At 45.2% G+C, this 288358-nt stretch overlaps 1 protein-coding gene across 1 annotated transcript; it reads right to left on the reverse strand.

Annotated features, from left to right (window-relative positions):
• Nucleotides 1-32446: 32446 nt before the first annotated feature.
• On the reverse strand, nucleotides 32447-160974 carry LOC121287424 (ADAMTS-like protein 5). The gene is made up of 13 exons (XM_041205292.1): nucleotides 160305-160974; nucleotides 159873-159945; nucleotides 65815-65969; nucleotides 57995-58055; nucleotides 56361-56469; nucleotides 54296-54423; nucleotides 52725-52848; nucleotides 51237-51320; nucleotides 44143-44306; nucleotides 40972-41194; nucleotides 37884-37988; nucleotides 35761-35832; nucleotides 32447-33639 (listed from the first exon to the last, which is right to left on the reverse strand). The coding sequence occupies exons 1-13, from the start codon at nucleotides 160334-160336 to the stop codon at nucleotides 33332-33334; spliced, it is 1638 nt and encodes a 545-aa protein (XP_041061226.1). The 5' UTR covers nucleotides 160337-160974; the 3' UTR covers nucleotides 32447-33331.
• Nucleotides 160975-288358: the final 127384 nt, after the last annotated feature.

Consider the following 288358-nt stretch of genomic DNA (forward strand, 5'->3'; position numbering starts at 1 on the left):
CGGGAGGAGTAGACGATAACTAATTGCATTGACGGGCGGAGTGGACAATGGCTAACTGCATTGACGGGAGGAGTGGACAATAGCTAACTGCATTGACGGGCGGAGTGGACGATGGCTAACTGCATTGATGGGTGGAGTGGACGATGGCTAACTGGTTTCATGATGACGTATAACTGATTTTTGGCCTTTCCGCCATATTGTCCCCCCCCCACTCGCCATGATGCCCGCTGCCATCAGGGGTGGAAAATTCTGCCCATAGTTTTTCTGTATCTAGCCTAGCGAATTATTTTAAGGTTCGAAACACCTTGATCACCTTGCCTCTCAATCTTTTATACTCAAGGGAAGACAAGCCAAGTTTATGTGTCCTCTCCGCCTAACTTAATTGGTGTAATTCCGTGGGTCGATGCTGCAACCGCTCCAAAGCTTTTCCAGAAGTGAGGATGTACCCAAATCTGTACTCTGGATGGGGCCTGACCCGACCTTGGTATAACCAAAGAGTAACTTCCTCCCCTTTTGTAATGACCTGGACAGGTTTCAAGAAGAAACAGATAAACTTTATTACAGAGCGCTTTTCAGATGCTACTTGCTTGAATCAGGTCCATGGCCTGAAAACCCCACCTCCTGGATTACCCGTGCTTAGGGTTCATTGATCAGTGCCTCTAAGAACAATCATGTGGCCCCGATTTATAGTAGGAGAGGATATACCTTCAGTTACTACTTTTCCTCCTTCTTTAGTTTTTTTTTACAGTTTCTATTCACAGGGGAAATTTGAATATCCAACAACATATAGATATATACAATGCAGGCGATTAAAGATTAAGTCTCTGAGATGCTTTCCTTATTTGGTTAGAACGGCATAGCTCTACCACTTGAGGTTCTTCCACAGGATCGACATGATTATGAACTGCAGCACCAGATACACCATTAGAAAGTGGCAGTTCAGGGTCTGACAACTCCTCAGAGACATTGGGCATGTCTATTTTAGGTCGATCTGTCACCTCAGGGATTGATGGTTCGATGTTAATCACAGGCCGAATAGCTGGTTGTAGGAATATTTCTCTATTCCAAAGATGTCCATATGTTTTCGGACAATTCTGTCTTCAACTTCCACCTGGAAGGACAAGAGACCAGTTTCTGAGACAATTGTTCCAGGAACCCAACAAGGTCCACTTCCAAAATTCCGCATGAAAACTGTGTCTCCTACTGTGTATCTGCGAGCTTTGCTATGAATGTCGTGATTCAATTTTGAATTACTCTGATTCTTGTCTATCTTCCCCTCTAAGTATGGAAACACCAGACTTAACCTTGTACATAGGGAGCATTTCATCAATAATTCAGATGGTGTTGAACCCGCAGTCAAATGAAGTGTCACACGATAATTGAGAAGAAAGTGGGAAAGTCGAGTTTCTAGAGAACCTTCTGATAACCTCTTCATTCTAGATTAGAAAGTTTGTACAGCTAAACCAGTTGATGAGGGATGATATGGTGCTGTTTTAATATGTCTGATTCCATTTAAACTCATGAATCTCTGAAACTCTGTACTGGTAAAGACTGTGCTGTTATCAGAAACAATGACTTCCTGTAGGCATGTGTCCTAAAACTATCAAGCAGCTTTTCGATAGTTGTGCTCGATGCCGGTGATCTGACTTCATACACATCCATCCATTTAGAATGAGCATCTATGATTAATAAAAACATGGTACCTAAAAATAGTCCTACATAATCAATATGTAGCCTAACCCAGGGTCGACCAGGCCACTCCCACAGATGCAGTGGAGCTGAAACAGGCAACTTCTGTTGTTGCTGATAATGGAGACAGTGCTTGACCATGCTTTCAATGTCACTGTCTAAGCCTGGCCACCAGACATAGCTTCGCGTATTTTCATCTTCAATATGCCTGGATGCTCACAATGAAGCTCTGCCAAGAGTGGTTCTCTTCCTTGCGAAGGGACGACAACTCTTGACCCCAAAAACAAGATTCCATCTTGACAACTTAACTCTGATTTTCGGGCATGGAATGATCTCATCTCCTCAGACATTGGTGAACTTCACCACCCTTGCAATACAAGGCCTCAGACTTCTGACAAAATTAGATCTCTGCTCATCCAATTTCTACTTCGCTTTGTGTACACAGGCAAAGCAGCCAAGAAATTCAGTACAAGCACAACTTCTTGTGGCACTGGAGCATGTACAATGCTATCTGGTAACGGGAGATGACTGAGTGTCTCCGCCATTTGCAATAGGCAAGCCAGGACAGTGCATAAAGTTATACTCATGTGCAGATTATATCAAAGCCCAACATTGAATTCTTGCTGATGTTATTGGTGGAATGGCCTTACCCTCACTGAATTAACCCATTAATGGTTTATGGTCCCACACAATGGTGAAATGTTGTCCATGCAAAACTGGTGGAATTTCTTCACTCCAAATACCACTGATTAACCTTTTCTAGCTGGGAATAACCCTTGGCTGTGGAGAGACATAGCCAAATGGCCTTTCTGATCCATCTTCCTGTCTTTTCTTTTTCTGTTTGCCACAGAGTTTTGTCTTGTCCTTCATTCTGATTTCACAGTTGGCTAAATTTCTCTCTGGTGAAATCTTAACTTGGTTCAATTTGAGAGTTAAGCTACTTATGGCTTCATTACCCACTCGCATCTTGGAAAGGTCTGCAACTTCTCCTTCTAATGCTTCTTTTGTTCCTTCAGCTGATTCTTCAGCTCTTCAGTCTCTTTCTTGTATCTCTTGGCTTCCTCCTGGAACATTGAACATTGTTGAGTCTTTTCTGCCAACTGTTTCTTCGGTTTGTTCAGAGTGACACTAAGTTCCTTTTGTTTCTCTTCATGAGTTTTTAAAGGAACCAACTCTGACCTGAAGGAACCTTGCAGCATGTGAATGTCCTTCAATTTCCCTAATTCTTCACAGAAAACACTGTCGTATTTCCTTAGCAGTTCAGGAACTCCTCCTGATCTTAAGTGAAATATTTCAGACCAGCTGAGCTTTATTTTTTGTAACCAGTCTAGGTCCAGAATACTAGTACCTTCATCTGTCACTATTATCACTGGGAGCTGGGCTGTCTGTTACTGTGGCGATGCTCTTTACCTGATTGGACTCTCCAGCGTATGTCTTCAATTGGGCAGTTGCCTGCTCTAGATTCAGTGGCTGGGTACCTTCATTTAGGGTTGTAAATGTGTGCTCTCCCACACATGGTTGAAGCTCCCATATCCACCTCCATTACTAGTGGCTACCCATTAACTTGGATTGTGACAGTAATAGGTTTGGTTTTTACAGTACAGGGAATAGACGTCAGTATTGGCAGCTTCAGGTTCTGTTGTATTATTCAGTCATATTGGTTTGCTGCTTTATGGGCTATTTTGATTTCACCCTGCATTGCTTTATTATGTGACCTTTCTTATGGCAGTAATGGCACTCTGCATTCTTGAATCTGCAGGTGTCCGGTACGTATTTATAGCAGATTAACCTCGGAGTCACTGCTGAAGTGTTCCTACTAGGCCTTTCTGTATTTCGAACAGCCGGCATTGCCTCTCGGTTCACTGCTGTGTCTCTGGTTTTCACGCCACGCCCAGCGGTAGGTTCCCATCCCACATGAAGAACAGAGCCATGTTGTACATGTTGTTAAGCCTCAGAGCCTCCCGCAGCACTTTCCACGGCTGGTGCTATTTCCAGGGCGCGCTTCAAATTGAATTCGACTTCTGTGAGTAAACGGTGCTGAATGGCGTAATCGTGAACTCCACAAACTAATCGGCCCCCGCAGCATAATCGTTGAGTGTGTCCCCGAAGTCGCAGTGTTCTGTCAACTGCTTCAACTTCACTGTATAGGTTGTGATGTTCTCTTCTGGGGCTCTAACTCAGGAATTAAACCTAACCCTCTGCTTTATTATGGTTGGCTTCGGCTGGTAATGCATTTTCATGAGGTCCACTAATTCATTAAAGGACCTGGAATTGGGTGTGTTCGGGGCCATCTGGCTGCGAGTGAGATTGTATTTCTTACTACCACACACGCTCAAAAGGATGGCTTTCTGCTTCTCCTCCACGATAATTTAGTTCACTGCAAAATAAAAACCAAGGTGGTCTACATACTGGCTCCAGACTTCCATAGTCACATTGTAAGGATCAATTCTACTGAAGAGTGGGATGACTGGTGAGTAGTCTTTTCTTTATTCTTAAGATTCGATGTACTCACGGTAACAAGGACAGGTGCAGCTTCAGAGCTATTTTATCCTTGGTGCCAAACATAATGACTTGATGTACTGGACAGGTTTCAACAAGAAACAGGTAAACTTTATAACAGAGCGCTTTTTGGATGCTACATGCTTGAAACAGGTCCCCAACCAGAAAGCCCTGCCCCTGGATTACCCGCCGAAATGTCATTGGTCGGAGCCTCCAAGAACAATCATGTGAACCCAGATAGACAGTAGGAGGGGCTATTCCTTCAGTTATTACATCTTTGTAGTCCAGCCCCCTGGAGATAAAGGCTAAAATTCCATTAGCCTTTTCATTATGAATCACTTATGATTTTGTTAGAAATACTAACCTGAGGAAAGCATCATAAAAATGTTCACAATATCTCCATAGCAACCAGAGTAATTTGCGCAAAGCCAAACCTCTGTAGAAATTCCCACTTGACAAGTTTTGTTCCCTTAGGTCATTGTATTCACATACTGGTCTTACATCAAATTAATTATAAAAATGTTACCTCTGCTTGAGGCTTAAAATGACCTGAATCTTAGATTACTGATTGATCGCGTGTTGGAATTTTCCGGTGAGTTTTTACTGCTTGGACCGGGACCCCAGTAGCCAGGGTTCGGCTGCCTCCATGACAGCTTTAGTTCGCAGGTTTTCAGGTTGGAAAACCTATTTTAACTGGAGGACCACGTGAAGGTTGCTGTTTCCCTCCTAGAGAAGCCTCCACAGAGAAGCAGACCCTCAAAGAACGCCTCAGACAGCCAGCGAAGCACGCCCTTTGTCACAGGCCCTCGAGAAAGATTGTCTAAAATCCGGTAGTCCCACTCCACACCCGACGAAGTGACAACGGACCCACCTCTCGATGGCGCACCTCCTGGTTGACTGCCAACGTCACCGACCACAACCGCGCAGCTGACCCAAGTGATGAAGCCCTCAACCTTCCACAGACACAGAAAACCTGGACAACCCTCAACCACTTGAGGACGGGTTCAGGGAAGGTGTGGCCACTCGTTCTGCAAGTGGAACGTGAGGAATGGCTCAAATTATAACTGTGGTCATCCAAGTCAAATATCGCCCATATACTGAACTTCTGCCCTGCGAGATCCATTCCTGGGGGCATTCCGACCATTCGCACTGTATCAGCTTAAGCCATTGAATGGATTGTTAGTCTCGACTATAACTGCTTCCACAGCCACGTGAATAAATGAGAAAAAAATCTGTTGGAATGCCTCTTGGTTATAACTGACACACGTAGAGAGAGTCAAGGGCATTATTCTAAAGCATAAATGAGTTATCCTAAGGCCCACCATCTCTATCAGTGCTTGCCTTTGTTACACATTAGGATTTAAGTTCATTTTAAAATTATGGTGGAAAGGTTCCCCGATGCGATAGTGTGAAACTAAACCACACAGGCCAAAGGCCTCAGATTTAAAGTGATATTAGCTGACCGCAAATGGGGCTTTGCTGGGAGCGTCAAAAGTTAGCCAGCATGATATCGGCCGGAGTTTTCCAGCACCCCCTGTGGCGGGACCAGCGAGCTATCAAAATCTCTGTTCACATCGGTGGGACCGGGAGATCCCGTCGGCGTGAGGGGCTGGAAGACTGCGGCCATAGAGTGAAAAATGCATCGGGGGTTCTTACTTGAAGCTATGCTGCAAGCATAGTTAGAAATCCTACATTTGGTAGTTTAGTTAAGGGCAGAATTCGGCTTGCTTGTGGCTCACAAAAGAGGAGGTGTCAATGGGCAAGGTACTGAAAGTCGCTAATTCCTAGCGTGAATCAGCACCGGCAGAAGAGGAAGAATAAATTAAGTGATCAGGAGGGATTGGGGGTGATGGGATGTGTGTTGATGACCAGGAGGGATTGGGGATGATGGGGTGTATTAATGATTGGGGGAGATTTGGGGTGATGGGGTGTGTTGGTGATCAGGAGGGATCGGGGGTAATCGGGTGTGTGTGGTGATCAGGAGGGTTTGGGGGTAATGGGGTGTGTTGGTGTTCAGGAGGGATTGGGAATGATGGGGTGTATGTTAGTGATTGGGAGGGATCAGGGGTGATGAGGTGTGTTGGTGATCAGGAGGGATCAGGGATGATGGGGTATGTATTTGTGATCAGGAGGGATCTGGAGTGATAGGTGGTCAGGAGGGATTGAGGATGATGGTGTGGGTTAGTGATCAGGAAGGATGGGGGGTGTTGGGGTATGTGTTAGTGATGGGGAGGATCAGGAGGATTGGATGGATGGGGTGTGTGTTAGTGATTGGGAGGGATCGGAGCAAAGGGGAAGGGCTGTGGTGGTAAGGGGCAATTGGAAAGGGGGTAGGAAGGGGACTGAATTGGGAGGGAATGAGTGAGCAAGTGACTGGGAGGTGTGAGGTGCAAATGGTTGCTGTCAGCTGCCTGTGGTTTTAATGTACAGTTGGACAGGGCAGGAGACCTCCCCCTGGGTTCACACTTAGATAAGTATTTTAAACATGGCTGGCCCATTGCTGCCTTAGTGCCAGCTGTTTTCAGGGCAAACCAATAAAGGGGCCTCAAATAAGCATTACGCCCCTTATTTGCCTTATTTGCATACACCTGTAAAATGGGTGGCAAAAATTTCAACGCCTTGGTGTCACCAAATCACTCTATCTCAATTTTCTTCATGTTCCGTTTGACTCTTTTTGAACCTTGATGGCGCACTGTAGTTTCAGAATATTTGGGAGTTTTCAGTTAGAGAGAGTTAAACAAATTCTTTCATTTATATATAGCCTCTTATTACAACTTTGAAACATCTCCCAGCTCCTCACAGTGACTTGCTTTTGACCTATTGTAACCTGTATTTAATGAGAAAAATTGACAACTATTGTCACCCAGCAATGCCCCACATATCACGTTGAGTTGGTTGACCAGAAATTAGATTCTAGAGTATTAAATATTATGGTTTTATAGAATATATCTTTCGCATGATAGATGGAAAATGGTTTCGTTTCACAGAAATGAAAACTGTTCTTGCAGTCTAAACAAGGAGTTAAATTTTGCACTAAAGTATGATTATGTCAACAGCAGAAAATCCACTGCTGATTTTCAAATAGGTCACCTCATCCAATTATGATGAGATATTTTGCTGCGATATTTTGGGTAGGGTCTTTGACAGAGTGCTACTAACAGAGTCATAGGACAGGAAATGAGAACATTTGATCTTGCACTGATCAAATAGTGGCAAAAGTGCAATGGTCAAAGGGAACATAACAACAGTTTCCATCATGGTTGCCAAGGTCTTGTCTCCATTTCCTTGTCCTTCCCACACCCTTCACAGATGATCATTTCCATATTCAACAGACTTAACCGTATCTTTTAAAGGAGAATTCAGCCCAAAGCACAGTCTGTGTGGAACAGAAAGATGGCTCCCGATTAAACAGAACATTTTGTAACCCTCCTAATTGACTTCTTCTGCACCTGCATTGATGTGATTATGAGAATTGTGTGGTACAAGTCATTCCTATATTGTACTCGGAACTCAGTTATGGTAGGAGATTCCCAGGAGAACAACGGAGACTCTTAAGGGATGTCCTCAAAGCATCCCTGAAGAGGTCAAATATCCCCGCTGACTTAGGGGAGCCTCTGGCTTGTGGCCAAGCAAAATGAGAAGGTTCATTCAGGAAAGCACTTAAAACATCAAGAGATTTAATCAGAAACACACAAAAGTGAAGTCGAGGTGTCGACTCATCTACTAGACCTTCCAAGCACTACCTGCTCTGCATGTGGCGGAGTCTACAGATCCCGCATTGGATTTATCAGCCATCTCAGAACCCAGCTACTAATATCCTGAATATGTAAATCTTCTATTTACATTCCTACTAATATCCTGTCAGTTATCTCCTATTTACATTCCATTTGCTTTCCATTTTGAAGTGGTTTGCTCCCCTGTTTTGCATCGTTTTCCAGAACCTGACCTTTGCATCATCTAGTATTTTTCACGCCTTCCTAGTTCCTCAAAGAGTAATGGGCCAGAACACCCTTGTGGTAGTCAGCTTTGGATTGCCACTCTGTGCCCACTTAATTATGCCAAATTTCTTCCATGCCTGTCTCGCCCAACTGCCTCGTCCAACTCTGGCCGGGCAAGATCTAGACAGCACAGCTGTCCCTGAAATCCAGGGTTGAAGTCCAGCTCCATTGAATTAAAGGAGGACATGCCCCTTTTTAACAATACAAGCTGCCGTAAAGCAGGTAAGTTTAAAGTTCCAGTTGAAATTGGCAGGCCAGGGGAAAGTAAGTGCTTAAGCTAAGTGAAAAGGATTTGGGGGGGTAGGGGTGTTCGAAGCTCGGGAGGGGATGAGGGGAGTGGGTTGGACATTGGGGGTGGTGTGGGGGGAGCCAGACATGTGGAGGGGTGCAGCAGGCTGGACATTCAGTGGCGGACTGGTGGGGGTGGGTGGGACATTTGGAGGGGGTAGACTGGGCTGGACATTCGGGGGAGTGGGAGGCTGGGGGCGTCAGACATTGGGAGGGGGTGGAGCGGGCCGAACATTTATGGAGGTGGGGGGATGGGCTAGCAACTTTTGAAATTTACCGTGCCCGACCTTCAAAGTCACCTCCACTGGGCTGGGTAGGATTCCACCTAAACTGTTACCGCCTGAAATATTAGTGCAACAGCGGAAAGCACTAAACATATGAAATGAAATAGCTGCCTATTTCTAATCTGCCTGAAACAACAATAAAAACCCAATACAATGAACATTTAACAAGGTGGCACAGGATGGTGCTTCACCTGGCTACATAATATATCACCTTGAGGTGGGTTGGTGCTAGAGACACAGGGACATCAACAGTGATGTCAAAGCAAAGAGTTCTGCAGCAAACTGACAGTAATATATGCTATAGCGACAGTGACAGAAATGCTACGCCATTCTTGACAACACTGCAGCTTTATTCCCTGTTCCTTCGTGGGATTTCATTGCCTCCTGCTCTTAGTCACTGAGTACCAACGTACGCAGGTTGTGGCCCCACAACTGCAATCAGGAGAAGTAGTTGTTAGGGTTGCCAACTGCAATTAAGTGCATTCCTGGAGGATTTTATCACATAACTTGCCCCACATACAAGCGGTTAGTTGGCCAACACACCCATCCTTATGATGTCCTGCCTTCCTGTGTGGATTAGAAAGCAAAAAGACCCTCCCAGTTGGATGATGCTTAACTATCAGCCAAACAACCTTTCTCTTCATACCGATATGCGGCCATACGGACTCAAAACATTAATTATGTATTTCTCTCCACAGATGCTGTTAGACCCGCTGAGTTTTTCTGGCATTTTCTGTTTTTGTTTCGGGTTTCCAGCATCAGCGGTATTTTGCTTTTATCTTAACCATTTTTGTTCCCATTTTCAATATTTTTTTAGATCTGCTAAAGAGAAATGTTCAAAGAAAATGTCAAAAAACCAATCTTCTCTTAATGTCCCGATGGTTTTTCTCCAGAATTGTACCCAACAGTGTCCCAGTGATTGATCTTCAATTCCTGGAGACTCCAGGCCAATCCTGGAGGGTTGGCAACCCTACTGGTTGTGTCGCTTGTGCAATTGCTCCTCCTGGTAGATAATAGCCGCAACAAATGTTCGTTCCTACACTTGTCTCCAACATAAAAAAAACACATTGCACTCCTTGTTAAAAATTTCACTGCTTTCTGGTGCTTTGGGACTTTGGGCATTTTGCAGCCTGTGCTCCATCCTATTTACAATGTGGAGCAGCAATTTGTTATTCCTGGCATGTGGTGCTCCAGTTGTTTTGTGTGAGAGAGTTCTTGGGGATGGGTTATAAGATCATTTCATTTTTTAAAAAGTTGGAATGAATGAGTCTATTGGGTAGCATCTGTTCTTTGTAGTCAAGAAGTGCTCATATAACATCTGCAGGCCTGGTCTTTTTGCTTTTCATGCATATCCATTGCTCAATTTTACTAGGTTGCTTGTAAGGGACTTTCTGCCAGCGTTAATCGTCAATAAAGTGGGAGAGTGGAATGATATAACGTTTCTTAGAATGTTGTGTTCAGCCTAGGATTACATAGGATTTACAGAAAATAGACAAAATCAAACCTTTCAGCCCAATTGATCTATGTTGGTGTTAATGGTCTGCATAAGCCTGGTCCCAACTGACTTCATCTATTGCTATCAGCATATTCCTCTATTCTTTACCCCCTCATGTACTGATCTTTTTTAAAATTTGCTCATGGCATGTGGGTGTATCTGGCTTGACTAGCATTTATTGCCCTTTCCTAATTGCCTTTGGTCAGAGGGCATTTAAGAGTCAAACACATTGCTGTGGGTCTGGAGTCACATGTAGGCCAGACCAGGTAAGGATGGCAGATTTCCTCCCCTAAAGGACATTAGCAAACCAGATGGGTTTTTATGACAATCAGCAATGGTTTCATGGTCATCGTTAGACTTTTAATTCCAGGTATTTATTGAATTCAAATTCCATCATCTGCCATGGTGGGATTCCAACCCATGTCCCCAGAGCATTACCCTGGGTCTCTGGATTACCAGTCCAGTGACAATACCATTACACACCTGCCCCCCACTTATCTAGCTTTCCCTTAACGAGGCTGTGGAAAAGGGGGTTCCCAAACTGTGGGTCGTGACCACCAAGGGGGTCACCAGATAAGCAATCTGGGTCACAAGCTCTCCCCTGCCCCCTCCTCCTTCTGAGGTAGCAATGGCGACTGTGGAGACAGAGATTCTTGCAGGACAGTGCTGGGTTTTGACTCCGTGGCCTCATGACATGCATAGAGAGAGGGCATGTCCGAAGGGATTGAGCTCTGATGCCTGATCAATGCTTCCCAGCAGAGCAGACAAAATGGCTGGTGAAAAAAACCATTGACCATCTCCCCGCTCCACCATGCCCCCCTCTCTCCCTCCCCCCTCCACTGCTCTCACAACTGTACCCACTCTCACTCTGGGGTCACGCTAACTTTCAAGCATCTAAATAGGGTCACAGTGGGAAAAAGTTTGTGAAGCACTGCTTTAGAATATTATCCTAGTCATTTGGTAGTACAGAACTGACAGTTAACTGCCAAGCATTGTTTGAAATTTAAATCAGGCAGATTGACTCTGATTGGTCAAGGCATTGCCTTGAGGAATGAACTAACGAATGGCTAACTTATTTTGTTTAGCGGAAACAGGCACAACGTGTGTACATATTCTTTCCAACTGGAAACTACATATATTAATATACAGGGCCCTGTTCTTTGCAATGCCTTGACCAATCAGAGTCAAGTTGCTGGTTTAAATTTAAAACAAAGGTTAGCAGTTAACTGTCATCACCATTAAATAGTGCATTCTCCATGGCAATGCCTCCACAAATCAGAGTGCACTTGCCAACCAATCAGCACTCCCTTCTCATATGGTATAAAGTTGTTTGCTTCCCCTGACATTGGTTTTCTGGCGACTGTCCTGATGAGTGCAAGATGAAAAGCTTCGACAAAATTTTTTCTGCACTGCTATAAATGGAAAGTTTCAGTCGCTATAACAACAACAACTAGCATTTATATTGCATCCTTAACATCATAAGGGGGCTTCACAGGAGCATTATAAAGCAAAATATGACACTGAGCCAGATAAGGAGATATTCGGTCAGGTGACCAAAAAACTTTCTCAAAGAGGTACATTTTAAGGGGTGCTTAGAAGGCGGAAACTAAGGTACAGATGTGGAGAGGGATATAAAGGATATTCCAGAGCTCATGGATAGGCAGCTGAAAGTACTGCTACCAACGAGGAAACAATTCAAATCGAGGATGCACAAAAAGCCAGAATTAGAGGAACACAGAGGGTTGTGTGGTTGGGAGAAGTTAGAAAAAAGGATGAGACTATGGAAGGAATATGTGCACAAGGATGAGAATTTAAAAATCGAAGCATTGCTTGATTGGGAGACAATATAGGTCAGCGAGCACAGGGGAGTTAGGTGAATGATACTTGGTGCATGTGGAGACAAGGACAGCAGACTTTTGGATGACTTCAAGTTTACAGAAGGTAGAATGTGGGACACCTGCCAGTAGCAAATTGGAATAGCCAAATCTATGGGTAACAAATGCATGAATGAGCTGAATGACAAGGGTGTTAACCCACTTGTTTTATACTGCCAAAGAAGTTGACATGAATGTGCTAATTGTTTGTACAGTAGAATCTCACAGGTTGCCTTATTCCCTTTCGTCCTTAAGTTTGTATGAAGGGTCGATTTCTTAATGAGAAACTGAATGGTACAGCCCAGCATGGGAATAAAAAATTTCAGAGATAAGGCTTGGTAAAACAAAAAGAAAGACCTGCATTACAGCCATTTTGAAATGACATCATTGTTGTAATGTGAGAAATATGACAGCTAATTTGTGCACAGCAAGTTCCCACAAATAGCAACGTGATAATAACCAGATAACTTGCTTTAGGTGATGCTGTTTGAGGGATAATTATTGGGCAGGAACACTGGGGACAACTCCCCTGCTCTTCTTTGAAGTATTGCCATGGGAGAGCAGATGAAGCCTCAGTTTTAACATTCTACCTGAAAGATGGAACCTCTAAATGTGCAGCATTCTGTCAATATTGGCACTGGAGTGTCAGCTTAGATATTTGTCCTCAAGATTCTGGAGTGTACCATGAACCCATAACTTGCCCCGCCCTCAGCCAAACTGTTCCAGTACAGTACAACATTAGCATCTACCGGTTATGTGGAAAATTTCCCAGGTACGTCCTATACAGAAAAAGCAGGACAAATCCAACCCGACCAATTACCTCCCCATCAGTCTAATTTCCATCATCAGTAAAGTAATGGAAGGGGTCATCAACAGTGCTATCAAGCGGCACTTGCTTAGCAATAACCTGCTCACTGATGCCCAGTTTGGGTTCCACCAGGACCACTCAGCTCCTGACCTGATTACAGCCTTGGTTCAAACATGGACAAAAGAGCTGAACTCCCGAGGTGAGGTGAGAGTGACTGCCCTTGACATCAAGGCAGCATTTGACCAAATGTGGCATCAAGGAGCCCTAGCAAAACTGGAGTCAATGGGAATTACAGGGAAAACACTCTGCTGGTTGGAGTCATACATAGCACAAAAGAAGATGGTTGTGGCTGTTGGAGGTCAGTCACCTCAGTTCCAGGACATCACTGCAGGAGTTCCTCAGGGTAGTGTCCTCGGCCCAACCATCTTCAGCTGCTTCATCAATGACCTTCCTTCCATCATAAGGTCAGAAGTGGGGATGTTCGTTGATGATTGCACAATGTTCAGCACCATTTGCGACTCCTCAGATACTGAAGCAATCCATGTCCAAATGCAGCAAGACCTGGACAATATCCAGGCTTGGGCTGACAAGTGGCAAGTAACATTTGTGCCATGCAAGTGTCAGGCAATGACCATCTCCAACAAGAGAGAATCCAAGCATCACCCCTTGATGTTCAATAGCATTTTCATCACTAAATCCTCCACCATCAACATCCTGGGGGTTACTATTGACCAGAAACTGAACTGGACTAGCCATGTAAATACTGTGGCTACAAGAGCAGGTCAGATGCTAGGAATTGTGTAGTGAGTAACTTGCCTCCTGACTCCCCAAAGCCTGTCCACCATATACAAGGCACAAGTCAGGAATGTGATGGAATATTCCCCACTTGCCTGGATGAGTGCAGCTCCTACAACATTGAAGAAGCTAGACACTGTCCAGGACAAAGCAGTCCACTGGATTGGCACCACATCCACAAACATCCACTCTCCACCGTCGATGCATAACAGCAGCGGTATGTACCATCAACAAGATGCACTGCAGGAATTCGCCAAGGCTCCTTAGACAGCACCTTCTAAACCCATGACCACTACCACCTAAAAGGACAAGAGCAGCAGATAAATGGAAACACCACCACCTGGAAGTTCCCCTCCAAGTCACTCACCATCCTGGCTTGGAAATATATTGCCGTTCCTTCACTGTCGCTGGGTCAAAATCCTGGAGCTCCCTTCCTAACAGCACTGTGGGTGTACCTACACCACATGGACTGCAGTGGCTCAAGAAGGCAGCTCACCACCACCTTCTCAAGGGCAACTAGGGATGGACAATAAATGCTGACCCAGCCAGCGAAGCCCACATCCCATGAATAAATTTTAAAAAACCCCTGACTGAGAGGTGAGCACGCTACCCAATGTACCATAACTGATCTCATCATGATCAATCAAGGAATAGGTGATGCCAAGGTTCATTCCTAATAGTCAAGGCTGTAGGAGTAAGGGGAATTAGAGATGTGAGGAGTTCCACAGCTTTGCGATCTTGTGAAATATTGTGATTGAAGAGGAGTTGCTATGATGATTCATCATTCTATCTCAAGAGGATGCAGGGAAGAAGAGGAGATGGCAAGGGTAATTTTCACCCTCACCACTTGAGCAAGGAAGTGTCATATTCTGTCAATGATACTTCAAAAAAATTTACCCAAGGAGTGTTTTGGGAATTAATTTAAAATTTGTCTTAAGAGATCTATCTTCCAAATAAACACTTTGCATTGGTTTGTGCACATATTTCCACTTTTTCCCTTCACAGATGTTCCTTTTTCCTTTGAAAAGTACCCTTTGCACTCCCTCTCCCAATGTGCCAACAGTCAAATAATTAACCAGCTGCTTTTATATTGGAGTTGGGCGCCGGGGAGAACTGGCTGACTGGGACACTGTCCTACATTCAGTTGTAGATTGTGTTTCTTCCTGTAAGGCACCCACACTGCAAGGTTAATTATTCCATGCATGCATGCACTGGCACAGAGTGTTTTTTTTGCTGTTTCATGCACATGGAGCAGTAGCATTCCTTTCTATCACTTGGCTCACTGGGTAGTACTCTGGCCTCTGAGTTAAAAGGTTGTGGGTTTAAGTCCCACTCCAAGAATGAGTGCAAAAATCAAAGCTCACACTCCAGTGGTGTACTGTGGGAGTGCTGCATTGTTGGAGTGCCAGCCTTTGGATGCGATGTCAAATCTGTTGTTGTAATATGCCTTTAAGGGATTGCAGCATGACATAACTAGAAGGAAGTGTGTCATGTGATCTGGTTTTTAGCTTCACTTTTGCTTACAGACAACCCTGTTTAAAAGCAAAAATAAAACTAAAGTTGGATTGCATAGAGCCATGGAAAAGTTACAGCACAAAAAGAGGCCATTCAGTCCATTTTGTCTGCACCAGCTGAAAAAAGAACTAGCCACCCATTTGACTCCCACTTTCCAGCTTCAGGTTGCAGTGCTCCGGGTCTAGGTACGGGTCCAGGGACCTTTTAAATGAGTTGACGGTTTCTGCCTCAACCACACACTTCCTTCCAGTGATGTCATGTTGCAATCCCTTAAAGGCCTATTACAACAAAATCGAGGTTCTGTCTGCTCTCTTGGGTGTACGTATAAGATCTCATGGCACTATTTCAGGGTTGCTAACCCTCCACGATTGGCCTGGAGTCTCTAGGGATTGAAGACTCAGGACACTGCTGTGCGCAATCCTGGAGAAAAATTACCGGGACATTAAAAAAGATTTTTTTCTAGTCATTTTCTTTGAACATTTCACTTGACCAGTATTAAAAGTATTGAAAATGGGGATAAGAAGGCTCTTTGGCTGACAGCCAAACTTCATCTAATTGGGCAATGAGTCTCTTTGCTTTCCAATTGGCGTAGGACGGCAGCACATCACAAGCTTGGATGTGCTGGCCGACTAACAGCTGGTGTGTGGGGCCAAGTGATGGGATGAAACCTCCAGTAATGTATTTAATCACAGTTGGCAACCCTATATTTGTAAAGAAGAGCAGGGGAATGCTTGGTGTCCTGGCCAATTTTTATCCCTCAATCAGCACCATAAAAATGGATTGTCTGCTCATTATCACATTGCTCCCTGTGCTAGCTTGCTGTATCCAAATTAGCCTACCCCCCTCTCCACAACAGTGACCACACTTCAAACACACTTAACTGGCTGTAAAACGCTTTGGGGCATTCTATGTTCATGAAATGTGCTATATAAATGCAACTAATTTTTTGTGACATTAAACCGCATCAGCGCTGCTGCAAGAGCACATTAACTTTGGGGAGGCGAGGTGCAGCCAGCTAAAAACTAGGGTTCCTGATCTTCGTATCTTAGAAAATCCAAAAAGTTTGTCTTTATTGGATGCATAAAACCCTTATTCTGGAAGGTGACAGCTAAAGACTAATCTATACAAGCAGGCAATCAGAAAATTAGTCACGTAGCTGTCAATTCTGCAACATATTGAAATGCAAGCTTCTATCAGACTTGTCAAGTTATATCCTTAAGTGACAATCTTTGCTTCTGTCAGTGATGGACAGTTTCTTAATGAGCAACTCAATGCACAATTAGCAACCATTGCTCAGCCAACCTGACTTCTGAAGATAGGTTCACCCTTTTTAAACATTTCTTTTATTAAACTAAAGCACTATAAGATTTCATAGCATAGTTTCAGCGTTAATTTTAGAACTTATTGAAATGTAACAGTATGGTACAAATTTCCTTGTCAATTACGTTTAACCCAATAGGATTCTGGTGTTGGATTATGAGTTCCAACTCCACTCCAGGATTTCAGCACATGACCTAGGTTGAACTAGTCCTGAGGGAGTGCTGCACTCTCAGATCTTTTTGATATGATGTTAAACTGAGGCTCCATCTGCATGTTCAGATGGATGTGAAAAAAAAACCCTGGCGCTTACTGATTGCAAATATGGAGTTGTCCCAATGTGCCGAGCATCACTGACTACTCAACCCACCTCTCGTAAGACAGATCAATTGGTCACTTGCTGTTTGTGGAACCTTGCTATGCATAAATCGGCTGATATATATGCCTACAAAACAACCATCGCTGTAGTAAATATACGATCCTTTGGCTGTGAGGCTTTTTGGGATGTCTTGAGGATGCAAAAAATGCTTTATAAATGTAAACTCTTTATATCAGCTGGTATCATCTCCCAAAGACGTTTTTTATGCCTCAAAGGATGGGACCTCATGATCATTTTTAATTCATCCATGGGATGTGGGCATCGCTGGCTAGTCCAGCATTTATTGCCCATCCCCAATTGCTCTTGAGAAGGTGGTAGTGAGCTGTTTTCTTGAACTGCTGCAGTCCATGTGGTGTAGGTACACCCACAGTGCTGTCAGGGAGGGTGTTCCAGGATTTTGACCCAGTGACAGTGAATGAATGGCAATATATTTCCAAGTCAGGATGGTGAGTGGCTCGGAGGGGAACTTCCAGGTGGTGGTGTTCCCATCTGTCTGCTGCCCTTGTCCTTCTAATGGTGGTGGATGTGGATTTGGAAGGTGCTGTCTAAGGACCCTTGGTGAGTTAACACAGTGTTGTAATCATGATCTGCCTAAGGATGGGTCCTCTGCTCTTTCTACACATCTCGCGATCTTCTGCTTTCTTCTTCAGTAGCTTGTAGGAGCCTCCCATTTTCAACTTCAGTGAGCAATATGATTAGGGATAAGAATATGTGAGGTGGCTTCCTGTTGCCTTCCTCATGTGTGCCCAAAGGAAGGCCTACATATAAGCAGCAATTGTTCCTCAAGGTTCTAGCTCTTCTGTTATCACCGTTGAATTCTCGCTGGTTCTACCAATGGCCATGATTCATAACCCTGAGCTTGGTACCCATACCTGGGCCTGGGGTGACTTGTAATTGGGATGGCCGTCCCTGAAGTCTCAACTGATCCTACTACCCTGGACAGACTAGTACTGTGAGGAATATCAGTTCTTAGTAATGTGACTGGAAGCTCATTTCAAGCTGCACAGCAATACTGTTTACATGTTAAATTAACATATTACTCCTATAATTATGTAAGGCACAAGATGAAAAGACATAAACCTGATTTGAGTCCTATTTGTGAGCTGACCTGATTTTACTCACTATCTTTGTGTTAGCAGCCAGCACCCCCACGTAGGCAGTAAATTATATCCCACAGCTCATGTTTCTGAGTGATCCACAAAGAGGAAGAAAAAACTGAAAGTCACCTTGTAGAGATTATATGCATTAAAAGACTCCGTGCACATGTTCTTGCCATAGTATGGCAAGTGTCCTCCTCGCTTCAAGGAACTGCCAGAGAGAGAGTTTATTGAGTAAACATCGCTCAGTGAGTGGTGGCGGAATGTGGACATTGCTGGCAAAGCCAGTATTTGTTGCCCATCCAAACTGCCCTTGAGAAGTGGCGATGAGTCGCCTTCCTGTACCGTCACAGTTCATGTGGTGAAGGTACTGACATACTGCTGTTAGATAGGGAGTTCCAGGTGTTTGGTCCAGCGACAATGAAGGAATGACAATATGGTTCCTGTACTCAGGATGGTGTGTGACAATTGGAAGGGAATTTGGTATTGAGCATCCAGTAGGCAGCCGGTAGGCCCATTTTGTCTGCCTGAATCAGTCAGGCGTTTAAATGGGCGTGTCAGTATGCCTGAACAAAATGGGCAGGAGGCTGTTTAGCAATGTAAATCAGGGTCCTACATTTGTCATAAGACACTCATCACCTTTTGGAGAGAAACGGATGAAATGCGGGTGATGTTTGTCAGTTGCATTTTCCAGGAATTGTGAGGCCAATCCAGCAATCCTTAAGATTTGGGGACATTCCTAAAAAATGGCGTGCTTCATGGGTTTTTCAGAAAGAATTTTGCGGGGTCTGGAGGAGTTTAGGTTCTCGTGCCCCTGATTCCACAGTCCTGACATGCCTTGTCCACCCGAAAGCTGCTTAATGCAGTTGGCCTATTTTCTGGTGCGGCAAAACCAGTGAACATTGTGTGGATCCTGTCTGGTGTTTGAAGTTTGCCAACAAAACATGGTCTGAACCAGGAGGTGGTACAGGCCTCCTGCTTGCCACGTTGGGTTAGTACCATGTGTGCGTCGGCAAAACTGTGTCCACTCAATGACTGAACTGAAAGTCTTCCCCAGTGAGTAAAGAAGGAAAGACTTGCATTTATACAGCAACTTCACAACCACAAAGTATGTTACAACCAATGAAGTACTTTAGAAGTAGTCACTGTTGTAATGCAGGAAAAGTGGCAGCCAATTTGTACACATGCCCCCACGAACGGGAATGTGATAATGGCCAGCTAATCGGTTTAAGTGATGTTGATTGAGAGATAGACACTGGCCAGAACACTGGGGATAGTGTCCTTAATATTCTTCAAAATCGTGTCATGGGATCTCTTACAACCACCTGAGAGCGCATAAGGGGCCTCAGCTTAACATCTCATCTGAAAGATGGCACCTCCAATGGTGCAGCACTCCTTCGGCACTGCCTTGGTTTTTGTGCTCAAAATATGGAGTGGGACTTGAGCCCAGCACCTTAGCATGATGGAAGGGGCAAAGGGGCTTCAGAAAGGCAGATTGTACATAGCAGCAAGAGAGATCAAGATATTTAAAATCAAACTATATGGAAACAATTAACGTTGTGCTAAAGACAATGCAATTCCTTTAAGAGCTGATGCGTTTGTCTCATGATGAAAGATGGAGCAGGTAGGGTTTATATTCATTGGAATTTAGAAGAATGAGAGCTGGTCTTATCAGGATTCTGAGGGCTTGAGAGGGTAGATGCAGAGAGGATGTTTCCTCTCATGGGGGATTCTATGGGTACAGTTTAAAAATAAAGGGCCTCCCATTTAAGACAGAGATGAAGAGGAATTTCTTCTCTCAGAGGATCGTTAGTCTTTGGAATTCTTTTCCCCAGTGAGCAGTGGAGGCTGGGTCATTGACTATATTCAAGGCTGAGTTAGATAGAATTTTCACTGACAAGGAAGTCAAGGTTTAGGAGGGCCAGGCAGGAAAGTGGTGTTGAGGCCACAGCCAGATCAGCTATGATCTTATTGAATGATGGAGCTGGCTGACTGGGCTGAATGGCCTACTCCTGCTCTGATTTCTAATAGGAAGATGGCAGCATAGTGATAATGTCACTGATCCAGAGGCCCAGGCTAATGCCCAGGCACATGGGTTCAAATTCCGCTATGGCAGCTGGTGGAATTTAATAACTCAGTTAATAAAACTTGGAATATAAAACTAGTCTCAGTAAGTTTGAAGCTATCATCAATTGATGTTAAAAACCCACCTGGTTCAGTCATGTCCTTTAGGGAAGGAATTCCACCATCCTTATCTAGTCTGGCCTACATGTGTGACTCCAGACCTGCAGCAAGGTGGCTGACTCTTAACTGCCCTCTGAAATGGCCCTGCAAGCCCCTCATTTCAAGGGCGATTACAGGTGGGCAGCAAACCCTGGCCTTACCGGCAACACCCACATCCCACAAAAGAATTTTTTAAAAATTATGGCCGGGATTTTCCGGCTCCACTGTGGTGTGACTCGCCGTGAGGATGCGGTGGGCCAGCCAAACGTCCATTGACTTTCGGCAGGACCGGAGGATCCCGGCGGTGGGAGGGGTCGGAAAATCCTACCCAGGAGATTAGTAAATGGTAGAGACATTCAGTTGATTCCTCACACCAGTCTTCCCAAGTTCCAGATTTAACTCATAAATCCATAATCTTCCCAGGGGTGAGAATAACACACGCTGCTGGGCCAGACGGGATATATGAAAAAATAGAAATGTCTATTTAAAATGCAATGAGCGATGAATCTGGGAATTACAGCTAGTGAGCCTAACATCTGTGCAGGCTATGTGCTCAAGAACACCTTACAGGATGCGATCAGTGCTTATCTGAGGGTCCTTGAGGGAGTAAAGACTCGTCAGCAAAGATTTGGGAGCTGTAAATCATGACTGACAAATATGCTGGAGTGGAGCAAGCCTGGCGCTCGCTCCGCTCAGGACAGGCCACTTTGGCACAGGGGTCTTTCAACATTTGCAAGGGGGCAAGTGCTTGTTCTGGGCTGCCAGCTGCAATACCTGAAAAACGGGCCCATTGGGATGGACATCTGCTCAAGCTGTCCCGCTGCTGAATTCTTCCATGTTGCACCTGTTTTACACCCAAAAAGCATCAGCAATGCAAACCCAATTTCTATCCTGTATTTTTGAACTTGCAATAGGCCCACTGTCTACCACAGCCACACTGATCCTGCGATGAACTGTTTTTGCCGCTGCCAGAGTCCTCACACCCAAAATTATTTCAATTGTTACAGTTATATGCAGTGCAGGGAATGAGTCTGATTGGTAATACCCAAAGCTCGAGTGTTAAAACATTGACCTCTTTTTACATTGGATGACAGTGACGGTTGAATAGAACTACCTCAGTGTCCTAGATTCTGGCCCACGTGGATCTCACACCGTTTCAGTTGCTGCAGCTTTCCTAGCTTCAAGCACATACCTTTGTAGAACGATGCGGACAGCATTCCACTTTTAAAAAGTCTAGACAATTTCTTTCAGAATTTAGTGGTCAGTTCAAAATTTGTTTAAAATTGGATTCAATGAATTATAGAATATGTCTACACCAATTGTAAGCATACATAGTTCAAGAATGAAAGCATACAACTCAATGTGCTGTACTTTCTTTTAACCTCTTGGGGCTTTTTGAGTTAATAGATTAACATTACAATTATATCTTGGGGCTCTTCTGACATAAATGATTTAACAAACATGATAAATTAGAATGAGAATTTTATTGCAGTGCATAAACTCTATCTACCTGCAGTTCAATTTGGTTATCCGGCTGTCTTACAGGCAGGTCCTTCACACAAACATAAACACATGTAGTTCCTCTTGTTTCATGATCTGAGGAACTGGAAATGGGGTCCCCTATGCAATCATAGAATCATAGGGATTTACAGCATGGAAGGTGGCCATTCGGCCCATTGTGTTCTCACCGACCAAGAAGGAGCCATCCAGCCTAATCTCACTTTCTGGCTCTTGGTTTGTAGCCTTGTACATTGTTGCACGTCAAAAGCGGATTTAAGTACTTTTTAGATGTTATGAGGGTTTTCTACCTCTACCACCCTTTCAGGCAGTGAGTTCCAGATCCTCACCACCCTCTCACCCTCACCCCTCGAATCCCCTCTAAACCTCCTACCTCTTACTCTAAATCTGTGCTCCCTCCTTATGGATTCCTCAACCAAGGGGAGTAGGGCCTTATCCAATGTATCAGTACACCTCATAATTTTATACACTTGAATTAGCTCTTCCCACAGCCCCCTCTCTCCCAAAGAAAACAATTCCAGCCTATCCAATGTTTCTTCAGAACTAAAATTCTCCTGTTTACGCGATTTACCCTTGTAAATCTCCTCTGTGCACTCTCTAGTGCAATATCATTCCTATAGTGCGGTGGCCATTATTGCAGTACTCCAGCTGCAGCCTAACCAGTGCTTTATACAGTTCCAGCATCACCTCCATGCCCCCATAATCTATGTCTCAGTTAATAAAGGCAAGTATTCCAAATGCCTTATTGACCACCTAATCTGCCTTTCCAGTCACCTTCAGGGATCTGTGGGCATGCACACCAAGGTACCTCTGTTCCTCTACACTTCAGTATCCTACCATTTATTGTGTATTCCCTTGCCTTGTTAGCATTCCCCAAATGCATTCCCTCACACTTTCCTGGATTCAGCTCCATTTGTCACTGTTCCATCCACCTGACTAGACCATTGGTATCTCCTTGCAGTTTAAAGCTTTCTTCTTCATTATCAACCACATGGTCAATTCTTGTATCATCTGCAAACTTCTTAATCATATCACTGACATTCAAATCCAAAGCTATATAGCACATAAAGAAAGGGACCTAGTACTGACCTGCGGAACCTCACAGTCACTAAAATAGCCATTGACCACTAATCCTTAATCTTTGCTCACTTCCTCTGAGCCAATTTCGATTTGATTTGTCACTTTGCCGTGGATCCCATAGTTTTTTACATTTGTGAAAAATGAACAGCCCCACTTCTGACCTTAAGATGGAAGGAAAGTCATTGTGGAAGCAGTTGAAGATAGTTCAGCTCAGGATGCTGCCCTGAAGAACCCATGCAGTGATATCTGCATGGTAGATATCACTAACATGAACTCAATTGACCACAAACATCATACTTTGTGTTGGGTTTGACTCCAGCCACCTTTCCCCTTAGTCTGTATTGAATTTTATTTAACAAGGGCTGCTTGGTGCCACACTTGGTTGAATATTGATGTTAAGGGTGTTCACTCTCATCTCATCTTTGGGTCAAAATCCTGGAACTCCCTCCCTAACAGCACTGGGGGTGTACCCACACCACATGGACTGTAGTGGTCCAAGTGGACAGCTCACCACCACCTTCTCAAGGGCAATTAGGGATGGGCAATAAATGCTGGCCTAGCCAGCGATGCCCACATCCATTGAACGAATAAAATAATTAATAATTCAGCTCTTTGTCCATGCTTGGACCAAAGCTTGGATTTGGCTGTGGAATGATCTGAACTCTTACAGGGCTAGTGGCAGCACACTTATATCTCCATTTGGCAAATGCACTCTGGAAAAAAGAGAAGGATTTAAAAGAACTGAAATTCTGATGGGTCTGTAACAGGTAAGTGGTCAACTCTGCCAGTTTATCACCCAGGTAATGAAGATGAAAACGGTCCCCACTGTGCGGGCAAATTAACGGTACAAACCCACATCCTGTTTCTCGGTGATACTGAAATGCTAGATCTCCACATCAGTGAAGAGCTTTCTTACTGAAGTATCCCCACACATTTAAATGTTGCCACTGTGATATCGGAGTCATACAGAGCACGAAGATCCCTGGCCTGTGCTGAGTTAACTTAGCAATTTCAGAAGGAAATTGAAAAAAAAAGCAAAAATGAATGAGCTCTTAACCTGGGCTGTATAGAAACATATGGAGCGATGACGGTTAGAATTAGATCAGTCAAGTGATCAGATTGCTAACTCTGCAACAACTTGTAATCAGTAGCCTTTGAAGAACACAGAGACGGCGCCACTGAAATACAATTGCATCTAGATTTGAGACGCTTGATTTAGTGCTACATTCACTACACATTTCATCATTCTACATATTTGTCTCCTTGCCCCACATAGCATTAAGCATCTGAAACACACAACAAAAAATACCTTTCTCAGTTAGATGATAACAAAGAGAAAGAAAGCTGCAAGCTACATTCAATTGCTTTGAGGTCATGATTAGAACTGCAAGGGTACTTTATTAATCAACTATCTCTGGCTTACAATCATTCTTTAACAAATAGCTATTAAATGTATTTTAAAACATTGATTTATTTTCTTGATTTCTTTTTTAAAAATAAAGAACTTACCTGCTTCCTATCCTTTGACTTTTGGGTTTTTATCCTTTTCCTGCTCAGACTCCTGACATCTCTTCTCTGCAGGTGGATACACCTGGCACACTTACACTGGTGCACCTAAAAATAGGGTCCTGAAGGCAATGCCATTAATTGGCAAAATGTCCTGCCTAGTGCTAAGACTGAAGATCGAAATGATGGAAAATAACTGAGATGCAGCTTAATTTTTTTGTCTTTTTTTAGTGCCGTTTTCTTTAATGAACTCTTAATTGGTAACTGGCTGTGATTGCATTTTGCTAAGCTGTGCTTTTCTCCCAGGCAAAGCATGAGAAAACTAGCAACCTCCACCACAACAGCCATTAAGGATTATTGGTCCCACTGTCCTTCAGAAGTTTGGACATTTTACCTTGCTTTGTTTCAGTTTATATCGCAAAGGATCAGCTAACTCAAGCTCCAGTAACACCATAACTTGGGAGTAAATTTGCTAACGTTGATGCATAATTCTGTTTTTCATTTGCATATCTCCATGGAATTGCTAGGGAACACAATGAGGCTAATTTGAATATGTATAAGACGGTGTTAACCTTTTGAGTGCTCAATGTAACTTGAAGCTTTCAAAACTGCTCACTGTGATTTTTTTTTAAAGACATTTTCAGAACATTGTCATTATTAAAGATTAGAAAGTAGACTGGAAATTGAGTACACCATGAAAAGTACCTCAATGAATGAAGAGTTACTTTTCTATCTACTCAGAGTCGAGTCATGCCTATGCTGAAATGTATTATTAAACCTGCATTGATGGTAAAGTAAAAGGAAAATAAACAGAAAGTCATAGCAACAGGAATGAATTTATTAGGCTTCTTGCAGGCAAGTGTGATGGTAGTATAATGGGAATGTTAATGGACTAGCAATTCAGAGGTCTGGATGAATTTCCTGGAGATATGGGTTCAAATTCCATCACAGTAGCTGGTGGAGTTTACAATTGAATTAATTAAACAACTCCAAAATAAAATGCTGATCTCAGTAATGGTGACCTTGAAACCACTATGTTATTGTTTAAAAAAAAACCTTCAGGGATGGAAAGCTGCTGTCCTTTGCCTGGCCTACATGTGGTTCCAGACCCACAGCAATGTAGTTGACTCTCAACTGCCCTCTGAAATGGCCTAGCAAGACACCACCTCTCAAGAGCAATGAGGGATGGGCAACAAATGCTGGTCTTGCCAGTGATGCTGACATCCCATGATAGAATAAAAAACAGTTCAATCTTTCATATGCAGAGAAATGAATATCTGAGAGAGACTACATGTTCGCACCCTTACTGAGAGGTTCAGATGTGTCCTTCCTTGTGCCCAGGGTCACTGCCTTACATTAGGGTTCCTACATCTGACTACAGTGAACCAGCAGGGGACCGATGTCAACTGAAATTCATTGAGTAGGGCTGTCACTTCTGAGCACAAAACAGCAAGAAAAAAGAATGTCTTGCATTGATATAGTGCCTTTCACCATCTCAGGATGTCCCTAAGTACTTTACAGCCAATCTGTAGCAATGCGATGGCACTGTTGTAAAGTCAGAAATACAGCGCTGAGCAAGCTCCCATAAATAGCAAATTGATAATGACCAGATAACCTAGTTTAGTGATGTTAGTTGAGGGATAAAAATTGCCAGGATGGCAGGGAGAGCTCCCCTGGCTCTTCTTGGAATAGTGCCATTGGGTCTTTATATCTCCACGATTGGGCCTATGTTTAATGTATCATTCAAAAGACAGCACTGCTGACAGTGTAGCACTTCTTCAGTATTGCACTGGATTATCAGCCTAGACTTTGTGCTTTAGTCTCTGGCCTGAGGTTTAAACTCACAGCCTTCTGACCCATTGGCAAGTGTGCTACCAACTGAGACATAGCTGACACATTCAGACAGGTATTTAATGGGGGCAATGGCGGTCTCACCCACTGGCTGGTCTCTTTCACAGGATGTGGGCTTTGCTGGCTGGCTGGGCCAGTATTTATTGCCCATCCCTAGTTGCCCCTGAGAAGGTCGTGGTGAGCTGCCTTCTTGAACTGCAGTAGTTCCTGCGGTGTAGGTACACCCACAGCGCTGTTAGGGAGGGAGTTCCAGGATTTTGAACCAATGACAGTGAAGGAACGGTGATATATTTCCAAGTCAGGATGGTAAGTGACTTGGAGGGGAACTTCCAGGTGGTGGTGTTCCCATCTATCTGCTGCCCTTGTCCTTCTAGATGGTAGTGGTTGTGGGTTGGAAGGTGCTGTCGAAGGAGCCTTGGTGAATTCCTGCAGTGCATTTTGCAGATAGTACACACTGCTGCTACTGTGCATCGCTGGTGGAGGGAGTGAATGTTTGTCGACATGGTGCCATTCAAGTGGGCTGCTTGGTCCTGGACAATGTGAAGCTTCTTGAAAGTTGTTGGAGCTGCACTCATCCAGGCAAAGGGAGAGTATTCCATCACACCCCTGACATGTGCCTTGTAGATGGTGGACAGGCTTTGGGGAGTCAGGAGGTGAGTTACTCGTCGCAAGATTCCTAGCCTCTAACCTGCTCTTGTAGCCACAATATTTATATGACTAATCCAGTTGAGTTTCTGGTCAATGATAACCCGCTGGATGTTGATAGTGGGGGATTCAGTGATGGTTACGCCATTGAACACCAAGGGGCAATGGTTGGATTCTCTCTTGTTGGAGATGGTCATTGCTGACACTTGTGTGGCCTGCTGAATGAAGTGCCAATCAGGCACTTAATGGGGCAGCAGCAGGCCTTTCCTGGGTGAAAGAAACTTGGGGTGGAAGTTACACCTGCTGAGAGTTGCCAGCCCGTCAGAGGCCGGCAGCTCTTCATTGCTCAGCAGCGCCAGTGGGGAAGCAGTGGCGGCTGCTGGTACCACATCCACCCAAGGCCCAGGGTCGAGAATGGACCCAAGTGCAAGTGCGTGAGGTGGGAGGGGGCGTCACTGGATCACAAGGTGGGGACCACGGGAGAGGGGTGTCTGCAGCAAGGGCAGGAGTGGCTCAGCAGGCCCTTCCCTTCCAGGTGCCAGGTCCCCCGATAAGACAGCCGGTGCCTTCGCACAAGGATTCACCACTGGAAGCTCACAAGCAATAATTTTACAATTACCAAAAAATAAGTGTTCAAAGAAACTTTTGCTGACGTTACAGTGCCTGTTACTTGAAATTAGTCCAGTTCAGATTATTTCCAACCCGGTGTGACAAATCCCTTTAAAAAGATGGGCGGAGGCACAAAATGTCTGAGAAAATTTCTTCATCAAGCTGAGCAGATCAAGTTCCTCAAACTGACTACAAATCTTTCATTGCGTTGGAGCATCATCTTATTAAAATGACTTGAAGAACATTTGGTAGAGGCAAATTCTCCCTTTCATTACACATGGAAAACCAAATAAAAATGATTTTTGGCAGCATTGCCTAAACCACCCATAATAATTAAAGTTGAAGAAACACAGATACCTGGAAATCCAAGCTTAACGTCCACTTTTAATTTTCTGGCTACAAACTTGGTTTAGCTCTGGTAATTCAATCCATTGTTTCTATATTCAGGTTCCTTGCTAGTTGAGTGTTTCTTGGACATGGAGGAGGTTTCTTTGGAGCTGGTTTGGCTTGCAAAAATTTCCTGTGATTTTGTTCATTCGTGTACTTTTGAGGAATATTGGGTATTTTCCACTAACTGAACTGAAAGGAAAATTGTAAATGCGACTGTAAGAAATGTGTACAAGATTATGAGGGGCATGGACAGGGTGGATAGGGAGCAGCTGTTCCACTTAGTTGAAGGGTCAGTCACAAGGGGACATAAGTTCAAGGTGAAGGAGGGCAGGAGGTTTAGGGGGGATGTGAGGAAAAATGTTTTTACCCAGAGGGTGGTGACGGTCTGGAATGCGCTTCCTGGGAGGGTGGTGGAGGTGGGTTGCCTCTCACCCTTTAAAAAGTATCTGGATGAGCACTTGGCACATCATAACATTCAAGGCTATGGGCCAAGTGTTGGTAAATGGGATTAGGTAGGTAGGTCAGGTGTTTCTCACGTGTCAGTGCAGATTCGATGGGCCGAAGGGCCTCTTCTGCGCTGTGTGATTCAGTGATTCTGCTTAATGACAAAGAGTGGAAATTGTCCTTTGTTCCGAGCAACAAGGAAATATCCATTCTCTTTTTCGTACTTTGAGGGCAACAGCATCAATATCAATAGATTGGGCATGAAATCGCGCGAGATGACATTGGGCGAGCATCCCAATGTCATCAATCACTCACATGATATTACGCTTGGTGGGTGCATGCAAAAGTCGGAAGCGGGCCTCAGATAAATAAGAGGGTAATTAAGCCCATTAACTGCACATTAATAACTACTATCTTTCATCGCCTGTCCAAGCTTACAGTTGGTGGAAGGGCAAATCGGCCAGGTGGCCTTTACATTTTTCATGAAACCTCATCCAAGGGAGGAATGAGGTTTCCGTTAAGAAGTAAAATAAAAATAAAAATCTGTGGGCAGCATTTTAATCATCTGTATTTTCAGGTGCCTGATTGTGATGCTCAGACATTTTTTTTTCTGCTTGTTAAACCTTTATTGGAACATTTTCGGGTCTGCAGCTATGGAGGCAGCTCTCCAGCTTCAGGGAGCTTTCTCTCAGCGCTTGCCCTCGCCCGCGATGATGTCATCGCCCACCCTCCGTGAGCTTTTCGGCCTGCGCTTCACACTGGCTGGCCATTATTTGGTGGTGGAGGGGTGGGGGGGGTGTCGATCGCGGTACCTTTCCCAGCTGATCCTGGACCCGCCAATTACACTCGCCCACCGAGCTAAAAATTCAGGCCTAGAAATACCGACGAAAGTATATCTGCAATATAAAACAGAAAATTCTGGAATCACCCAGCAAGTCAACGACCATATACGGAGAGAGAACCAAGGTTAATGTTTCAGGTGAATAACCTTGGCTGGGATATTTTGGCCCTACCATGGCGAAACCCACCGTGGGAGACTTGGCGGCCCAGCCAAAATTCCGTCGGCTTTCGGCGGGACCGGACGATCCTGGCGGCAGGCGGTGCGGGAAAATCCGGCCCCCTTAAATTTGAGATTTACCTGTTGGAAGGAAGAGTGGAATTTCTGGGTAGAGATTCCTGGAATGGAAGTAACACCAAGAGCAAAATAATCTTCCCTCATTTTCTTCTGAAGTTGTGTGTGCCACAACCAGAGGAGCTCACTGACAATCATGCAAAGTCCTTTCTCATGAACAATACGTTTCCTACTTTTCCTATATCTATGTGGTTGAATGCACTGACTATACTCTCCTACCTGGGAATTCATCTTAGGAGACACAATTCCTTGGTTTGATAGTGGTGGTAAAATCATAAATGCACCTTCCCAGTTCACCACCAGAGGAAATCTTCCTCCTCAGTTTGCAGGCAGGTGGGAGTACATTCAGACAAGCTCTTTTATAAATGGCAACCAGCTTTGACTGGAACACTTGAAGAATCCTCTCTTTACTAGTACTTCATTTACACTACCACCTGCAAAGTCAAAGAGTCTCTTGACCTGTCCCCACCCACTCCCTCCATAACGCCCCCATCCTGGTTGTCTTTTAGTCATACTTCCCAGTTTATCTAGCAGTGATCACCTGCTTTACAGATTTTCCATGTTTTATCTCACAATCTGTCTCTCTGTGTCACTGAACATTCAGTGTCTCGCTCCGAAGAAGAGTCATGCGGACTCAAAAAGTTAACTCTGCTTCGCTCTCCGCAGATGCTGCCAGACCTGCTGCATTTTTCCAGCATTTTCTGTTTTTAAAATCAGTGTCCACCTTTGCTTTCTGTCCTACTCTATTGTTCAACATTGGAACTATTGGCAGGGAAAATCAAGGAGAACCCAAAGAAGTTTTACCAGTACATTAAGAGCAAGAGAATAACTAAGGAAAGGATAGGGCCGATCAGAAATGTACAGGGTAATTTTGATCTGATGCTGAAGATGTGGGCGGTGTTCTCAATGAGTACTTTATCTCTGTCATCACTAAGGAGAGAGATGAAGCAGATATTCTAATTAAAGAGGAAGAGAGGAAGGAGTGTGAAATATTAGATGCAATAAGCATAGTGAGAAAGGATGTACTGGAGGGTCTGACATCCTTGATGGTGGATAAGTCACCAGGGCCGAATGGATTATATCCCAGGCTGTTAAAGGAAGGCAGGGGGGAAATAATGGATGCTCTGAGGATCATTTTCCAATCCTCACTGGATAGAGGTGAGGTACCAGCGGATTAGAGGTCTGCGAACGTCGTACCATTATTTAAAAAGGGTGCGAAGGTAGACCAAATAATTATAGGCCAGTCAGTCTGACTTTGATGGTGGGCAAATTATTAGAATCAAGTCTGAGAAATGGCATAAACTGTCAGTTAGCAAGGAATGGATTAATCAGGGATAGTCAGCATGGGTTTGTTAAGGAAAGGTTGTGTCTTGCTAATTCAATCGAATTTTTTGAGGAAGTAACAATGAAGATTGATGAGGATAATTGCAGTTGTCTGCATGGATTTTAGTAAAGGCATTTGACAAGGTCCCACATGGCACACTGGTCAGGAAAGTGAGATCTCATGGGATACAGGAGAAAGTGGCAGGTTGGATCCAAAATTGGCTCAGTGACAGGAAACAAAGGGTGAGGGTTAATGGATGTTTTTGAGAATGGCATTTGGTTTCCAGTGGCATTCCACAGGCTCAGTGTTGTGTCCCTTGCTGTTTGTTGTATATATTAATGATTTGGACTTAAACATAGGTGGCATGATTGGGCAATTTGCAGATTACACAAAAATTGGCCGAATAGTTGATAGTGAAGAGAATAGCTGTTGTCTCCAGAATGATATCAATGGTTTGGTTGAGTGAGCGGAAAGGGGGCAAATGGAATTCAACCCGGAGAAGTGTGAGGTAATGCATTAGGGAGGGCAAACAAATCTTGGGAATAGACAATAAATGGGAGGATATTGGGAGGGGTAGAGGAAGTGAGAGACCTTGGAGTGCATGTCCACAGGCTCCTGAAGGTGGCAGGACAAGTGGATAAGGTGGTAAAGAAAGCATATGGAATGGTTTTCTTTATTGGAACAAGTATAGAAGACAAAAGCAGGGATGTAATAATGGAACTGTATAAAACACTGGTTAGGCCACAGCTGGAATTTTGTGTACAGTCAGGTTGCCAAATTACAGGAACGACATAATTGCTCTGTAGAGAATACGGATGAGAATTACAAGAATGTTGCCAGGACTTGAAAATTGCAGCTATAAGGAAAGATTGGATGGGTTGGGGTTGTTTTCCATGGAACTGAGGTGACCTGATTGAGGTGTAAAAGATTATGAGGGGCCTAGATAGAGTAGACAGGGATGACCTATTTCTCTTAGTGGAGATCTACAGATCTACAGGGCAACAGATTTAAGGTGATAAGTAGAAGGATTAGAGGGGACACGAGGAAAACCTTGTTCACCCAGAGGGTGGTGGGTGTTTGGAATTCACTGCCTGGTTTGCTGTTGGAGGCAGAAACCCTCAACTCATTTAAAAGAAACCTGGATCTGCACATAAAGTGCTGTAACCTGCAAGGCTACGGACCAGGTGCTGGAAGGTGGGATTAAAATAGACAGCTAGTTTTTCTTTCTTTTTCTGCTGGCACAGTCACGATGGGCTGAATGGCCTCTTTCTGTGCTGTAACTTTTCTAGGTTCTATGCTTCATTGTCATTGTCCCTCTTGCACTAACCACAGTAACAGGGGTGTGTTTTCTGTTTTTGTTACGAATGTGGGTGACATCTGACCCTACTCATCTGTTGTTAGCATAAAGTGATAATGGAGAAACTAAATATCTTACAGACTTGAAGAAATGCTAAAGAAGTAGCTCCTCCAGCCACTATAAATTGCCTCTTTAATAGTTAGTTTAAATCACGTTTAAATCACAACTTTCGGACTCCTTTTGTTCCATTCCATTGTTAAGTTTTCACTACAGACACTTATAGGCCTTTGATTTGTTTGAGCTCTCCAGTACAATAACTTATTTTCGTAACCTAACAATGTTTACCTTTGATCCAAAATTGTTGAGTCAGAAAGTCAGAGGTGAAATGATTCAAGATAATTAACGTGTGTCAATTTTAATGACTGAGTGTGTACAATAAAATTTAAAAATGTCTTTGATACTTAGATACATCATGTACCATGCAAAGTGATTAGTGTCAGTATACTAGCGAGATACTTAATATACATAATTAAATAGCTGATATAAAAGAATTGGCATCAGTACAATACATCACCCAAAATTCAGAACATGCCAGGTAAAATACAGACTGCCGGTCCTTTAAAAATATGGGATCCATGCAATGTAAAACAGTCCAAACCTGGGACCATCTTTCAGTAAAAGGAAATCCCAAATGTACTGGGAGAAACTCTTCTGGAACAATTAAGTGCATTACTCTTAGAGGTGCAGCAGAAATATTGTCATTGTTCTCCAGTCACAATAGTGTAATATTGGGTTGGCTTGTTTAAATATATAGCTTCCGCCATTATCAACAATATTGGAAATACTGGTACCTTGCATATTGAATAGTTCATCATAGAGAACATTCCTTCCAACAAAACCAGACACTGTTGGTCAAGACCGACCACATATAAACTTTGGAAAGCTCGCAATAGCTCTTTCCAATATGAAGCAGTAAAAGCTTCATTACAATGGAACATGGACAAAGCAACCATATTAACTCATTTCCAATAATTCAGTGCCACTCATTTTTGCCTTGATCTACAGAGTCATCATCAAACATCATCTTCCAATGACTACTCTTGGGAGGCTTAGAAAGAAGTACTTAATATAGGCTGTGAGAAGTTGCTTAATAGGAATTTTGCACGTAACCGATGGATTGAGATAGTTTTCCTATGCAATGTCATGAGTGCTTCCCAAATACTATCCAATATGGGACAGGGCTGTAAAATGCTAGCATTATGATAGACTTCCCTTTATGAGTACTGATGGCAATATTTATCCATGTCTCGCAGCATCAAGTCTTCCTTTGGCTGCCAGAGCCGGACAAAACTGTTGTGCTCCAGTAGGATTCGGTTCAGCGTCTGCTCAAAGTTCACATGTCGTCTTGCCATCATAATGTACTCTCGCTTCTCCAGAAGATACGGACAGTCACACGTGTTTGGCACCCAGATGTATTCCCTGTGGACTATGGGGTATTTGTTCTTGTACGTTTGCCTGACTTGTACATCGTAACGGGTTTCCGACCCCACAATTGTCTTTCTGAGGATTCTCCCACGAAAAACTGGTGAGTAAGTAAAGAATAAACGTTAATGCACTGAAGTAGTAGTAGGTTCCTGGCCATTTACTTTCTCCCAAATTCCCTTCCTCAAGTCTCCAAGGACTGTACCTTCCTTTCTCAGGAGAACAGGCCTCTACTTCACTCAGTTGGTAACATTCGTACTTTTCAAGCCATGGGTTCAAGCATGGGTTCAAGGAGATGCTAAAGACCCCATGTCATTATTCCAAGAAGATCAGGGAGTTCTTCTGTTGTCCTGGGTAACATGCCTCCTGCAACCAACACTTCCAAACTCATTACCTAATCATTCATTTATTTATGTTTGCTATGCTCAAACTGCTTTGGTCTACATATAAACAGCAATTTTACTTCAAAATATGATTCATTGGGCTTCAAGCACTTTGGGAGGGCGGAGGATGTGAATTGGTGCTTTGTAAATGCAGGTTCTTCCTTTCTTGTGTTACACTCTTCCATTTTGAGAAATCAGAGGAACATTAGAAGACCAGTGCTGATGTATCAGTACTCCCCCCATCCTTGTTTGAGAAGTCTGACCATGGCCTAATGTTGGTAACATGGGTTAATTTAGATGGACAGAATTAATTCACCAAAATGTCAAAAGTTCCTGCACACTGCATAATTGTGGCAAGTGCCTTTTTGGTGCCTTATCTAGCATGAAGGTACTTGAATTTCCTTTTGTAGCTGGGTCAACTTCATGAGCCCCATTGTGTGTTTCTATTATCACCTCTCCACTTGGAGCAGCAGGATGCCAGGACTGAGAAGAGATCAGTGGTTGTAGAAAATGCAAACAGCACATTACTTATTTCCATAGTTTAGACTTAAATTTCTTTACAATGGATGGCACTAGAGTGAAACCATGCATAATAAAAAGATCAGCGAGTGTCAGCTGAGTACTTAACCATGCATGCCATCATGATTGCTAACCCAAGTCCAACACGCACATTTACAGACTTCATTGAATACTGACCGAGTGGAAACCCTGGTTGGTTTTCTTCCACTAACTAGCTCAAAGGCACAGAAACTAATCACAGAAACCCGACTGACACCGTAGCTGAGACTAGCGCAAACCAAGGTTGATCCTAGGACTTTCTTTGTGTGGCTTTTGTGCGCAATGCAGTTACCCACCAAGGAGATTTTATTTTGCTTTTCTTTTAGTCCCTCTGAGACAGAGAGAGCGTACTTTCCATGGGGAGACCCTCTGAAAGGGAGCACAGATAAGACTAAAGTACAGTCGTGCTAATTCTGCAACCTGTGCTCCCTTTGAACCTGGCTTCATGCTGAGATCAGTGAATACACTCTACAGAGCTAATCTCAAAAACAAACATGAGACAATTTGTAGCACAGGGATGTCACTGCAAATTATTGCCATTGCTCATAATGGAACCAAGAAATAAGAACATGGAAAGAATTTTCCCCCCGTCGGGGGGGAAGTGCAGGAGTGGGCAAGTGCAAGCGCGCCTCTGACCGGCGCCCCCCCCCCCCCCATTTTACGTGGATGGGCCAGTTAAGGCCCACCCAATGTGACGTCCACCAGGAAGTGCTATGCGCTCCCTGTACAGGCGGAGGGGGGATTCCCGAAGTGCCTCAGCCTACTAAGGCTAAGCGCTGCCTCAGGGAGATCGGTGCCAAATTTAAAAAAGGTCAATGGACAAAAGTAAAATTCCCCTGACATGTCCCCTCATGTAACACTGTCACATGAGTTGGGACATGTCCATCACTTTTATTCAAACTTTTATTAAATTTTTAATAACTCTCATGAAACCTCATCCCGCCCATGGATGAGGTTTCGTGCTTTTTCTGAAGCCCGCCAGGGCTCCCGGCCTGCCCACCAACATTAACGTTGGACAGGCAGGTCCATTAATGAGGTCAATGTCTTTGTCAATGGCCTCAATAGCGGGCACACAGCTGATTCGGCTGTGCCCCCGCCGACCTGAAAACTGAAATGATGCGAGTTGACCTTGGGAGCTCCACCCAACGTCATCCCGTGTCATTTTACGCATCGGCGAGTGGGCCCCGCCCCCTGCTCACTGACCGCAATATCCTGGCCCATATTTCTTGCAATTAGTTCCTATTTTAAAGTAATGGTATTATGTTTGGTTGATGTCTTACCAAAGTCTTTCTGGCAGTACTGTTTAATCCTTTGAGATTTTCCTTTTGACTTCTTACACTTTCTACAGGAACCTAGATCAGAGATAGATAGAGATCACTTAAATGCATCAGACTAGTTTATCTTAGAGCTCTTCAACATGTCAGTTAGTGCATACCATCTATTAGAAGAAGATTTTGCACAGGGAGCAGGTAATTAAAGTTTTCTCTGCTGAAGTGAGAAGGGTAGCTTTATTAGACTGTCAGCAAAAGGTTATTGTTCAGAAGGGATGTTCAGCTTTCCTTGACTGCAGATGGGAAAAAAAGGGAGATTGAGATCCAGTTGAAGAAAAGACTCTCCCTTCCATGGACTGAATCTTCTCAGTGAGGTGGGTTGATTGGGAAAGGACTTGCTGGAAGTGAAGAACAAAGGGATATGTTTGTCCATCCCTCTATCCCGTGCACCGGACATCTCTCTACCTTGTGTGTGACCTAACGGATCTGCGGAGTGCACACTTTCCCTCCCCTCCTTCCTCTCCCCACTTTTTAGAATGCCAGCCGTGGCTCAGTTTGTAGTGCTCTCACCTCTGAATCAGAGCTCATGGGTTTAAGTCCCACTTGAGCGCAACAATCTAGGTTGACACTCCAGTGCAGTACTGAGGGAGTGCTGTGCTAACATTTGCTCTCTCGGATGTGGATGTAAAATTTGAAAGAGCAGGAAGGCTCTTGCTGGCATCCTGGCCAAAATATATCCCTCACTCAATAACACAAAATCATCATTTTAGTGATATCAGGTCATTATCACATTGCTGTCAGGGGGAGGGTTGCTGTTTTCAAATTGGCTGCTGTGTTTTCTACATTACAACCGTGACAGTACTTCATTAGCTGTAAAATACTTTGAGATGTCTGCTGGTTTTGAAAGTTGCTACATAAATGCAAATCTTTCTTCCCCTGGTGTTTGCACCTAGGTATTGTGAAGACCTTCATGTTTGGCAAAGTAGCAAGCTGCGTCCCAGGTGTGTATTGGGCTGGGAGTGAGACAGAGACAGAAGACACAGCAGGGAGATGACAGGAGGTTTAACATTCATTACTTCTTTCTAGATGTTAACAGTTCAGCAGCTGACAGGAAGCTCACTCACTGGGATACCGATCTGCCAATGTCAAAGACGATAGACTAAGGAATGTGTTATGACTGTTGCAAGTAGTTTTGTGCAGACATGTTTCTGCTGGTGAGATTTTATCAGGTTATCTATACCATTAACACATGTATTGCACGAATTTCCATGACACACAGCTCCATGCAGGGAATAACACTGCGTCGGTAGGGAAGCTAGTGATGTTGTTACATTGTTTTCTTCTATATAAACACAAACAAGGATCTTGTGATCAATGACATTTGTGGTCTTTTCACCCTTAACATTCAAGAAACTCAAGATGAAGCTTTGAAGAAAGAAAACAACATGGTTGCTTTAGCATTGGTTGGGAGAGTGTGCGGCTGCCATTTGTAGTGAAACTGTAAATAAAGAGCTTATTTGATTTGGCTACAAAGAGCAAACAAGAGGCTCTGTGTGTGGTTAATCCTTTCAACATTTAAACAATTCTGTAAGCATGCACCAGTAAAGGCACCGCAAGTCTAATTAATGAATGTTGGAATACTTCTTTGGTCATTGAAAATTCACTTTGTAGGGCTCACTGAAATATTTAGTAGGTTGAAGCCACAGTGTACCACGTTAGAAACAAACACCTTAATGTGTTCACGAGTAGGCCATTCGGCCGTTCACTGCCATTGGCTAAGACAGCTATTACCTTTTCAATCCCAATTCATACCCTTTCTCAGTTAAGGTATTTTTTTGGATTTGGTGGCTCCCATGAGACATTGGATGTGAAATGCTTTGGACATCCCAATTTGATAAGGTAATAAGATACGCCTTTCTGCATTATATATAAAATATGCTAAAATGCTGCAGAGGAAAGGACCACCTCACGGTCATGATGGCCCTCCACATCATGATTCCCAACATCCATCCGCCATCCCCCCCACAAGCCATCCACTGGCAACCATGTTGTTTCCTGGGAGGGGTAAATCAAACAGTTAATAAAGAAACACAAAGCCTGTTTCTTGCAGAACCTTTGATGTTTTCACTCACTGGACTGCTGGCTGGTGGACTGGATGGGATCCCTTGGTAATATATTTTGAAAATGATTATCTTGACGGGGATGCGCCGGTGGTCGCTGAGCAGGGTGAATCCAGTCTGAAGGGAGAGAGGGACGGGGAGAAAAATAAGTCTGTGTTTCGGTCAGTAATGCAAGAACTTTAATAACTTGCCTCTATCCAATGCATCTGAAAGGAATACCTTTGGTGAGGACAATTCCTCCATCCCTCCTACCAGTGGGGAACTCCCCAACTGTATCGCTACCTGGGACTCTCCCCCTTGAGCAGAGAAGGTGAAGTACAGAATTATGTATTACTTAATGAATCAGGGATTGTTGGGGTACCTACTGGGTACGGGAAAACCTTCTGCTTGCTTTTTGAATCCTGGCATAAACCATCCCACTTGCACCTTTATTGATTTCCAGAGTATTTGCTCGCACCTGACCTTCACAAAATTGGCTGTGGCTGGTCCCTGATATTATGCGTATTTTATTAAAAATGCTACACTCTGCACCCCCATTCCAACTTTCCCTCAACCCCACTTCACTTGAAGGTTAGCACATGACATTGACTTAACAGCACAGAGACAGGCCATTTGGCTCAACATTCCATGCCGGTGTCTATGCTCCACACGAGCCAAGTTCCATCCTACTTCAGCTAAACCCCATCAGCAAACTCTTCTATTCCTTTCTCCCTCATGTACTTGTCTAGCTTCCCATTAAAGGCATCTGTGGTATTTGCCTCAACCACCCCTATATGGTAGCAAGTTCCACAGCCTGAGGACTCTGAGCAAAGAAGTTTCTGATAAATTCCTTATTGGATTTATTAATGATTGTCTGATATTTATGAACCTGAAAATGGCCTTCTGCAATGACTGAGTTATAAACAGTTACAAAAATTACAAGAGAAGTGACAGTGTAATTCACTCAGCGTCTGAGTTGCTGTGGCAACATACATTTTACAGCCTGGAGCTATGGATAGTGATGGTAGAGGCTCCAACATTCTCTGCTTCATATGGCTTACTAGGAATCTCTCCTGCTCTTACCACCTCTTATTCAACCTGTTTGGCTGTGAACGCACCTTCCTGGGCCATCAAGTCCTGGAGTGGAACTTGAACCTGGAACTTCTGGCTCAGAAGTAGGGACCCTACCAACTGCACCACAAGAACTCCATATTTCAAGAGTACTACGCAATAAGAAGAGTTCCCGTGACATTCCAGGGTAAATTCACTGATCGTGGCAGGGATTTACAGTCCCGCCGCAGCTGCTAAAACTCCATTCACTTTCGGTGGGACCGGTAGATCCCGGCGGTGGGTGGGGCTGGAAAATCCCGGCCCATGGCCAGAAACATCGCCCCCTGTTGGGGAGGTTGTGCGGGGGCAGGTGCGATCCCGATCGGGGATGTGCCGCCATTTTACGTGAGCGGGCCAATTAAGACCCGTCCAGCGTGACGCTCGCCCGGAAGCGCTGAGTGGACGGAGGGGTGGGGGGTGGGGGGGGGGGGGGGGGGGGGGGGGCGGTGGTGTGGGTGCTGATTCCCTGAGAGGTTCCCTGTGCTCTTCCGTGCATGCGTACTGAATGTGTGCAGAGATCTCCCCGAGGCACGAAGGTGCCTCAGGGAGATTTGTTTCAGTGTTAAACTTTTAAATAAAACGTGTCCCCTCATGTGACACTATCATGTCAAAGAATAAACGTGTAAACTTTTTGTTAGATTTTATAACACTTCGTGAACCCTCGTCCCGCCAGTGGATGAGGTTCCATGAAAAACGCAAAGGCCGCCTGGGCTTTTCGCCTGCCCAACAACCTTCAGGTTGGACGGGCAGCTCACCGAATTGAATTAATTAGGCTTTAAATGGCCTTAATAGGCCTTTGACAGTTCGGCGGGCGCACGGCCGACTTTGCAGCACGCCCGCCAAACTGAAAATCTCCATGGCGCGCAGTGATGTCGGGACGCCCGCCTGATGTCACCGCGTGTCAGTTTACGCATTGGCGAGTGGGCCCCCGCCCCCCCAGTCGCCGACGGGAAAATTCTTCCCTGTGCGTTCTCATTGGGAAACAGTGCTTGAAGGGGTCTCAGATTGAAGAGCGGGGGGATGCTGCTGCAGCCTTGCGGGGTTAATTCTCCGACTTGCATTGCCTGAGAGTGGTAGCTCTACACTGGGAACATGGGAGCACTGAATTTGCTATAACATGCAAAATGCTTAGAGATGACCTGTGCTCATTCAGATCTCTTGTTTTTTTTTAACCCAATTATTTGTGATTTCTTCTGTTCAATGAGATCACTCATATTCGAATCTACGGGCAGGGTTTTTATCTTGGTGGGTGTGTGTGGGCCCAACTCGACCGAGCGTGAAATGACACGCGATGATGTTGGCTGAGCGTGCTGATGTCAACGCACAGTCATGCGATTGGTGCGGGGCAGGTGGCAGGGGTGCGGCTGGTGATTTAGAGGCAAGCTATCAGTGTTCACTGTCGTTATCCCACCCCCAAAACTGACTGCAGCTTCTGGATGTCATGCATGTATAGGTCAATTTGGAAGGTCTGAAGCTGTGGTCTGTCACTCAGGGCTCTGTCACTGTCTCTGCTATGAACACTCACCCCCTAGGGCTGGAGATCATTGAAATCAGTGAGAACATCCCCTATTTTGCTCCCACATCGTTGTTAGAAACCCCATTAATTGCTTACTTAGGGGCCTCAATTAGTGGTGGGGTGGGAGGGCCATCCACTCGCCACTCGGCTTGTGGGTGGGAAGGTGGCGAGGTCCCCACCCACCAACGTATCACCCCATTAAATGTTCTTCCTGCCTCCAGTCCTGCCCCAGGGGAGGGCATAAAATACTGCCAGGTGGAGAGCCACCTTGGGCTGTTTTGCAGTGCCTCCTAATGGTAACCTCAAGAACAGCAGTGGCGGGGATCAGGCAGTAGGCTGGCCATTCAGGTTTGAGGCGTGGGAAAAAAATGTGTGCCGTGATGCAACATAAATAGGAGGGAAGACCTGCTTTGGAAAATGGTGACTCCTGAAATTGAAAATTCACAATCTAGCAATTCTGGGGGGGGGGGGTTTAAACAAATGGCTGCTTCGTACCTGGGTAGACGGCTGGCTTTCTGGTAGCGCTGGTGGTGCTGGTGGTGGTGGAGGCTGTTGTGGTCTTTGTCCAGGGCAGATAACTGAGAGGATGGTCAGCCTCTATAACAGCAATCTCAGGCTGTCTCAGTGGGCTATGGCCCCCCTGGTAATGGCTATTATAGTGTTCATTGGGAAGCCAGAACTCATATTCAATACCCGAGTTTTCTCCTTGTAGAAGAACCTGTAATATAAGTTGTGCTTTTCATATTCCAGTACTAGACCTCATTGTGACAACTGTATTCCATATTATTAATGGATGGCACTGCAATGATTACCTGAGCTACTTTTTGAGGTGAACTGCTTGAAATGATCATTTAAGAGTTATTTTATTCTGTGTTAATTTCCTTCAAGTGCTGTTTGAGTAAAGGCTCATAAATAGATTAAAGCCCCAATTAAATTATTGACCAAATATTTTATGTGAATTAGAAAGAAAGACTCTCACTTACATAGCACCTTTAAGGACATCCCAAAGTGCTTTACAGGCAATGAAATACCTTGAATGTGCAATCTCTGTTGTAAAGTAGGAAACTCAACAGCTAATTTGCATACAGCAAGGTGCCACAAACAGCGATATGATAAATCATCAGTAATTAGTTTCAATGATTCAATGATGTTGGCTGAAGAGTAAAAATTGACCAGGACCTTGAGGAGAACTCCCTTGCTTTTCTCCGCAATGGTGCCATGAGATCATTTACATACATCAGACTTTGATTAAAGCCTCATCCAAAAGACAGCACCGCTGACAGTACAGCCCTCACTCAGTAATGCATTGGAATGCCATCCTAAATGTTGCCTTCAAGTATCCAGAGTGTTACCTGAACCCATAATTTTCCAACTCAAAAGTGAGAATGCTACCAAAATGAACCAAGGCTGACGTGGAAATAGTAATGTTGCAAGACATGAGTTCACCAGATAATTTGTTTGTTATTTTCCATCTGGTTAAGCCCACCTCATCAATACTCTTCTCCTTTAGGTAAGAAAATGTGATAATCTGAACACCTGATTCCACATCAACCTGCTGTTTAGATGTCAACCTAGTCCAATAATTTCAAAGCCATTATCCAATGAAAGGAAAGTTGCGCAATCCTTTTCCCCATTGGTATACTCAATGAGGGTTTTCCCTTGAGGGATTCATTTGGAAGGAGCTCCTGTGTGCACTATTTCAAATTAAATCATAAACCCTTTTATAAAAACGCATGTTTACAGTTTTGTTACATGTCATGCATGAGGACATTGCTCCCCTTCGTTATCTTATTTTTGACTGGAATTTGTTTTACTTAACTGATGTGTTAATGGTGTGTGTTTTAAATCTTGCTGGGATTGTTCTCCGTGGAGCAGAAAAGGTTGAGGGGGGATTTAGTAGAGGTGTTCACAATTATGAAAGGTTTTGGTAGGGTTGGAATGGAGAAACTGTTTCACTGGCAAGAGAGTTGCATGTTTCAAATAAACCAGCAAAAGATTCACAGAATCATGGAAAGTTTATGGCACAGAAAGAGGCCATTTGGCCCATCCTGCCGGTGTCAACCAAAAAGCGAGCCACCCAGCCTAGTTCCACATTCCAGCATTTGGTCTGTAGCCCTGCAAATTACAACAGCACACCAAGGCACTTTTAAATGAATTGGGTTTCTGCCTTCACTACCCTTTCAGGCAGTGAGCTCCAGAGCCCTACAACTCTCTGGATGAAAATGTTTTCCTCATCCCCCCTCTAACCTTTCTACCAGTCACTTTAAATTTATGTCCCCTGGTTACTGAACTCTCTGCTAAAGTAAATAGTCCCTTCCCATCCACTCTACCCAGGCCCCTCACAATTTTGTACATCTCAATCAAATCTCCCCTCAGTCTCCTCTGTTCCAAGGGCAACAACACCAGCCTATCCGGCTTTCCTTATAGCTGCATTTTTACAGTCCCGGCAACACCCTCGTAAATCTCTTCTTTACTCTGTCTAATGCAATAACATCCTTTTTGTAATGGGGTGGCCAGAACTGCACACAGTACTCAAGTTGCAGCCTAACTAATGTTTGATACAGTTCAAGAATAGCCTCCTTGCTCTTATATTCTATGCCTCCACTAATAAGTGAAAGGATTCCAAAGGCTTCAAAGGGAAGATGCGAGTTGCTATGATCTGAATGCATTTCCCGAAATGATGGTAGAGGCAGATTCAATAGTAACTTTCAAAAAGGAATTAGATGTATGCAAGCTCCCCTCCAAGCCACACACCATCCTGACCTGGAACTATATCCTTCACTGTCACTGGGTCAAAATCCTGGAACTCCCTCTCTAACATCACTGGTGGGTGTACCTGCACCAGGTCAACCGCAGAGGCTCACCACCACCTTCTCAAGGGATGGACTATAAGTGCCGGCCTTGCCAATGGTGCCCATATCTCATGAAAGAACAAAAGAAATGTCTTGAAAAGGAACAATTTGTAGGGTTATGGGGAAAGGACAGCGGCATGGAATTAATTGGATACCTCTTTCAAAAAGCTAGCACCAGCACAATGGAGCAAATGGCCTCCACCTGGGCTGCCTCATTCTATGATTCAAAAAGAAAAGGTGCCTGAATGCTGATAAACCTGACCAAAAAAAATGTAATTTGTTCAGTATTTAGAATAAGATCATGTATACATCCTTTACGCAGGTGTCTATGATTTTGTTATAAATAATTAAAAGAAAGATTCTATACTCCAAGAATCTATTCATGAAATTAATGACTAACTATGGTTTAATGGATGACATTTGATTAAGAAGGTTTCTGTCTTTCACCTGTTGAACCAGCATTGGTTTCTTTCCAAATCCCTGAGTTGAGAAAACATCGTCTTCAAGTAAACATGGTGGGTTAACAATTATTTCCTATTGCAAGTTGCCAAAGACAGCGGAGATAATTTTAGAAGTTTTAGTGATTTGAGGAAAGTTCACCAGAAGAGTTAGAATTATTTGGCAGTCATGCAGGACGCCTCTTCAGGGGGTTTCAGGTGAGGAAGACCCTGCTACATCTTCTTGTGCAATCGCACTGTTACTTTCACCAATGCAAAAATACCGCCAGTAGGAGCTGTGCAAATAGCGACAAATATATAACAAATCACCCTACCATGAGAAATAATCACCACATTTTTTACATGAAGATTTGTACCATCACATGGAGGTCCTCTGCTGTCGGTCCTGTGGCCTCAATTGTCTCATGGTTGCTAGCAGAACGCTTGTAGAGCACTTTGGTACCAGCGACATCATATTCTCCAGGCCAGTCTATAACCCAATTCCCATTAATCACATAGTGATTTTTGCCATTTATTAAGGCTGCAGGCAGAAAATAGAATCATTACAATGAAAAATGCAGTCACTCATAATCAATGTAATCAAAAATACAATTATCCATAATCGTAGCATTGCATACCGACCACTAATATAATTGTGGGATTGGGCAGTGAAATGGGTTAGGCATGACTGGGATATGGACTTAAATGAAGCGCAGACTGATGGGATGAAAATCTTCTCTGCTTAATGAACCATGGTATTAAGCCATCCATAATGCAGCAGGAAATTGGCAACCTCTTCTCAGAAAGGCCAAGGTTGTCTGGTGCAGGAAATGGAGAAATGCCAACAAAGGTGGGAGGTTGTCTGAGGTCGGAGATGAGGCATATGTTTGGTGCAAAGTTTTTCTCTACAGCTAGACAGATTGGAGCTGACCTTCAAGTGGCAGTGAGGCCGAAAATGGAAATTTTATCCAAAAACATTTGTATCCGATTCTAAAAATCTTGATACCTTGAATGATACTTTAGTTGGGAGATGGAGTTACAGTTTCTAATATACATATTTAAGGGTTTGAAGATTCTTGAAACTCCGTTACCATATTCGCTCTCAAGGGAATGTCTTTCCTCTGATTCTATAACTGATGGATGGACGGTGTAAGCTGTGGTCATTTCTATTGGGGTCACCAATGCCATCTCATAGACTGATTGGGCGGTGCACATAACATAGAAGGGGCTTTCCCATGGTTCAGATCTCCTATACCACAAATATTTTCCTCCATTTCAGATTATTCCACTTACATTGAGCGAAATATCACACGAGTGCGTGATGACATCGGGACGCTCACTCAACATCATCTTGCACAATTTTACGCCTGATCGAGTTGGGTGTGCGCCCATGCATGGGACGTAAAATCCTGCCCTAAAACTCCAAACTCCGGTGACAAGCGCTCGCTAAACCCTTTCGCCATTTGCCAATACTTGGTTGTTTTGCTCACTTAGTTGGCCAAGTTAGAACTTGTACCAGATAATAACTCAGGAAGCCATTGGTGTGGAACATGGGAGTGAGGAATTAATCTGTTCGCAGAAGAACCAATCGATTAAGACCATATGCAACACCTGACAATTTAATGAGGTAACCTTGAGGAGATATAATCTCACGTTTTGGGATTGCCAGTATTTTCCCAGTCCACGTTGGAGATCCAGGATTTCATCCCAGTGTGAATGGCAAACAATATTCCACACTTGCAGCATCAAAGGGATCAGGGAATGCTCATTAGCTCATTACAGCATAGGGAATGTTTTGTTGTCTGGTGGCCGCTGTTCAATCACTTATGAGCTTAATCCTTAATTCACCACTTGCATTTGGCGGACACTTTGCTTTCACTGTCCATGGAACAGGTTGTAGCCTGCTCAGGCTCAGCACTGTTAGCACCTAAAATGGCAAACGGGTCTTATTTATGTCTTGGCACCCCTATTTCATTATTAAAAAGAGCCTATTGCCTGAAGCAGGTAGGCGTTTTGGACCCCTGCCAGTAGGCCCCTTTCATAATGATGCCAATGTTAATGGGACGATAAGACTATCAATTCCATTTTGAAACCGTTACTGTCCATTATCCATGCGGAAGTGTTGGAATGCCTGATTACCACCGGAAGGACTAATGGAACTCCAACACCAAGGTCATGCACTGTCGCCACGACTGTAAAGTTTTGAAGACCATGGTCCCCAACAGCACTTAGAAAATGACCACCCATTACCACCAGACAAAGGCAAAAATTGACCTCTCTCTTAAATTGCAGCATATTTGTGCACCCACAGTTTCATGGGCCAATGATATAATCACAAGGATGATATAACTCCCATCATCAGCACTCCTATCGCATAAAACTTCACTATTTTTCAAGCAAGGGCCACTTTAGCAAAAAAACCTGCAGTGCGAGAGCCACACTGACCACTAAATTATCATTGCTTACCACTCCAGTAACTCACTTAGGTCAAAAAAAATACACAACACCAACGATGGAATACTCTGCTAGCTCTATGGTGGTTGCTATGATAATACAATGGTTACTATACAACATACATATTTAGATATACTTATTGGCGCACATTGTACCATGTGGTCAATGTGACATGTAAAGAAGGCTGACGTTTTGATAGGCCCAGTGCACATTTTTTAATGTTAAAAATAAATAACTAGGAGTATGATGCTCGCAGCGACCCTCTGAGGATAAAGCGGCTACTGAAAATGGATGGATGGATTCAGGGAGCCGCACTTAGTGTCGATGGAAGCCGGCGCAGGATCGCGGGCTTTGCAATGAAGAGCATTGCCTTAGAGGGTTGCGGGATGAGAAGGCTGCCTTACTGAGAGATGGTTGGAGGGTGAGGCAGTTCTGAAGGGCGAACAATGTGGGCCTAATGCACTACACCGCAGGCAGCATCATCCCACCCCCGGCCCACCAACACTTCCCCTCACCGCCACCAACCCCCGTGCCCCCACTCGTATCATCCGTCGTTGCTTTGTGATTTTTTTGCGGTGTTTTTAAATTAATAATACACTGGAAGATTTTCCAGCTTAGTTTCAGAAACAGAGATCAGAGCTAATGAGATTGCCCAGGAGGCACAAGGACCAGAGACCAGAGACCAATAATAAAAACAAACAACTTTTATCGCTTTCTACAAATGCTCAGCGGGATTGTTTATTTCAGGGCAGCAGAGTATGAGACAGATTGGGGATTGGGGAACCAGCACTGACTTCTGTGATAAATCAGCCAGAGGGGCCAAGGAATCATTTGAAAACCTCATTCAACTAATATCTACGGCTAATTGCACAACCCAGAATATGTCCACTAAGAAGCACCCTGGGAAACGCCAGCCATGAGCTGTGATTTTACATCCACGGACATAAAATCAGAGACTCCATTTCCTCACTGTGACTTACTCCCACCCAGGAACTCCAGGTTGTAAATTCATCAAAGCATGTTTTGCCATCCACACAACTGAGCTTTGAATACTTTCGGATTACCAGCCTTAAAATAGATCTGAATATTTGGTAATGGTGTGTATAGTTCACTCAGATTCCAGGTTGCTGTGGCAACAAGCACTTTTACATGCATGTTGTAGTCTGGAGTTACGGATAGTGGTGGTGGTAGAGGCTTCAACTTTGTTTCCATCACAGGACTGACAAGGAATCTCTCCCACTCTTACCGCCTGCCATTATGTTTGAAGGGTTTGCAGGTTGATAGTCAATCTTTTTGGCCAAGTTACAAGCATGTACATAAACCTCAGCCATCACGTCCTAGAGATTTGAACCGGGAGCTTCTGGTTTAGAAGTAGGGATGCTGCCCACTGCACCAGAAGAGCTCTCTAATTTGAATGTTTACCTCCAATAAAATCAAAACTTACTTCACAGGCCTCCTACTTGAACTGCGATCTCAAAACTGTAGAACTCCTTACCTTCCTCAACCTTTCCTTCCTTCAACAATCCTCATGCTTTTTGAAAAAAACCCATAAATTTGTTGTTTGCATTTCTGAATTATCTCATCTGTTCTCTTCTTCTCAGCCTTGGGAGTAAGTCCGATACCATGGGCCTTGGTCTTTCACCTGTCTCATCGTTAAAGGGAAACTTCCTCTGTTCAACACTAAAATAACTTAGGAACTAGTAAATGCAATCATGGATATCAAAAACAACTTGCATTTATATAGCACCATTAAAGTGGTAAAACATCCCAAAGCACTTCACTGGAGGTCATCGAACAAATTTTGGCACCGAACCATATTAGGACCAAAATCTTGGTCAAATAGTTTTAAGGACCATCTTAAAGGAGGAGAGAGAGTTAGAGGCAGAGAGGTTTAGGGGGTAAATTCCAGAATTTAGGGTCCAAGCAGCTAGAAACTGCAGTACTATTAAGGCTTCTCTTGAATCTAAACAACAGAGCCCACCAATTCCAAATTTTGTTTTTTTTTCAGAAGCATCTGCTGAACCTCTGTGGAACTGCAGAGCTGGACTCTGGGATTCATAATACATGATCCTGTATTTCACTGACAGCTCTGCAATAGACTCACAACAGGCCCCCTGTTCTGGCAGTAAGAAATTTGACTTATTAATCATACATATTTCAAAACCACTAATTACTACTTCCTAAAAAAACATGATCAGTAGTTGGTGGTCTGATAGCTCATGTGGCTGAGTGTTACACTCCTAATCATAAAGGTCATAAACTCAAGGATTGCTTGAATTCCCAATCTTGTTTATGCTAATATTATCAGTTTGTAATACAGGGAAGTCAAGTACTTTGTTCCTCCATGGTGGACACTAGAACACTTCTCCTGCATCTCAGTTGTCCCCAACTGCTAATATTTATCACATAACAACCCTCATGCATAATGATTCTATTTTTAGATGAGCCATTGATGCAAACTTTGAGATGTCATAATAGAAGACACAAAAGGAAAAGCTTGCATTTATGTAGTGCTTTTCCCCACCACTGGATGGCTCAAAGCACTTTACAGCCAATGAAATACTTTTTTGAAGTGTAGTCACTGTTGTAATGTAGAAAAGGCGGCAGCCAATTTACACACAGCAAGCTCCCACAAGCAGCAATGAGGTAATGACCTGATAATCAGCTTTTAGGCTTAATTGGGGGATAAATCTTGGCTAAGACACCGGGGAAAACTCCCCTGCTCTTCTGCAAATCAGTGGCCATGGGACCTTTTACATCTACTTGATTAGGCAGATTGGTCCACAGTTTAACGCCTCATCCAAAAGATGGCACCTCCAACAATGTAGCACACCCTCAGGCCTGCACTGGACTGTCAACCTTGATTTTTGTGTGTGAGCCTGGAGTCAGCTCAGAACTTAAGAGATAAGAGTGCTTCACACCAAGCCACAGCTGATATCATTTTAATCAACCTTAATGGCTGGTCAAGTACACCTGAACCTGATATAGCACCTTCATCAGAGTGAAACGACCCAAAATGCTTTGTAAAGGGGCTGCACGAGTTGACAAAAGGTACGGATGAAGGGGCGAATTCTGATGAGGCTTTTGAAGGTGGGGGCAGACGTCGCAAAGGGAAGGAATTTAGGAATTCCAAATGTAGGGACATGATCGTGGGAGGCCCTACCACTGTCCTCAGGACTCAGAAGAGCTGCCATTTAGAGCTGCAGGTTGCAGAGGCAGAATGAAGTAGAACCTTGAAGAAGTTTGTAAGTGAGGATGAGGATTTTGGAATCAGTGTGTTGGGGATGGGGGTGAGGTTGGTTGGTGAGATAAGTGAGTGAAAGTTAGTGTGGGACATGAGGCAAGCAGTGGATGTGTTGGATGTGTTAAAGTTTCCTGAAGGGATTAGTCCTGAATTTAATTCCGTGTAACTGAGTGGGTTTTGAGTCAGTTAAAATCTTGCCCATTGATTTTGTATCACTCATCACTGTAAACCCCACAAAACATTTAAATAATAAAAAAAGGTTGAGGACATCATAGAATACGATCAAATATACATATATGTGTATAATATATATATATAATATATATATTTATATGTCTTTGGGATATCCTAAAGAACTTCACAGCTAATAATTTATTTTTAAAGTGTAGTCACTGATGTTCTGCAGCCAATACGCAGACAGCAAGATCCCATAAACAAGAAATCTATTGTTGCTGTTGTTGACTGATGGACACATATTGGCCTGGGCCTACACTGGGGATAGAATTTTACACTGCCCTACCATGGGTGCCTTTCCCGTCACCTAGCCACTGGCCCCCAACCTTGCCGCAGTTTAAAAGGTGGTCCCGAGGCCTTGGATAGTTTGCCCACCCCCACACCAATCAAGGCCCTTAAGGTGCCAATTAATGGCCACTTCCAACTGTGCCGCAGTTTCTTAGCTAGCGGGAGGAGGAGTGGGTAGACCAGCAGGTAATTCTATTTAGCCTTTGGGTGGGAATGGGGGTGCCTTCTTTATGGGCCTCCTTTTCCAATCGAAGGCTGCCTGCCAGGTCTGTGCTCCTGCTGGGAGCCCCCTCCCCAAACTGGCCTCTGTTCTCCCGTCCCCGACCATTTCGCTCCCTATCCTAGCCAAGAACCTCCCAACTCCCCCCCTCCCCCCCTCCTCCCCAACCTCCTGTCACCCAAACCCCCAATATCCGCCTCCTGGCTCTTTTCGCTTGGACTGGATGCAGTCCCAGCAGTGGCCACCTCTCCTGGTGGCGCTGCTGGGACCAGAGAGCTGCTGGCCATCTGATTGTCCTGCAACCCACAGAGGCAGGAAATTCTCCCCAGCTGGTGGGGGGAAAGGGGTTGGGGGGGTGGGTGGGGGGGTGCTGGATATTGTTGGCATGTAAGTCTCACCCTGAGCCACCTATCTCTCCTCTGATTGCTAAATGGCTGCAGCGCTGCCTGGTGGAGGCAGGATTTAGGGTGACTTTTCCGCCAGCATGGCAGTAAACTGCACTACCCGTGAAATCCTGCCCTGGGTCCCAGTCTCCTAAAGCCGTCATTAAAGTTCTCATTCTCATCTTTCAAACCTTTTATGGACTCGCTCGCTACCTCCCTAAACTTCAGGCCTACAGTTGCCCTCACGAAATCTCAGAATCCTTCCCTAATCCCCTCCAGCTTTTCCTTTAAGACTATCTTTAAAATTCACCTCCACGACCTTGCTCACCCCTCTTAACGTCTCCTTGTTGGGTTTGGCATCCAACTATTTCTGATTACAATTCTTGGGCTGTTAGGTTATTTGACTATGGGGGCATCGTAGCTGAGCTTTGACATCCACACAGGCACTTACCTGTCAAGTGTTAGGTAGACGCTGTTAAAAGTGGGAATCCCAGCTGATTCTTCACTACCTAGCCCAAGGCTACTGGAGATAAGTGCAACACCAGGAATACAGTTCTGGCTGAAATCAGCTAACTCAGTACAAGGGAAATGGCAGCTAAATACTGCTGCAGTAACCTTTGTGCTCTTGTAACTGAGAGGTTGACTTACCCAGGTAGTTCCTGCTGTTGTCTGTAACTTTGATGTTAGTGGCTCCTGCTGGGATTATAGTTACATTGTTGTAACCAAAGTAACCTAGGATTAATTAGAGAAAAAATAAATCATTAGTCTCTGGTACCAATTACTAGGTGTAACACTGAAGTTGGGAAATTGCAGAAAGTGATGATTTATTACACAAGAATTAAAAACGCATTTTGCAGAACTGCGCAAAACATTTAAGTCATAAAAAAAAGAAAATTTCTGTTGGGGACATCATTGAATACGATCAAAGAGCCATAGAATAGGACTGTAACATTACTGAATACTATACAGAAGCTTATAACAAAGAGAGAGGCTATACAGCCCATCCTGTCTGTGCTGGCTCTTAGCAAGAGCAATCCAAAACTAATCCCATCGCCCTGATCTCTCCCCGTAACCCCTTCGTTTTCTCTGCTTCTAATATTTGTCCAATTTTGCTTTCTAAGATCTCTGCCTCAACCATCCCCCCGTAGCAAAGTATTCTATGCTCCAACAACCCTCTGTGCAGAGAAATGTGTCCAATTTGCGATCCCTACTCTATTGCTGCAACTTTAAATTGATGGCCTCACAGAAATTCCCCGCCATTGGAAATCATCTTAATCCATTCACGCTATCAAAACCTTTCGTAATTTTACATATCATTATTAAATCTCCTCACAGACTTCCTCGCACCCGCCCCCCCCCCCCCGCCAGAGGAACTAATCCAGCATCTCAAGTGGCTCCTTATATCCTCTTGAATTCTACTCTGAACCTTCTCAACTGCCTTCATAACTTTTCTATCAAGGGGCACCCAAAGCAGTGACTGTGCAATAGCTTTTATTTTAAATTTTAAAAGTTTTTGCTGACATAACAGAGAAGCGTTTGATAAGAGGAAGTTGAAGATACAAATGAAAACATCACAGGCAATCACCTCAAGGCTGAAGTTCAAAAACACTGGCAGACAAATTCCTAAATTGTGCAGCTCAGAGGTAAAATTTGAAAGAGTAATACGACTATGAAAAAAGACCACTTTTCAGTTATTTAAAGATAAACAAGAGTTAATATTTCTGATTTTGAAACACCACGTGATCTGGAAAAGTGTACTGAGAGATGAGCGGCCACTAATCAGTTCTGATATTCAATGAAAATCTGGCCACAGGGCAGCATTGTTCTGGAAAGAGAAAAATATAGTAATACTGGAAACACACCGCAGGTCAGTCAGCAGCTATAAAGAGAAAAGGCCCTGAATGCAAATACCATCCTTTATACTCTCTGCAGATGTTGACTGAACTGCTGTGCATTTCCAGCAGTTTTTTTTTAACTTCAGGTTTTCACTCTGGCAGAGAGGGTCCACGCTGTTGCCCCCATGTCCCACAAGCTATTGCGTGTTGCCCGTAGCCTTGCGGCACCAACAGCAATCCCGACTCATGCTGTAGTCAAGACACAAGGGCATTCACCCATCGAGAATGTCAGGGCAATCACCAGAAGAGGGGAACGCCGATCGGTACACTCTCCGGACCAGGATGCACGAGTCATTTCGTCCTCCGCAAACACCGCAGACATCCGTTCTGGCCTTTGAGCCGAGGATCCTGTCACAACCTACTTTCTGCACAGCGAAAGAAAAGCGGAAACAAAAAACATTTTACTTCCAGTGAGTCAGTAAGGTTACAGTCAGCCGACAGTGCAGGAATCTTGTGTGGAAGGTGAGACAGGTGGGAGGGGTATGTACATGCCTCGGTTACTCTGAAGGGTCTGTTTCATGTTCTGTGCACATGGTTCCACTAGTAGGAAACTAGTTTCCCTCTCATCCATCTCAGTGTTAAGGCTCCAGTTTATGTCCCACACAGTGCTCAGTGTTGTTTGAAGTGTACAGAAAACACACATGTAAGAGCTAATTCTGCAACTGCAGCAGGGAGCTATGCTTACGGGGTGCATAGGAGGAGAGAAATGAACCCCAACATGTTGTAGCCCTAACTCTGACCTGTGCTCGCTTGGAGTCTGTTCCCCTGACATTGGAAGCATTGGGATTGCTGGATCAACCCTACAGGAAGATCTCCAGATTCAGTCTAGTTTAGAATTGCCCCTGACTGGCTAAACTGGAAATATAATGCCTTGCATGGAACTCCCTCACCACAGAATTAGTTGTTCTCAGCCTGAGTGGCAGTGGGCAAGGCCCTACACTGGCCTCAGTGCAAAAACCCCAGCCCTGCTTCCTGGATTCCTGACTGATATCCAGTCAGTCCTGGTGAAGACAGGATATGTTTTGGCTGGTGCTGCCTTGACAGTCGAATAGCCTATAAACACACTGCCTAGGCTTGCATAGTGCCATCTGAGCACAATACAGGAGGGGTGTTGAGGGCTGTAGAACAGTTCCGTAGTCAATGTATCTTCTAAATTTTTTCCAGCCTGTGTATTTTGAATGCATGGTACCTTTAAATTATTTTGTGCAGCAGCGCACACGTGCTATCTTAAAGGGGACATGTTATCTTAAAGCAGCCTGTGCATTAGCGCATGGCAGTGCACAAACAGGGAACACTGAACTCAAGAGAATTCAGGAGCTTAAGAAGAAGAATTGGGGATGGAAAAGTACCTGGAACATTGATTAGCAGTTCCTTAAAAAAAAAAGTTTGGAATTAAGTGTTTTTGATCATGTGCCTTAACGGACTTCGGCAACCAGTAGAATGTTTAGACGGGCTATTTCCCTTGAGGGTTTTTGATGTTATTTTGTTGGGGAGTTTCCAGGTAAGTGGGAATCAAGCTCTGAAAACACTGACATGAAGATAGCTGCAATGGGGGTGGTTGCACTGCAGGAGATACAGAAAAGCACATCCTAACATTGGCCACAATGGCAGCTTTAAACGGTGATTGTTATAAGCTTAGAGAATGGCAGTTTACCCTAGGCGCACCATCCCTGCATTCTCAAGGAGTCCACACCACTGACACTCCACTGACAATAATGTAACCTGTTGTCCTCAGTCTGATCAGCAGCTGTTTATTCAATGCCTTCGCTAAATCAGTTTTCTGTTTATATCATTTTCTGGGAAACTGCTCACCAGACATTGCCCATTAATACACATATCAGTTGAGTCAGGGCTACACCTTGTCCCATCCAGAACACGACCAAACATGTAGTAGAAATTCTTCCCTTTGGCTAGGCAGTTAAGGTCACATTGATTGGGAGCTGTTGAACAGAAGATTAAGAGAGTAAGGTTCAAGGTTCAAGCTCACATAAATCTCCATAGCAACAGCAATGCGCTAAAGCAAAGCCTAATATAACAGATAGATCAATGATAGACATAAAACAAAAATTGTTCTTAGATTGTGTGAGTGTTGGTACAGAGAGGGTTAAAACCTTTTGATCAAAGCTTTCTGCAGAGCACCCTTCAGTCTCGTCTGTCCCTGCTCCTGGATTAAGAACATAAGAAAACCTGGATAGAGTAGGAGAATGAGACATTAGAGGAGTTTAAAATTAATTTGGCTGTGGGAGTTGGAATGTCAGAAATATGAGCTTTGCTCATCTTTTGCTGTTCCTTATGTACTGTTCTCATGGGGTCAGAACTCCACTGGTCATTGCATGTTGCATCATTGTAAATGTGTCTGTAAAGATTTCCTGTGCTGTATATTTCTGGCAAAATCGTAAATGTGTTCTTTTATAATGAGTTTACAATCTTACTAGAGATAATGACCAGAGGAAAAGTTCACTGATGCATTTACAACCTCGCTGGAGAGGGAATTGTTACTCCAAATGATACAGCTGTAACTTAGATAAGTTTTAATGTACGTATGACCACTAGGGCACTTAATCTTTGAGTTTCTCCACTTCTCTGAAAACTACCAAATTAATCTCAATGCGATAATTTAAAGCAGGTTTTGGTGGATGACTATTTGTAGGAATGGGACTTTTTAACCACCGTGTGTACAGGATGTACATCATTATTACTTGTACACTAGATTAGGTGTACAAGAATTATATCATTGTTAGTTGCACATATGATTAGGTGTACAGGTGTCCGGAACATAGGAACTGGAGTAGACCATTCAGTCCCTCAAGCCTGTTCTGCCATTCAATGATGTTGTGGCTGATCTATATCCTAACTTTATACAAGCGCTTTAGTTCTGTATCACTCTAAAACCTTAGCTAGCACAAAAAATCTATCAATCTCAGATTTGAAAATTGAGCTAACGTCTACTGTTTAATTTGTGGGAGAGAATTCTACACTTCGCCATCCTTTGTGTGAATAAGTGTTTCTTAATGTTATTCCTGTCTCTGATTTTAAGTTTATGTTCCCTTGTTCAATTCAACCTAGAGGAAATGATTCTCTTTATCTACCTGATCAATTCTTTTCAAGATCCTAAAAACCTTGATCAATCACCCCTTAGCCTTTGACATTCCTGGGAGTACAAACCTAATTTATGTAATCTCTCCTCATAATTTATCCCTTGAAGCTCTGATACTTTAAAAAAAAAGGCATTCATGGGATGTGAGCATCACTGGCATTTATTGCCCTTGTTCAGGGGGCATTTATAAGAGGCAACCACATTGCTGTGGGTCTGGAGTCACATGTAGGCCAGGTAAAGATGGCAGATTTCCTTTGTTAAAGGACATTAGTGAACCAGATGGGTTTTTAATGATAATCAGCAATGGTTTTGTGGTTACTATCAGACTTTTAAATCTTGATTTTTACTGAATTCAAATTTCCCCATCTGTTATGGTGGGATTTGAACCTGGGTTTCCCAGTTCATTACCCTGGGTCTCTGGAATATTAATCCGGTGGCGATACCATTATGCCACCACCTCCCTGGTTAGTCTGCATTGCGCTCCTTCTAAGGCCACTGTACACTTTCTAAACAGATTATCATTGTTATCATTCTCATTGTTATTTGTATACTAGATTAGGTGTACAGGCATTGAGCATTATTATATGTACACATGATTAAGCGACCTCTGAGAGTATCATTGTTCTGACAGCAAGTTATCGTATCCCATCTGAGAGGTTCCCTAATTCTCTGTCCTCTTAAACAAGATGTTAGTGTCAATTGAATTAGCGCCCAAGTCAATGTCACTTGGATTCCAATGATTTCACTGTGCTGAAACTGTGGACAATGTTTTGCACTTACCCCCATAGAATGGCAGCCACTGATGATTCATCAAATTGCCCTGGATTGGTTTGTTGTTATAGAGAGAACATTGCATCTTTCGGAAATCAATGGATCCTGGAGGGCAGTCCTATGAGAATTGTGTCAAATTAATGTTTAAATTGCTAACAAGAACATGGTCGCAAACCCACACAATAAAAATAACTTGCATTTTATAAAGCCTTTTATATATTGTAGAAAAATGTCCCAAAGCTACTCACAAAGGCCTAATCAAGAGCCAGAATTGACATTGAACCAAAGAAGGATACATTAAGAAGGGTGGCCACAAGCTGGGTTGAGGAGGTGGATTTTAAGAGGGTTCCTAATGGAAGAAAGAGGCAGAGAAGTCGGGGAAGGAGGTGATTAGGGAAGAAATTACAGGGTGTGGGGCTTGAATTGCTGAAGGCAAAGCCACCGATGCTGGGACAAAGAGAGGTGCATTAGCAGTTATAGTCAGCGGAACTAAGAGCTTGGTGCTGGGGAGGAGAGTGTTCATGGTTCAGAAAGCAGAATACCCAGATGCTGGAAATCTGAAATAATGACAGACAAAGCTGGAAAAACTCAGTGGGTTCTGACAGGATCGGCGGAGAGAGAAACAGAGTTAATGTTTCAGGTCTGTGACCTTCCATCAGAACTGGGCAAAGTTAGAAATGTAATAGGTTTTGAGCAAGGGTGGGTGGGGCAAGGACAAAAGGAAGGTCTGTGATAGGGTGAAAGTCAGTATAGTCTTTCGGACTCAACATTGAGTTCAACAATTTCAGACCATGATGTATGCTCCACTTCGTTCCCTTTCCTGTTTCATTTATTTTTAGTCAGCAGCACACCTGCTCTAGGCACCTCTTTGTTCTTTTCTTGCTCCGTCACCATTCACTTTGGCCCTGTAAAATAATTCTTGGGGTCATTTAATCTTTCCTACCTTTCACCCTATCATAATCCTTCCTTTTGTCCTTGTCCCACCACCACCGCACCACCACAACCACGCGCGCGCGCGCGCCCCCCCCCCCCTTTGCTCAAAACCTATTACAGCTTTAGTTTTTCCCAGTTCTGATGAAAGGTCACAGACACGAAGCCTTAACTCGGTTTCTCTCTCCGCAGGTGCTGCCACAACCTGCTGAGTTTTTCCAGCATTTTCTGTTTTTACTTTAGCATTGATGGCTGCCAGAGGAAATTACTGAAATAGAGAGAGGTGAATCCAGGGAGGGATTTAATCATGGAGATGAGAATTTTAAACTTAAAATGCTAGCGGACTGGGAAAGAATGTAGGGCATGGTGAATGAATGGGATTTGGTTGGGGGCGGGTGGAATAGGATAAAGACAGCAGCGTCTTGGACAAGCTAAAGGGTTACAGAGAATCGAGGCTAGAACAGCATTGGAATTGTTGAGTAAGGAGGTGACAAAGACATGGGTAAGGGCTTCAGCAGCAGATAGGCTGGGATAGGTTTGGAGGTAGGAGATGCCATGGAGGTTGAAGTAGACTGTTGTTCTGATGGAGAGTAAGGATTAAAATCCTAGCTTGGAGTCATAATGGATGCTGGATAAGTGAATTGGGATGGAGTCCTTTCGAATCGTCTAAAGAGCGTTCAGTTCTGCCAATTATCCATCAGAAATATACTCACCAGAAGGTTACATGCTCTGTATTGCCTCTGGTCCCCTGGACAACCCTCTGTATTAGAGAACCTGACAAGTGAAAACAAACAAACTGAAGACCTATTTGATTCCTTGAAGGAGCAGAGTCAGATTTCTGTACCAAAATCAAACTTCAAACTATTGGGTTGTCACAATGACAAATTCACTCATGAGCTTCTTCTCAATCTGGGGCAAGGATGTAGAATGAGATTGTGACAACAATGACAACTTGCATTTATATAGCATCTTTAAGAATGTCATAAAGCACTTCACAGGAGCATCATCAAACTTGACACTGAAGCTCTTAAGGAAATGGGTTCCACCAAGGCAACTCAGCTCCTGACCTCATTACAGCCTTGGTCCAATCATGGACAAAAAAGCTGAACTCCAGGGGTGAGGTGAGAGTGACTATCCTTGACACCAAGGCAGCATTTGACCAAGTGTGGCATGAAGGAGCCCTAGCAAAACTGGAGTCAATGAGAATCAGGGGGAAAACACTCCACTGGTTGGAGGCATACCTAGCACAAAGGAAGATGACTGTGGTTGTTGGAGGTCAATCACCTCAGTCCCAGGACATCGCTGCAGAAGTTCCTCAGGGTAGTGTCCTAGGCCCAACCATCTTTAGCTGCTTCATTTGCGACTCCTCAGATACTGAAGCAGTCTGAGCCCATATGCGACAAGACCTGGACAATATCCATCATCCATTATGACTCCAAGCTAGGATTTTAATCTTTACTCTCTATCAGAACAACTGTCCACTTCAACCTCTATGGCATCTCCTACCTCCAAACCTATCCCAGCCTATCTGCTGCTGAAGCCCTCACTCATGTCTTTGTCACCTCCTTACTCAACAATTCCAATGCTGTTCTAGCCTCGATTCTCTGTGACCTTAGCTTGTCCAAGACTCTGCTGTCTTTATCCTATCCCCCCACCAAATCCCATTCATTCACCATGCCCTACATTCTTTCCACTAGCATTTTAAGTTTAAAATTCTCATCTCCATGATTTTTCAGAATTGGGCTGATAAGTGGCAAGTAACATTTGTGCCACACAACTGCCGGGCAATGATCACCAACAATCCAACCATCTCCTTTGATATTTAATGGCACTACCATTGCTGAATCCCCCACTATCAACATCCTATCAATACTGACCAGAAACTGAACTGGTCTAACCATATAAATACTGTGGCTACAAGAACAGGTAAGAGGCTAGGAATCCTGCGGTGAGTAACTCACTTCCTGACTCCCAAAAGCCTGTCCACAACCTACAAGGCACAAGTCAGGGGTGTGATGGAATGCCTCCACTTGCCTGGGTGAGTGCAGCTCCAACAGCACTCAAGAAGCTTGACATCATCCAGGACAAAGCAACCCGCTTGATTTGCCCCATCCACCGCTATCAACATCCACTCCCTCCACCATCGACTCACAGCGTCAACATAAGATGCACTGCAGCAACTCACCAAGGCTCCTTTGACAGCGCCTTCCAAACCAGTGGGCTCCACCACCTAGAAGGACAAGGGCAGCAGATGCATGGGAACAGCACCAGATGCAAGTTCCCCTCCAAGCCACACACCATCCTGACTTGGAAATGTATCGCCGTTCCTTCATTGCCGCTGGGTCAAAATCCTGGAACTCCCTCTCTAAGAGCACTGTGAGTGTACCTATGGACTGCAGTGGTTCAAGAAACAGCTTGTCACCACCTTGTCAAGGGCAATTAGGGATGGGCAATAAAAATATTGACATAGACAGTGACAGCCACATCCCGTGAAAGAATAAAAAAAGGAAATATTAGGACAGGTGACCAAAAGCTTGATCAAGGAAGTAGGTTTTCAGGAGTATATTAAAGGAGGTCAGAGAAGCTGTAGGCTTAGGGAGGGAATCCTAGAGCTTAGGGCCTGGGCAGCTGAAGGCACAGTCACCACCAGTGGACTAATAAAAATCTGGAATCCACAAGGAACCAGAATTGGAGGAATGTGGAGATTTAGGAGGGTTGTAGGACAGGAAGAGAGTACAGAGAAAGGGAGGTGATGAATGATAACTCCTGCACTGAGTTGTTCACTGCATCTTGAATTCCAAACAACTTTTAAATAAAACTTTTCTCCTCTCTGCTCTTGAGGGCAATGACCTGTGCTGGGATTGACATTCCACTATTGATGCCAAACTTCCTTGCAACCATACCCTCAGGCCATTCTTAATATGTGATCCTGGACAGCGAGTATCTGAGCTTTTCAACCTTGTGAGGTCAGCACAGTCCAGGATTCCATGGGTGCTGACCACCTGGATACATTCCCCATTCCAAGTGACTATTCTACACATGTAACACTAATTACTGACTGGGAGTTATTCACTCATGGCCCCTTGCCTGGCTCCATATCCTGATTGTCTAGTAAAGCTGGAGATGAAGAATAGCCCAGATCAAAAGTAGAGAGATTTGCATTTATATATCACCCTTCACAACCTCAGGACATTCCAATGTGCTTTACAGCTAATGAGGTACTTCTGAAGAGCAGTCAATGTTGTAATGTGGGAAGCACAGCAACCCAGTTTGTGCACAGCAAGCTCCCACAAACAGCAATAGCTGGATCATCTGTTTTAGGGATGTTGGCTGAGGGATAAATGTTGACCTGGGGAAAACTCTCCTCTCTTTTCTTGAAAAGTGCCAGGGGTTCACTTACGTTCACCTGAGGGAGCAGACGGCAACCTCAGTTTAATGTCTCATCCAATGTGTGAGACAAATCATCAGATCAGAGAATGAATGCTGGCCAGTCCATTTCCCTAGTGAGCTACCTTGGAGGGAGCTCACTTTCATTCTCGTTTCAAAATCCCAAATTAAAATTCCATACGAAAACTTTGCTCCAAACCAGTTAGAGGATATGATGCAGTATAAAATGGTACCAGGTCGTGAACTCAAGACCTCAGGGAGTCATTCACTTCTGTTCTTGAAACACAATCTACTGAAAAGCTCTGGTGACATTCCCCCCCCGTTAGGAACTTTTTTGCTAATTGTATGAACACTTCAACTGAGAATTATCCCTCTGGTTATACCTTACTCTCCGTCACATTCACAAAAAAGTTACAGATTTTTGCAGATGTTATTTGAAAGAAATTATGTGCACAGTTTGAATTCTCAAAATAGTTTTCCAAAGGGATATTAGTCAGTTCGTTAATCACTGAAATCACCATTACTTCCTTTGGGAAACAACAAAGTAGGTAATTTAAATTTATTCTTCAGCTTATACTTCCATGCTATGAAACAATTCAAGACCAAATTAACCCTAAAGTCACAGGACTCTGTTCTGGCTTAATTCTACTGAAATAGTGGAGATTGGAAAAGCCTGGACTTGTATCTCTGGCTGATGCATTAAGCAGTTTACGAACATTATTTTCCAGTTATCTTGTCCCTCTCCTGACAGCACGTTGGAATTCAGTTATACTAACACTGATCATCATTTGGCACCTCACACAAGCTGCCATTCTTCATTGGATAAAGATCAGGAACTGGAGCTCTGGCTGATTTTCCACCCCTCTAAGGCACTGAAGTCGATTATAGGACCTTAACCAACTTCTTAAACGTCCACTCCATCCACCACTGGCGCACCCCTGACAGCAGTGTGCACCATCTATAAGATGCACTGCAGCAACTCACCAAAATTTCTAGGGCAACAGCTTCCAAACCTGTGAGCTGCACCAGCTAGAAGAACAAGGGCAGCAGGCGCATGGGAGCACCATCACCTCCTAGTTACCCTGACCCACCCTGACTTGGACATATTCATTTGTTCCTTCCTCATCGTTGGGTCAAAAGCCTGGAACTCCCTTCATAACACCACAGTATCTTCACCACACGGACTGCAGTGGTTCAAGAAGGCGGCTCACCACCACCTTCTCAAGGGCAACTAGGGATGGGCAATAAATGCCAGCCTTAACAGTGATGCCCACGTTATGAGAATTAATGTTTAAAAATAAATTTAGAAAATGGAATGCTTCTATCTTAATAGCTCATCTTTAGTGACCAACTGAAATTTTCAATGGCTTCAAATTGCTGCAAACCCAGATTACTTTGTGTGGTTAACCCTTTTCTTCATATATCAGTGTGATAAATACAGTAAAGTAATCAAAGGGCTATTTTACAGGCCTGTGATGGGTAAGAGGAGGGCATAAACATAGGATTAGTACTAGAAGCATAAAGGAAGCATAGATTTTTTTCATACAAAGGGTTGTCTGAATATGAAGCTATTGAAGTTGAACTAATCATGACATTTAACACAACAACTTATATTTATAGAGTAGCTTTAACATCATAACATCTCCCACAGCACTTTACCAGAATATTATAAAACAAAATATGACACTGAGCCACATAAGGAGATATTTGGTCAGATATATCTAGGTGTTCCCACACCATGTGGACTGTAGCGGTTCAAAAAGATGGCTCACCACCACCTTCTCAAGGGCAATTAGGGATGAGCCACACATGCTAGCCTTGCCAGCGATGCTGACATCCAATTAAAGAATAAAAAAAAACTGACCAAAGCTTGGCCAAAGAGGTATAGGTTTAATGAGTGTCTTAGACAAGAAAAGCGAGGTGGAGTGGCGGAGATGTGTTGCAAGTATATTCCAGAGCTTGGGGCCTAGGCAGCTGAAGGTGTGGCCACCAATGGTGGAGTGATTAACATTGGGAATGCTCAAGACATCAGAATTATAAGTGCATAGATATCTCAGAGGGTGTGGGGCTGGAGGAGATTACAGATAGGGAGAGGTGAGGCCATGGAGGGATTTGAGAAAGACAATAAATAGCAAAAGGTACAAGAGAAAGGACAATGAATTGGGATCAGAGAAGATCTTTCCGGTGGGGAAGGTAGCATCAGCACAGATAGGAATACCTTCCTTATGGACAATCTGCTCCTGTTAATTCAGAGACAACTTTCTTGAGTGTTAAAGGTTGAGAGGTGATCTAATTTAAAATGATGGAATAATTCAACAAGGCAGATACAGAGAAACTATCTCCTAAGGTGGAGGTATGAAGAATAAGGGGGTACAATCTCAAAATCAGAGGTAGGCCTTTCAGGAGTGAAATCAGGGAGCACTTTGTCACACAAAATATAATGGAAATGTGGAATTCTATCCCCCATAGGTTGTGGGTGCAGATTATACCATGCTTTTGTGACATATTTGCTTGAATTCTCACCTCATAAAAGAACAGACTGCCTCAATCTTTTAATTTTTATGTTACCTTTAAAAAAAGTCACTCTTTTTCTCTTACACAGCAAGCAACTTAAAATGCTAATTTGAAAATCTGTTCTTTTTTACTTTGAAAACATTTTTAGGTTCCAATCACAGGAGCCGAAACATCTGGAAAATGATTTGCCTTGGCAAAGATTTGTCATTCCCATTGACCCAAGATGACACAGAGGAGTAAGTAGCTGCCAAACAACTTAACGGCTGGCTTCTTTTAGTAGTGCTATTACACCTTCCCTCACTGCTATATACGCAGGCTCTGAAAATTTGGGTGGCAGGAAGTTGGATATAGCATTGTAGAAGGATTTGCAGGCTCCACAAATTCTGACAGGGACTGCGACGTGAATGCTCCTTCTATGACCCAAACTTACCAGTTAATTGGCCAAGTGTATAGGACGTGACGCAATACACTGAAACTTTGGGCTGTATTTTATGTGCCCTCGTCGGGCATGTTTTCGGTGGGGGCTGGGGAGCACATAAAATAGGACAGATGCCCACCGCACTACCTTCCTGCCTGCCTCTGAGTTCACCCCTATAACATGAAATTGACAACTCGCCATTCATATTTAAATAAATAATTGTTATGATACAGCAGTTAGTAAAGGCTGAGCTGTTTGAATCCCAGAGGGAAACTTGAACAACTGTCATAACCTATATTTTTAATTGGTATGTTTGAGATGCAGACCTTAATACAGGAATAAGACCACTGAGCCTCAAGAGGTGTTTTATATAAAACTAAATTAATCATTTATTAATTTAACAAGAAATTAAACACATACACATATCTACAAATTACTACCACAATAACTTTTAAACAAATCCCCAAATTAGTCTCTCCCAGGTAAATCTTCACCAAGGCAACAGTAACCTATAGACTTTAAACAGGCACCAGGCAAAGCACATTTGACCTTGTGAATTCAAAATGAGGTTCCTTGCAATTTGGTTCCATTGCAGACACAGTTGTAGGCTTACAGGGTGGTTAGAACTTAAATGCCTCTGACTTACAGACACAAACTCCTTTCTGTTTATACTTAGCTTTTCCTTTGAATGTAAATTTTCCATTGTATTCCTCGGGTTTTGAATTTTACCTCTCCTAACAATAATATCCTTTCATTCCACCAATGTTATTAGTAAATTGAAAAAAAACCCAGATTGCTTGGCATCTTCTAGCTAGGTGCAAGATTTTAATCCCACTCTTGAATGCTTTATTCAACAAATGCAAATTCACTCTTTACCTTCTATCCTCCTCACTGTTTACCCAATTAACATCTCAAACTATTATACATCAAAGCACCCAGACTAACTGGCTTTAATCCAATTAAGGCACACACAGTCAAACACACAGACTCAGGCCCTGCTACAATTCAAAGAATAATTTCTAACAACTTAATAGACATTAATGTCTCTTCTTGACAATAATCAAGGGTCAATTGAGCTTGTTAACAAGCCAATTGTCCCTGATAATACACTGCCCATGCCATAATATGGTTGGCGGGCAATCGGGCAGGAGTGGACAGGCTGCTTTTTAAAAAGTTTTTAAAAGGGTGGCAAGGAAGGAGGTACGATCTTCAGGGGATACCCTTTGTGCTTTTGTGGGGGGGGGTTGCTGGGGAAGTGCTCTAAGGTATTATGCCCCCTTTCTTCTGACCTGCCTGCTCTCTAAAGCCAACTATCCTGACCTGCCCAAACCCTCCCCACCCAATACCCTGGACTTACCTTGCCTAGGGATCCATTAGGCCTTCTTCTTGGAACTGGTTGCAGTCCCGCAACGCCCACTAATGTGCTCTTGACGCTGCTGGGACTGATGGCCAATCCATTGGCCGGCAGCTCCCGAGGGCAGGCCTTCCTCCCCAGGGAGGGGGCGGAAGTCCCACTGGCAGGCCATTTAGTCTGCTGCAGTACTTTGTGGCTGCGGGGTGGACTGGTGCGGAATGAGTCAGCTCCACTTCGGCTTTGCTCCCAGGGGCCAGGTGGATGGGGCGAGCTATCTGCATCCCCATAACGCGCAGCCCTTTATTACTATTGGGCAAGCATGTCCACTCCTCACTCAGTTTCAAATTATTGCAGTGCACAGTTTCTTCCACCAGAGGACACTACTATGTAAATAGTTCAGGAGGTTTCTAGTGTTGGGAATGGGCCACTGTAGCAGTGCAACATGGAATGTGTTAAATAATGTCACTGGACTAGCAATCCAGAGTTCCCGGCTAATGGTCTGGAGACATGGGATCAAATCCCACTGCAAATATTATAAATTCAATTAATAAAATGTGGAATTGAAAGCTAGTGTCTGTATTGCTGACCATGAAACTATCATCAATTGTTATAAAAACCAATCTGGTTCACTTATTAATGTCCTTTAGGGGAAGGAAATTTTCTGCCCTTACCTAGTTTGGCCTGCATGTGATTCCAGATCCACAGCAATGTGGTTGACTTTTGTCTGGCCACTGAAATGGCCTAGCAAGCCACTCAGTTCAAGGGCAATTAGGGCCGGGCAACAAATGCTGGTCCTACATCCCATGAAAGAATGAATAAAAAAAATGTGCGCAGTACAGACAAAAGTTCTGGCCATGTACCTCAAACAGTGCCTGCTCCGGAATGATGCTCCTCCACCACACGTGCTAGAACAAGCACTCCAGCTCCCCCATGGTGACCACTCATTGGACCAAATCTGACGTCGTTGACGCACTCTGTTCACCCACTGAGGTCGTCTTGGCTTCTGATTCGCAGCCTACTTGAGAAAACAGCCATAAATAAAACTATTGAGTCAATCAATACACCCAAGATGAAGCTTTGAAGTCCATTACATCAATAGTAATTGCTCTACCATAGCTAGTGTGCCCTTTAAAAGTTATATTTTTGTGCTTGTCGTGGTGTTAGTGGGTATTAGCCGAGCTTTCACCCTTCTGCATCCTGTGTCTGCGTTCAGGTCAGGTTGAGCAAGTGTAAGATGAAAGGTAAATGACTGAACCTGACAGCATGGAAGGAGGCCATTCAGCCCATCATGCTTGTGCTGGTTCTTTCAAAGATCTATTGAATTGCTCCCACTTTTCTGTTTCTACAAATGTTTCTTTTTCAAATACATATTCCATTTCCCTTCTGAAATTTACTATTGAATCTGCTTTCACTGCCCTTTCAGGTAGTGTATTCCAAACCATAACAATTCACTGTGTTTAAAGAAAACCTCTTCATTTCCCCTGTTATTTTACCAATTTCCCTTAAATTTGGGTATTCTGGTTTCTGAATTTCATGCTAGTGGAAAGATTACCTCCTTATTCACTCTTAGCAGAATGCCCCATTATAGTGAACACCTTGATTCAAACTACTTCTAATATTTTCTGCTCTAAGGAAAACAAACCCAGCTTTTGGGATTTATCTCCGAATGTTCCATTGATACTCGTATAATGGGGTATTTATCTTTTGTGCTAATACCCTCATGCTAATCTCACACAACATTTTTATGTAGGGTGTTGGAAGGTGTACAAATGAAAGCAAAACCATTATTACTGTTCTTTGGTAAAATGTGATCAGAAAATTTTCAATGCCAGTTCTCCTAAATGCTCAAAACTCCAGAAACAACGTAGATAGTACCTCTGGCACAGTAAAATATCTAAAGACACTTCACAGGAACATTCCCAGACACAACTTGACATCAAGCCACATTACACAGGTGCTTGGTCACACAGGTTAGTTTTAAGGAGCATCATAAAGGAGAGAGAGAGAGGGAGAGAGGTTGAGAGGCAGAGAGGTTTATAGAGGGAATTCCAGTGCTTGGGGCCTAGGCAGCTGAAGGCATGGTCACCAAAGGTGGAATGAGGGAAATGAGGAATGCACAAGGGCTGGAGGCAAGCAGAGTTCTCAAAAGGTGCAGGAGCAGCGAAGGTTACAGAGATAGGAAGAGGTGAGGGCATGGGGACATTCAAACACAAGAATGAGAATTTTTAAAATGTGAGGCAATAATGGATTGGGAGACAATGTAGCTCAGCAAGCTGAGGATTGATAGAGACCAAAACTGGGTGTGAGACAGGATACAGGTGGATGAGCTCAATTTTATGAAAGATGGAAGACAGGAGGTGAGCAAGGAGTGCACTGGAGTAGTGAAGCCTGGAGATGACAAAGGTCTGGGTGAAGGCCCCAGACACAGATGGACTAAGGCAGGGGCAACATTGCAAAGGTGTAAATAGGTGGTCTTGGTGATGGAGAGAATATGGGGGCTGAAGCTCAGTTCAGGATCAAGTAGTTATCCACCTGACAGGCCAAACTAACTACTGGTGCATCTAAACTCCCAGAGCTTGAATAGTGTTGGAGTTGAGGCTTATTCCTCAATGGGAAACAGGTTTGATTTAGACTGAGATTGCCTACTTTGTTCTTCTTCTTCCATGCCTTTAAGCTCTGGTATCCTGAGATCCCTCACCTCCCTGCAGTATGAAGACTCTATTGGCTGTCCCAGGAATGTGAAATCAGCATCTTAAATAATTGATGCCTGAGTTTATCATGAAATGAGGCTTGTGAATACCCTGGTATTCCCCTACAATATGTTTTAGCTTGAATTCATATGTAATGGACAATTAACATTACACACTGCGATGCAGTAGGTTGATAGCAAGCTTTTAACATCAGACACAAATAAAATATGATACTCAGGCACCTACCACATCCACAGGAAAGGGGGTGAAATAGAAGTATATCAGATTCATGCTAGTTTTCAATCATCCTCCTAACTACATTCCTCGTATCGCACACAATCTCTCTCTTTTCATTCCGAACTGTTAATTAATCCTTTCAATGCCACAGACAAGTTTATTCACCCAAGCATTGCTGAGATACTGAAGCCACTTGTTCAACAGTCTCTTCAGTGCATATCTGTATGCCTCAGGTTTGATCTGGTTACATCTATGATAAGTTCACCTTAGCCTTTCCCTTTACCCCCAAAACTGAGTTGCCAACCTGTTGAAACTGCAATGCATGCCAAAAACTGAACGCAGCATGTGAGACAGAACAAGCTGATCCCACAACCAATGGATCAGATTTAAGCACTGCAATCCTGCCACATCCAGTCCTGAATGGTGGTGAACAATTAAATACCTAACCAGAGGAGGAGGAGGCTCCACAGATATCTCAATGAAGGGGGAGGCCAGCACATCAGTGCAAAAGACAAGGCTCAAGTGTTTGCAACAATCATCAGCCAGTGGATGTTCCATCTCAGTCTCCTCTTGAGGTACCAGCATTACAGATGCCATTCTTCAGCCAATTCCATTCACTCCGCTTGATATCAAGAAACAGTTGAAGGCACTGGACACAGAAAAGGCTACAGGCCCTGACAACAGCCTGGCTATAGTATTGAAGACATGTGCTCCAGAATTAGTGGCAATCCTAGCCAAGCTGCTCCATTATAGCTACAACATTCGCATCTACCAGCAATGTGGAAAATTGCCCAGGTATGTCCCGTCCACAAAAAGCAGGACAAATCCAATCTGACCAATTATCATCCCATCAGTCTACTCTCAATCATCAGCAAAGTGATGGAAGGTATCATTGACAGTGCCATCGAGCAGCACTTCCTCAGCAATAACCTGCTCGCCGATGCTTAGCTTGGGTTCTGCCAGGGGCACTTGACTCCAGACCTCATCACAGCCTTGGTCCAAACATGAAGAAAAGCTGAACTCCACAGGTGAGGTGGGAGTCACTGCCCTTGACGTCAAGGAAGCATTTGATTGAGTGGGGTTAGGTTGATAAGTGGCAAGGAACATTGTGCCAGGAAATGACCATCTCCAACAGAGACTCTAACCTTCTCCAGTTGACATTCAACAACGTTCCCAACACTGAACTCCCCCACCATCGGCAGCCTGGGTGTTACCAGGAACTGAATTGGTCCAGCCACATAAATACAGTGGCAAAAAAAGCAGGTCAGAGGCTGGGAATTCTACAGTAATAATTGCGGCAAATTATGGTTTGCCTCTTCGTTTCGGGAGTAGAGGAGCCCTTGCTACATAATGGGTGTTGGCCAGCCATCTTGCAGACTTTACTCACTTATTATAGGGTAAAATAATGAAGCAAAGTAAAGCAGCACCAGCTAAAGTACCTTGGACACATTGCATAGTGAATCCAATGCCTCCTCCAACTGTCCAGAATCTGGCCAATTGTACATGTGCAGATCATTGCGCGCATGGAATAGTGCCCTCTAGAAGTTTTCATTGACATGTGCAAATACAGTACTTGGCAGTTGTGCCCCTTCTCAAACTTTCCAGGGACGTGTGCAGTTAATTGCAAGTTATGCGGCTTCTCTAGAAAGCCCTGCACATGCGCACGGTGTACCAGTTGTAGTTGTGCAGCTTTCCAAGCTTGTGGGCCTTCTCGAGCAATGGACATTTGCCAAATGCTGTGACCACAATACAGATATTTTTGGCAGAACAAGCTATAGTGGGACAAGCGTATGTAAAATTATTAAACGGGTACTAATTTTAAAAATTTGTTAAAACAAAACTGGTATTTGGGATTACTTAAAGTGGGGTATAGTTCTATTTTCTTTCAATCCCACTGTTCTCACATTCTGCCTGAGCAAAAAAACTCTCCCCAACTCCCTCACAAACTCACATCCAAAAACCCAACTCACCTTTTGCTTTCCATCTATGACCCTTCTGCTGCTTTTGATTTCTTTAGCCTTGTTTTCTCAGCTGTCAATACCTTTGCTCTCAGCAAACCAATCACTACCTTCCACCCATGTGACTTCTTATAACTTTGTCTTTGCTTCCCTTAATTAAACAGGTGCTCATTCAAAGCACACTGGGTGCACACTGGGTCTAGATATGAATTGCCAGATCTAGCTCGACTGTGTCTAGCATTACTGTACTTTGCTCAGCTCAGCCAAATCTGCCCATCACTAAAGGATCATCCAAGTGGGCAAGCACAAATAGAGTCATAGAGTCATAGAAGTCTACAGCACAGAAAAAGGCCCTTCAGCCTATCGAGTCTGTGCCAGTCAAACAAGTACCTAACTATTCTAATCCCATTTTCCAGCACCAGGCCCATAGCCTTGTATGCCATGGCATTGCAATTACACATCCAGATACTTCTTGATGTTATGAGGGTTTCTGCTTTTACCACCCTTTCAGGCAATGAGTTCCAGATTCCCACCACCCTCTGGGTGAGTAATTCTTCCTCACATCCCCTCTAAACCTCCTGCCCCTTATCTTAAATCGATGCCCCCGGTCAATGATTCCTCCACCAAGGGGAAAAGTTCCTTCCTGTCTACCCTATCAATGCCCCTCGTAATTTTATACATCTCAATCATGGCCCCCCTCAATCTCCTCTGCTCCAGGGAAAATAACCCCATTCTATCCAATCTCTCCTCATAACTAAAACTCTCCAGCCTAGGCAACATCCTGGTAAATCTCCTCTGCATTCTCTCTAGTGCAATCACATCCTTCCTATAATGCGGATTCCAGAACTGCAAGCAATACTCTAGCTGTGGCCTAACCAGCGTTTTATACAGTTCCAGCATAGCCTCCCTGCTCTTATATTCCATGCCTCAGCTAATCTGGCTTCTTAACCACCTGCTCTACCTGTTCCACTACCTTAAGGGACCGGTGGACATGTACAAGGTCCCTCTGATCCTCGGTACTTCCCAGGGTCCTACCATTCATCATGTATTCCCATGCCTTGTTTGTCCTGCCCGAGTGCATCACCTCACACGTATCCGGATTAAACTCCATTTGCCACTGATCAGCCCATCTGACCAGCCCGTCTATATCCTCCTGTATTCTAAGGCTATCCTCCTCACTATTTACCACCCCACCAATTTTCATGTCACCCGCGAACTTACTGATCAACCCTCCTACATTCAAGTCTAAATAATTTATATATACCATAAACAGCAAGGCACCCAACACTGATCCCTGTGGAATCCCACTGGACACAGGCATTCAGTCACAAAAACACCCCTCAACCATCACCCTCTGCTTCCTGCTACTCAGCCAATTCTGGATCCAATTTGCCAAATTGCCTTGGATCCCATGGGCTATTACCTTCATTATCAGTGTCCCATGCGGGACCTTATTGAAAGCCTTGCTGAAGTCCAAGTAGACTACGTCAAATGCATTGCCCTCATCTACACGCCTGGTCACCTGTTCGAAAAATTCAATTAAATCGATCAGACATGACTTCCCCTTAACAAAACCATGCTGACTGTCCTTGATTAATCCCTGCTTCTCCAAGTGTAGATTAATTCTGTCCCTCAGAATTGCTTCCAATAGTTTCCCCACCACTGAGGTTAGACTGACTGGCCTGTAGTTCCCTGGTTTATCCCTTCCTCCCTTCTTGAATAATGGTACCACACTGGCTGTTCTCCAGTCCTCTGGCATCTCTCCTGTAGCCAGAGAGGTATTGAAAATTATTGCCAGCACCCCTGCCTCACTCAACAGCCTGGGATACATTTCATCCGGGCCTGGAGAATTATCTACTTTTAAACCTGCCTTAGAACCTCCTGCCTTTCTATGCTAATTTCTTTAATTATATCTCAGTCCTTTTGCCTAATTTGCATACCCACATGGCCCCTCTCACTTATGAACATCGACACAAAGCATTCATTTAGAACCCTACCTATGTCTTCTGGTTCCACACACAACTTATCACTTTGGTCCTAATGGGCCCTACTCTTTCCCTAGTTATCCTCTTACTCTTAATGTGCTTGTAAAATAACTTTGGATTTTCCTTTATTTTACCTGCCAATGTTTTCTCATGCCCCCTTTTTGCTCTCCTAATTTCCTTTCTAAGTTCCCCCCTACACATTCTATACTTCTCTAGGGCTTCTGCTGTTTTGAGCCCTCAAATCTCGGTTCCTTTTCTCCATGGCCCTCCACTTCCTCAAACTTCCCTCCCTGCTACCCTCCATCATCACATTCAGCATTAAATGTGAAGAATGTGTGAACTTCTTTGTCTCCTTGGGTGATTTACTTATGTTAAAGGTGATATATGTTGGGATGGTGTTGTTACGAAATGTATCTGTTAAAGAAGTCTTTGTGTTCATCTGTATGTTAACAGCAAGTCTTTATTAACTACATGTAACTAAATACATTTATACAGTAAAAGGTACAGGCAAGGAGCTATCTCCATGCCTAGGTCTTAACATGTCTCTGCTGAACACCACACTGACCCTGGGTCATGTGTCCTCTTACATGCAGATGACAGAAAGCTGGGTGGGAGGGTGAGCTGTGAGGAGGATGCAGAGATGCTTCAGTGTGATTTGGATAAGCTGAGTGAGTGGGAAAATGCATGGCAGATGCAGTATAATGTGGATGAATGTGAGGTTATCTGTTTTGGTAGCAAAAACAGGAAGGCAGATTATTATCTGAATGGCTATAAATTGAGAGAGGGGAATGTGCAATGAGATCTGGGTTTCCTTGTACACCAGTTGCTGAAGGTAAGCATGCAGGTGCAGCAGGCGGTAAATGGTATGTTGGCCTTCATAGCCAGAGGATTCGAGTGCAGGAACAGGGATGTCTTGCTGCAATTGTACAGGGCCTTGGTGAACTACACCTGGAATATTGTTTGCTGTCTTGGTCTCCTTATCTGAGGAAGGATGTTCTTGCTATAGAGGGAGTGCAGCGAAGGTTTACCTGACTTATTTCTGGGATGACGGGACTGACCTATGAAGAGAGATTGAGTCGGTTAGGATTATATTCGCTGGAGTTCAGAAGAATGAGGGGGGATCTCATAGAAAGCTATAAAATTTTAACAGGACTAGACAGGGTAGATGCAGGAAGGATGTTCCCGATGGTGGGGGATTCCAGAACCAGGGGTCACAGTCTGAGGATATGGGGTAGACCATTTGGGACTGAGATGAGGAGAAATTTCTTCACCCAGAGAGTGGTGAGCCTGTGGAATTCGTTACCACAGAAAGTAGTTGAGACCAAAACATTGTATGTTCTCAAGAAGGAGTTAGATATAGCTCTTGGGGTGAAAGAGATCAAAGGGTATGGGGAGAAAGCGGGAGTGGGCTATTGAGTTGGATGATCAGCCATGATCATAATGAATGGCGGAGCAGACTTGAAGGGCCGAATGGCCTACTCCTGCTCTTAGTTTCTACGTTTCTATGTTTCTTACATCACTGTGTGGATGGTCCTGTACTCAGTCCCACAATAACCCTGCATGTGCCAGGCCCTTATACTACAATATATAAATACAAATGTTGTTGATGTTAAGGATACAAACACCCTTTTAATTATTAAATAGGCTACCTGGTAACCTTGTCAACAAAGTACAAACGCCTGTTATACCCCTACCCACTAAAATTAATGGATCATCAAGAGAAGAGTCAACAGGCAGGGGGTTGGTTAGGTGGGAAAATGTCTGTAGATATTTAGTATTAGAATGAAAGCCCTGGTTCGATATAAGGAGCTTGGATCCCTTACACTCTCTCTCCGCTACAAGGGGAACAGATACCTTTGACCATAACTCTTTGGAACCCAGATGAAACTGATGCAGATTGAGGGCTTTCAAAGCTCTGAACACTGGGATAGCTGTGCTTCCATTGGGATCTCTTGGCTGGTCAGCACAATCCAGCTATTAACTTTACAAGACCAGGAAAAAACCTGCAGTTGCAAGTTGTTTGGTCATTTAGTTGCACATGCACTCATGACCAATTAAATAACGACAGAATGCCTCAATACACTTTTCAACTTAATGGGACAATTCCCATCCAATTAAGGCCTAACATTAGCATTTCCTCCTCAAGTCTGTTTCGATCTAATTCAAAATTTAAGATCCTGATTCAGAATGCATCCAGTTGGGAACGAGACGTGTGTGGAGAACGGCTGGAGGGGAATAAAGACTTCTTCCCAATTAAGCAGACTACCTTCCTTCATGTGGGTGATCATGACTCATGAGGATCACAATTTCTAACTTGGACTGCATTGGCAATTCAAGAGGTACGACAGTCCCAGCTTCCATTGTGACATGAATACTCTTCACATAATTAGCTGCAAATTCCAAGGCTTGGCATGCTGCAAAGGGAGAGAAACAAATATGGAAAGAGAGAGCGAGAGAGAGTGAGGAAGGCAGGAAAATGGAGGTAAGGAGGAGCCAAACAGAATACATCTACTCATCTCCTGCAGCCCATGTGCCAGATGCAGTTTGCTACTTTTAGGCGTATTTATGTTTTTTGGCATGAGGGACCTTAGATATCAGGCCTGTGGCTGTAAAGCTCACACCTAGGATTTTCCCAGGTCGACAGCTTTGAGTTTAAACAGAACTAGCCTGGAGCCTAATAAACAGATGTGCCAAATTTGGGGAGCAATTGCCAACAGGTCACATGTTTTTTTCAAGTTACGGCATGGCGTGGTTCAGTTTTAATCTGAAAAACACAGACTTGAAGAACCAGTTCACTGAAGAGAAGAAGCTGTGGATTATTTTCCTGATTGTCCTTTTAACAGACGTCTCAATTTTACACAAAGCATAAAATGCTTTTGGGTGAAGATTTTAATTTTTGCAGGGAAATGGAATCACTGGCAAGTAACTTGATGAAGAATATTGTTGGCTATCTTAATCTTTTATTGCCATTTCTAGATATAAACCCTTTGAAAAATAATTTCTAATCTTTCAGCTACCCCACACTGTTATCTGAGAGAGCAGGCAAGTAGATACTCTCAGCCTTTGAACTCTCAACTACTTATATATTATTAATATATTATTTTATATATATACAATTAATTTTAATATTAAAAATCTTCTAAGACACACACTAGCTGTCCTCTAACAATTTCTTGTTGTGACTTTTGGTCATGCTTTTCCATCAATATTTCTGTGTAAACATTTTCATTACATTTTGCTATGTCAACTGTGACAATGTATTTGTGGGCTTTAGGCACTAGGTGACTCTTTAGAGCAGGATTCTGAAGTCTGTCTCCCAATGCTGCCACCATCTTCTATACATATTAAATACCTTCATGTTCATCAACTGATTGCAGGTGGTAATGTGGTTAGTTGGGTAGATCCTTCATTGAAATAAAGAACTGAGGGCTGAAATATTGGAGGCTATTTTTCATCTCCACCATTGGGCGGTACAAAGGAAAAGGATTGTGGTCTCGCACGCTACCATCCAGTTGTCATTTGCACTGAATTGAAAATCATGTGGGTTCTATAACGGGCACGCAATCTCCTCTGCCAGTCTACCACCCAAGCAGTGAAGGTGGAAATTGCCTTCACTGCCTCTTTTCCCATGATGGATCTGCCGCGTGTTTCCAGTATTATTTTCTGTTTTCATTTCAGGGTTTCACCCTACAGAAATAACCTGGTGTCAAACTGTATGAGTAATGGAATTCTTTTGTCCTTCTTCAAGGGGATTTTTAAAAGTCTGTTTCACCCCTTTGATCCCGGCTGAAATAATGAACAGGAACACATTTTTGGGCCCTCCTGATGCCATTCAGGAGGTGCGTGAGGAGGGCTTAGGGTGAATCCTCCTCTCTTTGGGGAAATCTTATACTACTGCCAGCAGCAAAAGACTGAGACATACGAACATCATTGAAATCAGGGATAAGAAAGGCCATTTGGCCCAACAGGACTCATCCATCTAACACCCCTCCCTGTTTGTGACATTTAATTGTAACTTTGAATAACTCTGATATTTTTGCCTCTATTTCTGCACTGGTTAATGCAGTGTGCATTTCGTCCATTTAAGACTACAGTACATATATATACCACTAGGGAGAGTCTAGAAGGGAATAAAGGAATCCATTGGGGTTGGATCTTACACCACCACACATCACCCCAACCCCGCCAGCATATTTGAAGACCAGGAGCTTGTAAAATTAAGCGGGTGGCCTTTCCACAGCCTTCCTGCCCACCCCAATCTCTCTCCCATATTACGGTGGGCAAGGGAGGTACCAGGCAGCTTGCCCGTCCTTAGCCCTATTGAAATATTAAAAGCTTTCTCTGAGCAGGCTACTGTGGGGCAAGAAGGGGAATCCCCTGTTAGCACCTCCCCAAAAATCACCATCCATTCCACACCGCACCCCCCCACCACACACATCCCCACTGGCCTCTCTAATCCACTCCCATTCCCAAACCACTCACTCCCTTGCTAGGGTCTTCCAGTCAGGCTGTCCAAAATACTGGATAGACTTCTGAGCCCTGTCTCTTTGATTCTTTTTCCTTAGGTACCAGCTGCCATCCCAGCGATGGCCACCACTCACTCCTGGCATTGTTGAGACTACAAAGCAGCCAGCCAAACAGATTTGCTGGCAGCTCTCCATGGTGGGATTTCCTCCCAGATGGGGGCAATAGTCCCACTCTGAATCAATGAAGGCTGCTCCCAGTGTATAACTGTTAAGCATATAATATAACCGGCGCAGTTAATAAAGCATTCTGAATCCTAGGCTTCATTAACAGGGGCATAGAGTGCAAGAGCACTTGTTGAACTTGTATAAGGCATTAGTTTGGCCTCAGCTGGAGTACTGCATCCAGCTCTGGAGGCTGCACTTTAGGAAATTTGTGAGGGTATTGGAGAGAGTGCAGAAAGTTTCACAAGAATGGTTCCAGGGATGAGGAACTTCAGTTGTGAAGATGGATTGGAGAAGTTAGGTCCTTTTTCCTTAGAGAAATGAAGGCTGAGGAGATTTGATAGAGGTATTCAAAATCATGAAGAGATTTTCTGTGGTGTATGGAAGAACTGGGATCACGCTTTTCCAGTACATTCAAGCATGAGGAGTAGGAACACTATTCCTTCTTTTAGAAAAAAGGGCCAAAGATGTTCCTGAAGCTATGAACCAAATATCAACCCAGTCACTATCAAATCTATAGGGGATCTGCCAAAGAAAATTTAAATAATTTCATTTAGCCTGAAGCTGATTCCTGTTTTCTCTGGAAGGCTTTGCTGGTGTTTTATCCAGATTTGACAAATCCACCAGAATCCCTAGAGAGTTAATTATTTACCATTTGCGTTGCAGTTTGTGGCCTGTTGATAATTTCAGAGGTAGAGCTAGTTTGCTGGGAGAACAGAGCTGATCGTATTGCCAGATCTACAGGAGGGCAAAAGCAAGTGGCACTTTAAAGAACAGAGACAGCCATATTACTGGGAATGCATTAGTCTGAACTGAGATAGTCTCACTGATGAAGCCAATTTTTTAGTATTGATGTGGCATCTAGTACAGAATAAACCAAATTGGAGGGTGGGTTAGGGTTGGGAAATGGGGGACATTGTCAGGATGCAAACGTGGTTTTGTCTGATTAATACAATCTTATCTTATACATTCCTTTTACTTCTACTCAGGATGTGGGCAGCCTTGGCACGACTGTATTTATTGCCCATCCCTTGTTGAGAAGGTGGTGAAGTGGCTTTTTAACCTCTTAAAGCAATTGTTTCTACAATGGAGTGGCTCACTAAATCACGAAGGGACAGTTTGGGTCAGACCAAGTAGCTCACTCACACAACTGAAGGTAATTTGTATTCTCTTATTGGCTCAAAGTTTTTCTCTGCTGTTTTGCTTTTTCCAGAAGATTGCCTAGCTGCAGGGGAGGGGTAGGAAGTGTCTAGTCACAATATTCCAGCCATCATGAGTGGGGTGGGGTGGTGGAGGGTGGTAGGCTTGATAAAGAAAGAGAGAGCTTGTCTTTAGAACGCTGTTCACAATGTCTCAAAGCACTCTGCACAAAATATTTTTCAAGGATGGTTACAGTTATTGTGTAACAAAATGCAGCAGCCAATTTGCAAACAGGAAGATCCCACAAAACAGCAATTAGCTGATAACCAGACGATCTGTTTTTTAGTGATGTTGATTGAGGGATAAATATTAGCCGGGATGCCAGGGCAATCTCCTGCTGTTCCATGCAATATTGGCCAGGATATTTAGGTCGGCGAGCGGGTGGGTCAGGGCCCGCTTGCCGACATGTAAAATGACACGGGATGATGTCGGGCGGAACTCCTGATGTCATCCCATGTCATTTTGATTCTCAGGTCAGTGGGGGCGCAGCCGAATCAGCTGTGCACCCGCCGACCAGTCAACGGCCAACTGAGGCCATTTAAAAGCTAACTCAAGTAATTAATGGACCTGCTCATCCAACCTTAATGTTGGCGGGCAGGCCAGGAGCCCTGGCGGGCTTCAGAAAAAGCACAAAACCTCATCCATGGGCGGGATGAGGGTTTTAAAAGATTTAATTAAAGTTTGATTAAAAGTGATGGACATGTCTCAGCTCATGTGACAGTGTCACATGAGGGGACATGTCAGGGGAATTTTATTTTTGTACATTTACCATTTTTAAATTTGGCGCCGATCTCCCTGGGGCAGCACTTAGCTTCAGGGAGATGAGTGCTCTCTTTCGCGTGAAAGAGTGCACTCTTGGCTTAGGGAATTCCTCCCCCTCCGCGCCTGCCTGCACAGGGGGTGCAGAGAGCTTCCTGGTGGACGTCACGCTGGGCGGGCCTTAATTGGCCTGCCTATGTAAAATGGCAGCGTGCCCCTCAATCGGAGGCACGGATCAGAGGTACACCTGCACACACCCATTCCTGGATTTCCCCTCCCCCCGATAGGGGGAAATTCTTCCCATAGTAAACTTTGTGTTATCCAGCACTCGTCCAACTGGAATTCTCTACAAACCAGAATTTTTGATGTTCTCCTAATACGAACCGAAAGCAATCACAAAGTTATCCTTGGTTTAATGTCACATCTGAAAGACAACAGCTCCAGCCATGCAGTAGCTTCCTCAGTACAGCCTTGGAGCGCTTGCCTAGATTTTTATGCCCGAGTCTCTGAGGGAGATCTTGAACCCACAACCTATGACTCATGAGATGTTAGATTTATTAAGTTCAATTTTAAAATTGGCCACGGTGAGATTTGAACTCCCAACCACAGGGAAATTCATTGAGTATAAAAAATCACTTGCTACCCGATGGCATTTAAATGGATCAAGGTCATATTCAATATCAGCTTCTCCTTATATTTCTCTGTGACCTTCTCCTTTAAAATATATATCATCTTTTAATTAAATTTACATCTGCTCTTGTTTCCCTTCTTCCAGTCTATATTTTACTCACAGCAGAACAATAGGGATATTCTCAGCAGGTCTGGCAGCATCTGTGGAGAGAGACACAGTGTTGACGTTTCAGGTTGATGAACCTTCGCCTGATGTAAGGTCACAGATCTGAAATGATAATATGGTTTCCCTCTCCACAGATGCTGCCTGACCAGCATTTTCTGTTTTATTTCAGACTTCCAACATCCGTGGCATTTTGCTTTAGTAATGGGGAGGTCCCTACTCTCCCAGGTATCTATTTAAGCCAATCTTCAGGAGGAGTGTTGGAACAACCTAGGGTATCTACTGTTCCTCTCCCCCTGTGTCTAAGCATATAAGGGGAAATTTAAATTCACATGGCAGTGGTGGGTGTCGATGCTTGCGAGGAGGGTTAAAAAAGCAAAATATGTTGGGAATTTGACCGGAACCTGCCAACTTGTGTATGCAGTTGGTATGTGTTCCTATAAGCATGTGGGACAGGTGTTTCCAAGGTTTACACTTGCAAAAAGCCAACTGACTTCTTTTTTATTCAATCATGGGACACGGATGTCACTGGCCAGGCCGGCATTTATTGCCCATCCTTGACTGCCCTTGGTCAGAGGGCATTTAAGAGTCAATCACATTGCTGTAGGTCTGGAGTCACATGTAGGCCAGACCAGGTAAGGACAACAGATTCCCTTCCCTAAAGGATATTAATGAACCCAGATGGGTTTTTTTACAACAATCAGCAATGGTTTCATGGTCATTATTAGACTTTTAATTCCAGGTTTTTTTTAAAAAATTGAATTTAAATTCCACCATCTGCTGTGCCAGGATTCAAACCCAGTTCCTGCAGAGCATTACGCTGGGTCTCGGGATTACTAGTCCAACAACAATACCACTAGGCCATCGCCTCCCCAGTTTTAACCCTGGATTCTGGCTTTAATCTTGATTTCCCTGGCTGTCTGAAACTTGCCACGCTCAGTAAAGTGAGAGCACCTGGGGGCCGAGTGGCTGACAGGCCAGAAAGCTTTAAATTACAGAGCTTGACCTGCTGAGTTTTTCCAGGTATTTCTGTTTCTGAGCTTGACACCTGCTCCTTTGCCCAAGTGAAAGGCTTTTTGCTCACAAGACTTGTTCTGAGAGTGTGCCTTCGCTGCTTTGGAGGTGATGTTCCAAGACTTTGAAGGCCATGTTGCAGCTGTCAGCATTCTCAGCCTCATGGGAGCAGCTTCTGCAGCTCAGGTCTGATGAGGAACAAGAGGAGCAGCACTAGCGACATCAGCAGGAGCAGGAACAACATCAAAATGAGCAGCAGCTATCTTCTTCTCTACACAGGACAGGTGGGATGCACCACTGCAGTGACTGAAGGTATAGCTTTCTCTACTGCCTATTAGGGGTCCCGTGATTGTTCTTGACAAACGAGCCCTAAACGTGGGAAATCGAAGGGGTGCGGAACTTTCCAGTCGTGGACCTGGTTCAAGCGTGTAGCTTCTAAAAGAGCTCTGTAATAAAGTTACCCGTTTCAAGCAGAAACCTGTCCAGTACGTCAAGTCATTGCAATCGCCCACCCCCAGCACGAGGTCTACAGACAGAAGATCAACTTTCTGGACAAGACTGAGCACCAGAGCCTCAAGAGGCTCAGACTTTCACAGCAAGTTATTGCCGACATCTGCAGTCTCCAGGAACAAGACCTGCTTCCAAGTGGACCAGGTGGACAAGCATTGCCAATGGTGGTCAAGGTCACCAGAGTCCTGGATTTCTTCACCTCTGGCCCCTCCTAGGGATCTGCTGGTGACAGCTGCAGGATTTCACATTTTGCCACAAAGTCATTTAGCATAATACTTTTTAAATGAGGGACCCAGCAAAACTGGGGTTAATTCCGTGAACCTGCTCTTATAAGTGTTGTAGTCTCATCTTCAACCCAGACTCCCTGCAAGTGCCAGCTCTTCACTGGGACCGTGGGATTGTGGAATTAGCCCTCACAAGAACTGTGCATGCTTTGTGTAATGTACTCGAGTACAGATGGAGTGCGGTTATGATGGGAAGTTGCTTTCATGCGTTGTGTTCAACTTCATTCCATTAAAGATCAGCAAATTTCTAATGATACTAAATAAATTGAAGCTTTTACCCTCCAATTTCTCCTCTCTCCTTCACTCTTTACTTTATGAGTGTCAGCCATAACTAAGTTGATGGCATTCTTGCCTCTGCGACAGGAAGTTGGGTTCAAGTCCCACGCAAAGGGCGGCATTTAACGGAAGATATGGGGGTCTCGCTCAGCGGCTGGGGTGCCAATGAAAGCCCTGCGTTGCTTCTTTTTAGGAAGGCCCACCAAATTAGATGCCAATCAGGCGCTTAGCTGGGCAGTGGAGGGCCTTCCTCGCGATCAAGGCCCCAGGCAGCAGAAGTCTTGACTGCTGAGAGCTGCCAGCCACTCAGAGACCAGTAGCTCTTCATTGCTCTGTAGCACTATCAGGAAGGCGGTGGCTGCTGCTGGTAATGCACCCGGTCAACGCCCAGAATCACCAAGGGACCCAGGCCACTGGTGAATGGTGACAAGAGGGGAGTTACAGGGCGGGGGTAGGGATGGGGCTGGGAGAGGAGAGGCAGGGAGGGTTGGCAGCAAGGGCAGAGGTGTGGCTCTTAGCAAGCTGCCCCCTTCCCAACGCTGAGCCCCTCAGTCTGGCCTTTGAATGACAGACTTCCCCGGGAGCTTGTAAACTGCCCCGATAGGGCTTGTTTCTCGGGCTCTCTGTCCAGCATTAACTGCCCACTTAAAGGCCTCAATAGGCATTGGGGTGGGAAGGCCGTCCATGATCCTTCCTGCCATCGACTTAATCAGGGCAGAGGCAGGAAGGAGGAGAGGCCCCCATCCGATACCCGCCTGCCCGATTAAATGTCCCCTTGCCATCAAACTCATCAGGGGTGACGACATCAAATTCTGACCCAAGACTTGTGCACTAAAATCAGTGCTGGACTGAAGGAGAGCTGCACTGTTGGAAGCGCTGCCTTTTGGATGAGACATTGACTCGAGGCCCCTTCTGCTCTCTCAGGCGGCTGTAAAAGATCCCATGGCAGTATTCCGAAGAAGAGCAGGGGCATTCCTTCCGGTGCCTCGGCCAATATTAATCCTTCAATCAACATCAAAAAAACAGGTTATCTGGTCATTACTGCCTTGCTGTTTATGGGAGCTTGCTGTGCGCAAACTAGCTGCCACATTTCTTAAATTACAACAATGAGTACATTTCAAAAGTATCTCATTGTTGGTAAATCACTTTGGGACATCCTAAGGTCTTGAAGGTGCAGGTGCCGGTCTTTCTATTATTGACACCCCTTCATGAATACAGTTATACAGGCACTGGGCACACTTGGATACCATGTCCATGATACCATTATTCATCTCAACTATTGGTGTAGTATTTAAATGTGGGGGCACCACAGCCAAGCCCTTTCCTTTCCATACACAAGCAGGAGCGTGAACAAAGGCCAACTGTGCCTTTGCCAATCCATAGGATCTCCAGCCCAGCGGTTCTGCCAACCTTGCTGACTCCGAGCTGTGGTTAGTGCAAAGCAGGAAATGGAACTGGGTGTGGTATGGTTATGGTATGAAACTAGCAAACCTAGAGACAATAAGATTAATTCCCATCATGGCAAGTTATGAAATTGCGACACTGTGGGTCACACCTACCTTCAGGTGAAGAACAGTTTGTCATTGAGGATAGTTATTCTCCTGTGTATTATAATACAGTACATGTTCCCTATGGTTGTTGCTTCCTTCACATATTCAAACAAACCACGACCTTTAAATTCCTGGCGATTCTCCTGGTGTCCCGCCATGCCTTTGATGGGAGACTCACAGTGGCTCACGGAGAAATAGCATCAATAGTTGATTAACACAGTTATCCTGGGAGACCAGGAGAACCCTGCGGATTATCAAGGTTCATGTGCATACCACATAGGCATTCTCCTATACATTGTAATACATGTTAACCATGTAGGTCAATCGCCTTTAGATATTAAAGTGTCTAATCTGGGAGAGCCAATGCAGCCTCCCAGCCTCCTCAATACTACCTGTCCCTCCACCTATCTTTGTATCATCTGTAAACTTAGACAGGATGCCCTCAGTTCCTTCATCTAGATCATTAATGTATAAAGTGAAAAGTTATGGTCTCAACACTGACCCCTGCGGAACTCCACTAGTCACAGGCTGCCATCCTGAGAAGGACCCCTTTATCCCCACTCTCTGCCTCCTGCCAGACAGCCAATCTTCTATCCATGCTAGTACCTTGCCTCTAACACCATGGGCTCTTATCTTACTGAGCAGCCTCCTGTGCAGCACCTTGTCAAAGGCCTTCTGGAAGTCCAAGTAGATAACATCCATTGGCTTTCCTTTGTCTAACCTACTCATTACCTCCTCAAAGAATTCTAACAGATTTGTCAGGCATGATCTCCCTTTGATGAAACCATGTACTTCCAAGAATTCTGAAATCTCATCCTTAATAATGGACTCAAAAATCTTACCAACGACCAAGGTCAGGCTAATCGGCCTGTAATTTCCCGTCTTTTGACGCTCAGAGCCCCTTGCAATCTCAGCATCCTGGTTTGGACCAGTGTCCCCCATGTCGCAGGTTGACAGGGCAGCCATTCAGCGCACTCATCTCTGGCCATCAGAGGGGTGACCAGCACTCTCCGGGAAGCATTAAGGGGAGGTCACACAGGGCCAAGAAAGGTGCTGAGTACAGCCATGACAACATGTTTCTCTCCCTTTCATGCTGCAGGAGGACCACGTCATGATCATGGATCCTGGTGACTTAGCTGTGTGCCTGATGGCCTACAAAGACCATAGAATACTGAGGAGAGAGAGACTGAGGCACCTGGCTGTGCAAAGGCAGGAGCAGCGATCTTATGAAGAAGGGGCATCAGGAGCTCCCACACACGCTGCCCAGGAGAGACAGTGAGCTGTGGCTGGTCAGCGCCTAGTGACTCCCAGGGTCTATAGACACTGCCTGCCATTCCTGTAAATGACTGAGAACCAGTGTCACTGATGATTGCACATGGACCTGGTGACTCACATCTACCACTTACTGCAGGACTTGGTGCCAAGGGGACATGGAGGGCATCCACTGCCAGTGGCTGTGAAAGTGACTGCAGCGCTCAGTTCCTATGCCAGTGGCTCCTTTCAGGGCTCCACAGGTGACCTCTGTGGGATTTCACAATCCGCCACCCACAAATACATCCATGTGGTCATGGATGCCATCTTCTCCATGACACACAACTTGACAAGAGCTTCCACTCACTGAATGTGCAGCTGGTGTGTGACCACCAGAAATGTACCCTGCAGGTGTGCACACCGTTTCCAGGGAGTGTGCAGGACGCCTACATCCTGAGTTGTTCGCATATCCCTGCAGTCTTCCAGGGTCCATTGAGGCTGCAGGGTTGGCAGCCTCAAACTGCAGCAGAGCGACCAATTAATGAGGCTTATGCAGCATCTCACAACTTGGTGGAGCAAACTATCAGGATGCTGCAGACATGGTTCAGGTGCCTGGTGGAGCCTTTCAAAACAGTCTGCAGAGGGTGTCACACGTCATCATCATCTGCTGTGCCCTTTACAACCAGGCACTCCAACAGGGAGATGAGCTGGCTGAGGAGGAGCTGGAGGTCTCCTCAGATGAGGAGGACGCCGATGAGGATAAGGGTGAGAGGTCCTTGGTGGTGACGATGACGGGGATGAGGCTCTCACACTGGCTAGAGGAGGCAGGCACGCTCGGAAGGCCCTCATAGCTGCTAGATCTGTGGAGGATTAATAATGACAAACAGTGAGGTGACCCCCATAGATCCTCACATCACAGTTGTGAATGTTTTACTCCAGTCTGACTTACGGCAGCATGAATACCCTCTGTGAGAATGCCCCTGTCATGGAGATGCAGTGGGAGCCCTAATAGTCGCTCGATTGTAGGAGGATGATGACACCATGCAGAGGACACTCCATAGATCTTCACACGGCCTCTGAGAATGTCTGACTCCTGTCTGGCCGAGGGTAGCTCACTTGCGCTCTGTGATCAGGGCCATCTCAGAGCCGCAGCCATGAAACCTTATACACATCTGATGCTGTGTCCACCTTCAGCACCTCAGCCCTTCAGGAGCTGGTGCACAGCATCACTGGTAACAGATGCTGGTGTGATGGGGGCCAGACCCACCTTAAAGGTGCTGAGAGCACACAGAGAGTATGAGAGACCTCTGTGGCGCCTGCTCACTACATTCTGGCAGCAATGACCAGCACCGCTGAGGTGCAGGCATCAGTAATGTTTCCAGGGAGTGTGAGGCTGGACCATCACTGTGGTCTGAAGGCTGCACAGAGCACAGGGGAAAGACCTTGGACTGAGACACCTGCCTTTTATCTTGTGCAGAAAGGTTTCACATCTGAGTGACAAGAACACTGCTCATCAGAACAAGGAGCCATAGGCAGGGTGACTTTCTTAGGAATTTATTGACAATAGTGAACGGCATGTACAAGTGATAAACACCCGTGCCCAGGCTGTGCAACTACGTTTACTTAACTTTCTTAACCCTGCCACTATGTTTTGGTACTCCCTGGACATCCACAGCAGAGGTGGAGGCAGCCTGCTGACTGCGACGCCCTGTCTGTGATGACTTTGGTGGGCGTCCTCTGGAGGGTTGAGACTTGGTGGGCCCGGCCTGCTTTCGGGGTCCTGCTGTGTGGCAGTGGCACCCTCCTTGGCATATGAAGCTGGAGCTGCAGAGGTCACAGGAAGAGGGGAGTTGGATAGGCCGGTGACTCCCAGAGTCACCTGGGTGGATGGCCCCAGAGTATGCACCTGCTGATCCTCTTCCCTATGGGTGCCCGAGGGCCCTTGGCTGACTCTGTGAGCGGAAGGGGTAGCTGGAGTGAGATCAAACTGCCCTGCACCCCTTTCGCATACACACTGTTGGAGACCAACTACGGCATCAATGATGGAGTTGAGCCCGCGCAGCAGGAGCGGCTTCCTGGACCAAGGTCTCCATGGCGACCGCCATCCTACCAGTGTTGACTTCGGTGCATTGGCATTGCCAGAGCTATCACCTCAGCCTGAAGGCGGATGGACTCCTCCATCGTGTCTTGCAATCTGAGGACTGCAGTGGACATCCTTTCCTAATGTTCCTGAGCTTGCCTTTGCAGCTCCAGCAACTGTGATATGATCAAGTCCAGGGGCTCATCATCTGACTCGGACTCAGCAACGTTCTGGCCTCCAGGAGTCCTCCAAGTGCTGGGGACCTGGGAAGTCCCTGCCTCCACCTGCAGTGGATCAGACAGTGTGATGTGCTCACCAAATTGTGATCCCGAGGCTACTCTAAAGCTAGATCCCACCAAGGTGCATGTCTCTGCGCTGGTGGAGGGTGTGGGTGAGGCTGTGACAGGACTTCAGGGAGGGTGCCTTCACATTCCTCTCCAGAAGTTTCTTCGGGGCTTGATTGGAGGCCCTGGGTCATGGACCCTGTCAGCTGTTTGGCAGATGTGCTTGCGAAAGCAAGGAGAGATAATTAGTGTATGGCAGTGGCCTGTGGAAGAGGACACATCACTCACAGCATGGTTGTCTGATGGATGCTGCACTGCTGGACCCTCACGTGGTAGAGCAGCAGCGACCTCACCGTCAGCACAGGACCGGTTCTGGCCATCGCTGGCCACGTTGGCTGACTCTGTTTTCGAATTCTGTCAGAACTTTGATCTCCGGCATCCCTCCAACTGTCTGTGACCTTTCCCTCCTGTTGTGAGCCGGTTTGTCCTGCATGGATAGAATAGTGAAAATGTATTAGGATCCCTTCCAGGCCAGATGATAAGTAAGCCTGGCCTGTGTGGGTGGATGGGATGAGGATAATGACTGTGTGTGTGTGTGTGTGTGTGTGTGAGAGAGTGAGTGGTGATGTCTCTTGCACTGGCAGTGAGTGAGGGCCCTGTGGATGTGTGCTGGGTTTGTGAGTGTGTGAGTTGGGAACGATGAAAAGAGTGACTCACCCTGGCGGAACAGAGGAGATCATTCACCCTTTTGCGGCACTGGGTGGCTGTTGCCCCTCTGCAGGGTGTTTGTGCTGACCGCCACTGCCACCGCCTCCCAAGCCGGGTAGGTGACTTTGCTGCCCATCCTGCGGCCAGAGCCGGGGTAGAGCACATCCCGGCGAGCCTCCACAGCATCCAGCAGTCGCTCAAGGGACCTGTTGTTGAAGCGGGGGGGGGGGTTGGGGGGGTGGGGGGCTGCAGCCTTTTTTTCTTTGCTGGCCATGTCTCCCGGGCAGCGGTGCTGAGCTGGTGGCGATGAGCGCTTTGCTGGCGGCCGTCTTTTAAAGATGGCGGCCGGTGTGATGCAACAGTGGGGAGATGGCGGGTGGGCGAATGAGAGCCCGGCCGCCATGGCAACGGCCTGTTTTGCGGCAGCGAATAAATAATGAGGCAGGCTCGGGATCATAACCACCATTTTCGCCGGCGGGTAGGACTCCATTTTACCCGCCCACTACACACAATGCAACTCTGGGAAAATTCCACCCACTGTCTGATGTGGGTGACTTCACAATGTTCTGTTAAAGATTTTAGATTAATGCAATATGTGTTTGGCAAATGAAGAGTTTCCAAACAGATTCTCCATGAAAACAATGCTTCCTTAACACTAGTTAACATCGTTCTTTGTCACAGTACATCTCTCCGAATGATCTTCTACCCATTTCTAATCAGGAAATTATATATGTTGGAGAAATATGAAACTTCAGTCCGTTGTACCAACTGCAGAAATCACTCAGCACAAATGTAACTGGAGTTTTGCAATGGTTATGTGTAAAAATGCAGGGGAGGGTAAACTCTGATCTGAAATGTTTAATGTAGAAACATTTGCTTTGCTTTTATCTAATACTCAGGAGTATTATTTTACTAAGCCACATTCATGCAGCTGTTTGAAACATTGATGTTCAACAGAATCAGAAAGTTGCTTCATTAACCATTTGATGAATGCAATTGGAGCTATATATACTGCCATTTTTAAAAAGACATCCACACTCGGAGAATAACCATACAACAGAGAACGTGTACATAAATGGTGAAGGATAGAGAGAGACTACATGGAGAATGATGGACGGGGGAAAGTGATCATACGGTGAGTGATCAATAGAGATAATGACCACACAGAGAGTAACAGACAGGACAGGGTGACCACACAGAGTGCAGCGAATGGAATAGAGTAACCACACAGACAATGATGGACAGCAGAGAGTGATCACATTGAGCAGTCAGTGGCCTTACGGCAGATTAGCAGTTAATTAAGTTGTTTTTCCCTTTAGCGTTTTAGTTGCTGGAAGAATTTTATGATGGTGAGAAACTGTAAGAAACAGCCAATAAGAAACCCCCTTAATGTGAGGGAGGGTAGTCCAGCAAGGGCATTTTCATTATGCATGTAAATTCTCCAAGCATCTCTCGCTTCCAGGATAAAACTTTCAGAAATAGTTCCACACTGTTGATAATAATTGCCATGGGAACGGGATTTATCTCTGGTTCGAAGGAATGCATTCTCAGTGGCCTGAGATCTTGGACTGCGTTTGGCCTATGAATACTGTAACAATTTACAATTAGCTTTTGCAAGGTATTTATTGTTGCAAAGCAAAAGTCTGCAGCTAAGGAGAGAGAAAGAGCACGTCCAGCAATGACTGATATATATATATATATATATATGTGTGTGTGTTTGTGATTCATAATTGACCCTGGGCCAGTGAGCAGGTAAATGGTTAAGCCATATATACAAACAGAAGCCCCCAGCTAACAAGCAGCTCATGGACGTCTATGTTCAGCATTTCTCTATTATATATTTAAGTTTAATTTTCTCCATTGTTTGCATGCATGGAAGAAGGGCGGCAGCGGGCCAAGGGTTAGTGGAGCAGGGAGATGAGGAGGCCGTTTGTAACAGTGGACAATGGGTTCATGACATCCCAGGTACAATGGGACAATGGGCAAGCTGACGGGTAGAAGTGACAGCGAATTAATCTACCTGCTCTGATACAGGAACATGTAGCTTATATTGACATCTCCTTCACAGGCCGCAGGAGGCTGAAGTACTTTGTACCGGTGCTATTCAATCCAATCCCTTCGTCAATGAAAACATTATTAACAGTGCTGTTTCTTGTTCTTTGTGTAAAGACCATGTTTAGTAAGATTACCTTTTGCTGGGAATTCAGTTCACATATCAGGCTGTTCACAACAATTGAACAACACGTGAGAAATTTATGTTTTATACTTGAAATGAAGTGTGGGTTTTAAAGTGGGCTGCACTTAACATTTAATCCACTTCAAGTCTCATAGCAATGGTCCTGTTTAAAATGCACAGGCCTGCAATAGTGAACAGTAGCAGGAACCCAGAGTTAAGAGGAACACGCTTTCATTGCCCATTCCTACAGTTCTGCACTGCTGAATAAATTGCTAATCACTTCGTAGCCAAGAGAATAATTTTCTCTTGTCAGCAAAGTGGACTAGAACTTTGCCACCAGCAGCTATAGAGATCTGTCAGGGCAGTAGAAATATGGAGGCCATTTCCCTTTTTTTTGTGATGGAGCCAGCAGACAAAATAATAATTTTAAAAATTGGCAGTCATTATACTCACACGAAGTCTGACAACATCCTACTTGTTTTTCTACTTTGCACTTCTGCTCAAAGGACCCGCACTACAAATCAGAAATTTGGGCACAACATTATTCACTAGACACCTCGCTGGCAGCACAAAGGAAAGTCTTGCATTCATATAGCCCCCTTTATGACCACTATTGCCCCCAAAATGTTTTACAGCCCATGAAATCCTTTTGAAGCATAGTCCTGTAGGAAAATATGGCAGTGTATTTGTGCTCTGCAAGTTTCCCTGACAACAAAGTGATAATGATCAGATAACTTGTGATAAACAACAAAAACAGAATTACCTGAAAAAACTCAGCAGGTCTGGCAGCATCGGCAGAGAAGAAAAGAGTTGACGTTTCGAGTCCTCATGACCCTTCAAATAACTTGTGATGTTGATTGAGGAATAACTATTGGCCAGGACACCAGGGATAACTCCCCTGCTCTTCTTCAAAACAGTGCCACGGTATCTTTTATATCTCCCCGAGAGGGCAGATGGGGCCTCGGTTTAACATGTCACCCTCTGATGGTTTAGCCTTCCCTTGGTGCTGCACTGGAGCCTCAGCCTCGATTTTGCATTCCAGTCCCGGGGAGTGGGACTTGAATCCTGAATCTTATGACAAGAGACACCACTGACACTTGGGCAGAATTTTTGGGTTGGCGAGCGGGGGGTGGGGCCCACTCGCCAGTGCGTAAAATGACATGCGGTGATGTCAGACGCGCATCCTGACGTCACCACCCGTCATTTAGATTTCCAATTCGGCAGGCGCGCAGCCAAGTCGGTTGTGTGCTCGTTGAACTGTCAAAGGCCCAATAAGGCCTGTTGAAAACTAATTAAAATAGTTAAATGGGCTACCCGTCCAACCTTAAGGTGGGCGGGAAGGCAAAGAGCCCAGGCGGCCTTCTCATTCACAGGCGGGATGAGGTTTCGTGAAGTTTTTATAAATGAGATGGTTTTTCATTAACGTTCCTTGACATTTCCCAGCTCATGTGACACTGTCATATGAGGGGACATGTCTTAAAATACTTTCTTTCCTTTATTTAGCTTTTAAAATCTTTAACTAATCTACCTGGTGCACCTCTGGGAGATTTATGCACTTGCGTGAAAGAGCACAGGCCACGACTCAGGGAATCACCATCCCCACCCCACCCCCATCCCCCCCCACCGTCCGCTTCGGCGCTTCCAGGTGTGCGTCTCGCTGGGCGGGCCTTAATTGGCTCGCTCACATAAAATGGCGGCGCGGACCTGATCGGAGGCGCTGATCAGGTTCACGCCCATTCCCGCCTGCCCCCTCACAACCCCCTCCCAACAGGGGGGAACATTCTGCCCTTGGGAAAAGTTGGAAAATGTAAAAAGAAATAATTATTTGTAGTCTTTAATACTGGAAACCTTTTCTGTAGATCTTAGCTAGTGCTGCATTGAACTGATTTCCAGGAAGTGTATTCTAATTCAGTGGAGGTCTCGTGGCACAATGATAGTGTCTCTGTCCCATGAGCCAGAGGTTCAAGTCTGGCCACAAAAAGTGCAATTATCAGGCTGATTGTTAGCCTGTAAATCCTTCCAATATTCCTGATGGTGAGTGAGAGAGTTTCCTAATCCTTTTTTTTTTGCAACAATATATTTTATTCATAAAATATCTGAAAGAACATTACAAAAGATTTCAAAATGGCCATCTCAAGAAGTGCAATCTTATTCAACTTTTCCAACAGATCATGTCACACCCTGAGATGCTTCAGTACAATCAAGCAACATTACAGACATTTCAAAATGGTCACTACAGAGAAGTTCCTAGTCAGCCATACTGCAGAAGGCAATGGAAAGCCACTGCAGTACTTTGCCAAACATCAGTGTGGACAAATCCTTGGCTCCCTATGGCCTCTTAGGAGATCATACCTTAAAGAGGAGGTATCATAAATCATGACATTTGCGCCAAATTTATTTTAGTGTGTGTAAAATGTATCAACAGTACCTTTCAAACCAGGCTTTAAAGCAGGTGACTGTTCTTTCTTTACTTCAAAGTGGGTTGCTTGACTTTGTTCTTGGGGAACCTTGGTTAGTTAATTAGGTTAACAAGGCAAGTGTGAAAGCCAAGAAACTGTTTTCTGCAGGTGCGACCAGGAAGTAGCTCTGTAAATTGGTCCCAGGCATGCAATTTAGAATAAGGGATTGTACATGTGAAATTCATGGTTTCTTAATGCCAGAATGAAATGTGTTTTATGTGATTGCTAATCGATTAAAACTGGCGAACCAGCATGTGTGAAAGTGCAATGATTAAATTACCAGGTGTTATTCTGATGTATTTTTTGTTTGCTAATATCTTTGAAGAAAGGACATGAAATGGATAAGCACAGGGCGTATCTACAGATTCCTTCGACCTTACTGCGTTACAAAGGCTGTTCAGGCAAAAAGCTCATGAGTCATGTATTTTCGTACGTGAGCGATATCACATTCCTATTGCACCTTTCTCAAACTCATGAAGCTTTATAGCCAATTAAGTACGTTTGAAGTATAGGATGGAACTTGATGTCCCCCACGGAGGTGAGTTCTGAGGCGGTAGAGGGGGCTGTCAATTGGGTGGGAAGTTGAGGGTTGGGGAGCCCGCCACCACTCCACCACCCCACCCCCCCAAATAACTCTGAGGCAGGAAGGCTTCCTCGTGGCCTTCCTGCCCAGACACCAATTGAGGCCCTTAAGTGGGAGGGTTGGGCATTTGTTTGGGGGGGCAGGGGGGAACTGCTGAGCCAAACCCCTTTCCTCTCCACTGACATCCACCCTCCCCACGACCCCCATTCTGCCCTCACTTACCTTTCTTCAGGGATCTAACAATGATCCCTAGTTAAGGCACAAGTGTTTTACATACAAAAATACAAACTAGGAGCAAGAGTAGGCCACTTGGCCCTTCAAGACTGCTCCGCCATTCAATAAGATCACGGCTGATCTGATTGTAATATCCCGCCTACCCCGATAACCTTCCACCCCATCGTTAATCAAGAATCTATTTATCTCTGCCTTAAAAATATCCAAAAACTCTGCTTCCACCGCCTTTTGAGAAAGGGAGTTCCAAAGACTCACGACCCTCTGAGAGAAAACATTTCTCCTCATCTCTGTCTTAAATGACTGACCCCTTTATTTTCAAACTGTGACTCTTAGTTCTGGTTAGATTCTTCCGCAAGAGGAAACAACCTCTCGATATCCATCCTGTCAAGATCCCTCAGGATCTTAAAGGTTTACCGGCAGCAGCCATTGCTCCCAGTGGTGCTTCCAGTAATGAAGATCTGCTGACCTCTAACTGGCAGCTCTTGGGGGCTGGATTTCCATCCTAGTTGGGGGGGGGAGTGCAGCAATTAAATATCCCCTGTGGAACCAGGAGCCCCGACTGCAGGGTTATAGCTGCCAATTAGGGACTTCGTTCCCTCAGGACTCCCAGAGATGAGGTCAGCGGGGATGTCACCAGTTTTGGTGGTGGGCAATGGGCCTCTTGTCATCCCTATGTTATTTTGGAAATGCGGCAGCCAATCTGTACACAGTTAGCTCCCACAAACAACATTGTGATAATGACCAGGTTTTTTTTAAAACTGACGTTAGCTGAGGGATTAATGTTGGCCAGGACAGAGGAGAACTACATACATCATGCAAGTAGGATGGGTAGATAAGACTGCTAATGGTCTCTATTTTTAGTCCTCTATTACAGTTCCAAAGGGAGGGCTGGCTCTCTATTTTGCCAAGGTTAGCCACCGTGTGGTTAGAAAAGAGGGCATTGTGTCTGATCTTTGGAGTGAGTGCAGGTGGAAAAAATCCATTGCTATGACGGGGCTCTGGCACATGTGACAGCTTACCGGAACCAGCACTTGGATACCACACAAGGCGTGTGCAGGGTTACTATTCATACTAATAAAGGATACTTGCATTTCTATAGTGCCTTACATATCCTCAGGATGTTCCAAAGTGTTTTTAACAAGCAATAAAATACTACTGAATTGTTGTCACTCTGTAATCGAGAAAACACGGCAGTCAATTTGTGTTCCGGAAGGTCTCGCAAGCAGCAACGTGATAATGATCAAACAATCTGCTTTAGCGCTTTTTTTGCTGGTCAAGAAATAAATATTGGCCAGAGCACTGGGGAGAATTCTCCTGCTCTCTTTCAAAATAGTCACACGGAATCTTTTATGTCCACCTGACAGAGCATGATGGGGGCTTGGTTTAATGTCTCATCCTAAAGGCAACGCTTCTGACAATACAGCAACTCGGTGAAAGACACTCTTTGCTCTGCCCAAAACAACAGCAAAGAGTTTTTTATGACCGAGCGTTGCAGACTGGCACATTCCAAGGTCCAGTCACTGCCTAAAGGCCTTTCAGCCATTGTACACAGAGGGGCTGAAAACTTGGGTAAAACCCCTCAGGCTGCAGGCTTGACATGCAATGAATCTTGTAAATATTGGCTGTAATTGCAAATGTCATGAATAACACAAGGTATTGGAGGAGAATGATTTGGTTTGCACCTTATGTAATGTCATACAGCACGAAACTAGAGCTAATTAGCACTAAATTGGCAACCTTACTCAGAGAGCCTATAATAGCGACTGGGAAGTAGAAAATGCAATAAGGACTCCCTTCCGAGAGTGCAGCTAAGGCACGTTGTTGGGGAGACTATAGTAACAATCCAAGCTTTGACCTGGGACTGCTCTGTGTTGATAATGAAAAAGTGTTCCATTTCTCAGGATTAATATTCCTTGATGTGCAAAGTTCACCAAAAAAAGTAGGATTACGCACAAACTACCTCTTCCCGAGATGCCTTGGTTAGAAGCTTTAAAGCATTAAACAGTGAAATAAAAAGAGAACCAAGAAGCGAGAGCAAGTATACTGATAATCTCTTATTCTATTTCTTGGGATATATGGCAGTTCAGACGAATATTCTAATCATTCCGCAAGTTAAATTTAAACTAAAACATGTGTCAAACACATCACTACTGGAGATTGTTAAAATGCTGAACACTCATTCCAGAGTTTAAACAATTAATAGTTGGCTGGTAACCAAGGCTACATTTATAATCTCCCAGCAATTTATTAGAAATTCTGCATATTTTGCAATAGCTCCTGCTAAAATGTTGCTTGTGTGTAGAATGAAAGGTTTGCTTCATTAATATTGAAGGATTTATTAGATATTGGACCATCCTAGTCCGAGATGACAGACTAATTGTTGAATGAAGATAGACCTGGAAAATGTTGTAAAACTGTTAATGATACTCCAGAGACATGGCGTTGCTTTTGGAATAGGGTTGTTATAATAGATTTTTGCAGGGGAGAGAAAAATGTTTCTATGTGGTCTAACTTATTATAACTCATTGGCAAACCTTCTCATAAAAAACAACATAGAGCACTGGGAAGTAACTTGTGATACTATCATTTCACATATGCACAACATCATCACTGTGGTGGGCTGTCTGGTTAAAAATAAATAAACAGTATAGTTTGTTCAAGTAATGCAATGGGCGTAAGTCAAAAATAACAGTCCTTTATTTTCCCATGAACCTTCATTGAGCCCACCAAAAATCATGTTAAAATTGAACATGGAATCAGTAAATAATTGGCAAATGAAGTTCAACACAGATAACACGAAGTAGGAAAATTCCAGGTGGCATCCTTCAATTGGTATTAAGTAGATCTTAGCAAGCTTAACTGGTTATATCCGCCATGTGTGGATGAGTAGCCCTGCCATTCCCCCATCCCCTCTCTGGGAAATGGCCTGGGGCAGGATGGAGCCCAGGAACTGGCACGCTGAACAGGGGGTGCTATTTTTAGCATCACCCATCTGCATTCCCATCCTGGCGGGGGTTCAAAATCCAGCCCACGAACTCTGTTTTTTCCTCCACAGACGCTGAGTATTCCCAGCATTTTCTGTTTATATTTCTTGTATTTGACTTTGGGTAGAAGGTTGTAATGTGAATGCATCTTTCCTCTCAAGGAAATAACCTTTATATAAAACATTCATCAATAACAAATGTTAACTGTTGAGGAGTTCCAGTATCATCGTTGTGTGGGTTTTGGACCATAATTTTCTTTAGGATATTGGCCGTTTTCTTTATGTTATTGATGGAAGCCCCTTTTCTTTCTGGCATTCCTTTTGTTGTGCTAATGACCAGCCATGTTCTTTCTTCAAGAATGCTCTGTTATGGCAGTGGTTTGAGTTTTGAAATGTTTAACTGGATTCTCTAATTTCCCCACAACAGTTGGCTTGACTGTTTTCTTCAGGCTGTCTGATCCCTTCTAAAAACTTTCCATTTTCAGTTCTTACTTGGTGGGATCTGACATCCATTTGTTGTTGCTTTTCCGCTAGCATCATTTATTTTTCCTATTGGTTGACTCCTGATACCTCTTCTTTCTCTGAAGTTAACAGATTTAATGCCTTTAATGTAGAGTGAGTTCTGCTTAGCTTCTCTGGGGTATAATGTCTCATTTTCATCACTTATTATCTTCAGTTTTGGAAGTTGTTTGCTGTAGGGGGATTATCTTGGATTACCTTGCAAAAAGACTTTGAGCTAGTGAGTTGCTCACTATTTCACTTGGTGTGTTATACTAATCAAGAAGCGCGAGGTAAAAGTCTCTCCAGATCCATGTATCCTTCTATAGGAAGTGCCTTTGTAATTTTTATGTATTGGATAAATGAGTTCGTTGACCAGCTGAACTCTAATTGCATGTCTTCCTATGTTCTCATCAATTGCTGCTTGCAATCAATACTGGGGAGAGACTGATGTAAGAATAAACAGTGATGGTTTATTGTGACATAGGGCAGAGCACTAGATCATATGCGCTCACTCAGAAACCTCCAGAACTAGATTTACAGTTCCCAGTTGCCCGCGCTGTACAGTGATTGGACAGTGCTATCACATGATCAGTACACTTGCATTCTCTTAAAAGGACAGGGTACCTCACTTCACCATGGTAATTTTAACAGTATTCTCCCCCTTGCCCATTGACTGTCGATATCTTGGCAAACTGGTGACATGATTAAATGTGTGTTGTCAAACTCCTGGAATTCCCTGTAGTTAGATGGCAGTCTATTGTCTGTATCACCTCCTTTTGGATATCTCACTGTGTGAAATGTGCTTTCATCTTGAATCTGACTTTTCCCCTTCTTTTTCAATGTGTTTGTTTTAAAGGAAACCTGAGTCTTGGTCATAAAGTTTATCCACTTCAAACAGCTTACACACTATTTTCTCCCAGGACCTTTCTTGTATTTGGCTACTAACTTGTTGTTTAGCTTGAAGCTCTTTGTGTATTATCACACTTACATCTTTAGATACATTGGGCGGAATTTTACGGCCCAGTTGCGCTGGGGACAGGCTGTAAAATGCGGCGAGCCATTCAAAAGTCCATTGACTGGCGGGGCCATAAAATTCTGCCCATTATGTTTGATAACACTCCTGTGAAGCTTTCTGGGCGATTTTACTAAAGTTTCTACATAAATGCAAATAGTTGTTGAAGTAGAGGCCAGTAAATCATTTCCTGTAGTCTCTGAAGGCAACCATGGATCTGGATTGAGTGAACACAGAGCTTCAAATCTTCTCTCTTCCTAAATGATCTCCCTTGAATATCAATGCACTCGGTCGGTCTGCTTAGTTCACTCCTCCTGTTGAAATGTGACACTTATCTTGTTCCAGGCCAACTGATGCTATTTGCCATTCTCAACAATTTCATACCTTTAAATACTCCAGCAGCCTGCTGAACCTTGATCATATTATCCTCAGAAAGGCATAAATTGTCAGTGTATTGATGCTATTTCATCTTTTTTCAGTTTCCAAATGTACGTCAATCATGACTTTTGCGACCACATGAGGTAGATAGGCTCTGCTTAGTGGGTCAGCAAGAAACATCTTCTTGTCTATGTTGTGAAGAATATTAAATTCCTGAAGTCCTGGAGAGATTCCAAAATGCACAGGCAGCCATCTGCATCTTCTAAGTGGTGTGAGAAAGCTACTCAGAGACTTAATATTTTTCCATCTAATACAATCTGCAAAACCCATTCATTGCATTTAAAGCAGTGAAGAGTTTTACTTTTGCTGGTTGAGATTAGTGGTTAAATTTAAGGACTTTGTTAAGTGGCTTTGGATCGATACACAAGTTTCACTTTATCATTCCCTTTCATTAGCAACGTTATTCAAGAGGCTTGAGCAGTTGGAATATTGACTCATGCAGGAACTTTTATGTCACTAAGCTCATTAATGTGCTTCTTGACAAGTAACTTTACAGTTGAAGGTAGTTACCTTAATGATAACTGTCTGGAGGGGACTTTGGAAATCCTCTCCTTAAAAGACATACCGGGGCTTGGCCATTGTTTCATGACATTTGATGCATCCGATGATCATCATGTTCCTGAGATTCACTATCTCAAGTTGTACATGTTGAATGATGCAAGTATCTAAAACACATTCACATTTACTCTGCACTTTTTGATACTCAACACAGTGCCTTGTGTTGTCTTGGGCTGACTATTTCTCTCTTAACTTGTGGACATGAGAACGTGGTAGCAATCTGAAGGCCTCAGGATGATGAACTATTCTCAGGCATTCATTCTGCAGTAGAACATTGACATCAGTCCCACAGTTCAGCTGAGATCTAACTTGCCTGTTGTTTATGAGCACATTGTCATGTGTTTAGTTATCTTACTGCTCCTCCACACATCCAACACGTCCAAGTAAAAGAATGTAAGTTCCATCTGAGTTACAAGTAGCTTTGTCAAACCTGCCCCAGTGTTTTGCTCCCATTTCCTGACTCCACAAACCTGAATAGCTGGATTTTCACTCCAGAAGTATGGGTGATAACTTTTGTTGGGCCTGCAGCTCCTGGAAATGTGTGAAGGCAGCCATAGAGGCGGGCCGTTTAAAAAGCCCACTTCAATGCCCTGGGGCTTTGTCCAAATTATAATAAAAACAGTAACGCCCTCTAGCCCTCACCCCCACAAACTCCCCATGCCCCATCCATGCCAACTCATGCCCCTCACTCACCCCAATGGCCTCTCAAGCTCTCCATGTAAACCTATACCCGCCCCATTCCCACTCATATTCTCCATGCCAACCTATGCTCCCTATCTATACCCCATGATCCCTTATATCCCCTAAGCCAATTCATGCCAGTTTATATGCCCACCCATCACCCTTTGTCATTTGTAACCCCTTTGCCAACTCACCCAGTATCCACCATGGGCAGACCTCAGAAGCCATGCTGAGATGAAATAAATTCTAAGTATCTATTACAGACTATAGTTAAAAAATGCTCTCATTGATAAAAGCCCATTCAATATATTTAAATCCCGTCAAATACCTCATCCTTTATAAAAACAAACGTTTGTATTAAAGCCCCACCTCAAAGACAGCTAATCCCTTTATAACCACTTGGAATTGTCAGACAAACTGTGAACTTACAAGCCCCTCCCCACTGTGATAATGGTAGGCTGTAGAAGCAGCCAAGCAGTACTAATCCCATGATGATAACCCTCAGGCTTATGTCAACAAATAGTTTTTGAAATTGCAAACACTTTTTTACCAACTGAGAGACACAGCAGGCTGTTTTTTTAAATTTAAAGAGCAGGGGATTTAAACCACTTGACAGCTTGACAGTTCCATAGACCTTATCCACCTTTTATGCACAGTAACGTCTACTTTTTAACAATCCAAAAGGGTTATCTGACCTCTCCAAAGGGTACCTGACTTTGCCAAAGAACTCTAATAGGCTTAGACCTTTTTCTCAAATTTGTAAAGATCATGAATCGTGCATCAGTGCTGTCATTGCTGAAAATTGCTTCTGAGTCAAGGTAGCTGCACTTTTAAAGGTGCTTCTGCTCACGAGAACTGCAGATGTGTGAAATACACTCCCAATTCCCTGCCCAGCAAAAGTGATGGGTCCCAGATACTGGAGGCAGGACTCATGGATTCAGGCTTTGGTGCCATTTTGGCTAAGACGCTGGGCCCTTACGTCTCCATGAAAATTCTGGCCCATATGCAACTGTTTTTAGCCTTTATTAAAATTTCTCGATCTTTGCTATTTGACTGAGAGATGCTTCCATTCTTTATAACGTACCACATTTCTGACTTCAACTAGGACAGGCTTTTTTTTTTATCTCTGACAAAATATTTACGATCTATTTTAGAAGCCTTCCAAAATTTCTTAGTGGTTTTCATTAGTCTTTTGAAAACAAAATTGTTCCCTCTTGTGAAGAACAGCCTTTACACCAGGCTCGTCTTCATCTGCCTCAAATTGAAGAACATCAAGTATTTCAGTATCGTTTAGCCCAGATGATTAGTTTATTCATTTTTCTCGGCTGCTTAATGAGCTATTGTACAAACTTATAGACATCCATTTGCTTGCTAGATTACCTGTCATTTGTGTTTTCATTGGAATTGGTATGTTTTGTATATTAATTAGTTGTCAGTACAGTGCTTGTATTCCTGATGATAAACGTCTTAATTTTTGTTTGCTGGAATGACTTCAGGCTGATACAGTAGTTAAATAAACACAATGCAGGATTAATGCTGAATCAATCACATACAGAGCATGGGAAATATTCATTGCACAGAACATGGAACTGTAGGAAGCTGTCTTTCTGGTTTCTTTCTATTCTGTTTTGTGTGTTTCTATTTCTGAAACATTTTGATAGGATCAAAAATGGGTTACTTCCATCTGATATAATGTAGTATTTGTTATTAACAAGTCAGCTGGCAGTGATGTCCAAAGACTTTGGAAATGAAGACCTTTGCTGTTTACTGAGCAGCCATTTTAATTAACCCTATGCAACCGTCAATTATACAAGCCTCCCTACCCCTGCGACTACCTCCAGCCCTACAACTCTCCAAAATCTCTATGGCCAGAATTTTTCCCTCATCGGCCAGGCTTGGTAGGAGTGGTCGGGAAGCCGACTGTGCCCGCGATCGGCTCCGCTCCGCGATTTCATGCCAATTAAAGCGTGGATCGCGAGCGGGGTACGGAGGGAGAGTGGGCGGGGTACGGAGGGAGAGTGGGCCTGGTGCAGAGCTCGCGCATGCGCATGAAAGAGTGCTTCAATCTCCCTGAGAGAACGGAGCTGCCTCAAGGAGATTGAAGCAATTTATAAAAAAATTAATAAAGACGATAAAAATTTAATAAAACATGTCCCCTCATGCGATTGTTTCACATGAGATGGGACATGTTTTTAATTTCAAAATAAATTTTTTATCCAACGTGTAGTAGCTTTAGGAAACCTCAAACCGCTCATGGATGAGGCTTCCTAAAAACTATAAAGGCTGCTAGGCCTTTTCGCCAACTGTTAGGTTGGACGGGCAGCGTAAATTTCAAGTTAATTAGCTCGTTAATAGCCTTAATAGGTCTTTTAATTATTGGTGGGTGCACAGCTGATTCTGGCGCGTGCCCGCCGAAAGAAATATCGCGATGGTGCGCAGTGATGTTGGGACACCCGCCCGATGTCATCGCGCGTCATATTTCACTCGGGCATGTTGGGTGCGCGCCCGCATAGTGAATGTAAAATTCTGGTCTATGTTCCTCCAATGCTGGCCTCTAGCACAAACTGTTTTTTAATTGCTCCACTAATGACCACTATGCCTTCAGTGGCCAAGGCTCTAAACTCTGGATTTCCCTCCCTAAGCCCCTCCGCCTCGCCACCTCTCTCTCTTCTTTAAAGACGCTCCTTAAAACCTCTCTCTTTGAGCAAGCTACAGGTCACCAATCCTAACATCTCCTGACGCGGCTCAGCATCAAATTTTGTTTGCTAATTCTTCTATGAAGTGCCTTGGGTCATTTAACTGCATTGAAGTTACTATGGAAACTCAAGTTGTTGTTGTTAGAGGTGAAGGAAGGAACTTGCATTTATATCCCATCTTTGATGTCCTTGGGGTGTCGTAGAACCACTAAACAAATGTGCTCAAAGAATTGATAAAAAAAGAACAACGGGCTGAATTTTATGTGGGGGGGGGGTGGGGTGGCATTAGTGGTGCGGGAGGCATACTGCTCGCCATCCTCCGGAAGAATAGTTGGTCGGAAGTCGACCGACTTTAACAAAGACTGCTCCGCAGCAGTAGCCATACTGGGGGCAGCTTAAACAAGCCGAGGGTCGAACTTCTGCTCCTCTGCAAAAAAGGAGTCCCGGCTCGGGAGCTGTTGGCCAACCTGATTGGCCGGCAGCTCTTGCAGCCCCAGCGGCATCGGAACTCAGCAATGGGCGCCGCTGGGATTGCCAGGAAGCCTGCGGAGATCGAAGATGGACACCGGACCTAGGTAGAGCCCCGAGCTTTTAGGGCTGGGAGGGATCAGGCACCCGAGGAAAGGGGCGAGGGGGGGAAGGGAGGTAGGTTCTGAAGGCCAAGCAGGGAGGGGCAAAGTGGGGATAACATCCCCACAGGGCATCACCACCCACCCCCCCCACAAAGGACGTACACCCTTCCTTCCTGCTTTTTCACCGAATCTGTTTAAAAAAAAGCCTTCCCACTCTCACCCGCTTTCCACTGCCCTGCGTATTATAGCAATGGAGGGAGAATGAGGACCTTAAGCGGGCAATAATTTGCCACTTAGGGGCTTCAAAAGGCCTAACGGTGGGTGGGCTAGCGGGCGCCTTACTTAACTGCCCGTATTATGGGGACAGGGTCGGGGGTGGGTGGGAAGGCGGTGGGCTAGCCTCCCAATATATTTTACGTGCCCTCTCCCTCCAAAAACACGCCCAACAGGGGGCCATAAAACCCAGCCCAATATTTTACTGCCACTAGGATTTTTCTCCTGGGTTGGCTGGCAGGAGTGTGCTGAAGATGAATCCTCAATTCCTGGAGGTTCCAGGTGGGGCTGACAATTCTTGCTACGGGGGCCCAGCAAGGTCCAATTACGCTGATCATTCATTTAAAACAAGGACATTTCTTTTGTTGGAAAACAAGCTCAGGGTCTGGCGAGCGCAATGTGCTATTGTTTACTGCTATGGAGCCTGGGCAGATATGGATTTCGCGACCCTGCCTAGCATCATGCTGAGCAGGAAGGGAGCTGAGCAGAGTCTTCCAGAAGTGAGGAGGAATAATTGAAGGTAAGAGTCACGTTCTTCCCCTCTTGTGGCCCAAAGTGAAATGGAGACACACGAAATGTCCCCAGTTGCCTTTTGATTGTCCTCTCAGCAAAAAAAATACAGAAAAAGAAAATGAACAAAAATATTTTTTTTTAAAGTCAGAAAATTAATTTAATTTAACTTATAAACATAGCTTCTTGACAATGCTGCCTGCTTGCCAATCAGATGGGCCTGTGACTAATCAGCTCACTGTATTCTGCGAAAGCTGAGGCCAGTTTCTGATGTGATGGGTTAGATCACGTATGCAGGACAGCAAGTGATGGACCTGGACATACCCCCGACAAATGAAAAGGTCACCACGGACGGGCTTTCGATTTGCGGCATTTTTGTTTTTTGCATCCTTTGTCCAACGTCTGTTACGTACCTGCGATGTATTTATTATGTAACAGTTGGATCAGAATAAACATCGATACAGAATAAAAATGCACGACATCTCACAATCATTGGAAAAAATGAGGCAGAGGCATGGGCTTTGGAATGCAGAGCTCTAACTCACTTTCCCAGTAAGATCTATCTCTTTTTCATCAGCCTTTGAGATGAGGCACACTGTCATCACATACCCATTAGTAGGTTAGGGAGGAAATGATCTGGAAGTCCGAATGACATATTGGAAGCACTTCTAAAACAAAAGCCTGCTTAAATAACACCTCTGACATGGGTTAAATTTAGACAGCACATTGTACAGGCTAGAATATCAGCTCGAAATGTACAGAGAGCCAATAAAAATAACAAAGGCTTCAAGATGCATTTTCTCCATTCTCAAGTTTGTCAGTAGGACCTATGATTAAATCTGCAGTTAATTGATTGGGATTTTGTTCACATGGTTGTGCGTCTGTGCTCGTTAAGAAAAACCTGACAGAATAAATGGACAGAAAGTTGCACCACCTTGCGCTCATTGATACCATCAAGTACTCTCAGGTTGGACATAGTGCAGCCATCTCAGGTTCTGAGCACATAATTAGGCTGACAGAAGTAGGTCCTCCTGCTGCATCATTGCCAGACTGAGTATGAGGTTGCAGAATTATAGGCAAATTTGAAACGCTATTTTTCTAACCAGGGAATGAGTTGATGGCTGTAGTACACTTCACTTTATAACCAAAAGCCATAATACAGACTGCCTCAGTATGCTTGTCTCAACTGCAGTTGAAGATGGGTCAAAAGGCCAGGAGAGCTCTGCTGTGCCAAGCGTACCTTTATGTGATAATTCGTTAGCTACCGTCAAAACTGATTGAGACTTGGTGTGCGCTGCTGGAGGGGGTAACGTTCTGGAGGGGGGGGTCGGTGCTGTCAGGAGGGCTGTCGACCATAGCTGGATAGCAGAGATGTGAGAGTGAATCAGGGGTGGGGATGGAATTTGAAATACGAGTTACGCTCAGTGCAAGTCGAGTTTCCCTGACATTATGCGCTGGTTTATAAAAAAAAACATAACGCTGGAAGTTGACCTCGCCCACAAAGCAGGTCGATTTACCACAGGCAGGATTTTACCCACCCCCCCCACCACCCCCCCTTCCCGGCGGGTGCGCAGACGCCCAACCCGATTGGGTAAATCGCCCCGATGTCATTGCGCCCCCGCGTGATATTTTACTTGGCAGGCGCGCAGAAGCCGGAAGTGCCCTCGCCGACAATTAAGAGGCAACGAAGCCCATTGACGGCACAACAGACGCTGACATTTCACAGCCCGTCCAACCTTACGGTTGGCGGACGGGTGGATCGGCCAGGAGGCCTTTGCACTTTTCACCAAAACCTCATCCAAGGGCCGGGATGAAATTTCTGTGGCGCAGTAAAACAAAAATGAGTTTCTGTGGGCAGCACTTTGTATCCGCTATATTTTCAGGTGATTGATTATGATACGTGGACACTTTTTCTTTTCAGCTTTAAAAACCTTTATTTTAGCTTTTGCAAGTCTCTAAGCTCCCTGAGGCTGCAGTCTGCCTTCAGGGAGCTTTCTCACAGCGTTCACCCACACCTGACGAAACATCATTGCCCGCCCTCTTCCCGCCACACCACCACCACCCCCCCCTCCAACCTTGCCCCCCACCCTGGCAGTGCTGAGCATCTCAGCAGGCGTTTCACGATGAGGCTTCCTAAAGCTTTCACTACGCAAATAGCAAGTTTGTATGAAAAATAAAAAAAAAAACACGTCCCATCTCATGCGGCACGGTCAGATGAAGGGGGCGTGTTCCGTTAAATTTTTAACGTCTGTACAAAGCTCGTTAAAAACTGCTTCAGTCTCCTCCGTGCCTCAGGGAGATTGAAGGGTTCTTTTGCGCGCATGCTCGAAAGAGCGCAGGCCCCGACTCTCCCCCACTCCCTCCCCCCTCCCCCACCCCCCCAACTCCCCCGGCACAGGTAGCGCTGAGCGCCACTGCTCACACGTTACGCTGGGCGGCCCTTAACTGGCCCGCCCGTGTAAAACCGCGGTGCGGAGCTGATCGCGGGCGGTGGTCGGCTCCGCGACTGCCCCCGCTCGCCCGCTCCCGCTGAGCCCACCAGACGCGGAGATATTCAGGCCGAGGTATCTGTTTCTGGCTGTTCCCGGAGCTCTTAAAATTAAGCTTTCTCGTTAAGACGCACGGGCCTTATTGAGTCGCTTAGGATTATGTTCGCCGGAGTTCAGAAGAATGGGGGGGGCCGGGGGGGCGGATCTCATAGAAACCTACAGAATTCTAACAGCACTGGACAGAGTAGATGCAGGAAGGACGTTCCCGGTGGTGGGGGAGTCCAGAACCAGGGGTCACAGTCTGAGGATACGGGGTAGACCATTTGGGACTGAGATGAGGAGAAATTTCTTCACCCCAGAGAGTGGTGAGCCTGTGGAATTCACTACCACAGAAAGCAGTTGAGACCAAAACATTGTATGTTCTCAAGAAGGAGTTAGATATAGCTCTTGGGGGCGAAAGGAATCAAAGGGTATGGGGAGAAAGCGGGAGCAGGCTATTGAGTTGGATGATCAGCCATGATCATAATGAATGGTGGAGCAGGCTCGAAGGGCCGAATGGCCTACTCCTGCTCCTAGTTTCTATGTTTCTATGTTTTAAATGTGAAAACATATTTAATTTGCTAAGAAAATGATTACTCACCAATTAAGCTAGTAAATGGTTCTGTGCATGTTTTAAAAAGTCATTTCCAGTTATTTAAAATTGGGTCACTCGCAGGGAGTGGACTAGACATTTGGATTAAAATGCTTAATTTTTGTAACGAACCCGTTTTCAGCCATATTTGGTTATTATTCTTTAATATGTCAAAGATTATTTTTAATGCAAAAGGAAAAAAATAAATCACATTTTACAACATAGCCGGTTGTGCCGGCTCAGGGACGGTTTTACATAAACCAAGGGAAGGATATTCCCCTCATGGTGGTGGAAGTCCGTCCGGGAACAGCCGTGAGACAAACCTCCGCGCGTGAACGGGCTCTGTCCGCGATTTCACGCTGGCTGGCCAACTAACGGCCAGTCAGGGTGAAAGGTGAAAGGCCCGCTCGGAGTCTCAGCGCTGCCGGGGTGGGGGTGGGAGGAGGCCGAGCGCTGAGGTCTGCGCCTGCACCGGCGGAGGGGGGGTGGGGGGGGGGGGGGAAGGGGAGGGGACCGCGCAGTGAAAGCTTCCCGAAGGCACAGAGCTGCCCCAGGGAGCTCCGACGGATTTTAAAACGGGAAATAAACTTTTTAACGAGTGACGCAAACCTGTCCCCACACGTCAGGCACGCGAAGAGGGACGCGTGAAAAGCGGTGTTCAAAATTTTTTATTTTTTTTTTTAAGTGACTGTGGATGCGGTTTCGTAAAAATTGCAAAGGCCGCCTGGCCTATTCACCCGCCCGCCAGTGGGAAATGCAAATGAATGAATTGCTTAAGGGGCCCTAATGGGCCTCTTAATTGTCGGCGGGTGCGCTGCCGCCTCCCGTGCGCGCTCGCCGACCAACAGATCGCGGGAGTGCCCGGCGTCATGGCACACTACTTCACTCCTGTTTGGGTCGGGCGCGCGCCCACCCCCGGGACGAAAAATTCTGCCCAAGTACGTTTAAGCAGAGACTTGAATCACGCAACCAACTTGGAAAACGAGTGCAATTTTGACCGCGCTTTGGGGCCTGATCACCGATTGCCCCCAAAGTGGATGCTTTACCACCACCCTCCCACCTCCACCCCCCCACGTCCCCCACCGCCCCCTGCCTGGGGAATGCTTTCTTTTACCTTAGTGATTGGAGAGTATTTATCCAAGGCTTTACTTCAGGAGTTATAATAGATGGGGTGGCACCCAAGATAAGGCAGAGGGTACCTAACCCTAGAAAGTGCAATAAAGTAAGAAGAAAGTGGAAATGTTGGAAATCAGAAATAAAACCTGAAAATCCCAGAGACACACAGTGGATCGACCAGCAACTTGTCGGAGGTTATACTTGCTCGGAGTTTATTATGATGGGTTTTATTTTTGCAGATGCTGGTAGTAGCGCATTTCCACCATTTTTGTATGCAGGTCCAATGAAAGGTCATTGACCTAAAACACGAACTCTGTTTCTCCCTTCACAGATGTTGCCCGGCCAGCTGAGCATTTTCTGTTTTTGTCCTAGCCTTTTCTGCTTGGTTAAGCCCAGTACAAAGACCACGTGGAACTGGATGAACACTTCCGATTCAAGGATCTTGCTTGCTTGGAATCTTTCTCCATTAATTAAATTTCAACAGTGCCATCATTTGGTTTTCCATTTCATGTTTAAAAAAGAATTGCATCTCTTTTCCACCAGCTCAGTGGGTTTAGCCAACGAGTATCAGACAGACCAGGGACATCCAAGATCTGACCCTAGTCCTAACTAAGTCATCTGCTCTGTCTTGATGGCAATAGAAGCTGCCACAATTGGCTTCAGTGGGCTTAGGCAGGAGGGGTAACTTGATCAGGAGTCCAGCTCCCTGTGCTACCCAGCAACCCCTGCTGGTGCCCATGTGCGGGTATTGGGAAAGGACAATGAGTGGAATTTAATGTCCTCTCATGTGGCGAGTTTGTTGGTGGTGGGCCTTATGACCACTTAAAGGCCACATTCCACTGCAGCTGTTATTCACCCACGGCATCAGGAACTGGGGGGTTGGGGGGCGGTGGTGGTGGTGGGTGCGGGGAAACAGGATCAACTGACAGCTACTCCTATGTCCTTGCTGCTGACCCCCTCCCTCTCAAACCTCAGCCCATGACACCCACATCGCTCACCTGGCCTGGGTCCATGGCAAACCAAGGCCTTGGGCGGGTGCAGTACTGGCAGCAGCCACCGCCTCCCCTGTGGCGCTGCCGAGCAACGAAGGTCTGCCGGCCTCTGACGGGCTGGATCCTTGGTCCTCAGCAAGGTTCGTGGCTGCCCGATGAACTGCCTGATTGGCACTTCATGTGGCGGGCTCTCCTGAAAGGAGGCGATGCGTGGCTCTCACTGGCTCCCCAGCCAGCAGGCGAGACCCCTGCCACCTCCATTATATACTGCCCAACGACTGGCTTTGATGCCCCAGACTGAATATCCTGCCACTACTCACTGTAAATGTTCACACACATGAGCAATGGGTCCCATGAGCAATGGGGCTGGTAGCTGTGAGACTGTGGCCCGTTATGTTCAGGAAGGGAAGGGAATAGTCTATAAAGTGAAGAAAAACTTGCAAGCAGCAGGCATAAACTTAACTTATAATCATGTAACTATAACTGGCTGGAGAGTGAGGCTCCTACCCTGTGTATAAACTCAGAAGAACAGTTGGTACATTAAATTTCTTCATGGGTACATGGTAGCAGTATGGAAGCTAAATAAAAAAGAAAGAAGCCCTGCAGGTACATTGTTTGACTGCGCAGAGCTCATCTGAAAACGCACTCTGATTTGCACATGTTGTTTTCATTTTAACCAGGGCTGGGTTTCAATAAACTGGTTCCAGATCATCCTGGAAATGGACCAACTAAACTCTGCTGGGCTAATTCGAGGCTGTGCTTTGTGCGGACTCCCTTAGGTGGGATCGCCAGACTTTGACCTTGGCTTGAGATACCAGATTGGCTCACTTGGTTTGTGTTATTCTCAAAAACGGTTACAAAGTGATTGTTTAATAGGATTATCCATTTAAAGGAACCGTTTATGTTTTTATAGCAGTGGATGTAGCAGTGAGTGGTGCACAATAAAGAGGGCATTTTATACTATTTTTCCCAACAGTTGAGAAGCTGTGAAAATCAACAACAACTTGCATTTATATAGCACCTTTAACATAGTAAAACATCCCAGGATACTTTATAGTAATTGATACCAAGACAAGGAAGGGGGTATTAGGATGAATTCTGAAATCTTGGTCGAAGAGGTAGGATTTAAAGAAAGATTTAGGGAGGGTTTCTAGAGTTTCCGGCCTAAATGGTTGAAGGCACCAGCAATGGTGGGGTGAAGGGAGTGGGAGTTGAGCGGGAGGTCTCAGAGCTTTGTAGAGCTGGAGGAGGTTACGGAGAAGGGTAGGGGTGGGAAGGGTGGAGGCTGTTCAAATCTTATCAGATGTCATTCGTCTTTTGAAGAAGCTTCACTGGAAACTGTGCAATCCTCCTTTTACCCCAAGTGAAAAGGATATTTATTACCATGAAGTCCACGGTGAACAGTGAAGGGGCTGGATTCTGCAGGAGCAGAAAGCTAGTTCCACTCAAGCCTAAGGTAGCAGAGTATTAGCACCTTCAGCTCAATAACCAATTGCTTACTGTGAGGCCATGCTGTAAGAATTAATGTGTGCAGTTCCACTGACCCATAACTCAAGCTGATAAGAGTATTGTTAGAATGATCATTATCTTGCTGCGATCTGAAAAGGTTTAGGAAGCACATTAACAGTGCATGCAGTACATAAATAAGCAGTAGTCTAGCTTCCAATGTTCCACCATGACACATGGGAGCGGAAGAAGGTTTAGAATAATATTCCACAGACTGTTTATAAACTCCATTGGCAATCCTGCTTTACTAGCTGGTCCCAGCAGGGAAAACATTTCAGCTTGTCTTTCTGGTATCCCAGAAATGCCCTGCTTATCAGCTTTACTGCAGCTGTTGTCCCAGTGCCAGCCATACGCTGCCCTGTTTCACATGGCAACTGGGGCATTTGGAGATAACTGAGGGAGCAAAACAAGATTTAGAATTACAGGCTCCCCCATGGTTCCATTTGGAAGTGTGCGAATAGGCCGTGAAGGCCCTAGATGCTAACCTAGTTTGTGCCATCAGTCTACACTCACTCAGCTCATCTGAGTTGAAGCGGCAATTAGCCTTTGTGGGCAGTATCTTCTGTTCAGGTTGGGTGGTTGGAGCAGAAATGGGAGCGACTTTCGCCCGATGGTGGGATAGCTGACCACGCGGGACATCGCACTGTTCAGCTCATCATATATGCATGCTGAAGGAACACGGCGAATCTCACATCCTGGGGCGGACAGGGAGTCACTGTCCCTTCCCTTACCCTCAGGGGGGTCGAAGGCCCTGGCGCCTATTTAAAGGGCACCCGGACAACCATTCACTCGCTGCAAGCCAGGAGCTCTGGATTATTCGTCCAGAGTGCCCCAGAACAGACAACTCGTGAACCCACGGTTCGACCAATTCTCCGCGTGGGGTCTCCTCCAGGCTGTCCAGGAAAGGCGGGAGGTCCTGTTTCCCAGGGCTGGCAGCAGGAGGCCCCCCCCGTCTGATCACAGCGGCCTGGACGAAGGCCGCAGTGGAGGTCCGCGCCCATGGGGCCCACAAAAGAACGGCCCAGCACCGCAGAAAAAGGATGAGCGATCTGCTGTACTCCACCAGGGTAAGTGGCACCAGCAACTCACTGCAAAGTGACACTCCTAAGGCCATCGGGCAGTGTAAGTGTGCGAGCACACAGGGATGTCAGACAGGAGCTTGGGTTGCAGCACGCAGCAGCGAATGGGACATGAGCACTGAATGTGTGCCGGCCACTTCACGCTGTCAATGCTCTATCAGTTGCAGGGCATCCTGCTTGTTAATCACTTACTGAGGTGAGGTTGGGAACTGCTATAGGCACGCATGCTCCTAAACCGGTCATGCACCCGTTGGGACGATGCTCAATACTTCTGTCTGTCTATAGATGGTCACAACCAGAGGCAGCAGGCCAAGACCAGAGCCAGCATGCCAGACCTCAGAGTTCTCACTACTTCTGATGAGGAAGCCACCGAACTAACTGGGGAGGACCAGGACCATGCACACGCCGAAGGCAAGACAGCACTCCCCCAGCAAACCAATGAGGATGCCCCCAGTCTGTCGGTGTCCGGTACACTGACAACGTGAGACATTGTTTTCATAAGGGAGCCTGCTTAGACATCCACTAAATCTTTCTCTTCCCCATTCCAGATACCAACAAGAAAAGGACGAGCAAAAGAGCTTAGCCGACCCCCATCTCAGAGGATGCACCGTCACGGTGTTCACCTGCACCCTGCAGTAATGCAGAAATATCCACCTCATTGGGTCCACATCCTAGAGAAGGCCCGGGGTCGCAATCTGGTGAGCACGTCACTGACACGGGTCCACAGCTGGTGGAGAAAGTCTCAGCCGAGGTCTGCCAACAGTCAGAGCACCAGACGGCCGCTCAGCCCCATGCAGATCATAAGTCTCTGGTCTCAGCTCTAAGAGATAAGTTGGAGATGCAGAGACAGGCAAGACAACATCAGGCAGAATTTCCAAAGGCAATGTACAGACTGGACCAAAAGCTAGAGGAGACCATCCATATTCTGTCAGGTGTCGTGGCTCTGGCAGTGAGCGCTTGGAAAGGATGGTGGGTGCCTTGGAGACCAAAGACCAGCAGCTGCATATTTGCTGGCGTCTGCACTCCATTGCTCTTGTCAAGGGGGCAGTGCAGCAAGGCTAGGCGAGAGGGGGATGGGGCACCTCAACCTTGCTCCAGGTGACCCTTCTCCTCAAGGAGTCAGGGAGGTCACCCACAGAAAGGAGGAGAACCCGCACCCTCCCTCCCCGGACACCCTGCACCCTCCCTCCCCGGACAGCCCACACCCTCCCTCCCCGGACAGAGTGCACCCTCCCTCCCCGGACACCCTGCACCCTCCCTCCCCGGACAGCCCTGCACCCTCCCTCCCCGGACAGAGTACACCCTCCCTCCCCGGACACCCCGCAGCCTCCCTCCCCAGACAGCCCGCACCCTCCCTCCCCGGACAGAATGCACCCTCCCTCCCCAGACAGCCCGCACCCTCCCTCCCCGGACAGAGTGCACCCTCCCTCCCCAGACAGCCCGCACCCTCCCTCCCCAGACAGAGTGCACCCTCCCTCCCCAGACAGCCCGCACCCTCCCTCCCCAGACAGAGTGCACCCTCCCTCCCCAGACAGCCCGCACCCTCCCTCCCCAGACAGAGTGCACCCTCCCTCCCCAGACAGAGTGCACCCTCCCTCCCCAGACAGAGTGCACCCTCCCTCCCCAGACAGAGTGCACCCTCCCTCCCCAGACAGAGTGCACCCTCCCTCCCCAGACAGAGTGCACCCTCCCTCCCCGGACAGCCCGCACTCTCCCTCCCCAGACAGAGTGCACCCTCCCTCCCCGGACACCCTGCACCCTCCCTCCCCGGACACCCCGCACTCTCCCTCCCCAGACAGAGTGCACCCTCCCTCCCCAGACAGAGTGCACCCTCCCTCCCCAGACAGAGTGCACCCTCCCTCCCCAGACAGAGTGCACCCTCCCTCCCCGGACACCCCGCACCCTCCCTCCCCGGACAGCCCGCACTCTCCCTCCCCAGACAGAGTGCACCCTCCCTCCCCGGACACCCTGCACCCTCCCTCCCCGGACACCCCGCACCCTCCCTCCCCGGACACCCTGCACCCTCCCTCCCCGGACACCCTGCACCCTCCCTCCCCGGACACCCCGCACCCTCCCTCCCCAGACAGAGTGCACCCTCCCTCCCCAGACAGAGTGCACCCTCCCCTCCCCAGACAGAGTGCACCCTCCCTCCCCGGACACCCCGCACCCTCCCTCCCCGGACAGCCCGCACCCTCCCTCCCCGGACACCCCGCACTCTCCCTCCCCGGACACCCCGCACCCTCCCTCCCCGGACAGAATGCACTCTCCCTCCCCAGACACCCCGCACCCTCCCTCCCCGGACACCCCGCACCCTCCCTCCCCGGACACCCCGCACCCTCCCTCCCCAGACACCCCGCACCCTCCCTCCCCGGACACCCCGCACCCTCCCTCCCCGGACACCCCGCACCCTCCCTCCCCAGACACCCCGCACCCTCCCTCCCCGGACACCCCGCACCCTCCATCCCCGGACAGAGTGCACCCTCCCTCTCCGGACACCCCGCACCCTCCCTCCCCGGACAGAATGCACTCTCCCTCCCCAGACACCCCGCACCCTCCCTCCCCAGACACCCCGCACCCTCCCTCCCCAGACACCCCGCACCCTCCCTCCCCAGACACCCCGCACCCTCCCACCCCAGACACCCCGCACCCTCCCACCCCGGACACCCCGCACCCTCCCTCCCCGGACACCCCGCACCCTCCCTCCCTGGACACCCCGCACCCTCCCTCCCCGGACAGCCCGCACCCTCCCTCCCCGGACACCCCGCACCCTCCCTCCCTGGACACCCCGCACCCTCCCTCCCCGGACAGCCTGCACCCTCCCTCCCCGGACACCCCGCACCCTCCCTCCCCGGACACCCCGCACCCTCCCTCCCCGGACAGCCTGCACCCTCCCTCCCCGGACAGAGTGCACCCTCCCTCCCCGGACAGAGTGCACCCTCCCTCCCCGGACAGCCTGCACCCTCCCTCCCCGGACAGAGTGCACCCTCCCTCCCTAGACACCCCACACCCTCCCTCCCCGGACACCCCGCACCCTCCCTCCCCGGACAGCCCGCACCCTCCCTCCCCAGACAGCCCGCACCCTCCCTCCCCAGACACCCCGCACCCTCCCTCCCTAGACACCCCGCACCCTCCCTCCCCGGACAGAGTGCACCCTCCCTCCCCAGACAGAGTGCACCCTCCCTCCCCGGACACCCCGCACCCTCCCTCCCCGGACAGAATGCACTCTCCCTCCCCGGACACCCCGCACCCTCCCTCCCCGGACACCCCGCACCCTCCCTCCCCGGACACCCCGCACCCTCCCACCCCGGACACCCCGCACCCTCCCTCCCCGGACACCCCGCACCCTCCCTCCCCGGACACCCCGCACCCTCCCTCCCCGGACAGAGTGCACCCTCCCTCCCCGGACAGAGTGCACCCTCCCTCCCCGGACACCCCGCACCCTCCCTCCCCGGACACCCCGCACCCTCCCTCCCCGGACACCCCGCACCCTCCCTCCCCGGACACCCTGCACCCTCCCTCCCCGGACAGAGTGCACCCTCCCTCCCCGGACACCCTGCACCCTCCCTCCCCGGACAGCCCGCACCCTCCCTCCCCGGACAGCCCACACCCTCCCTCCCCGGACAGAGTGCACCCTCCCTCCCCGGACAGAGTGCACCCTCCCTTCCCGGACACCCTGCACCCTCCCTCCCCGGACACCCCGCACTCTCCCTCCCCAGACAGAGTGCACCCTCCCTCCCCAGACAGAGTGCACCCTCCCTCCCCAGACAGAGTGCACCCTCCCTCCCCGGACACCCCGCACCCTCCCTCCCCGGACACCCTGCACCCTCCCTCCCCGGACACCCTGCACCCTCCCTCCCCAGACAGAGTGCACCCTCCCTCCCCGGACAGCCCGCACCCTCCCTCCCCGGACAGAGTGCACCCTCCCTCCCCGGACACCCTGCACCCTCCCTCCCCGGACAGAGTGCACCCTCCCTCCCCAGACAGAGTGCACCCTCCCTCCCCGGACAGAGTGCACCCTCCCTCCCTGGACACCCCGCACCCTCCCTCCCCGGACAGCCCGCACTCTCCCTCCCCGGACACCCTGCACCCTCCCTCCCTAGACACCCCGCACCCTCCCTCCCCGGACAGAGTGCACCCTCCCTCCCCGGACACCCTGCACCCTCCCTCCCCGGACACCCCGCACCCTCCCTCCCCGGACACCCTGCACCCTCCCTCCCTAGACACCCCGCACCCTCCCTCCCCGGACAGAGTGCACCCTCCCTCGCCGGACAGAGTGCACCCTCCCTCCCCGGACACCCCGCACCCTCCCTCCCCGGACACCCTGCACCCTCCCTCCCTAGACACCCCGCACCCTCCCTCCCCGGACAGAGTGCACCCTCCCTCCCCAGACAGCCCGCACCCTTCCTCCCCGGACACCCCGCACCCTCCCTCCCCGGACAGAGTGCACCCTCCCTCCCCGGACACCCTGCACCCTCCCTCCCCGGACACCCTGCACCCTCCCTCCCCGGACACCCTGCACCCTCCCTCCCTAGACACCCCGCACCCTCCCTCCCCGGACAGAGTGCACCCTCCCTCCCCAGACAGCCCGCACCCTCCCTCCCCGGACAGAGTGCACCCTCCCTCCCCGGACAGAGTGCACCCTCCCTCCCCGGACACCCTGCACCCTCCCTCCCCGGACAGAGTGCACCCTCCCTCCCCGGACACCCCGCACCCTCCCTCCCCGGACACCCTGCACCCTCCCTCCCTAGACACCCCGCACCCTCCCTCCCCGGACAGAGTGCACCCTCCCTCCCCGGACACCCTGCACCCTCCCTCCCCGGACACCCCGCACCCTCCCTCCCCGGACACCCTGCACCCTCCCTCCCTAGACACCCCGCACCCTCCCTCCCCGGACAGAGTGCACCCTCCCTCGCCGGACAGAGTGCACCCTCCCTCCCCGGACACCCCGCACCCTCCCTCCCCGGACACCCTGCACCCTCCCTCCCCGGACAGAGTGCACCCTCCCTCCCCAGACAGCCCGCACCCTTCCTCCCCGGACACCCCGCACCCTCCCTCCCCGGACAGAGTGCACCCTCCCTCCCCGGACACCCTGCACCCTCCCTCCCCGGACAGCCCGCACCCTCCCTCCCCGGACACCCTGCACCCTCCCTCCCCGGACACCCTGCACCCTCCCTCCCTAGACACCCCGCACCCTCCCTCCCCGGACAGAGTGCACCCTCCCTCCCGACACTGATCGTCGGGGAGCACGCCCCGCTGTTAAGGTTCCACGAGCTTAATTGCATAATTTCACCCTGCCGTTGGGAAACTGATTTTTGGCCCCCCCCACCAAATTAAATTCCCCTGTCTGCCCAGCTACCCACTGCAGGCACGGCCAAAAGATTCTGGCCTTTATCTCTGCTTCAGGGAGGTTTAGTGAACAGCCAGAGTCCTTCTCCTAATCACGGCCCAGTGCCACCCCATGTGTGCCAATCTCATCTGAGGACAGGCTGGTCATGCTGCCTCTAGTTGAATAGTCCGTATGCCACTTATTGGCCCAGCATATGCTTGGAAGCGGAGTTACTGCTATACTTCCAGCAATGTTACAGCGACGGAACGGGGACAGCTCCAAGGGAATTCCAGTCCTTCATCCACAGTTAAGGAACAGTAACTTGAGTGAGTTGGGTTGCCAACCCTCCAGGATTGGCCTGGAGTCTCCAGGCATTGGAGATCAATTGCCAGGACCCTACGGGGTACAATCCTAGAGAAAGATCATCGAGACATTAAGAGATTTTTTTTTTTGTTGTCATTTTCTTTGAGCTTTTCTCTTTAATAGAAAATTGAAAAATTAGAGAAAAAAGCTGTTTGGCTGACGGTCAATCATCATCCAATTGGGTAATGAGTCTTTTTACTTTCCAATTGGCGTGGGGAGGCAGTGCGTCACAAGTACGGATGTGTTGGCCGACTAATGGCTGAAGCATGGGGGCAAAGTCAAGGGATGGAGCCTCCAAGAATATATTTAATCACAGTTGGCAATCCTATGAGTGAAGTACTTGAAGGCTGCCAGAGATCCTCAGAGCCGATCCCATCCTCTTCAGGAAAGGAGGAGAGAGAACTGTCAAAAAGGGACCATTTCCAGTAGGAAATAGCTAGTGACAGGTAAAGACAATAATTTGATGACTCAACTTTAACGCACATTAAAAGCAGCTGATGAAAGATCACCTTAACTCAATCCTGTTTAAAGTAAGTAAAGACTGGCACACCTATTAGTGAATAATGGGTGCGCCCCTGAACTAGAATGCACTTACACAACAGCACAGCCTCTTACACAAGCCCCAGGTTGGTGGACAGACAGTGACAGTGTAAACGATAGTGATGGACGCACTTAATGCATTTTCCTTGCATTTTCTGGCCTCACTGGTCTGGCATTGGCCAGGCTAACTAATCCACAAGCAAAGCCACAGCAACTGAATCCAACAAACATCATAATTCCTTCTAATTGATTGTTAAAACACACAAAAAAAAAATGAAACAGACCTGCTGCGCAACCTTTCCAGAATGGAAACGATTATGTCATAAGAGAGATTGCCATCTTAAATCACATGCCTGGCAGCAGAGTTTGCCTCACATATGTGTGGTTACAATTAGACAGACACGTACTGAGCACTTCACATTACTGAATATTTGAATGGCTGCAGTTGGGAGTATTCAGACACAGTGGCTGAATGTGGATTCTGCCAAGTTAAGTCATTTAACAAGAATCCTTCAACCTGGGGCTAACCTTTGACATTATCCTCTCTTTTTTGCTGTTTATTTCTCTTCCCTCCCTCCTCCATCCCTCCAGAAGGGATTGGCGTCTTGCCGGGATACAGTTTCCCAGGTCCCCTTTGCACCACCCCCCCCCACCCCCGCCCGGCCCTGTGCGTTGCCGACCCTGATGTGTTAATCCACTTCCTCCATTGGAACATTGGATTTACACCCTCGGTTTAATGGAATATTAAAGCCAGAAGCAGTACAAAACCAGTAATGCTCCTGATTCCGTCAGTTTGCCGATGGATGGGGTAGATTAAAATTGCCCTGTTAATGGGTATCAGCGGCCTATTCAATCACAGAGGACTATGCAGCATGAACTGGTCTAATTCTTGTCCAACAGTTACACATGCATGCAGGCAGTTAAGACTGGATCCCAGCTGAACTTCCCATCAAGCTGATTTGGAAAACTGCCATTAACATTGCAACGAAGAGTTAATAAAATTAAACTAACAGCCAGAGCAAGAAACTGTTACTTTTTAGAAAAGTTACCCTGCTTGATAATTATGTACACTAGTGCTTGGGTCACAGCTGGACTACCACCAGCCAAGCCAGCCCTGTTGTAAATAGTGTGAAGACTTTGAATTTAGGATTTCCTCTCCAAGTTTAGTAGCACCTGTGCCTAGGAGGAGAACAAAAGTGTTGCTGACCCATATGGGACATTAGGGAGAAGGCAGTCACCATGACTGTCAACACTACTTGGAGTGAGATCCTAGAAATTAATGTTAGCAAATAAGTATCATTTTGCACAATTATTTTGAAAATGATGGGCCTATAAGTCCCATGGGAAGGAGCCAGGAACCAACTTGTGCAACTGTCTAAATGGCTAAAAGAAAAACTTGGCCTTTTATTTGTAATAAATGGGTTTAAACAATCAGGTATCATGCAACCTTTAGTTTAATTGCAAGCACCGTGGATATGATTTACTCATTTTGTTTTTGCAGTAGATTTACACCATGCACAGAAGCATTAGCTGTTAAGCAGCTCTGAAGTCCCATTTTATTATTTTTCTTAAAAGAAACCTTCCCAAATGGTGCTTTAAAACCGAGTCATCCGTGAGACTCAGGTCTACGATTGGACTAAGATGCTTAAAGGCGCTGGAGTGATTTTAAAGTATTGAAATTCTGAGGCGTCTAAAACAGCTTAAGTTTGGGCACTTTCTCTGGGTTGTGTGTGGCCACTCCTCCACCCGATCTCCTGGAAGACATTGGGAGTATAGAGAAGCCCATTTTGTCTTCAGCCCAGTACTGACCTTGAAGAAAGCTGCCTCCAAGGATCTAGCTATGGATCTCACCTTTCCCAATGTTAATTTCATTCTGACGCCAGTTGTATTTTCATTCTGGCGTCCAGGGACAGTGATATACTAAAGCTGGCTAAGCAGCCAATCACATTGAAAAATTCTCACAGGCAGCATGAAGTATCAAACAAGTTTTATCATTTAGGTTTTATAATTGTACAGGATGTGAAAACTGGGACCTATACATGAGATTAAGGTGGAAGCTGAAATATAAAACATTTTAAAAAAAATTAATGTTTATAATTTAAAACTATAGAATATTTAATTTTCCAGGGACAGAGACGATTTTTAACATTTAAATATCCATGTACACCTCACTCAACAAGGTGTAATGTTTTCAAAGGGTTTTATAGTGAGAGGATAGTGCAAAAAGTGCAAGTTCACGTCAACTCAATGATTTCCAATCGATTTCCATCTGGGAAGACTTCAACAGAGCACCCCAAGGAGGAGCGGGAAATCACTAACAGCTACTACTTGACTTCCACATTTAACTGTGCGTGCGCAAACACCAAAAGTTGTTGTCAATTTCACAGTGCAACGATGGCGAATGCTGACAATTTTGGGTCATTATACCCACAAAATCTGGGACAATAATTTGCAGAAGGAATTATCGCTTCTTTAAAATATTTATCAAACACCACGGATAAAGATGCAGCTTTGCATAAGTACAAAAGCTGAGCTGCAAAGATTGGTCAGCTACCATTAACACTAATGTTGAGATTCACAGACTTATCTCCATCTCCTGCCCGCAATTTTCTCTCCTCCTTGCCTCAAGATACAGATCCACTGGCGCCTGCAGCTCTCTCCGCTATTTTGCCCAAGGGGTGGGGGGCACCTTTCAGAGGTGAGGCTGCTTTGCACATCGGCAGGCTGTTTGAATGTGGGAGCCTTCACCCAATATAAAAAGTAGCATCGTTCAAGATCAATTAAAGGTTCGAACAATTAAGAGGCTAACTCCATGCTTCTCTGACATTTTGTGGAAATATCTTTAGGGCATCAAAACAAGATTGTCAAGCCCAAAACAAAAACAGAATTACCTGGAAAAACTCAGCAGGTCTGGCAGCATCGGCGGAGAAGAAAAGAGTTGACGTTTCGAGTCCTCATGACCCTTCGACAGAACTTGCGTTCGAGTCCAAGAAAGAGCTGAAATATAAGCTGGTTTAAGGTGTGTGTGTGGGGGGCGGAGAGATAGAGAGACAAAGAGGTGGGGGGGGGGTGTGGTTGTAGGGACAAACAAGCAGTGATAGAAGCAGATCATCAAAAGATGTCAACGACAATAGTACAATAGAACACATAGGTGTTAAAATTAAAGTTGGTGATATTATCTAAACGAATGTGCTAATTAAGAATGGATGGTAGGGCACTCAAGGTATAGCTCTAGTGGGGTTTTTTTTTTATATAATGGAAATAGGTGGGAAAAGGAAAATCTTTATAATTTATTGGAAAAAAAAGGGAAGGGGGAAACAGAAAGGGGGTGGGGATGGGGGAGGGAGCTTACGACCTAAAGTTGTTGAATTCAATATTCAGTCCGGAAGGCTGTAAAGTCCCTAGTCGGAAGATGAGGTGTTGTTCCTCCAGTTTGCGTTGGGCTTCACTGGAACAATGCAGCAAGCCAAGGACAGACATGTGGGCAAGAGAGCAGGGTGGAGTGTTGAAATGGCAAGCGACAGGGAGGTTTGGGTCATTCTTGCGGACAGACCGCAGGTGTTCTGCAAAGCGGTCGCCCAGTATACGTTTGGTCTCTCCAATGTAGAGGAGACCACATTGGGAGCAACGAATGCAGTAGACTAAGTTGGGGGAAATGCAAGTGAAATGCTGCTTCACTTGAAAGGAGTGTTTGGGTCCTTGGACGGTGAGGAGAGAGGAAGTGAAGGGGCAGGTGTTGCATCTTTTGCGTGGGCATGGGGTGGTGCCATAGGAGGGGGTTGAGGAGTAGGGAGTGATGGAGGAGTGGACCAGGGTGTCCCGGAGGGAGCGATCCCTACGGAATGCCGATAAGGGGGGGTGAAGGGAAGATGTGTTTGGTGGTGGCATCATGCTGGAGTTGGCGGAAATGGCGGAGGATGATCCTTTGAATGCGGAGGCTGGTGGGGTGATAAGTGAGGACAAGGGGGACCCTATCATGTTTCTGGGAGGGAGGAGAAGGCGTGAGGGCGGATGCGCGGGAGATGGGCCGGACACGGTTGAGGGCCCTGTCAACGACCGTGGGTGGAAAACCTCGGTTAAGGAAGAAGGAGGACATGTCAGAGGAACTGTTTTTGAATGTAGCATCATCGGAACAGATGCGACGGAGGCGAAGGAACTGAGAGAATGGGATGGAGTCCTTACAGGAAGCGGGGTGTGAGGAGCTGTAGTCGAGATAGCTGTGGGAGTCAGTGGGTTTGTAATGATATTGGTGGACAGTCTATCACCAGAGATTGAGACAGAGAGGTCAAGGAAGGGAAGGGAAGTGTCAGAGATGGACCACGTGAAAATGATGGAGGGGTGGAGATTGGAAGCAAAATTAATAAATTTTTCCAAGTCCTGACGAGAGCATGAAGCGGCACCGAAGTAATCATCGATGTACCGGAGAAAGAGTTGTGGAAGGGGGCCGGAGTAGGACTGCAACAAGGAATGTTCCACATACCCCATAAAGAGACAGGCATAGCTGGGGCCCATGCGGGTACCCATAGCCACACCTTTTATTTGGAGGAAGTGAGAGGAGTTGAAGGAGAAATTGTTCAGTGTGAGAACAAGTTCAGCCAGACGGAGGAGAGTAGTGGTGGATGGGGATTGTTCGGGCCTCTGTTCGAGGAAGAAGCTAAGGGCCCTCAGACCATCCTGGTGGGGGATGGAGGTGTAGAGGGATTGGACGTCCATGGTGAAGAGGAAGCCGGTTGGGGCCAGGGAACTGGAAATTGTTGATGTGACGTAAGGTGTCAGAGGAATCACGGATGTAGGTGGGAAGGGACTGGACAAGGGGAGAGAGAAGGGAGTCAAGATAACGAGAAATGAGTTCTGTGGGGCAGGAACAAGCTGAGACGATCGGTCTACCGGGGCAGTTCTGTTTGTGGATTTTGGGTAGGAGATAGAAGCGGGCCGTCCGAGGTTGGGAGACTATCAGGTTGGAAGCTGTGGGAGGGAGATCCCCAGAGGAGATGAGGTCAGTGACAGTCCTGGAAACAATGGCTTGATGTTCAGTGGTGGGGTCATGGTCCAGGGAGAGGTAGGAGGAAGTGTCTGCGAGTTGACGCTCAGCCTCCGCGAGGTAGAGGTCAGTGCGCCAGACAACAACAGCACCACCCTTGTCAGCGGGTTTGATGACAATGTCAGGGTTGGACCTGAGAGAATGGAGTGCAGTAAGTTCAGAGAGAGACAGGTTAGAATGGGTGAGAGGAGCAGAGAAATTGAGACGACTAATGTCGCGCCGACAGTTCTCAATGAAAAGATCAAGAGAAGGTAAGAATCCAGAGGGAGGGGTCCAGGTGGAGGGAGAATATTGGAGATGGGTAAATGGATCCGTTGAACTGGGAGAGGACTCCTGCCCAAAGAAGTGAGCCCGGAGACGAAGACGGCGGAAGAAGAGTTCAGCATCATGCCGAGCCCGAAATTCATTGAGGTGAGGGCATAAGGGTATGAAACTAAGTCCTTTGCTGAGCACTGAACGTTCAGCATCGGAGAGGGGAAGGTCAGGGGGTATAGTGAATACACGGCTGGGGTTGGGATTGGAAGAAAGGGTGGGGACGGAGGAACAGGCAGGGGTGGAGGGTCCTAGATGGGTGTTGGTGTCAATGAGTTGTTGCAGCTTGCGTTCCTTAGCACTTGAGAGAAAGAGAAAAAGTTTCTTGTTGAGGCGTCGGATGAGCCGAAGGATAAAATGAAACTGGGGGCACGCGCAGCTTTGAAAAAGGGTACGGCGGTGCTGCTGGAGAGAGAGGTCGAGTGTGTTCATATGGCGGCGCATGGCACTGAGTGTGGATTTCAGAATGTGACGGGAACAGCAGTCCGAGAACCGTTTTATGTCCCGGAGATACCTGTAATCCTGGGTGGGTTCGAAACATGAGGGGTGGAATTTCAGTTGAAATCCACGTGGGGTAAGTCGGAGACGGAGACAGTCACTGAGAAAGGAGATATGGCTGTGAAAGCGGGTTTTAGTAAACACCTTGTCAAACACTAGGAGGGAAATGGAAAGCAAGGAAGGTGAGCAAGACAACAGAGAGATACGGAAATCTTGTCGCAGAGAGGAACAGAACTTCTTCAAGGAGGTAGGCATTTCTTGAAGAGCAGTGGCAGTCAATTAAACACAGAGATAAAAACAAAAAAACTGTGGATGCTGGAAATCCAAAACAAAAACAGAATTACCTGGAAAAACTCAGCAGGTCTGGCAGCATCGGCGGAGATCTTGCTGTCACCTAATGTTCACATGACACTGAGGCAAACTGCAACTTCAGCTGAGATCAGCTAATTCAATAAGGAAGTGAGAGCTCAGTGTCAAACCTCGGGTAGATAATTGGTAAGACAGACAGTTAGGGGTTCCACTATACTGCACTGTTGAATTACTAAGAACCTTTTGTTTGGCTGATAAAATATAGCTGCCCTGGAGTGCGGTGGAAAGCAATAAGGATTCAGGTAATTAGGAAAACTTATTGTTCATTCATTGAAATCCAAAATTTTATTCTGGCCTGCAGTTTATTCAAACACATAGTACATATAGAGAACACGCCCAGGAGCCATCTAACAGGATGGCTTTGACTTGTGACAAAAACTGTGAAAGGAAGGTACGTGCCTTTATAACTGCCAATCAAACTGATGAAGAAATGAGCCATAAAATAAAACCAGAGCAGAGGGATTGGGCAGGAACACTCATCACCCCCCTGCTCATGACCTACATTGACTCCTGGTCCAGCAATGCCTTGACTTTAAAATTCTCATCCTCGTTTTCAAATTCCTTCATGGGCTCATCTCTCTTCCTCCCTGCAACCTTCTCTAGCCCCACAATCCTTGTGGTATCTGCGCTTCTCCAGAACTCTAGCTTTTTGCACACCCCTGATGTTCATCATATCACCATTGGTGGATATGCCTTCCAATGCCTTGGCCCTAAGTTTTGCAGTGCTCTCTTTAAACCTCTCTCCTCCTTTAAGACACCCCTTAAGGCCTATCCATTGTATGTTATTATGGTTGTCTAAAGAAGAGGTTCAGAGGCATTGAGTCTGAACAGTAACTATTTATTGTAGAACATATTTCTGTACAGGTATACAAGACAGTAGGCTTCTTCAGGTCAAACTATGAGCTATCTCCATTCAAACTAGTAGTCATGTGACTCCTATAACATCATCATGCGTGTGGTACTGTTTCCTACATTAACCCTTTCAGGTCTGAATGCCCGAATACTACACTATCTCTTTGACCAGTGAGCTTATGGTCACCAGTCCCGATAGCTCCACGTGGAAAGGTTGTTTGATAATGCTCCTGTAAATTCTTGTGGCATGGTTAGTGCTTCTTCATGACAGACAGAAAAAGGAACATATTTTCATATATTAATGTAAATTTAACTGAAGGGCAAGCGATCTCGGCACAATCCCTTTAATCAAGTGATATACTTACAACTGAATATTGGAAAATAACACAATCTGATTAAATTACTGTGTCTTTTCGAAAGGCCCCGAATTGTGAAGCTTTAAGGTCGACAAACATTCTTCCAAAGGCTTTACAGAAAATTTTCTTTGCCGCAGAGCGTAGAGAGTAAGGAACAACATCTGCCCGCTAAATAAATTAGTGTTTTTTTGTTGCTCTAAAGATATTTCCGCAAAATGTCAGAGAAGCATGGACTTGGCCTCTTAATTGTTTGAACCTTTAATTGATCTTGAACGATGCTACCTTTTATATTGTCCAGCAAAGTTGAGGGGCTGATCAGTGTGACCGAATGAAATGCAGGCTTGAAGGTCTAAAAATGGCCTATTCCTGTTCCTATGAAACAGGAGTTGACTTTCAGTAGACTCTCAGGCCAGGCCTGAAACCCAGTTCTCTTTGTCAGTGAGGTGAAGGCAAGCTCACAGTGTGCTGGGGGCCTGAAATTATTCCGAATAGCCAATGGGATGACTTTCTGCTGAATTTGATCTACTGCCCCACAGCAACTTGAGCCGTGGGGATGTCCTGCAAAAGCAGCTTAAATGCTGGTTATGGAAACGTTTTTCCATGGAGACTATGCTGGGTGAGCTGGGGTACCTTAGCAAAATGTCAATCCTCAGGCCCGGCAATTTTGTAGTTTACCGGTTGTACAAAGCCTTGCAGCAACCCAATGAGGGCTGGTGTTTCTCATTGTGCAAACTTGTCTCTTCTGCAGCAAACTGTGCAGCAGATTAATCAAATCTAATCTACTAATTTTCTGTGAATAAACAGAAAATTAAACAATAAACAGAGGCTCTTATCACTGAGCCAGGTGGTATGGACATGGTATGGTACTTAGTCATGCAGATTCTGCGTGCAGACAATTGCTAACAATACTTTGATAACCAGAGCAAACAATGAAATGTGTACTCAGCAGGGATGAACAGTTAGAATTCAGCTCTGCTCTCAGTCTCAGTGCAATCAGGAGGGTCAGAGGTCAAAATCCCAAACCAAACTCAAGTTCCCTCAATTAGTTTGAGCTCCAAACACCTTTCTGGCTGGAGTGGAGGAGGAAGAAAATATGTTGCTACCATTCTTCTCACTAACCAGATACCTGACGGATAGTGAAGATTTAATTTTTGCATATCCATTCATGGGACATGGGCATCACTGGCTAGGCCTGAATTTATTGCCCATCTCTAATTGCCCTTGAAAAGGTGGTGGTGAGCCGCCTTCTTGAACCACTGCAGTCCCATTTGTATAGGTATGCCCACAACAGTGTTATTGCAATTAAAGCACAGAATCATAGAATGAATGGTTACAGCACAGAAGGAGCCCGTTTGGCCCATTGTGCCCCTGCTGGCCCTCTACAGGTGCAATTCATCGAGTGCCACATGCCTGCCTTTTCCTCATAGCCCTACACATTTTTCATTTTCAGGTAATGATCCAACTCCCTTTTGAACACCTTGATTGAACTTGCCTCCACCACAGTCTCAGGCAGTGCATTCCAGATCCTAACCACTCGCTTATTAACAGGAATTTTACCTCCTGTCGCCACTGCTTCTTTTGCCAATTACAGTTACAGTATCCCAAATCCAGTTGTCCCAAAACTGGAGTTATCCAAAAACTGGGCACTTTTCTCTCTGGGCACCACTCATGATTTACATCGTCCATTTAGTAACTGCTTTAGTGTTGAGGCTACGAAGGTTACCACTGTCCTCAGATTTTTAGCTGGTCAGGCTCCTTTCAAACAGCTACAGGGTATCTCTGCAACATAGTACAGGACTTTTAGTTCGGTGAGCGCCCGCAATCGACGGGTGTGGGAGTGGCCAGGGAATGGACCGCTGACTGTGATCGGCCTCCAACCACGATTTCATGCTGGGCTGGCCAATTAACAGCCAGCCAAAGTGAAAGGCGCGCTGAAACGTTCAGCGCTGCCGGGGTGGGGGACGGGAGAGGGGTGAGCGCTGAAGTGAAAGCTCCCTGAAGGCAGAGAGCTGCCTCAGGGAGCTGAGGAATCCATCAGCTATAAATAAATAAAGCCGAGAAAAATGCCCATGCATCAGAATCAGTCATCTGCACATACGGATGATGAAAGTTCTGTCCAAACATTTTTATTTATTTTAATTAATATCGGAAACCTCACCTTGCCCTTTCTTCAGAGCTCTGAAGCTGGGCCATATGGACTCGAAGCATTAACTCTGTTTCTCGCTCCACAGATGCTATCAGACCTGCTGAGTTTTTCCAACATTTTCTGTTTTTATTTATTATTTATAGCATGGTTTGAATGACCGGATAAGGAAAATATTGTAGCAGGAAAAGCCCTTCTGAACGAACAGGAGATGAATGGTAGTTCCTGAGGATGATATTGCAATGAGATTTCCACATCATCGATATAATACACATGATTCAGCATTTTGATTGACACTAGTCTCCATTAAATGCAAGTTGATGATGTGAATTAAGGACCATCTAAATGGCTTGGTGCTATTAAGCCTGTTGTACAAATCTCACTTTGGTCCTCTAATTATCTCTTGTACAAGGGAACAACAGGGGTATTGTGTTATGAAAAAACAAAATATGTTTACTGCTGGGAGATTTGAGGACAACTTTTTGGAACACATAAAATACTGAAATTTAGAACTGATCTTATGTTTGATATGACTGTTGCTTTCTTATGTAGGATTTGCTTTAATATAATCCATCTATTACATGCCCCTGTGATGTGGCAATAATGCTATGTCAAGGCATGGGCGCAAAGCAAAACATGTCTGGGTCCTTGTGTGGTTTTGCCAATGAAGCCTTATTAATGTGGTTTTGTCTTATATGCCAGTGACTTAGTCATTTTCAATCATCAATCCATTCATTGTCTGGAAACTTGTGTTAATAATATTTCTGGTATGCTTAATTAGTATATTAGTATCCATATACGATAGAAAACATGTTTTTTTGTCATAGTCTGAATTCAATGCCTCACATTGTTCTTACAACCAGTGAAAGGAGGTAGGTGAAATCAGAAGTGCTTCCTCTTTATGTTATACAACCCATAATGCTCTCTCCATTTATATACTCTGCATGGATGTAGACCCCATATTGGGAGAAACCGGAGGAATTTGGGGAGACATCTTCATGAGACATTAAAACTAGAGCCTCGATAAAGCCGAATAAAGTTGAATTCTCGGTTTTATCCCAAGAGGAATAGAATATAAAGTCCAAGAGATAATTATGGGCTGATATAAAATCTTAATAAGACCTCAGTGTCTCAATATAAGACCTTACTAAGGCCAGAGAGTACTGTGTGTCATATTGGGCTCCACACCAAAGGGAGGATTTTGAGGCTTTAGAGTGTTTACTATACCGATTCTTTTGGATGCTGCCTGGTATGAGGAACTACAAATATGAAGAAAGATGAAAAGTGTTTGGTTGGAACAATGCAAATTGCAGGGCAACATGATAGAATTATGCAAGGATAGGATAACGTACATAGAAGCAAACTGCTGCCTGTAGTTAATGGGCCTGGAACAAAGGAACATAGACATCAGACACAGAGAAATATGAGGCTGTGGAAATCACTTCTATGGTTAGAGACAGAAACTATGGGCGGAATTTTCCCAGGATTGCGCTAAGTGTGGTAGTGGGTGGGTGAAATGGAGTCCTACCCGCCATCTTTAAAAGGCATCCGCCAGCAAAGCGCTCATCGCCACCTGCTCACCATCGCTATCTGGGAGACATGGCCAGCAAAGGGAAAAAGATTGCAGCCCCCTCGCTTCAATGACGGCTCCCTTGAGTGATTGCTGGATGCTGTGGAGGCTCGCCGGGATGCACTCTACCCCAGCTCTGGCCGCAGGATGGGCAGCAAAGTCACCTACCCGGCTTGGGAGGCAGTGGCAGCGGTGGTCAATGCGAATGCCCTGCAGAGGAGGACAGCCACCCAGTGCCGCAAAAGGGTGAATGATCTCCTCTTTTCTGCCAGGGTGAGTCACTCTTTTCATCATTCCCAACTCACAGACTCACAAACCCAGCACACACCTACGGTGCCCTCGCTCACTGCCAGTTCAAGGGACATCACCACTCACTCTCTCACACTCACCATCATTGTCCTCATCCCATCCACTGGACCACTCACCACCCACACAGGCCAGGCTTACTTAACATATGGCCTGGCAGGAGTCCTGATACACTCTCCCCATCTCTATCCATGCAGGACAAACCAGCTCACAACAGGAGGGAAAGGTTACAGACAGGTGGAGGGATGCCGGAGATCAAAGTTCTGACAGAATTCGAAAACAGAGTCAGCCAGCGTGGCCGGCGATGACCAGGACCGGTCCTGTGCTGACGGTGAGGTCAGCGCTGCTCTACCACGTGAGGGTCCAGCAGTGCAACATCCAACAGACAACCATGCTGTGAGTGATGTGTCCTCTTTCACAGGCCGCTGCAATGTATTAATTATCTCTCCTTGCTATTGCAGATACATCTGCCAAACAGCTGACAGAGTCCATGACCCAGGGCCTCCAATCAAGCTCTGAAGAAGCCTCTTAAGAGAATCTGGAGGCACCTTCCCTGAAGTCCTGTCACAGCCTCACCCACACCCTCCACCAGCGCAGAGACACACACCTCGGTGGGACCTAGCTTTAGAGTAGCCTCGGGATCACAATCTGGTGAGCACATCGCACTTTCTGATCCACAGCAGGCAGAGGCAGGGACTTCCCAGGTCCTCGGCACTCAGAGGACTCCTGGATGCCAGAACATCACTGAGTCCGAGTCAGGTGACGAGCCTCTGGACTCCGTCATATCACAATTGCTGAAGCTGCAAAGGCAAGCTAGGGAACATCAGGAAGGGATGTCCGCTGCAGTCCTCAGATTGCAAGGCACGATGGAGGAGTCCATCCGTCTTCAGGCTGAAGTGATAGCGCTGACGTGTCAATGCACTGAGGTTAACACTGGTAGGATGACAAATACCATGGAGACCTTGGCCTCGGACATCCCTCCTGCACTGCTGCAAGGGCTTAACTCCATCACTGATGCCACAGTTGGCCTCCAACAGTGTGTATGCAAGAGGAGTGCTGGGCAGCTCAATCTCACTTCCGCTCAAGGAGTCAGCCAGCGGCCCTCAGGCACCTATAGGGAGGAGGATTAACAGGTGCACACTCCAGGGCCATCCACCCAGGCAACTCTGGGAGTGACCGGCTCATCCGCTGCTTCAGCTTCACAGGCCGAGAAGGGTGTCACACAGCAAGACCCTGAAAGTAGGCTGGGCCCTCTAGGTCTCTGCCTTCCAGAGGACGCCTGCCAAGGTCATCACAGACAGGGGATCACACTCAGCAGGCTGCCTTCACCTCAGCTGTGGATGTCCGGAGAGCACCAAGACATAGCAGCAGAGTTAGGAAAGTTAGGTAAAAGTAGTTGCACAGCCTGGGCACGGGTGTTGATCACTTGTACATACTGTTCACTATTGTCAATAGACTCCTAAGAATGTCTCCCTGCCTATGGCTCCTTGTTCTGATGAGCAGTGTTCTTGTCACTCAGATGTGAAACCTTTCTGCATAAGATAAAGGCAGGTGTCTCAGTCCAGGGTCTTTCCCCCGTGCTCTGTATAGCCTTCAGACCACAGTGATGGTCCAGCCTCACACTCCCTGGAAACATTACTGATGCCTGCATCCCAATGGTGCTGGTCATTGCTGCCAGAATGTAGTGGGCAGGCGCCACAGAGTTCTCTCATTCTCTCTGTGTGCTCTCAGCACCTTTAAGGCGGGGCTGGCCCCCATCATACCAGCATCTGAGACCAGTGGTGCTGTGCACCATCTCCTGAAGGGCTGAGGTGCTGAAGGTGGACACAGCATCAGATGCATCTAAAGTTTCATGGCTGTGGCTCTGAGATGGCCCTGATCACAGAGCACAAGTGAGCTGCCCTCGGCCAGACAGGAGTCAGACATTCTCAGCAGCCATGTGAAAATCTATGGAATGTCCTCACTGCATGTTGTTATCATCCTCCTGTGATCGAACAACTATTAGGGCCTCCACTGCATCTCCATGATAGGAGCATTCTCACAGAGGGTATTGGCACTGCCAAAAGCCAGGCTGGAGTCAAACATTCAGAACTCAGACGTGAGGCTCTACAGGGTCACCTCACTGCATGTCGTCATCATCCTCCACAAATCTGACAGCTATGAGGGCCTCCCGAGTGTGCCTGCCTTGTCTGGCCAGTGGGAGGGTCTCATTCCCCATTGTCGTCACCACCGAGGACCCCCTCATCCTCATCCCCGTTGGCGTCCTCTTCATCGGAGGAGACCTCCAGCTCCTCCATCTCCTCCTCAGCCAGCTCCTCTCCCTGTTGGAGTGCCAGGTTGTAAAGGGCGCAGCAAACGATGACGATGCGTGACACCCTCTACGGACTGCATTGCAGGGCTCCACCAGACCAGTCCGGGCATTGGAACTGTATCTTCAACATCCTGATGATTTGCTCCACCAGGTTGCGAGCTGCAGCATGAGCCTCATTATAGCGTCGCTCTGTTGCAGTCTGAGGCCACCACACGGGTGTCATCAGCCACGGCCTCTGCAGGTAGCCATTGTCCCCAAGGAGCCATCCCTGCAGCCTCCGTGGACCCCAGTAGACTGCAGGGATTTGCGAATGATGTAGGCATCGTGCACAGTCCCTGGAAACCGTGCACATACCTGCAGGATGCGTTTCTGGTGGTCGCATACCAGCTGCACGTTCAGTGAGTGGAAGCCCTTAAGGTTGATGAAGTGCACTGAGTGTAGCAACAGAGAGCTGATCGCCACATGCCTGTAGTCAATCACACCCTGCACTTGTGGGAATCCCGAGACCTGGGCGAATCCAATTGTCCTTGCATCCTGGCTGTCCTGTTCCCAGGCAAAATGCACAAAGCCATGTGCCAAGGAGAAGATGGCATCTGTGACCTCATGGGTGCAATTGTGGGTGACGAATTGTGAAATCCCACAGAGGTCACCCATGGAGCCCGGAAAGGAGCCACTAGCATAGAAATTGAGCACCGCAGTCACTTTCACAGCCACTGGCGGCACTGGATGCCCTTCATGTCCCCTTGGCACCAAGTCCTGCAGTAAGTGGTAGATGTGAGCCACCAGGTCCCTAGACATGCGCAGTCGTCGGCGACACTGGTTCTCAGTCATCTGCAGGAATGGCAGATGGTGTCTATAGACCCTGGGAGTCACTAGGCGCCAACCAGCCACGGCTCACTGTCTCTCCTGGGCAGTGTGTGCGGGAGTTCCTGCTGCCCCTTCTTCATAAGATTGCTGCTTCTGCCTTTGCGTGGCCAGGTGCCTCGGTCACTCTCTCCTCCATCTTCTATGGTCTCTGTAGGCCATCAGGCATAGAGCTAGGTCACCAGGATCCATGACCCTGACATGGTCCTCCTGCAGCATGAAAGAGAGAGACGCTTGGTTATCACGGCTGTACTCAGCACCTTTCCTGGCCCTGTGTGACTGCCCCTTAATGCTTCCTGGAGAGTGCTGGTCACCCCTCAGATGGCCAGAGATGAGTGCGCTGCATGGCTGCCCTGTCAACCTGCGACATGGGGGACACTGGTCCAAACCGGGATGCTGAGATTGCAAGGGGCTCCTCCAGCAGTGACTGCTACATGGCCAGCATTGGTGAGGAGATTGTACAACGTGTGCAGTGCAACTGCTCTGCAGTTCAATGAAGTGGTGGCAGACTCGAAGTCTGTGCCAGGGGTTGGGGGGGGTCGGGAGGGTGGGCAGTAAGGTACGGAGTGTTTGGTGGCCTTTTGGTGCTTCCGCATTGCTTGCATGGGTGTGCCGGCCAGGAGCCTGACCCCAATCATATCCCTGTGGCTGCGCCTGATCTGTCTCAATTGCAGAGGTATGGTCAGTTTATACACGTGTCCCTAATGCGTGGCCACTTTGTTCGCTTATCCTGCCCCCCACCTCCATTGCCTGTGCATGGGATGCAGCACCAGGGCAGCAGTCGACCCCCCAACCCCCAACCCCAACGGTCACCACCAAGGCTGGCCAGCATTTGCCCCCGACCAACCCCCCACCACCCCACTTAGCAGTCGCCTCCAAGGCTGGCCAACACTCGCCCCCAGACAACTGCCCTCCACCACCCCCCCATCTCCCCCCAGCACTCGTCTACGGGGTGAGGTATTGGTTGCTTGGTTGCCCCCACCCTTCCACCACCCTTGAGGCCTGTAAGCAGCAGGCGAGCTGTGGAGGACGCTGCTGCTCACTCACCTCAGTTCCCCCAAAGTGAAGGCCGCCAAGTGCACGTTCCCTGCGTGCTGGTGTGAAACATGTTGGCGTGCTTTCCCGCTGGCGTGGATGGACAATACAGCGGGGGTCCAAGAGCCTGGCGGGATGGCCTTTTAATTCCATACTGATATTTTACAATTAGCTCCCTGCCAACCGATGGCAGGCAAAACGGCACTCCATCGGCGGGGCTGAGCGGACGATCGTGACCTGCCTTCACGCTGTTGTGAAGCACGTCCCGCCATATTTTCTGCACTCGCTGCCTACCATGCCCGCCACCAGCGGGCTCACAGAATTCCACCCTACGTCCACATTGAGGATTGGAAAGGATCTGTAGTTGAATGAAAGAGGGAGATGGGGGTAAAGGGATATGGGAATGGGAATATATTATTAGGCTTATTTGCTCACATGAAAGTTAAATGCTGACACAAGACTTTTTGGACTGAATGGTCTGTTTCTGTTTTGTAACTTCCATGTATTTATTTGCATTAATGATATTCTGAAGGACAATATTTAACATTTTATTGCTAGCTGTTTTCAATGCCAAAGTCTCAATTTTAGAACTCTCATCCTTGTTTTGACATCTCTTCCTGCTTTCGCACACCAGAGTGGGCTTTGGTCTTCTCATGGCCTATGTCTCAACCAACAACCTTCCCGCCTCTAATCCTGGCTCCCTCCATTTCCTCCAATGCCAGCTACTATGTTGATCCCCTCTTAAACTGCCTATTTGTCCCCTCTGCCTGGCTACCTCTGTCTTCGTATTGAGAAACCTTCTCAAAAATTCTTCAACACTGCAGTCGATTTCCCCACCCTAAACGCTCTGTCTTTCCCCTATTTCTCAACGCTTGGTTTCCACCATATCCCTTTCACCCTTACTGTAAAGTGCACTGAGATATTTACATGCAAATGAAGAGCATGGCATAAATGTGAGTTGTTGTCTTTGCAGTTTGTGGACAAAGAATGATCATTTTACAAGCCCAACTATTACATTTTACTGAAATATCAATCATAGCAGCATTACATATTCATATACTGCCTCGCGCAACACAAGCAGCTGGATTTTGCTGTCAGTGCGATTGAACAATGCTCACCGTTCATTATACTTACATTTGCCCATAGAATATCTGTTGGCATTTGCACCAGAATTTGTAGTGATTAAAAAACATATTTTGGTGCGGCACTCTCTAAAGGTGATCTGGGTCCTGTGTGAAAAGGGCAAGCAACTGTGCATCTCCTTAACCAATCAGACTGAAGAATCATTAACGAGGCATTCAGTGTCCAAAGCAGGGAGTATAAGTTGGAAAAGTTCATTCAACGTCAAATAATTTGCAGAAAGTGAAATAAGGAAAGTGCAAAAATTAATTAACACCCACCCCCCCCCCCCCACAATATTATAGGGGTGTGCTGGGGTTTGGGCAGAAAGATGGTGGGGTTGGCACCCACCCTATTTTACGACCCCCATCCCCACCTTCCCTCCCGATAGCACACACAGATGGGGGGGCATGTAAAATCCAGCCCCAAATCTCAATAAAACAATCTATTCCCACCTTCACAAACAACTGAATGAGCCCAATTGACTGGTTCTCCATGTGCAGTTATCACAGCCATATATACGTAAGATGTAGTTAGCTTGTTATATCAGTTCGTTCTTAGCTTGTAGCACCGACCTGTGATGTATGTTCAAAAGTCATGGATCTGAATTTTGCGTTTGGTGGGCACACCCGATTGGCAGGCCGGGGAGTGGTCGGGAGCGGCCCCCGATCGCGATCGGACCCCGACTGCGATTTCACGCTGGCTGGCCAATTAGCAGCAAGCCAGTGTGCGAGGCCCGCTGAAATGCTAATGCTCAGAGCTGCCGGTGTGGGGGCAGGAAGAGGGTGGGTGGGCGCTGAGAGAGATCTCCCAGAAGGCAGACAGCCGTCTCAGGGAACTGTAGCCATGAGAAAGCTGGAATAAAGGTTTTAAGAGCTGAAGAAAGTGTCCATCCATCATAAGCAATCACCTGAAAATATCGCTGATAAAAATGCTGCCCACAGAAATTTCTTTATATGTTATTTCATCACGGAAATTTCATCCCGCCCTTGGATGAGGTTTGATGAAGAAATGGGGTCACATGTAGGCCAGACCAGGTAAGGATGCCAGATTTCCTTCCTGAAAGGACATTTTTAAAAATTCATTTATGGGATGTGAGCGGTGCTGGTTAGGCCAGCATTTACCGTCCATCCCTAATTGTCCTTGAGAAGGTGGTGGTGAGCTGCCTTCTTGAACTGCTGCATTCCATGTGGTGTAGGTACACACCTGTTAGAGAGGGAGTTTCAGGATTTTGCCCCGGCCACAGTGAAGGAACGGCGATATATTTCCAAGTCAGGATGGTGAGTGGCTTTGAGGTAAACCTTCAGGTGGTGGTGTTCCCATGTATCTGCTGCCCTTGTCCTTTTAGATGATAGCGATCGTGGGTTTGGGAGGTACTGTCGAAGGAGTCTTCTACAATGCATCTTGTAGATGGCACACACTGCTGGTGCTGTTTGTTGCTGGTGGAAGGAGTGAATGTGTTTGGAAGTGGTATCAATCAAGCCGGCTGCTTTGTCCTGGACAGTGTCAAGCTTCTTCAGTGTTGTTGGAACTGCACTCATCCAGGCAAGTGGAGAGTACTCCATTACACGCCTGACATGTGCCTTGTAGATGGTGGACTGGCTTTGGGGAGTCAGAAGGTCAGTTACTTGCTGCAGGATTCCTGGCCTCTGACCTGCTCTTGTAGTCACAGTATTTATATGACTTGCCCAGTTCAGTTTCTGATCAATGGTAACCCCCAGGATGTTGATAGTGGGGGATTCAGTGATGGTAATACCATTGAACATCAAGGGGCAATGGTTGGATTCTCTTTTGTTGGAGATGGTCATTGCCTGACAATTGTGTGGCATGAATGTTACTTGCCACTTGTCAGTTCAAACCTGAATTTTGTCCAGGTCTTGCTGCATTTGGACATGGATTGCTTCAGTACCTGGTGCTGAACATCCGCACTTCAGACCTTATGTTAGAAGGAAGGTCATTGATGAAGCAGCTGAAGGTGGTTGGTCCTAGGACACTACCCTGAGGAACTCCTGCAGTGATGTTCTGGAACTGAGATGACTGACCTCCAACAACCACAACCATCTTCCTTTGTGCTAAGTATGACTTCAACCAGCGGAGAATTTTTCCCCTGATTCCCATTTTTGACTCCAGTTTTGCTAGGGCTCCTTGATGCCACGCTCTGTCAAATGCTGCCTTGATGTCAAGGGCAGTCACTCTCACCTCACCTCTTTAGTTCAGCTCTTTTGTCCATGTTTGAACCAAAGCTATAATGAGGTCAAAAGCTGAGTGAAACTTGTGGAACCAGGTGGATTCTTACAACAGGCAATGATAGTTTCATGGTCACCATTACTGAGACAAACTTTCAATTCCAGATTTATTCATTGAATTCAAATTCCACCAGCTGCCCAGAGCAATTAGTCTGGGTCCCTGGGTTACTAAATCCACTAACATTACCACAACATCACCATCTTGTTAACTCATTGAAACAATTCTACAGATCAAAGTATGAATTAGAAAAACTAGATATAGTTTTAATCACAATACTATCAATAGTTTAATCACATTGTGTTTGGACAAAGCATCAGAACAAATGCTGAATTTACCAGCTACGCCCAATCTCCAAGAACGAATAAAAAAGCATAGAACTGCCTGGCGCTGTACCACTCCTGTATAGTACACTATGACATAATAATCATATAAGCAACATGGTTCGTGCAGTAAATAAATGTGTGCATCTTTCAGAGTAATTTTTTCTTCCTACCCGGCAGCAATTCAGAAACATAATTTTTTTCCCTATTTAGCTGTAATTTACCTTAATGAGCACTAACATTAAAGCAAGTTAATCTGGTGTCTCCATTATTAATGGATTGTATTGGTAATTGTAAATCTGTATTATGATTATAAACTGATTTACTCCAGTTGATTTGGTTGGTTTTAATTAAGTTTTTTTTTAACTATCCTCTCCACAGAGCACCGTTTACAAGAAACAAGATTAGCTTGGGTAAAGTCAGCTCACTACATGGCCGTTTTTGCTTTGTGAGCTGTTATTATCCTGATTAAAATAAATATTGGAAAAGTGAATACGCCCGACTGTAATCTGCTGTCTGTCTCTAAGCCAAACATATTTTTTTGCTTTTATTTTTGGCACCTACCCTAACATCCCTGTGTCCCTGCTTATCTAGGAACTCTTTAAGCCATCACCTGCTGTCATTTGTAATGTACTCTGTGTTTGCAGCAGAAATAAGTTTAATTTTTTAAAAAATAGAACATTAAGCCAGACAATTCCGATTAATAGAGTCATAGAGTCATAGAGGTCTATAGCAGAGAAAAAGGCCCTTCAGCCCAATGAGTCTACGCCGATCCAACAAGTACCTAACTATTCTTATCCCATTTTCCAGCACTAGGCCATGGCATTGTTAAGTGCACATCCAAATACTTCTTAAATGTTATGAGGGTTTCTGCCTCTACCACCCTTTAGGGCAGTGAGTTCCAGATTCACACCACCTTCTGGGTGAAAAAATTCTTCCTTACATCCCCTCTAAACCTGCTGCCTCTTACCTTAAATCTACGCCCCCCCCAGCTATTGACCCCTCCACCAAGAGGAAAAGTCCCTTCTTTTCTACCCTATTTATGCCCCTCATAATTATATACACATCAGTCATGTCCCCCCTCAATCTCCTCTGCTCCAGGGAAAATAACCCCAGTCCATCCAATCTTTCCTTATAACTAAAACTCTCCACCCCAGGCAACATCCTGGTAAATCTCCTCTGCACTCTGTTTAGTGCAATCACATCCTTCCTATAATGTGGATTCCAGAACTGCGCACAATGCTCTAGCTGTGGCCTAACCAGCGTTTTATACAGTTCCAGCATAACCTCCCTGCTCTTATATCCTATGCCTCGGCTAATAAAGGCAAGTATCCCATATGCCTTCTTAACCACCTTATCTACCTGTCCCGCTACCTTAAGGGACCGGTGGACATCTACACCAAGGTCCCTCTGATCCTCGGTACTTCCCAGGGTCCTACCATTCATCGTGTATTCCTGTATCTTGTTAGCCCTGCAGTCAGTAGTCAATCAGCAGTCAATGTAGAGTACAATATATATATATAAATATATTTTATTATAAAACTATGTAGAGTATATACAGTGTCTTGTGGTGCAGTGGGTGGCGTGACTGTCTCTGAGCCAATAGCTCCGGGTTCGAGATCCATCCCAGTACTTGATGGCCAGGGAAGGTGCGTTAATAACGCTGATAAACAGGTTGATTATCAACCTGCAAATCCTCCCAATAGGCGCCAATGGAAGGTGGTAAGAGCGGAAAAGATTCCTGGTCAACCATGTGATGGAAAGAATATTGGAGCCTCTGGTCTCTGTCATCACCAGCCATAGCTCCAGGCTGCAACCTGCATGTAAAAGTGTATGGTGCCACTGCAACTCGGACTCCCTTAGTGAACTGTAACGCACCACAATGGCAAAAACAAAATACCTTCAGCTGGGGGCTTGCAGTGTTTCCTGAATGATTGTTGAAGTGCTAGTTATCGTGTGACATTGAGAAAGCTGGGCGAATGGTTCCTGGGTGGGACATCACTGGGGTTAAATAGTAGAAAAGCTACTTAACACCTAAATCCTGAGGTGACATTAATCCTGGACGTTGAGGCTATGGAAGAGGGTGAGTGAGAGTAGAAGGGCTTTGGTTCAACACGGCAAAAGTGCAAGGAGGAATAACACATAGAACAATGTGTTTGGAATGTGAAATCACACCAGAATGAGATCCAGAGGGAGAACGACCACTGCATCTATGACTGTACTCATGTTCCGAGAGATTTAGTAACTGGGTTCATAAAACCTTTTAAAACTGTAAACTCTGATATTTTTAAGGGCTAAAGATGAATCCTCACTCTTATGAGTGAAAAATCCCAATTACTTGATTAAAAAAGAATCAGGATTAATGTCAACAGTTTTGTTTCTACCTTTTTAATGATAAAAAAAGGAACAATGGGTTTTTGATATCATTGCAACAGCTTGTTGGAGGACTCACTGAAACTGATAGCATGTGAGAGTACGTAATGGAGATGCATTCATTACACCAGAATATTTCAGTGATTATGCAATTTTAAACTGTGCATGCTAATCAGGTTCCCTCTCATGCTAGCGCTCAATAACCCCTCCTATTCACGCAACGTTTTATGAGCAGAAAAACAAACACAGCTTTACCATCTATTATCGCACTCTCAGTTTGTTGAAAGAATACAGTGATGGTGGGAGCCCGATTGATTTCAATTTGAATGCACTAGTTTTTCCAGGGACCCTGCACTGCAGCGTGAAGCCTGTCAGTCGCTTGCTGATCTCTTCTCCTTGTCCCTGGTTCATGGTGAGTTGATTGGCAGGAGCCCAGGGGCATTGGTGAACAGAAAGCACAGTTGCAGAGTTCAATCTCCAACTGAAAAGTGTAAACGACTATCAAAAGAAATGTCGTCCGAAATCCTAAATTAGCCAAGTGTGACTCTGAGATTAAGCATTAAAGAAATCCATGGCTGGAGGACGGGATAGCTTTAATAAAATCCAAAGACTGCCTTATGTCTCTCAAACATTTTAAATGTGTTGTTGTGAAAGCAATTTTTAGCGAAGGGCTTATTTTAATGACATACTGTGGGAGCGGGTGGAGATTGTCAGGAACCACGTCCATCAAAAGCAATGGTGTGTCGCAGAGTATTCACGGTTATGCTCTGCTTTTTTTTATTACTGGGAAACTTAGACCAACAGCAGAACACAGAACACTGAGATTGAAAAGAATGGGCAGAAGGTGAGATAAAGCAGGGTATGGTGTTGAGGTAACAGCATGCTTGAGTTTTAGAAAGCTGTACATGACCAGATGAAGAGAAATCTGAAGGAGCTAAAGAGTTTCTTAGCTTGGATGAAGAATGAGCTAGAGTAGGAAATGGCGTGATGATTCTTGACTTTGAACGCAAAGAAGCGGAACTGGACTTAGGACAGTAATTTTAGCTTATTCAAATCGTGAGGAAGACTAACAAAACAAAAACCACGGTTGAATTTACAAAATTGTTTGGGAGCTGTGACACCTTCTGGAGACTGGTACTGGTTACAACTTGTTGGTGAAAATGGCCAGGGCCCCTCACTGAGTACAGTAGGCACGGCTGTACAACTCCCCTGCCCGACACCCACCCAATATCTGCCGAAGGTTAATGTTGGTCCTAATAAATCTTATTCAACGTTGGTCTAAAGGAGCCAATTTGTGAGGTCAACAGTGGCATTTGGAAAATACTACATGCCATTGCTTCTGGTGCACAGAATTCTATTGAGGCCACCAGCAGAAAGCAACCAATTCCACTGGAAGACATTGGCCATTTGGGTGTGACTCTCAAGGCAGAAATCTAAACAAAAGAGATCACGCTGGGGCTATAAATCATGAATGCGAAGTCTGAGCATTTTATTCATTAGTTGAACCCCAGTTTGTACTATCATGCGTAATCCTCTGACATGGCAGCTGATACTATTGAGACCAATGGAGCCCGCCCTTGCTTTGATCAAGTATGATTCATTGGATAATCTGGGTTGGTGTTCAGCGACAGAGGACCGCACAAGATTTCTGGCTCTGACATGGGACCTCGCAGTATACCGACAGATTTTAAATGGTGGAAGGAGTTCATCATCCTCCATGGATGAATATTCTTAATTTTCCTTTGGAGCTCATTAAAACAGAGCTTTTGAACTAGAATAAGATATGCCCTTGATGTAGAATTATAAAGTCATATAGCGCAGAGGGATGCCATTCAGCCCATGAAGCCAGTGTCAGTTTGTTGAAAGAGTATTAATCCCACTCTCCTTCATTTTCCTCATAACCCTGCAAATATTTCCTTTTCAAGTATTTATCCAACTCCCTTTTGAAAGCTGATATTGAATCTGCTTCCGCCGCTCTTTCAGGCAGTGCTTTCCACATTACAATCCACGGAGTAAAAAAAATTCTCCTTGTCTTCCCTCATAGAAAGCATCCCTATGGCAAAGGGGGTCATACCCCTGTAAACACTCACTAAATGGACTTGTCTGCACTGGAGTGCTGCTTTGGGCTGCAGTAGAGTGCTTATGTTGAAGTTTGGTGACTGGGGGAATTTAAGGGTTAATTTCTATCTAAAGTCTAGTCTTTTTTTAATTTAGTAATTAACTAAAAGTTGCTGTTTGGGTTGGAAAAAGGCGAGTTTTAGGCCAGCTTTAAAACAGGGTTTATACAAGCTCTAAAACAAAAACAGAATTACCTGGAAAAACTCAGCAGGTCTGGCAGCATCGGCGGAGAAGAAAAGAGTTGACGTTTCGAGTCCTCATGACCCTTTGACAGAACTTGAGTTTGAGTCCAAGAAAGAGTTGAAATATAAGCTGGTTTAAGGTGTGTGGGGGGTGGGGGGAGCGGAGAGAGAGAAAGAGAGAAGTGGAGGGGGTTGGTGTGGTTGTAGGGACAAACAAGCAGTGATAGAAGCAGATCATCAAAAGATGTCACCAACAATAGAACAAAAGAACACACAGGTGTTAAAGTTGGTGATATTATCTAAACGAATGTGCTAATTAAGAATGGATGGTAGGGCACTCAAGGTATAGCTCTAGTGGGGGTGGGGAGAGCATAAAAGATTTTAAAATATTTAAGAATAATGGAAATAGGTGGGAAAAGAAAAATCTATATAATTTATTGGAAAAAAACAAAAGGAAGGGGGAAGCAGAAAGGGGGTGGGGATGGGGGAGGGAGCTCAAGACCTAAAGTTGTTGAATTCAATATTCAGTCCGGAAGGCTGTAAAGTGCCTAGCCAGAAGATGAGGTGTTGTTCCTCCAGTTTGCGTTGGGCTTCACTGGAACAATGCAGCAAGCCAAGGACAGAAATGTGGGCAAGAGAGCAGGGTGGAGTGTTAAATTGGCAAGCGACAGTAAGGTTTAGGTCATTCTTGCGGACGGACCGCAGGTGTTCTGCAAAGCGGTCGCCCAGTTTACGTTTGGTCTCGCCAATGTAGAGGAGACCACATTGGGAGCAACGAATGCAGTAAACTAAGTTGGGGGAAATGCAAGTGAAATGCTGCTTCACTTGAAAGGAGTGTTTGGGCCCTTGGACGGTGAGGAGAGAGAAAGTGAAGGGGCAGGTGTGCATCTTTTGTGTGGGCATGGGGTGGTGCCATAGGAGGGGGTTGAGGAGTAGGGGGTGATAGAGGAGTGGACCAGGGTGTCCCGGAGGGAGCAATCCCTACGGAATGCTGATAGGGGGGGTGAAGGGAAGATGTGTTTGGTGGTGGCATCATGCTGGAGTTGGCGGAAATGGCAGAGGATGATCCTTTGAATGCGAAGGCTGGTGGGGTGATAAGTGAGGACAAGGGAGACCCTATCATGTTTCTGGGAGGGAGGAGAAGGCGTGAGGGCGGATGCGCAGGAGATGGGCCGGACACGGTTGAGGGCCCTGTCAACGACCATGGGTGGAAAACCTCGGTTAAGGAAGAAGGAGGACATGTCAGAGGAACTGTTTTTGAAGGTAGCATCATCGAAACAGATGCGACGGAGGTGAAGGAACTGAGAGAATGGGATGGAGTCCTTACAGGAAGCGGGGTGTGAGGAGCTGTAGTCGAGGTAGCTGTGGGAGTCGGTGGGTTTGTAATGGATATTGGTGGACAGTCTATCACCAGAGATTGAGACAGAGAGGTCAAGGAAGGGAAGGGAAGTGTCAGAGATGGACCACGTGAAAATGATGGAGGGGTGGAGATTGGAAGCAAAATTAATAAATTTTTCCAAGTCCCGACGAGAGCATGAAGCGGCACCAAAGTAATCATCAATGTACCGGAGAAAGAGTTGTGGAAGGGGGCCGGAGTAGGACTGGAACAAGGAATGTTCCACATACCCCATAAAGAGACAGGCATAGCTGGGGCCCATGCGGGTACCCATAGCCACACCTTTTATTTGGAGGAAGTGAGAGGAGTTGAAGGAGAAATTGTTCAGCCATTTTAAAATCTTTTATGCTCTCCCTACCCCCACTAGAGCTATACCTTGAGTGCCCTACCATCCATTCTTAATTAGCACATTCGTTTAAATAATATCACCAACTTTAACACCTATGTGTTCTTTTGTTCTATTGTTGGTGACATCTTTTGATGATCTGCTTCTATCACTGCTTGTTTGTCCCTACAACCACACCAACCCCCTCCACTTCTCTCTTTCTCTCTCTCTCTCCGCATCCCCCCCCCCCCCTACACACCTTAAACCAGCTTATATTTCAACTCTTTCTTGGACTCAAACTCAAGTTCTGTCAAAGGGTCATGAGGACTCGAAACGTCAACTCTTTTCTTCTCCACCGATGCTGCCAGACCTGCTGAGTTTTTCCAGGTAATTCTGTTTTTGTTTTGGATTTCCAGCATCCGCAGTTTTTTTGTTTTTATACAAGCTCTGCTTGCAGTTACAACTAGTTAATTAGATAACAGGCTTAAACAGGTTTTCAGAAGCTAGATTCAGAGAGTATAAAAACAGGCCATCTTACAGTGCTGACTTTGCCTGCACTGGAGTGCTGCTTTAGGCTGCAGTAGAGTGCTTAAGTTGGGTTTGGTGACTGAGAGAGTTTGGTGAGGAGGGAACGAGGTGATCCTTTGAGTACTGTGAGTATGGTAAGTATTTACTACTTTTATCGCTTATGTTATTTAAGGTCTTATTTTGTGGTTCATTGTTTGTAGGGGCTATGTTCTGTAACAACGAGGAGCAGGGAAGAAGGGCCCTAGAGTAATAGATATTATTTGATATTAAGTATCTTCCAAAAGGTTTAATTTAATTTAAAGGGGTAAGTCATGGCAGGAGAGCTCAAAGCCATGGTGTGCTCCTCCTGCTCTATGTGGTAAGCCGGGAACATTTCCAGTGCCTAGGGCCAGCATGTGTGTGGGAAGTGTCTCCAGCTGCAGCTCCTGGAAGCCCAGGTTTCGGAGCTGGAGCAGCAGCTGGGGACACTGTGGAGTACCCGTAAGGCAGGGGCACGTATAGAGAGGTGGTCACACTGCAGACTAAGAGTCCACAGGCAGGAAGGGAATGGGTGACGACCAGGCAGAACAAGAGGACTAGGCAGGCAGTGCAGGAATTTCCTCTGGCTATTCCCATGCAAAACAGATATTCCACTTTGGATACTGCTGGGGAAAGCAGCAACAGCCAAATTTGTTGCATCATGGTTGGCTGTGCTGCACAGGGGAGGAGTAAAAAGTAAGGGAATGCAATAGTTATAGGGGATTCAATTGTAAGGGGAATAGATAGGTGTTTCTGTGGCCGCAAATGAAACTCCAGGATGGTATGTTGCCTCACTGGTCCTAGGGGCAAGGATGTCTCAGAGCAGCTAGAGGACATTCTGAAGGGGGAGGGTGAACAGCCAATGGTCGTGGTACACATCGGCACAAGCGACATTGGTCAAAAAGGGGATGAGGTCCTAAAAGCAGAATATAGGGAGTGAGGAAGTAAGTTGAGAAGTAGGACCTCAGGATTACTACCAGTGCCACGTGCTAGTCAGAGTAGAAAGCGCAGGATATACTGGATGAACGCATGGCTGAAGAGAAGAGTAAGGGGGAGGATTTCAGATTCCTGGGACATTGGGACCAGTTCTGGGGGAGGTGGGACTAGTACAAACTGGACGGGTTACACCTGGGCAGGACTGGGACTGGTGTCCTAGGAGGAACATTTGCTAGAGTGGGGTTGGGGAGGGTTTAAACTAAAATAGTAGTGGGATGGGAACTTACCCGAGGAGTCAGAGGAGGGGGAAACGAGGACAAGAACGAAAGACAGAAAGGGGAATAAGAAAAGTGATAGGCAGAGAAATCAAGGGCCAGAATCAAACAGGGCCTCAGTGAAAAATAGTGGGAATGGTACAAATAATGTTAGAAAGACAAGCCTTAAGGCTTTGTGCCTTAACGCAAGGAGCATTCGCAATAAAGTGGATGAATTAACCGTGCAGTTAGATGTAAACAGGTATGATATAGTCGGGATTACGGAGACATGGCTGCAGGGTGACCAGGGATGGGAACTGAATATCCAGGGGTATTCAGTATTTAGGAAGGACAGACAAAAATGAAAAGGCAGTGGAGTTGCATTGCTTGTTAAAGAGGAAATTAACACAATAGTGAGGAAAGACGTTAGCTCTGACGATGTGGAATCTGTATGGGTAGAGCTGAGAAACGCTAAGGGGAAGAAACCATTAGTGGGAGTTGTAAATAGACCCCAAACTGTAGTGGTGATGTTGGGAATGGCATTAAACAGGAAATTAGAGATGCATGCAATAAAGGAGCATCTATAATTATGGGTGACTTTAATCTGCATATAGATTGGACAAATCAAATTATTAACAATACTGTGGAGGATGAATTCCTGGAATGTGTACGGGATGGTTTTCTGGACCAATACATTGAGGAACCAACTAGAGAGCAGGCCATCCGAGACTGGGTATTGTGTAATGAGAAAGGAATAATTGGCAAACTAGTTGTGCGAGGCCCCTTGGGGATGAGTGACCATAATATGATAGAATTCTTCATCAAGATGGAGAGTGACGTAGTTGATTCTGAGACTAGGGTCCTGAATATTAATAAAGGAAACTACAATGGTATGAGGCACGGATTGGCTATGATGGATTGGGAAACCTTACTTTAAGGGATGACGGTGGATAGGCAATTGCAAACATTCAAGGAGCCCATGGGTGAACTGCAATAATTGTTTATTCCTGTCTGGCGCAAAAGTAAAACAGGAAAGGTGGCCAAACTATGGCTTACCAGGGAAATTAGAGATAGTATTAGATCCAAGGAAGAGGCATACAAATTGGCAAGAAAAAACAACAGACCTGAGGACTGGGAGAAGTTTAGAATTCAACAAAGGAGGACCAAGGGATTGATTAAGAAGAGGAAAATAGACTACGAGAGTAAGCTTGCGGGGAACATAAAAATTGACTGTAAAAGTTTCTATAGGTATGTGAAGAGAAAAAGATTGGTGAAGGCAAATGTAGGTCCCTTACAGTCAGAAACAGGGGAATTTATAATGGGGAACAAAGAAATGGCTAACCAACTAAATACATACTTTGGTTTTGTCTTCATAAAGGAGGACACAAATAACATACCAGAAGTGGTGGGGAACACAGGGTTTAGTGAGAGGGAGGAACTGAAAGAAATCAGGATTATTAGGGAAATGGTGTTGGGGAAATTGATGGAACTGAAGGCTGATAAATCCCCAGGGCCTGATAATCTACATCCCAGAGTACTTAAGGAAGCAGCCCTAGAAATAGTGGATGCAGTGGTAGTCATCTTCCGTGTTCTATATACTCTGAAACAGTTCCTACAGATTGGAGGGTAGCTAATATAACCCCATTATTTAAAAAGGAGGTAGAGAGAAAACATGGAATTATAGACCAGTCAGCTTGGCGTCGGTAGTAGGGTAAATTCTAGAGTTCATTATAAAAGATTTAATAGCTAAGCACTTGGAAAACAGTGGCAGAGTCGGACAGAGTCAGCATGAATTTACAAAAGGGAAATCATGTTTGACAAATCTAATGGAATTTTTCAAGGATGTGACTAGTAGAGTTGATGAGGGGGAGCCAGTGGATGTGGTTTATTTGGACTTCAGAAGGCTTTCGACAAAGTCCCACATAAGAGATTAGCGTGTAAAATTAAAGCGCATGGGATTGGGGGCAGTGTATTGAGATGGATAGAAAACTGGCTGGCAGACAGGAAACAAAGAGTAGGATAAACGGGTCTTTTTCCAAATAGCAGGCAGTGGCTAATGGGGTACCGCAGGGATTGGTGCTGGGACCCCAGCTATTCACAATATATATTAATGATTTCGATGAGGGAACTAAATGTAATATCTCCAAATTTGCAGATGACTCAAAGCTGGGTGGGAGGGTGAGCTGTGATGAGGATGCAGAGATGCTTCAGTGTGATTTGGACAAGCTGAGTGAGCAGGCAAATGCATGGCAGATGCAGTATAATGTGAATAAATGTGAGGTTATCCACTTTGATAGCAAAAACAGGAAGGCAGATTATTATCTAAATGGCTATAAATTGAGAGAGGGGAACGTGCAACGAGACCTGGGTGTCCTTGTACATCAGTTGCTGAAGGTAAACATGCAGGTGCAGCAGGTGGTAAAGAAGGCAAATGGTATGTTGGCCTTCATAATGAGAAGATTTGAGTACAGGAGCAGGGATTTCTTGCTGCAATTATACAGGGCCTTGGTGAGACCACATCTGGAATATTGTGGGCAGTTTTGGTCTCCTTATATGAGGAAGGATGTTCTTGCTATAGAGAGAGGCAGCGAAGGTTTATCAGACTGATTTCTGGGACGGCGGGACTGACACATGAGGAGAGATTGAGTTGATTAGGATTATATTCGCTGGAGTTCAGAAGAATGAGGGAGGATCTCATAGAAACCTACAAAATTCTAACAGGACTAGACAGGGTAGATGCAGGAAGGCTGTTCCTGATGGTAGGGGAGTCCAGAACCAGGGGTCACAATCTGAGGATACGGGGTAGACCATTTGGGACTGAGATGAGGAGAAATTTCTTCACCCAGAGAGTGGTGAGCCTCTGGAATTCGCTACCACAGAAAGTAGTTGAGGCCAAACCATGGTATGTTTTCAAGAAGTTGTTAGATATAGCTCTTGGGATGAAAGGAATCAAAGGATATGGGGAGAAAGTGGGAGCAGGCTATTGAGTTGGATGATCAGCCATGATCATGATGAATGGCGGCGCAGGCTCCAAGGGCTGAATAGGCTGCTCTGCTCCTATTTTCTATGTTTCTAAAAATCTGTGGAGCACAGTTCCATTAAATATAGGGACTGGAATGTTACTGAAGCATAATCACATCACTGTTTGGACTGGCACTCTGAAGTTAAACAGTCGCCTGAGCCCTAGGGTGCTTAAACCAAAGCAAACTTGCACCATTAATTTTATTGCTGTTAGCTTATGGCCAGCCTGACAATGCAGCACGTTACTATAGTAACTGATACAATAGCAATAACAACTTATATTTATATAGAACCTTTAATGCAGTAAAATGTCCCGAGGTACTGGGGTCAGATTAGAATGGGTGGGAAATTATGGGAGGTGGGAATATGGCCAAAGTTGCAGCTGAAGTGATCAGTTTTAGGAAGGGTTTTGAAGTTGGGAAGAGATGTCCTAAGGCAAAGAGATTTAGGTGTAGAGTTCTGGAGAGTACACACAGGGTGACCAAAGGATTTTCAATTCATGGAGTGTAAAATATTTAGCAGATCAGAATGAGAAGATGGACGGAGCTGGTGGAGGTTTCGGGGGAGATAAGGACAAGGGCTGGAAGAGGCTGGAGGGAAAGTGGAGAGCGGCTTGAGGAGGTTGACAAGATAGAGTGCAGCATCACTGGAGGAGGTTGGAGAAATAGTGAAGTTTTTGCAGGAGGTTGGAGAGATAGAATGCAGCAAGGCTGGAGGAAATTGGGCTGAGAGTGGAGTGTGTCTAGAGCAGGTTGTAGTGATAGTGGAGTGCAGTTTGAGGAGTTTGGAGTAAAAGTGAAGTGCGGTCGGGGAAGTTGGATTGATAATGCAGTGCAATTGGAGGAGTTTGGAGTGATAGTGAAGTGCAGTTGGATGTGTTTGAAGCTGTAGTGAAGGGTGCTTGGATGAGTTTGGAGTGATGGTGGAGTGCAGATGGAGGAGTTTGGAGTGATAGTGAAGGGTGGTTAGAGGAGTTTGGACTGATAGTGGAGTGCAGTTGGAGGAGGTTGAAGTGATAGTCGAGTGCAGCTGGAGGGGTTTGGAGTGACAGTGAAGGGTGGTTGGAGGAGTTTAGAGTGATAATGGGGTTCAATTGGAGTGTTTGGAATGATAGTGAGGGGACGTTGGAGGAATTTGGAGCGATTGTGAAGGGTGGTTGGAGGACTTTGAAGTGATAGTGGAGTATAGATGGAGGGGTCTGGAGTGATAGTGGAGTGCAGTTGGAGGAGTTTGGAGTGATAGTGAAATGTGGTTAGAGGAGTTTGGAGTGATAGTGAAGGATGGTTAGAGTTTTAAGTGATAATGGAGTGCAGTTGGAGGAGTTTGGAGTGACAGGGGAGTGTGTTCGGGGGAGGTTGGAGTGACTGTGGAGTGTGGTTGGAGGAGCATGGATTGATAGTGAAGTGCAGTTGGATGTGTTTGGAACTGTAGTGAATGGTGCTTGGATGAGTTTGCAGTGATAGTGAAGGGTGGTTAGAGGAGTTTGGAGTGATAGTGAAGGGTGGTTAGAGGAGTTTGCAGTGATAGTGAAGGGTGGTTAGAGGAGTTTGGAGTGATAGTGAAGGGTGGTTAGAGGAGTTTGGAGTGATAGTGGAGTGCAGTTGGAGGGGTTTGGAGTGATAGTGAAATGTGGTTAGAAGGGTTTGGAGTGATAGTGGAGTGTGGTTAAAGGAGTTTGGAGTGATAGTGGAGTGCAGTTGGAGGAGTTTGGAGTGATAGTGAAGGGTGGTTAGAGGAGTTTGGAGTGATAGTGAAGGGTGGTTAGAGGAGTTTGAGTGATAATGAAATGCAGTTGGAGGGGTTTGGAGTGATAGTGAAATGTGGTTAGAAGGGTTTGGAGTGATAGTGGAGTGCAGTTGGAGGAGTTTGGAGTGATAGTGGAGTGTGGTTAAAGGAGTTTGGAGTGATAGTGGAGTGCAGTTGGAGGAGTTTGGAGTGATAGTGGAGTGTGGTTAAAGGAGTTTGGAGTGATAGTGAAGGGTTGTTGGAGGAGTTTGGAGTGATAGTGGAGTGTGGTTAAAGGAGTTTGGAGTGATAGTGGAGTGTGGTTAAAGGAGTTTGGAGTGATAGTGGAGTGCAGTTGGAGGAGTTTGGAGTGATAGTGAAGGGCGGTTGGAGGAGTTTGGAGTGATAGTGGAGTGCAGTTGGAGGAGTTTGGAGTGATAGTGAAGGGTTGTTGGAGGAGTTTGGAGTGATAGTGAAGGGTTGTTGGAGGAGTTTGGAGTGATAGTGGAGTGTGGTTAAAGGAGTTTGGAGTGATAGTGGAGTGTGGTTAAAGGAGTTTGGAGTGATAGTGGAGTGTGGTTAAAGGAGTTTGGAGTGATAGTGCAGTGTGGTTAAAGGAGTTTGGAGTGATAGTGGAGTGTGGTTAAAGGAGTTTGGAGTGATAGTGGAGTGCAGTTGGAGGAGTTTGGAGTGATAGTGAAGGGTTGTTGGAGGAGTTTGGAGTGATAGTGAAGGGTTGTTGGAGGAGTTTGGAGTGATAGTGGAGTGCAGTTGGAGGAGTTTGGAGTGATAGTGAAGGGTTGTTGGAGGAGTTTGGAGTGATAGTGAAGGGTTGTTGGAGGAGTTTGGAGTGATAGTGAAGGGTTGTTGGAGGAGTTTGGAGTGATAGTGAAGGGTTGTTGGAGGAGTTTGGAGTGATAGTGAAGGGTTGTTGGAGGAGTTTGGAGTGATAGTGGAGTGTGGTTAAAGGAGTTTGGAGTGATAGTGGAGTGTGGTTAAAGGAGTTTGGAGTGATAGTGGAGTGTGGTTAAAGGAGTTTGGAGTGATAGTGGAGTGCAGTTGGAGGAGTTTGGAGTGATAGTGAAGGGCGGTTGGAGGAGTTTGGAGTGATAGTGGAGTGTGGTTAAAGGAGTTTGGAGTGATAGTGAAGGGTTGTTGGAGGAGTTTGGAGTGATAGTGAAGGGTTGTTGGAGGAGTTTGGAGTGATAGTGGAGTGTGGTTAAAGGAGTTTGGAGTGATAGTGGAGTGTGGTTAAAGGAGTTTGGAGTGATAGTGGAGTGCAGTTGGAGGAGTTTGGAGTGATAGTGGAGTGTGGTTAAAGGAGTTTGGAGTGATAGTGAAGGGTGGTTAAAGGAGTTTGGAGTGATAGTGGAGTGTGGTTAAAGGAGTTTGGAGTGATAGTGGAGTGTGGTTAAAGGAGTTTGGAGTGATAGTGGAGTGTGGTTAAAGGAGTTTGGAGTGATAGTGGAGTGTGGTTAAAGGAGTTTGGAGTGATAGTGGAGTGCAGTTGGAGGAGTTTGGAGTGATAGTGGAGTGCAGTTGGAGGAGTTTGGAGTGATAGTGAAGGGTTGTTGGAGGAGTTTGGAGTGATAGTGAAGGGTTGTTGGAGGAGTTTGGAGTGATAGTGAAGGGTTGTTGGAGGAGTTTGGAGTGATAGTGGAGTGTGGTTAAAGGAGTTTGGAGTGATAGTGCAGTGCAGTTGGAGGAGTTTGGAGTGATAGTGAAGGGTGGTTGGAGGAGTTTGGAGTGATAGTGGAGTGTGGTTAAAGGAGTTTGGAGTGATAGTGAAGGGTTGTTGGAGGAGTTTGGAGTGATAGTGAAGGGTTGTTGGAGGAGTTTGGAGTGATAGTGGAGTGCAGTTGGAGGAGTTTGGAGTGATAGTGAAGGGTTGTTGGAGGAGTTTGGAGTGATAGTGAAGGGTTGTTGGAGGAGTTTGGAGTGATAGTGGAGTGTGGTTAAAGGAGTTTGGAGTGATAGTGGAGTGCAGTTGGAGGAGTTTGGAGTGATAGTGGAGTGTGGTTAAAGGAGTTTGGAGTGATAGTGGAGTGCAGTTGGAGGAGTTTGGAGTGATAGTGGAGTGCAGTTGGAGGAGTTTGGAGTGATAGTGGAGTGTGGTTAAAGGAGTTTGGAGTGATAGTGGAGTGCAGTTGGAGGAGTTTGGAGTGATAGTGAAGGGTTGTTGGAGGAGTTTGGAGTGATAGTGGAGTGCAGTTGGAGGAGTTTGGAGTGATAGTGGAGTGTGGTTAAAGGAGTTTGGAGTGATAGTGGAGTGCAGTTGGAGGAGTTTGGAGTGATAGTGGAGTGTGGTTAAAGGAGTTTGGAGTGATAGTGGAGTGTGGTTAAAGGAGTTTGGAGTGATAGTGGAGTGCAGTTGGAGGAGTTTGGAGTGATAGTGAAGGGTTGTTGGAGGAGTTTGGAGTGATAGTGGAGTGCAGTTGGAGGAGTTTGGAGTGATAGTGAAGGGTTGTTGGAGGAGTTTGGAGTGATAGTGGAGTGCAGTTGGAGGAGTTTGGAGTGATAGTGAAGGGTTGTTGGAGGAGTTTGGAGTGATAGTGGAGTGCAGTTGGAGGGGTCTGGAGTGATAGTGGAGTGTGGTTAAAGGAGTTTGGAGTGATAGTAGAGTGTGGTTAAAGGAGTTTGGAGGTGCCGAATCCACCTAACATCCTAATACGACCTGATAATGGAGTTGTTGACTAATTACTGGAACTACATTAATCATTAGTTAGATCACAACTTCAGAACTGTGTGCAGTTGTGGTCACCTCATTACAGGAAGAATGTAATTGCACTGGAGACAGTACAGAGGAGATTTATGAGGATGCTGCCAGAACTGGAAAAATCCAGCTATGAGGAAAGATTGGATCGGCTGGGGTGGTTCTCCTGGAGCAGAGGAGATCTTGAGGGGAGATTTGTTTGAGATGTACAAAATTGTGAGGGGGCTGGATGGAGTGGATGGGAAGGTTCTATTTACATTAGCAGAGAGTCCAGTGACTATGGGGCATAGATTTAAAGTGATTGGTAGAAAGATTAGAATGGAGATAAGGAAAAAAAGTGGGATTAGGCTGGGTGGCTCGTTTTATTGGCTAGCACAGACATGATGAGCCAAATGGCCTCTTTCTATGCCGTAAACTTTCTGTGATTCTGTGACTTACCATATCATGTCTCAGGTTACTCATACTGTGTCCCAAACTTTGAAAGAAGTCTCTCTAATTGGCATTTGAATGAATCAATACTAATTGCTCCCTCCATCTTCCTAAGGAGCTTGCTCCTCAGATTGTCCACTCGCTCATGGAAATACTGGTTTTGTGGATTAGGGTTTTGAATTTATTGCCCTTCAAGTGCCAATCTGGAAACTGTGAGGAATTCTGACAAATTGGCTGACTATTCAAGGAACTTTTTTACAGTGAGTAACTAAAGAGATTAGTTTATTGAAATAGGCAATTGGCAGAACTCTGGCATCAACTGCTCAACAGCAACATTTAACAATAGAACTGGGGGAGTTCATTTGGAATTGTTCCTTTGGATTGAGCCGATATGCACCTCAGTGTTTATCTAACTGAAGTGTTATTGCTACATAGACTCACTTGACGTTTTAGTTTATGACACTGACTGTGCTCTGCTTGCAATTTTTCACTCAAGTAAAATATGATTCCAGTTTGCTCTTTGGGAAAATCACAAAACGTAAAGGCAATTTCACACGTTCAGCTATTTCAGGACTGAGGTAGACTGTCGGAACAAAGTTAGAGGGAGCTTTACTTTGCATTTATGCCCTGGGAGTGCTTGATGCTGTCGCTGGGTTTCAAATTTGGCAAGCTTTCCATTCTCCAGTGCATGCAGTCACATTGAAAACCAGAAAACTCACCAAAGAAATTGATGCAGAAGTTTCTCATCTGGAGTAGACATTCTCTGACTGTAGTATCGACTGACATGCAAAGCCAAATATAGTACATATCTTTTATGGTTTAATTTTGGGAGGTAGGTGATTTATCTTCAGCTTTTACCAGGAACTTACTGAATACTCCCCAATACCCCCAAAAAATGATTGGCTATAACCAAAGCCACTTGTCTGTTTGACTGGACGGTCCATCTTTTGAAGGTGAAAAAGGAGCAAAGGGATGATAAAGAGGGAGAGGTAAGTAATTATTAATTGTACAATTCCACTGGCCCAGATGAAAGATTAAATGGAAGACCTTAGAGACAGAGAGCATGAGAAACATTGCAGTGCAGTGGGTTTGAAGTTGGGCAATGCACAACTAGAGTTAGAACAGTTGAAGCAAAGGCCACATCAGCATTTAAGAATAGGTGAGGTTCGTGGATGAAAGACAAGAGAAATCAAGATACTTGGCATTTAACATTGAGTTCAACAACTTCAGACCATGAACTCTCTCCTCCATTCTCAACCCTTTTTTATCCCCTTTTTTCAATATTCATTTTTATTTTTTTATTTTTATTTTTTATCCATTTATTTATTTTTTCATGTTTATTCATTGTTTTATCCCCACCTTTTATCCTATTTTCGATCTTTTTTTTCCCACCACAATCCCCTCCCCCCACCCCACCCCCACAAGGGCCATCCGTCATTTGTTCATGTTGTTCTTTCCAGAGTGTTTGCTCTTGTCCTACCATTATCATATTCTGCTTTATTACCTTAATGCCACCATCAGCACCTCCTTTAGCCAGTACCAGTACCATTAACATCCCTTTGTTCTTTTGTTGATGACATCTTTGTCAATCTCTCCTTTGCCCCCACCTATTGCTGGCCTTCTATCCAGCTTCACCTGCTCCACCCTCCCTTAAACAGTATAAATTTAAGCACCCTTTTTTTACTTTAGCTCTGAAGAAGAGTCATACGGACTCGAAACGTTAACTATGTTTTTCTCTCCACAGATGCTGTTAGACCTGCTGAGATTTTCCAGCATTTTCTGTTTTAGTTTCAGATTTCCAGCATCCGCAGTATTTTGCTTTTATCAAGATATTCGGGGTTAGGGCAGATACAAGTAGTTGTGACTGCTGCTAGTGTGAAGGATAAACATCAACTTGGGTTGATTGTGCCAAACAACCTGTTTCCCCTTTCTATTTTTACATAGTCTTTCTTGTTAAGTTTCGATAGTGAATGATGGCAGGCTATGCAGTTCTGGAGAGCATCAGTAATAAGGACAATGTTGTGCTTCCATTATGTCCAGCATGAACTTTCCAGCAAGTATTGAGCTATTCCTCCCCGTCGCAACCCCCACCACATACACTTCATAGCTTAGGAACACTGAGCCCAGTGAAAACAGCCCAGATGCTGCCTTGGCTGGTGTCAGAGCTATCTGCTCACACACTGTGCACCAAACCCAGGGCTCTTCTGCTCCGTGTGGCTGAGTACCACTGTACACTTACCCAACAAGCTGGTGGTAACTTGAGGCAGTGGTTTTATCACAGACATTTACCACAGCATGAAATTGATAGTGAGAACTCACCACCTTACATCTAGGAACCAATTCCAGAAAAAAAGGAAGTATTTTACACACCAACATTCCAGTATGTAAGTTCAAACTTCACCTCTCACAGCGCAGCACAGAATGGGGAGGTGAGGAGGACATATTACCATTTGCAAATACCTTCAAAAATGACACATTCTGGAGAAGCTCACAGTAAACTATGTGGCATAACTATAAACTGAGTACACTTGGGGGGGGTTATATAGCCTTGGTGAACTGAATAAATGACAGCTCCATGGGGAAGGTGAGTGACCTGTTATTATTCAGAAACTACCACTTTCATCATCTGTGGATTCTTTCATGCACCATTGTGGAACCCATGACAGCAAACACATTGGGCAAGTGTAGAAATTCACCAGATTTGTTGCAAAATATCATGCTCCCAGTTATTGGCTAATTCATCCCTCAATGGGCTGCAGCTATTTATTGCATTGTGACTACAGCAGCCTCTTCAGATAAACACTCGAGCATCATAACTGTGAACTGGCTGTTTGCCCCGACCTAAAGCAGTGCAACCTGAGTAAGTCATTGTTAAAAAATAAAGTGCCATGCTGATGAAGATCACTTTCATCCAAAGCTGCCCACTCCAAACAATGTTTGAAGCTATTTGCTTTTAAGGTCTTGATCCTCACACATGCATAAGTGGAAGCTCCAGGAGTCTACCTGTGGAAACATGTTGTTCACACCTTCCGTCTGATCTTTTTTAGGTGTTAAAAAAAAACATTTGAATGGTGAAGGTTCACAGAAGAGCTGTGAGGTTAGTGCCTTGTATCAGGGGTCTGAGGTATGTGAACAGACTCTCGAGTAATTTTACTTTGGGTTACAGTGCTTTGCACAAAGGGCATTATTCATGTCTGAGCCTTGACCATAACTGTCAGAAGGCGATTTGACTCTAGGTGGTGACAAAACTAAGCCTGATCCTCAAAGATACATCCACACATTTAGACTTCCAACAGGAGTTGCAGGACAGAGATTAGGGGCGGGAGCAGAGCGAGATTTTCCCCTTGCTGATTTGGGAGCGCAGTCCAGTTAAGGATACACACCTTACTGCTTTAGTGGCTTGTTTAGCTAGCTCAGCACACATTAGAAATCAAACCAGGGACTTTTCTAATGAAGGTGGCTCAATTACTCACTGGATTAACTCGATAGATGAGATTTTAACTCACTCAAAACCCATCCACTTATGCAGAGTTCAAATTGGGCCCAGTAAGTCATCGAGCAAGTATGGCAACTGGCATTTTTACCATAGAAGCGCACTATAGAGACGGGAGTACTGCAATGGGTGCTACCAACAACGTATTACCAAGCTAAAAGCATTAGAACAGGAGAATCTAAAGCCCCAGCTTTAGTTCTAACTTGAACCTGATGGCTTTTTCACAGCAGGGACAGAAGTTGTTGACATGTTCTGAGGCTTTTATTATGTGGCTGTGATTGTTAACAGGTGATTAATGTGACACGTCAGGACAAAAGAAAACAAGGTCATTCAACTACACAAAAGTTAAGTTGCCTATGTAAGACAAATAAGTCTTACACAGTTACCCTTAGAGAATCAAGAGGCTCTTAACTTCAGATTGCAGCCAGCTGTCAGGAGCTGACATTCCTCGCACAGATCTCAGTGCAACTTTTTTTTTACTTGTTCATGGGTTGTGGGCACCGCTAGCTGGGCCAGCATTTATTGCCCATCCCTAATTGCCCTCGAGAACTGAGTGGGCAGAGGGCATTTAAGAATCAAACATATTGCTGTGGTCTGCAGTCACATGTAGGCCAGACCAGGATGGCAGATTTTACAACAATGGGTTTTTACAACAATTGGCAAATTGTTGTAAATGGTTTTATGGTTACCATTAAACTTTTAATTCCAGATTTTTAAAATAAATTGAGCTCAAATTTCACTATCTGCTGTGGTAGGATTCAAACCTCAGTTCCCAAGGCATTACAGTGGGTACCTAGAGCTTTAGTCCTGTGACAATACCACTACACCACTACACAATACTCCCCAGGTTCCTAACGCCTAGGCTTTGCAAGTACTCCTAATGAAGATCAAAACTTCATTAACAATTAAGAAATCAATGTAATTCATCAGCATAATCTATAATGAAAATCCATTTTGCTAGTCTCATTGCACTGTTGACACAAGCCAGGGTAAACGCCACAGTTGACACTTAACCCTCGACCAGGACTGTTTCTCTCTGGCAGGCTGCCAAACAAAAGTAGCAGCTTGCATTTATATAGCCCATTTAACATAGTACACTTACCGACAAGGGCAGGCGGGAGGAGGAGAGGTGGATAATGATCAGGACATCAGACCACTGAGGACAACTGTCATACCCTGACTGCCCTGGCTGAGATTAGTTAACAGCGCAGAGTGGTAGTCAAACCCAGCACCTTGCATTGTTCAACTTGTATTGTCCAAACTAATGGGGGAGCTGATATTGTTGTGTTCCTGCTAAATAAGATTTTTTAATTGAACGATTGAGTTGTAATATTTTGATTCAAATGAGTAACTCCTCTTAATTAATAATTTCCCAAAGTGTTTCACAGGAGCTTAATCAGACAAAAATAGACACCAATTCAAAGAAGGAGACCATTAGGACTCCTGACTACATTGGAGCCCGATCCACCAAAACCTCAAATGGAAGTGATTGTTTAATGTAAAAGTAAATTCAAACACAAAGGATGAATATGGAGCTGGAGGAGATATTCAATTTCTACAGGTCTCCAACCAATGTATCAGCTTGTTGTCGGTTATCTGTCTCCACACATAACAACCAGGCAATATGGAGAGAAAATGCTTGATCAAAAAGGTTGGTTTTTACCAAGCATCTTAAAGGAGGAGAGAGAAGCTGTGAAGTTTAGAGAGGGAATTACATATCTTGGGGCCTAGACATCTGAAGCATTGGCCACTAATGGCAGATTGAAGAAAATTGGGGATGTACAAAAATCAAGAATTGGAGGAATACGGAAACCTCAGAGGGTTGTTGGGCTAGAGGAGGCTGTAGAGATGGGAAAGGTTTGGACACAGGGATGAGGTGTTTAAATCTGCGGTTTTGGTGGATTGGGCTCCAATGTAGTCAGCAAGCATGAGGGATGATTGGTAATTTAAAAAAAAAAATTATTCTGTCACAGGATGTGGGCAGCACTTGGAAGGCCAGCATTTGTTGCCCACCCCTAATTGCCCCATTAATTGTGGGCCCATTTCAGAGGGCAGTTAAGAGTCAACCACATTGCCATGGGTCTGGAGTCACATGTAGGCCAGACCAGGTAAGGAGGGCAGATTTCCTTCCCTAAAGGGCATTAGTGAACCAGATGGGTTTTTATAACAATCAATAGCAGTTTCATGGTCACTATTACTAAGATGAGCTTTTAATTCCAGATTTTATTAATTGAATTCAAATTCCACCAGCTGCTGTGGTGGGATTTGAACTAATGTCCCCCCAGAGAATTAGTCTGGATCTCTGGATTACTAGTCCAGTGATATTACCATTGCGCCCCCTGGTGATGGTCTCCTGCACTACATTCCTTCACTTCACCACCTTTTCCTGTATGCTCCAACAGGCAATCCTTCTGATATTAGGAAGAAAACTCCATCCATATTTATAATGATGCCGTAAATGTAGATGTAAGATTGTGTGTTCAGACCTCTATTATTATTTTAGCATTGGGGAGCAAATTGAGAAGAGTTACTCATCTGAATCGAAATATAAAACTCACCTGATGTTTTAAAAAATCTTAATTATCAGAAACACAACAATTATCAGCTTCCCCATTAGCTTGGATGAGTTGTTGCGCAATGCAAGGTGCCGGGTTTAACTGCCACTCTGTGCTGTTAACTGATCTCAGGCCAGGGTAGTCAGAGTATAACAGTTTTCCTCAGCACCCTGATATCCTGATTATTATCCAGTGACCCCTACTCTTCTCCTCCTGGCTGCCTTGTTGGTAAGTCTGGAAGCCAGCTGAGCACAGGATTAAACTCATCTATGAGGCACTCCCAAGTTTCATCCGCCTCCTGACCCTTGATGAACAATCACTTCGGTGAGGCAGAGGAAGGAGCAAGAAAAGGGGAACTGACCAGGCAAAATGAAATGGAGACTTAATTCTAAACTGAATTATCCCAACTGGTCCAGTCTGGGCTTCATTCACTTGAAAACTGAAGTAGTTGAGCTACTTGTTTAATTTTTGTTGGGATGTTCAGGTTGGCCACTTCCTGGGACTTTGTCTGGCATCATATTGGTTGGTCATTGAGTGTTTTCCTACATCACAACACTTGCTGCACTCCACAAATAATTCATTATGTGAGATGTTTTGTCGAAAAGGATAATATGCTATGACATTCACGGACTATTGTTACAGGAACTGCAGTAACACATGGAAGTAACTGTTTAATGTAAAAGTAAATTCAAATACAAGGGATGAATATGGAGCTGGAGGAGATATCCAATTTCTACAGGTCTCCAACCAATGTATCAGCTTGTTGTCGGTTATCTGTCTCCACACATACATTTCTCTCCATATTGCCTGGTTGTATCTGATATGCCATAGGGGATACACATAACTGCAAATTGTTGATGTTTACAGTATTTTGTGTCATAGTGACTACACATTATCTTTACAAGTGCACCATGCTAGGAACTTTCCTTTTCCAAAACAATAAAAACAAAATCTCAGAATTGAAACCATTGGCCAATGAAACCATTTTAATCCCACTAATAGTTCCGCTTCAAAAACCAGCAACAAAAACAAGAGAAAGAAGAAATGGAAAATCATAAATTAACACATTAATTACCAGTGAATAATTTTTAAAAAATTTGTTCATGGGAATGTAGGCATCACCAGCATTTATTACCCATCCCTAATTGCCTGCTCAGTGGGCATTTAAAAGTCAACCACGTACTTTGGGGCTGGAGTCACACGTAAGCCGGCAGATTCCCTTCCCTAAATTAGTATTACAACAACTGACAATGGTTCCATGGTCATCATCAGATTTTTAATTCCAGATTTTTATTAAATACAAACTTCACCATCTGTCATGCTGGGATTCAAACACAAGTCCCAGAGAATTACGCCAGGTCTCTAAATTATTAGTACCAGGGACAATACCACTATGCCACCACCTGTATTTTGCCAGCATTGTTGTTGTTGTTGTGTGTGTGTGTGTGTGTGTGTGTGTGTGTGTGTGTACTGTGTATAGGTGTATAATTACCTGACACTGATTCAGTTTGTGCTGCTACTCACCTGAGCACAGCAGAGAGTTCCAAATCCCAGTACCAGCCCAGCCAGTAGCCAAGATTTCCAGCAGTACCATCTCCTAAAGAGAGTGTGGGGTGGGGGAGAGACACACATACGTTAAGAAGGCAAATAAAGAGAAGGACCTCAGAATCCCCCTCCCAGCAACTGACAGTGCCCTGCCACTTTCACTGACCACAATAGCTTGTCTTCTCCATCATATTACAATACATCACCCCAGCATCAGTCATGAAATAAACTGGATAATTCAAACTTTAAACATCCAGCAACATCAACACCCAGTGACCCAAGGAAAGACTTATTTATTTTTTTAAAAAATATGTGTGAAAGGACACAGGCATTATTTTTTCAAGCTTCAGAGTTAACTCTGACATATATTCAGTATCAATGACAGAGCACGATTAAACAAAGTGAACATACCAGGAAGACAGAAGGAGCATGCTTGATCCCATTCGAATGATCTCAGTCTGAGAACTTATCTTGGAATGTCATCTCGTAGTTTCATTTTTAGCCAAATCTTCCCAATCGATCGCCTGCATTGACAATCCCCAAACTTGCAAAGGTTTCAAGGATTTCAGTGTTCAGCTGCTCCCGATGGACACTCTGCTGTCGACAGCGATGAATTTGTAAGTATTCAGTCGTATTAAGTGCAACCAAAAGCTAGTCGCGTTTCTCTGGTTTGAAGCTTTGCCTAATTTAACTTGGCGATTTAATAAGTCTTTCCCCCCCCACCTCCCGGCGATCTCTTCCAAAGATTTAACTACCGCTCCTTAATTACTAGTAATTTTCCTGCAAGTTTCATCCTTCTCAGAATGTTTCTTTCCGTTTGAAATGCAAACACGTGTTTTACTGGCCACTTGTGCTGATCCTTTTAGCTAACACACACACACACACACATACAGATAGACAGGTAGGTGATCCTTGCTGGATCCATTTAGGTGAAAAATTCCAAGCATCGGTGATCGTCTGGATGGTGAAAACTTTAGGATTAGCGCCAAGTTTTGAAACTTCTCGCAGCTAAAATTCCCCAGAAGTGAAGAGATTTTGTTTTCCGGGTGTCTCATGTATGTATCAGTGCTTGTTAAATAGCAAGAGCCAGTCTCTGAGAACTGAACTACATATTCATGAACTGGGCGTGTTTTTGCTTAAAGGGACAGTATTTCCTTCGGACTGGTTTATATATCCGTGTATGTGTTTGCAGGATATACAGTACTGGATGGGCAGCAATTTCTCCGAGCTAAATATTGGGAAGACCAAGGTCATTGTTTTGTGTCCCTGCTATAAACTCCATTCCCTAGTTACTGACTCCAGCTCTCTCCCCGCCAGCTGTCTGAGGCTGAACCAGACTGCTCACAACCCTGGTGTCATATTTGACCCCGAGATGAGCCTCTGACTGCGTATTGGTGTCACCACCAAGCCTGCTTATTTCCAGCGCCTGATTCCCCTCCGCCCCCTGCTGCTGAAACCCTCAAATCCAGATGTGACTATTCCGACGCACACCATGGCTGACCTCCCACATTCTACCCTCCTTAATCTTGAGGCCAATGCCCACCCCCATGCTTGCTGGCCTACACACTGGCCTTGGGATGCTTTATGATGTTCAAGGTGCTCTTCAAATACAAGTTGTTGTTGTAGACAACCAGCCTGGGGTTGTCAATCAGCACTGAAAGCAAACGCCAATGAAACATTACAAAAACAGAATTACCTGGAAAAACTCAGCAGGTCTGGCAGCAACGGCGGAGAAGAAAAGAGTTGACGTTTCGAGTCCTCATGACCCTTGAAGGGTCATGAGGACTCGAAACGTCAACTCTTTTCTTCTCCGCCGATGCTGCCAGACCTGCTGAGTTTTTCCAGGTAATTCTGTTTTTGTTCTGGATTTCCAGCATCCGCAGTTTTTTTGTTTTTGCCAATGAAACATTTGTGTGTCGCCCATGGGAACTCAGAAGAAACCCCCTTTGCCTCAGAGTGTATTGGTGATGTTGTAGATATGGTTATGGGGATCTGCAGGGTCTGGAACTTATGAAGCCCTGGATAGTGGTAGAAGTTTGCAGCTGCAGGTGTGTCTGCTGTCTAGAGAAGGCCCAGGCGATGTACATAGCAAATTAACATTCCCGCTTCTGTGGGCCCTAGGCTCCCTGCAACATTGCACTTCCAGCTCCAAACCCCAAGCATTGTGGTCTTGTTTAGATTTCTTTTATTGCTTGGTAGAATTTTAAGGACCTAAATATTTGGGAAGAAACTGTGTTTAGAACTGTGCTCTCATCAGTGGACAAATTGTTATTCAGAACTCCACAATCTGCATCTTTGTAAAATTGAGGAATTATGTGCCAATTAATGGGAGCAAGGAGTTAAACTTTGTACATGGCTTCCTCCAACGTTATATGACGTGTTTCCATACAGCCCATAATCCCAACTTACCTCCTGTCTATGAATGTTATTTATTTTATTCATTTACGGGATGTGGGCGTCACTGGCTGGGCCAACATTTATTGCCCAGCCCTAATTGCCCTTGAAAAGGTGATGGTAGGCAACTAGGGATGGGCAACAAATGCTGGCCCAGCCAGTGACGCCCACATCTTGTAAATGAATTTTAAATGTTGCTGGCAATTGCAGTTAGTGTTTACGTGGAGTGTATATTTGGTTATGTTTGCAGTTTATCCTACATTTGATTTATGTGTTGATGCAGAAGGTCTGTGTCCGAGCTCCCTGGTGGGCCAGGTGATGTATGTAACTCAGACATCTCAGGCCGTTAGTTTTAGTAACCAGAGTAGGGGAGGCGATGTATCTGTAGTTCCCATTTACTTGGATGGAGGGGGGGAAGAAGGAGGAGGAGAAGGGGGTTGTGAGTTAATTGGCTCCATTTTCTTGATAGCCCAGGAATTTAAAGCTTATAAAGCATTCATTGTATTGGGGCAGTTTGAGGTGAGTATTCATCCAAGGGTTCCATTTGCCTTCGATATTTAGAAGAAATCTCATTTGCACCCATCTTTTTCCTCCAATGCTTCATTGTTTTTCTATTACTTCCTGCAGCATTTAAAATCAGAGTTTGCAAATCCTGAAGTAATTTGGTGTCCTGAACCCCCAAAATATATATAATAAAAAAACCTGAACATTCGTCCTGCTAAATCAGAAATCTCTATTTTCTTTATAATATTTTATCTTTCCTCTCTGCATGATAATTGTTAATTGAGTGTTGCTTCATGGTCACTGGTGATTTGGCCATCCACCTCTTCCTCATGGGTGAGTTCAGTGGGTGTTGGCAGGCTATTTAACCACAGAAAAAGTGAAAGAGGAATGGATGGATGAGGAAGAGCTTGTAGCCTACCCAGGTTTTCAGCTCATACAACATGTACACCATTCCAGCAGGGGTCAGTGGAGAGCTTATAAGGGACGAATTTTTCCCTCTCTAACCCTGGTGACAACTGTGACACTCCTGTCCACTGCCCCTAGCTGAGGTCACTAACTCAGGACCATCTGGGGATCAAGCTAGTGTTATCATTGTTTTGATTGGCCAACAGCTTATCAGACCATTTTCTATCTATAACCACATTATCAAAACAAATCTTTTTCAACTGTAGATTGCTGCTTTGTGAATACATTCTTGCCTCATTACACATTTCACTCTCCTTATATCCCAAATTACATACAATCCCTTTCAACGGAACATGTTGTATAAATCCTACTATTATAAAAGATGGCAACAGTTTAACCTATTCAGTGGTAATTTTGCAGCTTTTAAGAAAAAAAATATAATGAGTTCCTCAAGACTGCTGCTGCACCCTAATGTCCTACAATGTTGTAATGTGCTGTGCCATGGATTGATAGGATTTGGATTACGTCCATGAAAGAAAGAATTTTATAAAGACATGCATTCTTATAGCACCTTTCACAACCTCAAGGCGCCCTGAAGAACTTTACAGACACTTTGCATTGTGTTCAGTGCTGTAATATAGGAAATGCAGCAATATATGCAAAGCAAGCTCCCACAAACAGCAATACAATAAATGACTAGACAATCTGTTCTTTTTCAGTGGTGTTGATTGAGTAATACCCTAAATACTGGCCGTGACACTTGGGGGGGTTCCTTGCTACCCCATACAGAACCTATAATTAGGGCAGATTTTTTGATTCCCTCGCATTTTAATGTTTAATTTCATTATCAGCTTCATTTTTGACTCATAGTGTGTTTTGTATTGAACAGAATAGGGGGAGGTGTTGGCATAGCAGTATTGTTGCTGAACTGGGATTCTAGTGACCCAGGGTAATGCTCTGGGCACCTGGGTTTGAATCCCACCACAGCAGATGGCAAAATTTGAATTCAACGAAAACCTGGAATTAAAAGTCTGCTGATAACCATTGTTGTTAAAAACCCATCTGATTCACTAACATCCTTTAGGGAAGGAAATTTGCTGGCCTACATGTGACTTGTGGATGATTCTTAAAATGCCCTCTGAACAAGAGCAATTAGGGATGGGAAATAAACGCTGGCCTAGCCATTGACATCAACATCCCACGAATGGAAAAAAAATAGCGATTCTGTTCAACATCGACAATCCAAAATCTCTGAGGCTCTGAATCCCCAGCAAATTCATGTGCAATCCATGCCTTTTGACATTTGGCTGTTCCTTTATTCACAGAAAGATTTTCCTTCGTTGGGAGGCTTAATAGGATGAAGTGTAACACAGAGAAATAGAAAGCAAGGATGTTCTAAATCACCCTGGATCTTCCTCTCAGCAATAAAATCACACAGAGTTGTTATGGAAAAGACTGAGGTGCAAGTGACATGAACACATTGGCCAGGAAGTGGAAGATATACAGTGGGAGAGAGAGAGATCAGTGGCCCTGGGAAAGGAAGGGGGCGAATCAGTCAGGGTTCTACTTCTAATTGTGGTACAGAGACTGTTGCTGAAAAAGTACACAGGTGATCCCATACTAGGACAGCCCTTTCACACAAACTTAACCTGCTCATCTTAAAAAAGATGGGCTGTTTGAGTAATTACCGAATGGCAACTGGTGTCCATATACTGGCATCAAATTTGGGAGAGGGGAGGCCTTGAAACTCTACTTGCCATACACATAGGCAATGTGGTGGGGGTGAGGGGTAACGGGGCGTGGAGGCGAGTGCAGGGAAGAGGAATATCAAAGCTAATCATTCAAGAGAGAGGAGGGTGAGAAAGTTGAAGTAAAAGTAAGAGGGGCGAGAGCTAATTCCTGGAAACATTGAGAAACAAGGAATTTTGTTATGGCTATGTTGTTTCAATAAGCCTAAAAATAAATCAATTATTGCAACCTTTTGCAGAACACATTAGAAGTGTTATCATTGTGAAATAATTTCCATTTTGGAAATCTTTAGTCATTTAAAATTATGAAAGTAATTGTACAATAGGAACTTTTTCCTAATATGTCTCTTCTGGCATCTAACTATCATTTTCTGGGAAGCAGGTTTTACTTTTTCAGGAAATCAGTACACTGACAAAGTCATTTTGGAGTGAATCCAGCAGCGACTTAGCTCGAGACTGTGTTGTGGTCTAACTTTTGAAATCAGGTGGCCCAACGCAAAGGGCTAGAAATTGGATCATGCCTGAATCGAACGTGGTTTCAATGCAGCACATGGTGCGCATATCTAGTGAGGGCGGAGGCAGAACGAATCAAAATTAGTCTGCCGGCCTTATTTCCTCATTATTGGTGAGTGAGTTGTGGGTCCCAGTTACCTCCTAGGCTGCAGTGGTCCCTTGAAGGAGTGTTATTTCAGCTACAGACTGCATGAGGAAATTGACCATAGCCTTCACTACGGTGTCTGTTGCAGTCAATTGTATTTGAATTTTGCAAAGGGGGCTTCAAACTAGCATTAGGCTCCCTGTTGGCATAATTATAAACCCGTATGCCTGTTTCATTGCTAGGCCTGAATGATTATGGAAGAGCCTTTACAACGTTGGTGGGTGGCATAGAATGAGCATATATGCAAGCCACCTACCTGTTGTACAGGGCATTAGTGAGACCTCATCTAGAGTACTGTGTACAGTTTTTGGTCTCCTTATTTAAAAGAGGATATAAATGCTTTAGAAGCAGTTCACTCGACTGATAATTGGGATGTGGCGGTTACGCTATGAGAAAAGGTTGGACAGGCTGAGCCTGTATCCTTGGAGTTTCAGGAGGTCATCTTTTGGAAACATATAAGATCTTGAGGGGACATGACAGGGTGGATGCTGCAAGAACTTTTCCCTTTGTGGGAGAGACTAGAGCTAGGGGACACAGTTTAACAATAAGGGGTCTCCCATTAAAGGCGGAAGAAGAAATTTTTTCTCTCAGAGCGTCGTGAATCTTTGGAACTCTCATCCCCAGAGAGCAATGCAGGCAGGTCAATGAATATTTTTAAGGCAGAGGTAGATAAATTCTTGATTAACGAGGGAATAAAAAGTTACTGGGGGTAAGCAGGAATGTGGAGCTGAGGCCGCAGTCAGATCAGCCAAAGAAATAAGGAGGGGGAAGAGTAAAAATGAGGGTAATATAAAAGAAGATTGTAAGGGTTTTTTTAGATATAGAAGAGGTAAGAGAGAGGCAAAAGTGGATATTGGGCTGCTGGAAAATGACGCTGGAGAAGTAGTAGTGGGGAACAAAGAAATGGCGGAGGAACTGAATAGGTACTTTGCATCAGTCTTCACGGTGGAAGACATGAGTGACATCCCCAAAGTTCAAGAGAGTTGGGGGGCAGAGGTGAGTATGGTGGCCATTACCAAGGAGAAGGTGCTAGGAAAACTGAAAGGTCTGAAGGTGGATAAATCACCTGGGCCAGATGGATTACACCCCAGAGTTCTGAAGGAGATAGCTGAAGAGATAGTGGAGGCGTTAGTGGTGATCTTTCAGGAATCACTCAACTCAGGGAGGGTTCCAGAGAACTGGAAAATCGCTAATGTAACCCCCCTGTTTAGGAAGGGAGTAAGGCAAAAGGCAGGAAATTACAGGCCAATTAACCTGACCTCAGTCATTGGTAAGAGTTTAGAGTCCATTATTAAGGATGTGATTTCAGAATACTTGGAAGTGCATGGTAAAACAGGGCAAAGTCAGCATGGTTTCATCAAGGGGAGGTCATGCCTGACAAATCTGTTAGAATTCTTTGAGGAAGTAACGAGTAGGTTAGACAAAGGAGAGCCAATGGATGTTATCTACTTGGACTTCCAGAAGGCCTTTGACAAGGTGCCGCACAGGAAGCTGCTCAGTAAGATAAGAGCCCATGGTGTTAGAGGCAAGGTACTAGCATGGATAGAAGATTGGCTGTCTGGCAGGAGGCAGAGAGTGGGGATAAAGGGGTCCTTCTCAGGATGGCGGCCAGTGACTAGTGGAGTTCCGCAGGGGTCAATGTTGGGACCACAACTTTTCACTTTATACATTAATGATCTAGATGAAGGAACTAAGGGCATACTGGCTAAGTTTGCAGATGATACAAAGGGACAGGTAGTATTGAGGAGGCGGGGAGGCTGCAGAAGGATTTGGACAGGTTAGGAGAATGGGCAAAGAAGTGGCAGATGGAATACAATGTGGGGAAGTGTGAGGTCATGCACTTTGGTAGGAAGAATAGAGGCATAGACTATTTTCTAAATGGGGAGAGAATTCAGAAATCTGGAGTGCAAAGGGACTTGGGAGTCCTAGTCCAGGATTCTCTTAAGGTTAACTTGCAGGTTGAGTCGGTAGTTAAGAAGGCAAATGCAATGTTGGCATTTATTTCGAGAGGACTAGAATATAAAAGCAGGGATGAGCTGCTGAGGCTTTATAAGGCTCTGGTCAGACCACATTTAGAATATTGTGAGCAATTTTGGGCCCCCTATCTCAGGAAGGATGTTCTGGCCCTGGAGAGGGTCCAGAGGAGGTTCACGAGAATGATCCCAGGAATGAAATGCTTAACATACGACGAATGTTTGAGGACTCTGGGTCTATACTTGATGGAGTTTAGAAGGATGAGGGGGGATCCTTTAGAACAGAGATGAGGAGAAACTTCTTTAGCCAGAGAGTGGTGAACCTATGGAATTCATTGCCACAGAAGGCTGTGGAGGTCAGGTCATTGAGTGTATTTAAGACCGAGATAGATAGGTTCTTGATTGGTAAGGGGATCAAAGGTTACAGGGAGAAGGTGGGAGAATGGGGTTGAGAAACTTATCAGCCATGATCGGAGCAGACTTGATGGGCCGAAAGGCCTAATTTCTGCTCCTGTGTCTTATGGTTTTATGATCTTAAAGAATGTTGGAGCAGGCTCTAATGACCTACCCCTGCTCCTAATTCGTATGTTAATAGACCTTTAGGCACCCATTTACACCTGTAGAATAGGCGCAATCTGATCCAATTTGTAGCTCAAAGATACATTCGCACCATCACACCCACACCCACCTCCACCCCCTCAGCCCTCAGCCCCCAACCAACACACTCCTCTTTTTGGCTTGCCAACCACTCTGACAGCTGTAACAGCACAAATAGTGTGACAGCAAAGACTATAAACACTGCTGACCTCTGATCTCTTCTGCGTGGTTCTCTGAATCAGCATATCATTGTGACTCCAAGTGCATGTGTAAACTAGCCTCGATCTCAGCCAGCCTTTTTTCTCCCAGTTTGTTCTTAGATTCTGTGTTGCTCTTTATCATCTTCTCCATCTCCCATTTGATATGTGTGCATCCCCTGCCAGTTTCTAGATGAATGTGTTCAATCTGATCAGGAAGTGCTGATAAAATGAGGAAATTTTATTGCCATCTGCCATTTAAACAATTTCCACAGGATGTTCCTCCAAAACAAAACATTTGGATACCAGCCTTGTGACAGGGCCATGGATGTTACATTATTGCCCTCAAAGTGTGACCAATCTAATTTACCTCTGCAAATTTCTTGGCTCTAAAGGCAATCAGACATTACAACTCACATTTTATGTATCTCTGTCTCTGTTTCAATTTGCAAATAAGGCATTCTATCCCACAATTTTTCTGGATCTGTTTTGGATTACTGCAATTGCATTGTGCCCTAAAAAATGACATTAAGGTTTGTGAAAGCTTTGACAATGAAACTTAGGGTTGAACCACTCAATAGTTGGTTATTTGTCAGCTCTGTAACCATAAAATTGGACCTTGGGGATCTGCCCTGCATCTCCAGCATTACTATTACATGACTTCTCTTCCCTTCCAATGTCTGTTACACAGAGCTAAACCAACTTGAACCTTGGAACCCAAGTGACAATATGAAGTTCGGTTGTTTCACTGTATACTAGTCATAACCAATATGTTGGTGTGAATAAAAATGTAAAGGACCCATAATAATACTGTGGAATTTAAGAACATAGAAACCATGGAGCAAAAATAGATCAACACTCTCACACCTTAAGTGCATCATGCATAACTGAATCTACTGTAGATTTTACCTAACTCGTTTGATTTTCTGGGGGAAATTTCTGCATAAGTACTTGCCAATCCTCAGAGATAGTTAAGTGAAACTCTTATCCATTTCCACGTTTCCACTATTCAATCCAATTTATCAGAGACAGTGACCACCTATCCCGAGCAGTACAGTACGCCTTGCCATTTTGTGGCCCTATATGCTATATCATTGGATTTGGAGGAAGTGGTAGGAACTACATGGATGCAAGTCTTTACTTCCTTCCTTTCTTGAATACTTAAAGGAGAATAACCTACAGGCTAGGGGAATGGGACTAATTGGTTAGCTCTTTCAATAAGTTGGCCGAATGGTCTCCTTCTGTGCATCATTCAATGATTCTCCTGCCCTCCTTTCCTTCCTCGCTTCCCTCCCAATGTTCTGCACATTTTCGTTAACCAAAAATAGAAATAAAGAGCTTTACAAAATTTTGATTGAAAGCCAATATGTTTGGAATGAATCTTTCCAGTGCCAGTATGCCCAAGGAGATTCCAGTCTCTCTGAAATGCCTATTTTTCACGGTTTTAGCCTACAATTTGGACTTGGAGCAAACCTTAACATGATGATAATAATGGGGAGGAACCTGATTATTGCAATATTAACCTACAGAATTAAAATAAACACCAATAAAATTATGAAATTTCTCCCCACATCGTGTTTTCCTCCATTCTGTCTGTTCCATATCAGGTTTATTTTAATATTATTTTTACTTATTTTCCAGCTAATTTAATATATTCCATAGCCAGTTTATCATTTTTTAACATAAAAGATATTTTATTCATCCTATGACACCTCTGGATCCTTTGGCTAGTTACACTCCTAAGAAGCATATTTTCATCTTTTGCTACATTAAAGGCACTATATGAATGTGAGTTGTTGTTTGGGACCCACATAGGAAGACATTAACTTCTATATTGCAGGAAAGAGAGACATGTTATCAAAGCGTTTTGTCTTGCACTGATCAGGACAAACACAAAAATGCCAAATTTCAAATAATCACAACAATTTATACTACAGGAGAAAAGGCTGCTGATTGGTTGGCAATTCGACTCTGATTGGCTGAAGTGTTGCCATAAAGATAGCAACGAAGCACCATAGGTGCCCCAAGCTTATGGGTAATTCAATAACAGTGCAAGGCTTGAACATATTCCTTTTGTTTCCAGAGAATGGGTCCCTGCATGTGCTATGGCAAAGCTTCGACCAATCAGAGTCAACTTGCCAACCAATCGGCACCCTTCACTCCTGTACGAAAAGCTTCAGCAGCATGACTCTCTTTTCAGCAACATTGGCTTCTGTTGCAAAAAACTGACTTCAGCCGCATGAATGCCAGAATGACAATGATTGACATGGTGACCAGATCAATCTTCTATATGTGTTTTACATGTCAAACAAGGGAGATATTCTCCAGCAGGTATCTCCTCACCTGTGTTGCCAGCAGTCTGACTGTATCTGCAGTAGTTCATTTGTCCCTGGTTTGGAGAGGGTTAAACTCGATCTAGATTTATTAGTTCATCATATTTTGAACGTTATTTTTCTATGATTGGTACGATTGTGAGTGCTGTTATTACAAAATCTTGGATAATTACAAAATCTTGGATAATATTACTTTAGGAAAATTGCTATTGCAAAACATGCTGTTTCTTCATATATCCCAAGTTTATTAAATCATTTGCTCTTTTAATGAGTCACTGTCAGACAGAAAGAACCCTGTTTAAATCCTTCTTACTCAAATTGAGTATCAAAGGTCATTTATGTTCATTTTTATCCTAGGCTTGCCAATGTTTTATCCTCGGCTTGACTAAATGGAAGCTACTAACTCAAATGTACTCTTTGGCCAATTGATTATATTTCTCAATGAGTAGAAAATAAGCCAGCTGCCTTTCCCTGCTCAATGCACCATGCTGAACGTTGTCCCATTGGAAACATGGGAATGCAACTAGACAGTGTCAAATACTGTTGCTTCTACTGTTTATTTACAGTTATTGTTTGATTAATTGCAATCAATTGGGAGAAATCCTGAATGGAGTGGATCAGTATCAGTATATGTTGTGCATGGGTCTGTTGGAAGGAGTGGACTCCATAGACCAATTTTCTTGATTGTTAATTTCCTTATATTCTAAACACTATCCTTGATTCTCTGCTAGGATTCATGAATACCTTTCAACGCACTCTCTGACTGGGAAGATTAGAAGGTGTGATGGCACAGGTCCAAATGAGGCTTCACCACTTTTAGCTGTTGCTGGGCCTAAGAATCTAAGCTGAAGCACTTTAGTCAGCTCTGCTTCTGTCAAACCATGACTTCCATAGCCAGTTCCTCCTTTTCTCTCTATTGAGTTATCCATTCACAATGGTGCATTTAAAATTTTCAATGCTGCCACATACAAAAGCAAGAATGTCTGAAATAGAACACATTGGCTTCAATAATTCTCTCCATCAACTCCATCTTCACTCCCAACTTTTAAATAATTGAATCACTGGTGCATCTAGTTTTTGAGGTATCTTGAGAAGCTGATTTTAGAATTACCTTCCAAATGCCTGAATCCTTTCAGAGTCCAACCCTCCAAATTATGTATGAGAAAGCTTCATGTACACGTTTTAATATTTTTTTAAGCTTGTTTCATTTTTGTTAGTCTTCCCTTCCAGTTTAAATCCTACGCTATCCTAATTCATCTCTTAATTTCTTTTGTGCAATCACCCAGGGAAGTCTTCGGGGAAATCAAGGATACATGCGCAATTATGTAATTTTATATTCAAAACATTGGGAAGAAAAGGTGCTTTTGATGAAGGCCATATGCTTACACTTGAAAATGGCAGCAGTTTCATCTCAGACTGGGTATGATGATGTCTCTAGTACAGCCTGTCTCAGGAGAATATTGTCAATCATCTATTGATATCCTCAATGAATTGTGAGAAGCTGGTGAGGCGCTCATGAGAACATAGGGTAGCCCACAGATTTAATCAGTTTGACTTCAGTTGTGAAACCTCCTGGAAAAGAAAAATGACTGAGCTCCATTTGTTGACAACTCTGCATCAGGATTTAGTTATCTTCAGTATTAGGTGTCCAAAGGCTGGCTGACATGCTAGTTAGAGATCACAGAGAGGTTTAAGGGTGATTAAAGCATTCACTACAAAAGCTGCAGGGTATTTAACTGAAGCAAAAGTTCAGAGTTTTGATTCTAGTTGCACTGGGTTAGCTGATTTCAGCCGCAACAGAAGTTGTGTTGGTCTCATTGGATTGGACTTGGCTTTGATCTCTGCCTTAGTCATGTCGCTTGCCAACTGACCAGGCTGACACCTGGAAAATGGCCACTTGGATGAGTTGCAGGATGATATTGGCAGAGGTGTACAGCAGGGAAAGTTAAGTATCTCCAAAATTGGAACAAAGAAAATTGGAGCAAATTAGGTGTTGTGTAATCCTACAGCAACTCCCATGGTTAGAAAATATATCAGCTCATGTTAACAAGACACACCAATGACATTTGCAGGAAAAACATCATAACTGCAGCAATATTGTGGCTCTTTCAATCCAATATCGGACTCCTTGAATCTGGACATGGGACACTTAAGTTTAAGAATCCCAGCTTCTGTGAAGCATTCAATAATTGGAATGAATGCCTGACAATAGAATTTTTTTCATTCTTTCATGGGATGTGGGTGTCACTGGCAAGGCCAACATTTGTTGCCCATCCCTAATTGCCCTTGAACTAAGTGACTTGCTAGGCCATATCACAGAGCAGTTAAGAGTCAACCACATTGCTGTGGGACTGGAGTCACATGTAGGTCAGACCAGGTAAGGATGGAAGGGCATTAGTGAACCAGATGGGTTTTTACAATAATCAATGACAGCTTCATGGCCTCCATTACTGAGACTTGCTTTATATTCCAGATTTATTAGCAGAATTCTAATTCTCAGCTGCCATGGTGGGATTTAAACCCATGTTCCCAGAGTATTCGCCTGGTCTTTTGGATTATTAGTCCAGTGACATTACCACGATGCCATCATCTCCCCAAAAAATGGCTGCTTTAAGGGCTTCATGATTAGACACAATTTAACTGATTGCCTGAACTTGGCACTTTTGTGAGTATTGTCAAATGTGCTTAAAATCCCTTATTAGATAAGTTCAGTGGTGGGGACGGAAGAACGTCAGCCTGAAAGGAGTAGGGGAAAAGGAGTACCAGCTCGAATGGAAGTGGAAAGGGGTACCATTTTGAACTGGGTTAGAGGGAAAAGAGTGTCAGGTTAATCAAGATGGAGATGGAGAAGAGGGTCAGCTTGAATGAGGGGCGTAAAACTGGGAGGGTTGGGGAAAGAGTGTGTCTATGTCTAAGGCCAGGATTTTCCAGTCCCCAGGACTGGATGACCCTGACAGCGGGCGAGGCCTGAAAATCCCACCCCAAGAGTTGGGACTTGTCTGGGATGCATTATCTCTGTAAAATGGATCTCAGGGAATAGACAGCTTTGATCTGGGACAAGAGAATTAGATGTGAAAGAGTGACAATTGAAGCAATCTTATGAACAGTGATGGCTTGGCTGCTCTAGTGAAGGTGCAACTGTCACTCATGTTTCTAATCTAAAAGAAAGTGAAAAAAAGATCAGTTATGACTGATAAAGGTAAATACAAAGACCCAGCCCTCGCACCGATGGAATCTTCCGGTCCTGCCGATGTGAATGGCGATTTCAATGGTTCTCAGACCCCATCACAGGGAAACCTGCCGTGGGGGGTTGGGTGGTGCGGGGGGGAGGGGGTGGTTGGTGGGGGCAGGGGGGGTGGTGCGGCTGGAAACTTCTGGCCCTGGAATGCCTAATTTTTAAGCTGACTATTCAAAATTTTCTAGGACAACAGCTCACTGGATCTTCCCTCTCTACAAACGTAACACCAAATTTGGGTTTTCAATAATTGGATTTCCCCTTCAGGGGGTTGCTTTACTCCGGCTGGCTTTCAGTGCGGTGTTGGGGCAAGGGCTCCAGTGCAGGTCAGGCCAGGCCGGGAGGACGATGGGGAGGGGGCAAGGCAGCACAAACTGAAGGAAATACTCAAGCACATGCTGGGGGGTGGGCAGGGGTTGGGGGTGGGGGGCAAGGCAACGCACACTGAACATACGAACAAGAGCAGGCGTAGGCCACTCTGCCCCTCAAGCCTGCTCCGCCATTTAATAAGATCATGGCTGATCTGTTGTAAGCTCAAAGCTGCATCCCGCCTAATCCTGATAACCTATCACCCCCTTGCTTACCAGGAATCTAGCCACCTCTGCCTTAAAAATATTCAAAGACTCTGCTTCCACCGCCTTTTCAGGAAGAGAGTTCCAAAGACTCACAACCCTCTGAGTGAAAAAATTTTGCCTCATCTCCATTTTAAGATGACCACTCATTTTTTAAACAGTGAGCCCTAGTTCTAGATTCTCCCACAAGAGGAAACATCTTCTCCACATCCACCCTGTCAAGACCCCTCAGGATCTTATATGTTTCAATCAAATCACCTCTTACTCTTCTGAACTCCAGTGGATATAGGCCCAGCCTGTCCAACCTTCCCTCATAAGACAACCCACCCATTCCAGGTATTAGTCCGGTAAACCTCCTCTGAACTGCTTCCAACGCATTTACATCCTTCCTTTAAATAAGGTGATCAATACTGTACACAGTACTCCACATGTGGCCTCACTAGTGCTCTGAAAAACTGAAGCATAACCTCTCTACTTTTGTAATCAATTGCCCTTGCGATAAATGATGACATTCTATTAGCTTTCCAAGCACATGCTGGGGGTGGGGGTGGTGGGAGGGGGTTGAGGGAAGAGACCACGCTTTTGGAAAAGCTTGGCAAAAGTGAGTGTCCTTCCACAGCTGAGACCATTCAACTGCAGCTCCATTGATATGTTTGGAGTTGGGCCCTCTGAAGCTTTTCTGCTCGCACAAGCCATGCCAAAGTATGAAAGTGCTACCAAATGTTCCAGAACTTTTCACCCCTCAGGCAGAGACCACAAATTAACATGCCTTTTAGGGGGGCATCAGAGCAATTTGTTGACTGAACAAGTTGCAGAATCCCTTTGCAAAAGGTGCCCATGGCGCAGTCACTGGTGGAGGTGCTCACAGTCCCTTGCAATGTCTTTACTAAGCTTTGGGCCAGAATTTATTATGGTTCAAGCTAACAGTACGGCTTTGCAGTGCGGGTTAGGAGAATGCCTGTGCCTGAGCTGAGAGCACAGTATGCGGTCCAGTGGCCAAAGCTGCCACCAATCGGTCAAGGGGAGTGGGTGGAAGTGGATGGGGTTTCGGACAGTCAATGAGCGCACTACACATTGACCATCCAAGTGGTGGCCAGCACTCTCCTGCATGCGTGAAGGGGCCTTCAGACTTAACCACGAGATGTTCTTAATACACCCATGCTAACCCACATGTCTGCCTCTTTGATCCTGCAGGAGTAAAACATCAGGTTCATGGAGCCTGGCGATTCAGTGGTATGTCTCATGGCTTACAGAGCCCAGAGAAGAAGGGTGTGGTGGAGGGACCTGGCTCGGCAAAGGGAGGAGCACCTCCCTGAAGATGAAGGGGTGGCAGGGCCTGCTGCTCATGCAGCTGAAAATGCACAGCGAGGTGTCACTCATGGGTGCCTCTGTAAACCCAGGGTCTACAGACAGCCCCAGTCATTCCTGCAGATGACCGAGAACCAGTGTCGCTGAAGACTGCGCATGTCTAGGGAACTGGTCAGTCACAAATGCCACCTGCTGCAGGATTTGGCTCCATGGGGAAATGGAGGGCATCCACTGTCAGTGGCTGTGAAAGTGATCGCGGCACTTAATATTTACTCCATTGGCTCTTTCCAGGGCTCCCCAGGTGACCTCTGTGGGATCTCACAAGCCTCCGTGCACAAGTGTATCCAGGAGGATACCATCTTCGCAAAGGCACAGAACTTTGTGCATTTCGCCCAGGATCAGGAAAGCCAGGAAGCAAGAGCACTGGGATTTGCACGGACCTCAGGTTTTCCACAGTTACAGGGTGCCATCGATTACACTCACATGACGCTTAGATCTCCATGGCAACAAGGAGTCAACTACGTCAACCACAAGGGCTTCCACTCGCTGAATGTTTGAATATTCAGCTGGTGTGCGACCATCACAAACACATCCTACAGGTCTGCACACGATTCCCAGGAAGTGTCCACGGCTCCAACATCCATAGCAGGTCTCAGATCTCCGACGTCATCCAGGGTCCAGAGAGGCTGCAGGGTTGGTTCCTCGGGGACGGGTGATACCCATAAAGGACACGGCTGATGGTGCCTGTGCGGCAGCCCCAGACTGCTGCAGAGTGATGGTGTAACAAGGCTTATGCCACGACCTGGACTTTGGTGGAGCAAATGATATTCATTTTGAAAATGAGGTTCCGGTGCCTTGACAGGTCCAGTGGAGCACTGCATACAGTCCCCAGAAGGTGTCATGCATCATTGCTACTTGCTGCATGCTCCACAACCTTGTCCTGCAACGGGAGGGAGGACCTGGCTGAGGAGGAGATGGAGGGGTGGCACGTATCCTCCGATGAGGAGGACATCGAAAGGGATGACGACAATGAGGTCCTTAAAGGCTAGGATGCTGGTGATGAGGCCATCGCTCTGGACAGATGAGGCAGGCACCCTCAGGAGCCCTCATAGCCGCAAGATTCATGGGGAATGATGACGAGATGCAGTGAGGACAGTCCTGACACCCCCACCTTGTATCTGTGAATGTTTAACTCCTGTGTGCTGGCCTGCTGGGTGGTTCTCTTTTCAAAATCTGCGAGGCCCTTGTTGTCTGGCATTCCTCCACCAGTCTGTCCTTTCCCCTTTGTTGTGTGCCAGCTTGTCCTGCATGAATACAGATGGAGAGAGTGTAAGCAGGATGTCTGCCAGGCCAGATGAGAAGGATGTCTGGCATGTGTGGGTGGTGAGTGGTGCCTTGGATGGGATGAGCATACAATCCACAGGACAGATGAAGGTGTGTGTGAGAGAGTGGATGGTACTGGCAGTGAGTGAGATCCCTCTGGATGTGTGATGGGTTTGTGAGTTGAGAGTAATGAGAAGAGTGACTTACCCTGGCGGAATGGAGGAGATCATCCATCCTCTTTTGGCACTGAGTGGCTGTCCTCTTTTGCAGGGCATTGTTGCTGACCACTATCGCTGGATTGGTGGCCTTGCTTGCTGGCCTTTGCCCAGAGCAGGAGTAGGGTGCTTCATGGCGGGCCTCCACTGTGTCCAGTAGGTGCCCGTGGGAGGCATTGCTAAATTTGAGAGCAGCACTTTTCCTCCCTTTGGCAGCCATGACTTTCTAGCAGCTTCCATTCCCTTAGAGAGATCTAGCTCTGTGCCCTTTAAATATGGTGCCCGGATTACTGATGGCCTGAGGTGACGGCAGGGTGGGTGAATCAGGGGCTGTCCCTCCAGCGATCTGGCATGTTTCACGGGAATGCATTATTAACAAGGCAGGACGCGCCAGGAGTGGGACGATACGGCGTGAAAACCCGTTATGGTGGCTGGCGGGTAAAACATCCCTTCACCTGCCCGCTATTGCATTTTGTGCAAATGTGGGACGATTCCGCCCCCCTGTGCTGTGTTGGGCTTGCTGACATTAAGATGGATTGTTCTGTTTTATATCTTGGCCAGGAGAATGATGGAACCAAGACTTAGTGTATGAGCAGTAAAAATGCCAAGTGAAATATGCCAGGCCAAGTCTATTAATCCTTTTGCCTAGTTAAAAATAAATACTGCTTAATTGTCATGATACGTTGTAAGAACTGCAGCTAGGCTAGTTGGAGAATTAGGAAAAACAAACGTAATTTATTTTTAACTATTATTTAAGCTTCTGTCTTAACCATTTGTATGATAATGGGATAGAATATTTCAGTGCTAAAAAGTACAAAATTAAACACAGAGAGCAGTACAATCCTCCAGGCTTGTAACTATTTGCTGTGAAAATGAATACTCTTCGGAAATGCATATGGGCTGCACAGTAATACTAGAGTTTCATGCTCAAGTGCTTGGAGGCTCTGGCGTTATAGATGAATGTAGTAGGTTCAAGTTTATAAGCATGAGTTGGACACAGTGGTTGCACTCTCCTCTCTGACTCAGAAGTTTGTAAGTTCAAGCCCCGGTTCAGGAGTTGATAATATAAACCAAGCTGACACTTGAGCACAGTATCAGGCTTTGCTGAATGTAGATATTTTGGGTGAGCTGTTAACTGGAGGCCCTGTTTGCTTGGGTGGATGTAAAAGATATAATGGCACTAGTTGAAGATGATCAGGGAAATTAGCCTGAAGGCCTGGCCAATATTTATCCCTTAACCAACACCACCAAAGAGAGATGAACTAATTAGTCATTAATAGCCCTTTCTATTTTTTTTATCTTGCTGTGTACAAATTGGCTATCTTTTATGTATGTATGTATGCTTTCCTACATACTAACAGTGATTACACTTCAAAAGTAATTCATTAGCTTTGGGACATCCAGAGGATGCAAAAAGCACTATATATATATGCACATTCTTTCCGAGCGAGTTGTAGGGCAAGGGCAGAAGATGCATGGGAACACCACCACTTGCAAGTTCCCCATCGATCCACTCACCATCCAGACTTGGAACTATATCGCTGTTCCCTCACTGTTGCTACGTCAAAATCCTGGAACTCCCTCCCTAACAGCCCTGTGGGTGTACCTACACCACATGGACTGCAGCGGTTCAAGAAGGCGGCTCACCACCACCTTCTCAAGGGCAATTAGGAATGGGCACCAGTTGTTGGCCTAGCCAGCGAAGCCCACAACCCACAAAAGAATCAAAAAAGAATTAGAGCTTTGAAGGCCACCCTTGTGTTTGAGTGAACTCAGATTGTTAACAAAGTTAAAGAATTGAAAAACCAAATCTTGTCAGACTCAAAAGAGGTGAAATTGATCTTTGGGAACAATGTGAAACAGAGGACAGAAAATCAACAGCGACTTCACATTCTACGCAAGGCCGAGTGTAAATAAGCTGCCAATTGGCTATGCCCATTTTGCATTATTGCTGAAGATTAATATTACCCCAACAGAATTTTTTCCCATCTAACTTTTTATAGTATTTTCCCAACTATTTAAAAAACCACGTAAACTATGTTAACTGCTTTAAGGAAGGTTCTTTGTACTGTTGGGAACCATACCTCCTCCCAGCTCATTGTTTTCTCTCACTCATTCCAGCACCTTTAGGATTTAAGGACTCTTAGGTTTCAGACAGTCTCAATCATGTCCTAATGAGTGCAGACGCACTGCTGACGATTCAGCACAAATTGGCAACAAATTGAAATTCTCACTCAGGGAGGCCTTAAGGGGATCTGATGTGGGAGGTGAAAAAAATCACTCTGGCTAAGTTGGATGTGCTGTGTTCTGCGAATGGGAATTAAGGTCCATTGTTTGGGTGGGATTATCCAGCCCGGCCTACCGCCAGGATTGTCCGGTCCTGCCGAAAGTCAATGAACCTTTGGCTGGGCTGCCGAATCTCTGGCGGCATGTACCGCCATGGCAGGGCTGGAAAAATCCCGGCCATTTAGTATTTGCCATGCTGTACTTAACAAGGCAGGGTCAACATTAATTAGTGCTTCTTTAGTGGCCAAAAGCTGCTGTTTGCGGCATGAACTTCTAAACATTTAATGTGCTTGTGAGTCATCCCACTGTCCGCTATTTTAATGTATGAATTGGATAATTTACTATAATGGGTTAACAGTTCTGTTAGTGTACCATTAGTGTGCTATTTTCTGTTAGTGTACCATTAGTGTGCTATTTTCTGTTAGTGTGCCAATTTGTCCATGATTCACATATTCCTACCAGAACAAGTAATTTCGAGATTAGTGTGTTCAGTGTATGATCTCTCTGTATGTCTGGATCTTTAAGGTAGCATTTCAATTTCCTTCCTAATGATAAAATGATGTAAATTTTGAAATGTACCTGGAAGATAGTCAAAATTAGTGAGCAACATTTTAATTTCTGGTTGAATGTTTAGTCATTCTAGGTAAAATGATTGAGGAGCTGTGTTAATCTAAGTGACTCACATAAGCAAACACTTAGTATTGGCAGCTGAATATTCTCAGCATTTATATTGAAGCAATGGATTGAAATGGCAGGACTTATTGCTTAATATGACCCTTATGTTTTAATATTGCATTTCCCTTCAAATTCAATATATAGGTGAACTACATTGACTGCTTTGAGAAAGATATATTTTACACTATGAGGCTCAATAGTTCCTCCCAGCCAGTTCCTCGATTATGACATCAGCATTCACTGTTTCAATTAAGTTATTGTAAAACATTGCTGTAAATAGATATATTCTGGAATTTCCCAACATCTGGAGGATACACAAAGCCAGAAATTCTCCTAGCTTCCACAAACAGACCTGACAATTAGTTTAGCAACCAGCCCAAATGACATCAATCACGTGTAAACAAATAGGGAATCCTGTTAACATGACCTCCACCACCAGCTCATCTCCAACAAAGGTCAACCTCCTGACCTCCATCAGTAAATTGTCAGATAATTTGGTGGGACTTATGGTTGAAGAGCCAGGTATGAAGTGTTGTAGTTTTGACAAGCCTGTCTGTGCTTCTTTAGTTAATATTACAAATTGATCAACAGGGAGAAGAAATCAAAGAAAGACTTCCATTTAGAAAACACTTTTCATGACCACCAGATGTCTCAAAGTGCTTTACAGCCAATTCTTGAAGTGTATTCACTGTTGTAATGTAGGAAATATGGCAGCACTCAGCAATCTCCCACAAATAGCAATGTGATGTGGCCAGATAATCTGTTTTTATGACCGAGGGATAAATATTGGCCAGTACAATGGGGATAACTCCCTTGGCTCTTCTTCGAAATAGTGCCATGGGATCTTTTACATCCACCAGGCAGCTGGGGCCTTAGCTTACCTTCTCACCTGAAAGACAGCATCTCCAACAGCGCAGTAATCCCTCAGTACTGCTGACTGAAGTGTCAGCCTTGGTTTTTGTGACCAAGCCCTAGAGCGAGGCTTGAATTTAGAACGTGGAGATTGAAAGGTAAGAGCGCTACCAGTTGAACCACAGGCTCAAGATCAATTCCACTCAGGGGTTAACATTATGGTTTGTGTCTCTCTGTCACACTGACCTAAACCTCACACTCTCTTGGTAGCTCCATTGGAATATGCAGCTGATGCCCATCCAAATAGTGGTCAAGTGGTGCCAATAGGTGCCACTTATTGTGCAGGGGCGCAGACCACAGATCTAATGATGGCAGGAGCTGAAACAGGTGGTACCTTTCATACCAGCTTTCAGGCCATGGCAGCTGGGTTGCAACCTGTTGTCTCGTCAGGATCCTCAGGAGCTGAATGTTCCATTGGAACAGCCAGCCCTACAGTGGGGTCACAGAATAAATGGCAGCTTGAGCACAAACATGCCTAAGGCACCCAATTCTCAGTGCAGCAGCACGTGCCTGGCCTCTGGCATTACCTTCACAGCACTAGGCCTGAGTACAAATCCAGACATGTAGCAAATGTAAAGGGTTAACATCAGAATCATACATGATGCTGTGTAATAATGTCAGATCACATGACTGGGAAGTAAGAGCATCCTGGAAGAGCGCAGAAACTCCAACCTTGTGTGGAGGTCCAAATGTGTAAATACCTGCTAAATTAATAGTTCTAGTTAAAAAGACTATGGACTTGAGCAGCAAATTTTTTGAAGACTAGGCAATCTCCACACACCATCTAAACCCCTACTACACCACAAAGCATGGTGGCAGCAAATTAAAGACCTGTCGAAGACTGAAAAAAGCTATGTGTCTGGCAGGCAAAGAGAACCTTGAAGGAAGGGCAAAAGAAAAAGTTCTGAGACCCACGAAGACGTCAAAACATTGAGGTAACAGTAGAGGCAAGCTGAGGCACAGAGCCGGAGACCAGGCAGCAGTGAGCACATGCCGGAAACAGTAAGCAGCAGTGTAGAAGCAGAGCCAAATGCAGGAACAATTCCATGGCTCAGCAGAAGCATGGAATCCACTGTACTACTCTCAGAACCATTTCAGAGTGCAGAAGGCCCACAGTAGGCCCAGAAATGGGACAACTGGGGAAAAATGTTCACAAGGCACAGAATTGCTTCAGGGTTACATAAATAAGACTAGAAATACCAGGTTAGTACCCTGATGTATGCTGTAGGAACTATCACTGATGACATGATAGTCAGCCATGCAGTTGGTAAGATTTCAGCTTCTTACGGAAGGAGTCAAGCTTTCAACTCTTATTTCAGTACCCACTGTAACATAATAATTGCGAGGGTTAAATTTAACAGAAGAAAACAAAGGCCAGGCGAAAGCATCGATTCCTTTGTCAATGATCTCTGTAGGTGGCAGGGAATTGCGCATTTCACATTTAGTATAGTTCCGCCCCCATCCCCCACCTAAACCCTGTGATTTAATAGATGAGTGTTACGATCGAATCTGTTTGAGCCATTTTGCTTCATCTGCTCCTGTGCTTAATTTAAACTCTGTGGGGTGTCCATCCACTTCGAATTTAACACTTCAATACTAGTTTTCAGCATCATTTATCTCTCCCCCCCCCCCCCAAAGGATTGTTGTAGGGCTGTTAGACTAAACATTATCAGATCTCTTACAGACAAGGGTGGATCTAAAGTTGGTCAAAGCAGTGCAGATATCGAGTCAAATGGAACTTAGAAAACACAGCTGATGTTGGCTCAGGGGGAAGGAGAGGTCCCATGGAGAAGATCAAGTGGGGCCATTCAATTCGCAGGCCAAAAAAAGGAAAGCACACCAAAGTCTAAGCCCACCAAAATGGGGAAAAGCGTGCCAGCTGCCATTTTAAAATGGCTCCAGTGTGGCGGGGACAAGTCATACAAACAAGAGTGTCCAGCAGGGAGGGCAGAGTTCCCCAACTGTGGAAAACTAGGCCACTTTAAAACTATTTGTAGCTCAAAAATGCTGCTAACCTGTAAAAATAGGGAGGAAATTTTAAAGCAGAACCACATAGAAGAAGTGGAAGAATGAAAAGGACAGAAATTAACCTTCATGGGGGGGGGTTGGGGGGTGGGGGGGAGATAAACAATGCTGAAAACCAGTATTGAAGTGTTAAATTCGAAGTGGATGGACACCCCACAGAGTTTAAATTAAGCACAGGAGCAGATGAAGCAAAATGGCTCAAACAGATTCGATTGTAACACTCATCTATTAAATCACAGGGTTTAGGTGGGGGATGGGGGGCGGAACTATACTAAATGTGAAAGGCCCAGCTCATGGCGAAGCTGAAATTTAAAGATCGAGAAACCCTTGAACCTCCCTATGTCATTCAAAACCAAGAATGTTCTCTACTAAACAGAAAGGCATGCCTAAAACTGTAAGGTAGATGAATTTGCTGATGAGAATTACAGCTCTACATTCTGAAGTGAATTCCCAAACTTGTTTACAAGGCTGGGAAAATGAAAGGCCGAGTTCAACACCACCCTATAAGCGGATGCTAAACCAATTTGCGTTTTACCCCAAGGAAAGCCCCTCAACAACTCTTGGACAAAGTCAAGGTTGAAATAGAAATGATGCAGCCACAGGGGGGTTATTGCTCCAGTCACCATGCCAACAAAATGGTGTTCAGGAATGGTATGGTCCCAAAACCAAATGGCTCCAGAAGAATCCTCATGGATTTAACTCAGCTAAACAAAGCAGTGGAATGTAAGATCCACCCGATGGCCTCTCAGTGGTTGAGGGCCTTGCCAAACCTGCCAAGAGTACTTTATGTACAAAATTGGAAGCGAACGGTCAATTTTGGCAGTTGCCTCTACACAAAAAATCTGATTGCTGACCACATCTATAAAGCCCTTTGGTCGTTATTGTTTCAATAAATTGCCCTTTGGAATCGCGTCTGCTCCTGAGATTTTCCAGACAACCTTGTCCAAAACTTTAGAAAGCATGGAAGGAGTTATATGCTATATGGACAATATACTCGTGCATGGATCCATTAGAGAGGAGCATGATTGCAGGGTCGGAGCAGTCTCGATAGCCTTACAGGATGTAGGCCTAACACTGAATGAAAAATGTGAGTTTGCCAAGTCCATAATTAAGTTTCTAGGTCACATTGTACAAGCCACTGGAATCAGTTGATCCACAAAAAATGAAAGATATAAGAGAATTTCCACAACCCAGGAACATAACTGAGCTTCAAGGATTCCTCGGGATGGTCAACCAAGTGGGCAAATTTCTCTCAAATTTAGCAGAAGTCAACAAGCCCATGAGACAGCTGTTGAGACACAGTTGCCTGTGGTGCTGGAACGTGGGCCAGCAAAATGTTTTCGAAAGGATTTTAAACAACTTTTAATTTCCTCTGAATTCCTGGCACGTTACAATCCAGACTTATTGAGCATAGCAGCGGATATATCATCTACAGGTCTGAGGACAGTACTATTTCAAGTGCGTAGGCCAGTCTACTATGCTTCCAGATAATGAACAGAAACAGAACAATGATATGCCACAATAGAAAAAGAAGCATTGGCAGCAATGTGGGCATATGAAAAACTTTCAGACTATGTTATGGGGTTGCGTTTCAAAATCGACACAGACCATAAACTACAATTCACCCTTCTTCCCATGAAAGAAATTGTGAAGATGCTGACCAGAATCCAATGGTTCAGGTTAAAATTGATGATATATGACCCAATCACAGGATATGTGCAAGGAAAATGACAAACGTCAGCGGGTACACTCTCCCAAATACCATCAGAAGGACCTGAACAAGAAGATTTAGATTTTTTCGAGGAGGTAGAAGCATATATATCCTTAATCACTCAGCACTTACCAAGCTACTGCTAGAAAGTTGCAGGAAGTAAAACAAGCCCAGAAACAGAATGAAGGACGTCTTCAACTCGAGAGTATTGTCTGGATGGATGGCCAGAATATATCCCCAGTAATCTGATTTTACACCAGGATTTTAAACAGCGCAAGCAGCTCACTGTCATTGATGATTTACTGGGTCTTCAATGAGAGATTAGTCACACCAGAGCACTTCACCAAGGACATGTAGGAATTGAAAATCATTGTGCGAGGACACAACAATCAGTCTGATAGCCAGGTATTACTTGTGCTATAGAAGAAATGATTTCTAACTGTCTTACTTGTGCCATAATCAACTAGGAGCAAAAAGAACCACTATTACCTTCTTCTTATCCATCAAGGCCTTGGAGTGCTTGGGAATAGACTAATTTGAATTTAAGGGGAAAACCTACCTTATTGTTATTGATTATTATTCACAATGGATTGAAGTAAACTGATTGGGTAGTATCATGGCAGAAGCAGTAATTTAATCCCTCGAGATTTTATTCAGCACCTAGCATTCCAAACATTGTAATGTCTGACAATGGGTCACAACTTGCAAATGAGCAATTCAGAAAGTTTGCAAATGCATATGCCTTTGTTCATGTAACCAGTTCACCTTGCTATCCTCAAGAAAATGGAGAGGCCGAGAGAGAGAGGGGTACAAACCGTCAAAAGACATTAAGACATTTATCTATCTCTTCGGAGTTATCGGTCCTCACCGCTACAGAATGATTTCTCCCCATCAGAGTTACTAATGAGTAGGAGATTGAGAACAGTTTCCAACTCTGACACAAAGGGTGGAATTTTCTGTACCTGCTGAGATTGGGGGTCAGGGCGGGCGTTAGTGTACAATATAGAGGGAAGGCCAAAAATCGGTTTCACGACATTGTGAAACCAGTTTGCAATCGTCCACTCCCCCTGTCAATGGCAGGCCGCATTTCCCACCACCGCACATTGGGAACTTAATTGTAATACATCTGCACGTAATTCTAAGGCTACACTGGATCATCTGGGCACATTGTTCACAGCTGAACATAAGCAATGTGCACCTGGCGAGCTGCACTTCGCTCGGGATTTTGAGCTTTATTTGCCTACCTTGCTTCGGGCAGCACTCACAGTCATCAGCGCCAGGCTTCACAGGCAGCACCACATCACTTTTAGGGGGGCGCGCACAGGCAGGTCTCTACCTACCAGACCAGTCGTAAGGCGGGGGTGGCTTTTCAACAACTGCAGGGCTGGGGCTTGCTTGGGGAAAGGGGGGAAGTGGCCTCAGGCAAGGGAAGAGGCTGCAGGGTGAGGGCTGTAGTGGGAGTTGTCCCAGGGTATGTGTGTGGGGGACACATGTTGATCTGTGCAAGTGGCCTCAAGAGGACGAGAGCTGAGGAGTCAGTCTCCAGAGGAAATGAGGCCTGGTGGAGATGTGAGGGTGTGTACAAGAGAGTGAGTGGTGATTTCCCTTGAGCTGGCAGTGAGTGAGATACCAGTGAATGTGTGATGAGCTTGTGAGTGTGTGAGTTTAGAGTGATGAGATTGTTGCCTTACCCTGGCGGCACAGATGAGACCATTCATCCTGTTTCTGCACTGGATGGTCAACCTCTTCTGTGCAGCGTTGGCACTGACCACCACTGCCACTGCCCCCCAAGTCAGAGTGGTGACACTGATGGGCCTCCTGTGGTCAGGGCAGGGGTAGAGGACACTGCTGCAGCTTCAATGGTGTCCAGAAGGTCTCCCAGAGATGCGTCACTGAATCAGGGGTGTGGGTTGCTGCAGCTGTCTTGCCTTCTTTGCAGCAGTCCTGGGCTGGAAGCCCACCTGAGAGGTGCGCACATGGCTACACTTTAAATATGGCAGCCAGCGTGAGGAAGCGGCGAGGTGATGGCGTGGTGGGTGTATTGTAGGCCGTCCGCCAGAGAAAGGAGGTGTTTCCCAGGAACGCATGATTAAAGGGGCGGAATTGGGACGATACAGCACGAAAACCCGCCATTGCGGCCGGCGGGTGAAGCACCCTTTTTCCCGCCTGCCACAGCACTTAGTGCAAATCTGGGACGATTCCGCCCAAAAAATGCAAACTCAACATCATCATGAATGACCACGAGAGGATAAAACAGTGTGAGGAAGGACAGAGGAGCTAGCAGGCTCGGAACGTTAATCACAGGCCCAGAGTACAAGTTACCAATGCTAAAGTCTGAGGAGAGAGTATGAGTCTGAGACCAACAGAAAGGAACTACAATCATCGAAGAAACTTCAGAATCAAGATCGTACTAGGTTGAGACAGGCCAGGGTATCATAAGGAGAAACTTTAATATCCTTGAAAAGAAAGTCAATAGAAACTTGGGCTTACTACTCAGATCCTGAAGAAGAGGGAAGACCTACTGCAAGCTCCACAGTCACCCAGGAGAAGAACACTCACACCGACAGAAGGGAGAGTACGAATATCCTCGACCTGAAAAGGAGATCAGAATGAGATCAGTCAGGGTGGTTGGTCAAGGCACCTCAGAGACTAACCCTGTGAAGTCTAAAACTTTAAGGGGAGATGTTGGAGGATGTAAATATGACGGGGATAAGAGACTTTGGGGGAGATGTAGAGTAAAGGGTTAACGTCAGAAGCATGCCATTTGCTGATGCAATCATGATGTCAGATCACATGACTTGGCAGTAAGAGATCTTAAAGAGAGCAGAAGCTCCAACCTTGTGTGGAGGTCCAGGTCGGTAAACACTTGCAGTAAATAAATAGTTCTGGTTAAAATGTCTATGGACTTGAGCAGCACACTTTTTGAGACTAAACAATCCCCAAACCCCATCTAAACCCCTACCACCCGACAAAACAGCAAACAGAGACTTCCTCCCACGAACAAACTGACACGATCCTGTTCCTCTTTCAAAGCGCAGGAGCAGCTTCTCATGAGAGCATTTTTCAACCTGCATGCAGGGGGAGCAGCCGAAAAGGAGATGGCGAGGCATGTACAGACAGCCAAGGGGAACACGGTGTCAGGAAAGATTAGATTGTCTCCCGTTCACTTACATTAAAAGAGAATGTGCTGTTATGTGATGCTCAGATATTCATGGAGGTCTGAGTCATATAGAAAAGGATGTGCTTTTCTGCACTGACTTATTCAATCAGTTAATTATTGTCGGCGTAGTCAAGTAGGGACGAAGAGGTCTGATGCGGTGGAATGTCCTAAGATGGAAGCCTGATTAAAAGATTAGCCCTTTATTTGAAGTTGGGGTAAGAGTTAATTTTGATGAAATTAGGTTGTAATAAACAGATGAGACATCACTGATCAGTTATGTTTTAACAAACACTATAGTAATTACTGAGGATTCCTCAGCCTGGTGGTTATCCTGAAGTTTTCCCCCATGCACCCCCAGCTCTAAGGCAGCTAGGGCCACCTGGATTGTCCAATTCCAGAATTTTTAGATGGAAAAATTCTGCAGAGCACAGCAGCTTGGAACAATGTAGGACACACCAGCTGGAATGTACTCCAGACTTTTCAAGATACGCCTGTTAAAGATCCCAGTGGTCCTCTGGTAGAGGCATGTGCTTTATCATGGCACTCCCTGGATGTTGTCTGGGTGGGTGGTTATCCTGTAGGCCTTGTCACATACAAACCATTCAGAGACATGATTTTCTTCCCTGAAGAGTTCAGAGAAGACTGAATTCCCAATGGTGAGGGCATTTTGACAACTTCCAGAAAATCCTACGTTGTTGCGCAGGCCCCGTTTCATGTTACCCCACTCAATCCTGGCAGTGGAAAGCGTTTTGATTCAGGAAGTTGAGAGATTTGATTGCAGGAGCTTGGGCTCTATGTATTGCACCTGGGCCTTGGGAAAGCTCGGTACTACATGGACGCAGGACCTTCCAGCAGCTCGGCTGATATTACAGAAACCCCCCCGGGGGCAACCTGAAATGACCCGGCTCCAGGACTTTTGTTGTTTAACTCGTTCTTGGGATTTGGGCATCACTGGTAAGGCCAGTATTTGTTGCTCATCCCTAACTGCCCTTGTACTGAATGGCTTCCTAAGCCATTTCAGAGGCCAGTTAAGAGTCAACCACATTGCTGTGGATCTGGAGTCACATGTAGGGCAGACCAGGTAAGGGCGGCAGATTTCCACCCCAAGGGGCACTAGTGAGCTTTTACACCCATCCTGTAGTTTCATGATTGCTTTTAATAAGTCTAGCATTTTATTCCAGATATATTAATTAACAGGATTTGAATTCCCCTAGCTGTCATGCTGGGCTTTGAACTCATGTGTCCTTATGGGCAAGAATTACTATTCCAGTAACATTACCATTACGCCACCATTCCCTATTGAGTGTGGTCATCAACCTCATACCAGTGCAGTGCACAGACAGGCTACCGACCCTGGCTAGAGGTCATCATGCACATAGCTGGAATAGCTCCTCTATTTACTATTTGGTGAAGCACTCTCTTCCAGTATCTACCTCCCCACTAAGAAAGGAGCTATTCTGCCTGCATATTCTGCTGGGGTGTCTCCTCTTTCGTAGTTCTGTCACCCTCCATTCCTCCATCTTCTCCTGGCAGCGTCTTGCAAAAGTATGACCATGATAAATAACATATCTGTTACTGAGAATCCTTCAATGTGCTTTGGGGGAGGTAGAAAGGGCAGGGGTGCTGGTGGAGGGGCACGGTTTTGTCAAAATCTCCAAGTTGTTTCAAAGTCCCTTGGGCAGTCAATCTAAGGATGGCCAAGCGGAATGTAAAACAAATTGCTCTGAAAGCCATTCCCAGGTGCAATAACTAAACTTCCAGCAACCTTTGGATCCGAAGGATCCTTCCTTCCGCCAATCTCAGCTGATCCTGCCGACAACTTATAGCTCTTGTTGCAATGTGACCTCCATTGTAACCTCAGCGTAGAACCAGGACATTTGGGGCCTCTTTTTAATATATGTTAATTTGTTGCTTGGGGATATAATGGGCAGCAACAAAAAGCATGTGTAAATTCAGGAAACTCAATTTTGGAAAGGGGAAGGATTCTGTCTTCTAATACCCAGATTTCACACATGGTAGAATTTCAGGGCTGTCACCTTGGACAGTATAGCACTCCATCAGTACAGCGTTAAAATGTCAGTCTAGAGTTTCTGCTCAAGCCCTGGAGCAGGGCTTGAACCCACAACCTTCGCAGGCAAGAATACTCCAGCTGCACCAAGCCATCAACTTAATATCAGCTTCACAATGCACTCATGCATTTGGTCTGGTTAAATAAGGACAAAATGGATGACTTCATGCTTCACAACCTACAGTGCATTGAAAGGGTGAAATTCAAACCTGCAAATGTGATATTGTCAGTCAAATCAGCATCAGCTGACCGGGTTGGGATTGGGAGTCTTGTGCCCGCTGCGCTTTTGCTTTCCTGACCTCTGTCTGAAGCTGCTGTAGGTTCCCAATTCAATCAGGACAGCTGAAAGGTATGGACACCGATCATAATGGGCTAGATTTTAATTTACCTGATCTGTCGGGGATGGATGGAGGGCAGAGCAGGGAGAAACCAGATGGGGGTAGTCTGAAGGAGATACAGGATCACACAGGACTGGACAGATCTGCATCCATGGAGGGGGAGGGGGTGGGGGGAGGGGGTGATAGGTTGGCCAATCTGGAGTCGGGGAAGGGGTGGTTGAAGAAGAAAGCTGGCTTGAGGTGTAGTGTAAAGACTCCCTGGAGGCCCTCATCAATGAAGTCTGCCAGCAGCAGGATGTCCTCTACCCAAGGGATAGCTCGAGGAAGCCCACCAACCTCACCTCGTGGGCCTAGGAGGCGATTGCAAAGGACATCATCGCTTCGGACAACTGCCCAAGAAATGTTATACTGTGCAGGAAGAAGGTGAATGATCTCATAAGTTCTGCCAGGTAAGTCAACCTTCAGCTCACTCCAATCTCACACTCTCATAATGGCATCATGCACTCAAAGGGTTACACTGCTCAGGGATCTCATACAATATGATCGGGGGACACATAACAACTGATTGTCTCACAGACACTTTAACATCACCAGCAGCTCACCTACATTCTGCACAAACTCCATCTCAGCCCTTATTGGGGAGGGCTCAGTGCACACAGCGGGCATGCATGCTTCCCAACCTCTCCTCCATCTCATCTCATCACATTCCATCCATTTGTCTTCATGCAGGCCTAGCTTGCCCACAGCAAGAGGGAGAGATCCCAGACTGGAGGAGGGAGGGCCGACATCCTGGAGCTGATCAGGGTCGAGGAGGATGCCGCCAGGTTTGAGGGCAAGGACAGAGATTGTTCCTGTGGGGAAGGTGAGATCAGCCTCTCCCAGCAAGCCAATACAGATGAGCCCCACATGAGTCGATCGCATCCTGACATTCTCAGTGAGTGACAAGCAATGCTGTGTTCAGTGTGTTCATGAACTATATCTATTTGATCTCTCTTACAGGTACCAACAGGTCCAGACACACCTCTAGACCCAAAGTAAGCCCCAGCCCCAGGCCACCTCAGACGAGGAGCCATTAGAAGAAGATCCATCACTGCATTCACCTGCACCCTCCACCAGCTCAGAGACACACCCTGGTGAGTCATGTTATAGAGTAGGCTTGGGGTCATGTTCTGGGGAACAACACACTGACATGTCTCCGCAGCATTTGGAAGCAGTGACAGCCCAGGCCTCTGGTACTTGGAGGACTATTGGAGATCAAGCACTTGCTGAGTCCAAGTCTGATGATGAGCATCTGGAAACTGCCATGTCACGCATCCTGGAGATGCAACGACAGGCAGCGGAAAATCAGGCTGAGTTGCAAGAGGCTGTGAACAGATTAGAGTGAAGGATGGAGGAGTCCGTCCACGTTATTGCTAATGTCATAGCTCTGATGTGCTGGTGTCTCAAGTTCTCCATGGGCATGGTGGTAACCGCCTTGGAGATCTTGGTCCAGCAAATTCTGCTGGATTTATGCTTGGACCTGCACTCCATCACTATAGGCGTTGATGGGATCCATCAGTGGCTAGGCCAGAGAGGGGCAGGGCACTTTGACCTCCCTCCAGGTGCCTCTTCTCCTCGGAGAGTCAGGTAGGGACCCTCGGACATCCACAGGGAAGAGGACCAGCAGCTGGAGAACACGGGGCCATCCACCCAGGTGAGTCTGACAGTATCCAGCCAATCCCAATCCCCTCTGCCTGCGACCCCATCGCCTCTAGCTGTACAGACCAAGGAAGGGTTCACCCACCACACAGCAGGAGACCCAGAGCAGGCCGGGGCCCTCCAGCTCTTGGCCCACTAGAGGACGCACGCCAAAGTCAACACAGACAACAGGGTGTAGTAGTCAGTAGGCTGCCTCTACCTCTGCTGCAGGTGTCAGGGATACACCAAAACATAGCAGTAAGGTTAGAAAAATTAAGAAGCTTTGAAATCACTTCTGGGTCATGGGTGTTCAATCACTGTATATATATATCATGCACATTTGTACATACATCTTCTAATGGTAAGAATGATCTCGTCATTTGAAAGCATCATGCATGTGCATCAATGTGTCCTCTTATTGTGAGGGTGAGCCATGCTCCCACTCGGTTATCACCTCCCTTTATGAGCCTCACATTCAAGTGATGTGTAGTTGAATCGTGGTTGTTATGCTCTCCTTGTGCTATGTTGGGGGATATGTCAAACCCTTTACTGAAGTGTCTGCAAAATGCATTAGCAACCATACTCCTTATAAGACAGCCTGGAGTTAGACATCCTCACCAGCGATGGAGGGGTAGCTGCAATTGTCTTTCCAAATGAGAAGGCGGCCTTCATTGGAAGTACCAAAGCACAAGACCTGCAGCCATGATGCCCTCCCCAACCATGCGCGCATCTCAGTGTCTGCAAAATGTTTCTCATAAAGGTGGCCACCACTGCACCAAGCCTTTTGACACAGTGTCTGCACTGTTGTGGCAACTGTCACTTCCCAGAATGCTCCAATGGAGGGTCCGCCGCAGACCTTTCCAATGATTAGGGCCTAGTGAATCATGAGGGTTGAAGCTGCAAGTTCTAATGCTGAACTTACTCTATGTTACTGGTTGTAAAGGTCTTTCAGTCCACTGGCATGACACTAAGGGACTAAAGGAATGTGACTGTGTCCTATTGCCTGCGCCTTACTTCTCCTGGAATTATGTGGCTATCAGTGTGGCACAGGCACGTCTTCTTTGTCATGCTTTTTTGATGGCATCGTCACGTGGAAACTGACCCTCATCTTCCTATTCAGGTTCCTGCCCTTCCTGCTCTTCATCATCTGAGCAGCTCTCAGCCTCCTCCATTTCTCCCTCAGGCAAGGGACCCCCCCATCCCCAGCTTTGAATCATCAGGTTGTGCAGGGCACGATGATGTGGGACACCCCCTGTGGAGAGTACTGAAGAGCCCCACCTGAGTGGTCCAAACATTGGAAGCGCATCTTCAGGATGCCAATGGTCTGCTTGATGATGGACTGTGTGGAGCTATGCGCCTCATTGTATCTCTCCTCTGAGTGACTCAAAGAATGACCCACTAATGTCATGAGCCATCTTTTGAGTGGGTACCCCTTATCCTCAAGCTGCCAGCCCTGTAATTGCTGAGGCCCTTCGAATATGTGAGATACCCAGGAGTGACTCAGGATCTATGAGTCATGGGAACTCCGAGGACACCTGTCATGAGTGTGCATGATGTGCTTCTGATGATCGCACACCAGCTGAACATTGATAGAGTGGAACCCTTTCCTGTTAATGAACATCAGGGGCTGGTGCCATGGAGCCCTCAAAGTCACTTGTGTGCAATCGATTGCCCCCTGTACTCTAGGGAATCCTGAGATAGCTGCAAAAGCCCGAAATCTAGCAGCCTGGCTGGATTCATTGAGTATGAACTTCACATAATGATGAGTTTACTGTAGAGGGCAGCTGCCACCTCCTCGATACATTTGTGTGTTGAGGACTGAGAGATGCTGCATAGGTCCCCTGTGGATCCCTGGAACGATCCACAGGCAAAAGAATTGAGTGTGGCGGTGACCTTTGTTAGGACACTGGCAGGGGATGTCCTCCCAGTCCATGGGGTGTTAGATCCTCCCACAGAATGTGACAGATATGATCCACCTCATCTCTTGACAAGCGCAGATATGTGAGGCATTGTCTGTTGCTCATCTCCAGGTAGGAAAGTCTTCTTCGGTAGATGTTTGGTTACGTGAGTTGCCTCCGTGAGATGGGTCTAACACTGCCATTCTCTGGGTCTTGCTGGGGCTCCCCTGGACCACGGACCTGAGGCTGGGCCCCTCTTGAAGTTGGGCTATGCGTTACCGGGCCCTTCTCCTCCTCCTCAGTTGGATCACTGCTATCAAGAGGGCAGCAATGAGCACAGCCTCCATTATTAAATCCTCCTTCTCCTTGGGGGATGATAGATGCAAGACATTAATGAACATTGGGCAAATATTGTAGACCTCCCACTCGCATACGCAAAGCTAATCAGCTGTGTCTGTGCTTCTAGCTTTTTGCTGATACAGCCTTACAGCTGAGGCTGCAGGTGGATGCTATCCAGGCCATGGTGACAGATGAGAAAACTGTCACTAGAAGTGTTCAAAATTGATAAGGAGGAAGTGTTGAATAGACTGTTGGTACTTAAAGTTGACAAGACACCTGGATCGGATGAAATGCATCTAAGGATATTGAAGGAAGTGAGAGTAGAAATTGCAGGGGCATTGGCTGTAATTTTCCAGTCTTCCCTAGACTCAGGGGAGGTGCCAAAGGACTGGAGAGTTGCGAACATTATGCCCTTGTTCAAAAAAGGGTGTAAGGATAAGTCCAGCAATTACAGGCCAGTCAGTTTAACCTCAGTGGTGAGCAAGATTCTAGAAACAATTATTTGGGATAGAATTAGTAGTCACATGGAAAAATATGGGTTGATGAGGAAGAGCCAGCATGGATTTCTAAAGGAGAAATCATGTTCAACTAACTTGCTGGAGTTTTTTGAAGAGGTAACAGAAAAGGTCGATGAGTGTAATGCTGTTGATGTGGTGTACATGGACTTTCAAAAGGCATTTGATACAGTACCACACAACAGGGTTGTGAGAAAAGTTATTGCTCATGGAATAAAAGGAACAGTAGCCATGTTGGTACAAAATTGGCTGAAAAATAGGAAGCAGAGAGTAATGGTCAGTGGATATTTTTTGGGCTAGAGGAAGGTTTGCAGTTGAGTTTCCCAGGACCCTTGCTTTTCCTGATATATATTAATGATCTAGATCTAGGTGTGTAGGGAACAATTTCAAAGTTTGCGGATGATACGCAGCTTGGGAGTGTTGTGAACTGTGAGAAGGATAGTGTAGAACACCAAAAGGATGTAGACAAGTTGGTGGAGTGGGCAGATAGGTGGCAGATAAAGTTCAATGTGGAGAAGTGTGAGGTGATGTATTTTGATAGGAAGAACATGGACAGACAATATAAGAGGTGAAATTTTGAATGGGGTGCAGGAGCAGAAAGACTTGGGTATATATGTGCATAGATCATTGAAAGTGGCAGGACAGGTGGAGAGAGCAGTTAATAAAGCAAATAGTATCCTGGGCTTTATTAATAGGGGCATAGAGTACAAGAGCAAGGAGGTTATGCTGAATTTATATAAGACACTTGTTAAATCGCAGTTGGAGTATTGTGTACAGTTTTGGGTGCCACACACTATAGGAAGGATGTAAACACAGTGGAAAGAGTGCAGAAGAGGTTTACAAGAATGTTTCCAGGAATGAGAAACTTCAGCTATGAAGGTAGATTGGAGAGGTTGGAACTCTTCTCCTTGGACAGAAAAAGGCTAAGAGGAGATTTGATACAGATGTTCAAAATCATGAGGGGGTTGGACAAAGTAGATAGTGAGAAGCTGTTCCTACTTGTAAAAGGATCAAGAAGGAGAGGGCACAGATTTAAAGTGAGTTGCAAAAAGAAGCAAATGTGATGTGAGAAAAATCTTTTTCACACAACGAGTGGTTTGGACCTGGAATGCACTGCCTGGTGGAGGCAGGTTCAATTGAGGCATTCAAGAGGACATTAGATGATTATTTGAATAGAAACAACGTGCAGGGGTACGGGGAAAAAAGGCAGGGCAATGGCACTAGGTTGAAAATGCTCATTTGGAGAGCCGGTGCAGGCACAATGGGCCTAATGGCCTCCTTCTGTGCTGTTAAAACTCAGTGATTATGTAATTCTGTGAGGCACACAGGCACATTATCTAGGTGACCATGATGCCAACCCTTATATTTTACATCTCAATCAGACAGAGCTTGGGAGAGGTTTAGACACATTCATGAAATATGCCACCTTGCCAAAGGCTCTCCTGCAATCTCTGTTCTTGTAGGCTGATCAAGCTCAACTTGCATTTCAGCAATGAATGGATGGCCCATCATCCATGCCAATTGGAGAAGGTACATTAGAGGCTTTCATTGATGATCTGGTAGATATGTAGCAGCTGTGCTTCCTTCACAGTTGCCTACATTTTCTATTCTCACTTTGAGTTAAAGCTCAAATGGAGCGACTGTATTGTGAAGCCAGCAACTCCTGCAGTCTCTCAATGTGCAATGAAAGGCAATGGCTCCAATTGCACCTCTTTTCTCTCAGCTCTTACTCCATTTCAATGTTTAGAGTCCAAGCAATTTGACGCCCTGAAATGGGCCCCTGAGTGCAGCCCTCGGCTCCTCCCACACTGACTCAGACCCCTCCCATGCGGAGTCTTTTCCATTTTCGATTTCAAGATGTGCAACAACTTTGGGCTCATAAGATGGCGGTGATGCGTTTTTATTTTGAGACCAGCTTCAATCCTGCCCCTGTGAGTGTTCAGGTCCCTCCAATCTTGCTGGAGCCCCGTGGTGTGCAGGTAGATCTCCCGCCCGTTATTCTCCAGCATCCCCCCCCCGGTAACCCTGGACCCCATTGCAATTGTGGTTGACATTCCAACCCTCCCACCTGAACCCATAACTGTTGTTGGCCCCATGCCCACTGTGGACCTCACCTTCCCCATCTCGCGGCTGTGTGCATGGTCACGCACAGAGGACACCACCACCCCCACCACCCCCCAGGAGAGTTTCGAATACCCCCTTCTTCATTACGCGTTCCTCCTTTATGGGCTGCAGATACTTCCCCTAACCTGGACCATCCCATCTGCAGCCCAGTACCAAGCCAGACAAGACCATGGCCAGCGACTGTAAGATGATGGCCACACCTTGCACACCAAGCTGTGCCTTATCCCCATTGAGCACACAGGCCTTGCCCCTCCCTGGATCTGGACTATGAAATGCTTGCCAGGCATAACCCTGTAGCCTGGCCCATTAAGCTCCAGGTCAGCGTTTGATCTCTCAGCCGGACCTCTTGGCCCCAGACCAGGGACAATGACTGTCTTTTAATCAGCTCTCCAGTTCCTTCTTTACGGATGACAACACAATGTCCCTCCCCTACCCCCCACGTGAGTCTTTGTGAGCCCGCCCCTCATGTGCAAGCCTTTCCCCTCTCCCACCTCCTTGAGTCTCCATGCAACCCATTCCTCTTGTGCCACATTAACACAAACCCCCACTCCCCTTGTATTCCTAGTCTGCGTGCATCCACTTCCGTTCATACAGTTCGATCCCCACCCACCCTACCTGTGTCTGCGTTCCAGTCTTCCATGTCGGGCTCCAGCTTCCCCAATCTTAGTCTCCCCTCTGCCTGCCATTGTCTCTATCAATTGCCCATTGTCACCAGTCTCCCTCCCCCCACCGCCCCCACCTCCACTGTGTCCGGTCCCGGTTGCAATGTTGGGCTTTGCTTCGTACATAGCTCTGCCTGATCCCTACAGAAGACTTCCTCCCAGAGAACAGAGGAAGGCAGTGAGCAGCCCTACATCCCCACCAGTGTAGCATCGCACTGCCATTGGTGAGAACCCGGAGCAGCGCTGTTGCGGTTGGCTTTGAATGTTTTTTTTTAATTCAGTCGCGTCGCTGGCTTGGCCAGCATTTATTGCTCATCCCTAACTGCCCTTGTTCAGAGGGCATTTAAGAGTCAGCCACGTTGCTGTGGGTCTGGAGTCACATATAGGCCAGACCAGATTTCCTTCCACAGATGAGTTTTTACAACAATCAGTAATGGTTTCATGGTCATCAGCCCACTATGAAAGAGATGAGGGGAAAGTTACAATCTGATATCTCGCCGGCGGGAGTCCGATTTTTGGCCTCTCTCCAAATTTTCCCATCCTGTTCGCCACAAACAGTATGGGGAAATTCTGCCCAGACTGCTGAATGACAATGAGGCTCGCTGCGTCATTGTAATGGTTTAAATGCCGTCTTGGAGCAGGGTGGTAGCCTGCACTCCCTGTCCCACATTTGTCAAAACTGGAAGTGGCTGAGTTGAGCGTTGGGTCCAGATTCTGATTTTTAATACATTAACTCCCCGCTGGGCTCAAACCCACCCATTTATTTTTGATGTTAAAATTGCTATCTGTCATGTATCCTTTACTCATGACCCAACAGAAGGAAAAGTCAAAAGCTGTTAGATTGCCAGACCTTCACAGTTTCATCATGACAGTACTAAGCTTGTGACATCTTGTGCAGGAGCTGCTGACTCGAGCTAACAGAGATGCTGCACTGTACTCCTGCCTAAGGAATGTCTGATTCACCATTGAATCACTAAAACATGATACTGAACAGGACTGTACTTGTAATCAGGGCCCACAGCCCATCGGAATGAATTGTATCATCTTGTCAAATGTACTCACTTGGCAGAGATTCAGGGTTCAAAACATATAGCAGTGCACAACACACAGAAAGAAATTCTATATGCTTAAAACCACACAGCTACTATTAGAAAGAGCAAATCGCAATGTACATAACTGGTTTCAGTTTGTGAAATTTTGTAAAGGTGTAGATATGCATAAGTTATCTGTCTAATCAAGTAATCTGTTGTTACTTGTCACTTACTGTGATTTTTCTTTTGTAAATGTTGTACCAACTATTATTGGTAATGGTGTAATGTTAGATTGCAGAGTCTATTGAGTAGAGTCCCTCGGGGTTTGGTGCTTAATATCCCATTGATTCAAAAATTCATTAATAACATGGTTAATGAGACCAAATGAAAACTTATCGGGTTTTCTGATGACAGTGAAATAGAACAGTATAAACTGAGGAAGCAGCAGAGAATTACAAAATGACCAATGAAAGTTAATCTTGACCAGTAGATCTCCCAGGGCTTTGCACACAGGACCAGGCCAAATTGTATCTTTTTCATTCATTCATGGGATGTTGTCATCTACCAGGATTTATTGTCCATCCTAATTGCCCTTGAGAAGTTGACTCCTTCTGGAACAGATTCTGTTCTTCTGATGGAAGTACACCTACAATACTATGAGGTAGGGAGCCCCAGGTATTTGACCCAACAACAATAAAGGAACAGTGATATATTTCCAAATCAGGATGGCGTGTAACTTGGAGAGCAACTTGTAGGTGGGTGTTCCCATTCACCTGCTGCCCTTGTTCCCCTAGGCAATATTTAGATCAATCAGGATAGAGATTACTGGACAACTAGATACTGGGCAGAGAGGGCAGGATGACAAGGAATGGGGTTGGGATGGGGATAGGGGGCGGAGAAATGATAGGGAGGATGGGACAGAGGGGAGGACAGAAGAAAGACAGTAATCAGAGGAGAAAAGGGAAACAAAGGGGAGATGGAAGAGAGGAAGAGGGAAGAGGAAGAAAGGACAGTTAGGGGCATAGAGAGAGAAGGAAGATATGATTTTGAGTGGAAAATCAGGGGCAGAATGCAAGTAACTTTACAAAGCCAAGGGAGTGGATTGGAAAATGATAAATCCCTCAGTATAGAGAAGGGTGGGGAAAATCAAAGCCAAGATGTGCCTCATGGAGTGGCTGAAAAATATCTGGGAGGTGGGACATATAGTGAACAAACTTCCTCAGTAGGGGGAAGTAGAAAGTTGAGAAATGTGTCAGGCTGAATGGGGTTCAAACATTGTCTCAGTTGTACAAAAATCTGGAGCCGGTGGGGGGAGGGGGGGTGGGGGGGGGGGGGGGGGGGGGGGGCGGGTGGGGTGGGGGGGGTGGGGTGGGTGGTGGGGGTGGTGGTGGGGGGTTTCTACAATGAGTGGACCACATGGTCTGCCAGCTTATCTGCAGGTGGTAATGTTGGAAATAACCCCCACTTTGTAGTAGTGTTCTGTGAGTTATTGGGATTTGAATGTGTAACAGGTATAGGTTTCCTTTTTAACTTCATCCTGCTGTAGGGCTTCTTGACGTTAGTGAAGATGACAAGAATGTATAAAATTATTCCTTTGATTGTGATTGATTGAAGCTCTGTCTCCAAAGGAAAGAAAAGTATAAAACACAAGAACCTTTCTATTCTTATCATCTCTGGTGCACTGGCTGGTGTCTGAGTGTTAGGGTTTCATGTCTTCCGTATGTCACACCTCCTCCCTAAGGTACATGTCCAAAGATTGTATACTGTTTACCAAGAAACAAGAGAAGACAAATCTGCTTTGTCCTAAGAAACTGTTCCATTCAAGAAACTAACAAAAACACTTCAAGAAATTTTCCTAAGCTGCTTATTGTTCCTTTGAAAAAGATCAGGATTTTGAAAGAAACTAAATAAACTCCTTGCTTACTGTAGATCTTTTGTTTATCTCTGCTGTGCCATTTAATATTCACCTAAAATCTTTGCTTCTCTAAATTGTTTAAATATAGATAAACTTGATTTGTTATTTTAGCCTGCACAAAATACATTGATATTTGCCACCTTTTGAATTGGGAGGAGATGTCCTGGGGATTGTACATAAAATCAAATTGTGGTCAAAACATAATACTTGAGAATGGTGTGAAATAGTGGAAAGATTTGCAAGCTAATTATACATCTTACAGGCTATGATGTGAATACTCCATTCTTGTACCAGGAGATAGAGTGCTTAGTCCCTTCTGGTGGGAGGATTTTATGGACTCCAGCAACCCTGCTCCAGCCTTTACTCAATGAGAAGCATGGTGCGAGATTCAGATGCTGGCACCTTCTGATTCAGAAACTGAAAGGCTACTATTAAGTACAAGGCTTGCTCATGGAATCCAGTGTGTACTGTTTCAATGTTGAATAGGGTAATTACCAGTCCTGGGAAATGCAACCTGTAACATGGCATCCTTCCCAGAAGGTCAAAAACCTTTCGGACCAGTACTCTTATTTCCCAGCTTTTACCAGTATTCCATTTTAAGATATACAAGACCAGTTCAGATCAGTACTCTTATCTCCCAGTTTTCACTGGTATCCCATTTTAAGATATACAAGACCAGTTCGAACCAGTACTCTTATGTCCCAGTTTTCACTGGTATTCCATTTTAAGGTATACAGGACCAGTTCAGACCAGTACTCTTATTTCCCAGTTTTTACTGGTTTTCCATTTTAAGGTATACAAGACCAGTTCAGACCAGAATTCTTATTTTCCAGTTTTTACTGTTTTTTACCTTCTGGGTTGAAAATAAAGGAAGAAATGGAATGCAAAGACTCAGAATCGTTAACTACCTGAGGCTTATTTAACACCATAATTTCCTGCCTTCCTTAGTGTGTGCAATCTCTGTCCCCTCGGACGGCCCATTTTTTCCATATTAATTCCCTCTCATGTATTTTAGGGGTGATATAATAGAGATCTTTAAGATTACGGAAAGGTTTGATCAGATGGATATGGAGAAGATGTTTCCATTCTTGAGGGACCAAAACTAGAGGCTATACGTACGATAGTCACCATTAAATTCAGGAATTCAGGAGCAACTTCTCTACTCAGAGAATGGTTAATGTGGAACTTGCTACCAAACGGAGTAGTTCAGGCAAATAGCATAAATACATTAAGAGGAAGCTAGCTAAACACATGGGCCAGAATGTTGACATCGGCGTGGTGGTGGGGGGGGGAGACAGGGTCTGACATGCCGACGCGTAAAGTGACGCGCGGTGATGTCGGGCGTGTGTCCCAATATCAGCACACATCATGCAGATATTACGTCTGGGCGCGCTGGAGGCAGCTGCGCACCCGCTGAACTGTCAACGGCCTATTAAAGCCATTAACAAACCAATTAACATAGTTAACAACGTTGCCCGTCCAACCTTAATGTTGGCGGGCAGGCAAAGAGCCCAAGCGGCCTTCACGTTTTTCAGGAAACCTCATCCACGGGCGGGATGAGGTTTCCTGAAGGTTTAATACAATCAATAAATAAATTCTGCTAAGCTGACAAACATGTCATGGGACACTGTCACGTGAGGGGGTATGTGTAAATAGTTTTTATCTTTCTTTATTAAAAAATTTCAATATTTGCTTAATCTCCCTGAGGCAGCTCCCCACCTCAGGGAGAGTTCTGTGCTCTTTCGCTCTGATTCCCCCTCTTCCCTCTGCCTGCATAGGTAGCTTTAATTGGCCTGCCCATGTAAAATGGCAGAGCGCCGCTAATCGCGAGCTGCGATGGGCTCCATGCCTGCCCGCACCCGATCCCCACCGGCCCGCCAGACATTCAGAAAATTCTCCCCATGAGGGAGAAAGGAATAGAGGGATTTGCTGACAGGGGGTGGAAGGAGGTTCATCTGGAGCATAAAGAACACCATAGAACAGTTGGGCTGCATAGCCTGTTTCCATGCTGCAAATTAAATGGAATTCGACATGATGCTTTGGGAGAAGTAGAACCATAGATAAAGAATAAAGTAATTAATTTTGTTCTGCCAAAGTTTTCTCCCCATCTCCCAGAGGGAGGGACAACAGCAATACATGGTGGGGGGGAACTGAAAACACTGACAAGTGATAAGAATTTTGTCAATTCAGGCAGGGCGATAGAATGAGAATCATTCAAGAAGGAGCTAGAGACGGAATGGTGTGGGAGATTATGAGAAAGGAAACAAGACAGCAACACCAGATAAAGGGATCGCTAATTCCTCAAAATGCATACAGGGTGGGAGGAACTTCTAACTTGATAAATACTTTGGAGTTGTGAAATGAAACGGAACTTTTGGGATTGAAGTTAGATTACAAGATCTGGAATAGTTAGTGGTGAGAAAGGGCTTTCAGCCAATCTTAGGTCATCCATCCCAAGAGGGCCTAAAGTCTCCCCATAAAAATATAAATTATTTCAGGCTTTCCACCTTCACTGCTCAAGCCTATTCCACATGTTAAACAATATTTTCTTCCATCTTCATCTCTGTTATTTAAGAGTTGCTGAACCATGGCTTATGCCATGACTTTACTAGGAGGCAGGCCACAAGTCTACTCCAGCCAGAATGGGGATTGAACCTCACACTGTTGGCATTACTTTGAACAACACGCTAACTGTCTAGCCAACTGAGCTAACTTTGTGATATTAATTTTGGTAATTTTAAATATATCATTAATGGTGCGATTTAAGTGAGCAATGAACTAGCTATGGTTGTCATTGATAGTCAGTGAGGGCAACAGAGTTATCAAAAGTGATTTTTTTCTTGCTCTGCAATTTTCTGCCTTCCTTGCTTGAAGATGCTGATTGGGGTACGGTTCCACAGGCAATAGCTGTCCTCCAGCTCTTCAACCCAGAGACTTTTATGGCTAGGCAGGCTTTGTGTGCATGAAAGGCTTCACAGAAGAACTAGATCTTTTTCTCACTGTAGCATATTAAAAATTGCATTGTGCATTTTGTCCACTTGAAGCTACCATACGCACTTTTACCAGAACTGGGAGTCTGCTAGAAAGAGATAATGCAGGATCCGTGTTTAACAGCTTGTGCAGTTCCGATTCTAAATTGGCTGAAAATATAATTGTTTCTATCTCAAGAACTGCACACTCACCTGACGTTGTGGTTGCCATCACAAGTCACTGTGGTTATTTCTTTCTCCTTCTAACTCAGGACTACTGAAGCTAATAGTAATGCTCCCATTACTCTGCCAGGTGAGATGGGCCCATGGCAGGGTTTGAACCCTTGGCCTTCCTGGTCTGAATTGCCCAGTTAGACATAAGGCAGTACTATGATCAAACAGAATTATTGGTGTGACTATCCATCATTTTAAAATATATTAGCCTAGTAATGTGATAATTGGTTAGCTGTAAAATTACTGATGGTAAAGGGAGTAAAAGATACAAAGGCAATGTGACTACAATTAAGTAAAGGCAGAGCATATTTTAAAATGACTGATAGTCTCACCGATGACTCTGTTTATAGCCATTGCTCTCCTGAGATTATAGCCACTGCTATCCTGATGGGAAAGTTCACTTGTAGGGAGCACATACTGGAAATTCATGCAAGTACCTCCTACGATTTTCCAACTACTTACTCCTTAGATAAAAATAGGCTCTCTATGCATTGTAATTACAATTGGTAGAAGTAGGAGTTGAGAGGTAGCTAATAAGATTGATGCAAGATTTGTTATGAAACAAGCTTGAATAGGAATCTCTCATGTGAGAGGAACATTGAATTCAATTGTTTTTAAGGGAATATCAAGTAGTCCCACCACCTGCGAGAGTTCTGCACATTGTTAGGAAGACTCATACCTGATGGGAGAGATTTAGTATTTAAGCTGATTTTTCTCTTCATTACCAATTTGGGAGCTGTGTGACTGATGTCCATTATAGGACTCATCAACCAGTGGTTCTATAATTAATAATGCACCTCTGCGCTTCCTGGTACTGGATTACTGAGATGAAAGGTTCATAGTAGCAGCTAGGAGCTTCTTAAATATTAACTAGTAATCCAGATTAGCTAACAGTTGTAATATTTACGTCAACCAAAATTATGTACTTCTAAGATGCCTTTCATAGAACTAAACATTCTAAGGCACTAATGGGGGAGTTGCAGGATAGCACTGGGAGAAAAGTTTGAAATGAACAAAGGGAGGTGACAATTGAAGAGGTAAAGTTGGTCTTGAAGGTGTTGTGAGAGGTTTTAGGAAAAGAATTTCAGAGTTCAATGCACAATGGTTAACATGGTGACTTATTGCAATGAGTTAAAGTGAGCAGATGAACTGCAAATTTAAAGCAGTTGGCATCAAAGCGCGACTTGATGGTGGAGGGGTCAATATTTCTTTAGCTAGAAGCGGGTACGAAGCCCAACCCTGCAATGCCTCAGAAAACAACACATCAATACACAAAAAGTATGAGACAAGACTATCAGGGCCATCAAGTATGCTCCATCTAGACATTGTGCATGCCGTATACCTAACCAATGACACACAAGAGGCACAAAATCAAAGCAGAAGAAAGAAAGTCTGGCTAATTTGGATAAAATTTGCAGAAATGTCTCTCCAATAACCTAAGGCAATCAAGCAAAGTTCCAGACAATGCAATAACTCCTCATAATTCAAACTAACAATGCAGCTTCTATCATTGGGAACATCCCTTCCTTCCAAGGATTTAGTGAATCATTTAAATCATTTTAAACTAGGCTTTAGACAGACTGTTGGGTTTTATACTTGACTTCAGTCAGCAGTGTTTAAGACATGGGGGAGCAATGTTTACCTGCTCCCAGTTTATCGAACACAAATAGTTGGTGCTCTGTCTATACTTTTCCAATTTGTGCAGGTGGTAGATGGGTTTTCCTGACATAAACCTGTACTCAGAGTCTTACTCCCCTTAAGTTATGGTATGTGGGCGTGGTGGAAAGACTATAATGTCTTTCACAACCTCAGGATGTCCCAAAGTACTTACAGCCAAAGAAATACATCTGAAGTGGATTGTGATGTAGGCAACATATTAGCCAATTTGCATACAGCAAGATCACAGAAACAGCAATGTGAGCATGACTAGGTTATATAATGTTGAATGATGGACAAGCGTTGGTCAAGACACCAAGGTGAGCTCCCCTGCGGTTCTTTGAAATATCATGGGATCTTTTCTATTAAACAAGACCTCCATTTAACACCTCATCCAAAAGGCAGCACCTTCAACAGTACAACACTTCCTCCATATGGCACCGAAAGCCTACCTGGATTATGTGCTCAAGTGTGTGGAGTGGGATAATGAACCCAGAAGCTGCCGATTCAGAGACGAGACCACTACCTCTGAGTCATAGTTGAAAGCTTGGACAGTCAAGCAACAATATGCAAAACTTTCCATAGCTATCCACTTTTTTGCGATGGACAGCTGGCCTAGCTAGCTCCCAGCAGTGTTGCTGTTGATATATTTGTAAGTTACTTATATTGAGCAATCACTAGTGGGCTGTGGATGTCATTATGTGAAGTCTGTACATGAGGACATTTCGAAAGGAAGGCAGTTGTTTACTGCCTGTAATAACCTTGACTGCCTAACTTTTGTGGGGTGTCTTTTTGCACTTCTGAGAGAATTTAAAATCTCAGAAGAATGCACAAGAATCTTAAGGTTTTCCTGAGGATTTTGGTTCTCTGTTTTGACTGCCTATTTCTTCTATGTGAGGCAGTGAAGAGGGTCTAACAATAAACTAATGTTTGGGCAGCTTTGTTAACACAAAGAGGAGTGGTCTCATATACTTCACAATAATAAATATGAACCAATTCCCTCTAACCACCAGGTCATGATAGAGATTTATAACTTTTTTTTTATTCTTTCACAGATGGCGGAATCGCTGGCAAGGCCAGCATTTTTTGTCCATCCCTACTTGCCCCTTGAACTGGTGACTTGCTAGGCCATTTCAGAAGGCAGTTAAGAGTCAACCACATTGCTGTGGGTCTGCAGTCACATGTAGACAAAACCAGGTAAGAACCGCAGATTTCCTTCCCTAAAGGACATGAGTGTGTTTTTACAACAGTCGATGATGGTTTCATGGTCACTATTAGTAAGACTAGCTTTCAATTCCAGAATTTATTAATTACATTTAAATTCCACCAACTGCCATGGTGGGATTTGAACCCAGGTCCCCCCAGGGATTAACCTTGGCGTCTCGACATAAGGAGGCTACAAAGTGACATAGGTGGGCTAAGTGAGTGGGCAAAGTTCTGGCAAATGGAGGATAATGTGGGCAAATGTGAAATTGTCCATTTTGGCAGGAAGAATAAAAATGAAGCTTATTATCTAAATGGTGAGAGATTGCAGAGGTCTGAGATTCAGAGGGATCTGGGTGTCCTAGTGCATGAATCACAAAAGGTTAGTTTGCAGGTACAGCAGGTAATTAGGAAAACTAATAGAACGTTATCATTTACCGTGAGGGGAATTGATTGCAAAAGTAGGGAGGTTATGCTTCAGTTGTACAGGGCACTGGTGAGACCACGTCTGGAGTACTGTGTACAGTACTGGTCTCCTTATTTAAAGAAAGATGTAAATGCGTCAAAAGCAGTTCAAAGACTAATACCAGGAATGGGTGGGTTGTCTTATGAGGAAAGGCTGGACAGGTTAGGTTTGTATCCACTGGAATTTAGAAGAGTAAGAGGCGACTTAATTGAAACCTTTAAGATCCTGAGGGGCCTTGACAGGGTGGATGTGGAGAGGACGTTTCCTCTTGTGGGAGATTCTAGAAATAGGGATTACTGGTTAAAAATAAGGGGTTGCTCATTTAAGACAGAGATGAGGAGAATTTTTTTCTCTCAGAGGGTTGTGAGTCTTTGGAACTCTCTTGCTCAAAAGGCGGTGGAAGCAGAGTCTTTGAATATTTTTATGGCAGAGCTGGATAGATTCTTGATTAACAAGGAGGTGAAAGGTTATTGGAGAAGGCAGAAATGTGGGGCTGAAGTTACATTTAGATCAGCCATGATCTTATTGAATGGCAGAGCAGGCTCGAGGGCTGAGTGGCCTATTCCTGCTCCTAATTCAAATGTTTTTATGGATGAAGTCAAGTTACCATTGCACCACTGCCCCCCCACCTTAGAATGAGTCATGTCACCCTAAGGTCAATGAATTTGAAGAGAGCTCTGAATAGGTGATAGGTATCTTCCTCTATCATCACATCAATAACATTCTGTACTGTAACTTGATGTAACCACATTGATTTAGCTCCACAATTTTAACTCAGGAAAATTTTCTCTGTCTTAATGTGCCGCCTATGTACCGACATGCTGATAAATTGTTACAGCAAGCCTCAGCTATTTAGTTTAAGAACAGAAAGAGTCCACTTACTGTGTGGTAATAAAATGAAACAGTGCATTCAACAATGGAGAGCACGCCCTTTAATCAAAATCCTTTCAAAGGTAAAGCAGAAGTCTTTGAACCTATGACAAAAAAGAAAGACTTTGTGCAGAGTTAGGCCAAATAATCCATTAGGTTCTAATTGTAAGATTCTTTGTGTATCACAGAGAGCAAATTGATGAGTATGTGCAATGAGGCTTCAAGTCATGAGAAAGTACTGTGCAGATATTTGATGCACATTCATAAAAATGGTTGCTTTAAGCCACCTGTTAATAATAAATAGTAAATATTCTGGCAACACATCACAAAGAATAACCCTGTGTCCCTATTTCCATTTGCCATGTGATGCACAGCACAAGAGGGATCTCTGTCTTCACTGCTTGGCATTTGATCCAGTCCCACTGCAAGTACCAGTCAGAAAACCTGAATGGCAATAAATGCCTGGGCTGGCAGAAAGTTTTAACCTTTTCCTAATGATAGCATTCTTGCTTCTAAGTCAACTGAATATGGATCTAAACCCCTCACCCACTCAAGAGTCAGAATCTACCCTGACACTTCAATGTAGCACTGAGGGAGTGCCACTCTGTCAGGGGTACCTTCTTGCAGATTAAATGTTAACGTTTTCCCTTCAAAGATGGAAATGGAAGATTTTGCATCATGACTTGAAGAACAGGACAATTCTTCTGTTGTCCCGGCCAACATTTATCCCTCAGCCCACCTCAGTGAATCAGATTATCTGTTTGTTTGTTCGTTTCATTGCTGTTTGTGAGATCTGGATGTGAGAAAAATGACTGCTGCATTTCCTACCTTGCCAAGGTGGCCACCCTTTAAAAGTACTTCATTAGCTGTGAAGTGCTTTGGATATCATGAAAGGTGCCGCACAAATGCAAGGTCATTCTTCTTCCAAAAGAAGGGAGCCGGGATTTTTCAGGCCCGCGCGGCAGCTTCCCCCACAGTGGATGTGACAAGCCATTCAAATATCCATTGACCTTGGCAGGGCCGGAAGATCCTGCCAGCAGGAGGAACCAGAAAGCTCCAACCAGTAGGTTATGGCAATGGTTGAATAAACCAACTCAACCACAAATAGCACTTTTTTCACTTGGTATTTGAATGACAAAATCCATCAGCAGTGAAGGTCCATTGAAGCTCATTGCTCTACCTAAGTCTCCAGTGCTGATTGTCCCAGAAGTTTATTGCCTTTTAAATAAAGACATTCTATCGATTGTTATTTTCCTTAGACACCATACCAGATAACTTTATAAACTGAAGGCACTTTGCTCTTCTATTGCCTGACATAATATGAACCAATTAATATTGTATCTTTAACACATTCTACTCTGGATGCATTGTAGCTCAGGTTAAGAATGTGTAGTTTATTGTATATGGCTTCAATCTTAAATTGGAAGCTCCTCCATGGCTATGCAATCTACTAACGAAGCTTCTGTTTCCAATATGTTTAACTGTGGAATTTTACAGCACCAAATAAAGTCATTCAGTCCAACACATCTGTATTCCAAAACCAGTTGCCCTGCTCTAGGCTCTCCCATAGTGTATCTTCCATTGCATCCAACATTCTTTCATTAAGTACCTTGATGACTGAAGACGAACAGTTTTATCAGTGTCTTTAAATTCACTGTGCATTTATTCTATTCCAATATCATATGTGCTTAATTCAAGAACATCTCATTTTTATTATGAGCGAAGTTAGTCCCGGGACAAGTCAGGAATTACCAAAGGATTTAAAGTTTAAGCGGCCCTGCATTTTCAATTGAAAAACATTTAAATGCCTCGTACTATATAACTCTGGTGAGCGTGTTACCTAAGTAGATTTACTTCTGTTAAATTATATTCAATTTGAGAGCCAATGGGCCCATAATTTAAGAAAAAAAATGCATCATTTCCTCCTCCAGCTCCACTTGTGGGACCAGCTGAGGAAGACAGTGCCAAAGGCTGCAGATGCTGTGTTTTGGATGTGAGGCAGCTGGTCGAGAATCCTTCCGCTGCAAACATTTCTATTTATAATCTCAAATAATCGACTGGGCCAAAATGAACCCCTTATAATGATCCTTTCTGTGAATTAGATGTTGGCCTATATACATATGGATCTGGTGAAATTCAGGTGAATAGCAGATCCTGTGAGAGTGTGGTGACAAAACTGGCTGGAGCATCAACATGAAAACATGAACTTCAAAATAAATCGTGTGTACGAGTGTGTTTGTTTTTTTCATTTTTGTTCCAACTTCACCTTTTCTATGTTGGAAGAACCTCTAAAAATACAAAATGCATTGAGGTTAGGTGGAGACCAATCCAAAAACTGTTTTTATTTCACCCAGTTGAGGTGCCAAATTTCCAACATTTATGCAGGCCTACCTCAGTCAATCTTTGACTCACTGGTAGCCACGTTGATGCTGCATTAACAGTGCTGACTCCTGATTTGTGTATCTTGTACAGTCTTCAACAACACTAAACCACAGCAACAATAATTTGCATTTATGCAGCACCTTTAATGCAGTAAAACATCCCAAGACACTTCATAGGAGTGTTATGAAACAAACCAAGACACATAAGTAGATATTTGGACAGGTGACCAAAAGCTTGGTCAAAGGCATAGGTTGTAAGGAACGTCTTAAAGGAGGTGAGAGGGAGGTAGAGATACAGTGAGGTTTTCCAGAGATTAGAGCCTAGACAATTGAAGGCAGCAGCTGCCAAATCAGGGATGTAGAAAAAGCCAGCATTGGACGAGCACAGAGATATTGGAGGTTCAAGGGATTTGGCCTAAGCATGATGGGCTGAATGACCTCCTTCAGTGTTGTACAATTCTAGACTAAAATAGAAAGCACTTCAGGAATTTCTATATGCGGGAGATCGAATACAGATTAAGCGACTGCTTTGTGGAACACCTTTTAGTCCAGTCACTTATTGTTATAATTCTCCATCTCACTGCAACTCTGTGCTCTCTGTCCTCGGCCTCCTCCACTGTTCCCATGGAGCTCAACAGAAGCTCGAGGAAGAGTATCTCATCTTTTGACCTGGCACTCTACAAACATTGAATTGAACAATTTAAGATTATAATCACTGCCCCTGTTTATTCAGACAACAAACGCTGGTAATGATTCTCCTGTCCATTTAATCACTCCTGCTCTCTACCCTATCACTGAGCTTCTGTTCTCTCCTCGCACAACTCCTCCCCACAAGCTCTTTCTCTGTCTCTGTAACATTTTCAAGTTCTGTTGAAAGGTGACAGACTTGAAACCTTGGGCAGAATTTTGCCCTGGGTGGGCGGGCTTTGCGGAAAAGCCTGCACATCAATGGCTGACCCCAAAGCTGATATTCATTCAATCCCCAATTTTAGTCGCTCCCCTCTTGATGGCCGTGCCTTCACATCCCTCGGCCCTAAGCTCTGGAATTCCCTCCCTAAACCTCTCTATCTTCTCTTCCTCTCCTTTTTCCTTTAAGAAGTACCTTAAAAAATGACCTCTTGCATCAATCCTGAAAGCTCCTCATGTGACTCGCTGCCAGATTTTATTGGTAACAATCCTGTGAAGTGCCTTGGGACGCTTTACTATGTTAAAGGTGCCGCATTGTTGTTGTTCTTGCTGCTGCAGTTATATCTCGCTCACATCAAGGAAGCCGCCTGCCGTCCGCAATCAGCACCGAACCACGATTTTAAGCGAGCGACAGCGCTGAGTGCTTCCTGTGCAGGAGGGGGGAGAACTGCGAGCCGGCCGAGCGCTGCATAATCACCCTGAGGCACGGAGCTGCCTCAGGGAAATGAAGACATATATATATATTAAAAAAAAATAAAAAAAGTAATTAAACATGTCCCCTCATGTGACTCTGTTACATGAGCAGAGTCATGTTATTAATGAAAAATTAAAGTTTTTATTTTATATTTATTTGCTTTTGGTAACCTCCTCTGTCAATGAGGGGAGGCAATGGTGTAGTGTATTGTCACTGGACTAGTAACCTAGCAACCCAATGTAATGCTGTGGGTACCCAGGTTCAAATCCTGCCATAGTGCATAATGAAATTTGAATTTGTTAAAAGTCTGGTGATGACTACATAAACCATTGTTGACTGTTGTTAAAAACCCATTTGGTTTACTAATGTCCTTTAGGGAAGGAAACCTGCTGTCCTTACTTGAACTGATCCACACGTGTTGCTCCAGACCCACAGCAATGTGATTGACTCTTAAATGCCCTCTGAGCAAAGGGGTTTGGGATGAGCAATAAATGCTGGCCTAGCCAGTGACACCCACATCCCATGAATGAATTTTTAAAGAAATCCTGCCTGTGGATGAGGTTTCCAAAAACATGCACAGGCTGCTTGGCTTTCTCGCCTGCCCGTCAACCATTAGGTTGGGTGGGCAGTGAAAAATTTAACTGATAACTTAATGGCCTTGACAGGCCTTTTAATTGTTGGCAGACGTGTTGCCAGCTCCCGCGCGCGCCCGCCAACTGAACAATCGTGCGACGCGTGTCATTTCACGCTTGAGCGGGCCCTGACCCTGAACTCTTTCCCTCTGCTGCTTGGCCTGCTGAGTGCTTCCATCAATTTTTGTTCATATTTCAGCAATTTCTAAATTTGCTGTGGTAATAAGTATTGCCCCAGGGTGAGCCTGACACCCAAAAAACTGAAGACAGGTGGCGCGGGCTGGACAATTGGGCATGTGCGGCTGTAGGGGCTCAACTCACGGACTTGGAATCTTGTGCAAGCTCGCACCAAGAGGCATTCGTAACCTGGAAGTGAGTCAAATGCGGGGCCCAAAAGATCGCAACGCTTTCTGCTGAAGTTAATTCCCACTCAGATTTCCTGCAGAACCTCATTTAATTGTGCCCGAATATAAAATGGGTGTAGATCAGTGTGAACAATCAGACTTTGGCCTTAAGTAAGTAAGGCGCGTATATACAACACATCAAAATCTTCTCAATCTTTTATGATTGTCTTTTGAACGCTCCACCACAACTCACCTCCGCCCATGATGCTGCCTTCACCCTAAGTTACAGCACCTCATTTGTCACTGGAAACAGTTCCTCCTTATTTGCTCTATCAAAACTCTTTATGGGTTTCATCGCCACCAACAAATCTCCTTTTAATCTCCCCTGCCAGTATCTCTCCACATAACTGAAGTTCTTGCTCCCTATTGCCATCCCTAGTAAACATCCTCTGTCTCCAGGCCTTGACATTCTCCCTAAAGTGCGGTGCCCAGAATTGAATGTAACATTCCAGCTGATACCTAAATTAGATCCAAAAAAAGCATCGGTCCTTGCATCCATTGTACCGATGTCAAGTTACCCTTAGGTTGCCTGTGGAATTTCCTTCCAATACATCCAAACATAAAATGGATGTAAAACAGCATAAACTGTTGAGGCTTCAAGTTTAGCACCTTACTCACGACACTGTTATCACCGAAATTTCAGAACCTACAACCTGAAAGGGTGGTGGAAGCAGATTCAATAGTAGCACTTAAAAAGGAATTGAATAAAGACTTGAACGGCAAAAAAAAAATTACAGGACTACGGGGAAAGAGCACAGGTGTAGGATTAATTGGATATCTCTACGAAATAGCTGGCACAGACATGATGGGCTGAATGGCCACCTTCTTTGCTGTGTAGCTCTCTGTTTCTATGAACTTCTGGGTTGCGTGCTTGGTCCCAGTAAACATGGATCACTGTTGGAAGCACAAGGATTCCAGGTTTACCCTTTCTGAACAATGTCTGCCATTGATTGTGCCTGGGTGAAGTTCCACATGGCTGCTTTTTTTTTTAATGGAGGGTGATAACCACATCTTCTTTAACTTGGCTAATACCTTTGTTCATATTCCTGACAAAAAAATATTAGGAAAACCCTTTCATTGGCTGATGCCAAACAGTGCAATTGCACCCCATACAAGTCCAATTTACATAACAAAAACAGAAATACCTAGAAAAACTCAGCAGGTCTGGCAGCATCAGCGGAGAAGAGCAAAGTTGACGTTTCGAGTCCTCATGACCCTTCAACAGAACTAAGTAGAAATAGGAAAGAGGTGAAATATAAGCTTCAACACCTCTTTGTTCTTTTGTCTGTGACATCTTTTGGTTATCTCCTCCTATCACTGCTTGCTTGTCCCTACAACCACACCCCCTTCTTTCCCCTCCACACCCCACCCCCCCACCCCCCGCCTCCCCGCCACCCTTAAATCAGCTTATATTTCACCCCTTTCCTCTTTCTACTTAGTTCTGTTGAAGGGTCATGAGGACTCGAAACGTCAACTTTGCTCTTCTCCACCGATGCTGCCAGACCTGCTGAGTTTTTCCAGGTATTTCTGTTTTTGTTTCCAATTTACATAGTTATGCTACCTCTTCAGATTAGGCCTGCCTCGAGTGCTGGAAGCTGCTATTGCTCTGTTATGTCAATCTTAAAACCTCATCAGCTCTCAGCTGGCCTGCTGAGACTGATGTGGGGAAGACTGATATCCCTTGTCCGATTCTGCAAGTCTCAAAACCTTCCCTTGCAGCCTTCAATGGTCGTTTAGTTACAACTCTTACTCATTATTCCATTAAATCTCATCCTAATGGCTGCTTAAAATATTTAAAATGACTGATTATAAACCAAAGGGAAAAATTACAGTAAATCTTATGGTCGGAAGCAGAAGTGAATAAGGGCCATCTGCCAACAGTGACCACAAAACCTCCAGATGATCAAAATCCCCCACTGGCTTATATTGTGAATAGTTTCTACCCATGAAACATAATCTTGGCCACATATTTATGGTCCCAGCTACAGTATAATTGTTAAAAAGAAATAGTTCTTGATTTCCTGATGGTTTGTTGGGTAAACTAAAGTAGTGTGGTGCTGATTCATATAAACCTGGTTCCAGGGCCCTTGCACTGATCTATTCTGTGCTAGTTGAACTGAAAGGATAAGGGGCTATAAAACTTGCCGCAGGGCCCCTGAGCTTGGAAGAAGAGTCTGGTCAGGGTTCTTTTCCACTAGCCAGGCACCTGTGTTAGAAAAGCAAGATGTGCTAGCCATGGCTCGGTGGGTAGCACTCTCGCTTCATGGGTAAGAGCCCCAATTCTGCTTCCACTGGTACTTGTGGATCTTTCACACCCGCCTATTTTTAATAATTTGTGCAAACCAAGTCATCTGCACTTGAATGTCAGGCAACATAATGTGCAGAGGGCAGCAACTGAGCTAAAATGACACTTTATGGAAAACAAAGCGCACATTACCTCTGCTCTTAGTTGACTGTACTTGTTTAAATTTAGGCGCTTCCTGATTAATTAGTCACATGAGGCTTAGGGCACATTTAGGGCAGCTATGTCACTTCTTTTTAGCACAGAGGACAATTCTTCAGAGGTCTTTTGAGCTCCCTTCCAGAACCATTTTGCTTCACTACATGTATCCCTTCCTTCAGAAGCCTCTGAACCTACCACTTCTACTGTGCTTTCAATCCCTCTTAATTTTCCTTGTCTCTTGTTTCGAGTGCCTCACTGTTTAAAATGCTCTGGCACATTCCTCGATGTGAGGGGCAACATTGAAATGTAGGTTTGTTTTTGTCGTGCCTGCCTAATGAACAACTGAAGCATCAAACAATATTTTTTATGATGACCATATAAGGAGTGACAGCGAGCCGTGGCTGATTGGCGCCTAGTGACATCCAGGGTCAATAGACGCCGCCTGCCATTCCTGCAGATGACTGAGTACCAGTGTCGCTGACGACTGCACATGTCTAGGTACCTGGTGCTCACATCTACCACTTACTGCAGGACTTGGTGCCAAGGGGACATGGAGGGCATCCAGCGCCAGTGGCTGTAAAAGTGACCGTGGTGCTCAATTTCTATGCCAGTGGCTCCTTTCAGGGCTCCACAGGTGATCTCTGTGGGATTTCACAATCTGCCACCCACAAATGCATCCATGAGGTCATGGATGCCATCTTCTCCATGGCACACAACTTTGTGCATTTCGCCTGGGACCGGGACAGCCAGGATGCCAGGGCCATTGGATTCGGTCTGATCTCGGGATTCCCACAGGTGCAGGGTGCGACTGACTGCACTCATTTGGCACTCAGATCTCCATCGCTACACTCTGTGCACTTCATCAATCACAAGGGCTTCCACTCACTGAACATGCAGCTGGTATGCGGACACCAGAAGCGCATCCTGCAGTTTTGCAAACAGTTTCCAGGGACTGTGCACGATGCCTACATTCCGAGTCGCTCACAGATCCCTGCAGTCTTCTAGGGTCCACAGAGGCTGCAGGATTGGCGCCTCAGGGACAAGGGTTACCCACAGAGGCCGTGGCTGATGACACCCGGGCGGCCTCAGACTGCAGCACAGCGACGCTATAATGAGGCTCATGCAGCAGCTCGCAACTTGGTGGAGCAGATCATCAGAATGCTGAAGATGTGGTTCCACTGCCTGGGCTGGTCTGGTGGAGCCCTGAAATACAGTCCACAGAGGGTGTCACTCATCGTTGTTGTCTGCTATGCCCTTTACGCTGGGAGAGGAGCTGGCTGAGGAGGAGGTGGAGGAGCTGCACATCTTCTCCAATGAGGAGGATGCCGACGAGGATGAGAATGAGAGGGTCCTCGGTGGTGATGATGACGGGGATGAGGCTCTCGTATTGGCCAGACAAGGCAATTGCACTCGGGAGGCCCTCATAGCTGCCAGATTTGTGGTGGATGATGACGACATGCAGTGAGGTGTCCCCATAATTCCTCACATCACAGTTGTGAACGTTTGACTCCAGTCCAGCTTATCTCAGTGCCAATACCCTCTGTGAGAATGGTCCTGTCATGGAGATGCAGTAGAGGCCATAATAGTCGCTCGATCGCGGGAGGATGATGACAACATGCAGTGAGGACACTCCATAGATCTTCACATGGCCTCTGAGAATGTTTGATTCCCGTCTGGCCGAGGGCAGCTCACTTGAGCTCAATGATCAGGGTCACATCATAGAGACGCAGCCATGAAACTTTAGATGCATCTGATGCTGTGTCCACCTTCAGCACCTCAGCCCTTCAGGAGCTGGTGCACAGCATCACTGGTTGCAGATGCTGGTGTGATGGGGGCCAGCCCCACCTTAAAGGTGCTGAGAGCACACAGAGAGTATGAGAGAACTCTGTGGTGCCTGCTCACTACATTCTGGCAGCAATGACCAGCACCGCAGGCATCAGTAATGTTTCCAGGGAGTGTGAGGCTGGACCATCACCGTGGTCTGAAGGCTGCATAGAGCACAGGGAAGAGACCCTGGACTGAGACACCTGCCTTTATCTTGTGCAGAAAGGTTTCACTCTGAGTGACAAGAGCACTGCTCATCAGAACAAGGAGCCACAGGTAGGGTGACTTTCTTAGGAGTCTATTGACAATAGTTAACAGTATGTACAAGTGATCAACACCCGTGCCCAGGCTGTGCAACTACTTTTACCTAACTTTCCTAACCCTGCCACTACGCCTCCACAGCAGAGGTGGAGGCAGCCTGCTGACTGTGATGCCCTGTCTGTGATGACTTTGGCGGATGTCCTACGGAGGGCCGAGACTTGGAGGGCCCGGCCTGCTTTCAGGGTCCTGCTGTGTGGCATTGGCACCCTCCTCGGCCTGTGAAGCTGGAGCTGTGGAGTTCACAGGAAGAGGAATCGGAAGGGCCGCCCACTCCCAGAGTCACCTGGGTGGATGGCCGCAGAGTGTGCACCTGCTGATCCTCCTCCCTATGGGTGCCCTAGGGCCCCTGGCTGACTCTGTGAGTGGAAGGGGAAGCAAGAGTGAGATCGAATTGCCCAGCATCCCTCTCGCATACACACTGTTGGAGGCCAACAGTGGCATCAGCAATGGGGTTAGCACCGCAGTGTAGGAGTGACGTCCTGGACCAAGGTCTCCATGGTGGCTGCCACTCTGCCAGTGTTGACCTTGGTACGTGGCAATGCTGGCACTATTACCTCAGACTGAAGGTAGATGGACTCTTCCATCATGCCCTGCAATCTGAGGACTGCAGCGGACATCCCTTCCTGATATTCCCGAGCTTGCCTTTGCAGCTCCAGCAACTGTGGCATGACCGAGTCCAGAGACTCCTCATCTGACTCGAACTCAGCGATGTTCTGGCCTCCAAGTGCCGGGGACCTGGGAAGACCCATGCCTTTGCCTGCAGTGGATCAGAAAGTGCGATGTGCTCACCAGATTGTGATCCCGAGGTTACTCTAAAGATAGATCCCACCAAGGTATGTGTCTCTACGTTGCTGAGAGGCTGTGATGGGACTTCAGGGAGGGTGCCTCTAGATTCCTCTCCAGAGGTTTCTTTGGGGCTTGATTGGAGGCCCTGGGGCTTGGACTCCGTCGGTTGCTTGGCAGATGTGCCAGCAAAAACAAAGGGAGATAATTAGTGCATGGCAGTGGCCTGTGAAACAGGACACCTCACTCACAGCATGGTTGTCTGATGGATGTTGCACTGCTGGATCCTCACTTGGTAGAGCAGCGCTGACCTCACTGCCAGCACAGGACCGGTCCCGGTCATCGCCGGCCAGCTGGGTGGCTTTGTTTTCACATCCTGTCCGAACTTTGATTTCCAGCATCTCTCCACCTGTCTGTGACCTTTCCCTCTTGTCGTGAGCCGGTTTGTCCTGCATGGATAGAGATGGGGAGAGTGTATCAGGATGCCTGCCGGGCCAGATGATAACTATTCCTGGCCTGTGTGGGTGGTAACTGGTCCCATGGATGGGATGAGGACAATGATGGTGTCTGTGAAAGAGTGAATGGTGATGTCCCTTGCATTGGCAGTGAGTGAGGACCCTGTGGGTGTGTGATGGGTTTGTGAGTGTGTGAGTTGGGAGTGATGAAAAGAGTGACTTACTCTGATGGAATGGAGGAGATCATTCACCCTTTTGCGGCACTGGGTGGCTGTCCCCCTCTGCAGGGCATTCGCATTGACCACCGCTGCCACTGCCTCTCAAGCCAGGCTGGTGAAATTGCTACCCATCCTGCAGCCAGAGTGGGGTGGGGGGGAGGTGGTGGGTAGAGCAAATCCCATGAGTCCTCCATGGCATCCAGCAATCGCTTGAGGGACCTGTCATAGAAAGGAGGGGGGTTGGGGGCGGTCTGCAATCTTTTTGCCTTTGCTAGTCGTATCTCGCGGACAGTGATGGTGAGCTAGTGGCAATTAGCGCTTTGCTGGCAGCTGTGTTTTATAGATGGTGATTGGCGTGACGCAACAGCGGGTTGATGGTGATCGGGCAGACAAGAGCCTGCCCGCCATGGAAACGGCGTATTCTCTGGGAATGCATAAATAATGAGGTGGGTTCAGGAAGATACGGCGCAAAAACCCGCCATTTTCATCGACGGGTAGGACTCCATTTTACCCGCCTGCTGCCGCACTTAATGCAATTCTGGGAAAACTCTGTCCAATATCTCTGCCAGTGAAGGTTACGGACCCTGGATAAATATGAACTAATGGGCGGCTGACTAGTGGAATAAGTAGAGAGGTTTAGGGAGGCAATTCGAGAGCTTAGGGCTGAGACAGCTGAAGGCACAACCATCAAAAGTGGAACAATTAAAATTGGGGATTGAATGAATATTAGTTTTAGTGTCAGCCATTGATGTGCACGTTGTTCGACTAGGTCATTTATCTCCATATAGTTTTCAGTGTTTACCATTCTCCCCCCCTTAACCATGATGCTTTCAAGAGGAAGTAGACTAGTCAATCCACAGGACCGCCAAGTCTGGTTGAGTATATTATTGGGAATTTCATCACATGACCTCCAACCTCCACCCACCGTCCCCAATTCCACTCCTTAGGAGAACAAGGAGTGGTCTGGTCTTTTTTCAAGATATTAAGGGGAACTGACAGAATAGTTAAAGGGAAAATATTTCCACTGGTTTTGGGGTCTAGAATTATGGGACACAGTCTCAGAATAAGGGGCAAGCATTTTAGGACTGAGATGAGGAGGAATTTCTTCACTCAGAGGGTGGTGAATCTTTGGAATTCTCTGTCCCAGAGGACTGTGGAGGCTCAGTCATTGAATATGTTCATGACTGAGATCGATGGATTTCTGCATATTAAAAACATCTAGGGATATGGGGATAGTGCAGGAAAATGGGGTTGAAGTAGAAGATCAGCCACGCTCTCACTGAATGGCAGAATGGACTCAAAGGGCTGAATGGCCTACTCCTGCTCCTATTTCTTATGTTCTTATGTTTAGCACTACTTAGGAGGAACTTTTCTTCGTGGAAAGGTGAACGAGAGGCACAGCCTTTCCGCTGGATTGTATGTAGGAGTATCTGAGAGATTAACCTTTCATTACAGGAGACTCTAAATCAATCCGAGAGGATTGACAGCTCTACTCCCGTTTGACGGTATAGTGGTTAAGGAGGCAGAATGTGTAAACACTGAAAATGATATGGTAATAAATCACTTTGCGGAAAAGCCTGCACATCAATGGCTGACTCTCAAGCTGAATATTCATTCACTCCCCAATTTCAGTCACTCCGCTCTTGGTGGCTGTGCCTTCAGCTCCCTCGGCCCTAAGTTCTGGAATTCCCTCCCTAAACCTCTCTACCTTCTCTTCCTCTCCTTTTTCCTTTAAGATGAGCCTTAAAAATGACCTCTTGCATCAATCCTGAAAGCTCCTCATGTGACTCGCTGCCAAATGTTATTGGTAACAATCCTGTGAAGTGCCTTTGGGATGCTTTACTATGTTAAAGGTGCCGCATTGTTGTTGTTCTTGCTGCTGCAGTTATATCTCGCTCACATCAAGAGCTGACAGCTTAGGTCTCACGGCAGATCCTTAATAGATGATTCGCCAGATGCCTGTTGTGTTTTTGAGTTACTGCCAGTAAACACTTCAGCATTTGTACAAGGTCTATTTGTTTGGATGAAATCCATCACAAAAGGAATAGCTGTCCCATAACATACTACCTTAAGCATATTCAGGTTATAAAGTGGTATTTCTATGTGTGGAATCTTCAGAACCCAAAGTTGAAAGCACAGGGGTGATTTGGAGGTTGCATTTAAAGTGCTAGGAAATGGGCAACAGAAGAAGATGGAAACTACAAAAATGAGTGGGTAGGCTTTATTACTGTTCTGCATGGATAGTTCAGTGATGTACTGCTACAGACTGCAACAAGTCAGTCCCTGCTTGGTGCAGCGTTAATTGATCTTGGTCATGGCTCATTCTTAGTGCTCTTTCTTCAGAGTCAGAAGGTTGTCGGTTTAAACCTTACTCCAGAGGCTTGAGCACATAATCCAAGCCAACTCTTCAGTGCAGTTGTATGGGAATGTGGTCTTCTCAGAGGCCCTGTCTTTCAGATAAGATGTTAAAACAAGGCCCTGTATGAACCCTTGAAAACAAAAGATCCCATGATGCTATTTTGAAGAAGAGAAGGGGTGTTCTGTCTTTTGTGCCATGGCGATCATTTATCTCTCAAACATCAATAAACAGATTATCTGGTCATTCATCTCATTGCTGTGTGTGGGTCTTTGCCATGTGCAATTTGGTTGCCATATTGCAACACTTCAAAAGTGCTTCATTGGTTGCAGCACATTAGGATGTCCAGAGATCGTGAAAGGTGCTATACAAATGTAATGGAAATATTGTTTTTTCCCTAATATTATTGTGTATTATTGAAACAGACTAGTGTGTATATTTGTGTGTGTGTGTGTGTGTGTGTGTGTGTGTGTGTGTGTGACTAATTTAATTAAATTAAAGATGGTCAGACTGCAAAGTTTGAATCATCAAAGGGGTTAAGTGTAAAGCAGGTATTTTGGAATGGAGATGGTGAGCTAAGATGAGGTCTCAACAGGCACAGTGTAAATGGAATTTGCATTTGTAGTTAGGTTAAGAGGTTGTTTGATTTTCAAAGGGACATTGTTTTATAACTGGCAAGATAAATAAGGCAAAGTTATTAAGTTAATTTTCCCAAAGGTGCTGGGCATAAGGACAAGGTGAAACATTTTTGTATTCTGGGAAAAGTAACTTCCAAAGCAAAGTTGAAACAATGGGATTTACAGATCAAAAGGGAGAAATTATATTTAAATAAAGATGGAAAGCTGCATGGGAAGTGGCCATGTGAGACCTTGAGAGGTGGACTGTGTGAAATAGACCTATAAAAGAGCAGCCTTTAGCCACCCCAAAGAAGTGCTGATTTGGTCCAGAGTGCAAGGTTTTGTTAAAAGCTCTGGAGTTCTATTGTCGAGAGAGAGAGAGAGAGAAGCCGTGAAAAACCTCCCTTATAGCAACAATGGGTGCTTGTGGTAGTATTGCTGGATGTTTTATAGATTAAGAACCTATTTGGGCTATTGCCTGAATGGGGTGTGTAGTTGGGAGTACAGTTACGTAGAAATCCTTTGGGAACGGTTATAAAACTAAGTTTAACTGTGTAACTGTAATCTTGTGTGTTTAACTTCTTTTCATTAGTTAATAAATGTTTTAATTTAATCTTTAAAATCGTCAAGGGTGGTAACGGACTCTTTGCTTCTGACTTCAGTGTACATACCTTCCATAATACATACAAATTGGAAAATTGTTGTGACAGCCTGGCCAAGTTTCCCTTTGGGATTTGGTCAGCCTGGCAAATACCACCTGCCATATCATAACACAAATGCAAGTTCTTCTTGGTCTGCCAATTTTGCTTGAATAACTCTAGCTGATTGTTTCCTACCTGGTGGATATTTAAATGTCATCTCTGTTCAGAAGACAATTTGTACAATTGTGGATTCACACAGCTGTCCTCGTAAAATTAGAATTTTGAATGTTTAGACTGGAGAATATTCGTTCTTTAAACACTTAGAAACTCGTAGATTCACAAAGTACACTGATTCCCTGTGATCTCCAAAACAAATGCAAGCCTGGTTTGAATATGCAGTTGATTTTACACCCTTCCAGATCCTCATGTGGCTTCACCCTAGAGTTTTGTTGTGTTGGATGTTGGTTTACATTGGCAGTTTAGCATTGTTACGAAGCTGAATTTGTGTGTAGAATCCATCCCACTCATTATTTTCACAGTGTACAAAGGGAAGTGTTTGGGGTGGCCAACAATCCACATACAGTTTTTTACATATAAAGGTCATGATCGATCTTTCATGTTCATGTTCTTTTTTTCTTTCGTCACAGCATCATTTTGGGATGGAGAGACACTAAAAGCCTATTGGATGTTGTTCAAAGTAAATTGAGGACCTTCGCAAGCCCAGCTACCTAGTCTATGAGAAAAATGCAATCTAGAAATTTCAAATGGGCCATTTACAATTTAAAACCAAAACCCTGCTGTTAGATTTTCTTTCCAACTCATCACATTAGCCGATTTCCCCACTGCTGCCTCCAATTCCACTGGAGCCCAAAAATCTCAAGAAATATGCATATCTATCAAATATTAACTTTCCTATGTATGGTCTGTCCACCAAACCTAATTCATGTTGTCACTTTCATCATCACATTTTATGTAAATATTTTTATGAATAAATTCATTTATCCACTTGTGAATAATGGAAGGTGTCCTAATGGAAGGTCTCACGTTGTAATTGCACTATCCACTATCTACAGGCGCTGAAGTTCCTTATTTTTACATCTCCAGATCCTCAGCCTGTATGGCAGAGATGTTCTTATGCTCCAACCAAATCTAATTCTCTGCTTCCCAAATTGCTGTCAGTGTGTTAATGTAAATAATATTAAGTCAATGGGTTATATAAAAACTTGGACAGGTTGTAAGATTTTAAAATAGGGACTGAATTATGTCTGTGTTCCCTAGACTAGCTATACTCCTACCCAAAACATCGTGGAATATTGATTAGCATTTTGTGCTGGAATTGATCAAGGAACTCAATTGTCTCCAGAGTCTGGTATCTTTTCTTTAATAAATTTTTAATAAATATTATTTTTGGTACCTCAGCAGCCCTGGCAGTCCAGTGCAGGCATTTCATACAATCCCTTCTTAATTAGAAAGAAAAGTAATGTATTTGTCTTTATGGCAGGGAACATGCAAGTCTTGGGAGTCCCAAGGAAGAAAATGTTTCCAGTCCTTGGGGTATTAATAGATCAGCAAAAACAAAATTATAAACTCGAATGGTTCACCTCTGCAAATTCCGGCTTTATTCATGAATAATTTGTTTGAGTCATTTGAGGTCCGCTTCTGGATTGAATGACTCCCTTCTAGAGCAATTGCGTGTGTGTGTGTGTGTGTGTGTGTGTGTGTGTGTGTGTGTGTGTGTGTGTGTGTGTGTGTGTGTGTGTATACGAGGAACAGAGTACTCCTCTGTACATGAGTGACTGGATTTCCCATGTTGCGCCTCAGTGACATATATTCGAAAAGCCAGAAGTTCAAAAGGCCCCTTTCAGCTTGTGCAGTCAATATCCCATCCTTAAACAGTATTGGGGTTTCATCATCGTTTTCATTTTGGTTTGGCAGCTGCCTCTTGACAGATGTGAAAAATCGCAACCTCTAAATCTGTCCAAACAATATTGTAATATGAATACAGAATAGGATAAGGTGTAGAAGCCATACCGATCAGCAGTGGTGACATTGTCATTCTGCACTGGTTAATTGATAAGGACATAGTTCAACCATAACAACATCAACAGCTTTGAGACCGCACCCAGTGTATGGTGCAAAGTTTTGGTCTCCTTATTTAAGGACGGATATACTTGTGTTGGAGGCAGTTCAGGGAAGATTCACTAAGTTGATTTCTAGGATGAAAGGGTTGTCTTATAAGGAAAGGTTGAACAGGTTGGGCCTATACTCATTGGGATTTAGAAGAATAATGGGGGATCTCATTGAAACCTATAAGATTCTGAGGGCACTTGATGTAGTAAATGCTGAAAGGATGTTTCCTCTTATGGGGGGGGGGGTGGAATTTAGAACTGGGAGTGCAGTTTCAGAACAAGGGACCTCCCATTTAAGATGGAGATGAGGAGGAACTACTTCTTTCAGAAGTTCATTAATCTTTGGGACTCTACCCCAGAAAGCTGTGGAGGCTGGGCCATTGAATACATTCAAGGCTGTGTAGCCAGACTTTTTGATCTGCAAGGGAGTCAAGGGATATGGTGTTGGAGACAGGCAGGAAAGTGGAGTTGAGGCTACACTCAGATCAGCCATGATCTTATTGAATGGCAGAGCAGGCTCGAGGTGTCGAATGGCCTACTCCTGCTCTTAGTTCTTATATGACTCTTAAGTTCTATTGTTTTGCTTGTGGAATGTCTTTAGTGTCAGGAAACATCCCAAGAAGCTTCACAGGATTGAAGTCAGGCATAAAGTTGACACCGAGCCAAAAATGGAGATATTAGGGCAGGTGACTAAAAAGATTTAGGGCCCTGAAATTGCACCATGGAATACCAGTCAAAGGGCCAGAAATTTCTCTTCACTAACTTGGAGGAGGAAGCTTGTCTCACTCCTAAATTTACATTTCCAATGCTTTGAATGCAGCCAGCTCTGGCATGGAGGAAACACTCCAAACAGCTGCATAGGAGATAATGTTCAGGAGACGTAATGAGTGACAGCTGTGGTGTCTGGAGGTGATGCAGTTTGCAAACGCTGCTTATTTTAAACGTGTTAACATCTCTGCTAAAATAGCGGAGTGCAGAACATCAGGCGAACATGTGGAGCATTTACACGCTGGAATGTCACTCAGTGATTTCAAACCCACAGATAATACATAAACTTCCAAATAACTTGCATAATGACTTTAAATTATGTCTTCATCATTCTGCAGATGGATCGGTTTAAATCTGGGCATCCAGCGAGTCATAGTGGCTGATTCAACCCAACATTCCTAGTATCCTTATACCTTGGCCCTTAGTAAATTAAATTGCATGTCAACACTGAAATCAGTGCCAAATTCAACTGACATCACTCTGCCCTCAATTTCCATCCTTATTTCATCTCAATTATGTACAAAGCGAGTGAAATGTTCATTTCAATAATTGAAGTATTTCTTAAAAGTACATTAATTTCAAATGCTTTTCATGTGGCCAGTTCTGATCTGGGTAAAGTCTCCAAACAGGAGACAGTGGGCAGACTCGTCCCAGATTTGCACTAAGTGTGGTAGGGGGGAGGGTAAAATGATGTATTGTCCCAAATCCACTGCATTGCTTCTGTGTTCCCGGGAAACACGTTGTTTCCGTGGCAGGCGGCTCTCATTCGCCCGCCACGCCATCACCTCGCCACTTCATCACGCCAGGCACCACATTTAAAGTGCAGCCACGCTCAGTGCTTCCAGCCCAGGATTGCAGCAAAGAAGACATGGCCCCGAAAGGCAAGAAGGCTGCAGCCCTCGAACACCTTTTGGACACCATGGAGACCCGCTGTGATCTCCTCTACCCCAGCTCTAATCACAGGAGGGGCAGCAATATTACCACCCTGGCTTGGCAGGCGATGGCAGTGGGGGTCAGTGCCAATGCTGCACAGAAGAGGTTGGCCATCCAATGCAGATAGAGGATGAATGATTCCATCTGTGCAGCCAGGGTATGGCAACCATCTCATCACTCTAAACTCACACACTCAAGCCCATCACACATTCACTGGCATCTCACTCACTGCCAGCCCAAGGGGCTTCCCCACCCATTCTCACACACATTCCCTCACATGTCCATCTGGCCTCATCTCCTCTGGAGACTGACTCCACAGTCCTCACAATTTTGAGGCCACTTTTACAGATCAACTTGTGCTCCCACACACACATCCTGGGTTACACTCCTCCAGTACAGCTCTTGTCCTACAGTCCCTTCGCTTGCCTGAGGCCACTTCTTCCCCTTCCCCAATCAAGGCTTTGCCCTGTAGCTATTGAAAAGCCACCCACATATCGCTAATCTGGTAGGTAGATACCTAACCGTGAGCCCCCCTAAAAGTGATGTGGTGCTGTCTGTGAAGCCTGGTGCTGATGACTGTGAGTGCTGCCTGAAGTAAGGTAGGCAAATAAACTTCGAAGTCCTGAGAGAAGTGTAACCCGCCAATGCATGTTGCTTTTGTGAAACACGTTGGTGTGTTTTCCCGCCAACGTGGATGGATGATCCAGCGGTGGGGGATGAGTCTGGTGGGCTGGCCTTATATTGATATGCTGGTGTATTACAATGAGGTTCCTAATATCTTATGGTGGGAAACATGGCCCGCCATTAGTGGCTGAGTGGATGATCACAAACTGGTTTCACGACATCGTGAAACCGATTGCGCCAAATTGTCCGTTCACGCCACCAAATGTGCTCGACGCCGATGGGCACGGAAAATCCTGGCCAATGTTGGGATGTAATGAGTAAAAACCGTGGAGTAAAAAGGTGACATGCTTTACAAACCTATTTAAACACCTGGAGCTGTTTTTCTTTTTCAGATCTCAAAATAAATATGGGTGAGGAAGGCTATTTGGCCCATCGTACTTTCATCCAAATAGGGAGATCCTAGCATTCCCTTATCGCAATAACCAATTGATTCTTTACCCATTTTAGAGTTTTGGACTCCCCCTACTCTATCTGGATGGAGGTCTTGTGGCACAGTGGGTAGCATTCCTGTCTCTCAGCCAGAAGCTCTGGATTCAAGTCCCACCCTGGGACTTGATAGCCATGGAAATTGTGTTTGCAACATAGCCACACTTTGTGTGAAAGGGTATTTTCAGATATCAGTCCTAAAATTGCCTTTTATTAGTTTGAGCACACATCACCTTGATCTACTTCTGCAGTTTCTTTAAAGTAATGTTCCTGGTTAATATTTCAAATATGTGATGCCTGTCAAACTCACTTTACATTTTCAAACTTAATAAAACCAGTTCTGACTCTGATGTGTTGGTTAGCATCCTCTGGCTATATGCTTCTGGAGAAAGATTGCAGTTAGCCATGGAGAACTGACTTCACAGGAAGGCCACATGACTGGCAGTATGGAAGAACACCTCAATTCAGCCAGATTGCAGACAGCCAGGAGGAGACACAAGACAGCAGTGTCCCGAACTCGGAGCAGCAGGGCCTGAATGTTGTCTTTCAAATTCAGTGACCTGGTTGCTCCTTTGAAGAGTCCAAGATTAAACATCTGCACAGGCTTCGTTCAAAGGCTTTGAATGCCTCCTCACAATTATTCAATGCACTCTGCATTCTCTAAGTCACTGGTTCCCCGACATTCCTAACGCTCCAAATTGTGCATCTGTACATGACATCCACCCATCAGTAAATCGGCTGCCTCAAGTGGAGCAGAGAACTTCAGGAATAGGTTTCAAGATCTTGCAGCAAAACTGCATAACATTGTATACACAACCAGACAACAGCTTGCATTTATATTTTATATTTTAACATGGTAAGACATCTCAAGGTGTTTCACAGGAGCATTAGCAAGCAAAATTTGACACCAAGCCACGTTAAAGGATATTAAGACAGGTAAGAGACAGGTTTTAAAAAGCGCCTTAAAGAAGGAAGAGAGAGAGGGTAAGAGGCAGAGAGGTTTAAGGAGGGAATTCTCGAGTTAATTATTTATTATACTGTGTCCCATTCCAGGATATTTTTAATGAATTTGACTCTGAGATGCAGGTAGACGAGGAGGTAAAGCATAGCATGTTAGAATACGAATGGCGGTTAAAATGGGTGTCAAGCAGAAATTTCCCTTTCCTGTGGACACGGACACACACACACACACACACACACACACACACACACACACGAGGAGAGAGGATGCTAACCCTGCACAGCATTTTACCACGGTGGCCAATTAAGAGGCTGTTACCGGGAATGTCCTTCCAATTAAGGATGGCGGCTCACCTCTCCAAGCTGCCGGCTCAATCAGACCCCCAGCAGTTTGGCAGCCTTGGCAGCTCCCCCAGTAGAGTTGGCTGCTGCTGAGACTTCAGGAAGGAAAGGAAGGCACCTCCATGCTAAGGTGCCCATGAAGGCAAGGTGAGTTTTTTTTTAATTTTCTGCGCTGAGGTCAGACAGGTAGGCCCAGGTCATCAGGGGGTGCATCCTTCGGTGGCCGTGCCTTGGCTGCAGGGTTGGTCATTACTTCCCGGAGGCTCCTTCGTGGGTCATGGATTGGCCGTAAATGAGGGACTCCACCCACCCCGGGAACCCACTGGGAGGCTGCAAGGGTTTACCAAGCAGTCTTCCCCACATGGCAGCAGCCCATCCCAATGCTGGTAAAATGCCAGCAGAAGTAGGAAGTGGCTGTTAATTGAGCAATTCATTGGTTTTATTGGCTGCTCACCTCCAGCCCATTAGAGGCCACGCTGCCGATGTTCCCACCGCTGGTAATACCCTGTGGGAGGCTGGAAGACATCAGGCTCCCCACTCAATGCTTCCCACCACCACTTTCCAGGCCTCCTGCCTCCCAGCCCATTCTCTAAACGCTGGTAAAAATCCAGTCCAGAGTCGCTGACTCCCTTTAGTAAGCATATAAATGACTGAATTTAAAAATTGCAGCATCAAATTGTGTCTCCACTAAATCCTTTTTCCCATTAAGGTAGAATGCCAACAATCATCATCTGCACTTTGTCCAAATAAGGATGCAATCGAAAGACTAGGGCTGTGCAGAGATTTTTGGATCTACCTTAGCCAAACAATAAACATACATCTGTCATTCATCATTTGGATCAGACCAGTGTGCAAAAAGAAAGCTCAGTTGCTCTATTTATGTTACATGGGAATCAAAGAAGTCCGGACAATTCCACATACAACGAGATTAAATAATCCATACTCACATTTAGGAACCGGTACAAGGATGTCAGCAAACACAAATAGTAGTAGTTTCCCTCCTCCGCAAATATGATTAGAATCCACTAGTCAACCACGTCTGTTGTGAAAAATAATGCATCCTCTCCTCCTCCAGACAATGTGGGAACAGAGCCAGGTCTGTCTACTTCTCAGCCAAGGTTTACCTCCTGTGGCCTTGATTAAAAGCAGCTTTGGAAGGATGAGCTGCACCATGTAGCATGGCAGGCTGAAGGAGGTGTGGGTGACATTGAAAATGGTGATGATTAAGACAGGCCCTTCAGTAGTCATGCTGTATATGGCAATAAGGACAAGGGCATATGGGGACCTGAGACAGGAAAGGGCAAAATTTGCCACTAGGTTACCCTGGGCTTTTTTAAGTGCTGAAATCAGCCAAAGCCGTGCGAAAGATGAAGGAACTTCAAGCGCAAATTACATCCAGCCCAAAATTAAGTTTCCACGATATCTTGCACTGGACTGGTTTAAAAAACTGGAAGTCAACCCCACCCAGAAAACAGGCTGCATCCCCAGATCAGATTAATCACTATGACTGGTTTTCACTAATAAAGCCTGTTTTTGTGGACCTTTGAGGGAATTCTAAAAGTGTAGCTCTTCATTTTTGGTCCAAGGACATTAGAAGCATTTAACTATTTTTATTTTTAATTTGCTAAGAAGTTAACTACTATACACCAAAGTAACTAGTAACTAGATGCTGCATCGTTTTAGTCAAAGTCATTTTTAGTTATTTAAAATCTGGCTGCTCGCAGGTAGTGAGTGGACTACACTAAAGGTGATCTTTTTCCTTTATTCTTTCATGGGATTTGTGTTCCAGTGGCAAGACCAGCATTTGTTGCCCATCCCTAATTGCCCTTGAACTGAGTGGTTTGCTCGGCCATTTCAGAGGGCAGGTAAGAGTCAACCACATTGCTGTAGGTCAGGAATCACATATAGGCCAGATTGGGTAAGGAGGTCAGGTTTCCTTCCCTAAAGGATCTTAGTGAACCAGATGGGTTTTTACAACAAACGTTGCTAATTTCATAGTCACCACGACTGAAACTAGTTTTATATCCCAGATCTATTAATTGAATTTTAAATTCCACCAGCTGCCACGATGGGATTTTAACCCACGTCCCCAGAGCATTAGCCTGGGTGTCTGGATTACTAGTCTAGAGACATTACCAATACACCACCATCTCCCCGTAAATGTCAGTTAGAATAATCCGACCAACAATCTAAAATTTGACATTGGTCAATCAAACTATTGCACAGATTGGCATCTGATAAGCTTGGCAAAGATTGACCTCATATCTGCCTTATTATTTGAGCCAACAGACAGCTGAGCGCTGTCAGAGAAACTGCGAAGGGGCTGTGATTGCATTGGACCAGGCTCTTGTCGACAGTGATCAGCTAATTGTTCAGCAGTGTGGAAATTCCTGAGACTTAGAAGGGTTTAATTTCTCTGTCTGCTCTATTTTATGCCCTGCTTCATCTGTTTGTGTAACTTTCTGGGCTATTTTAGTGGAATCATGGGGCAGAATTTTGCCCTTGGCGTACGGGCTGGGCAGGGCAGGTGTGGGGCAGACGGCCAGCTGACCTCTGACCGCCGCCCGCGATTGGGCCCGGAGGCAATTTCACACTGGTGGGCGAATTAAGGTCCGCCTAGCGTGAAGCGCGAGTGGCGGTGCTCAGCGCTGCTTGTGCGGGCTAGGGGAGGAGTGCCAGCCAGGTGAACACGAGATTCGCTCATGCACAATCATACATAATCTCCCTGAGGCAGCTGTCTGAAGATATGGGAAAAAAAATTTAAAAAATAAAAATGTAATGAGACATGTCCCCTCATGTGACTTTGTCGCAAGAGCAGGGACATGTTGCTAATTGAAAATTAAAGTTTTTATTTTCTTTTCTTTTGCTTTTGGAAACCTCACCCCGCCTGTGGTGTTTTCACCTGCCCGCCAACCGTAAGGTTGGATGGGCAGCAAAAAATGTATTTTAATTAGCTTTTTAATGGCCTTAATAGGCTATTAATAGGTGCGCGATGGCGTCAGGACGCTTGCCTGGGCAGGCTGGGTGCGTGTCCATTCCGTGGTTGTCTGGCGAGGGAAAAATTTTACCCATTAATAAAACAAAAAAGGGTTAAAATTGCGGGTAATCATGACAGGAAATTATGCTGGATGCTTGACTGGTGCATTGACAATAACACGCAAGGAGAATTAGAATAAGGATTACCCTCTTCATTGCTCCCAACACACTTGGAGCAAATATTGGGGATCCATACAATTCCTATTTGTGATTTTCCATCCATCAGTTTTAATACTTGGAAAATGACAGGCTGGGCGGGAGGGCACGCACACACTTTTCCAGTTTGTATTCCGGACCATGACAGGAACACAGGAGCAGAAATGATTCCTGCCACCCTTGGAAAGGTGAGCTTCTGATAAGTGATGGAGGACAAAATCAAGGCAAGCAGGTAGTATTTGCTAATTTCATGTGGTTTCAATTGGGAGAAAGTCATACATGAATACAATTCAAGTATTTTGCAGAGGAACATATACGTTCCAACATGGTCTCAATTATATCTTTCCCCACCTCCACCTACCCAGCTCCCCCTCCCCGCCCCCCACCCCCTCCGCTGTGTATTTCAAAGAGATGAAGCTTAAACCCGCTTCCTCCATCCCATCAAATCAGGTTAGATGCGATACACTGAATCTCTCTTCTCATCTGGTTTCATCAGTGCTCACAATATGCCCACAGAATTGGCGGAGAAATATGGGTGGAATTTTTAGCTGAGCGGGCGGGCGGGCGCACACCTAACCCACTCGAGTGTAAAATGACACGTGATGATGTCGGCCGAGCGTCCCAATGCCATCGTGCGCCCGCACAATATCTCGGTCGGCGGGCGCGGGTGGGAGTTAATCTAGTAATTAAATGGGAATTTTAGCTACCCGTCCAACCTTACGGTTGGCAGGCAGGTGAATCGGCCAGGCGGCCTTTGGTGTTTTTTTTTATCAATCCTCATCCACGGGCGCGATGAGGTTTCCAGCCGGAATTAAAAATACAACAAGAATGTTTGAATCTCGTTTATAACATGTCCCCGCCTATGCTTGTGCAAACGTCTGGAATCACCCACCTCCCGCCCCCACCCTGGCAGCGCTGGGCGTGGCAGCGCGCGATTCACGCTGGCCGGCTGTTCATTGGCCAGCAAGCGTGAAATCGAGGCCGGGGCCCGATCGCGGGCGGCCGTCAGCTTCGTGACCTCTCCCGGGCCCGCCCGACGAGGTTAAAATCCTGCCCATGATGCGGGGAATGTCTGGTTCTATCCCTAACACAACCACGGAATGGAAGAATGGTTCGGGTGACGGCGTTGTGAATGTGTAATTAGATGAGTGGAAATTGCAGATAATGGAAAATACTCATGGGGTAGCATAAATAATATTGACTGAGTGTTTCCAGGAGAGGAATCCACAGAGGATCCACAGAATCCAGAATCTTATCAAAAGGAAGCCACTGTTTGACACTGAGCTCATAATTCACGATTTGAAAGGGAGAACCTAGGCTGGGTCCATTTTTATTATTACTGCACTTAAAAGCAGTCAAGAGGCTGTCGATGAGATTTGCAATTATTGTGCACATTATCGGGTGGTGTAGAATAATTACAAATGACCTTGAGGCTGACCTGGGACACTATTCATTATACGCTTAATGTATTTGTCAGCTATTTCTCTGTTCTATTTTAAAGGTCAATGGTTACACTAAAGAAATGGAGAAAAGAATTACAGATCAAAATATTAATTGCTCCTGCACTAGGATGCCACAGGGATCTCAAGATCAATATTTTTATTATGTGTTAACAATACTTGTCAAGAATTGAATGCGATAGCAACGATTAAATCTTTGTAACTATGGCACAATCTCGGCATGAGGGATAACAGTTTAGGGGTCAAATTGGATATGGGCAGGGTTCAGATTAGACTCAGGTAGGGGCACAAAAAAGATGTTGTGAGGGTTGAGGATATGTGTCAGGACTCAGCCTTTCTTTCCCAGTCCTCAGTTGATCGTAACAGGTTATTATTTAATTTAACTGCCTGAGGGACAGAGACTTTAAACTATCAAAGTTAATCTCAATCTGGTCTAGGAAGGAACTGGCTTTGAACGTGGACATGGTTGTTAACAGTGTAGCTCTGTACACAAGAAAACCTGGACTGGAGTTTTAAAATTTATGTCTAGGGACTAATTTAGTTCTCACTTCCAGTTACTCTTGGGTCAGAATTTTACGCCACCCTCCCACAGTGGGTTCTGAGGTGGGGGGAGCAAGAAGTTGCATGGACAGGATTCCCCGCGGGTTCCTGCCCGCCCCAACCTGGTAGTGATTTTACGCTGGGGCGGGCAGGGCCTTGGACAGGAAGTCTGCCCGTTTCCCGATTAAGGCCCTTAAATGGCCATTTAATGGTCAATTCAGGGCCTTTTCCTGCCCCAGCCTCAATTTTCAGATTAGCAGACGGACGACAGCTTGTGTGTGTGTGTGTGTGTGTGTGTGTGTGGGGGTGGGGGTGCGGAGGAAAAGTGAAAATAGAGTTCAATCTCGGACAGGAAGCTTGGGGTGGGGGCCACCTCCATCAGAAACCCTCTTCTGACTGGGAACAGCCTCCACTTAAGGACTGGGGACCTCCGGACCTCCCTCCCCCACCCCCCACCCCCCAACCCCAGCCTATCCCCCAAGACCCTGATCACCCCTTTCGAGACCCCTCAATCCTTACCTACCCTCCCCGCCCCGGGACCCCTGCTACTTACCGGTCTTCTGGTTCCTTGGGCTTCACGCCAGGCAGCTCCCTGCAGTGCCTCTTCCGGCCACTGCAGCGCTGTGCCTGGAGGGACTGGAGAGCTGCCAGCCAATCTGATTGGCTGGCAGATCTCCAAGGCAGGACTTGCCTCCCCAACCCACCCACCAAGGGAGGGGCAGAAGTCCCACCTTATGTCAATCAACGCTCGCTTGAGGCTAATGCGACTATGAGCCAAGCCCCTGCCATCCTGAAAATTCATGCCTTGTGTGTGAATTCAATCTTGGATGTTAGCCCCCAAATATCTCTTACAACTGGTGAGGACACGTCAGGACTTAGCTTTTCTTTCCCATCGCTTGTTTGATCGTAACAGGTTATTTTGTCATTTATAAGGATGAAGGTATTAACTTAGTGTCTGTACTTAACCATCCATGTGCTGACTGCAAAGAACTCAGTCCAACAGGCTTTCTTGAATTTAAACACAAAGCGGTTAATTTTTATTGTGCTAAAAAGCCACCCAGGAAAAGATATAAAAATATTTAAGAAGGTAAACAGACGACCCGATCTTCACAACACACACACAAACACTCTCACAAGCATGCAAAGTATTTCGTCACAAGCCTACCGACTCCCACAGCTACCTCGACTACAGCTCCTCACACCACGCTTCCTGTAAGGACTCCATCCCATTTTCTCAGTTCCTTCGCCTCTGCCGCATCTGATGATGCCACTTTCAAAAACAGTTCCTCTGACATGTCTTCCTTCTTCCTTAACCGAGGTTTTCCACCCACAGTGTTTGACAGGGCCTCAATCATGTCCAGCCCATCTCCAGCGCATCGGCCCTCACACCTTCCTCTCCCTCCCAGAACCATGATAGGGTCTCCCTTGTCCTCACTTATCATCCCATCAGCCTCTGCATTCAAAGGATCATCCTCCGCCATTTCCGCCAACTCCAGCATGATGCCACCACCAAACACATCTTCCCTTCACCCCGCCTGGCGGCATTCCGCAGGGATCGTTCCCTCCTGGACACTCTGGTCCACTCCTCCATCAGCCCCTACACCTCAACTCCTCCCACGGCACCTTCCCTTGCAACTGCAGAAGGTGCAATACCCCTTTACTTCCCCCTCCTCACCATCCAAAGGTCAAAACACTCCTTTCAAATGAAGCAGCACTTGCTTCATTTGCACTTCCCTCAATTTAGTCTACTGCATTCGCTGCTCCCAATGCTGCCTCCTCTACACTGGAGAGACCAAATGCAGACTGGGTGACCGCTTTGCGGAACACCTTCGGTCTGTCCACAAGCATGACCCAGACCTCCCTGTCGCTTCCCATTTCAACACTCTACCCTGCTCTCTTGCCCACATGTCCGTCCTTGGCCTGCTGCAATGTTCCAGTGAAGCTCAACACAAACTGGAGGAACAACACCTCATCTTCTGATTAGGCACTTTACAGCCTTCCGGACTTAACATTGAGTTCAACAACTTCAGATCATGAACTCTCTCCTCCATCCCCACCCCCTTTCCGATCCTCCTTTTTCCAATAATTTATAATTTTTAAAATATATTTTTCCTTTCCCACCTATTTCCATTATTTTTAAATTTATTCCCATCCGTTATTTTATCTCCACCTTTTAGCCTATTTTGATCCCTTCCCCCACTAGGGCTATCTACCCTTAATGTCACCATTAGCACATTCCTTAGCTAATATCACCACCATCAACACCCCTTTGTCCTTTAGTCTATGACATCTTTGGCAATCTCTTCTTTGCCTCCACCTATCACTGGCCCTCTATCCAGCTCTACCTGTCCCATCCCCCTCAACCAGCTTAGATTTCACCTCATTTCTATATTTCCTTAGTCCTGATGAAGAGTTGTACAGACTCAAAATGTTAACTGTATTCCTCTCTGCAGATGCTGTCAGGCCTGCTGAGTTTTTCCAGCTATTTTTGTTTTTGATGTCAAGTTGCAAGTTATGCAGCAGGCATTATCTCTAGGTCAAATTAAGATTAAATAATAGATGGTCAATAAATAGAAAGTTCACTGTTTCTGAGTCCTTTGTTGGTATTCATGGCTGAGGCAAATTTTTCCCAAGGTGGTCTTAGAGTTCCAGTGGTGTTGAAGCAGATGTAAACTGCAATTTCTGGAGACAGTTTCTTTGAAACCATAATCTTTTCTAAAAGTCGATGCGATTTTTCCTGAGGTTCTTTTCGATTGCAATTCTCTATCTGTGTGTTGGCTTCCAAAATGTGTCAGAGATTGGGGGCAGAAGCAACCCAGATTTGTAGCGGGCAGGGAAAGTGATGTTTTACCTGCCGGCCGCAATGGCGGCTTCTCACACCATATCGCCCCAAACCTGCCTGTTAATTATGCATTCCCAGGAAACACGCCATTTCGATGACGAGCGGGTTCACGTTTGCCCACCACACCATCACCTCACTGCTTCATCACACCTAGCGCCACACTTACAGTGCAGCCATTTGCACACCCCTCAGTGCTTCCAGCCAGGACTGCTGCACAAAAGACAGGTTGGCCCCAAAAGGCAAAAAAAACTGCAGCCCCAAAGTTTAGTGACACGTCCCTCAAATGCCTTTTGGATGCCGTGGAGGTCTGCCGTGATGTCCGCTACCCCCTCTCTGGCCGCAGGGGGATAGCAGCATCACCGATCCAGCATGGGAGGTGATGGCAGCGATGGTCAGCGCCAATGCCCAGCAAAAGAGGACAACTACCCAGTGCCGCTACAGGATGAATGTTCTCATCTGTTCTGCCAGGTTGAGTCATGCTTCCTCCAGCCTTACTCCTCCCCCCTTCCTGACTCCTCCCTCCACCCCTACTTCTTCCTTCACCCTTACTCCCTCTCCAATCCACTTTCCTTCCCCTCTCCGAATGCTTTCCCTCACACCTTCCACCCATCTTCCACCTACCTCCCCAGTTGCTGTCTTCTCCCCTGTTAACCCCTCCTCCTCTACTCTCTACCGCCCCAACCTCCCACCTGACACCTTCGTTCCCCCACACCCAAGCTCACCCCCACCAACCCCAGACAGCTCTTCCTCACCCGGTCGATCCTAGACCTTCCTCTCCCACTTCTCGGTATATCTTCCTCTCCCAAACACAGCTGGACCTTCCTCCCCACCCCCTTGACCATCAGCTGTTGTGAGCAGACCGTCAATGGTGACTTTCCAATTTCTGTGAGCTGCTTCACAGCAGCGCCATGTCCTTGAGAATCCACCCAGCACGCCATGGACATTCCTCCAGTGCATCATTGCTGTCAGGCTCCAGCATCTACTGCTCCTTGGATGTTTGCCATGTAAGCAAGGCCCTGGCGGTAAGTCCCGGCTTCTGCAAGTCACACTTGTCAAGATGTATTGTGCACCGGTATGCAATAACACCAATGTGGACGAAACAATTTAGCGGGGGAGGGGATGATTCTAGTGGGCTGGCCTTATAATGATATGCAGATGTATTACAACGAGGTTCCCGACGTCCTATGGCGGGAAAGGCCACCCACCATTGACAAGCTGAGTGGACGATCACAAATTAGTTTCACGATGTTGTAAAACCGATTCTTGGGACTTCTGCCCATGCCATCCAACACGCCCAATGCCAGCGGGCATGGAATATTCCACCCAGGGTCTTGAACTTGTGAGAGAAGGGAGAGAGATGCTGGGCTGAATATTATGTGCCCTCCGTGGGTGTGTTTCCTCTTGGGGGGGCGGTGGGTGCGCATAAAATAGGGCAGGTGCCCCCCCTCCACCACATTTCCGTCCAATCCTGAGCTCAACCCCATAACATGGGGGTTGAAATCAGCAGCCCAACCACCACATATAAAGAAATGAATAAGGGTCAATTAGTTATCATATGTTATCAAACCAACTGATCCTGATAATATGCTACCCATGCCCTAAAAAGTTTGGTGTGGGCAGCCAGGCAGGAATGGGAATCCGATTTTTTCACTTCCATGTTTAAAGGGTGGGAAGGGTGGGAAAGGTTGCTCTTTGGGGGCTGCCCATTGCTAATTGCAGCGTGACCCCCTCCCCCCCCCCACCGCCCCCCCGACCCCCAAAGTCGAATCCCCCCTCCTTTCTGCCCATGGCCTCCCTTAAACCCATCTCCTCACTCCCCCTGCCCAACTCCCTAACCTAGCCAAACCCTCCCAGACCAAGACACTGGACCTACCTGCTCCAGGGATCCCAGCAGTAGCCATTGATTGGCTGGCAGCTCCAGAGGGCAGGACTTCCTCCTCAGTAAGGGGTGAAAGCCCTAATCGGCCCTCATTAATCCACCCCACAACGTGGAGTGGGTCAAGTCGGCTCCACATTGACTTTGTTTCCGGGGTGGGGAGTGGGGTGGGGGGGGTGCGGGCGGTGGGGGTGGGTGGCTGTGGGGGAGGGCAGGGTGCCATCTGCACCCCCATATTTTTCTGCCTGGTGTTATTACTCCATTGGCTGATTTCTTTTACACTGTTTCTTCATCGCTTGTGTGTTGTAATAAAAGGCATTTCAAAATGGTTATTCTGGTCCCATGACCTCTCTCCCCATACCGAATTGGGTATTCCACAGAAAGTAATTGATTAGCTCATGCCTGGACAGACCTTGGCTATTGTGTTAGGCCTTGGTGATTAGTTTCTTTAATGTCCCAGCCATCATTTCTGAATGGACCATTCTTCACTGTGATGAACTAGGAAAGACACCACTGTAGCCAGTGCACTGGTAGACTTTCTGACTCTGCCTGAAGGGTAGCTTTATAGAAATTCAAATGGTGAGGGCCAGTACAGTTTCAGTTTGTCTTGGAAATAATTATTGACATCAGCAGGTGTGAAATTCTACAAGTGACTGCCTTGGCATGTCCTAATTGTAAACCATATTGGAAGCTTCTAGAAACTGACCAACTTGTAATACCAGATGTGTCAGATGACCTGTGGCAGCCATCTTAAGTCTGTGTCTTTTTTCATTTTAAATGTCCTTTCAAAGAAGTTAAATATATATTTGATCAAACAATGAAATAAAAAGTTAATATTACACATGCACACGTCACATCATGATGATACATGCAGTGTTGCAGCAGCCACCATGTGATGGATTAGTCCATTTGAAGCCATTGTCAGGATCATTTTATTTCTTTTGTTCCTTTATGGGATGTGGGTGTCGCTGGCTAGGTCAGCATTTATTGCCCATCCCTAATTGCCCTTCAGAAGTGATGGTGAGCCACCTTCTTGAATTGCTGCAGTCCATGTGTTGTAGGTATACCCACAGTATTGTTAGAGCGCGAGTTCCAGGATTTTTGACTCAGCGACAGTGAAGGAACGGCAATATGGTTCCAATTCAGGATGGTGTGTGGCTTGAAGGGGAACTTGCTGGTGGTGATGTTCCCAAGCCCCTACTACCCTTGTCCTTCTAATTGTTAGAGGTTGCGGGTTTGGAAGGTGCTGTGGTGAGCTACTGCCGTGCATCTTGTAGATGTTACACACTGCTGCCACTGTACATCCGTGGTGGAGGGAGAAAATGTTTGTAGATGGGATGCTTTGTTCTAGAAAGTGTCGAGCTTCTTAAGTATTGGGGAGCTGCACTCATCCAGGCAAGTGGAGAGTATTCCATCACACTCCTGACTTGTGCCTTGTAGATGGTGGACAGGCTTTGAGGAGCCAAGAGGTGAGTTACTCTCCATGGAATTCCCAGCCTCTGACCTGCTCTTGTAGCCACAGTATTTATATGGCTGGTCCTGTTCAGTTTCTGGTCAATGGTAACCCCCAGGATGTTGATAGTGGGAAATTCAGCGATGGTATTTACCTGGTTGTAGCCTATGTAGTATTTAAATGAGGTAAATTGTAAACACATAAAATAGGATAGTCAATAGGACTACGTAAGCGTGAACTGGTAAAAATATATGATTAGATGAGATAGTGACAACAGGTTCTTCCAAGTCTATCTATCTAAGTCAGAATACAACTTTCTTCGGGCAGGCGCCCAACCCGACCGAGCGTTAAATGACCCGCGATGATGTCGGGCGAGCATTCTGACATCATCCCGACTCTTACATGCGCCCGCTGACAATTGAAAGGTCTATTATTAAAGCCATTCGAAAGGTAATTGAATTAAATTTTTCACAGCCTGCCCAGCCTTAGGGCTGGCGAGCAGGCGAAAAAGCCAAATGGCCTTTGAACTTTTTAGGAAGCCTCATTCACGGGTGGGATGAGGTTTCCAACAACAAATAAAAATCAAATGAAAATGTAAACGTTTCATTAAGAACATGTCCCTGGTCATGTGACAATGTGACATTTTTTTTAACAATTTAAAACCCTTTATTTTTATTTATTCAAATCTTCACCTCCCTGAGGCAGCTTTTTGCCTCAGGGAGCTTTTCCAGCGCGCAACCGCACACATGTGTGAAGCTGCGCCCTCAGCTTCCTCCCCTCCCCCCCCCCCACACACACAGGCAGCTCTGAGCGTTGCCGCGTGCATTTCACGCTGGGCAGGCCTTAATTGAAATCACGGTCCGGCCCCGATCACGGGCGGCATTCAGCTCCCCGACTGCTCACGCCCTCCACTGCCAAACCTGCCCAACCGAGTGAAAAAACCTGGCCTTAGACAAGAGAGGAGAACTGCCACACAGTTTGATGTGAGGCTGTGAGAACACCAACACGGGGAAGGACAGAGTGGCTTTTATGCGCTGTTGACATTTTGAAAGACATTCTGCACTCTATCCCTACAGATGAATAGGATGTTTTGTCCTGTGTAATATTGCTTATCTTTGCAAAAACAGTCTTTAAGGAAATAGCTGGCAGTTGACTCATCTCACTATCCAAGACAAGTTATTTAGCAATTATGCAGCCAGAACTACACTGTTATTATTGTGACGTTCCTCATGTTAAATGCCGAAAGATGTGCAACAGCTCACTAGTGGGTGATTAAGTAGCTGCAATGTTTGACATGGGTGTGAAAAAATGCACTTCTTCCCCCTTTGGAAACTCATAAAAAAAGGCAAGACGTACTCTTTTTGCCTCTTTGTGGGGTAGCTTGAGAGTAGGAGAGTCAGGGTTTGGCTCTAGGGTTGCCAACCCTCTAGGATCGCCCTGGAGTCTCCAGGAATTAGAGAGTAATTGTCTTCAACACTACTGTGAGGAACCCAAAGGAAAATTTATAGCAGTATTTACAGAGGTCTTTTTCCCCACCCACTCTCTCCCCATTTTATTTCAACACTTTTACAAGTTGCAAAAAAATATTGGAGGTGAGATATAAGGCTGTTTGATCGGACGGTACAGTTAATGGAGGCATGAGGTCATGCGATAAAACCTTCCGGAAAATGTCTATCCAGAATTGGCAACCCTATTGCCCAGCTCTCGATGACTGGTTACCTGGAGATACAATTCAAGTGTGCGTGTGATATCTAAATACATTAATTTTAATTCCTTTCCTAATTTCCAGTTGGTGAGACATGGTTAGAGCTGATATAGGAGTAATCTTTCCCCTGTGTGTTCAAAGTGTAACCACTGGAATTACCAAAGTGCTGCTACATCCTTTTTAGCGTTGTCAAATGAGAATATTTTTGACCTTCAGTTCTGTTGAAGGGTCATTCGAACTTGAAACATTAACTGTGTTCCTCTCTATAGTTGCTGCCAGACCTGCTGAGTTTTTCCAGGTATTTTTGTTTTTGTTTTGGATTTCCAGCATCCGCAGTTTTTTGCTTTTATATTTTTGACCTTGACCCTTTCCCTTTTTGTTCTGAATGGTGTGGACGAAAATCTTCAGCAGTTTCAAGCTTGCCTGCAGAAGTCCTTGTGGTGATCTCTTGAGGCAGTTTTAAAACATTAGAGCCTAGGAATTCATTTCTGGGCGGGCAGTGGGGGTAGGGTGTTGTTGGGGGCAGTGGTGGGCAGTGGAGGTGCACCTGAATGATGGTCTCCAGGGTATCCATGATATTGGGCCACAGGCATAATTTCCATGCGGAGAGTTAGCTGCACAGAGCTGTCGGTGAGTTGTAAAGGTGGCGCTGCTGCTGGCAATGCAGTGGCACCCAGGTAAGTGAGGAAGAATGTGCAGTTGGGCCTTGAGTTATGAATTGGGCCTGGGGGTGGAGGTGCGTAATAGGTCCTGTGATTGGAATTGGGCAATTGGACCTGGGGGCTGGTGTTTTGTGATTGGGTGGCTGGAGATATGTTATGGGGCCTGGGACCGGAGGTGGGCGATTGGACCTGGGGTTGTGGGTAATTGGGCCTGTGGCTGGAATTGTGTGATTTGGCCTTGGATTGGAGGTGGACGATTGGGGCCCTGGGCCATGAGTGACTAATTAGGCCTTACCCTCGGTGCGTGTGTCCGAGGTTGTGATCAGGAGGAAGAGGTCAATCGGTGGCCTGGGATGGGGGGTGTGGTGGTGGCGGGGGCTAGCATCCCACATTTCCTAATGCAGGATTGGAATGAGCACCATTGCCACTCCCAACTCCGTATTCCGGTAAATGCAGGGGCCTTAACTGCCCACCAGCACCTTGTTGTGTTGTGCACATTCAGCATGCGGCACGTGGAGCACTGGAGTGTTCAAAATGTAAAATAAATTAGCAGAGGACCACACTTTGAACAACATATTCTGCTCTTTGCATAATCCGGACCTATACCCCTGATATCAACTCATCTACTCACCTCAATCTGGCAGCTGGGCACTTAAGCTCGTATTGACCATGTGCTCCCCGCCTACCACATCCATGTTGGAAGGTCAGGAGGCCGTTCAGTGCCATACAGCCAAATTTCTAGGCCGTGTTGTTCCGCTCAGTAACCAGCGTGATGAATGCTGAAGCTAAGTGAAATCTGAAGTGCTCTAAATCACATTAATTTGGGTTCAGTTTCAAAGGTGATAGTGACAGAGAATCATCCTGACAGAGCCTTCAACTGATGATGTCCAATATTGGAATTAAACATGAACTATTCACAGAATAAAGCTAAACAAAGGAAACTAATACTTGACAAAAAAAGAGGCCCTGGTAGAGGACAGATGAAAGTAAATAGATTTAAATGAAAACATCCAAAATTTCAACTCAAATAACCTTGCTCAGTGAATTTCAATAGAGTCTTAGCTGACTGTAGAGGAGAATCAGATGTGCTGGCAAATAAAATTTAATTCGCGCTGACCTTTAAGGTACCTACCTCATCACTGGTGCTGTCAGTCCTTGTTCAGATAATAACATTCTGTTTGGAAAAGTATTTATCAAGGCTACAATACTGTGTCAGCACAATGACTGAGCTTTGACTGATTCTCAGCTATGCTATAACATTTTAAAAGACATCCCTGCATCTTTGCAAAAGGCTTTTTCCTCCAATTATTTCCCTATTCTCTCTCTCTTCCAGGAGTTGGCTTTGTTGGCGTGCCATTCTTTGGGCATTGGAAGGCTATCTGACTTTGGGTCCAATTGCCCAATTCCAATCACAGGACCTATTACACACCTCCACCCCCAGGACTAAATCATAACCCAAGGCCCAACTGTGTAGGTACCGGCACCTCGGTGGGCATTAAACCTTCGGCTAAAATGTTGATGCACAGCGGCAAGGGCGCTTCACGCTCGCTTGAGGTGCGGGCGGAGACAGAGAGTAACCAGGGTGCTGGCGGACTGCTGGAGACTAGAACAACGCTGAGCCGAAGGCAGATGATGGGCTCCAGGAGTCGTCCATTAGGCGCAGATGCTGGATGTCCAATGAAATGTGCAGGTGGATCTGGTGGAGATCCATGAGGGTATGCGTGCCATGGTCTCCTTTATTGAGAAGTCCATGGGGAGCATCAGCACTGCATTGACCCTCATAGCTTAGCACACTGCCTCCTCCATTGAGAGGGTGGTGACTCTCATAGAGAGGCAGCTTCAGGAACAGAATCAGGGATTCCTGGGATTGCGATTGGACCTGCAAGCCCTCACATAGGCACTGACCTCAGGTGGTCAGTGCCAGTTTGGGCGCTGGATGAGGCACCCAGTATCCCAGCTCAGCGCCCATCTATCAATGGTGAGCAGGGGGCGCCCAGAGTGACCTCACGTTGGTGCATGAGCTGCCTGTCCTCTCTGTGGCCTCCTCTCAGGGCGCTCTGGCTGAGGGCAGCAGATCCTCCAACCCTCTGCCAGTGACCATGGCATCTGATGAGGTTGCAGTGATTGGGGAGATGCCAGCTGTGGAACTAGCTGCTCCATCCCAGGTGGGGTCAGCACAAACCCCACTGGCCAGAGGACGATCACCAAGGTCATCAAGGCCAACAGGACAGCAGAGTCAGCAGGCTGTCTCCAATGTTGGTGCCAGCAAGGGGGAGGCACCAAGACGTAGCACTCGCAAACAAAAGTTTAAGGCACCATGAGCACAAGAGGGGCAGTTCACGGGTGATCTTCTGTTGCGCAATGTTTTGTTCATTTTAACTGGCCTGGGGTAGAAGACCAGAGAAAGTTCTGTTAATTTGTTTTGACTGTCAACATGAGATAAATTCTCATTGTCTTAATGGCTTGAGTATGCTTCACCTGTTTTATTTAATGTGCTGCGGGGTATGCCAGTATGTAATGCTGGACGTGGGTGGCTCGAAACTTTATTGCACAGGAACTGAGTGGACTTTGGGGCCAAAGGAAAGGGTCATTTCAGGCATCTGGGATGGAGGTGGCAGCCCTGGCATGAGGTGGTAGCACTTATTTGGCAGCCTAGCTGAAAGAGTGTTGGATCAAGGCATCCCTGTTGTCTCTGCCTCCCTGGAGGTTACTGAGTTCTGCCTCCATGTCCTCAGTGTTCTCCTCATCATGCTCCTCTTCTGACTCACTGCTGGATTCATCCTATACTTCCTGCGCAGCTGCGTCAACATCCTCTTCCTCCCTTGCCAGTGCCAGACTGTGGCAATGCTGCTTACGACCACTATCAGTGACACCCACTTGGGGGGGTATTGTAGTGCTCCTCCTGAATGATCTAGGCATCAGAAGAGAGTCTTCATAGGACCTATGGCCCTCCCTATCACCGCCCTTGTGGAGCCATGACTCCTGTTACACTGCTGCTCGGCCTCTGTTCTTGGATGGCAGAGAGGTGTTATAAGCCACTTTTTCAAGGGATAGCCCTTGTCACCCAGCAGCTATCCATCCAGTCGGCACTTGGGAGTGTCTCAGGAGGAAAACATCATTGGAGCTGCCAGGATACCTTGCACAGACTTGCAGAATATGCATCCTATGGTCACACACTATCTGTATGTTCATGGAGTAGGATTCCTTCCTGTTGATGAAGGCACTAGGCTCACCCGCTGGCACCTTGTTGGCCACATGTGTGCAGTCGATTGCACCCTGAATGGGGGGTGGGATCCCAGCAATCATTGCAAAGCCTCTGGCTCGCTCTGCCTGGCTGGCCTCATCTGTACAGAAATGAATGAAAGTCAATACTCACCTGAACAGAACTTCTGTCACCAGCTTGATTCAACTGTGGACAGCTGATTGGGACACATCCCACTGACCCCTGGAAAGAGCCGGAGGCAAAGGGTTTGAGGGCTGCTGTGACCTTCAGAGCCACTGGCATGAGGTGTCCACCCACGTAGTTGGAGCTGAGCTCAGGCTCAATCACCTGACAGATGGAGGTCACTGTCTCCCTTGAGAGGCAGAGCCTCCTTCGACATTGCACCTCAGACATATTGAGGTAGCTGCATCGCTACCTGTAAATGCTGTCAGCAGGATAGTGGCGTCTTCTGTGGCCCCTTCTGCCTTGGACTTCCTGCTGGCCCTGCGCCCCTTGTGCCTGCGCCTCTCGTCCCACAGGTCCCTCCCCTGGAAGCTGGAGTGGGACACCTGGCCTCCTCTCCCTTCTGCCCCTCTCTACCTCCTCAGAGGAGGTGTCGTCAGTGGAGACCACAAACCCCATTACCAGGGTAACAGAAGGCTGTCTGACACCTGGGATCTAGTTTCATTTTTGAGTGGAGACAGCAGGTCTAATGTTCTCTTTGTACACCTGCATTTCTAATGAGACTTTTATGAGTCTTGAAGGTAGTAAATCTAACGCAAGGTAAAAAAAAAAATGGTGCTGTTGCCTAGCAACTGGGGCCCAGACAGGGAGGCCCTACGCACACATACACATATAGAAAAACTAATAAAAAAGTAGTTTGAGTTCAGTTGGAAGCAGATGCCAGAGAGATTGGACAGCAGAGGGGCAGATAGCAAGTCCCATACTGAAGTTGAAGCCAGGTTTTCATAGAGACTGGATACTGGGAGAGGGAACAGCAAAGAGAGTAGATTTCCCAAAATTGTCGAAAGGCCTGAAAGCCAAGGGGGGAGACAGAAAGGAGGGGTCCCAAGAAAACCTTCCAGTCAAAGGAAGAATGGGAGTCTGGAAAATGTCCTGTTCTGTGGAAGACACAGTAAGGGACTTTGAGGAAGGCTCCAAGCTTCATGCTTAAAGAGAAGAAAGCCTCAAGAAGCAGATTTAAAGCAAGAAACTAGAAAGTCCGAAGAAACAGCTGAAGGTCTATAACTTTTCACTCTGTGCCTGTGAAGCAGTGGTGTTCCGATGACATGGCTGAGTCAGTGAGAGAGATTGCATGCAAGGAAGCTTGGATGCATGTGGTGACTAAGGGGAGAGGAACATTGGTCGGAGGGTTCGAAACCCTGGAGATGGACCTTTGCAGAAAGCACCTGAGAGAAAGCGTCAGTTTTGGAGAAGATTCTAAAGTGAGTTCTTTGAGAGTGGAGATTGGAAACCCTTGTGTGAAAGACGGACTTCAGTGAGACCTGTTGGTTCATGGAGTGTGTCAAGCATCCAGGGGGAGTTGAGGAGAGATCCATAGCATCTGTCAGGGCTGGCATCTGTCACTTAGTTTCAGAGTGTGGTGTGTCTGACCACAGGTCGCCTATTGGTTTATGTGGACTATGTACTTACTGTGAACTTTGGAGTATAATATAGCTTTTGTAACTTGTGTTAGCCTTACAAATCTGTATATATCTGTAAAAGTATAGTTATGGGTGAAGGAGTATTGTAATATAGTTCATCTCTTCTTGTTTAATAAATGTTTTATTCTATTGTTAAAAGTTCACCAGCTGACTCCTGTGACTCTGTTCAGTAGCCACTCTCCACGTATTAAGCAAAAAATAAAAGTTAAGATATATAAATCAGGGTTCCACCCTAGGATTTGGCTTCTCCAGTAATACATCAGCTGGGATCATAACACGACTCAACAGAAGTCAGATTTAGTGATCAATGGTAGCAGTTCTATCTGTACAGCTGTGATCAGTGATAAAACTCTATGCTGACGCTCCATATCAGAGATACTATCAGTAGAAAATTTAATTATTCTTAAAATATGAAGGAATCAACAAAATGAATCAAGGAGTTGAGACTTTTAATGTAAAACCAAGATGGGAAAACAAGGAAAATCCTGTGGAGATGTTGAGGGTGGTGCTGATGTCAGGAGTAATTGATGGTGTGAAAGTGTGCCAAGCACTGAATACAGCATATTGCTTCCCTCCTATCTTAAGATATCATACACATTTTATCTACCTCAGTAAGATTACTAGTAACGTGGTTCTTGTCAGGATTCAAGCCCGCAGACACTCTGACCTAATTTCTTGCTTTCAACCAATTGAACGATTCAACAATCAGGAGTTAGAACCTACATATAATCTGAGGTAAACTTAACTTCTTGCTCTCCAGCATTTAATGCAGTAATCATTGAGACACTTGACAGTATTTCTATTTTCTATTTGTCTCTGGGATATGAACATCCCTGGCAAAGCCAGCATTTGCTGCCTCTCCCTAATCGCCCTTGAAAAGGGTCTTCTTAAACCACTGCAGTTCATCTGGTGTAGGTACACCCACAGTACTCTAAGGGAGTTCCAGGTTTTTGACTCAGCCACAGTGAAGGAATGGCGATATAGTTCCAAAGCAGGCTGATGTTTGACATGGGAGGAGACTTGCAGGTGATGGCGTTCCCACGCATCTGCTGCCCTGTGGTAGAGGTCGCAGGTTTGGAAGACGCTGTCGAAGGAGGTTTGCCGAGTAGCTGCGGCACACCTTATAGATGATGGATTGAGAAGGGAATTGGGATTGATTCCTTGTCTAGTGGAAAATGAAGGAACAACAGGAGATTGTATCCTGGAATGGGGCCTGGATTACTGAACAGCGTTTTCACTTTGCTGAATCCTGGTGTTATTAACAAAGTTTTAAAACTCTTTTATTACAAAGCACACTTCATCAATCACATTCTGTGCACATCATGACATGAGTATTCTTAATGCAGTTTCTCTGAATATACAGTGTAAGCAGCAGAAATGATGATAAATGTTCAAAAGATCAAACTGCAGGCTCGAGTGATTGACTGAGTCAGAATTGCTCACTTGGGAGTAATGAACAGGGTTGACATTTTATTCACACGAATGACTTGCATAACTCATTTAGGCCTACGTTCTCCACGAGCTGTGGGACTTTAATATTCTTGAAAGATCTTTTTTTCATTGTTCATGCATGAATTTGCATCATGCTAGTTGATCTCCTGTGGCACTGCACACACGGTGGAATGAGGGGGAGAGGGGGGGTGGGGGTTGCAATTTTGATTTTGGCTGATAGTATCAAAGAGGCAATACCAATTCAGCTGCCTGCTACACAACTCTCTCCTTTTCCCTTCCCTTGAATTTATGAAAATGGAGAGAGATATCTAGCAGGTGTTTGAATTGATATCAGTTATCTGACACAAAGTCCAAATTAATGTCAAGGTGACAAGGTCGAGTGTGAATATCAGATGAAACCGGGTAAGAGGACAAGGGAAACGGACAAGGGATGTGGGGACAAAGGAGGGATTGACAAAGGTGTCATGAACTAAAGGGCAAAGGGAGTGTTAATGGTAGTGGTTAGTCCTTTGTCCCCACCTATCACTGGCCTCCTATCCCGTTCCACCTGCCCTACCCCTCCTTAAACAGTATAAATTTCATTACATTTCCACTTCTCTTCAGCTCTGAAGAAGCGTCTTATGCACTTGAAACGTTAACAAAAAGTTTCTCTCTCCATAGATGCTGCTAGACCTGCTGAGTTTTTTAATGAAATTGTTCTTTCCTGATTTCCCTCATCTTCATTTTGTGGTGACCATGGGCCCTGCACTCCAGTTGTGTTGCCAGCTCTGGTTTCAGCACACAAGTGACATGCCACTCCCAACTGTACTGGCAGTTAAACAATCTTTTCTTTTACCACCTCCAATATTTTTATAACTAATTAATAGAAAATGGGGGTGGGGGGGTGAGGGAGAACACAGAATTCCTTTTAATGATCTCATGATTAATTTTTAATCTTTGGAGACTCCAGTCTAATCCTGGAGGATTGGCAATCCAGCTTCACCCGTGTTTTGCAATTTAGAAAATGCTACTAGTTAACAAAGTGGCATTCAAATTTTGCTTAAAAATCTTAAAACTTCTGAAAGATTGCAACACAGTGAAGGATGATAAATTACAACAGCTTTCTATTACAATGTACAGGAGAATATGCAACAGATCTTTGAGTTCTCTCCCTTGGAGGAGGTAACGAGTCTTATTTCAAACATGCTTTACAATAGGTGTGCCTTACACAAAATGAATTATGGAATACTGTGTACTGGCTTGCCTAAGACAAGTCCATCCATTAATAATTGTTTTAACTGGTGGTTTAGATGTTGTACAGTAATGTTATGAACCTGCGATAAACTGAAAAAGACCTGCAACGGTAGGGTTAATGTCACAATAAGTGTTCTACTGTAAGTGCTAAATGAACTGAAATATTTCTGTAGTCAGACAGTTTCTTTTCAATTTATTGCTTTGCCACATTGATGGGCTCATTAACTCCTCAGTTCCCCCAATGGAGTCTCCATCAGTCACCATTCAAACAGAAACATTCAAAGAAAATCTCAGAATTAGAAAGCATTAATTTATTCATTTCAATTATAGTTCCTTATGATGAATTTTTCCTCTAAAATGCCAAGGAGGCTGGCACTTTCTGTTTTGGACCAGTATGCTTCAGCTTTTCCATAACTTAATTGTACCCCCACCACTATCCCCACCACCTGCCCACAAACCCTCCACCCTCTGCCATGTCTGATTAATCAACCCGTCTTCCTGAAGAAAACCTTGGTTAAGGATTCTTAAAACATAAATCTTTTGATAATTATAATAAAAAAGGTCACAAATTAATCACGCTCTGTGCTAAGTGATGAATTATTCACAGATGGCATTTTGAGTTCCTATGAGAGTTCAGACATTTATCCAGGATTTTCACCATGTCTATTGATGCCAGTGAAGGTTAAAGTCTTGGAAAGAAGTAGCAGCTAATTAGTAGTTAATGTGAAGACCTAATGTCATGCAGCTAACTGCTGATATGTAGTCCAAGCACGCTTCTGACTCAAATGTGAGGATCTAATGCACAAAGTGGGACCTAGTCACTATTATTGAATAGAATTTATCAACCACACTCAACAGTTTAAAGCCTCAATTCTGAACTAAACATAGAATATGTTCCCTTCCAAAGTTATTTAGCAGGCAAATCACTAGATACAATTCATCATTTGACAAGTTTCACATGAAGACCAGCCACATAGCGTAACGCTCTTTGTATAAATTGTGTTTTTAGTCATTCTTTTGGTTGAATTAATGTTTAAATGGGACTTGTAGAAAGATTTTTCAGCTTGAATTATTTTTAAACTGGTCTTCACAGAAATTCAATCTCTCTGGCATTTCTCAGGAAATACGTTGGGTGTTTATTAGGATTTGAAATACAATCTGGCTGAAAGATAACACAGTTGCTAACTCCTGTCTCAAGCCAATTTCTAGACTGCCCCTAATTATTGACCTCATTCAGCGATACTAGAATTGATGATGGCTGGCATAAGAACATAAGAACATAAGAAATAGGAACAGGAGTAGGCCATTTGGCCCCTCAAACTTGCCCTGCCATTCAATAAGATCATGGCTGATCTGCCCCAGGCCTGAACTCCTCTTTCGTGCCAGCTCCTCATAGCCTTCAACTTGCCAAAATTTCAAAATCTATCTACCTCCTCTTTAAATACTTTCAGTGATCTAGACACCATAACTCTCTGGGGTAGAGAATTTCAGACGTTCACTACTCTCTGAGAGAAGAAATTCCTTCGTATCTCAATTTTAAATGAATGTCCCCTTATTCTGTAACTATGTCTCCTAGTTCGAGATTCCCCCAATAGTGGAAACATCTTCTCAATATCTACCCTGTCAAGCCCCCTCAGAATCTTGTACGTTTCAATAAGATCACCCCTCCTTCTGCTAAACTCTAATGAATAAAGGGCTAACCTGTTCAGCCGTTCTTGATAAGTCAACCGCTTCATCCCAGGAGTCAGCCTAGTGAATCTCTTTTGAAATGCCTCCAGTGCCAGTACATCCTTTGTTAAATACTGGGACAAAAACTGTACACAGTGCTCCAGGTGCGGCGTCACCCACACCCTATATAGTTGTAACAAGACTTTCCTATTTTTAAACTGCAGCCCCCTAGCAATATGGGCCAAAATTCCATTTGCCTTCTTAATGGAACATATAAACCACATTGGTGCTGTGCAAGTGCTGTTGACTTTAAGGTTTAAGGATATTGTTAGCCTAAAGTAGGTAGAGCTCTACTCTGTGCTATATCTCACCTGAGATCTCTTTATGCTTACACCGAGGGAAAAGTGCTCCTGGATCCCATGATCTGGAATTCTTTCTGTAAATCCCTCAACACTCACACCTCAACCCCTCCCATTAAGACCTTTTCTAAAGTCCAATTTCTTTGGCCAAGCTTCTGGTCACTTCTCCTAATTGTTCCTTCATTGGTCCACTGTACATTTTCCTTGTGTTAAGTATCTGGAAATAATTTTCTATGTTTAAGCACTGCAGAAAAACATTATTCTTGTTCTAATCTCATTCAATGTTCATCTCCCCTTAGATCTGCACATGGCTCATTATCAGGGTTACAAATGATTAAATTTACAACCATTAGTTGCAGATTAGCTTTTATGTGACATTAAGTGCTCCTTGCTGCATAGTGCTCTTAACTATAGAGGATCACAGAATGGTGAACTCATGAGAAATTATTCATTTTCTATCGAAATATAATCAGTCGAATGTCACACATGCCTAAAAATACAAATTCTGATCCACAAATAAGCCTTATTTTCATTTATTTTATCACAAGCTGAGCTCCACCTGCCTGAACACATTTCTTTCATCAGCCCAGCTTGCTTTTGCATTTAGGCCAATAGATTAAAGAGCCTCACTCATCATCGGTGTCAGCATTACAGGCCTTCGTTAAACAACCTGCTCTCTTAAATAGCAATTATTGCAAGTAGGTCTTCCTCACTTTATCTGGAAGCTAGAGATTTTCCACATGCTATTCCTGCAGATCATAAGAAATAGGAGCAGGAGGAGGCCACATGCCCCCTCCAGCCTTTTAATAAAATTATTGCTGAACTTCTACATCAACTCCACGTTCCCCATATTCCTTGATTTCCCTTGGTGTTCAAAAATCTATAGCTCTCAGCCTTGAATATACTCCTCGACTGCACATCAAAGTTCACTAGAACAGAGAATTCCAAAGATTCTCAATCCTCTGAGAATTCTAAAGATTCTCAACTCTCCTCACCTCAGTCCTGATCCTGAGACTTACTCCTAGTTCTTGAATCTCCAGCCAGGGGAAACCTCGCCCTCATTTTCAAGTAACTCCATGGCTTCACTCCTCCCTATCTCTGTAATCTCTTCCAGCACCACAACCCTTTGAGATAACCATGCCCTTCTGATTCTAGCCTCTTGAGCATCCAAATTTTAATTACTCCACCAATTGTGCCTTTAGTTCCCTATGCCCTAAGCTCTGGAATTCCCCCCTTACATTTCTCTGCCTTTCCATCAATCTTTCATTCTTCTTTGGTGTCAAGTTCTGCTTTATAATGGTCCATGAAGCACTGCGGATATTATATTATATTAATGACACTATATTACCACAAGTTGTCGTTGTTATATTGACATAAATTATTCCCATGCACTTGCACAGCTGACAGGAATTTAAAAGGCTGACATTCAAGAGCTACCATATGCTAAATGGAAAGTTCTCATTGCTATGTGAGCCAGTTTCAAAGTGCTGCCTTGCCAGACTTCCTGGATGATATGAAGCAAAGATGGGCTTTCCTCTTTTGCACTTCATGGAATCCTCCCCCGAGAAGAGAGTGGTCCGCCTGTCTGGCAAAAGATGGTGAATAGTTTCACCCAGGGTCCTGGATGTAACTGTACGAAATGATACGAGAGCTGAGGGAAACTGCTTTCAGTTTTCTACACCCGGAAGTTACTCTGAGAACGCTAAACAAATTGCTCCTCGCAACCTGTTATTCTTCCATTCCAAAGCACTGAGGCAGCCTGACATCTCATGGAATGTTCATCATACATGGCTATCCTACAACAGGGCACAAATGTAAGCTACACTTTATAACTAAATCTGCTGTGGCACTGAAACCTTCTTAATACAGCTTACCATTATGAAGCAAGGGGATTCAGCATTGCACCATTCCAATACCTGACCCCATCAAAGACGCTTCACCATCTCCAAAGCTCAAGGCAGGAACATAATGAAACATTCCCCATCCACCTTGATCAGTTTTTGTTTATTCTTTCCCAGGATGTGGTCCTTGCTGGCAAGACTAGCATTTGTTGCTCATCTCTAATTGTTGGTGAGCCGTCTTCTTAAAACATTGCAATCCATCCAGAGTGATGTTAAGAAGGGAGGTCCAGGTTTTGACCTAGTGACAGTAATGGTGTTATTTTTCCAAGTCAGGATGGTCTGTTGCTTAGATGGGGAACAACTGTAGTCAGTGGCATTCCTAAACATCAACTGCCATGTCCTTCTAGGCGGTAGAAGTCATGGGTTTGGAAGGTGCTGTTGGAGGAGAAAGCCTGTAACAACACTCAAGCAACTCAACATTATGCAGGGCAAAATTCTCGATTGGCGTCCTGACCCTAGACTTCTCCATCACTGGCGCACTACGGATGCAGTTTGTACTATCGACAGGATGTACAATGTTATGATGTGGCAGGTGATGTGGGCCAGGTGGGCCAACTCCATAAGGGAAACTTGGCCACACTATCACAACGGTTTTGCAATTTGTATTTATAACGAGATGTGTACATTGAATTCAGAAGTTAATGAATCGACTAAGATCTTTAGAGATTTTAAAAATTCAATTAAAATATTTATTAACAGAAGAAAAGATTTCAAGCACATACATAAGATTACAGTTACTTAATACTACAACAAATCCTAAAATTCTTAATTAACCTAACTCCCAATTATACATCCCCTTTAAGGCAACAGTTCAAAATAGATATTTTAACTTTTAAAAAAAGCCAGCAAGTTACCACAGCACCCATTCAAATCCAAAGGCTTTTCTCCAACTTGAGTTACTCGACACAGCAGATTTTTGCAAACCTGGCTAGAGGCTTTTCCAAGACTATTTCACACATTCCCATTAGATCTTCCATGGTCCCCCAACATGGTCTTTCATTCCCCTTTATATATGTTTCTCTCCCTTTAATCTGTACATTCTATTGTTCCATATGTGTTTGAAAATTTACTTTTCCCAAAATATAAAAGTCTTTCACGTTGCCAGTATAACATCTTTCCTTTTGTGAAAAATAGACACATTGCTTGGGCTTGCTTATCTTACCAGTTGTAAACATCCTATCATCCCTTTGAAATCCAAACAACACCTCTACTTATCTAAAACTGCACATTTCCTTCACACCTTATATGCTAAGACCTCAACTATGTTTAGCTATTAACATTTCAAGTATCCTCCTACACCTACTCCTTTTGATCATTTCAAGCTTGCAGTCTAACTGGCTCCAATCCAATTAAATCACACACAGACAGAATCATCCGTACTCACCCCTATAAATCTACTTTACAATAACTGACAATAATATCATGAAGCTTATTATAGTTTAGTGACACAACAGCAAATCTCTGCAATGGCAGCTCCTTCAACCCTGTCCACCCTACCCGCAACCTCTACCCTGGCTCAGCAAATTATAGCTGATGCTATGTTTAAACTTAGTGTAAATGAGAAGAACAGCAATTTTGTGGGACCGCCCATCTCTTCAATGTTCCCCACCAAGTCACACATCATCCATACTTGGACATGTATTGTTGTTGTTTTCAGTGTCAGCTTGGATTCCCTATGTCATAAGATCATGGGAGCATTAACACCACTTGATGGTGGCTCACCACCATCTTCTTAGGGCAGTTAGGGGTTTGCAATAACAGTGTTGTTTTTAATATCACTCACAACCCAAGACAATGTCACATGAGTTGGGACAGGTCTATAATTTTCCCAAAAACTTTATTAAACTTTTTAAAAATCTACATGAAACCTCATCCTGCCAGTGGATGTGGTTTCATACTTTTTCTAATTTGCGCCGGGGCTCCTGGCCTGCCTGCCAACCTTAAGGTTGGATGGGCAGGTCCTTTAATTACTTAATTGACTCTGTCAATGGCCTCAATTGGCCATTGACAGGTCGGCAGGTGTGCAGCTGATTTCGCTCGGCCCCTGCCTTCCTGAAAATTCAAATGGGGCGTGGTGACATCAGGAGTTCCGCCCAACATCACCGCGCATCACTTTACACGTCGGCGAGCGGCTCCTGCCCCCACTCGCCAATGCGTAAAATCCTGCCCTATGTGTCTTACTGTTGCCTTAATGAAAGTGTAACTGGGAGTTAGACGAACTAGGGGATTTAGACGTTATCATAGTAATAATTTGTAGATCTATGTGTGTACTTAAAATCATTTCTTCTATTAAGAGTTTGATTTAGTATTGTAAGAAACCTATAAGACTTGTTCATCTTATTACTTCTGAATTCAAGGCACACATCTTGAAATTTCTAAAAATTGCAAAACAGTTGTGGAAATTGTTTCAAGTTTCTTTTTGGGCTTTGAGCAGCTCAGTACTTACCATTGGCTGTGTCATAATACCTTAATTCTTGAAGAGACTATGCTCTAGATCAGAGGCAGTGAAAGCAGTGAGAAATGGAAGGAGTTGAAGCCAATGATTTCTCTGAAGATCAGGGCTGATAGTTCTGTATTTATTATGTCCTCTTCATTTCTCTCACTACCACACACATATGCTCAACCAAAAATCATTACAACGTCTATATTGCAATGTAAGCACTACTTCAAAGGTTCTTTTGCAGCCAGCATTGCAATAAGTTTCCTATTTTCATGTGTGTCTTATTCAGCATCAGTAGCCAAGAACAAGCCCACACTGTGGGTCATTCATTTTGTTAAGCACTAGCATAGCTACACCTGCTGTTGAAGATGTAGATAGTGAGCTTGAGGTTGAAGCATTGGGTGAATTACAGTGCATACGCAAAGGGTAGATGATCACAGCTGCAGTGCTAAGGAGTCAGACATTAGAGGTTCTGCTTATAAAAGGAGATTGCTTTCTGAGCAGTGTTGTCTCCAGGAGTCACTTGACTCAATCCCAAAATACCCTGCAAAACTTGCCTAGGAGTGTACGGGAAGGCTTCTGTGGACTGCAATCTATCCAGGGAGCACATAACTTCACTCTTACCTGAAGTGAATTCCCCAGTGACACCTGATCATAGTATATCTTGTGATTGTGCAAACTACTGCTGTAGAGATTTGGCATAAAATTGCTGAAGGACTGGACGGAGAGAATCCACAACATCTGTGAGAAATAATCAAGTTGGCAACTCCCCACAAGCATTTACTTCAGAGTAGCACAATAGCTGCTGAAAAGTTTTGGCATATTTATGCTAGGAACAGGTGTATGTGAACATTACGTACCCATCCCCTCAATCCCCGCCAACCCAAAAAGTCCTCTCCCAGTCAATGCCACCTGAACATTGAAGTTCAAGTGAAGCATTAGCTATTATTTGCTGATCTCGGGGTTATTGGAAGAAGCATTAAACTTATAAAATAATTTGGCTGACCTCTTGGTACAATTGTGTCCAATACAATTTTTCTAAGTATCTATGTACTTAAAGCAGTCACCAAGAGCAAACATGTGGGATATCAATGATCAGTGCAGATACTACTGGCTGCTTAATGTTATGAAATATACATGTTATAATTAGTAGCTGGTGTACCTACGGATTTATAAGTAAAGATCTTAATGTAGATGAATAAGTTAGCTATGGTGTTCTCCATTCAGTTGGTGAATACAACCTTATTTTCAATACACAAGAAATTGACAGGGTTGGTCAAGAGAATGGAGAAAGTTGATATGCAAAATCCCTAACGACTAGACCTGCAACTACAGTGCATAAATTGACATCGTAAAATGCAGTGTTAAATGTTGACAGAAATGCATGACCAAATCTTGTGACAACATAAGCTTCATGGACAGAAAGTGCAAGACTTTTGGTCCTGGAGAAACCTTTTCACCCAGAGGGTGATGGGCATCTGGAACTCACTGCCTGAGAGGGTAGAAGCAGAAGCCCTCATATCATTTCAAAAGTACTTGGCCATGCATTGAGGTGCCATATCCTACAGACCAAGAGCCAGAAAAAGTGGGATTAGGCTGGATGGCTCCATGCTGGCCAGTGCAGGCATAATGAGCCAAATGGTCTCTTTCTCTGTGATAAATTTCTGATTCTATGATTTTTGGCCATAACCTACTTTCATGATCATAACAAGGATCTTCATTCCTGTGATCCTGCATTGAAAATTGTTACTTACTATAAAGTCTTAATATAACAAATCTCTTGCAATTACTGTGTGGTTTTGATCACTGATACTTGAATAAACATGAAAATCTAATGTACCCTCAGATTTAGCCACACATTCTTTTTTATTTAAGATTGCTGTTTTATCTTACAGCCCAATCCTTCCATGAAATTGTTACTCAACAATGAGAAAGATCTGAAGACTGTTTTGTCTGTGAAATGAAACTAAACATCAGACGTTATGTAGAGAATATGACGGTAAGATTTCTAACTGGATACTAGACAACTTGGCCTGCGCACAATCAGATTAGCTGAGCACAGAGGAACATGTCCTAGCCTCCCATCAACATGCTTATGGCTCAAACAAGTCAACGCCACACAAGCCAAAGATCATTCATCTAGACTGCAGATGACAGCATCCTTTTGATATCAATTGACTATGCCGCATTAACATGTTTAAACTCCAGGGTTAAAACATAGAATTATTTCCTTTTCACATTGTGTCCTCCTGGGCACATTACTCTGATTACTAGTGCTTTAAAAGTTGACCAACTAATATAAAAATGCAAAAGTAAAAGAAGTCCTCAAAATTTTACAAGTAAATTTACAATAAGTGTATAAATTTTAAAATTACATTAATATTGGGAGCTTCATGGATCACCGGGTTCAGTTTCTTCAGTTGGCAAAATAATTGCAGAATAATCAAATATATCTAACATGTTGAAAAATTGTGAAGCACAATAGAATCACAGAATCACAGTGCAGAAGGGGCCATTCAGCCCATCGAGTCTGCACCGACACATGAGAAACACCTGACCTACCTACCTAATCCCATTTACCAGCACTTGGCCCATAGCCTTGAATGTTATGACATGCCAAGTGCTCATTCAGGTATTTTTTAAAGGATGTGAGGCAACCCGCCTCGACCACCCTCCCAGGCAGCACATTCCAGACCGTCACCACCCTCTGGGTAAAAAAGTTTTTCCTCACATCCCCCCTAAACCTTCTGCTACTCACCTTGAACTTATGCCCCCTTGTGACTGACCCTTCAACTAAGGGGAACAGCTGCTCCCTATCCACCCTGTCCATGCCCCTCATAATCTTGTACACTTTGATCAGGTCGCCCCTCAGTCTTCTCTGCTCCAACAAAAACAACCCAAGTCTATCCAACCTCTCTTCATAACTTAAATGCTTCATCCCAGGCAATATCCTGGTGAATCTCCTCTGCACCCCTCCAATGCAATCACATCTTTCCTATAATGTGGCGACCAGAACTACACACAGTACTCCAGCTGTGGCCTCACCAAGGTTCTATACAACTCCAACATGACTTCCCTACTTATGTAATCTATGCCTCGACTGATAAAGACAAACGTCCCGTATGCCACCCCACTAACATGCCCCTCCGTCTTCAGAGATCTATGGACACACACGCCAAGGTCCCTTTGCTCCTCAGAACTTCCTGGTGCCATGCTGCTCATTGAATACTCCCTTGTCAAATTAGTCTCTCCAAAGTGTATCACCTCACACTCTTCAGGGTTAAATTCCATCTGCCACTTATCTGCCCATTTGACCATTCCTGTAGCCCAGGACACTCAATCTCACTGTTAACCAACCGGCCAATCTTTGTGTCATCCACAAACTTACTAATTCTACCCCTTACATAGAGATCTATGTCGTTTATATAAATGACAAATAATAGGGGACCGAGCACAGAACCCTGTGGTACGTCACTGGACACTGGCTTCCAGTCATTAAAGCATCCTTCTGTCATCACCCTCTGCCTCCTACAGAATGATTGAAAAGCATTTGGGCTGAAGCCATGCTGTGCACTATTAGATTCATTGCAGTCCTGTGGAAGTGCTAGCTTGTTCGAGGTGCCCTCTTTTTGATGAGCTGTCAAACCCAGCTGCTTGTTCATCGGGACAGAAAAGTATCTCATGACACTTTTCCAAAGAAGAGCCAAGAGGCCTTGCAATGCCCTGGCCAACACTCATCCCGAAAGCAACACCTTCCAAACAGACTTAGCTGAGCGTTTATCTCATTGCTGCTTGAGGGATCTTTGATGCACAAATTGACAGCATATATGACTCTGTGACAACCATAGCTACGTTTCAACAGTAAATCATTAATGTTGAATCTTTCTTCTTCTTTCAAATAGAAACATTGTAGGAAATTCGACTGTTCAAACATTCAACAAATGCAGTAATCAATTTGGAACAAACAGGTCAGCATTAGTTGCAGACAAAGCATTATTATGCTCTTTACTACTATTGCAGTGTGATCTGATCCGAGATGTGCCTGGGATTTTAGACTCATTCATCTCTCCTGTTTATGCTTCCTTGGTAAGATGCAAGCTTTAAAGCCTTAATGTAACTCATTTAAATAAACAAGCAGCATCACTTGCAACACCCTGCACAGGTTTTTAAAAATGCCATTCAGGAAGAAATGAAGTGTTAAAACCAAGAGCATGAAAGAAATCAATCTAATTCATGGATGGAGGTCTATGGTTCCTATCATTAGCAAAGAGAAGCTTAAGAGATGATATCACAGAGATGTTTAAACTTACGTACAATGTCGATCGTGTTAATGGGAAAATGGAAAACCTACTTGCATTGGCCAGTGAGTTGGGAATCAGAAGACACAGATTTAAGAAGATCACCAATAGAATGAGCAGAGAGCTTAGATTTTCTCTTATAATGCCAGGGGCTGTTAGGGCTTGAAATATCTGACCAGAAAGAGGCAGAATAGAAAATAGATTTTCAGAGGAGATGGATAAATATCTGTAAAAGAAAAACGTAGGCATAGAGAAAGGCGAGGGGAATGGAACTAACTGAATAGCTCTTTGAGAGAACCAGCCCAGGCATGATGGATTGAATGGCCTTGTGTTCAATTGTAAAATTATATGACCTACAAAAGGGTTTAACAATTTTCAGTTTACAGTTTAAAGCAATATTACTGAACAGGCAATTAAATTTTAACTTTTCTTATCATAGGGTGGGGGGAAGGGGGGTGACTGGGTTGGTGGGAATGAACAACAGGGTTAGGAAGGGGTTTAATTTGGTTAGGAAATGCGGTAGCGCGGGGAAGAGGAACAAAGCAACTGAGTCAGGAAGGAGCAGTGATTGGGGTGGGGGTTGGGGGAGGAGAATGTGGCACTGGCATTCGGAGGGTTGGGGATACATTGACCAGCAGCTGCCAATATTCTTTGACTGTGGGATCAGAAGGAGCACTCATGCATTTCCAAGCCAACATTCAAAGAGTCTATTTTTAAAGTTTACCTAATTGATTGCAGCCTAACAGGCAGTCCTTTCAAGCTGCACGTGGGCCTGATTTTCCTAAGTGCAACCACTTGAGGCCTCAAACTTTGGGAACACTCAGGTGGTCAGGCGGCACCTGCCAAGGAACCACAAGTCGATGTTTTGGGTCCTGAGCCTTTCCTTGGAGGATGTAGATATTACAGGTGAACAGCATTTAAAAAAACAGAACAAAGGGAAAGGCCACAGACACCGGAAAAGAAACAGAATGGACTGGAGAAACATAGGGACAGGTGGAGGCCATTCAGTCTCTCAAACCTGTTCTATCATTCAATTAAATCATGGCTGGTCCGTATGTTAACTCCATCTATTCATCTGTGTTTCATAGCCCTTAATAACCTTGCCTAACAAAAATCAGTCTTGGTTTTCAAGTGTTTAAAGGACTCAATAGCTTCTTAGAGGAGATCCTTCCAAATTTGTGTGAAGAAGTGTTTCCTGACATCAAACCCTGAGCAGCCTCAAATTGCTCCCTTGTGCTGGCCTCGCTCACCAGAGAAAATAGTTTCTCCCCATCTACCTTACTTAACCCTTTAATTGTTTCAAACATCTTAAATAGAGCGCCTTTTTAATCTTCTAAATTCGAGGCAATACAAATCCAGTTGATGCAACGTGTCCTCATATCATTAAACCAGGTTTAAAATCAGGTTTGGAACCAGGTTTAACCAGGTTATTAAAAAAAACGATAATGTGGAGCTGGTTGCGATGGCCCTTGAGACTTGTGGAGACGAGGAGCAGGCTGACACCTGGTTGGCACAGTGTTCCAATAGAGGATGCCTTCCCCAAGTCTTTCCCTGTCTCTGGTAAGCCGGCATGCCTAAAGGAATCTCAAGTTGATCCATAATGGTTAAACCATCTACATGTACTCAGGGTTACACACCTCACAATAACAGAGCATTTGTCTTTTAATCAGGAACCTCAAGTAGAGGGTTCATTGTAGCCTTGGATAAATTTAACCAAGCTAGACCAACGGTTTGTGAAAGGGGGAAAAAGACTTTGATTGGATACAGACCCAAATGGGGAAACTGCATGAAATGGAATCCTTCTCTTCAAGTGAGGAAAGAGAGCTGAAATACAGAAGATGTAGAGATAAACAAGCAGTAAATTTCCCAATAAAAACTCTACAGTCCTTTGAAGAACAAATTCTTCTCAAAAATCATGGTGTCTTAAGAAAGGTAATTATATATTTAAAGTTGCAGTAGCACTGATCATTATTGTACATTATACATGCAAAAAGTATATTGTTGAAGGATATATGAACGAAGTATTTAGTACAATTTTCTTTATCAATCCTCTATATAAGTTGACAAAATGTGACTCATGCACAGATTTATTCCATAATTAGTTAATAGTACCCAAAACTTAACATCAACATTTAAACACTAAATAAGTTGAAAGCAAAATATGCTGGAAATCTGAAACAAAAACAAAAATTGCTGGAAAAACTCAGCAGGTGTGACAGCATCAGTGCAGAGGAAGACAGAGTTAACATTTTGAGTCTGTATATTCTTCTTCAGAACCAAAGAGAAATAGAAATGTGGTGAAATATAAGCTATTTAAGGAGGGGTGGGACAGGTGAAGCTGGATAGAGGGCCAGTGTTGGTGGAGGCAAAGGAGAGATTGCTAAAGATGTCATAAACAAAAGGTCAAAGGGGTGTTGATGGTGGTGATTAGCTAAAGGATGTGCTAACGGTGACATTAAGGAGTTGATCTAAATGATCTAAACTAAATGAGTTGATCTTGTTAACCACCACAACATACATGTTCTCACTGGCACAAGTCTGTCCTATCAAGAAAGGCTTGAACAGGTTAGGGCTCTGCTCTCTAGAAAAGAAGAAGGTGAACAGATAGAGGTCTTCAAAAATATGAAACGACTTCATGGGGTAGACATAGAGAAGATGGGAAGTATTTTCCCTATGGGTTTCTGAATCCAGCTGTCAAGTTCAAATGGGGGTCAGAAGCCCACGCCATGTGGGAAACAGTCATTCAACATAATTTTTCCCTGGAGCGGCAAATTAATGACCAAAGAGTGGACTCGGTGTTCAATTAAGGATGGTGGGTGGGCTCTCTAAGCTTGAGAGCCAATCAGGCCCTTTGGCACGTGCAGGCTGTGATGGCAAGAAAGTAAAGGAAAAGGTGCTTCATAAAGGAGATGCCACTGCTCAAACTTCAAATTAAAAATTGCTTTTGCAGCCAAGCCGCATAGAGTAGAGATGGGGTTGGGAGGCAGGGGTGGTGGGGTGGGGAGGAGGTGCAGTAGGTGGAAACCCTGCAGGGCCTCCTGTGGCTGCAGCACCCAGGCAGGCAGCGCCTCTAAGCCTGCCTAGACCGCAGTGGCCCCTACCCTCTGGGTCTGCCGCAGGAAGGCCACCTCCAGGTAACTAAACAGGCCTGTGGGAACCTGGAGGCTGACTGGAAAATTCAAGTTGCCCTCCTTTATTTGGCGTTAAGTGGCCCTTAGCAAGTCAGTAACCCTACCAACCTTCATCCCGCCTCTGAGTATATGACCTTTGGGGGGTGGGTGGGGGGTGGGTGCGGTAGGTGGGGGGGGTGGGGGGTGGGGAGGGGTGGGGTGGTGCATTGTGGGAAAAAGCCAGGTCCCAACCAGCAGAGGTGACAGCCGCTGAGGCTGCAAGAGAAAAGAAAGACACCGCCACATTGAGGTGCCTTCAAACAGCTAGCCATAAAAATAGTGATGGATTGCCAAGGCCAGGCAGGCAGGTCTCGCTGACTGGAGGGGTGAAACCTCAGCAGGAGCATGGGGACAGCCATTGAAAACAAGGGGCTGAACTTTCACCTTGGCGCACGGGTGTGTGCCCGACACACATGAGTGTGAAACTGCGCGATGACCATGGGTGACCATCCCCCCTGTCACCATGCACTCGCACGATATTTCGGTCGGCGGGTGCGTGCAGGAGTTGGCAGCGCACCTGCCGACAATTAAGAGGGCTGTCACGCTCATTAATAAATTAATTGAACCGAATCTTTCCCTGCCCGTCCAACCTTACGGTTGGCGGGCGAGCGAAAAGGCCGAGCGGCCTTTGGATTTTTGAGGAAATCTCATCCCCAGGTGGGATGAGGTTTCCGACGTTAATCAAAAATAAAATAAAAATTTTTACATCTCATTTCTAACATGTCCCTGCTCATGGGGGACGTGCTTTCCTTTTTAAAAAAATCTTTATTTTTCATTTACGGCTCCGAGAGGCAGCTCCGTGCCTTCAGGGGGTTTCATGTGAGTGCACCCCCACGCATGCGCTGACCTCCGCACTCACCCTCCTTCCCCCGCTCCCCCCCACCCAGGTGGCGTGAAATCTCGGTGGGGGCCCGATCACAGTATTAAATGAGCGTCCCCTCATTTTTAAATGGAGTCCTCTAGTTCTAGGCTCCCCCCCCCATAAGGGGAAACATCTTCTCAACATCCACCCCGTTAAGTCCCCTCAGAATCTTACATGTTGCAATAAGATCACTTCTCATTCTTCTAAATTTCAATACTTTGTTCAAAGATGGAGGGAGACAGAAAGCAGGAATCTACAGGTCAGTCAGCTTAACCTCTGTCATAGGGAAAATGCTAGAAGCTTTTATTAAAGATGTTATAGCAGGGCACTTAGAAAAATTAAAGGCAATCAGGCAGAGTCAACATGGTTTTGTGAAAGGGAAATCATGTCTAACCAATTTATTGAAGTTCTTTGAAGATGTAACATGTGGATAAAGGGGAACCAGTGGATGTACTGTACTGTACTTAGATTTCCAGAAGGCATTTGATAAAGTGCCACATCAAAGGTTATTGCAGAAAATGAAAGCTCATGGTGTAGGGGATAACATATTGGCATGGATAGAAGATTAGCTAGCTAACAGGAAGCAGAGAGTAGACATAAGTGGATAACTTTCTGATTGGCAAGATGTAAAAAGTAGTGTGCCACAGGGATCAGTGCTGAGGCCTCTAACAATTTATATAAATGACTTGGATGAAGGCACTGAAGACATGGTTGCTAAATTTGCTGACACATTTGGTGACATAATGATAGGTAGGAAAGTAAGTTGTGAAGAGGATATAAGGACCCTACAAAAGGATATAGATAGGCTGAGTGAGTGGATCTGGCAAATGGCGTATAATCTGGAAAAATGCAAAACTGTCCATTTTGGCAGGAAAAATAAAAAAGAAGCATGTTATCTAAATGGTGAGAGATTGCAGACCTCTGAGATGCAGAGGGATCTGGGTGTCCCAGCGCATGATTCGCAAAAGCCTAGTATGCAGGTACAGCAAGCAATTAGAAAAACTAATAGAACATTATCATTTATTTAATTTAGTTTAAAGCTGTTGTGTAAAACTGCATTGCTCAAAGTAGTTGACCAGGAATTATAGTCCTTTCAGTGACCCATGAGCTATGAGGGGAGATAAAAACTTGTAAGTTTTTTTAAAACCTATGGTTAATGTTAGAGCTAACCTGTCTTAGCGTTTGTCAACAAAACTAAATCTTTGACCAGTTTCATTCCTGGCTAGATTGAACAATTGTGACTAAACTTCATTTGATTGAATTAAATTGAATGCAAGAGTAGGGAGGTTATGCTTCAGTTGTACAAGGCTCTGGTTAGACCATGGCCAGGAATTTCTGGCCCCATTGTCATGGGACCCGCTGCAGGAGATTCAGTGGCCCAACCAGAGGTTCACAGACTTTTGGCGAGACCAGACGATCCTGGCTGCAGGAGGGGCTGGAAAATCCCACCCTACATCTGGAGTACTGTGTACGGTATTGGTCACCTTATTTAATGAAGAATGTAAATACATTAGAAGCAGTTCAGAGAAGGTTTATTAGACTAATACCAGGAATGGGCGGGTTGTCTTATGAGGAAAGGTTGGACAGGCTGGGCTTGTATCCACTGGAGTTTAGAAGAGTAAAAGATGATGTGATTGAAACATAGAAGATCCTGAGGGGTTTTGGCAGGGTAGATGCAGAGAGGATGTTTCCTCTTGTGGGAGAATCTAGAACTAGGGGGTCACCATTTAAAAATAAGGGGTTGCTTATTTAAAACAGAGATAAGAAATTTTTTTCTCTCAGAGGGTCGTGAGTCTTTGGAACTTTTCCTTAAAAGGAGGTGGAGGATTCACTGATAGTGGTCACGTGCTGCACTGTCCACAATCTGGCACTGGTAATGGGGGACCCACTGGAGGAAGAGGATCTTGACACAGCTGCACAGCCCACAGATGATGAATCCAGGAGTGAGTCAGAAGAGGATCCTGGTAAGGAGAACGCTGAGGGAGTGGAGGCAGATCTCGGTAACCACCAGGGAGGCAGGGATGCCTTGATCCAACGCTACTTCAGCTAGGCTGTGAAAGATCCGCTTCCACCTCTTGCCAGGGCCGCTGCCTCCATCCCGGGTGTCTGAAATGACCCTTTCATTTTCACCCAGAGTCCACTCAGTGCCTGTGCAGTAAAGTCTCCAGCCACTCACATCTAGCATTAGACACTGGCGTTCCCTGCACCAGAAAGAAAAAAAGGTGAAGTATACTCAAGCCATCAGAACCAAAGCAAATTTAATGTTGTTGTCACATTGAAAGAATAATGACATTACCATTACTGGTGTTGATGTCCACACCAGCAGACATATAAACCAAACATAAATGAACAGAAAATCACCCATGCTCATGATGCCTTTAACTTACATTTCCGAGTACTACTTCTTAGTGCCCCCGCCTCGCTGGCACCAGTATTGAAGGCAGCCTGCTGACTCTGCTGCCTTCTTGGCCTTGATGATCTTGGCAGTTGTCCTTTGGCCAGTGGAGCCTGTGCTGGCCCCAACTGGGTGTGAGCGGCCAGTGCAATGGCTGGCATCTCCCCAGTCATCGCAGCCTCATCAGGTGCGATGGTCACTGGCTGAGGGGCGGAGGAGCTGCTGCTGTCATGAACAGCGCTCTGAGAGAAGCCCGCAGGGATGACAAGCAGCTTGTGCACCGTGAGGTCACTCTGGACCTATCTGCTCACCACTGATGGATGGGCACCTATCTGGGATACTGGGTGCCGCATCCATCTCCCACACTGGTCCTGACCACCTGAGATCATTGCCTGTGTGAGGGCTTGCAGGTCCGAGCGCAACCACAGGAACTCCTGATTCTGTCCCTGGAGCTGCCTCTTCATGAGGGTCACCACTCTCTGAATGGAGGAGGTATTGCGCTTGTTCATGACGGTCAATGCAGTGCCGATGCTCCACATGGAATCCTCCACAACGGAGACCATGACACTCAGAAGCTTCTTCAGATCTGAAGAAGCATCATACAAACTTGAAACGTTAACTCTGTCTCTCTCTCCACAGATGCTGTCAGACCTGCTGAGTTTTTCCAGCATTTTGTGTTTCTGTTTCAGAATTCCAGCATCTGCAGTGTTTTGCCTTTATTACACACAGAACCTAATGGAGCTCCGCCAGATCCTCCCACACATTCCGCTGGATATCCAGCATCTGCTGCGGAATGGACAACTCCAGAGGATCATCATCAGCCTTCGACTGAACATTTCCCTAGTCCCCAGCAGTCCTCTGACTGCTGGAGCCCTGGGCACTCTCTGCCTCCGTCCCCACTTCAAGTGCATGTGAAGTGCCCTCACCAATGTGGACTGACATTCTAGCTGCCAATCTAATGCCCACTGAGATATTGGTATCTGTGCTGGTGCCTGGTTCAGAGAGCGGGTGTGACGCAGGAGCAAATGAAGCCCAGTAGTTCTCTGGCGTCAGGGCTGGCCCTTCGGGGTCTAGAGACTGAGTGCGTGCAGGTGAATATAAAAGGAAGAACAAGAACTTGTCATTGGTTAAAGTCATCACACTGTCACTGTGCATGCCAGGCACTCTGGTGAGACAATGGAGATCTGGATCATGATGCCATCGTCTTTCAATGATCAATGGGGACTCCAGGTTTGAGGCTCATATCAATAAAGAGACTACACTAGAAATGTTGCACAATCCATGGATTGTGCTCTTACCTTCGTCTGGCACCCCCGCCTCTCCATGCCCAGTTGCATATGGAACGTGCTGGCTCTCGAGCTCATGGGCATCCTTCTTGAACCTGGTCAGCAGCAGCAGGTTGGGTGGGCCTCCGCTTGTATGTGACTTCTCTGACTGGTTATTGCTTGTCTTCTCCTGAAAGGACAGAAGAGCATTGATTAGTCCATCTGCAGTTCCATTGCAGCCTGGTCAACTCACTGAGGATCAGTGGCCCTCGAGCCACAAGGCACTCAGTCCAAGCAGACAGGGCTCACCCCCTTGGCCCGCTCCGGTGTCATTGACAGTTGGCACTCAGATTCTAACACCCCTGAGCTTCTTGGGGGGGATGGCCAGACCTTAACACTTCTGCACATTGACCAATGCCAACGCGGTAGTCACCCTTCCTGAGCACAGCAGGTCACTGAACCTTTTCCGGCACTGCACCCACGTGCGCCGCACCACATCGTGGCTGCTCACCAGCACAGCAACCTGCTCCCATGCCCTGTCTGTGAGGTGTGGTGGCCTCCTCCTCCCCTCTTTGGGGACAAGGGTGTCCGTCATGGCAGCCACCTCCTCCAGGAGGACCGCAAAAGCATTCAGCTGAAAAGCGGGGAGGCTGAGTGCCCACTCGACCTACCCTTCCGCCTGGCATCTCCAGCTGCATTCAACTGCATCGCTTGAGTTTGGTAACGCAGAACAGATGTTCTCCTGTGGCAGCCTGTGTCGTTTTTATACTGGCTGCCGGGTCACCATTGGACCCGGTGGCCGACAGGTCCCCACCCCCATTCGGCCCTTCCTGAGCAGTGGGGTGCCACATGTCATGATGGATGGGCCTTAATTAGCCCAGCAGTGTGAAACCGTGGTCGGCAGCCGACTGTGGGTGATGGCCCGTTTCTCGGCCGATCCCACCCTCCCACGGATCTCTCAGGTGGAGGCCAGAAGCAGAGAAGACGTCAAGATTTGCATTCACGACCACAGGACAAGCACAACTAATGAAGTACTTTTAAAGTGTAGTCCATGTTGTAAGGTACAGCGGCACGCTTCCCACAAACAGCAACACCACCGTGTTTTTGTGATGCTGGGAGAACTCCCCTGCTCTCTTTTATCAATTGGTTCGTGGGATGTGGGTGTCGCTGACTTGGCCAGCATTTGTTGCAAACTGAGAAGGCATTTCAGAGCCAACCACATTGTTGTGGGTCTGGAGTCACAGGTAAAGATGGTAGATTTCCTTCCCCTAAAGGACATTGGTAAACCAGGAATTTTACGACTTTTAATTCCAGACTTTTATTGAATTCAAATTTCACCATCAACCTTGGTGGGATTTAGAGCCCAGATCCCCAGAGCCCAGAGCATTACCCTGGGTCTCTGGATTACTAGTCTAGTGACAATACCACTATGCCATAGTAGCACAAAATAGTATCATAGGATCATTTGTCTCCAGCTCAGAGAGCAGACAACTTCAATTTAATGTCTCATCCCAAAGGCAACTCTTCTGACAGTGTAGCACTCCTTACTGTGCTGAAGTGTTAGTCTAGCTGTTACCCATTGTGCCACTCCCTTGCGTTAGGGAGATGAAGAAAATATACCTCATTAACTTACGCACAAGACAAAGAGTGCAAGTCAGGGGACGTGTCTCTTATGCTGCTGGAATGCCCAAGTTTGCTGTATTGCCAACATCCAGCTGCAACCTATATTCAGGTCAACATGGAGCCCCTTGCTGTGTTCTTTAGAAGTCTATAAATTTCAATGAAGAGCTAGCCCTAAGCAAATTAGCCTGTACTTTACGAGGTTTACAGAGTTCTATTGAATGCAGACATATAAAAGTGATATAGACACAGTCTGGGTTACTTGGACGCATCTAGTAATGTCATTTGTGGTCTCTGGGGGTCATATAATGGTAGCCAGATTTGAGGTTTAATTAGATAATAGTATTTTCAACCTCTTATTTATACCCATGGACACTGTGGAATTCCACAATTGGGCAATGCTGAGAAATTAGATACCATTTTGCAACGAGAAAAAATTGGAATGCCATATAAGTGATAATATTGGGGGATAACCAACGAGATTAAGTCTCGGCCACAATTTATTGGCACTGCGACCTTTGTGTCCAATAGGTTGTCAATGGGCAGATTATAGATGCCATGGTAATTTAGAGTATTTTTAAGATCGACCACTGCCTAACCTTGAAGTTACATGAAAACTACCTCTTTGCCATTCCTGCCATGTGGTATCGCTGGGTTGCTCAGAAAGTGACCACAAGGTGCTCATAACAAACATGTCTGACTCAAATATAAAAGAGTTCACATATAAAAAAATACTCTCTATAGACTAGGTAAAACACAATTGTTCATTTGCTTTTCATACCGAAGTTTTATTCAAAAATCAGATACATAAACCTCGTTGACTGTGTTTTGGCAATGATGAAAGATCCAACATTGATTTCTACCTATAATCAGGGGACAGCATCTGTACAAATCATACTCTTACAAATATATCTCCTTTATAAACAGCATTCCGTTCCTATGTTAAGTATGCGTCATCAGTGTGTGATAACATATTGCTGTCAGTTTTACACAGCTTGTACCTTATTAATTGTACCATACTTGCCTTGGATCACATGTTGTTGTACAGTCTGGAATTTCAGATACATTCTATAAAATTACTTCAATGTTATAGAACATTATATGAATTGTCGAGGTTCTGTTACAAATAGTAAAATGACAGACAGGGAAAGACCATTGAATCTGCCCCATACAGACATGTTATAACTGAATATCAAGATCCCCCACACTCCCCACCCATTTAATAGCCATGGATTATTCTGGGAGAGGCAAATAACTGAGGTTTTCTCTTTCAAAGGCCTTAGGCCAATTCAGGAAAAAGAAACTGTGAAACTCCTCTCTGATCCCCAAAGCTGATCAAAGGAGCCCAGTGTCCATAAGGCACGTTGCTTAAAATCCCATCTACATATGGTTCATACTGGCCACATTACAAACTGATTTTCTCACTTGAAAGTCATCAGGTGCCATCGTGGCCTTTTTATAAACTGCAGCCATATAGATGCAATTCAAGGGATTGACAATTACTCACTTACGATAGTCCACAGAATTCAAATAATCTCATGTTATCAGACATTTTTCAAGATGGTGCATAAACCAACTTTCATCTGATTAATGATTGGTTTATCATTAATTACTAATATAATTCAGAAAGACTGGCAAATATAATGAACTGAATATACTTAAACCTACATTATAATAAGAAAGTCCATAATGCATCAATTGTCTTGAAGAAGGAATGTCTTGATCAATGTTAAACAAAGTTCTGGGGGATGTAATTATTCTACAGCAACAGCATAAAATGGGCTTGTAGAGAATTGGCAAGCAGAGAATTTTTCTCTGCTTGAGTTTTTATTTTCCATTGACTTGGAAATTATTGCCAAGATTTTTACTTTTAGACCAAGTAAAAGCAACAGTGGAATGAAGAAACAAGTCTCACAAGCTTGAATTATCGTTCTGTGAACTTCTGTGGAAAGGGGAGTGGGCACAGTGGAAGATCGGCTGTTAATTCTCTATGAGCCGAGTTTAATCTACTAGACAAATTTCACCCCTCCCCCATATCTGAAAGGAAATTGATTCTAATAACTTCTATATCAGCCAAAGATAAGCATTACATGGATTATGAATGAAATGTGACCTACAACTGATCACTTACCATGGGGCAGAGTTTTATGTTTCCCCATAGGTAGGGTGGGTAACTAAAATTTCTCATTGGCCTTCCCACCGGGCTCCTGCCTATCCCAGCCTCTCTGCAATTTTGCACTTGGATGGGCAAGGCCTAGGCTGGCCTGCCTTCCCCACCACCCTTGTCCCAGTTGAGCCCCTTAAATGGCCAATTATTGACCACTTTAAGGACTTTTCCCTGCCCAGCCTCAATTTTCAGGCTGGCGGGAGGAGTTCAGTGACAGAGGGGAAGCATGAAAATGAAGCGTGCTCAGGCCTTGATCGGGTGGGGACAGGGGGGCTGGGGGGTGGTGGTGGTGGGATGGTGGGATAGGGTTGGGGGCGGGTGGAGCCTCCATCAGCATCCTCCTTTTAGCATAGGATACTCCCCCCACCACCAGAATGTCTGACCCCTGCCTCACCTTGGCCTCTGCCCACCTCTCTGCCCACTTCCCTCAGGGCTCACCTCTCCTCCCCAACCTCGGACCTCCACACTTACCTGGTCCTGGGCTCCCAGGGCTCTGGGGATTGCTTGCAGTCCCAGTCCTGTCCACTGCAGCTGCTGGTGCTGCAGGGACTAGAGAGCTGCCAGCCAATCAGTACGAGAAGCAAATGAACAAGTCATGTCTTACCTATTCTATAGAGAGTTTTTTTTATACGCAAACTCTTATATTTGAGTCACACATGTTTCCTAGGGACACTTAGTGGTCGCTTTCTTAGCAAGCCAGTTGTATCACATGGCAGGAATGACAATCAGGTAGCTTTCATGGGCAGACTCTTACCTGTGTCGGCCGGGCTGGGTGGGAACAGGAGCGGCAGGCATGGAGCTGATGGCTGCTCGTGATTGGCTGCGCGCTGCCATTTTATGTGGGTGGGCCAATGAAAGCCCGCCCAGGGTGAAGCGTGGCCGGTAATTTACTGAAAATTTGTACTATCAACTTAATCTCTCTGAGGCAGCTCCATGCCTCAGGGGTCGTGCGAAAGGCCTGCCCACATAAAATGGCAGCACGCAGCCAAACGCAAGCAGTGATCGGCTCCATGCCTGCCCCCTCCCATTCCCAATTACAGATTTTAGGCTGTTAGGTGTCAAAGCCATGAGCTTTGGGATTCTTCTATCCTTGTCCTTCCTATGCTTTTGGCTTATCAGAACATCGATTGAGCACCTCAAGGCTGTTCCATCCTTCAGTGAAATCACTGCTGCTCTGCGACATAACACCGTTTACCCAGCTTTGCCCCAAATCTTCTGGTACTTTAGACTGGTGGAGGAGATGCCTTGTTAATGGTTTTCTTACCTGGCAGATAGTACCAACTATTTAAATTCAACTGGGCACAGTATACACATTGCACTGGATGGAAATTACTTACCTGCACAATTCACATATCTCCAGACATTTTTTGTGCATATTTACAAGGGCCAAGAGTCTCAATTTGCAAAACTGCTTATCTGAACAGACATGACGAATGAATATATCACAAAGTGCAATAAGGTCTGGAACCGATAGTCCTGATCGGAGGTTTCCTTGTTGTTGATTACATCCAGAAAATATATCCATTCATATGTAGCACCTCTTTAAATTATATATGACATGAACAATTGAAAGCTCATAAATACATAAATAATATGTTAACATTTCTGTATTCAACTCCTAAAAAAATAGCTGGCATTACTAAATAACCAATTACATGAGTTCATGCATCCTTGAGTCTGATAATGCTCTTTTCTGTATTATGTTATTAACTTACATCTATGCTTCTCTCCAACTGCAATTGCATCCTAGAATGGGAGGGATGGAATTTGGGGCTAATTGAAAAACTGGCTTGTCACTTGCTGAAAACTTATTGCAAAGGGCTGTTTATCAATCAATTGAGGAGCCGGTGAAGGTTAACCTGGTTATATCATAGATAAGGCATCAACCATGATAGGAGGAGGTCTTTTGTGGAGATGGTGGCATGGTGGTGGTAATGTCGTTAGACTAGTGATCCAGAGGCCCAGGCTAATGATCTAGGGGCATGGGTTCAAATCCCAGCACAGCAGCTGATGGAATTTAAATTCAATTAATAAATCTGAAATTAAAAGCTAGTCTCAGTGATGGTGACATTGAAACCCCTGCCAATTGCCATAAAAACTTATCTGGTTCACTAATGGCCTTTAGGGAGGGAAATCTGCTGTCCTTACCTGGTCTGGCCTACATGTGACTCCAGACCCACAACAACGTGGTTGACTCTTCACTGCCCTCTGAAATGGCCTAGCAAACCACTATGAAATCTAAAAGGAATAAAACTGATGGACCACCCGGCATCAACTTAGGCACTGGAAATGACAATGGCGAACCCAGACCTGTCAACTCTGCAAAGTCCTCCTTACTAACATCTGGGGTCTTGTGCAAAATTGGGAGAGCTGTCCGATAGACTAATCAAGCAACAGCCTGACATAGTCATACTCACAGAATCATACCTTATAGGTAATATCCCAGACACAACCATCACCATCCCTGGGTATGTCTTGTTCCACCAGCAGGACAGAAACACTAGAGGTGGCGGCACAGTGGTAAACAGTCGGGAGGGAGTTGCCCTGGGAGTCCTCATCATCGACTCTGGAACCCATGAAGTCTCATGGCGTCAGGTCAAACATGGACAAGGAAACCTCCTGCTGATTACCACCAAGATAAAAGCAAAATACTGCGGATGCTGGAAATCTGAAACAAAGACAGAAAATGCTGGAAAAACTCAGCAGGTCTAGCAACATCTGTGGAGAGAGAAACAGAGTTAACATTTCGAGTCCATATGAAGAAGGGTCATGCAGACTCGAAACATTAACCCTGTTTCTCTCTCCACAAATGCTGCTAGACCTGCTGAGTTTTTTTTTAGCATTTTCTGTTATTGTTGCTAATTACCACCAACTGCTTCTCACCAGCCCCACCCTGATGAATCCATGTCGAACATCAGTTGAAGGAAGCACTGAGGATGGAAAGAGTACAGAATATACTCTGGGTAGGGCCCTTCAATATCCACTAACAGTGGCTTGGTGTCATCTCAGTAACACTAATCCAATGGAATTTCCACTTGTCTCTTTCACCATGTTCATTTTCATTGCTTTCCATTTCCCTCCTGGTGTTTGACAAGGTGTTTACTAAAACTCGCTTTCACAGCCGTATTTCCTTCCTCAGTGACTATCTCTGTCTCCACCTTACCCAATGTGGATTCCGACTGAAGCTCCATCCCTCATGTTTCGAATCCACCCAGGATTACAGGTATCTCCGGGACATACAATGCTCCTCGGGCTGCTGTTCTCGCCACATCCTGAGATTCACACTCACCATGCACCGCCAAATTTCCACACTCAACCTCTCTTCCCTGTAGCACCGACTCACCCTATCTCAAAGCTGTCCTTGTCCCCAGTTCCATTTCATTCTTCGTTTGATCGACGCCTTAACAAGAAACTTTTCCTCTTCCTTTCACATCTTAAGGAATGCAAGCTCCAATAATTTATTGATACCAACGCCCATCTAGGACTCTCCATCCCTTCGTGTCCCTCTGATCCCATCCCTCCTGCTAATCCCATCCCTTGCCATGTATTCACTATATACTCTAAGCTTCCCCTCTCTGACGCTGCATGTCCTGCACTCAACAAAAGGCTCAGTTTCATCCCCTTATGCCCACACCACATATTCAAAACGTTAACTCTGTTTCTCTCTCCACAGGTGCTACCAGACCTGCTGAGTTTCTACTTTGGTAGCACCACCACTGACCAAGCTGGCCGAGTCATAAAGGACATTGCTGCTAGACTGGGTCTGCGTCAAATGGTGAGGGAAACAAGGGGGAAAAACCTATTTGACCTTGTCCTCACCAAACTACCTGTCACAGATCCATCTGTTCATGACAGAATCAGTAGGAGTGACCACCACACAATCGTTATGGTGATGAATTCCCATCTTCACATTGAGGATACCCTCCATCATGTTGTGTGGCACTACCGCCATGCTAAATGGGATAGATTTTGCACAGATCTAGAAACTCAAGACTAGGTGTCTCTGAGACACTGTAGGCCATCAGAAGCAGGATTGTATCCAGCCACAATCTGTAAATTCATGCCCTGGCACATCCCCCACTCTATCATTGCCATCAAGCTGGGGGATAGACCCTGGTTCAATGAAGAGTGCAGGAGGGCATGCCAGGAGCACCACCAGACATACCTAAAAATGAGGTGTCAACCTCGTGAATCTACAACACAGGACTACTTATGTGTCAAATGGCATAAGCAGCAAGTGATAGACAGAGCTAAGCGATTCCACAACCAATGGATCAAATCTAAGCTCTGCAGTCCTGCCACATCCAGTCGTGAATGGTAGTGGACAATTAAGTAACTCACTGGAGGAGGAGATTCCACAAATATCCCCATCCTCAATGATGGGAGAGACCAGCACATCAGTGCAATAGACAAGGTTGAAACATTTGGATCCATCTTCAGCCAGAAGTGCTGAGTGGATGACCCATCTCAGCCTCCTCCGAAGGTCCCCAGCATCACAGATGCCAGTCTTCAGCCAATTCAATTCATTCCACGTGATATCAAGAAACAGCTGAAGGCACTGGATCCTGCAAAGGCTATGGGGCCTGACAATATTCTGGTAAAAGTACTGAAGAGTTGTGCTCTAGAACTTGCAGCGTCCCTAGCCAAGCTGTTCCAGTACAGTTACAACACTGACATCTACCCGATTACATGGAAAATTGCCCAGGTATGTCCTGTACACAAAAAGTAGGACAAGTCCAACCCAGCCAATTACTGCCCCATTAGTCTACTCTTGATCATCTGTAATGCAATGGAAGGGGTCATTAACAGTGTGATCAAGCGACACTTGCTTAGCAATAACCTGCTCATTGGCACCCAGTTTGGGTTCCACCAGGGCCACTCAGCTCCGGACCTCATTACAGCTTTGGGTCAAACATGGACAAAAGAGCTGAACTCCCGAGGTGAGGTGAGAGTGATTGCCCTTAACATCAAGGCCAGATTTGATCGAGTGTGGCATCAAAGAGCCCTAGCAAAATTGGAGTCAATGGTAATCAAGGGAAAAACTCTCCACTGGCTGGAGTAGCATCTAGCACAAAGGAAGATGGGTTTGTGGTTGTTGGAGGTCAATCATCTCAGTTCCAGGACACCGCTGCAGGAGTTCCTCAGGGAGGTGGCCTAAGCCCAACCATCTTCAGCTGCTTCATCAGTGACCTTCCATCCGTCATAAGGTCAGAACTGGGGATGTTTGCTGATGATTGCACAATGTTCAGCGCCATTCACAACTCCTCAAATACTGAAGCAGTCTGTGCCCATATGCAGCAAGACCTGGACAACATTTAGGCTTGGGCTGATAAGTGGCAAGTAACATTCGCATCACACAAGTGCAGGCAATATAGATCTCCAACAAGAGAGAACTTAACCATCTCCTCTTGACATTCAATGCTGAATCCCCCAGTATCAACATCTCAAAGGTTACCATTGACTAGATACTGAACTGGACTAGCCATATAAATACTGTGGATACAAGAGCAGGTCAGAGGCTGGGAATTCTGCGGTGAATAACTCACCTCCTGAATCCCCAAAGCCTATCCACCATCCTCAAGGCACAAGTCAGGAGTGTGATGGAATAATCTCCACTTGGCTGGATGAGTGCAGCTCCAACAACACTCAAGAAGCTTGACACCATCCAGGGCAAAGCAATCAGCTTGATTAGCACCCCATGCATCACCGTAAACATTTAGTCTCTCCAACACTGATGCACAGTGGCAGCAGTGTCTACCATCAACAAAATGCACTGCAGCAACTCGCCAAGACTTCTTCGGCAAAACCTTCCAAACCCATGACCTCTATCAGCGAGAAGGACAAGGGCAGCAGATGCATGGGAACACCATCATCTGCAAGTTCCCCTCCAAGTTACATGCCATCCTGACTTGGAACTATGTCACCGTTCCTTCACTGTCGCTGGGGTAAAATCCCAGAAATCCTTTCCTAACAGCACTGTGGGTGTACATACACCACATGGGCTGCAGCGGTTCAAGAAGGCAGCTCACCACCTTCTGAAGGGTAATTAGTGACGGGCAATAAATGTTGGCCTAGCTAGTAATGCCCACATCCCATGAACAAATAAAAACCAAAGCCTTTGACATGCCTTTATTAATCAAAGCTAAGAAGAGGGTAACAATCGAGAATAGTCAGTGATGACCCTCAGAACCTAAAAATTGGCTGAGGAGCAAATTTGCCTATGGTATTCAAAGGGTTAAGGGTTTACAGAAGGAGAATCATCTTCTGAAAGGAACATGGTAAATTATTGTTATTAACACTGGGATCATAAATTATCTAATAAAGCAATCACAGGTGGGCTTTGGAAACGAGTCAGTTCTTGAGAAGGAGCTGTATTTGAAACATGAAACAGCAAAGGAATAAAATATCATAGCCTCTGGTATTCAGGGGCTTCCATTTATTATCCATGAAAGAAAGAACTTGCATTTATGTAGAATATATCGCATCCTTAATACACGTTAAAGCACTTCTGACCCAATGAAGTCGTTTTGTGGTCCAGTCACTGTTGATACGTAGACAAACGCAGCAACTAATTGTGAGGTAAATGACCAGGTAAAACTGTTTTTGGTGGCAATGTTTGAGGTGTTGAAGGTATGCTAGGAGACCAGGAAAGCTCCCTGTGCTTCTTCAGATAGTGTCACGGGAATTGTTTTGCATCCATAGACAGGATCTTGGTTTAACATCTCAGACAAAAGGCAACATCTCTGACAAGACAGCACTCCTCCAGTATTGCATTGGAAAGTCAACCCAAATTATAGGCTAAATTTTGCAATGAGCTTGAACCCACAACCTCTTACCTCAGTTTACCAGCAACTAAACTAAGGTTGACGCAAGAGACTCATGCTGATACCTTCACTGCACCATGCACATTTTTCTCTTTCCGAATTCTGGTAAATTTTAGACGAATGAGAGGTGATCTTTTTGAAACATATAAGTGGGCTTGATAGAGTGAATGCTGAAAGTATGTTTTCCCTAGTGGGGGAGACCAGAACTCGGGCACACAGTTTAAAAATAAGGGGTCTCCTATTTAAGACAGAGATGAGGAACATAGGACATTGGAGAAATTCTTTCTCTCAGAGGGTCGTCAGTCTGTGGAATTCTCTTCCCCAGAGAGTGGTGGAGGGAGGGTCATTGAATATTTTGAAGGCAGAGGTAGATAAATTCTTGGGTAACAAGGGAATCAAAGATTATGGGGGGCAGGCAGAACAGTAGTGTTGAGGCTGCAACCAGATCAGCCATGATTTTATTGAATAGCAGAGCAGGCTTGAGGGGCTGAATGGCCTACTCCTAATTCATATGTAAATTGATATTAGTTTTAAAAATCAGTGGTTCATTTCAGGCAGGGTCTCCATTTCAATCATCGAGATCAATGGTGCCCTTTCAATCAAAGTGTTATTAGTGGTTGAATTAATGCTGCGTGATACCAACAGTGCACATATTGATGAGTTTGTATGACATTCTTGTTTCTGCTCTTTTAATGAAGCCCATTGAAAAGAAATGGGTTAATGCCTTTGTTAAAGCAATAGACAAAGGAGTATTACGTAAATATGTCACCATGTTCTCTGCATATTGCAAAGTGTAATTTCAATTAAAAAGGGACTGGTGCAATTTAGTTCCAGTTAACTGAATTATTGGGTGGGAGTGGATGACAATGGGCAGAATTTTACAGATGGCTGAGAGGGTGACGCTGGGCAAGCTGCCACCAGAAGCCGGCTAGAAGCCAAAACATGCTGCGGGCTGGCTAACAGTGGGGCTTGTGCCCCTCACTCGGGAGGAAGGCCCGCCCTCAAGAGCTGCCGGCCAGTCTGATTGGCCAGCAGCTCCATCACTCCTGGCTGCTGGGAATACAAGAAGAAGGCAAAGAAGATCGTGGCTGCCCCAAGCAAGGAAGAACCAGGGAGGGTGGGAAGGGATTCAAGAGTCCAGGGAAAGAGGGGAGGGCGTGGTGGTGGTGGTGGTGCTGGTGGGGGGGAGGTGGTAGGGGGGCAAGTTCTGTTGTGCAGGTGTGGAAGGAAGTGGGAGTGGTGTCTTGGGGAGGGGTTGCCCCCCAATGCGCACAGGGCCCCGCCCCAAATGAAGTCCCCCCCTCCTTCCTGCCATTGTTTATGTAGCTCATGAAAAATGTCCTGCCCACTCCCACATGACTGCCCATGCCAGCCATATTATGGCATGGACACTGTATTATTCAGGCAAATAAGTTTGCTAACAAGCCTGACTGATCTTTATTTATTAATTTAAATATGATGGGTGGACTGCCGATTCCAGCGCCCGCCTGCCTTGCTCGTGGGTGGGCAGGGAGTTGGTGGGCTAGCCGATCTATTTTACATACCCCCACCCCTCACCACCAAAGACACACGCGGCATCACGTAAACCCCAGACCAATGACAGTATCCACACCTCCACACCAAATATTATCAGCTCTCCTGGTAATATGCTTGGTCTTCATGTGTTGGTCAGTTCCTTTGTGCACATATTTTGCTTTCCTTAAAATAGTTAAATTTATAAAATTTATTTTAGCTTCTCCTTGTCATATGTTCTCACTTGATAAGGTTTGCATCAACTTCTGTGGTTCTAAGAATGTTCTTTTGGGCTCGATTTTGCACAGTGTGTACCTGTGGTCTTTATAGAGAGCTATGGTTCCATACGTGTAGATGCCTTATCTAAGTGGTCAATTATGATGTGTGATGTGTCAGCAGGCCATTGTACTTTGGCTAGCAACAGAGGTGAGCCCAGTCCTGTCCTCTATTCAATGCAACAATATGAAGCCTTTTAGAGAACACAGTGCTGTAGTAGTAACATCACTGGACTAGTAATTCAACAGCCCAAGCGAATGCTCTGGGGACATGGGTTCAAATCCCACCACTGCAGCTAGTGGACTTTAAATTCAGTTAATAAATGTGGAATTATAAAGCTGGCTTCAGTAATGGTGACCATGACAACTATCCCTGATTGTTGTTAAAAACCCATCTAGTTCATGAGTGCTCTTTAGAGAAGGAAAGCTGGCAATCTTATCTTCCAGCTTGTTCTACAGTTTGTTTACTTTTCTCAGAGACCACACACAGGCTTAACCAATTGAGCACAGTGAGCAGCAATTGTAAACAGACTCACATAATCAAACACAGAACAACAAGTGTGGTGGTACTGAGCATTTAGAATCAGCAGTTCAATTGAAGTTTTTGTTGTGTTTGCTAATTTTATCCAGGCTAATTTTGGGACGTTACAATTGCCCTCAGTTCCTTTAGGCCAAAGGATAAAGAAAAAATCATTAGAGCTCTGTTTTTTAATACTGTTCAGTGGCCCAACAACTGTCTTGGCTCTACATTCAGCAATTCCTTCCTTAAGCCTCTCTGCCTTTTCACCTCCCTTAAGGCCCTTCTTTAAACCTACCTCATTGGTCTCCTGTCCTAATATATATTTCTTGAGCTCAGAGTCAGTTTTTGTCCCTGTGAAGAGACTTGAAAGTTTTGCTATGTTAAAGGTGCTATATCAATGCATGTTGTTGTTGCTGTTAGGCTTTATTCTGATATGGGACATGGGTGTCACTGGCAAGACCAGCATTTGTTGCTCACCCCTAATTTTCCTTGAACTGATTGGCTAGCTAGGCCATTTCAGAGGGCAGTTAAGAGTCAACCACATTGCCATGGGTCTAGAGTCACATGTAGGTCAGAACAGGTAAGGATGGCTGATTTCCTTCCCTAAAGGGCATTAAGTGAACCAGATGGGTTTTTACACCAAAAAATGTTAGTTTTCATGCTCACCATTACTGATACTAGGTTTATATTCCAGATTTTTATAAATCTTTAAATTTAAACTCCACCAGCTGCCATGGTGGGATTTGAACCCATGTCCCCAGTGTATTAAACTGGGCCACTAGATTACTAGCCCAGTGATATTACCACTATGCACCCATCTCCTTACAAATCTACCACAGATGCTGCAAAGTAATGTCAATTGCCCCACTGTGGGGCCTTAATTTGATGTAGCAGGGAAATGGACAGTGTCTGTCTTTAGTTAGACATGTCATTTCCTATTTAATCATGATGATATTTTGTATCGCAAATTGCTGAAAGTACGAACTGATCACATCACAATGAGAGGGAAAGAGGGCACCTGGGACCTGAATGAACAAGGCAAGAAACTATACCTCTTTAATCAATCAGATTGAAAGACTGATATTAACAGCATAAGGATGGAGAAGGAAGTGTAAATTAGAGTGGAGGAATTCATTGTCAGGTTCTGAAAGAGAAATAAAAAGAGGGAAAGAAAGGTTCAGTTAAGAAAAAGACTGAAAGGAAATACTTTTAACCAATTAAATTTTACTTATTTAAAATATCCAACAGCAGTTAAAACCTGAAACTTGTAACAGTTAATTTTGAATGACTGAGAGGGTCATTGGCAGTGATTAATATGTAACACTAAAGAAAAATACTGTGCATGCTGGAACTCTAAAACAGAAACAGAAAAGCTGTAAATACTCAGAAGGTCAGGCAGCATCTGTGGAGAGAGAAATTCAGTTAATGTTAACTCTGTTTTTCTCTTTCCACAGATGATGCCTTTCCTGCTGAGTACCTCCGGCATTTTCTGTTTTTATTAACATTTAGCACCTTGTTTGAAGAATGCCTGACAACTGTTCCTATTTCTTACGGTTTTATGATCTAATCCAGGTTTCATTAAATATGTGTTGACCTTTGTTATGTTCTACTACCGGGTTGCTTAGCTCATGAATGGTTGCTTATCCATCAGCAGGTGAGTTGATTACAATACACTGCAGATGCAGAGACCAATATGAAATGAAGCATGTACTATTTATTTACATAGACGACAGTGCACTGACACGATGTGCGCTTCTCCAACCACACCTTACTCTGGATTAGCATTAATATAGTAGCCCATGCTACAGCTGTTGGGTCTTCCAGTCATGTGGTCAATCGGGTCACATTCTCTTAAGTGTGTATTACACCCACAGCCTTTTCCTAAACAGTTTCCTCGTGTCACTTTAGACCAGCTCTAACCTTCTGTGATGAGTTTAGTTCTTTTCCAACTTCACTCCATGTAATGCATTTCAATGTGGGGGTAAACAGCAAAATGCCATTTTCATGAAGCAAAGATCGGATGGCACAACCAGCCAGCAAAATCTGGATTTCTGCATTTAACTGCACATCTTTCCTAAATTTGCTGTAGTAATCGTGCAAAAATAACAGTGAGCGCCATTGGTCTCATCATTAGTCTGACAGCAAATTATGGGCCATGTTATAGCACTAGTTGCACATCCTCAGACATACTAGCATACAATGTAGCCAACCCACTTCCATTTGATATATTGCTTAACAGGGAACTATATGTGGCTGAATTACCCTATTGCCCTACATGTTATAACAGGGCATATCAATGATGTTACTGGTGTACCTCTTTTGCTCCTTAACCCAATGTTTTATAGTTCAGAGTTCAAAATTAGGAGCAGCCTGGTCACAAAAATTTTGTATTGGAAAGGCCCTGAAAGTAATATCATTACTTCTCATTATAGCGACCCTTGGGGGTAATGAGGACAGCGCTCCCCAGTGATATTGAGCATTGAAACAAGTCTTTATGGTGTTACAGAGGGAGCTCCAAACATAGCAACATAGGAACAGGAATAGGACATTTAGGCCCTTGAGCCTGTCCCATCTTTATTTAAATCAAGATTGGTTTGTATCTTAACTTCATCTACCCAACTTGGTTCTACAATCCTTAATAGAAATCTTATTAACCTTAGTTTTGAATTTTTCCATTGAACCCCAGCTTTTTGGGGGAGAGAGTTCCAAATTTTCACAACTCTTTTCCTGACCTCACCCCTGAATGGCCTTGCTCTATTTTTAAGGTTATGTCTCTTGGACCCTCTACCTTAAAGCAAATCGTTTATTTCTATCTACCTGATAAAATCCTTTCATCATCTTAAACCCTCAGTTAGGTTACCCTTTAATCTATATTCAAAAGAGCAGGGCTTCTCCTGTTTGTCCACTGTAACTCACCCTCCTGACTCCCCAAAGCCTGTCCACCATCTACAAGGCACAAGTCAGGAGTGTGATGGAATACTCCCCACTTGCCTGCATGAGTGCAGTTCCCACAACACTCAAGAAGCTTGACACCATCCGTGATAAAGCAACCTCCTTGATTGGCACCCCATCTATAAACATTCATTCCCTCTGCCACTAACGCACAGTGCAAACGTACTGCAGGAACTCATCAAGGCTCCTGAGACAGCACCTTCCAAACCCACAACTGCTACCATCTAGCAGGACAAGGACAACAGACACATGGGAACACCACCACTTGGAAGTTCCCCTCCAAGCCACTCATCACTCTGACCTGGAAATATTTCGCCGTTCCTTCACTGTTGCTGGGTCAAAATCTTGGAACTCCCTCCCTAACAGCACTGTGGGTGTACCTACACCAGATGGACTGTAGTGGCTCAAAAAGGCAGCTTACCACCACCTTCTCAAGGGCAATTAGAGATGGACAATAGATAGTGGCTTAGCCAGCGATGTCCACATCCCATAAATGAATTTTAAAAAACTTGATTAGAAAAGCCTGCAGATACCCAGAACATTGGTATAAACATGTTGAAAAATGTCACGTAATATAAAAGGGATGGTTAAAATGGCTCACAGTGCTACAGCATAAATCTAGGCAGCTGATATATGTCATGATGGAATCAAAGAGTGACTTACTCTGGCAAATTTGTGTACATGGGGTTTGTGGCGATTTCCTTGCTTGAGGTGACCCTTCAGTTGACTAGCAGCTTCAAGTCTTTGTGCCACTCAATTGGCAGACGGTTCTTGATCTATTGCTTCTTAAAGCAGAGTCGCCTAAGGTTCTTCATGAGTGACAGAGGTCATCTTGACATTCGCTTCTTGATTAGTTCAGACTTGATGAGCAAGACTGCATGACAAAAAAATCAAGTACTGATGAATAGTGGCAAGTCCTTTGAAATTGAGTGTTAAAGTTTTAGGGAATGGAAGCCAAAATGTTGCAATTCTTAGTCTTCTGAATTATGCAATTGCACAACTGCCTTATAACATGTCCCTTTTTGAGAAACGCAATTTTTTCACACAATAAGTCATGTGTATTTGTCATGAAAGTTTAAAAGGCACAGCGTTATTCTGAATAGCTACCCTCAGGATACATTAAACCTATAATTATCAAAATGTCTGTATCTTATTTCATATCATGACAATCTGGGAATTCTAGTAATCATTATAACTTGCTTATATTTGCAATTCGTAAAAGCAACATTTATATCCTAATTTAATATGGATTAGCGTTTAAGTTAAAAGGCTGCTTGAGGTTAATTCAGGACAGCGCAAAAACTGGCAAACTAAAGTGATATTTGTTTAATAAAAAAAAACTTCACAATGCTAACTACAGTGTATTTATTCAAGTGGAACTTGAAGTGATTACAGTCAATTGCTGGAACAGTGAAGTTTAAGGACGGTGTAGTGAAATGACTTAGCACTCTCCCATTTTACTTTTGGGGCCTGTGTTTTGAAATCAAATCCAAATTGATGGCATGAAAATCTCTTCTCACTATTTATTGGGTGAGGCCACATGTGAAATAAATTTGGAAACTTGGTCCTTGTTCTTGGTAGATGTAGTAGTAAGGATTTATAAAATTGACTCAATTCAGAAATAAATCACTCAAAGATGTTTTGAATATGCATATCAGTATCGGTGTAATTTTGCATCCACAGTCAAGAATTTTTTGCTCATGAGCTGTTCTAATTTTAAGTTGCATTTGCTGTTTCCCCTTTTCGTTAATAGTTGGTTAGTGCTGCCTGGGTAGCTGTTTAACAGCTGACATTTTTCAAAATACCAATTTGATTTGCTGAAATTGTACGCTAATGAGGACTCAAACATCGACAAGCAGCAAGTAACACCACAAAACACCTTTGAGCATATGTTAAGAAAGGCCATAAAATGCGTGGTCATTTTCACTGATGAATTCAGTCGCAATCAAGATGTGTTGCATTTTTTGGTAGTTAGTTTCATGTATCTTTTAACCCGTAGACTGTCAAACCTGGGACTGAGAGACCCAGCTCCTCCCAGGCCAATGCCCAATTCTCTTTGGCCCTCTATAGACCGAGCCCAATTTTCCCTTTCCCTCCCAGGGCGACACTGTGGAAGAGAAACTGGTTTTACACCTTTATCCTGGATGGCAACAGCCATTGACCAATTTCACCACTTAGCTCCGCATTAGCATCCCCACTCCCCCTAACCGCACCTCCCCCCCCCCCGCAATACCCACCGTGAATGGGCTGAACTGCAGGATTGAGTCAGTGAGTGTCCCATTTCGTAGCACTGCATGTTATTGCTTAAGGTCCAGCATTTAAGGAGCAATCACATGTTGTAAGAACAGTTAGAGTTTGATAAACATGAACAAGGAATGACATGAGGAAAATATAAGTGACAAGAGAAAGGCTAATTCATAGCATCACAGAATGATGCAACATATCAAAACCATTCGGCCCTCTAGTATTCTTGGTCTCATTGCGCTGTAACACAGAATAAGTAGAGCCTGCAGAGGTAAGGAAAACATTAACTTTTATGTGAGAACTACATCACAGTGCCTTCAGCTTGCCACCAGTCCTTAGAAAGCAAAATCATCCGACATTGCACCACTTCCTATGATGATGTTACTTATTAGCATATTGCACAGTTAGCATTAACCCTTTATACCACATCTCCCTCCAAGTCTCTGACTTCAACTTCCTTTTTAGAGAGACAATCGCTAAGGTGGCTTCACTAGTCCACCCGTTACATTACAAGCCCAATGTGCTTGTGCCAGTTCCTTGAAAGAGCTCTCGCTCCCCTGTTCTTTCCCCATAGCCATGAAAATGTTCCTTCAACTATTTAGCCACTTCCCCTGAGAAAGTTGTCATTATCTGCTTCCGAAACTCTCTCCAACAGCACATTCTAGATCATAACCACTCATTGGCTGGAACGTTCTGCCCCCCGCCAGCGATGGGGCTCATGGAGGCTGGAGGGGGCAGAGAAAGTAATGCGATGAAAAGAATCGGGTTCCCGACGGCGGGAAATGATGGCGAGACCTTGTAGTCCTGGCCGTCATGGCCGGGTTAATGGACGGTCACCACTTTTGCCGGAGGCTGGAAGGAACCTGCTTAGCATATGGTTAATAGAATTTAAGTGAGCACTTGAGCAGAATTCTCCCCCCCAGCCCCCCCCTCACTGCACTGTTAGCATACCATCTGCCCCATCAGCGAGATTTCACACCAGTCCAAAACACGACTGGCAACTGGACCAACGTGACGTTGAGATGGCGTGGACTCGCTGGTAATGTGAAGCCTGCCTGGTCCACTCGGTGGATGGTGTGTGTTGACCAGTTGGGGGGGAGGGAAGGTGGGGGGTTTGGGGGGAGAGGGGTCGGGGAGGGCGGTGGTGGTGATGCTGGAACATGGAGTTGGGGGGGGGTGGTGAACGCTATGGCAGGCAAGACGGGAGGTGCTGGAACACATGGAGGGGGAGATCAGACAAGACAGGGCTGTTAGAACAAGAGCGGGGAGGGCAAATAATATTGGTTGGGGGGGGTGTCGGTGAAAGCCAGAGGTTGGGGAATGGGAAGGCCGGCAGTGGTGGGGAGGAGGGGTGGGTGTAGATGGAATCATGGAGCCTCATGGTGGGGAGAAGCGACCAGAGTGGTACAGGGGCTGTGGGAAAGCAGGGGACAGCGAGGGGGGGTGGGAGTCCAGAGGAAGAGGTCTATGGTGTCGATGGAGGAATCTTGGAGGGAAAACGGAGGATACTGGTGGTGGGAGGGCACAGTAACTGTTAGAGACAATGGGATGGGGTAGGGTGGGAAGACGAGGGTCCGTCTGTGGCGGGTGAAGGGCCGGTTCGGGTGGTTGGAGGGGACACTGAAGTGTACTCGCACTTAGGGGTGGGCAGGATAAGGGTGGGTCTGGGGACTGTGACAGGCATGGGCTCACTGGGGAGGCAGGGCAGTTGAAAGGTTACGTTGAAGGGCTGCATAGTGATTGGGGTGTGTGGAGGGCTTGTTCAAGGGTGACCCACGGGAGGGTGAACGTAACACCGGGTTGGGGGTGGGGGGGGTG

The sequence above is a fragment of the Carcharodon carcharias genome, chromosome 14, assembly GCF_017639515.1.
Source record: "Carcharodon carcharias isolate sCarCar2 chromosome 14, sCarCar2.pri, whole genome shotgun sequence".
Lineage (NCBI taxonomy): Eukaryota > Metazoa > Chordata > Chondrichthyes > Lamniformes > Lamnidae > Carcharodon > Carcharodon carcharias.

Bases quoted from the DNA above. Each gene is read 5' to 3' on its own strand.
- LOC121287424 (XM_041205292.1), bottom strand. From the start codon at position 160,336: ATGGGATCAAGCATGCTCCTTCTGTCTTCCTG. The intron at 51,321-52,724 runs GTGATTGCCCTG...AATTAATCCTAG, and splicing joins ATCGGCGTTCCCCTCTTCTG to GTTACTTTGGTTACAACAAT. The intron at 44,307-51,236 runs GTAAGTCAACCT...TTCTGCCTGCAG, and splicing joins CAACAGCAGGAACTACCTGG to CCTTAATAAATGGCAAAAAT.